Source organism: Oryctolagus cuniculus, chromosome 2, assembly GCF_964237555.1.
Source record: "Oryctolagus cuniculus chromosome 2, mOryCun1.1, whole genome shotgun sequence".
NCBI classification, from domain to species: domain Eukaryota; kingdom Metazoa; phylum Chordata; class Mammalia; order Lagomorpha; family Leporidae; genus Oryctolagus; species Oryctolagus cuniculus.
The window spans coordinates 53891277-54179634 of record NC_091433.1 but is presented as its reverse complement, the minus strand read 5'-3'; the positions used below and the strand labels follow the sequence as shown (position 1 = coordinate 54179634).

Here is a 288358-nt window from a genome sequence, read left to right as displayed (position 1 = left end):
CTTAGCACTAACATATGTTATATTATATACTCTACTGACCATGTACGCTCAATGAATAGAATTGTAAGAGAAAACCTGATGTTACCTCATCATGTATGTTGTTTTAGAGAGTTTCCCAAATTAATTATCCTATATTTTCCAGACCAATCTCAGGTTCTAGTATTACATTTTCTTTCTTTTATACTATATATATACTATATATATATATAGTGTGTGAATATATATATATAATAGTATATATACTACATATATATAATATATGTTTATGTCCTTTTCCCATTTCTTAACCATATTGTTTTTGTGATTGAATTTAGGGAACTCTTTATATATTCTGGATATTAATCCTTTATCAGTTTGCAAATATTTTCTCCCATTCTTTCTGTTGCCTCTTCACTTTATTCTGTGTTATCTTTGCAGTGCAGATGTTTCTTAGCTTGTTATAATCCCATTTGTCTATTTTTGCTTTTATTGCCAGTGCTTCTGGGTTCTTAAAATAACAGAAATCTGATATTATAACTTGGACAGTATTATTAGCAAACAGTAGAGCTGTATAGTAAAAACTGAAATTTTTCTTACAATAATATATTTTATGTAACATTTAAAATATGAATATATGATGAGCCAAAAAAGTGAAACAAATGCAGAAACCACCTTCAGAAAATTAAGTGAACAAAATTTCAGAAGTTGAGACTTCATCTACATATTTTAGGAGTTTAGGAGAGAATACTGTTTTCCTTTGATTCTATTTTATTCTTAATTAGCTATTACTAGCATTTTCAGCAAAGTCTGGCTAACCATAATGCATCTTTAACAAATTAATAAAAATCAGGATATGATATTTAAAAACAAAGAATATATTCACATATATTAATTGCTATTAGCCATAAATATTTTAAAAACTGAAACAAATTTATGAAAAGTATGTTATCAGTCAATAGCAACTAAGCATAAATTGTTTATTGTGAAAGGAATTTAAATTATACTTCACATATAAAAATGAATGATTTATTTTAATGTTACACCAGGATTTCACACACTACTATTTCTGTGCACTTATCTGCTCTGAATAATGCTCAGTAAACCACTTATCATGCTGTATGCAATAAAGATATTAAGAGAGTATCATCAAAATCACATGTACCATCCCCTGTCAATTTAGATTGACAGAAGTGAAACTTTTAGAGTAGCTTAGAAATTGAAAAGTAATCCTCAAATGTGTAACTTCTGGGACATATGTTGAAATGAAAACAAGTGATTGAAACATTTTACTTCAATGATAGAAAGTCTTAGAAGTTTATTGAATATTCACATTTGTCTAGAAATACACATATATAAGCCTCAAATATTTACTACCAGTTAATAGACTGAACTACATACTTTAAATCCATTAATTTTGTGACTTTTTAGCCTGGGTTTATGGTTAAAAAAATAAGAAGAATCATTCTTATTCATAATCTGTAGGTGATGTTTTTGATAGTCTTGGTTCAATTTTTATACTTACTCAAATAAACCTAATAAGCAAGAGTATGAAATCATGCCTGATAAAATAGGAAATGAAAATATATTCAATACTTTCTTGCTGTACACTAACATATTTACCAATTCTGAGTATGGGAAAAATGTATGTATATAATTGATAGACAAGTAAGTAGATGGATATTTTTATAATATGATAAGTATGGGAAGAAAAACACTATCAAATACCACCTATGGGTAAAGAAACATGCATTATACATGAAAACTGTCAAGATATTAAATGAATTGATTTAACAGATAAGTATAAATTAAAATGAATATCCAGCTTAAAATCTGACTTGCAAAAAATGCATAATACAAAGAGTAATACTCTGAAAAGAATACAGACATATATTTTTATTAAAAAGAGAAAAAGGGCTGGTGCTCTGGCACAGTGGTTTAAGCTGCTTCTTATGATGCCAGCATTCCATATCAAAGTGCCAGTTCAAGTCTCACCTGCTCTGTATCAGGTCCAACTCCCTGCCAATGCACCTGGAAAAGCAGAGGAGGATGGCCCAAATAGTTGGTTCCCTGCCATTCAAGTGGAAGACCTAGATGAAGTTCCAGTCTCCAGGCTTAAGCTAGACCCAGGTGTTGTGGCCATTTGGGAAATTAACCAGCAGACAGAAGTGCTTTCTCTCTCTCTTTCTCCTTTTTCTCCCCCTAACTGTGTGTATATGCATGTGTGTGTCTCCTCTCTGTTGCTCTGCCTTTCAAATAAATATTTTCAAAAGATGGGGAAGGATATTCTACAACAAATATTTGGTGCTTGTACCTGGATGAAAAATGCTAAAATTATATTCTTTAAAATATTTTTACCAGAATCTATGTATTTCATGAGTAAAATGAAAATGAAAACATTTTTCCATGAAAAATATCAGAAAATTTGCATACATGAAACATACCAAAATGATCAATCAATTCAGGCTGAATATATTACACTAAGGTCATTGACCAAGACAAAATATGTAATTGAAAATGCTCAGAGAAACAAGGTAAACTTGTATAAATTATTAAAAGAAGACTATTTCTTTAGAACTTAATATTTTTGTTAAGTAGCAATACCTAGAAAGCTACATTTTAGCATACACATATTAAGACATGAGACAATGTGCAATGGTATGGATAATTTTGTAAATTATAAAGATATATGTAAATACCTATTTTACTATTACATGCCATTGAATTGATGCAATTAAAGGAACATAATTTATTTAAACAATTTCTTCTATTTCTGCATATATTTTTAAGTTGAGTATAGCCAATAAAACTTTTATTGAAAATCATTTCAATAAACCATTGAGAGAAATACAAAAGCAATTGAAATAGGAGAAGTTCAAAATTAGGTAACTGGTAAATAGAAACACCAGAACAAAAAGTTCAAAAGCTCAAAGGTGACCATAATACTATTACAAATAAGAAGAGATATAATTAATGTGCTTGAATTAATTTGGTAATATGATGAAGAATATTGTAGAATCATCTCATCAAACACAATTCTACTTAATTACCAGAACAGTAAGACATTTTCCCTCAAGACACTGCATTTAATATGCTTCTACCAAATAAAGCTTGTCATATCTTTTCTAGCTCTTATAATTTTTTTCCTAATCTCTTTCATAAATTTTGTCCTTGAGTTTCATTCTTTTTTTCTGATTCCACATCCCTCCTAGACAACTGTTAATTAAAATGAGCCCAGGTAAATCAAGGTAGACTTTTTCAAAAAGAGGGGAGATATTCAAAAGAAGACTGCATCGGAGAGCCAAACTAATAGAAGTCTTAAGGTCTGAAGCACTCAAATTAAAATAAACCCCTTGAAATATATCACTCTATACTTCCAAGATTACTTCTTTTAATGAAGTGTGCTGCAAGGGTTCCCTTGTAGGTTATATTAATGAACTCAAAGACAAGCCTTTTCATAGATTAGTAAAGTTTTAAAAACAAGTCTTTCCTAATTTGCCATGGAAGCTATTTAAACATAAACCATTATTGTACCTAGACATTTTACAGTGAAATCATTCCACAGATGTTCCTATAATTACAGAAAGAGCTTGTTCAATGATTATATTTTTCCTTTATTGTATCACTGGCTTGTTTAAATGTGACTGCCTTCTTCAGTGCAATTATTGGGGTCGATAAATCTTCTATTAAATATTCCTATAACTAAGCCGGCGCCGTGGCTCAATAGGCTAATCCTCCACCTTGCGGCGCCGGCACACCGGGTTCTAGTCCCGGTTGGGGCGCCGGATTCTGTCCCGGTTGCCCCTCTTCCAGGCCAGCTCTCTGCTATGGCCAGGGAGTGCAGTGGAGGATGGCCCAGGTGCTTGGGCCCTGCACCCCATGGGAGACCAGGAAAAGCACCTGGCTCCTGGCTCCTGCCATCGGATCAGCGCGGTGCGCCGGCTGCAGCGGCGGCCATTGGAGGGTGAACCAACGGCAAAAAGGAAGACCTTTCTCTCTCTGTCTCTCTCTCTCACTGTCCACTCTGCCTGTCAAAAAAATAAAAAATAAAAAAAAAAAATATTCCTATAACTATGATTCATAAAATTGGCATTGTGATTTTCAGGATCAGGATAAGTCCCAAAAGTCAAGATGAGATTAATGGAATAAAACATGTAACAGGACCATTAATTCATGAATATGATGATGATTTACCTTGTTTAACTCATATTTGTTTGATAATTCCTACATGACATTTAAACTTATATATTGGGTTTCACAACCTCTTACTTTTTACATAGATGTAGCCCAACTTAAATAAGTTCAATATACATAAGACAAGTCATATCTATGATTCTTCACTCATTCAAGAAATATTAATCAGTACCTAATCTGTGGTCAGATAGTGTTGGCACTGGAATTAGAATGTGGAAAAAGCTTGACAATTCCTAACTGAATTTGCTTTCTGAGGTTGCTGTAATGAACTGCCACAAACTGGGTAGCTTAAAACAAGGGAGATTTATTTTCACATAGTTTGTTCTCACAGAAGTCTGAAATCCAGGGCCTGGCAGACCTGCACTAACTTTGAAGGCTCTAGGAGAGACAGTTCCTGTCTCCTCCAGCTCTAGTGGCTGATGGAATTCCTTGGTTTGTTACCAGGTTCCTCCAATCTCTACTTCTGTTTTCTCATGGCTTCTTCCTCTATGTGTCTCACCCATGCCTTCATCACTTCACTTTTCTGTTTCCTTCTCCACATTGTATCTCCCATTTCTGTCAAGGCCTTTTATAATTTTGATCTATAAAATTGTCCTTGTGTGTCTTTTATAAAAAACACTTATGATTGGATATTAGGGTCCAGCTGAGCAATCCAGAAGGCTCTGTGAATCTCAAGATCTCAAGATTAATTATATCAGCAAATACCCTTTTTCTAAATAAGGTAAAATTCACAGGCTCAAGAGAATAGTACAGGGACATATCTTCCGACAAGCCACCATTCAACCCACTACTTAGTTTAAAAAATCTACTGATTAATGAAGAATAAACTACCTAAACAATCAGTTAACATAAAGACTAATAAGTGCCCTTTAAGAGGAAGAAGAGCTAACATAACACATTGCTTTTTTTTGATATTGTATAGTTAAATTATTTATTTATTTATTTATTTAATAAATGTGAATTTACAAAGTGCAACTTTTGCATTGTTGTGGCTTTTCCTCCCCCCAACCTGCCTCCCTCCTGCAGTCCTCCCATCTCCCACTCCCTTTCCCATCCCACTCTTCATCAAGATTCATTTTCAATTATCTTTATATACAGAAAATCAACTTAGTATATACTAAGCAAAGATTTCAACAGACTGCACCCACACACTCGCACAGAGTACTGTTCGACTAATAGTGTTATCTTCAACTCTCATAGTAAAACACATTAAGTACAGGGATCTTATGTGGGGAGCATGTGCCCAGTGACTCCTGTTGTTGATTTAAAAATTCACATTCTTATTTATGACGTCAGTAATCACCTGAGGCTCTTTCCATGAGCTGTCAAGGCTCTGGATGCCCCTTCAGTTCACCAACTTCGAAATTATTTAGTCAAGGCCATATTACAGTGGAGGTTCCTTCCTCCCTTCAGAGAAAGGTGCCTCCTTTTTTGATGGTCCATTCTTTCTGCTGAGGTCTTGTTCACCGAGATCTTTCATCTGGGTTAACATAACACATTGTAAAAATATCTACCACAAGCCTTGAAGAATGAGGAGATGCTTCATAGAGAGAAAGTAGAAATCATTTGGAGAAGGCAGAAGATAAAGTATACTCATATTCCTGGAGGAAAAAGAACATGAAACTCTAAGAAACTAAAAGCAGCTCGATGTGGTAGGAGCTTAGGGAGTCTTAGCAGTAAATTAGTGGGCAATAAGCCATGAATTCAAATCAGGATGAGTTGTGATGTATTAGTGAATCTGAACTCTAAAGGTATGTGTCATAAACAGAAGAATGGCAGTGATCTGGTTAAGCAATTGGGATAAGAAACTCTGGATCCTGCGAGGATGGTCTTGATGGCAAAGCTGGCTGCAGGGGTATCAAGTTGAAAGTCTTTCCAGGAAATCTAGGAAAATGTTTAAGCTGCTCCCAACTGGGGAAGAGGAAAAGTTTAAAAACATGTGAATGGATTCAACAGGGACTTTGTAAGAATTGCTTGTACTTAGCAATCAATTGAACCTTGAGAGTGATATAGTGAAGGTAGCAATTGTACAGCTACATAGGAACATATAACTTTTAGGAAAATGAAAGTACAGAAGTAGGAATCAGTAAAGCACACAAGTAAATGTGTATGTGTACGGGTGGTGGTTGCAAAGGAAAGTGTAGATAGAAGCAAATTTGGAGTTTGTACAGCAAGGTCTAAATTACCCTTGAAAAACTACTGAGTACTTTCTTATTCAGCTCTCTTTCCTACACAACAAAGCTCCTTTTTCCAATTTTTTCTTTCCCCCAGTCTCCCATTCCATCATCTCTTCTCATCAGATGAAGAAGGTGGTTTCAAGCAGCATACAGTGGTTAGTAAATTCTCTCAAGTAACACAACTGATGAGAAGTGTTTTCAGAATTTACTACCAAGAAATTTCAGTGCTACTGGTCAAAGAGGTTAATGTACATTAGCAGGAGTTCAATTCAGCTTGAGGTGAGAAGTGGAAGGTGAGGAATTGGATGGATCATTTGGTTATTAAGAGCAGAGAGTCAGGGCATTAGCTAAAAATATCTGCTTTCTTTTGCTTTTGTTTGCTGTGCCTCCCCACAGTGGAAGCAACCTGAGAATGTTTAACTGTTTGTGCAAAGGTTTGATTGGAGAGAAAGAGGTTGAAAGTAGATGAGTGAAAAGAAAAGGAAAATTTCTAAAGAAAATTGTGAGCAGTACTCTGAATAAAGAGTCCATATTTATCCTAAAGCACAGTAATTTTTTTCTCTTAATGACAGGAGGCAAGTAGCGAGCTGGAAAATAAAAATGCTGATGATTTTTTCCAAATTCTATGACATTAGTCTTGGTTCTCCCAATATGAAAAGTCTATTCTTTTAGTGATGAAAGCTCAGGGTATCTATTGAGCATGATAAGAAAGGTTTGCAGGTTGGAGATTTGAGGAGAGAAAGAAGATTGGGGAAAGCAGTTTTGGAAAACAAGAAAGAGGTGAGTGAGAAACTGCTAAACTCTTCTGGTAATTTAGGTTTCACTGTGCCAGTTTTTAGTTTTCACTTATGAAAGACTTTCTGTTGAGGTGGTACACTAAGCAATATTTACTTTCTTATGGCACAGTTTGGAGTAAAGTGACAGCTCCCAGTATTCAAAAAAAAAAAAAAAACCAATAACTAAGAACAGCAGCAAACACTTTGAACTAAGGCATATTTTTCACCTCATAAACATTTTAGTAATAGGACATGTAGTCAAGTTCAACAGAATCTTTTTTATGACACAACACACTCAAACTTTAGAAATGTTCAAAGACTTTTATTCATTCATTCATTAGGTCAATAATTAATTAACTTAAACCCTGGGTGAAATTTCTTTTTCAGGAAAGGATTGAAGGAAAATAGCAGAGAAGGCCCTGAGCAGGGAAGAAAAAAGAAGAAGCAATAACGTGGTATAGTTGCTTGTATTTCTACACTTTATTATATATTGTCCCATTGGATTCCCAGATGTATATCTTATCTTCTATATTTCATATATCAAAGCCCAAGATATTTTTGTTGAGATGCTCATGACTTTGGGAAAAAATGTAATTCCCTTCACATTGTGAAAGAAAGGTTAAAAGTTTCTACAGAAATTAATAGGAGGGACTTTCTCATGAAATAGTTGTTAATCAGATAGTGTTCTGTTATCTAAAAATCATATAATTCATATAATCTGAACTAGATTATAAAAACATTTTTATCTTCTCTCATAATGTAGTTCTGCACAGCTTCCCATTCTAGCCAGCTCTGTTCTTGAAGCACTATAGGAGGGATTGGGATTGCACTTTGTCAACTTAACTGTGGACTCCAGTAGCATCATTCTTGATTTGCTCTATCCTATTTTTACTGTTGGAAGCAACAAGAACAATAATGTTAAAACTCAAGTTCTGGAAAGCAACAAAATATCTGATGTTAAAGCAATTTTCAGATAATCCTCTTTGGAAGCTTAGCCTCATTTAATGAGACAATTTTAAAAAGATGTTTTCTCCCCTGAGGGCAGAATATGTGTTCATAAATTAATATGAAGAGAGAACAGAACTAAAAATATGAGGGAAAGGTCATCACATTAGCTTTGGTTGCTGATTGCATAACAGGGAAGAGCTAAATTCTCTGCTGAAATCTAGTTTACTTCTGACGTGTAGGACTGTATGAGTCCTCAGTTCAGGTTAAACTAACTGCATACTATTTCCATATGGGATATTCAGGAACAAAGAAGTGAAAAGAAAAAGAAAGTAAAGCTGATTCAAAACACTTTTTAAAATCATTTTTAAAATGCAAAAAAAGTGCCCAAAAAGGGAACCATTCACTTGAGAGGTCATGGAAACAGAATCTGGAAATATACTTTTTCTCTTTTTTTCAATTTCAATTTTCTGGAATTGTAATATTTTAATATTTGTAATTGCTTACTCTGTAAATCCAGTTTTCTTTTTTTTTTTTTTTTTTTTTTTTTTTTTTTTTGACAGGTAGAGTGGACAGTGAGAGAGAGAGACAGAGAGAAAGGTCTTCCTTTGCCGCTGGTTCACCCTCCAATGGCCGCCGCTGCAGCCGGCGCACCGCGCTGATCCTGGCAGGAGCCAGGAGCCAGGTGCTTTTCCTGGTCTCCCATGGGGTGCAGGGCCCAAGCACCTGGGCCATCCTCCACTGCACTCCCTGGCCATAGCAGAGAGCTGGCCTGGAAGAGGGGCAACCGGGACAGAATCCGGCGCCCCAACCGGGACTAGAACCCGGTGTGCCGGCGCCGCAAGGTGGAGGATTAGCCTATTGAGCCACGGCGCCGGCTCCGTAAATCCAGTTTTCTAAGAACTCATGCACATTCATCAATTCAATCAAGTAGATACTATTTTTATACTCATTGCAGAAATGTGAAATATAAGGCATAGAGAATATAAGTAACTAACCCAAATCACACAGCTAGTTAAGTAATAAAACTGGAACTGAAATGGGGAAATCTGGTTTTACTGTCCAAGTCCTTAACCATAGTGTATATGTTGCATTTCATTTTTGAGTTGTTGCATAATTTTTGTGTGTCATTGATCTAGGCTATTGCCAATGTATTTCTACTAATATGATAGACTTTATTTAGTCTCAACACATGATATTGGTAGAATTATCACTGCATAATCTTCACAGGGTCTTTAAAACTCTCTTCACATTTGTAAATACATTGGAATAATATACAAATCATGGATTTATTGTATGAACATAACAGCAGCTTAACATTATGATGTCTGGCACATGTTAGGAGCTCAATAAATGTCAGTTTAAAAATAAAAATCAGAATACTAATAATTAATTTTTGATTATAATCATTTTATTATCATTTTATTACTTTTATTAATATACTATCTTGAGATTCTTGGCAACTGAATATTCCTATCTCACATCCTTGTTATAAATGCTACCACCTACTCATCCGTCCTCACTTATAATTAAGTACACTTCTGTATTTTTCTTCCACTCTGTGTATATGGTCATTGTCTTCATTCATTTTGACAGGTACACTGTTGACCTACTGACAAGAAGGCTGCATGGTTTCATGACATTTCTGTTTGGAATTATATCTTCAATCTGTATTATAAAGTTTTACAGATTACAATAAACATCTAATTGTCTATCTATCTTCCATCTAGCTAACAGATTTATAATATAACTAGATTGTTTCACACTTTACAGAATGTTTCACAAATTTTTAATTACATTTCCAAATTAGTATGATAATTGCATTGGGAGAAAAATCTCAGAATTCCCTGCCAAGCGGAACACTGAAACTATTAAAAGCACAGTCTCTAAATTTACTCTTAAGATCATGATAACCTTTTCTGCTTCTCTCCTTTGGCATTACGTGTTTGACTATGTCCATCCTCCTTTGGGACTGCCTCTCATTCTCTGAGTGCTTCTCCCTCTTCAACCATGCATCCACATTCAGCATTTATGTCAATGTCAAACTCACCATTTTCTCTTATCTGTCTTAAAAATGTAATCTATTTTAGGCGTACATTTAGTCTTACCATTTAATATTTTTCAGTTTGTTCAATCCCCTCCAACTGTGCATACTATAATCAACATAGTACCAATAATTAGTTGCCAAATCTAATGATTTTTTTGGAATCTTGTTTCTTTAAACTATGTGACTGTTTCCACGATTAATCATGGTCACTTTCTGGGAACCTAGAGTGCATAGGTCCAAATTTTCTATCTGTGTCTTACTTAGCTGTGAACCGATTTACATAAAAAACTATCTCAATGAATTCTTGAGAGGATTAAGCCAGTAAATATACAGAAAGCATTTAGCATAGGGCCACATAAATACTGCAAAAAAGCTTTTTTTCCTATTTCTTCTGAAAGCAAAATAATTTGAGCATGTTATTCCTTATAAAATAAATTAACCCTATTTTTAAGTGTATATGTGGTCTTTCTTAATTAATTGATAGTAAACTAATTGAAAATAGATTTATAACTTCATCATTTATTTCCTTCAGGGTCTAACACAATAATGTGCATAAATCATATATCCAATAAATATTTTATCAACAATAGACAAATTGATAGTGGTATAATTCATATGCTTTATTGTATCTTTATTAGATTTATACAATGTTTAATCTTATTTATTACCATCAATGAATGTTTTAAAAATTCACAAAATGTATAAGCTGCTATTTAAGCTTCTCAATTATTTTCTATGGGCTAAGCAATTTTCATTTATAGATCACACTAGTTCTCCCAGATACCTTTTATGTGGTTTTCATTAAAATATGAGGAATTGATATTAAAAACAATGAAGTGACTTGTCAAAATTATATATTTCTGTAGGAAGTGTAGCCAACCTATGAACTTGAAGTATCCAAACTTTCCAACTCTCTAGCTGTCTCACTATTCAATCTTTCAAAATTTTGTTCAAACTTCTACAACTGGCTATATCTACAATCCAGAGTACCAGTGACAAACTAACAAACCTAACAACCTTTTCAAATTCTTCAATTGCCTTGATCTGTGTGTCTGTTAACACCACTAATCATGGGCTGTATGATTCCAGCCCATAGATGCAAATTTTTGTCTTTCTTTGTACTTAGTATGAATTGAGTAATACCGAATTTGACCTAATCTCAGCCCTAATGTTTACAGCATGATACAGTTCATCATTACCCTGGAATAATGAAAGACTGTGTAACAGGTCCAGAGAATATATCATTATCTTCCTTTTCTAAATGTCCTTCATGTATTTAAAGAAAACTTTATAGTGCAGTGCTTGACTAGGTATATTAGCTTGATCTCTCTAAGCCACCATTTAGAAAACCAAGAATGACTACAATGCAATATGCTTGCTCTGTCCCTCACTCTACTGAAGAGAATAGTAATTCTATAAAGTAGTTTCACTATTTTGACAGTTTTACTCTAGTTTTTAATTTTTCATCCTCAGAATAACCCAATATTTCTCATAACCAAGATTTAAACATCATCAACAAAAACAAAAGTAGTTCTCAGATTGTCTCTTGGAATTAATGGGAAAAAAAAGGCTTATTGGATGCAACACTATGTGTTTACAAGAAATTAAGGTAGCTATGAAAAGAAATATTATTTTTTCTGTTATATTAAAAGCTTCAATTTTTGAACAGCTTATAATATAATGTGTCAAACATTTGTCTTTTTGCAGTAAGTACCATATGAAAATTAATATCAACAACCAATCATTGAATATTACACAGAAAATGTGCAAAAAAGCCTTTTTATTATGAAAGTCCTTCCTACTAAATTCAACACAACAATGGCATGGTTCTCCTGAGCTATCTTGACAATACTTCCCAAAGAAAACCATCTGTAAATATTAAACATTAATTACCTTGTAAAGGCAATGATTGCTTATAAATGTTTAGAATATGTAGACAATAATATATATATATATATATATATCTGTTAAGTCTTTAATATACTCTTCAATAGGTTAAGCATTTAATCCTCACCGGAGCACTAAAATAAAGTTACTCACACCCCTTTTTACTTGTAAGAACCCTGATGTAGAAAAGGTTCATGAGCTGTCAAATGAAGCCAGATAGTTTGATTTCATAGCCTATACACTGACCTAGTAAAAGTGAACATGCCACTAAGGAATTGCTGATATTTCTCCTCAAATGAAGCTCAGCTGGATTCTCCTGCTGGTGAAACATGTCAAAAATAAGGAAAATGGAAAGCCCATTTCACTCAAACTTAGATGGCAGCTCTGACAATTTGGTCATAATATCATAAAACTGTTCAGAATCACTGTGATAATCGTCTCTGGCTTGCTAGAGTTCAAGTACTGAAATAGCATTCCTAGAGAACTGAGTACTTGAAATAACTCATTAGTCTTCTCAGTCCTAATTGAGACATCACTACTCCCTAGGATATTTGGTAACTACCACCTTATTCTATAGCAACCACCATTGTTTTAATTACATTACAGCATTACACTGCATTGTCCCATTTATAATCTGTGTGATTCTAACAGACTTTAGATGCATTTTCTCTATCTCTTTCTCCATACTTTCCCAGAATTAAGCTAATAACATTTAAATGGTGTTTCGAATTTGACTAACAGCCTATTAGGAATTCAAAGCAATGGCAAAAACAAGAAGTTACAGAAGTTAAAAATATTGTAGAAAATGAAACAGTTGGATGGATTTCATTTCCCTTTCATAAGTGAGACCATGTGTGTGGGTATATGTATGTGTGTATGTGTGTTGCTAGAAAGAAATGAAGAAATAAAATTTGAGAGTGTTTTTAATCCAGCCCATATTAAATGAAAAAAAAATCAGCAATACTCAAATAGGAACGTTGGTGTTGGGGTCGCTGGTTTTGTGCAATGGTTAGAATTCAGCTCTACTTCACATCAGAGCTTCTTGCTAATGTGCAACCTGGGAAACAGCAGAGGATGGCTGCTAAAGTTGGCTCCCTCCCGCCTACTTGGGTGGGTGGAGTTCTTGTCTCTTAGCTTTGGCCTAGCTTATCTCAGTTGTTGCAGATATATAAAGAGTGAAACAGTGAATTGGTGATCTCTGTGTCTGTCTGTGTCTCAAATAAATCCAAATAGGCAAGCAAATGAAAAGTTAGAGAAAACTTTTTGTAATTTACCTTAACTTTATTATGAATACTAATATATCTTTATTTTTTCAATCTTTCTGATGCCACCTTTTTGAATTCAGTAGTAACAGACAGCATATTAGTGAAGAATGGTGTTGATAATCATGTCTTAAATTCCTGTGGATGTTCTGTCCTTTCTTTTCAAATTTAAGTGAGCTCATATCTATACCTATTTGTCATGTATACACAGCTGTGCCTATCTAATACATACATATTTTTAGTGGCACATATGATACTGACTTGCTTTTTTGTTGACTATCCATTCAGGCCTTACCATCACATTTTGAGGTAATTAAGGTATTTTGAGCTTTAAGGTGTGACACATGGAGTACATAGTGGAACAAGCGTCTGGTTTATCATAGTTTGTGTTTACCTTTATTGTCATCTTCATTACCTTCTATTTTTTTGTACATTTGCACCCTTGGTTTCATAACAGTACTTTTGTAAACACATTTGCAAAATGAAGGAAAGAGGAGAACAACACGGTCTTATCAGATGCTATCAGCATTCTCAAATATCCAGTACCCAAACTTCACCATAAATAAGCCAAAGAAGGAAGAAATGGGAATGACTGTAACATAAAACATATCCAAATCTGATTCTACATGGCACTTACATTGGATGTTTTTCCCTGATTTTAATGTCTTTTCTCTTGCCCCTTGGCTAACTTTCATCTGTGTAAAAATGTTAGAAAATGGGACATGGTTGCAAGCTTCCTAAAGGTTATTATAGATATTTCTGACAAAACTTTTTTAAAAAGTTCTCAGTCTTCTTTTCCACACCACTTAAATTGCCCAGTCTTTCTCACCCTTTCACTATAAATTCCAGCTTGATTTGATTTCTTTTATAGAAAAAACTTATAGGAGGCTAATTGATTCAGCACAGCCTGTCCAACTCTGAAATGAACAGAGGGAAGAAAAAAAGAAAACTATCCCATTTTTTACCAGATTGTGAACAGAAGACTGCGTTTCACACTCTGTCTCCCATGGGGCAATGTGATGAACTAATCATGTAGCGATCTACTGGGTCACAGCAAATAATTAAGCCACTTGTTATAGCGGTCTGTGTGATGCCATCCTGTAGTGATTCTGAATGGATTTTCCATAAATTCAGGAAAAGGTCTTTTTAAACCCTAATTTAAAATCTACATCTTTGCTAATTAAGAACCGTATGGCTCAAAAACCATAATTTCACATCTAGTGTGTTAAATGCTGAAGAGAAAACTCTTAATTTTTGTATCCTGTCTTTGGTTCTTGCAACAACTAAGGTTCTTGCTGGAAAAAGAACACATACTTTCCAGCTTTAGTGATCAGCATGAAAAAACAAAGAAAAAGACGGTTCCCATACACTAGGTACCAATTATCTGACACCTTTATATTATAAAACAAATTTAAAATCCTACAGGAGAAAAATATGTTCTTGGCCAAAAGAAAGACTCCTTTAAGTGTGGAGCTGATTAACATTAAAATATTTAGACAAAGATGCTGAGAAATATTTCAGGGTACTTTTTTTTGTTAGTGGAGGTTAAATCACACAACTGTCAAGCACAGTTTACATGTGGATCTGACTAAAAACAAAACTACCTCACAGTATTTTCCATATAAAAGGTGTGATCTCTTAGGACTTCATGCATCTCCTAATGTGACAAGCAAGAATAGCTCTATTTAACACAATGAAATTCTAAGAAAGAAGGAAGTTCAACAGTTCAAAGTGATTTAGAATGTCTAATGTTTTTTGTTTACTTGGTTGTTTTTGCTATATGGTTAAAAAATCTAGGTCAAACAGAAGCTTCTAAAATCTTTCTGAACAATTCTGAAAATAGGTAATTTAAAATTCAGGACTTTTAGGCAGGCACCTAGGCTCAATAGGCTAATCCTCTGCCTGAAGTGCAGGCACCCCGGGGTTCCAGGCCCAGTTACTCCTCTTCCAGTCCAGCTCTCTGCTGTGACCCAGGAGTGCAGTGGAGGATGGCCCAAGTCCTTGGGCCCTGAAACCCGCATGGGAGACCAGGAGCAGCACCTGGCTCCTGGCTTCGGATCAGCGGATCAGCGCAGTGAGCCAGCCACAGCGGCCATTGTGGGGGTGAACCAATGGAAAAGGAAGACCTTTCTCTCTGTCTCTCTCTCTCTCACTGTGCACTCTGCCTGTCAAAAAAAAAAAAAAAAAAAAAAAAAAAACTGGACTTTTGACCATGATTTTTTATTTTAAAAAATTTTAAGATTGTCTTCATATTCTGAGTATTTTAAAATTATTTCTGCAACTCATGATTTACAATTTAGTTGATAACCTTCTATTACAGTAACTTTTGAAGATGTTGTCAACCTATTTAATGTAGTTAAGAAAAGAAAGTGTTTCTGAGTAGTTTGTTTTTTATACAAGTACTTTAATATATGATTAGGAACCGAGTTATAATACTACTGGATGCAGAAGTTCTGTCCTAAACTATAGTACTGTTCTATATATCATCCTAAAGCACAGCTTAACTAACTTTTCAAAATGAAGGTACTTCAAAAAGCTCATGGAAAATTTGCATTATCTTTTAGTTTCATATTCCATGAACTTTTTGAAGTACCTTCACATGTAATTGGGCTTTAATTCAAATTCAGCCAAAATTAGAGAAAAATAGCACTTCAAATGTTTAAAAAGAGAAATGAAATTAAGAATTACTATACAACAACCATGCAACAATCATTCTCAGCTAAATACTATCTTTATAATCGATATTCTTTTTGATACACATGTATATTTCTAAATCACATAAAGAAGATACTTAAATCATTCTAATAGCAAAACGAGAGGAAATTAAGTGACAAAACAATATGACACAATTATGTCAATTTAATACAAAAACATTTAAAACTGTTTATGAAAAACTAAACATGTCAAAGTCTGAGTATTCACCAACTTGGTTTTGATTTTTCAGTGACCAAACAATAAAACAAAACAAAAATTTTAATTGGATGGTGTTATGGAAACTATTTATCAATCTTTCCCTCTTTTTATGTTGGAAAAGAAAAAACAAATCCATGAGTGAATTGATTAGATGAAAATTAGATGAATATTTGGAATTATTATTTCATGTTTTAGCTTTTCTGCATCATTGATAGGACAAATGTTTAAATATTATGCTGTGTTATCATAAATCTCACATTTGAAATGCAACTAAATACAAACAATTAACTTGTAATGTAGTAGTTGAGAAAAATATTTATTAAATACTAAACTTGATGAAAGTACACACAATATCTGTCACGCTTTCTATTTTTGCTTTTTTTATCTAGAGTCACATAATAAATAAAATTTGAAATAACACATAAGAATATTTTAAATATTAGCCATTTAATGATTTTTGACTTTACATAAACTATTTCTCTGCAACTCACTATAATAATGAAATTATTTAAAATAGTGAAGATTTTTCAATTTCTGTGACCACTAAGACATCACATTTAGAAACAGAATGGCTGGCTGTTCTGTGCATAATATTTGTAGACTACTAATATGAACACATGATTTGGATAGTTTAATATTTATTGCTGTCAATGTTTCAATTAACACATTATCCTTAATCTGAGCACTTTACAACTCGGAGACAAAAACAATAACAAATGACTTTGAACAACATTTAGCAGTTAATCATAAAATGTATTTTTAAAACAAACTGCTAAATTTAAATATAACATATTATTGAATAGTCAAATTATATGCGTCAATTAAAAATTTCTGTACTTAACTGATATACTAACATGGCACTACAGATATATTAACACAATACTACATCACAATATTAAGCATGTTTAATTTATCACTACAAATCACTTTTTATTTGACAAAATATATTAATGACTTAACCTTTACTTATTCAGAATATAATGATGTGAATTCATCTTAATTTTCCTACAACCATATTAAATAGTAGGATAAGACTAATAACTTTTCAATAAATAAATATATTTATTTAATGAAATCTTTCAATAAGTTCCCAAAAGGTTTCTAATTAATTTTTAATTTGACTTTTTTATCTGTAAGGAAGAATCAGTTTTGAAACCATTTTTAAGTTACAAATACTAAAGAATATGACCAACATTCAGTTTATTGCTTATCACTATCTTTTCTTAACTTCTTGGTTTCTTAAATTTTTACACAGGATTACTAAACTTGGATCTCACAGGATAGCCAGTAACATATGTTATTTAAGCCACAGCATAAAAAAATTAGAGGAATAGTTGCTTCTCTTGCCACACCCAGCATTTCATTCCTATTACTTTATTATCCAACATTAAGTACCAGAGGCACTACAGAAGAACCAGAAACAAGGAAACTACTTTGAAGATTAGAATGACAAGTCAGAGGAGTAGTAATCCACATTTTATTTTTTATGCCACTGAATAAACAATTTTCATATTAAAAGTCAAAATCAATAGAATCAATGTGAAAGTTGTGAAGATCTCATTAATATGACTAATTAATGCTTCATATTAGCTATACCAGCAAATATTTCAAAGAAAATAATTCTTATTTTCTTAATTACCAATATTGGAATAGAAATTTCACATCAAGACTGTATTGACTATTAATAAAATTCTGTTTTATATAAAACATTGGTGAAATAAGTAATTTAAATAGAAAAACATGTTTCACATGCAAAGTGCCCATCTTCATTTTCCAATGACAAGACAGAATGTATTTCAAACCAAAAGTCAAATCCTTATTAGAAAAGATGATAGAGACAGAAAACTAAATGAAATTATGTCAACATTTTTCCTCATAATACCAACCTACTAAAAATCTATAGGAACTAAGAATCTTTAAAATTCAGAGACTGGTAATGACTTCTTGTAATGAAAAAGCAGATTAACTACACATATTTCACAAGTTACCATTCATTGTTTAAAAAGAATATCAAACTTTGTTAAGTGTAGAGCAAATATTCAATTGCTGTGAATACATACTGCAGTTGTCCAGTAATGAACTACTTAACTGTTTTCTGGATGTGAAAAGTACATAGTGCACATGGGTGATGACCCTCGAAATTAAGAATATTAACATGACTTGTACAAGGTGATGCACAGCACTAACTGCAAATGTGTTACATCAATATCATAAAGAAGGCCATTATGAAAAGTTTAAGTAGTAAAACTGTTCATTTATTGATAAATAGGAATTACACAGTTTTTCAACAATGTTCTCTGAAGGATATTTTTGCATAACTGCTCATCAAGAAAGACAGTTATTTTGACCTATGTTAAGTTGGAAGCCATATGTATATTAATACATTACCTACTAAGGAGAAAGAAAATATGTTAACCTACATGGTGTTTCCAATGTGAAGGAAACCTATTATCACCAGACTGTGAAACTGAATGGATTTCTTAGTAATTCTGCCAGTATCACACTACCTTAGCAACAGAAGGAATGAACTTTAAGTTTTCGTAGGGTAAAAAGCTTTTGCTAAGCAAAAATTACAACTAAAATAAACAAAATTGTAGCTTGGTTTTTGAGAACTACTTCATAATTTTAATGATTAAGTTGGCCTGATTCACTTTAATATGTACTTGTAAACCAGATGCAAGGCAAAAAAAAAATCCATAACTAATAGCAAAATCCACTCCCACCTCCCACAAATAAGCATAATTACCTTTCAACCACCTCAAGTCAAAATCAACCCGAAACTAATTGTGAAAAAGCATCTTCCCCTCTCCTTGACCTCTTCTTTCTCTCTTTTCTACTCTATTTTTAAGTTCTTCATGGCCTCACCTGTGATCTTAAAACAGCTACTTACTTACATCTCTAAATCTCCAGAGCCCTTTGATGTCAGCTCTGTAAAGACTTGGGGTGAAAACTCAATGATCCCACACCTGCTTGCTGGTGTCCCAGCCGGCACAGGGGTTACTTGCCTTGCCAATGCTCCTGTGGTCTTTTCTCTGGATAGTACTTACCTGCTGCTCCCCAGGCTCTGTAGATTTCACCAGGTGCTTATCCTTGTATAGAGACCAGAGTCCAATATTGGGCAGGAAAATTAAAGCCACCATGAATAACAAAGTCATCTGCAGAAACCTCTTCTGTTTCCTCTTCATTGCCAATGGTAACAGAGGAGAAAACTTAAAGGAGATGTCCCCCCGTTTCTTGTGTTCAGTGCCAAAGTCCTTTCGTCTTCCCTGCGCAGCCCCAGAAACTGAGGAGAAGCTACAAACTTTTGTGACGCGCCCAGCACCAGTCTGCAGGATTCAGAGGGAGTTGGCCATCTGCAGAACAAACGCACAGTTACTTTCCCCCCCAGAAAACTATGACGAAGGCATTAACTATTGGCTTAGAAATAAATGACTTGACTGAGGAAATCATTAAGCCTATTGACCTCCATTAATATAAAGCAATGGAGAAAATATGGTCATTTCACAGAGTAATGATAAGTTATGAAAAAGTCAATAGCATGCTAGAGAGTTAAGTAAAGGGGGAGTTTTTTGGTGTTCTGTTTGGTTGTTTTAAATGCTGCTTTGCTTTTCGTTTTTTTGTTGTTTGTTCGTTTTTTTCTGGTTTGCCCCCTTCCCTCTTGGTGGGTTTAGAGGAGCAGGCTGGGAGAGAGAAGTGAAGGAGCGGAGGTGGCCGGGCCCCATCAAGTGTCAGGAGGGAAAGTCTCCGCTTTCTCGACACTGGAACACCACCTTCCTCGGCTCCTCCCTCGCTCCCTTCGGGATAACTTACCACCTGAACTCAAGTTCAACTCCCTCCGGCGCCAGCGTGCTGGGGGGCTCCGCGGGGATCCAGGGACACGGAACCCGGCAGAACTCCCGTCTGGATGGAGATCCGCACACTCCCGGATCTTCACGCGCTGTCTCCACGCTCCTTGGCGGGCAGCGGCGCAGCGACCCTGGCGCCCGGCGGGAAGAAGGCGACAGATGTCAGCGGCGTCCGGCCAGGAAGCTGAGGCGCTGCCTCGTCGCTCGCTGGCCCGCGCGGGGCTCGGAATGAGAGGCTCGGCGAAGTGAGCGCTCTGCCCATCAATCTTCGTCCGCTTCCCCCCGTGACGCTCTCACGCTTAGCTGTTCATGTTACCATTCTTCTCCGGCCAAGGAACGAGCCCTGAGACGCCGCCACAGCACCTGAGGGGCAGTCCCGTCAATCTCCCGCGCACGTACGGGGCACGGAGGGCGGCGACACCGAAGTCCGTGCCCGGCTCGGGAAGTGGCTGAGGACGCCCGGAGGACGAGCGGAAGGTAAAGACGCGCTGCGCTTGCACCGGGCCCGCCGGCTGCCGCCAGCCTTCCGCCGAGACGTCGCTGGTGCCTGCCACGTGCGGAGCCCGGAGCCGGGGAAGGGAGGGCGCGCCGCCCCGGGGGTGGGCAACTCTGCGTGGCCTCCAGCTGCTATATAAACACACTCGGACGCCGACGGGAAGAGCAGCACAAGGACGAGCCAGGAGGCTTCGGCTCCCCACTACGCGGATCCTCCCTGTCTCTGCCCGGGTTTTCTTTTCGGGGGAGGGCCTGGGAGGTTGCTGGGGGGCCACCTCAGACCCACAGGGACCGCGGCTTTCCAGGCATCTCACCCCAAAGGTGCCCGGCCAGAGATTCCGGAAGACACGGCGGCGGCCGCAGGCGGGTTCACCCGGGATTCGTCAATGGTGCCGGCCAGAGCGCCACCAGCCGCGCGTGGCGACCGCGGGAGGCGCAGGCGACCCGGGGCTGGGCCCGTCCCGCCGAAAGGGGTTCCCCTGGGCCGCGCGCCCCGCCGCTCGGGCCAGGTACGTGGTGGGCAAGGAGGAGGGTCCTGAGGCGAGGCCAGGCTGAGGTTCAGGGTGCGCAGGTGGCAGCTTTTAGAGGACACTCTGGAGACCGAGGCGGCTCTCCGTGGGTCTGCAAACGCCCGGGGCCCCGGCAACGGACCCGGCGGGGCCACACCGGTCCTCCCCCGGCTGCGCGCCTGCACTCCGCACCCCTTTAAGCGGCGGGGCTACCTGTCTGGCTCTGCCCTGGCACACTCTAGCCATAAATGCTGGAGGTGGGGATGCAGAGAGGAGTCTCTCGCGGGTGGGACCCCTCCTCCCCCTAACATCTTGATGCTCCAGCGCCCCTGGCCTCACACGCATCAACGTGTGGCAGCCTCTCCTGGGGACTGGCGTGCCCAGCACCGTGCGTTGAGTGCTCTCGAGATCGGAGCTGGAAACTGCTGAAGGTGTGGGGGGCTTAGGGGAGACGACAGACAGTGCTTGCAAGCAGACTGTATCAGCCTGTCTAGAGCCCAAAGAAACGCCATGGTCATGTCTTTGTTACAACGTGGATGTGATGCCCACACGCTTGGCATGGATGCAACTGTGGGCTCCAGATGCAGTTTTCTGTTCCCTTCCTTTCCTCCTAGTCTTCCCCCACACCCCTCCCGCTTTCCTCGCCCCTCGCCTCTTCCCTCTTCCTCCCCTTTCTACTCTCCAGTATCTCCCTGGAGAAAGACAGATCCGCGTGTGAAGAGTTATGCCTGAAACTCCCCATGTTATAAATCGAGTGTACTTAAACAAAACAGATCGACTGGATGCAAGGATAAGCTTTGTGTCATGATATTTGTTTTTGTGGATCACTTGCATTTCAAAATACTATCCACTGTGTGTAATAAATCTGTTTGAATCTGACTTCTGTATTCATAGCTTTACATTTTACACAAGTGCAACTTAGCAAAGGATTTATCACCTCACCACGATCCTCCCCACCCCCACAACACAAACGCACACACGGAGCCTTTTTCTGTCTAAACAAGTGCAGTTCTGAAACAGAAATATGAATTCTGGAAGCAGCCAGCAGGGAGAGGTTTTCTGGGATGACTGTAGCTCAGGGAAAGGAATTTGGAGAATTAAGTAAATTTTTTTTTTGGTCTTATGGATAGAGTTAATACTATTTTTGTCTTATAGAGTTAATAATAATATAAAAAGTAAAAAAAAAAAGAGTTGTGTGTTAACCTCAAAAGTACACTCAGAATCAGAACAATTAAAACGTTTCAGTTTTAAATATTACCTTTTCTTCAAACCTTAAAAAAAGAAAAAAAAAAACTGTCCTGTACTAGTAGTAGACATACTGTCTTTCTATTCACTGACCCCAGGGTATTGCACTGAGTTGTGCATCATTATTTTTATATTAAGAACAATACTCTCTTGCATATGGTACCTATTCACAGAGTAACAATGAATGGATACACTGTTAATTCCACAATCAACCGCATGCAGAAATCATTGTAGAAATTGGAGATTTATGTTCACTTCTGCTTTTACAGTGTAGCTCCAGATCATCACTTTTGCTTTTCCTCCCTGTTAAATATATTTACTTACCTTTGAGCCAGAGCATAACTTTCCTTTTCTCTTACAGCTGGGCTCCTTTTATAATTCCATATGTGAAATAGCAACAGATGACAATGCTTCTAACCAAAATTGATAACTTAGGTTGAGTTTACCAAGAAAAACCTCTAAATGACAATAGATTCCTTGGTTAAAGTAACTCAGATTAAATGCTAACATAAATGTGTGTGTGTGTGTGTGTGTGTGTACATGGACCATGCTCCTATTAATAATACTAGTTTAACCAAAATCCTTATATCTTTAATATGTGCCTTATATCAAAAGATGCCCTTCTATTTCCCTCTTTTCACCTCCACTTTGTTATGATTCAACTTGAAACCAGAATCTCCTGTGCCTGGTAATGTGTTGCTCCCCATGGGGACACATAGAATAAAAATAGAGCTGTATTTGTTCTCTTGAACCAGTTAAACTCTAGTTGAAAATGAAACATGGGACCAACATGGTGGCACAGTGGGTAAAACCACCTACCTGCACTGCCCATATCCACTATAAGTGCCAGTTTGGGTCCCAAATGCTCTACTTCCTTTGCAGCTCTCTGCTAGTGATCCCAAGAAGGCAGTAGTAGAAGACCTAAACTTGGAACCTTGCTACCCCTGGGGAGATCTGGATGGAGTTCCTGGCTCCCACATCCATCCGTTGCAGCCATTTGTGGGGTGAACCAGCAGATGAAAGATCTCTCTCTCTCTTCCTCTTTTTATCTCTTTCTTTCTTTCTCTCTCTCTCTTCTCTGCAACTCTGCCTCTTAAATAATAATACATTTTAAAAAGTTACATGAAGGTACTTGAAATAAAGTAAAAAAATGTGTTCCTACTAAATTTAAATTTAGAAAAGCTTAAGTCCTACCTTGAAAGAGATAAAAAGATACCGCATTGGTTATCTCAATGTTTTGTAACATGGAGACTTAAAACAACAACTTTTTGCTGTGTTGCATAACTTTGTGCTTTGAGTGACCTCAGCTGAGTGATTCTGCTTCATGAGACACAGGCTCTTAGAGCTTACAGCTTTGATGGCCTGGAACAAGATGTTTCCCTCACATGGCTGGAAGGTTGTCTAACGGTTAGCTGGGACATCACTGGGCTTTAAATTATAAATTTTCACTTTCTCTCAGCATGGCCCCTGACTGAACTTCTTAAAACATGGTGGCTTAGAACCCTTAGAATCTGTGTTCCAAGAGGTAGAAATTGGAAGTGGTCAGGCCTTCTTACAGGCTAGGCTCAGGATCAGCACATCCTCCCTCCCTCAGAAACAATCCTGTTTTTAGGATGAGATGCGTGTAGGCGGATGTCTTGAGAGATTTAAACAAACAAAATAGGTGGTCATCCTTAATTCACACAGAAGTAGGATTCCTTAGGAAGTAAGAGTAATGTCTCCACAGATTGTATTCAGTAAAATTATTCAATCGGTACAAAGACCATGAATTGCCTTTCTTTTAGTTGACAAATAAGGTTTATTTTATTTATCTTTTAAGAACATGGTTACATGAACAGAACTTAATTTGAAAGAAAAACTCTTGATTTTGCTGTCTAAACAAACATTTTCAAATTAACTAGTTTAAAGCTTTATATCTGAAAAAAATAAGGCCTACTGAAAAAAATCTATTCTTTCATAAACTGAATATTGTTTATCACCAACAATCTTTGGGGTATGTGTTTTAAATCCAACACTGTGAAGTCACAAACTGATAATCATCTGATATTAAAGTAATAACTAACAATGACATTATGAGTAAAAATTCATTTTTAAGATTATAAAATAGTACACTAATGACATTTTAAGAAATGATTGAAATTCATTAGTGAAACAATAGTTTGTCTTATTTTCAATGTTTTATTTATTTTATTTGTATTTGTTTGAAAGAGCATTTGCCCAAATGCTTGCAATTGCCACGATCAGGCCAGAGACAGGAGACTAGTACTCACTCTGGTTGTCTTGTGAGAGTGTCAAGGACCCACCCACCTGAGCCATCACTTGCTGCTTTCAAGGTATGTATCGATAGCAAGTTGGAGTTGCAAGCAGAGATGAGACTCAAACCCAGGTACTCATTATGGGATGTGGGCTTCCAGGGGAAGATCTTAACCACTAGGCCAAACTGCCCCTTTGCCTTACATGTTAAAAAGTTGTGGTTTATTGTCATTTAAATATGAAGTTCTCCAAATTTCCCTCAAGGCACAGACTCCAGAATGTAAAGATAGTGTATCTAGAAATGCCTTCTGTACTCCTTTGATACAATAAAAATCTCTGGACTATGAAAAACTGAAATGTTCCACCTTTTGACAAAATTCTAGGATTTTTTCTTTGCTTTAATCTTTGGTTAAGATAACCCAACTTGGGGGCCAGCGCTGTGGCATAGTGGGTAAAGCCACCGCCTCCAGTGCCGGCATCCCATATGCGTGCTGGTTCGAGTCCCGGCTGCTCCACTTTCGATCCTGCTCTCTGCTATGGCCTGGGAAAGCAGTAGAAAATGGCCAAAGTCCTTGGGCCCCTGAACCTGTGTGGAAGACCTGGAGGAAGCTCCTGGCTCCTGGCTTTGGATAGGCGCAGCTGCGGCCGTTGCAGCCAACTGGGGAGTGAATCAGCGGATGGACAACCTCTCTCTCTCTCCCTGCCTCTCCTTCTCTCTCTGTGTAACTCTGACTTTCAAGTAAAATAAATCAATCTTTAAAAAAAAAGATAATCTGATTTTTATTTTAAAAAGTGATTAAGCAGGAAAAATAGGAGATGGGTATAATAAATAGCAATTTTAATAAATACAAATTGTACAATTTAATTGGTATAATTAAGATAATATTACAGAAATATTTTTCCTGAAATATAATGGTTGCTACTACATAGGAAAAAAGAGAAGTGCCAGTGTATATGGCATAGTGCCAGTTTGTGTCCTGGGTGCTCCACTTCCAATCCAGCTCCCAGCTAGTGGCCTGGGAAAAGCAGTGGAAGATGGCTCAAGTGTTTTGGACCCATGTGGGAGACCTGGATGAAGTTCCTGGCTCCTGGCTTCAGCTAGTTGTGGATATCTGGAGAGTGAACCATAAGATGGAAGATCCCTCTCTTTCTCTCTCTCTCCCTCACTCTGTGCTTTCAAGATAAATTTTCAGAACAAAAAATGCATGACTCCCTATCACAAAAACATTAAAAAAGAGAATCTACTTAACTATTAAAATGTAATATTATTCAGTATCCAGAATTTCTACACACACACACACACACACACACACACTTGCTGTTGGACAAAGAATATAAACATGAATATTCTGCACAGAGTTTTCAGTACCATCAGGGAGTTAGAATGTGTTAATGATGAAGCATGGCACAAATTAAAAGGTAACAAATATTAAAACAGAAAGAAGGAGGTTATTTCTACTTGGCCTAAATGTTTTCTACCTAGACAATATCTTTACCTTATGGAGGTGAACTCATAGCAATCAAATTTTCCTCCAAATAATTATTTTTTCCTTTACTGATAGAACATACTCTGATATACTCTGATACTAAAAAACAGTCACTCCTTGGTATTTATAGGGAACTGGTTTCAGGTAACCCAAGGGTACCAAAACCCATGGATTCCCAAGTCCTTTATGTAAAATGATGTAATATTTGCATAAGACCAGATCCTTTTGTATACTAAATGATATCTAGATTGTTTATAATATCTAATAGAACATAAATGTTATGTAGTTTTATTAAACATTGCTTGGAGATACTGACAAGAAAAAAGTCGAAGTATATTCATTTAGTACAGACATAATTGTTTTTCCATTTTTTAAAAATATTTTGTTTCAAGAGAATGGTCATTTTTTGTTAACTTTTAAAATTTCTTTATCTGAGAAGCAAAGAATGGAGAAAGAGAGAGAGAGAAAGAGACAAAGAGGCTGTCATTCAGTAGTTTACTCCCTAAGTCCTCACCATTCATTTCTGAGGTTGGGCTAGAATCTAGATCTGAAAAGTCAATCCATGTCTTCTACATGGGTGACAGGGACTCCCTTAATTGTGCCATCATTGCTGTCTCCCAGGGTTTGTATTATCAGGAATTTTAGCCATGAGCCAGAGCCTACAGCATCCAGGCACGCTTGGGAAACCGGTTTAACTTAAGGGTAACTAACCACCATGCCACCCTCTTCCTGAATAGTTTCGATATGGCTAGTTGAATACAGGGATCGAAAAGTCACCAAAAACAAAGGATCAATAGTACTTTCTTTCCCCATTTATTCAGCTAGCAAACACTTGTTCAGTACTCACTATATGCCAGGCATGTGTCTAAGCTTTTGTCACTTCATCTCACAAATAATCTCATTATGTAGGTTCTGTTGATATCTCCATTTAATGGCTTAGAAAGCTAAGTAAGCATCTTGCCCAAAACATTGCTGGTAAGTGTAAAACAAGAATTAAACCCAGCCATTGCCCCAGATTCCACAATGTTAACTACATACGAATTGTCCTCAAATCTTATTTTTTTCCTGACAAAAGTTGTCCACTCTCTCCCCCTCTTTCATTTTATTTTTACCATTGTGAGAAGATTAAAGGAGCTAAATATAAAAGCTGAGTTTGGGGAAGATGATAGTCTAGTTTTATAACCTTGAAGCTTCTTTGTTCAAGTTTTTAGGGGAATGCAGGAAAGGTTTTGCTGGAGATAAAAATATGTAACAAGCTATACTGTTGTAGTTTACACATTACATAAATATAATTCTGCATTTTTAGTTTGTTGGATTATAATTTTAAATAGATCACATATCAGATTCCTAACAGATTTGACCTTTATTTTCTCACATGAAAATGTTTGAACTTTTAAAAGGTGCTTAGCATGTCATATGTCTCTTTTTTCTTTTCTTTTCTTTTCTTTTCTTTTTTTTTTTTTTTAAACAGGCAGAGTGGACAGTGAGAGAGACAGAGACAGAGACAGAGAGAAAGGTCTTCCTTTTTTCCGTTGGCTCACCCTCCAACGGCCGCTGTGGCCGGCGCACTGCGCTGATCCAAACCCAGGAGCCAGGTGCTTCTCCTGGTCTCCCATGGGGGTGCAGGCCCAAAGACTTGGGCCATCCTCTACTGCACTCCCGGGCCACAGCAGAGAGCTGGCCTGGAAGAGGGGCAACCAGGACAGAATCCGGTGCCCCAACTGGGACTAGAACCCCGTGTGCCGGTGCCGCAGGCGGAGGATTAGCCTATTGAGCCACGGTGCCGGCTAACATGTCATATGTCTTTAACATATTTGTGTCAAATGAATAAGCTACATCCAATTTCAATGAGAAGTCCAAGTTATTTTTGGATGCTGAAATAAGTGACAATAATGTTAACATGAGATTTGAGGGAAATATTTTATACATACGCATATATACAGATATGTATATACACTATTCATACACATATATTTATACATATATATTTAATACAAAATATCATGCCTGAAATTTTAAAGGATAAATTGATGGGGAAACATTCTTATGGAGTCATTGAATGGCATATGGCATGTTCTTTTTTTGAGATAGAGAAAATAAAGATTGTTATCCACACATTTACATAATGCATATCTGAAATTTTTCTGACACAATTTTTTTGAAAGGGAGAGAGAAACACCACTCAATAGTTCACTCTCAAAGGCTTGCAATGGTCAGAACTGGGCCAGGTCAAAGCCAGGGGCTGAAACTCAACCCAGGTCTCCCTAGTTGGTGGCAGGGACCCAGGTATTTGAGCCATCACCGCTTCTTCCTGGTGTGTGTATTAACACGAAGTTGGAAATGGGAGCCAAAAGCAGGACACAAAGCCATGTATTCCAGTATGGTACTAGGGCACCTTAACTGGCATCTTAACCATAGTGCCGAATACCACACCTGATACAATGTATATGAAATACATTAAAAACTAGTTTATTGCACATCCAGATATACTCATATTAGCTAAGACATTTAACAAATTCTTTAAATGATTCAGATTTTAGAGAAATAATGGTGAACATCAAAGGCAAAAGTCCTTGTCCTGAGACAGTTGATGACAATGTTGCTTACGAAACTATATAAGACAAATAGATAAAGTAAGGCAGAGAAACAGAATAGTTCAGGGCAGGAGGTAGCACAGTCTAATTTCAAATAAAGCTTAGTGGGAAGTCTTTAATGAATAACATTTGAACAAATATCTGAAAGAAGCAGGGAAGTAATATTAGGTATTATGAGCATTTAAAGCCAAACTAGAAAGACAGTGCCAAGGAATTGAGTGCTGATAGATAGCGGAACAAAAACAGTGCTCAATAAGAAGGCCTGGGGAGAAGATGAGAAGCAGAAAAGACCTTGAGGAGTACTTTCAGTGTAGTTTCAGGAAACCCAGGACAATAAAAGTAAACAACTTTCTTAAGAAGAGCAGGTTGACTACTTCATTAAACGAGGTTTATATGTCAGAAAAGAAGCCATTGGAAATATCATAACTGGATGTAGCAATTGTAAAATTCCCTTGCTCATTAGGGAGTAGAGAAGTTACCAGCATCAAGTGCAACCAAAAGTATCAGTTTAGATACTAGAAAGGATTTTCTCTACATAAATTTGATAATAATTTTAATTAACATAATTATGCTAAGATCTCAATGACAGAAGCCGGGAGAGTATTTAATTTTTTGCTATACAAGTGTACTATATTTATCTCTGAAAGCAATTATCAAAATAAAATGAACGAATTTTGAAAATAACTAGCTTATGAGAATTTTAATTATTTTCTTCCATTCTGTAAAATTGAGACACCAAGGATTTTAAACTTATTACATGTAAGCCTCTCAAACTTCCAATGGCAGCACTTTAAGAAGGTTGCAAAGTTATTAGGAGAACCATCCTTGCCTCCTGATCCTGTCTGACTAACTAGAGGGTTGATACCAAGTCACTTACTAATGTACTCAACAAAATTTAACTGACATGCCTATGAATTACATTAATAACATTAATGACTCTCATACACTAAATCATTTATAATCACACCATGTGAGATCATCAACTTCACTACCAGGAATATATCTCTTGCGATATCCCTTTGAGAAACTCTGAGGTTGTGAGCAGTCATAATAGTGGTAGCAGAAACAGCAAGGAAGACAAGGAAAGTAAATTTTTCAGTCCCATTTGCATTATTTACCACTTGAATGATCTTGAAAAGATATATAAATATCCTCAACACCTCATAAAACTTTGGGAAAGGAAAATCATTCTCTATTTCATGGGTTATTGTGAGAATAAAGATAACAGATAAAGATGTTTTCTGAAACATTAATAATTTTTCTATTATGAAGTTTCATTTATATATACAGAATGGAATCAAAACAAGGATGTGGATATTGGAATCTCATGCATTAGTTATACCTTTATCATAAAATTCCTCTTATAAATTGGAAAAGAATTACATTTAATTCAATAGTCAATTTCTAAAATGGAGGAAACGATTTTTCCCCAAATCAAACCTATTAATATCTTCATCATGGCTAGGAAACTTTTAGTGTACTACTAAATAATCAATATTCTAATTTTTATAATAATTGAGTAGTATTGTTACAAATGATAATTTATCATAAGTTATATTATCTATAATACTGGTTGGTCAATTTGTATCCTGTGTCAAATACATTGCTAATTATATATTACATTTATTATCCAATTTTATCCTTATAACACTGTTGTATCATATATAATTTTAGTCAAAATTATTTCTGTTCTACAAATGAGGGTAAAGCAACTTGCAAAAAGTCACTTATCCAGTGCATAACATATGTGGGCAATAAATATGTATATCTTTGATTCTAACATCCTATTTCACAATATTAAAAGTAGAAGCGTAAGTATTTTGCTGACACTAATTAATTAATCTTTAGTAAAATACATATAATCCTGATTAATTTAAAAATATAGTCTTTCAAAATATTTGCTTTCTATAATATGGTGTACTTACATTTAAACTAAATGCTTTCTTTTCCTTTAAATAAATACTTCAACAAAAGTTTCAGGAAAAGAATTTTGACATTATATTGAATCAGGTTCATAAAGGTACCTTATATTTTCTTGCAAATGAAGGCTTTAAGAACCAGGTTTTTGTCTGGGTCTTTACTGAGAAACAATTGCAAGAATTTGAAGACTAGATTTGCCTGTTGCAATTCATGAAGAATGTCAAAACAGTATCATTCTTTAAAGCTTGAGCTAAGTTTTAAATGTGTCCCCTCCCTGCCCCCGGCTAAATTCAATGCTAAAACTTAACGGCCAGACATGATTGATCATGAGGACTCCTTCCCTTGTGAGTAGCACTAAGCTCCTTATAAAAGAGGCCTTAGACTTTCTGCCATGGTGGGAAGACACAGCGTTCCTCCCATCCAGAAGATGCAGCACCAAGACTCTGTCTTGAAAGCACAGAGCTTTGCTCACCAGTCTACAGAACTGGCCTGCACCTTGATCCTGGACTTTGCCTCATCTTCCAGAACAGTTGAGAAATAAATTTCTGTTCTGTATAAATTACTGTCTGTGGTGTTCTGTTAGGGCAGTACAAACTGACTAAGACATCTAGTAAGGAGGAGACTACAAACAGATGCTAACAATTTTACCCACAATACATCAAGGAGTAACCTCACTATATCTTTTAACTGGCAAAATTTACCAAATTGTAAACACACCTCATTAGCCAGGCTGTAAATAGTACCTTAGCTTTAAAATATTTATTCAGGAACACCCTTTCATCTCATGTGAATAAACTGAAGTATATATTTAAAACATTAAATGTGTGTATATGCATAAATGCAAGCACATCTACATCTTCACATTCAAGATTCAAAATCTCATTGGTGATTTAAAATATGATATATTCATCAAACAATAGATAATTTTTATCATTATCTGAGACAACACATCTAACAAAATGTAGCATACTATAAATGTTCAATGCATCTTTTTGGAATGGAAACACATATAAATGAATATCTGAAACTCATCGTTGCCTGAAGAGAATATATTAGACCTCTGTAATCTCAGTTTTAGAAATATCTTCAAAAACAAATTACACAAAACATCATTCTGTGACTGAAACTACACCTACTTTTCCAAGAGGTTGTCAAACTCTTGTGAAAAAACTTGTAATATCAAGGAATGGTCTCCCTCCCAAGTTACTCATTCCATCCATGTACAACACAACTACAAAATTGTTCTGTATATTGAAATAAAATCCAACTCCTTGTAAATCTGTTCTGATTACATGCCTATTGCCAACAAAATATCAGTCCAATTCCTTTTTCACTTGACAGCATTTTCAATATTTCATTATGATGTATTTAGTACAAATAATCCATGGAACCTATGTAATTTATTTTGTAGTATCTTCAGTTCTTTTTAATTTTGTTTGAGAGGAAATTAGCTATCCTAATTTGTATTAACATATCAGAAAAATTTTGCTGCAGCAAGTAAATATGTTCTCAGGTACAACATATGCATGCATTAATCTGATGAATCCTCATCAGAAAATAAAAAAGAAACAGTAGTTCATATACACATGGGGAGCAGAATAGAACACATTTATCTTGTTGCCTCAGGGCTATGTTAAGACTCCTCATTCTATAAAGATATAGTCCAAAGTAAACTGTGCCATCCAGGTTTATTCAGTAAGCAATGATGTCATACTAATTGATTTGAATAAGCAAATGGCAACCTGTTAAAAACATGTCATAAGACATATAAGATCTAGAAGAGAGGAAAAAAAGTTTCCATAAATGTTGAGAAGCCTGTCATATCAGTGAGATTTTACATTCTATATTCTGAGATTGCAAGGAAAGAATCTAATTATTATATCTCATACCTCTAAAGTAAAGAACAAATTATGAGATTTCATATCTCTCACCCCTTAAAAAGGCACTATGCCAGGTAGGCCCCTTGAATTCTTTTTTCAAAGATTTATTTATGTATTTGAAAGACAGAGTTACAGAGACAGAGGGAGATATAGAGAGGAGAGATCTTCCATCTGATGGTTCGCTCTTCACACGGCTGCAATGGCCAGGCCTAGGCCAGGCTTAAACCAGGAGCCAGGAATTTCTTCCAAGTCTCCCACATGAGTGCAGGGGCCCAACCACTTGGGCCATCCTCAGCTGATTTCCCAAGCCATTAGCAGGAAGCTGGATCAGAAGTGGAGCAGCTGGGACTCAGACTGGCACCATATAAGATGGCAGTGTTGCAGGTAGAAGCTTTACTCGCTATAGCACAATGCTGGCTCCAGGCCCCCTGAATTGTTGAGATAGAATATTTACTTGGGCATATTGGTCCAACCCCTACTGATGGACAAGGAACAATGCCAGCTTTGAGCAGACACAGAGCAGAAACAGGCACCCCAGCACGTCTTAATAGTGGAGCAAACAGTTCAGCAGCTCTGGCCATATAACCTAGTATGTCATGGCACAAGAAATATTGCTGCTAGGAAAAAAATTAGTGTGTGACATTCAATGGGAAACCACATTAGGTGATTCACAACATAGCCTCAGCACAGAAAATAATATTTTTCTTGACAAAACAAATCCTTATATATAGTAGGACAGAGCAGTGATAGCATTTGACCATAGAACATCAAGTGACCATGTTCTCATAACTTTCCATCCCATGCTTTTTTTTTTTTTTTTTGAACCATCAAGTCAAAGGATCAGGTGGCTTTGGCAAAAATTTTCTAGAGCATGTTTATTCCCTGTCTAGAATTGGTCACAAGCAAGTCTAGGGCCAAGGACACAAATAAACTATGCAAACATGTCACCAAAACATCTATGCCAACCAGCACTTTTACACTAATACATTTATACCACCTCTCAGCTGTGACCACATTTTTGATGAAAGAGGACGTGTTTAAGCTTGGTTTTTAGATGACCAGTATGGTATGTGGGTAGCAGCTAAATTTGGGCTGCTGCTGCTGAATAACTCAGGGCATTTCTAAAATTCAACAGTAAGAAGTCCTTCAGTAAACAGAAGCTTAGGCAGTGCAACAAGTAATTCACTTTGTGTGGAAAGAGCAGCCTGAGGTAAGAAAATATAACCAGATCTATTGTAAAAGGAAATTGGTTTGGCTGTTAGGGACCCAGAAGTAGAAATCCTGAAGTATCAGAAAGAGCATGATAGAAAATATACATATGTTCAATGAAAGTGTAAACAAATTGTGATTATATGAGAAATCCTCAAAATCTTCACTGGAAATGCATGTAATTAAATATGTATAAATTTTAATTATTTGCACCAGAATAAACTTATATTTTAATTCCATGTTTTTATGAACTTTTTGAAGTCCTCTTGTGCTTGTCTAGCACATCAATATCCATCAGAAAGCACCTACTGTGGAAGTAGCACTATGCAAAGTCAATCAAATGACTGGCCAATTGAAATCAGTCCTTGTCTTTGGTTATTCCCACACTGGCATAATGGGCTAATTGGTGGAATGTCTGCGGTAATAGCAATGGAGAGTATGCATAAACTTAACTGCATGGGTTTCCTCTCTGTAATGCTAAACTACTGTCACTGACAAATGTCCAACCTACCAGAAATAAGCACTTAGAAGTAAGTTAATTACATAGAACTCCTTCCACCCTAGAAAAAATAACAGTTCATTTTAATTGGACTTGAATCAAATAGAGGTTTGCATTTCTTAGCTTTAGTACCTCAATCAGCACCACTATCTAAGGGCTTATGTTATAAATTTTATTAAATATTTTGTCAACTGATACATTATCCCACAGAGCACTCCCTTGATCCAAGAAATGAACTTCAAAGAAAAGGAAGGTAGCAATGATCATAGGATCATAGAATCTACTTAGTCACTTAGCACACTACCTATAAGGTAATGGCCTGCTAGAGCAGTAAAACATCCTTTTGTAGACAAATTTAAGGCACTGTTTTGGAGAGTTTATACCGTGAGAGCTGGATAGGAACATTTAAGTATTTATAATGAATGAGTCTGGGAGACAGGAATTGGAAGTAGCCAGACTCACTTGAGGAGTTGGTGTTTCTCACCCTTGCACCTCCAGTGTCTATAAAGACATTAGGTCCTCATTCCCAGAGGGAAGGAAAGAACCACTTCTTCCAGAGAATACATGAATATCTTTGCCTTCACACCATTATTGTCATTCAGTCACTTGTGTTCTCTGTGCTGAGTAAATAACTGTCCATAAATAAATTAAGCATCATGCATGAGATTTTCTCTTATCACCAGGAGCAAAAATAATACCTTTGGCATCCTGACAAATCAAAGGAGCATTTCTTAATAACCCTGTCTCCAATTCTAACAGTGAATGGACAAGTCAGGTACATGGTGTCCAAGCTCAGACCACTTAAGGATGAGGTTTGCACAGCCCCTTCAAGTAAGTTTAGACCAGCAGGGGTGCAGTGCAAAGCTGAGAGAAATCTAAACTGGTAGTTTAGAAGGAAAACAATACTAAGTTACGACTCCTAGGTCACCAACAGCATCGTGAATTTAGTTTGTACCAATAGCTTTTATCTTATAAGTTTCCCCTGAAAGAGAGATTGCCTTGAATCACAGGGAAACTATTTGCAGATGTGGTAAATTCACTGTTTAGGCAATAAATAGACTGTAGTGGATTCTGAGATGTACTACCCAGATTCTTTTTTGGCCTAAGGCCCTCATTTATCCAGTAGGCAGGAATATTGGCTGCTGGAGCCTTGCAGTTAATTCTTTCTCTCTCTCCCTCTTCCTCTCTCTCTCCCACCCCTCAGAATTGCCCATTGACAAAGGCGGCTGTTTCTTTCTGGGGTATGCAGCTCTGTCCCGCCACTCCTTCCCTGGAAGGTAGACTATACCCAATGGTTGCATGTTGAAACAGTAAAAAGGCCTTGTCCCTCTGCTTTACTGGGGGCAACTCTGAAAAACAATTGTAGCACCTTCATGTGCTCAACTAACGTTTCTCTTACAACTGAAACACAGTTCAAATTTTACTTTACTCAAATCACTTTCCCTCACCCAAGACTGATATAATTCCCTCTAATAGTCTCTTTTAGACTTCCTGTTTTTAACTGATATATACTCAGAATGCGTAGAAGCATTTGTTCTGTACTCATGCAGAATGCAGCACTAAGGTATTTTCTTCACATTACAAGCACACATTAAATAGTATTATGAAACCACTTTGGAGACATTTTCTAAAAATGACTCAAGGACTTTTTATGGTCCCTGTTTAATTAACACTGATAACATACTTTATAGAAAGGATTACTTGGGGAGGAATAAAAACAATATATTCAACAGTTCTAATGACTGCTTTTAATGTCAAAACATTGAAATAAAATCCCTTTTATATTAAGTCTATGGTGTTAAAATCTCATATGTTACCATTAAATCAGCAGTTGAAAGATTATCTTTTTTCCCCAAACTCATTTGGATAACCTGGCAAAATAAAAGACAGAATAGGACGGACTTAATGGTTAAAATAAAAGCATAGGTTTTATTTACAATACATCTGAGTAGCATCATATGGAAATAATAATAACCTTATTCTGTCATTTTAGGTTTCTTTTTAAGTTGAATTTTTCCTAGCTAAGATCTATCTTGTCAAGACAATGGCCCACAGGCTGTCACTCACCTATCCTGTTACAGGATGGACTTAAGGAAACTGACATTTTTCATGAATAACAATCACACATCCAAAGAAGTCTTCAGTAAAGGGCATTTTATTGACATAAAAGAGACAGGAGCTTTTTACCTTTTTCTCTAAGCTTGCCCTCAAGGAAACTAGAGTATAGGTGACGTACTCTTCACCTTCAACTCCCTCACTGAATCAGAGGATATCATATCAGACCAGAGATCTGCTCAAGAGTTAGTTCTTGGGTGAATTATTTTTATAGGATGGATTTTAGATTTTATTACCTCCTCAAAATTATTCTGAACAAGTTTTTTTTTTTTTTCAAGATTTATTTATTTGAAAGACAGAGCTGCACACACACACACACACACGCACACATGTACAATCATACAGGTCTTCCACCCTGTGGTTCACTCCCCAAATGACTCTACAACCAGCACTGGGTGAGGACAAAGGCAGGAACCAGGAGCTTCATCTGGATATCCATATGAGTGACAGGGGTCCAACACTTGGACCATCTTCTGCTGCTTTTCCCCGGCCATTAGCAGGGAGCTGTATCCAAAGTGGAGCAGCCGGGACACAAACCAGCATCCATATGGGATGTTGACATCACAGGCGATGACTTTACTTTTGCCACAATGCCATCCCTGAAAATAAATGAATCCTAAAAAAATTTTTCTTCTCAAAGTGGTAGTTAACACAGACTTCTGCAGCTGTTGTTAAAGATGATAATATGATAAAAACAGCATGTGTTTTTAAATAGGTCGCTATTAAGAAAGTATCTGTGATTTATGTATGCTTACCTAAATAATTTTTATAATAAATCTATTATCCTCCTCATTTTGAAGGTGAGGAAATTTCATCCTTGGTTAGGTAGCTTGTACTTCAAAATATAGTAAGTCCCACATACCTAATAATTCATTCAGTTGAGAAAATACTAAGTGCTTTATAGTGTCCATTTTCCTGAACAATGCAAATAGTTATTTCAAATCATAAACTCTTCTGCCTATAGTAGACACACTCACATGTGTTCCTTTTGCAACTACAGATAAGAGAGGCTCCACTCCGTTAGAACAGTCCTGAAGTCCACTCTGTACAGACTCCAAGTCCTTGTTCAGACAATTACTGCAGACCTCACCAATCACTCACTGCACTATTTCTAGGTAGTTCTGAAAGCAACTCTCAACAATCATTTTCCTCATAGGACTCCAGATAAGGTTTACTGTAGATCAGAGCTGGTAATCAGATAGAACCTTCAAGTGAATTATTTGAAAGCATTGTAGGCAGAATTGATACAAACAATAGTATATTTTAGAGAATTACTGCGGCAGCATTTGGAAGTATAACTTGCCTGGTGAAAGGACTAAAAATAAAGGATACCAATCAAGAGGCTATTGAATAATTCAGTCATGATATGATGAGGTCCTAGAGAAAGAAGTTAACAGCAGGAATGGAAAGGAGGGACAAAAGAAGGAGGATTTGAAGCTGTTTGCTAACAATGAGATATTATGAAACAACAATTTCAACTTTTCCTTGGTATGGACTTACAGTGTGCAAGTTACACATTGCAGCTCAATCAATTTCATTTCTATGAGGAAGTGGTCATTACCAATCTAATCAGATAGCAGATTAAAAAATAATTAAAATTATTCCTGTACTAAAACCATTACTTAGAATTTGAGAATTTAATTCCTGTAGTGGAAGTTGTGAGCTCTTTTGCATCTATTTTTACATACTGGCATGATGGACAAGTATTTACATGCAATATGATGCACTGTTAGTACCTGAATTTCATAAAACATCCATATTAAGAAAACACATAAGCAACCTTGTAAATACATGTTTTGCCTCTGGCTAACTCAAAGAATGCATCCTGAAATTTAAAAAAAAATATTTCTTTCAATATATTTAATTCAATACACTCTGAATAATTTTGTATAACAGAATTATGTGTTTTTTAAAGTTTTATATATTTTTATTTATTTGAAAGAGCAACAGAGAGAAGCATAGACAGACAGACAGACACACACATACACACATTCACACACACACACACAGAGTGTAGCAGAGACTTACATACTTGAATAGTTACCTGCTGCTTCCCAAGGTGTATATTAGCAGGAAGCTAGATTAGCAACAGTGAAAACTCAAACCCATGCCCTGGGACATAATGTGTGGGCTCTGAAGAAGTGCCAGACACCCATATTTGTGTATATTATATATTCAGCCATTAACCATCATTTATTCAGAACACACTGAATTCGTTATTGGCTCTCAATAAATGGAAAGAGAAAAAATAAATTATATTTAACCATTTTTATGATTCCAGTGGCCCATGGAGATAAATATGGCATTAAAGTTGATCAACAAAATCAGTGAATTCAGTTGAGTTGAATATGAAATATGAAGGCATGTGTTTATTGTAATTATAATTCTAAAAATATTTATGATTCTACCCTTATCACATAACACATTGCTATCAAGAAAATTGACAGTGCTAAATTACTTATTGACTGGAACTATATAGAAACAATATTCATATTGATTACAAGCATTGTAGATGTAAACATTGTATCTTGTCATTTACTTAGCTAACATATTATACTCAGGTGGAATGTTTGAAGGTGATGCTGCTAATGATAATAATGTTCATGATCATTGCTTGCTTTAATGAATGATTAGGTCTCCTTGCTTCACTAATTTAAATTCAACAATATTGAGTGCTCTTATGAACCATATCTGATATATGCAGGAAGATACAAATAATAGTAAGAATAGCAACAGTTTATATTCAACTTTATTTTGCATACTGTCTCTGGCACCATTTAAAATTTAGCATGGGTTCACTCATTTAGTTTTAGTCAAATCTCTGTTTATAGATGAGATAAATGTTGTATATCTTGCTAAAAGTCACAGAACTAGCAACTACAAGAACTCAAACACCAGCTGGATAGTAAGATAAATAAGCTGTCATTCATGATAGGAAGTCTCAGTAGAATGTCTACAAAAAAAAAAAAAAAAAAAAAAACAGTAACACTATATGCCAATAATTAGTAGTGGTATGCAGAAAATATATAAGGCAATTGTTTTCTGGGATGAGACAAACAACTTTTGAAGAGGAAACTGGCATGCATACGTTTTCTCATTGATGTCATCGCATTAAAAATACAAAGATAAGCCAACATTGTTGCGTCCTGGGTTAAGCCACCACCTGCAATGCTGGCATCCTTTATCAGAGAACCACTAAGTGGTGCTCCGTGTCCAATTCAATTGCTTGGTAATGTGCATAGGAAGATAGCAGAAGATGCCTGACTGCTGGGACCCCTCACACTCATATGGGAGACCCTGACAGCTTCCATGTTCCTCTTGGCTTTGGCCTGGCCCAACCCAACTCATTGTGGTCAATTGGGATGTGAGTCAGTGCATTCAAGATCTCTTTCTGTCTCTGTTTCTCCCTCTGTCACTCCCCCTTCAAATAAATAAAAATAAATCTTTTTTTAAGGTACAAAGATAAAGATTTATATTTAGGGTTTGGGAAGAAAAAAATAAGCAGCAGATATGGAAGGGTAATAGGATCCAACTGCCATTTTCAAAAAGACCCACTGGAGCGTTCATGTGCCCTTACAAGTGGGCAGTGGAGAACAGGTTGCAGACCATTGAAGAGAGGGACTGGAGAGGCCAGGGTGAATGAGAATTGATGCAAGAGAAAGAGAGGGGGCAAATTTAAGTGAGAGTTGAAGCTTAGAGTGAATGGAAATAGGTGATCATTTCACAGTGTGATGATTAAGAAGGAAGGATAGACAAGAATGTATTAGTGAACATATTTTTGTGTGTGTGTATAGATATACATAGAGATTTTCATTTTATTTGAAAGGTCAAGAGACAGAAAGATAGATATCTTCCTTCTGCTGGTTCACTACCTAAATACCCAAACAGTCAGGGCTGTGCTAGGTAAAAGCAGGATGCCAAAATTCAGTCTGGGTCTCCCTTGTGAGTAGCAGGAACAAAACTACTTGAGCCATTAACTGCTTCCAGGGTGTGTGCATTAACAGGAAACTGGATCAGGAGCAGACGATCCAGGACTTGAATCAGGGACTCTGATGTGGGATGGGACATCCCAAGAAGTGACTTAAGCTGCTGCATAAAATTCCCAGTCCTACTTTTTGAATTTTTAACTAAAGGAGGCTGACTATCAGAAGTAGATTTGTGACAAAAAAAAAAGTCAGTATGATTATGGAGTTTAAAATAATGAAGACTCATCATAGTTGACTGATTCACAGTATTATGTGAACATATTCACATTATACTTATAATGTTAGTCAATATTTAACTTGTTCGAAACAAAATGCTAATATTATTATTTTAAAAAACCTCAGGAATGCCATATTTTAATTACCATTTTTTGAGTCTTCTAAGGTGTACAAAACTATTCCCTTGAACTGTCTGGAAATAGATGATGGTCTGTCTCTGTGATGCAAGAACACAGAATAAAATGCAATTTAAAAAGTAAAATCTATTTTTCTCATTTGTTGGAACCAAACATTTAAACTATGCAAAATGTCTTTAACTTTGGGTTTTTTATGGTAAGTGGTACCTAAGTATATATGGAGTTAACCATTAAATATACTTGATGCTGATCAAAATAGTACTTTTTCAACTAAAATAAGTGACTATGAATTAACATGCTCTGGTTTACTCATTCAAAGTACTTTAAATCTGTTTTTATACAAGCAATAGAAATCTTAACCATCAGAAAAATACTTCCTGTAAAAAAATTAAAGATTTTAGAGGATTTTTTTTCAATTGTGAAATTTGTAAAATCAATAATTCATGTCTTTTCATCTGTAATACTCAGTATTTGTGTTTAAGAATACAATAAATTTAGCTAAGAAAGTAAATTCTTAGTCAAAATGGGCTTATTCATTTTTGTTAAATTTCCGAATATGGTAGGACAGTTATTCTTTTTATATGTTACATTAAAAATTAAGGCATTTTATATCATTTAACACAGAATAATATTGAGGTTTAATCGTTTTTTGTTTTGTTTTGTTTTGTTTTTTGTGTTTTGTTTTTTGTTTTTTGTTTTTTTGACAGGCAGAGTGGACAGTGAGAGAGAGAGACAGAAAGGTCTTCCTTTGCCGTTGGTTCACCCTCCAATGGCCACCATGGCAGGTGCACTGCAGCCGGGCATCATGCTGATCCGAAGGCAGGAGCCAGGTGCTTCTCCTGGTCTCCCATGCGGGTGCGGGGCCCAAGGACTTGGGCCATCCTCCACTGCACTTGCGGGCCACAACAGAGAGCTGGCCTGGAAGAGGAGCAACCGGGACAGAATCCGGCGCCTCGACTGGGACTAGAAACCGGTGTGCCGGTGCCACAAGGTGGAGGACTAGCCTAGTGAGCCGCAGCGCTGGACGAGGTTTAATAGTTTTATACCTGTTTTGTTAGAGCAAAGCTATCTAAGTGAAGAAAAAATCTTTTTTTTTTTTTTTTTTTTTTTTGACAGGCAGAGTGGACAGTGAGAGAGAAAGAGACAGAAATGTCTTCCTTTTTTCCGTTGCTTCACCCCTCAATGGCCACTGCGGCCAGCGCTGTGGCCGCGCACTGCGCTGATCCAAAGCCAGGAGCCAGGTGCTCTCCTGGTCCCCCATGTGGGTGCAGGGCCCAAGCACGTAGGCCATCCTCCACTGCACTCCCGGGCCACAGCAGAGAGCTGGACAGGTAGAGGAGCAGCCAGGACAGAATCCTTCTCCCCAACCGGGACAAAGAACCCTGTGTGCCAGTGCCGCAGGCGGAGGATTAGCCTAGTGAGCCAAGGCGCTGGATTAGCCTAGTGAGCCAAGGCGCCGTCCATGAATAAATCTTTAAAAATGAAATGAATGGCCTGGGAGTGCAGTGGTGCAGTGGGAGTGCTTGGGCCCTGCACCCGCATGGGAGACCAGGAGAAGCACCTGGCTCCTGGCTTGAGATCAGTGCAATGCCCCGGCCGCAATGCACCTGCCAAGGTGGCCATTGGAGGGTGAACCAACAGCAAAAAGGAAGACCTTTCTCTCTGTCTCTCTCTCACTATCCAAAAAAAAAAAAAAAAAAAAAAAAAAACAGAAGTGACTTCAGAGAAATGTGTTTTCTGAAAGGCTTTTAAAGATCCTAACTTACAAAAATACCATTTTTCTAACTCATCCTCTCAGCATTTTCTATGATTTCTTTGGAAATCAAAATCTAAATCTAAATACAAATAATTTTCAAATAGCAATTTTTGACAAGATACATGCTTGTAACTATCTGCTGATTATAAATATTCCACCACATTTGTAGTGGGGACAGAAATTGTAAACCAGACTGCTTGCTGTGATTGGATTCTTATTATGTGAGATACAAACTGTAAAGCTTGCAGTTACCTGTCTCAGCTCCATGGTGGAGCCATAAGCATGATCTTCACATTTTCTCATGAATTGAAAGCACCATCTCCATAAATCTTGAGAACCTATGCTGAATTATAATAGTTAATATTTCATAAATTATGTTTATAAATAATGTAAATCTTGTGCAAATCTAATACGATGGTGGGAGAATTCGATTCACTATTTGGTTACTTTATTAATATAATGGATTATCTTACAATACTCCAAATAGCAAATATTTGGGAAATAGAGGAAATAAGATAAAAACATGGATAGAAATCTTTTCATGCGTTTATATGGTGCATTCTTATATAAAAGAAAAAAATAATTTGCTGTGAACATTTTTAAAAACAGACTGGAAAATATGTATAAAGAGATTAAAAATTTTTAAATTTAGTTGAAAGGCAAAGAGAAAGAGCATAGATAGATGATATGTGTGTGTATATATATACTTATGTGTGTGTATATACAAACGTGTGTGTTTGCGTATATATATATATATATATATATATCGAGAGAGAGAGAGAGAGAGAGAGAGAGAGAGGGAGGAAAGGAGGGAGGAAGGGAGGGAGAGAGAGAGAGAGAAAGAGAAGATGCTGATGCTCCCATCTACTGTTTCACTCTCAGATGCCCACAAATGCTGGGGCTTGGCCAGGCTGAAGCCAGAGGTCAGGAACTGAATCCAAGCTTCCCATGTGATTGTCACAGTCCTAGCTACTTGAGATTCCTGCTGCCTGCTCTGGTGCTTATTGGTAGGAACCTGGAATTTGGAGCGGACCAGATCCTGAACAGTGGAACTCAGAATCCTGCTATGGACTTTTTAACTTCTAAACTGAATGCTTGACTTGAAGGAGATTTTTAAAGAAAGAGAAAAAGGATGCGTAATTTTTTTTATTTTGTTTAAAGAGTTGCTAGGAGTTCATAAACTGAAAGAAAACTGCTGAATCTGGCATTCAGTGATAATAACATTTTGCATTTAAATGGGACCTTTCACAGTGAATGCTCTTTTCAAATGCACACTAATTAATTCCTAAACACTTCAGGGAGGCTAATCAATTCTCTTTTCAGAAATAGAGAAACTGAGGCTGGAAAGTTGAGTAGGATTTTTGTTTATCACTGATCAGGGAATTTTACATCAAAATTGTAAAGATAACTGTCAATCACTTGATCCGTTTTAAATCAAGCCTTTGCTTATTGTTTCAAAATCAGAAAAAGAATATAATATTGCTTTGATTTTTCATAATATGGCATTAATTTCTCCCTATAATAATTGATATGTTACCAAGTGTACTAAATTAAATTTTCTTTCTTTACATTATTTTCCTATTAACATGGGTTTGGTCAGCTTATAGAGAAATTTAGATGCTAAATTAGAAAGAACAAACCAAGTAAAAGACACACTAAATTTCATTAGTAACTACATAATTTACACAATGTTTCAGTACACTCTGTTTTCTTTTGCAAGACAACATAAATCAAATGCTGGTTATGTGGACTACATTTCAACCATGATGGAAAGAAGCTATTCTCACATAAGGTAAGGAGATCAGGCTTCTTCCCCTAGTGGAAGCTAACTAGGGAGGTAATATATACATAGGCATGTACTATTTGTGCTGTGTTTGTCTAACTTCTAAAAGTCATTGTGTAAAATTGGTTTTGTTACTAAAAATCTTTGGGAAAGTGACTGTATTCTATGTGTATACAAACACATATGCATACACTTGTATAAATGCGTGTATCCATTAGTATCTTGATTATTTTGAGCTTAAAGACTCTCTAGGTGTTAAACATAATTCTGTGTAATTGAAACTTAAGAGCTAGAAATTGTATTTCTAGCTAGATTGAATAAAATGTAGCCCTAGACTAGGCCTCAAAAACAATGGGAGTGACACAATAGGACTTGTCTGATTAATGTGATTGATCTGGCATATTACATAATGGAATTTACAGTTAATTTAACATCCTAAAAGCAGAAATACTTGCATGTAAATTGCAAAAGTCACTTAAAATGTGACTTAAGTATTTGAATATAGCAAAACAGGTGATAGGATGCCAACCTAGAAGATTTTTAGTCCAGTAGGTATAATTTCTAAGTTCTGTGTTTATATTAGTTTTGAGGCTCATGGATCATGAGAAGGTATGGACACTGTAGCTCAAGCACATTATTTTCAGATTATGGAAATAATGCTTTTGTGTGAAATAGAAGTTATTATGTAAAAGATTAAACATGCAAAAAAACTTTTATCAAAAAACAGTATATTTAATTTTCTCTAAATTTAACAGGATGTCCATGAATATTTTGCACTCACCCTTTCATTTTCTTAATGATCTAAGATGTTTTGCAAATCAGGTTTGAACAAAGTGACCTATGTTTTTTGATTGAGAACTAAGTGAGTGAATTAAGATGGGTACAGAATTTAAATAAAACACAGCAGTCAAAAACAACGAAACCCGGTTATTTGCAACAAGATGGAGGAATTTGGAAAACATCATGCTGGGTGAATTAAGCCAGTCCCAAAGGGACAAATATCATACATTCTCCCTGATCAGCGACAACTAACTGAGCACCAAAGGGGAAAATTGTTGAAATGAAATGGACACTATGAGAAACAGGGACTTGTTCAGCTCTTGTCCTGACGGTTGATGTACAATGTAATACTTTATCCATTTTAGTATTTTTTTTTTTGTTCTAGTACCATTGGTTGAACTCTGTAATTAACACACAATTATTCTTAGGTGTTTAAATTTTAACTGAAAAGTGATCCCTGTTAGGAATTTGGAAAACATTATGCTGAGTGAAATAAGCCAATCCCAAAGGGACAAATACCACTTGTTCTCCTTGATAGGTGACAACTAACTGAGCACCAAAAAGGAAACCTGTTAAAGTGAAATGAACACTAGGAGAAACAGTGACTTGATCAGCCCTCACCCTGACTGTTGATGAGCAACTTAATATGTTATCCCTCATAGTATTTTTTTTGTTTGTTCTACTTAATACTTTTGGTTGAATACTGTAATCAATACACAATTCTTCTTAAGTGCTGAAACTTAACTGAAAAGTGATTGATGTTAAATATAAGAGTGGGAATAAGAGAGGGAAGAGATGTGCAATTTGGGACATGCTCAAGCTGACTTACCTCAAATGGTAGAGTTAGAAACATACCAGGGGATTCTAATTCAATCCCATCAAGGTGGCATGTACCAATGCCATCTCACTAGTCCCAGTGATCAATTTCTGTTCACAATTGATCGTAATGATAGGACTAAGAACCAAAGGGATCACATAAACAAGACTAGTGTCTGCAAATACTTACTGATAGACTAAAAAAGGGAGAGAATGATCCAACATGGGAAGTGAGATACACAGCAGACCCATAGAATGACAGATGTCCTAAACAGCACTCTGGCCTCAGAATCAGCCCTTAAGGCATGCGGATCCGGCTGAAAAGCCCATGAGACTATTTCAGGCATGGAAAGCCAAGACACTCTGAAAAAAAAAAAAAAAAAAAAAAAAAAACACCTAAATGAAATATCTCTGCGAGTGAGTTCCCAGTGGAAAGAACAGATCATCAAAGAAGGAGGTACCTTTCTTTGAAGGGAGGAGAGAACTTCCACTTTGACCATGGCCTTGTCTAAAAAATTATCAGAGTCAGTGAACTCAGGGGGCTTCCATAGCCTTGGCAGCTCATGACAAGAGCCTAGGGTGATTACTGATGCCATAAACAAGAGTGTCAATTTGTTAAGTCAACAACAGGAGTCACTGTGCACTTACTTCTCATGTAGGATCTTTGTCCTTACTGTGCTGTACATTGAGATTTAATGCTATAACTAGTACTCAAACAGTATTTTTCACTTTATGTTTCTGTGTGGGAGCAAACTGTTGAAATCTTTACTTAATGTATGCTAAACTGATCTTCTGTATATAAAGAGAATTGAAAATGAATCTTGATGTGAATGGAAGGGGAGAGGGAGGTTTTGACAGGTTGGTGATTTTTATTAAATGTGAAATGGGGTTCAATAATATATCCATTTTTTCATTTACTTATTCATTCAACAAAACTATATTGATTATTTCTTTTTAAGGGATTTATTTTTATTTATTTATTTTGCGGGCAGGGAAGAGACAGATCTTCCATCTGCTGATTGAATCCTTAAATGCACAACAGCCAGGTCTGGCCAGGTTGAAGCCACATCAGGCACTCCACCAAGATTTCCCATATGGATGACAGTGGCCCTAATATTTGGGTCATCATCTGTGGTGGAATGAGAAGCCATGCCAAGTTGGCTGCTGGCAAGTGAGCATCAATTACTCAAGAATGGCTTTGAAACCCAGCTGGCAATGGTGCCTGCCTGGCAACAGGCTGTGGTTGGTTAGGGCATAGACCGCCCCTTGACCAGATTGGCTGTCTTGGATATATAAGCTGTTGTACCAACTGAAATAAACCAGTCTGTGAGCTGCTTGCCTCAGGCTTGCTTTCACCTGACTCCCAGGGTCTGTGTGGTGACTCCGCGCCTCTTGCCCCCACCAGCTCCTCCTCTCAGAATGAATCCTCCCAGAAAGAAAGCAACCTCAACAATCATCTACTGCCTTCACAGATGCATTAGTGAGAAGCTAAATAGGAAACGAAGCAGCCATAATTGAAGCAGGACTCCAATCTGGGATGCTGGCTTTTCAAGTGTCAGCTTAACCTGCTGTGCCACAAAGCAGACCATTATATTTAGTATTTCCTATGTCCTAAACTCTGCTTACCACTGGGATAGGTTGCTTATTCTCAAAAAGCTTATCTAGGGAAAGATATTTTTGCAAAGAATGGTATATAAGTGGCAACCCTATGATAGTACCTATGCAAAAATTCCTGGGGCTGGTGCTGTGGCTTAGTGGGCTGAGTTAGGCCTGTAGCACAGGCATCCATTATGGGTGCCAGTTTGTATCCCAGCTCCTCTTCTTCAGATCCAGCTCTCTGCTATGGCCTGGGAAAGCAATAGAAGATGGCCCAAGTGCTTGGGACCCTAAACCTGCATGGGAGACCCAGAAGAAACTCCTGGCTCCTGGCTTCATATTGGCCCACCTCCTGCAGTTGCAACCATTTAGGGAGTGAACCAGCGAATGAAAGACATTTCTCTCTGTCTCTCCCTCTCACTGTCTGTGACTCTGCTTCTCAAATAAATGAAAAAAAAAATCTTAAAAAAAAAAAAACTTAAAAAAAAAGTCCTATTGGACTGAACGTGAAGAGACCAGCTGTTTTAGAAAGTATTCGTGGGAGAAATAATATGAGCTTTACAACAAAGAGTGAAAAACACTTAACAAGCAGGAAATATGGAGGCTTGGCAGAGCATTAAAGTAGTCCAGTGCTTCCGTGGGGAGTATATGCCAGAGGCAAAGCCCTGATGATGTGAAGATGAATGGCAGAAACAATCTCGCTACTGTTTTTGTGTATGTGCAACATGGTAGTAATAATCGGTAGAACTATGAGTCATGTTATTTTTCTCCTCAGATTGAACATTGAGAGAGGATTAATAAATAACGAATGAGAATTCTTATCATGACTGCAATAGAATGTCTCATGGGTATATCAGTTATTCATGATAAAAGAACAGAACAATAGAGGTTTTTATATGATGCATGTATAAAATATATTTACTCAAAATTATTTCATGAAAATGCGTGTGTATACAATTGCATATATGTAGAATCGACTCACTTAAGAATTCATGGTCTACTTTGATGCTCATCTTTTCATTTAATATTCCCTGATTCAAACCACATTTAGGAAATCACTGAGTAAACCACTAGAAAATGAGACGAACAGGAACTTAATACATTTTTCTGGAAATGTGTTAGGGAATTTTCTATGGACTAGTTTATATATATATATATATATATATATATATATATTTGATGTTTGAGAAAACAGTTATGGTTATGTTAGATAAGTTGTTTGAGTATACACAATGTGCAAGAGACAAGGTGATTATTTGAGTCCCACTCTATTTTAAAGCATGTTTCTCCCATGGCTATTAGTATGATTATATCTATGAAACTTCAGTATTAAAGCAGTATTTCATATTATGCTGGCTGAAAGTCCAGTTACAGAAATTTCAAATTCTAGTATCTGATTGGAACTCAGAAACTACATGCTAGTGTGTTTCCCATGTGGTTGAATTTTGTTTTAATTATTTAAAGGGCTTTTTATATTTATTAAAATTTGAACAATTTTTTAATGATTAGAATCTTTTTCTTTCTAAGAATTCTTATTTCCATCACAACATTAAACAAATATAAGACAATGAAACAAAAAAACCAACAGGCAAAATATTTAAAGATAATTTTATTTAAAATATTTATTTAAAAAGCACAGCCAGAGAGAGAGAGAGAGAGAGAGAGAGACTGAGAGAGGAAAAGAGAGTGAAAGGGAGGGAAGGGGGAAGAAGGAAAGGAGGAATGGAGGGAGGGAGGGAGAGAGAGAGAATTTCTTCCATTCACTAGTTCACGCCCCAAATGTCTACAATAGCTGGTCTGGGCCAGGCTGAAGGCAAGAACAAGGAACTCCATGCAGGTCTTCCACATAGGTGGCAGGGGCTTAAGTACTTGGACCATTATCTGCTTGGCAGTCACATTAGCAGGAGCTAATTTGAAACCAAAGGGCCATCAAGGAAGGAGGTACCTTTCTCTGAAGGTCAGAGAGAACTTCTGCTTTGATTATGGCCTAGTCTAAATTATGTCAGAGTTTGCAGACTCAAGAAGCTTCCGTAGCCTTGGCAGTTCATGACAAGAGCCTCCGGTAATCACTGATGTCATAAATAAGAGTGTCAATTGTTAAATCAACAACAGAGTCACTGTGTGCTTGCTCCCTGTGTAAGACCTCTTTCCTTAATGTGTTGTACTATGAGAATTAACAGTAAAACTAGTCTTCAAACAGTACTTTATCTTTGTGTGTCTGTGTGTGTGCAAACTGTTGAAATCTTTACTTAGTATAGAGTTGGTCTTCTGTATGTAAAGATAAAAAAATGAATCTTAATGAATAATGGGAGAGGGAGTAGAAGGTGGGATGGTTTGGGGTTGGGAGGGCAGGTATGGGGGGAAGAACCACTGTAATCCAAAAGTTGTATTTATCAAAGTTATATTTATTAAATAAAAGCTTTCTATGAAAAAAAAAAAAAAAACTAACAGTTGGACGACCTGGGTATCCTGGCTTGTAGGATACTGGCTTGTACGCAGTGACTTAAGCTGCTGCACCACTTTGGCAACCCCATCATTCTCTTTCTCTCCATCTCCCTCTCCCTCACTAATATCATTTGTTTAAAATGTTGCTCTACTTTCCAATCTATGTTGTCAATGGATAACTTTCCAGTTCTAAATTGTTTAAAAATCTATGAAAAAGCCTTAACACAGAAACACACTGTAAAGTTGTGTAAGTAGATTTGAAGGTTTATTAAGTCATTTAAAAAATAAAAAATACACGACTGGTATGTTTAAAAGTTCTTGAGGGGTCGATGTGATGGTATATTGCATTAAGCATCCACCTGCACTGTGGCATCCCATATGTGTGCTGGTTTGAGTCCTGGCTGCTCTAGTTCCGATCTAGCACCCAGCTGATAGCTTGGGAAAAGCAGCAAAAGCTGGCACAAGTCCCTGGGCCCCTGAACCCTCATGGAAGACCAGGAAGAAGATCTTTGCTCCTGGCTTCAGCCTATCCTAACACTGGCCATTGTGGCCATCAAGGGAATAAACCAGCTGATTGAACATCTGTCTCTCTATTTCCCTCTCCCTCTCTCTCTTGGTAACTGACTTTCAAATGAAATAAATCTAACAAAAATTGCTCTTGGTTATTTCTGATAACCATATTCAGGAAAGAAATTTCACTAAAACTTAATAGTAGAATGTTATCTGTCCTCTTCCCGGTAGATCTTGCTATTTGCTTTGTGGAAATATTTTTTTCTATTACTAGAAATATAACCTAGTTCAGGGAAACAGAAATAAGTGTTATTTTTTAAAAATTCTTCTTCTTTTAATTCTTCTTTTATAACTTTATAATATCTTCTCTCTACTCAATTATGAATTTATAGTTGATTTATTGTTTTATTTTCCCAGAATCTTGTATACATAATAAAATATTCTTCAGATTAAACATTGTGTAATGGGTAAGCCTATTTAGCAACAAGTTTGTATTACCATAACTTCAATTCCCATATCTAGTGATTTATTTATTTTAGCAGAGCTGGCAATTCAAATAATTTATAAATTCATTTACATAAATATTTATGCACCTTTTACTTGGATATTAGAAAAAAGGTAGAAAAGAGGCAGTGCAGAAGAATAATGCTAGAAGGGATCTGCATATCTGTTTCCCAAAGGGAACAGATTTGTATCTACAATAGAAAAGAAATGCAAAACTGTTAGAAAAATAAGAGCTTATGCAAGTGGAGAAGTCTTTATAAACGAAATTCAAAGAGGCAAAAAAGACTTAGTTAGAAAATCTGAGATTTATAAATAATTTCTGAGTTCAGAGGAAGGATTAGTTACATAAATTAGAATCAATTACCCTATGCTTAAAGGAGGGCCAATTAATCCTGACCTGAATGCTGGGGATGAGAGAGGCAAGGGGTTTGGCAGGTCAGTACAGTAGAGATGCTTATGGAAACTATCCAAAACTGTTTTCACTGTCTATTAGATTTCTGAATCATCAAATACTGTGATCATAAAGTTCTAGAGTGAAAATGTGTATCTAATCAGTCATTAATTTACTCTTACATTGTAATCACTTAGTGACTACATTATCTGTGGTTACACAGCATCTGATATAACTGAATAGACTTGTAAATTCACCAGCCATTGTAATATTTGTTATCATGGTCCAAAAGAAATTTCATAAACACACTCAACATGTATTTACACAATTATTACTAAATATGTTTAGTTTTACTTAAAATGGAAGCATTTACTAAAATAGAAAATTTCTATCATTACATTTGTTAGTGAAGTCTTCATTTACTATCATTATTTTTAAAGATTCATTTATTTTCAGAGAGGGAATGAGAAATGCAAAGTGAGATCTTCCATCTATTGGTTCACTCCCCAGATAGCCATAATGACAGTGGCTGGCCAGGCTGAAGCCAGGAGATAGGAGCTTCATCCAGGTCTCCCATGTGGTGGCAGGACCTTAAATATTTGGCTATCTTCCACTGCTTTTCCCAGGCCTTTGTCAGGAAGCAGGATCAGAAGTGCAGCAGCTAGGGTTTGAACTGGCACCCATATGGGATGCTGACATTGCAGGTGGTGGTTTTACGCGTTATGCCACAACTCTGGTCCCTCAATTACTACCTTGAGCATCCAATTTATTGTTCTGCTTAGTGGATTCATTTATCCCTCATTTTCTTATTTATTTTTATTATTTGACAGTTAGACAGTGAGAGAGAGAGAGAGAGAGAGAGAGAGAGAAAGATCTTCCTTCCATTGGTTCACTCCCCAAATGGTTGCCAGGGCCAGAACTATGCCGATCCAAAGCCAGGAGCCAGGTGCTTCCTCCTGGTCTCCCATGCGGGTGCAGGGCTAAGCACTTGGGCCATCTTCCACTGCCTTCCCGGGCCACAGCAGAGAGCTGGACTGGAAGAGGAGCAACCGGGACAGAATCCGGCGCCCCAACCAGGACTAGAACCTGAGGTGTCGGCTCCACAGGCGGAGGATTAGCCTGGTGAGCCACTGCACCGGCCCTATCCCTCATTTTCAAAATTTCAAACAATGTATTTCTCTGAACAGCCATAATGTAAAACTGGTAAGGGCAAGTTTGGCTTTGAGAAAAAAAAAATGAATAAAAACACCTTGTAACATCATATTTATTGAGATCATTTCTACTAAATTGTATCTTTTTGTTTAAAGATTTATTTATTTATTTATTTGAAAGGCAGAGTTACACAGAGAGAAGAGAGGCAGAGAGAGAGAGAGAGAAAGAGAGAGAGAGAGAGGTTCACTCGCCAGCTGGCTGCAAGGGCTGGAGCTGCGCCGATCTGAAGCCAGGAACTAGGAGCTTCCTCCAGGTCTCCCACGTGGGTGTAGGGGTCCAAGCATCTTCTACTGCTTTCCCAGGCCAAAATAGAAAGCTGGATTGGAAGAGGAGCAGCTGGGTCTTGAGTTGGTGCCCATATCGAATGCAGGCGCTTCAGGCCAGGGCATTAACCCGCTTTGCCACAGTGCCGGCCCCAACTAAATTTTATCTTACTATTTCCTATTCTTCATATAAACGCCAGTCAGGTGAGACAATTCTGAGTGCATTATAATGTCCCTCACCATCATTTTTCCCAAACCTATGGATTTGGACCTGAGTATATTTATAAGGAGTGAATCAACTAGGAATTTGTAAGACAATTCTCTGTATGTAATTTTGAAGAGATAGTACATAAAAAAATTATAACTTTCTTATCAAATAAACAAAATTGCACAGAACTTTTAGAAAGCATACAATGAACACAAAACAACATTGGGTATAAAAATGTAGAGGAGGAAAAGCCCAATGATTCTTGTAGCACAATATTCTGTTGTGATTAATCACTTGTCCATTCAGAAAGCCTGGATCTTTGTGAATAGGGTGTGAGTTGTTCCCTCAAGGAGAATTTTGGAACACATTATACTGAGTATCCTTTGGCCTAGAAGAAGTGAAATTTGGAGAGATAAATGAGATATTGGGAAGGAGAGAAAGATTCCACTTCTCTGGGCATGTGTGTCTTAAATGTAGACTCCAAAGTCCAGGATCCAGCAGTAAGAGTACTTAAATCATGGAGAAAGGACAGGAGTTAAAATGGATTAGGGACTATGAGGTCCAGAGAGATAATCAAATTTTATGAATCAGATTTTGTAATTTTGTTACTCTGTATTTCCATCTGTTTATTCTTTGTTATCCCTTTCCTCTAATTATTTAAATGATACAGTATTATCCTATATTTAAGTGATCTATATCTTGGAGTATTAAATATCTTTGCGCATTAAAAGAACATTCCTCATCTTGGCCATTGTAATGGTACAGAAATCTGAGGATGAAAAGAGCTCCAGCCTCCCCTCTCCACATGGAGATTCCCTATTGATGTTGCCCATTATTCTTAGATAACCATACTCAGTATTTACCATGGCAAATAGTACATTCCTCTGACAGAACAATAAGGAGAGAAGGAATGATATAAAGAGCTTACTTTGCAAGTGTAAACAGCATAATGATGCACTGTGTATTATAACCAGCTGCATGATGTTTCTGCATGGGTATTGGATATAAATATGTTTTAGTGCCCATACAAACAGAAAATCCTAGTGTTATCAGAGGCTTGATGATAAAATGTTCTAGCTCAGGTGTGCAAGGGACAAGTTGAGTGATAAGACCTCTGTTTTGTTGATTAAGATATGTCAGTTCCTGAACAAAGCCACTGAACCTAGGTTGGTCAAATTTCTAAAAAATGTCTGGTACATGCAGTTATTCAACAGGATCACTTAATTTCTTTTTCTTTTTTTGACAGGCAGAGTGGACAGTGAGAGAGAGAGACAGAGAGAAACGTCTTCCTTTGCCGTTGGTTCACCCTCCAATGGCCGCCGCGGCCGGCGCGCTGCGGCCGGCGCACCGCGCTGATCCGATGGCAGGAGCCAGGAGCCAGGTGCTTCCTCCTGGTCTCCCATGGGGTGCAGGGCCCAAGCACCTGGGCCATCCTCCACTGCACTCCCTGGCCACAGCAGAGACCTGGCCTGGAAGAGGGGCAACCGGGATAGAATTGGCGCCCCGACCGGGACTAGAACCAGGTGTGCCGGCGCCGCTAGGCGGAGGATTAGCCTAGTGAGCCGCGGCGCCGGTCCAGGATCACTTAATTTCTAAGAGTTAACTCTATTTCGGGAGAGTTGAAGCATTTGTTAAGGGAGCTGCTCAAACATTTCATGTTTGAATACAAATAAAAATGTATATGTTACATAAAAGGCACAGAATAATTTTAGGGATCTTCTTTTTTTTTTTTTTTTTTTTTGATTCCCTGTCGCTCCCCCTCTTCATGGAGGAACGACACTAAGCCTTGCCTAGGCTTCATATCCGAGTCACGGCACCATTATGTCGCTCCCCGTCTTCGTGGGGGAACGACACAGGACCCTGCGCTGTTCTTTGGTCTGCTCAGCCCTCCCCGGGTTTGCTGCTGGTTCTTCACGGGTTGGCTACCGTCCCTTCCACCTCCGTGGAAGGGCGGTTCCCCCTGCCACTTTCCCCACTTCCGCAGGGGAGCGGCACACCGCCGGCCAGCTCTCTCGGGGGCTGCACAGGTGTTCCTTCAGATAGATGTTCCCCTTAGATGTTCCTGGTGCATATTGTCTCTCTCCTCCTTTATAGTCCTCTTCCACCAATCCCAACTCGGCTGCCCACATGCCGAGTACGCTGCTCTCCTCCAATCAGGAGCAGGAGCTACAGTTTATTGGTTGAACTGGAGGCAGCTGCGTAGAAGCTGTTTCTCCCTTCTCAGCGCCATATTGTGGGAGAGCAGATGCATAGAATAAGTCTTAATTCCAGTAACTTAGTCTAGTCCGGGTTGCTCCCCACAATTCCCGTGTTTCTGCCAGGTTTTATTCCCATGAGGTCATGCCTAAGTAAAGGACTGACAATTCCTCATTCATTCCTTTCTCCTCTCAATTTTATTCACATTTGAAACACTATGCCTGAGAGTATTGGTAGTTCACATAACACTAAACTTGGGAATGGGTTAGGTTCAATTTTAATTATGGGAGTTGTATTTGCTGTAGGAATGTTACTATGGGAAATGCTTGTCTGGTCTTGTGGTATTTATAATCATAGGTAAAGGTTGAAATTATTTAAAACTACATTATTGGAGTGGGTCATTGTGGTGCAGTAGATTAAGCCACCATTAAGAATACCCCATCCTATATCAGCGTGGCTGGCATTGAGTTCCACTTCTGCTTTGGATCCAGTTACATGTTAATGTACACACTGGGAGGCAGCAGATAATAGCTCAAGTACTTGGGTTCCTGCCACCCTATGAAAGACACAGATGGATTTCTTAGCTGTTGAGTTTAGCCTGGCCCAGCTCTAGCTGTTGTAGTCTTTGAGGGGAGTGAGTGAACCTATGGAGAAGAAATTTCTTTCTCTGCTTTCACACAAATTCAAATAAATAAACTTAAAATACAAACTTCATTAGTAAGTACTATATAGTTCTTTTTAGCAGCACTGAAATGTGTACATGACAATAGACATAAACCTGAGAAAATGTTGTCGTTGCCTAATTCAGACAGAAAGTTTAAAAATGAATTTAGTTGGATTTGAAAAGAAAAGTAAACTATTCCCACTCATTTAAGCCAGAAGTTATGCTATGACAATTAAGGGTAGATAAATAAACATAAAGATTGTTTTTAAAAGTGTTTATTTATTTAAAAGGCAGAACAGCACAGGCAAAGAGAGAGGGAGAGAGAGAGAGAGAAAGAGAGACAGAGAGAGAGAGACAGAGACAGAGACAGAGATAATCTATCTGTTGGTTCACTTCTCAAATGCCCGCAATAGCTAGGTCAGGGCCAGAATGAACTCAGGAGCCAGAAAACTCAATCCAGGTCTCCTATGTGAGTGGCAGGGGCCCAAGCACTTCAGCAGTCTTTCATTGTCTTCATAGGTGCCTTGGCAGGAGCTGGAAAAGAAGCTGAGCAGAGGGGCCTCAAATTTGCACTCTGATATAGGATACAAGTGCAGCAGGTGGCCTCTTAACCTGCTGTGCCACAATGACACCCCCAAATAAGATTTTATCACCCAATAATATGTCTGTAATAAAATATCCCTTGCTTTTTATGTGGAGGTAAGTTTTCTAACACCAAGTACATTGTACAATATATTATCGTGGATATTAACTCGTGAAGAATAGTTATGGAAAGCTGATTTTTCAGTTTTAATGATATATATTTATATCAAAATTGCTGATGACACAATTTAATTTTCAAACCAAAGACTAAACAGTTATACACAACCATACATAAAGTTCTAATTTACTGATTATGAATGAGTAAATTATAATCATTACTACATTTTCTATATGTGAATTTATATTCAAGTTTAGAAAATAGAAGCTTTCCTTGGAGTTTGTTAAGGTTAGTAGAACCATAACAAGCTATGCAAACTGCATTGAGAAATTCATTAATTCTCTTCATGTAATTTTCTAATCTCCAATATTTGAAATTGCTGTTAACTAACTGAAGTATACTTCAGCTGAAATAAGAAAAGATGTGTGAACATGTTTCTGCAAATATAAATGAAAAAAAAGAAATTTTCAATTGAGAAATATTTTCTTATACCATTTGCTATATGTTTAAGGTTTGTAGGTTATGGTTTCCAGTATAGTAGTTTCAGTTGCATTCATCTTGTTGCAAAAGACAGGATTTCATTTTTTTACAGCATTCCATAGTGTCTATATACCATAATTTCTATTGTGAATTGAGCTGTAATGAAAATTGGGGTACAGATAACTCATCCGTAAACTCATTTCTTTTGGTTTGGGTACATTTTCAGGAGTAGGATGACTGGGTCATATGGTAGGTCTATATTCAGATTTCTGAGGTCTCTCCACACTGTCTTTTTTTTTTTTTTTTTTTTTTGACAGGCAGAGTGGACAGTGAGAGAGAGAGAGAAAGAGAGAAAGGTCTTCCTCTGCCGTTGGTTCACCCTCCAATGGCCGCCACGGCCAGCGCGCTGCGGCCGGCGCACTGTGCTAATCTGATGGCAGGAGCCAGGTACTTATCCTGGTCTCCCATGGGGTGCAGGGCCCAAGCACTTGGGCCATCCTCCACTGCACTCGCTGGCCACAGCAGAGAGCTGGCCTGGAAGAGGGGCAACCGGGACAGAATCCAGTGCCCTGACCAGGACTAGAACCCGCTGTGCCGGGGCCACAAAGTGGAGGATTAGCCTAGTGAGCCGCGGCGCTGGCCATCCACACTGTCTTTCACAGTGTCTGCACCAGCTTGCATTCCCACCAACAGTGGACCAGGGTACCCTTTCCCCACATCCTCGCCAGCATTTGTCATTTGTTGATTTCTGTACGTGAGCTTTTCTAACTGGAGTAAGGTGAAATGTCATTATGGTTTTGATTTGCATTTTCTGATGGCTAGTGATCCAGAGCAATTTCTCATGTGTCTTTTGACCAATTAAATTTCCTCTCTTGAAAAATGTCTGTTCAACACCATTGCCCAATTCATAACTGCATTGTTTGTTTTATTGTTGTTGAATTTCTTGAGCTCTTTATTGATTCTGGTGATAACCCTTTATTGCAAATATTTTGTCCCATTTTGTTGGTTGCCTCTTTGCCGAGTGTTTCCTTTGCAGTACAGAAACTTCTCAGTTTGATGTAATCCCAATTGTCAATTTTGACTTTCATTGCCTGTGTTTCTGGGGTCTTTTCCATCAAATGTTGGCCTATTCCAAAGTCTTGCAGAGTTTCCCCAATGTTCTCTAACAATGTGATCATATCAGATATAGATTTAAGTCTTTGACCCATTTTGAGTGGATTTTTGTTTAAGGTAATAGTCTAGTGTCATACTTCTGCATGTGGAGATACAGTCTCCCCAGCACCATTTGTTAAAGAGACTGTCTTTTCTCCAGAGATTGATCTTAGATCCTTTGTCAAAGAAAAGTTGGTTAGTAGATGCATGGATTGATTTCTGAAGTTTCTGTTCTATTCTATTGCTCTTCAAGTCTGTTTTTGTGAAAGATCTCCGCGAGTGAGATCCCAGTGAAAAGAACAGGTCATCAAAGAAGGAGGTACCTTTCTCTGAAGGGAGGAGAGAACTTCCACTTTGACTATGACCTTGTCTAAATATGATCAGAGTTGGTGAACTCAAAAGGCTTCCATAGCCTTGGCGACTCATGACAAATGATTACTGATGCCATAAACAAGAGTGTCAATTTGTTAAGTCAACAACAGGAGTCACTGTGCACTTACTTCTCATGTAGGATCTCTGTCCTTAATGTGCTGTACATTGAGATTTAATGCTATAACTAGTACTCAAACAGTATTTTTCACTTTGTGTTTCTATGTGGGTGCAAACTGTTGAAATCTTTACTTAATATATGCTAATCTGATCTTCTGCATATAAAGAGAATTGAAAATGAATCTTGATGTGAATGGAAGAGAGGAGGGAGAGGGAAAGGGGAGGGTTGCGGGTGGGAGGGAAGTTATGGGGGGGGAAGCCATTGTAATCCATAAGCTGTACTTTGGAAATTTATATTCATTAAATGAAAGTTAAAAAAAATTATTTATTTATTTGAGAAGTAGAGTTACAGACAGTGAGAGGGAGAGACAGAGAGAAATGCCTTCCATCTGCTGGTTCACTCACCAAATGGCCTCAACAGCTGGAGTTGAGCCGATCTGAAGCCAAGAGCCAGGAGCTTCTTCCGGGTCCCAGGCCATAGCAGAGAGCTGGATGGAAAGAAGAGCAGCTGGGATTCAAATCTTCACCCTTATAGGATGCCGGCACCACAGGAGAAGGACTAACCTACTGTGCTGCAGTGCTGGCCCCACCAGGTTATTTTGATTATAACTGCCCTGTCCTTTGTCTCAAAATCAGGTATTGTGATGCCTCTGGCTTTGTTTTTGTTGTATAAGATGGTTTTAGATATCCAGTGTCTCTTTTGTTTCCATATGAATTTTAGCATCATTTTTTTCTAGATCTGCAAAGAATGTCATTGCTATTTTCATTGGGATTACATTGAATCTGTAAATTGCTTTTGGTAGTATGGACATTTTGATGATGTTGAATCTTCCAATCCATGAACATGGAATATGTTTTCATTTTTAATGTCTTCTTCTATTTCTTCCTTTAGTGTTTTAAAGTTTTCATTGTAGAGATCTTTGATACCCTTAGTTAAATTTAGTCCAAGGTATTTTATTCTTTTTGGAGCTCTTGTGAATGGGACTGATCTTAAAAGTTTTTTCTCAGCCATGACATTGTCTATGTATACAAAAGCTATTGATTTTTCCTTGTTGAATTTATATCCTACCACTTTATCAAACTCTTTTATGAGTTCCAACAGTCTCTTAGTGGAGTCTTGTGGATCTCTTATAGAGAATCATGTTATTGGCAATTAGGGATATTTTGATTTTCTCCTTTCCAATTTGTATCCAGTTGATTTCTTTTTTCTTGCCTAATGGAGCTGGCTAAAAGTTCTAGGACTATATTAAATAGCAATGGTGAGAGTGGGCATCCTTGTCTAGTTCTGGAACTTAGGGGAATTCTTCCAGCTTTTCCCCATTCAATAGGATGCTGGTCATTTGTCATAAAGTATCTTGATTGTGTTGGGGAATGTCCCATCTATACTCAGTTTGCCTAAGGTTTTCATCATGGAAGGATATTGTATTTTATCAAATGTTTCCTCTGTATCTTACTTTTGCTTCAGCCTGGCCCAGTCCTGGCAGTTGTAGGCATTTAGGTTGTAAACCATATGATGGAAACAATCTCTCTCAGCATCTCCCTCTCTCTATGTCATTCTGCCTTTCAAATAAATAATTCTTTTTTTAAAAAAATTATGTCTATGAGACAAAAAAAGAGAGAGAGAAAGGAAGGGCAGATGTAAGGGAGAAGAAAGGAGAGAAGGCCGGCGCCGCAGCTCACTAGGCTAATCCTCCGCCTAGCGGCGCCGGCACACCGGGTTCTAGTCCCAGTCGGGGTGCCGGATTCTGTCCCGGTTGCCCCTCTTCCAGGCCAGCTCTCTGCTGTGGCCCGGGAGTGCAGTGGAGGATGGCCCAGGTGCTTGGGCCCTGCACCCCATGGGAGACCAGGAAAAGCACCTGGCTCCTGGCTCCTGCCGTTGGATCAGCGCGGTGCACTGGTCGCATCGCGCTGGCCGCGGCGGCCATTGGAGGGTGAACCAACGGCAAAGGAAGACCTTTCTCTCTGTCTCTCTCTCTCTCACTGTCCACTCTGCCTGTCAAAAAAAAAAAAAAAAAAAAAAAAAAAAAAAAAAAAGAAAGGAGAGAAAAAGGAAAGGACAAGAAAAAGAAGGAAAGAAGGGAAGAGCCACTTTTAAACAAAAGTTGGCTGCTACAAACATTGAAATTTTTAAACATGTTGGATGTTGATTCTGGGAACAACTTATAAAACACCTATTGTAGGCCAATCATGGTGCTAAGAAAGTCACTAACACTTGATCCTGTAATTTTATTGAAATATCATGTTAAATAAGAGGTACCGAAAAGTATTTTAAGTGCTCAAAGCAGAAAGTGAAATTGAGTCCTTATAAAGTGCTTTGGATGTGGTTGTAAAATACCATGAAGTCCCAATCTCTAAACCACCCTACCTTAGTTAAAGTTTCCTTGTCCTAATTTCATGACTTCAGATCAATTTTTAATAAAGTTAGCTCACTTAATTGAAGGAGTGGTATAGCCAGTCCTACAAAGTTCGTGATCACCAGAGGCTTCAGATTATTTATCCTCCCGTATAGATAATGTGGGGAGCAATCCGGACTAGACTGAGTTACTGGAATTAAGACTTATTCTATGCATCTGCTCTCCCACAATATGGCGCTGGGAGAGAAGTAAACAGCTTCTGCACAGCTGCCTCCAGTTCAACCAATAAACTGTAGGACTTGCTCCTGATTGGAGAGCAGCGTACTCGGCGTGTGGGCAGCCGAGTTGGGATTGGCGGAGGAGGACTATATAGGAGGAGAGAGACGGCATGCATGAGGAACATCTAAGGGGAACATCTGAGGGAACACCTGAGGGAACACCTGTGCAGACCCCCAGAGACCCGGCCGGCGGTGTGCCGCTCCCCTGCGGAAGTGGGGAATGTGGCCAGGGGGAACTGCCGTTCCACGGAGGTGGAAGGGATAGTAGCCAACCCGGGAAGAACCAGCAGCAAACCCGGGGAGGGCCGAGCAGACAAAAGAACTGCGCAGGGTTTAGTGTCGTTCCTCCACAAAGAGGGGGAGCGACATAATGGTGCCGTGACTCGGATATGAAGCCTAGGCAGGGTTTTGTGTCGTTCCTCCATGAAGAGGGGGAGCGACAGATAAAATCTTCGTGTTTGCTCTTATCTTGAAGGGTTTCTTTTCCAGGAACCCCAGATCCTGAGCAAAATGTGACTTCCACCTCCATGAAACCCCAGACTGCCTGTAGCCCAATCTGCCATCAAAATTTCCCCAAAGTACATGATATCTCAGCATTTGTGTGGAGGAAGATTTAATGTGACACAGATTTCTAACTTCCAAATAATAATTGGCAGGAGATTTCAAGACAGAAGGTTTCCATAAAGTTTGTTCTATTTACAATAAACAGAAATTCTAAAAATGTGATGCTAGTGGATAATTATGATCAGTTAGAACAATTTCTCACCTAATTGAGTAAAAGATAGTGCCCTGCATTGTACTGTACTACCTGAAACTGTTGCTCAGAGGAGTGGTTTCCCGTTTGCACTCCTACAATACAGAGATTTCTATTAACACAGCGCCATGGAAAATGACTGTTTGTATTCTAAATAAAAGTGTTCTGGAGAAACAGAGCTTTAGCACAGGTTATTTATGTGCTTGTTTTTTTTTTTTTTTTTTTCTGAAAGATCGCAGTTTCATAGTAATTTTTTTAACTTTGCTAAGAATGCAATAACCTTGGGTTCCAGTGAATGAAGAAAAACTGTTTGAATTGTTGAAAAGTCTATGTTTCTTCAAAGAAATATTATTTCATCACTTTGTTGTAAATATATTTAGTTAAACTGCTACCCACTGGCCTTTCTGCTCTATTGAAAAAGTAAGAATATTGTCGTTAAAATGCTAAAAAACAATCTAAACAAATCTGAGCTTTGTTTAGATTGAAAATATGGAGCTTAGCAGAAAATATATACTTCCTTAGTAATTTTAAGGTTCATTTTCTGAAGGCACAATGACCACATGTATTACTTTTAATAAATACAAATGTCAATGAATGAACTATCTGACTACATGTTTATCTGTCTAAACTATAAAGTTAGCTAATATCTTTTTCATCACATACACAAAAAACTTACATTTCCAATTTATTGAATGTATGTTGACTGATTTAAAGTTAGGAATTTAATGATGGTGCAGAAATGGTTCAATTTCAGTGACAACTTCTTCTTTGTTACCATCAAAATAATTAAATAGATTTGAGTACAGATAGATAAATAATAAATACATCATATATTAGAGTGGGAGTAAGGTAACTATTTTTTCATTTTTGTGATTACTTGATTAAATATATGGTTAACTGAAAATTTGGAGCACATTTACTGGTCAGTAAAGATACAGTAAAACAAACAAGATTGCTATGATAAACACCGGAAATAATAGATATTTGACTGTATAGTTGACAGTTGTAAGTGGTACATATCAATATTTGTTTCCTACAGAGCCACTGAGGATCTTAATTAATGTCTGAACAGTGTTTCACAATCCTTAGTTAAGATTTTCAAACAATTATAGCTCTATATCATTATGCCTGTTCAAAAATACTTCTCAACTAATAATGTATGTTGCTCTGGGTTTTGCTAGTTCCTGTGTTATTTTCTGATTCTCTCTCTCTCCTTCTATGTTCACCTTTGTCTACTATGTTCTGAATTCTGGAGCTAATACACAATGCAATTATTCATAATAGTATAAACTTAAATTTTAATTGTTAACATTTTACCTACATCATAAGTGGTTTATTAACTTATTTTAAGATGAAATAATCCTATATCAAATGAGTGGTTTTAGAATATATTGGAAATTTTAAGTTTTTCAGATACAGATAAATAGTCAAAAACAATAATAAATAATAAGTAATAATTAAATAAGCAAATGAAGACTCTTCAAAAGATTCATGGCCATATCCTTTATGAAAAAAAAAAAACTATGCACAGATTTCAAATTTTTGCACCAAAATAAACTTATACTAACTTCTTATAACATGTTTGAAAAGAATCTGATTCAAGGTACTCTGAAGAGAAGACGCTGATTTGAAGAGTCCCTATCAGCATCACATGATTTCTGCTAGAATTGAAGCAAGGAAAGAAGAAACTTCAAATTTATGGTGAAGCCTGAGTGGGAAACTGGTGAAGTTACTGATGCTTTACAAGTGCTTATGTGGACAATACTCCACATAAATCAAATGCTTACAAATAATTTATTTTAAGAAGAGATGAGCTGATGCTGGAGATGCCCATAGCAGCAGACCCTTCACATGAATTTATGAGGAAAAAAAGTAACCTCTCTCATGCTGTAATTGAAGAGGACTGACAACACAAAAAAACAATGACCAATATCATAGACATCTCACCTGATTCAGCTTACACAGTTCTGATGGAACAGTTTCCATTTCATGGGCGCCGAAACTATTTTGCCCAAATCAAGTGTAGACAAGAGAAGAGCCTTTGAAACAAATAGGAGATCAAGACACTGAAGAATTTTTTCTAAGAACTGGAATATGTCATGAAACAGCTCTACTAGGTGATCCTGAAGACAACACACCGATCAAAGCAATGGCTATTAGGAAATTGAAGAGATCCAGTCAAAGCAAAAAGAGGACCAGTCAGGAGCAAATGCCATGGCAATACTTTTCTGGGATGTCCAAGCATTTTGCTTGCTGATTTTCTTGGGGGCCAAAGTATAGTAGCATATGCTCCTAAGGAGGGAGTCATGGAAAAGTTAAAGCATCAGCAAAAAATACCCCAGAAAACTTCACTAGAATGTCCTCCATCATGACAATACTCCTGCTCATTTATCAAATAAGGGCACATTTTTGAGTTTCAGTGGCAAATCATTAGGCATTCATCTAGCAGATCTAATTTGGCACCTTCTAACTTCTTTTTGTGGGCTTAATCTTAAAAAGTCTTTAAAGAAAATCATTTCTCTCCATTTAACAAGGTTGAGAAAACTATGCTGGCATAGCCAAATTCTTAGGATACTCAGAACTTTAGAGATAGACTAAATGGCTGGTTTCATCACCTAGAAAAATATAGGAGCTTGTGTTGAGAATAAAGCATAAATGTTTATTTTTATCATTTAGTTCTAATATTCTTCACACATTTTGAAGTCCCATCAAATATAGTAAAAGTATGATATACAGTCTGAATGACAGAAATAAATAAATAAGGATTGTGAAGATCTCATCCTTTTTTCACCCTTACCATGAATCCTTGCTGAAATAGTGCAGAGTTAATCCATAGTATCTGCAAAATTTCTGTAATAGTGGTCCTTAAACAGGGGTAGTAGTTCCCTGATGGTGCAGAAAGATGTTCACGAGAAGGATATAGGAGTGATACTGATAATTGGTTTACACATTCTTTCCTTCTCTCTGAACTTTATTCTAAATTAGAGTTTCTAAAATTTACAATTAACTTTATAACTTTACAGAAGAAAACCATACGCTTTACAAATGTTGCTGTGATACATTGCCTTGGGGTGTGAAAATCTCAGGGGCACAAAAGAAAGCAGTTTCCCTTAGAAATCAATGCACACACTGTAATCCCATAAGTTCCTAAATTTCTGTGAAGGATAATGTGCACTCTTAGAATGCAGCATTTGGCTCACATTGGGATAACCTGAATTTATCTATATGGTGAATAATATTGACTGAATACTCGTTTTTTTTAATCACTTCTCACTAGAGCAATAACATACTGCACAGGGAAAGTTGTAGCTCATTTACATAACTACTTCAATTTGCTTTAGGCTCAAATGAAATCTGATTACTTCTGAAAGTTATTAAGATTTTTACCAGTTTGTAAATTTGTAGAAAAGTTCTTTATAACATTATTATTTCCAGGCAGTAGAGTTTTACCACTATATAAAAACAAAGATTAAAAGTTAGTTGACTGCTCAGTGGGGTTATAATTTTAATAATGTAGTGCCTAAAGCTAATAGAGATGCCTGGTTATAATGAATGAGTATATTTACGGATCATGTAGGCATTTCTTTTACCAATGGCAGAACAAAATAAAATAGTGATGATATTCTACTGTTTAATGAGTAATACTTGATTTAGCCTTCAACTACTACCATATTTGTTTCCAAATTACTGCTTTCTGTGAACATGTGCTTATTTGTTTTCTAATAAATTATATAAGTAGATGTTATTTTATTTGCACATAGCATGTGCATATTACATATACACATATGAATATACACATATACATATATGCTTGCATGTATTCAATTTAGTTAAGGATATAAATTGAGAGCCTTTTTAAAAAAGCCAAAGCTTTTTTTTTTCAAAAATGAAAATAAATAGCATCATGGATAATAACCACGACATCTAAATTGCATAGTTATGCATTAATGTGCCATATAATGTTTCAATTAGCAATAGATTGCTTGTACCATGATGGTCCTATGAGACAATGGAGCTGAAAAATTCCTTTCATTTGGTTATGTTGCAGCCATTGAAGAGTTGTAACTCAGCACATTACTCAGATTTTTGTAGTTATGCTGCTGTATACAAACCTACTGCGCTGTCAGTTGTATAAAAATATAGCACATGCAATTGTATAGAGCACATAATACTTGATAATAAATAAACACATTACTTGTTTCTGTATTTACTATATTATTCTACACACTTTATTGTTAGTTTCGATTGCATTCTTTCTACTTACTAGGAAGAAAAGTGAATTCTAAAGCAGTGTGCTATATTAAGCATTCAGCAGTCTCTTGATTACAATAAAAGGCCGCATCCAAATGATTGACCTGTATCATGTAGGTTTGAGTATGTACACTCTGCACAAAGACAAAATCACTTAATGGCCGGTTTCTCAGAAGGCATCTCCATAGTTAAGTTACACATGGCTATATGATATCTAATGTAATCATCATAGTTAGGAATATTGTAATATAGGAACTTGGAAGCACTTTTAAATAAGGGATTTGTACAATATTTGTGATCCACAGACTTGAGAGGTCCAGGCTTAGCCCTCATCCTTATCCAGTACAAGAATAATGCTTGAGTGAGCATTATAGTTGAGGACAATCATAGAAATGTGATCCTTAACTTGTAGATGCATGTCAAAGTGTATTTTTGGATAAGCATTCCCAAGCAACAACTTTGAGTGTTACAATAACTTTACCACTAAGTAGCTATTTGTTCTTGGGCAAATTAAATGACTTCTCTTGTCTCTTGTCACTCATCTACAATATGTGGATATTATTCCCTACCTCAAAGAAATGAGACCCTGGTGCAGGTAATAAAATATTATATTTATAAATGAAATAATACTGGACATCAGGTAAGATGGTAAGGATAGATTTTATTCAGAAATACAGAAAGAATAGGAATGAGGAGTGAGAGAAGCTTGAGTAGAGATGGGGAAATAGAAATTTACAAAAAATTGATGTGCAGAGGTGGGAGTTGTTACTGTGATTAGGCAATTTGGATTTTCTACCTGGCTATTACTGAAGTTCCACTCCTTCCTCCCATGGAGACTGGGATACAGGGACTCTTTCTTCAGGCATTACAGAGAACAGTTACTAACAAGTTAAGAAGATTAATGTCATCATTCCAGGGGTGCGGTATTGAATTGTAAGAAACTATTATAGTGCTTGTTCAAGTCTCCACTACAAGTGGGTGAATGAAATCATTTGCCCTTGGAGTCTTCAAATTGTATAGGCCTATGTCATGGCCTACTCAAGAAGAGGACTCAAAAGAACTTGATGAGTTTGTTTAAGGAGAGAAGCGTTGTCATGCTGTCATTGGCACAGAGTACTACTTAGGACTGGCTTCCATCATATGTGTTTCATGAAAGGCAAAATCAAGACACACAATAGCATGAGTTCAAATGTGTTTGTAGGAAAATGGAACCTAGGATCTAGACTATTTTGGAGAAAATTGGAACTTGTTTCCTACTGACTTTGGATGATACTTCTTCATGAATTGTTTTTAAATAGAGAGAATAGTATCTTATAAATATATGATACATTTACAGCTGAAATATAGAAGTTTTAATTTTTATCTGTGAGCACTGTTTTGAGAATACACTCATGCCTTCTCTAGCAGAGAAGGGAAGACCAACACTTCAGCCTTCAACTAAAATGAGAAAATTTATTTTCTGATTTTGTACCACTTTAGATACACAAATAACTACAAATGAAATCAGTGAATTGGAAGTGTAGAAAGGTAGAAGCAATGATAGTAGTAAATTTTACAGCTAACTTATTCAAATTTTAAAAATTGTCATTGAACATTATAGAAAAAGTGTTTAAAACAATGTTTGCCCCTATTTTTTCTATATAAAATTTTTTTAGATGTCACTGTCCACAACAGAAGATAAAATGTCTTGGAATGGGTAGCAGCAAAATTGTAGAATTATATTTCTTACTTAGCTTATGAAAAGAGGTTTAAAATTACTGATTATATAGGAAAACACTGCTCCTTTAAAAACATAAAACGAGATCATTTTAAAACTTAAAATATATTAGGCCGGCGCCGTGGCTCAATAGGCTAATCCTCCACCTTGCAGCGCCGGCACACTGGGTTCTAGTCCCGGTCGGGGAACCGGATTCTGTCCCGGTTGCCCCTCTTCCAGGCCAGCTCTCTGCTATGGCCAGGGAGTGCAGTGGAGGATGGCCCAGGTGCTTGGGCCCTACACCCCATGGGAGACCAGGAAAAGCACCTGGATCCTGGCTCCTGCCATCGGATCAGCGCGGTGCGCCGGCTGCAGCGGCGGCCATTGGAGGGTGAACCAACGGCAAAAAGGAAGACCTTTCTCTCTCTGTCTCTCTCTCTCACTGTCCACTCTGCCTGTAAAAAAAAAAAAAAAAAAAAAAAAAAAAAAACTTAAAATATATTAAAATCACTTTTAACCTCCATTATACATCTGAACATGGTTTATATGTTGGCATATGTTTTACCTGATTTAGATGTGCATGTATGAAAATATATATTCATATACTTTTTAAGTAATTAAATAATAAAACTCATTATGTTTTGAAATCTATCATTCAGTGATACTTATTTTAAAGTGAGTTTTGTTTAATTTTGACAAACTCATAAGTGTTATTGCAAAAGAGTCAGTTGTTCAGAAGTTAATGGATGGCAATGTTATTTAAGACCTTAAATCACATTGTTCAAACAATCAGTGAAATTACACATTTAGAAAGGGAAATCTTATCTTCAGAATATCTTACAAATCATTACTGTATTACCTATTGCTCATGTTTCAACTGATAATGCAAAACTTTTATCTGAATCAAAAGGCATCATATTGATTCAGAGGAGTTAATTGTGTAACATTTATGAGTCAAGATCTTTTGGTTGTCAGAGCATTGAATAACTCAAAATAGGCCTTGAAAATAATAGATATAAAAATTAAACTTAGAATAACCAATTTTTAACTTTACTTTTGGGCACAAGGCAGGAGAATGTTCAAACACTCATTTAGTTACCATTTTTTCTCCTCACTAGCACTCTCCCTTCATCTTTTGTACTCCTTGTTTTTCATAGTACAAATTCTTCTGTTTTTATGACCAGAGATTGATTGATATTGCTCAATCTCTGCTGAAAACAGAAAGGAGAAAAGTAGAACAAACTTGAATTTTCTTTAGCTTGTGTAGGGAAGACAAAAGCTGGAAATACTCATTTACAGCTAATCATCTGATGTAGAAATTGGACAGCAGAAAATACAATTTAAGCTGTTAGAAATAAAGATAAACAAATCTATCACTTTCTGTGATTTTATGATCATTTGGAAATGAGTATACAATTTGAATATTTTGACTGTGAATACTCAGTTAATAATATTGTACGTTTACAACAAGCATAATGAACACTTTAACAATTCTCTCCACATAAGAATTGCCCTAGAGTTCTTATTTCGTTTCAATGTTTTAGATAGCTAAAATACAGCAGAGCCCTATCAGTCATTTTGAAATGAAATTTCACTTCAATTCCAAACTGAAAAGCACTAGAAAAAATCATATAATAGATAAACTAACACGGACTCACTTTTAAACAGAAAGCAAATGCATGCTTGTCCTGTTTGGTTGATGTCTAGGGAATATTTTGAAATGAAAGCTAAAAGCTTCATATTAAAACTTTATTTAACACATTCGAATTGAGGACCTTCTATGCATGAGAACTATTCAAAATTCATATGGTTCAAAGAAGAATTGAATACCTTTGTTAACTCCAAGGAGTGGACAATTCAGTGCATTAGAGTTTGATAAAATGATCTAAAAAGGAAAACAGCACAGAAAAAAATATTTGGTTTTACTGTAGTTTTTCTTGAATGGGATAATTATTTACGGAATATTTTTTTTTTTTTGGACAGGCAGAGTTAGACAGAGAGAGAGACAGAGACAGAGAGAAAGGTCTTCCTTCTGTTGGCCCCCTATTTGGCCGCCATGGCTGACGCGCTGCAGCCAGTGCGCTGCACTGATCCAAAGCCAGCAGCCAGGGGCTTCCTCCTGGTCTCCCATGCAGGTGCAGGGCCCAAGCACTTGGGCCATCCCCCACTGCCTTCCCGGGCCACAGCAGAGAGCTGGACTAGAAGAGGAGCAACCAGGACAGAATCCGGCACCCCAACCGGGATTAGAACCCGGTGTGCCAGTGCTGCAGGCGGAGGATTAGCCTAGTGAGCCTCGGAGCTGGCCATACAGAATAATTTCTAATCATATATTTTATTCAGAATTCCAAATGAAATGTAATCTCTGGGGAGTTTGTTAATAATACCCTGCATTTTACGTGCAATTGAGACTTCTTGTTTATAAGAAAACATTGCAAAGAAAAATGTATATATAGCTGAAGTGTGAATTGCAGACCTATGAACTGTATTTTATTGATAAGCTAAACTATTTTATTAATAAACTGTACTTTAATTATACACGAGTATTTATTTTGATCATCTCATTATTATTTTTAAAGTATGGCTTTGTCACCATTCTCTCTTTTTAAAATGGTTTGATTGATTGATTGATTGATTGATTTGAAAGGGGGAGTGAGAGAGAGATCTTTGATCCCCTGACTGCCCTATCTACACTTCCAATACCCAGGGCTGTGCCAAAACTGCAGGGAGGAGCCTGGGGCCACCATCAGCGTCTGAGTCTCAGGGGCATTAGGAGGAAGTTGGCTTGGAAGTGCAGGTGAGTTTGGAACTAGCACTCCAAGATAGGATGCAAGTGTCTCAAGCAGTGACTTAACCTGCTGTGCCACAATGCTCACCCCAAGCAATTTCTTCTCTTATGTAATGCCTTCTTGTGACTCATCTGGAGGACAACAGGGCAATCTCAGATCCATTTATTTCAAAAAGGGTGGCCATATTGTTGGTATCATATTTTAGCACATCATCCTCTTCCCAAGGATGAAGCCTCTTTTCCAGTCCCATGCCTCCTCTATGAAAATTTGTTATCTTTCAATATATTTATTTTTATTCACTAGTTTCAACTTTTGTTGCTGGTGAGTCAACAAACCCTAATACGAAGTCACCAGGAGACAGCCATTTTCAAAAGACCAGAAATCCTGGGGCTGGTGCTATGACCTAATGGGTTAAGCTGCTGCCTGTGGCACCCACATCCCATATGGGTGCCAGTTTGAGTCTCAGCTGCTCCACTCCCTATCCAGCTCCCTGCTAACATGCCTGGGAAAGCAGCGAGCAGTGGAGGATGGCCCAAGTGCTTGGGATCCTGTACCCATGTGGGAGATCTGGAAGAAGCTCCTGGCTCTGGACTAGCCCAGCTCAGGCCGTTGTGTCCATTAGAGGAGTGAATCTGAAGATAGAGGATCTCTCTCTCTCTCTCTCTCTCTCGCACTCTCTCTCTCTCTCCCTCTCTCTCTTTCTCTCTCTCTGTAACTCTGCCTTTCAAGTAAATAAATAGATCTTAAAAAATAAAAGTACAGAAACACTAAAAAACAAAAGTAGATTGGTTCAGATTGACAGTGGAAGCCAAAACTTGATAAGATTGCTTGAAAAATTGAATGATTCCCAGAGAAAGTAAAATCTGAATGCAGAGGCCAGCGCTGTGGCTTAGCCAATAAAGCCATTGCCTGCAGATAAAGCCACCACCTGCAGTGCTGGCATACCATATGGGCACCGGTTTGAGTCCCAGCTGCTCAATTTCCAAGTCAGCTCTCTGCTATGGCCTGCGAAAGCAGTAGAAAATGGCCCAAATCTCCCTGCACTCCCATGGGAGACCTGGAAGAAGCTCCTGTCACTTGGCTTTGGATCAGTCCAGCTCCAGCCATTGTGGCCCCTTGGGGAGTGAGCCAGTGGATGGAAGAACTCTCTCTCTCTCTCTCTCTGTCTGCCTCTACCTCTCTATAACTCTGCCTTTTACAAAAATAAATAAATTTTTAAAATAAATCTGAAGGCAGTGACATAAAAGAACTTGCAGGTGGCCAACGCAGAGGCTCACTAGGCTAATCCTCCGCCTGCGGTGCCGGCACACCGGGTTCTAGTCCCAGTTGGGGCGCTGGATTCTGTCCCGGTTGCCCCTCTTCCAGTCCAGCTCTCTTCTGTGGCCTGGGAAGGCAGTGGAGGATGGCCCAAGTGCTTAGGCCCTGCCCCTGCATGGGAGACCAGGAGGAAGCACCTGGCTCCTGGCTTTGGATTGGCACGGCTCGCCAGCAGCGGTGCGCCAGCTGCAGCGTGATGGCCATGGCAGAAAAGAACTTGCGGGAAGCTCTAATGGCAACAATCTGGACATTATGGGGGGAACCACACTAGAGAATACAATGAAATGTGATAAAATCAGTTAATGCTTGAAGATTTGTCTAATATGGAAAAATATTGCTACAATTTTGTTTATACCAGCACATTTAGACATCTAAAAATAAGTAAGATCAATTAGGCGAGTAACAAAATGATAGCAATTATTTCTCTTGAGAATGTTGGAAAGTGAAGTCATTGAGATAATGTAATGAGGCCTTTTTATTTACATAATATATTTTTATTGTTGGTTTATTTAAGGATTTTTAAAATTCTTTAACTTATTTGAAAGGCAGAGAGATGAACAGACAGACAGAGATCATTCATCTAATTTCACTCCCTTCCCCAAGGGCAAGGAAGTCAGAAGCCATAAATTCAGATCTCCCATGTGTGCTGCAGATACCCAGTCATCTGAGCCATCACCTAGTGCATTCCAGGGTGCACATTACCTAGAAGTTGGAATCAGAATTGTAGTGAGCATTCCAAATCAGGTGCACCTACATGAGATGCAGGTGTCTTGGATGGCATGTTAAATATTGTGTCAAATGCCTGCTGCTGTGCGATTTTTAAGAAGTGAATATGTTCTTATTTTTCTTGTATACTTAAAACCACATCCTTTACAAAGCAAATTATTTCAATAATCCTAAAAATCAATACAAGATTCATATTTACAAGAGTTTTTTTTTTTCTCTAGAACTGTAATGTTTAATTATTACTACCAAAAATGCATCCTGTGGACTCCCCCCCTTTTTTTTTGACAGGCAGAGTGGAGAGTGAGAGAGAGAGACACAGAGAGAAAGGTCTTCCTTTGCCATTGGTTCACCCCCCAATGGCTGCTGTGGCCAGCGCGCTGCGGCTGGCGCACCGCACTGATCCGAAGGCAGGAGCCAGGTGCTTATCCTGGTCTCCCATGGGGTGCAGGGCCCACTGCACTCCCGGGCCACAGCAGAGAGCTGGCCTGGAAGAGGGGCAACTGGGAAAGAATCCGGTGCTCCGACCGGGACTAGAACCAGGGGTGCCGGCGCCGCAGGTGGATGATTAGCCTATTGAGCCAACGCGCTGGCCTGTGGACCCCTTTTTATTAACATTCATTTTCTAATAATATCTTTATTGATGCATAACTGATAAACAAAACACTACATGTAAAATATAATATTCCAACATGTGTACTCTGTTGAACCATAAGAGTCAACATAATAAATATATATTTGTCTTTTACAGCTTCAGTCTGATATTCGCGCGCCTTTTTTTTTGTTTGTTTGTTTTTTTTGTAAAACATTTAACTTGAGATCTATCCTTAATAAATAGTTCAGGGTATAATGCTGGATTATTAACTATAGGCACTGCATTGTACAGAATATCTTTAGCCCTTTCATCTCATGCAGTGAAACCTTATAGCAACTGAACAGCTCATTTTCTGTCCTCTCATCCCTGATAACCATCATTTCTTTTTCTTTTTAACTTTTATTTAATGAATATAAATTTCCAATGTACAGCTTATGGATTACAATGGCTTCCCCCCCCAATTACTTCCCACCCACCCCCAACCCTCCCCTTTCCCTTTCCCTCTCCCCTTCCATTCACATCAAGATTCATTTTCAATTCTCTTTATATACAGAAGATCAGTTTAGCATATATTAAGTAAAGATTTCAACAGTTTGCACGCACATAGAAGCACAAAGTGAAAAATACTGTTTGAGTACAAGTTATAGCATTAAATCACAAATGTCGCAGAGATCTTTCATTTAGGTGTTTTTTTTTTTGTTTTTTTTTTTTTTTTTTCCCCAGATTGTCTTGGCTTTCCATCCCTGAAATACTCTCATGGGCTTTTCAGCCAGATCCGCATGCCTTAAGGGCTGATTCTGAGGTCAGAGTCCTGTTTAGGACATCTGTCATTCTATGGGTCTGCTGTGTATCTCGCTTCCCATGCTGGATCGTTCTCTCCTTTTTTTATTCTATCAGCTAGTATTTGCAGACAGTCGTCTTGTTTATGTGATCCCTTTGGCTCTTAGTCCTATCATTATGATCAATTGTGAACAGAAATTGATCACTGGGACTAGTGAGATGACATTGGTACATGCCACCTTGATGGGATTGAATTGGAATCCCCTGGTATGTTTCTAACTCTACCGTTTGGGGTAAGTCAGTTTGAGCATGTCCCAAATTGCACATCTCTTCCCTCTCTTATTCCCACTCTTATATTTAACAGCGATCACTTTTCAGTTAAGTTTCAACACTTGAGAATAACTGTGTATTGATTACAGTATTCAACCAAAAGTATTAAGTAGAATAAACAAACAAAAAATACTAAGAGGGATAACATGTTAAGTTGTTCATCATCAGTCAGGGCAAGGGCTGATCAAGTCACCGTTTTCATTCTTTGCTTCTGTGAGTTTAACTATTTTAGCCACTTCATGTAAAGGTACAATGTATTATTTATTTCATTACTGGCTTATTTCACATAACGTGTTGTCCTCTAGGTTTACCCATGTTGTTGAATACAGAATAATTTCTTTCTTCTTTAAGGCTATGTAATATTCCATCGTATGCTTCAACCATATTTTCTGCATTTTAGTTCACTTTTCTATTTTAATTGGTTAATTATTATTTATATAAATAGATACTTCTTATTTCTTATTTTTCTCTAGAAGAATGATTTTCAGGGAATCTTCCCTGTATATGGAGTAATGATAAATTTTTAAACCCAAGGTATTTTATCCTTCCCTATCCCTTTGACAAATACTACTGGTAACAACTTGGTAGTTGCGGATCTCGGTATATGTCACATAGCTCATATACATATGTGACAGAGAATCCAATTACAGATATTTTACATGTTTAGTGTCATTTAATTGGACAACAGAATGATTAAAATTTAAATGACAAAGGATTCACTTCATTCTCCCTTATATCTATATTCTGGAAATACAAAGATATATAAGAAAGTTTGTGGAAAACTGGAGTTAAAGATAAAATTTATTCTGATATATTTTTTCTGAAAATCATGTATTTTTTATAATATGCATCTCCATGAATTTATCAAGATTTCTTATGTTATAAAATAATGTGCTATCACACATTTTTACTCAGTTCTGCATTCCCTGATAATTTGAGTTCACTATGTAAGTATTTAAGTCATAGAAATCAGCAAATACAATGGATTAGAGGTTTTTCCAGTAGAAAGCTGGTTAATAACTTTTAGCAGTACTCTATAGATATAACCTCAACAAATCCCCCCTCAGTCTTCTTGGATTGAGGATATCTCCTTAAGCACTCATAAGATTGCATCTGAAAAACTTCTAGTTAATAGTTATTTAGCCTAAGGTCTCTTCTTTTTTTTTTTCTTTAAGATTTTATTTATTTATTTGAAAGACAGAGTTACAGAGAGAGGTAGAGACAGAGAGAGAGTTCTTCCATCCACTGGTTCACGCCCCAGATGGCTGCAACAGCCGGAGCTGTGCCGATCTGAAGCCAGGAACAAGGAGCTTCTTCTGGGTCTCCTACGTGGCTGCAGGGGCCCAAGGACTTGGGCCATTTTCTACTGCTTTCCCAGGCCACAGCAAAGAGCTAGATTGGAAGAGGAGCAGCCGGGACTAGATGGGGGTACCCCTATGGGATGCCGGCACCACAGGCAGAGGATTAACCTACGGTGCCATGGTGCTGGCCCCACTAAGGTCTCTTCTTAAACATCGTGTCAACTCCTGCTAATGAATAGTAAGTGCTAATGCACTAGGACACACAGCATATCACTGGCTTCTCAAACACCTTATATAAGTGCAGTCATTGTTAGAAAATATGTGAAAAATAAGCATTGCTTCTCTTCTGATTATTCCCAGCATTCTATCATATTATGTTGCCTTTTTCTCCAAAGGGTCTTGCACTGGCATACCATGCAGAAATACTTATCCCGCAGGTATGAATTTGTGGCTGGTTCTCGAAAGCTGAAGCCTCTAACAACCTAATTTACCAGGGACCATGACTTCATGCCTACCTTCCCCTTGGAAAATTAAGGATGTAATCTACTGAAAGTTATAGAATATGAGAATTTAAATTAGAAAATATTCACACATACAGAGATCTTGAACATTGGTAATATATTTTGTATTTAAGAATAAATTTATAAATACAGTTTCCTTTATGGGAATGAATTGTGGAATAAAATCAACTGCAAGATTTCTTTCTTTTTTCTTTTTTTCTTTTTTTTTTTTTTTTTTTGACAGGCAGAGTGGACAGTGAGAGAGAGAGAGACAGAGAGAAAGGTCTTCCTTTTGCCGTTGGTTCACCCTCCAATGGCCGCCGCGGCCCGCACGCTATGGCCGGCGCATCGCGCTGATCCAAAGCCAGAAGCCAGGTGCTTCTCCTGGTCTCCCATGGGGTGCAGGGCCCAAGCACTTGGGCCATCCTCCACTGCACTCTCGGGCCATAGCAGAGAGCTGGCCTGGAAGGGGGGCAACCGGGACAGAATCTGGCGCCCCGACCAGACTAGAACCTGGTATGCCGGCGCCGCAAGGCGGAGGATTAGCCTATTGAGCCATGGCGCCGGCCTAGATTTCTTTCCTTTTACCAAAGCCCTTGAAAATTGATGGTCTTTGAGTACTGATCAATGCCATAAAAACCTTTCTGAATTTCCATTGATCAAACTGGACTTAAGCATTCCAATAAAGGAGGCAGTTGTTCCAAGCACTTTCTTTACCAATGTGCTAATGCTCACCTCTCAAATTTATCTTTTTCTGACTGATTATTGTTACATAATCAATGGCTAAGAAATAGAATGAGAGAAAAATACCTTAGATTTAGCTATTTACATTAGGTAAAGTTATCTTTTTAAGATATATTCAAATATTACAGCTTTTTGACATTTCACTATGACTATTTGACTATAGAAAAGGTTATTAAAGTTATTTTTATCATTTGGTGCTACAAGGATTTAGCCTCCAAGTCAAATTGCATGTTGCACTTGTTGTTTTTGAATCTGTCCCTTTTTATGATAATTTTTATGTTGGATAAAAAGCATCATTCTAAGTAATGATAAGTTTTTAAAAGATGCTACCACCCAAATACAAAGCAAATTACCTTTGACATATTGAGAAATAACCTTGTTCACTTCTATGACTTCCTGACATTCAGTATCTCTCTCTTTCTTTTTCTCTACACACGCACAAAGCAAACATTCATATACACACATAGACACATGTGCATATACAAAGCACATACAGATATATACACTCATACACAGGCACAGATATTATCTCTCTCCTAATTTCCCTCTACTCATATTCAGCTTTTTTAACAAGCAAGATTTGGACTGTTTCCATGATATATAGTTATGAGGGGGGGGGGCTATGTGTATGTGTATGAATTATCAGCAAAATCCATTATATGTGTGTAAATGTTGCATATATTTTTTATGTTTCTACTGTGTTGAAATAATAGCTTCATATGATTTATGTCATGAGGGCAAATTTTAAAAATAAAATCAGAAAAACATACAAAACACACGTATAGATATACTTCTATAACAGCAAAGAAAACACACTTTTTTTCCAAATTTTTTATTTTAATTTAGTGTCTGGAGTTGAAAAATCTTTTCATATACTCATCAGAAAATTAACAATGAGAAAAAGCGTTGAATTCAAACCCAAATTTTGTCATATATTGTTATTTTGTTCTGGTGACAAAATACTGTGAATTTATAACTTAAAATAGTCGTATATTTCTAACTCAATGAATAATGAAAAACTTCATTAATCAATGTAAATGCTTTAGCATCAAAAGATAAGAGTAACCTAAAGTTTTATGAGATAATTTATATGGTTACATAGTCATGGGTTCTAATTCTTGTTTTTGCAAATAAGAGATTTACACATGGAGCCTGAACTGTGGCTTAGCGAGTAAAGCTGCTGCCTGCGACACCCACATCCCATATGGGCTACAGTTCATATCTGGGCTACTCTACTTTGAATCTTAAAGATTTATTTATTTATTTGAAAGTGCGTGTGTGTGTGTGTGTGTGTGTGTGTGGAAGAGAGAGAGAGAAAAAAAAATTCTTCACTTCATCTACTGGTTCACCCTCCAAAATGGCCACGATAGTTGGGCTGGGTAGCTTGGGGCTGGGCCAGGCGGAAGCTGGGTTCCCAGAGCTTCTCCCAGGTCTCTCACATGAGGGCAGCAGCCAAAGCACTTGGTTCACCCTCTACTGTTTTCTCAGGTACATTCGCAGGGAGCTGGATTGGAAGTAGAGCAGCTGGGGCCTGAATTGATGCCCATACTGGATGCAGCCTTGCAGGAGGCAGCCTTATTCACTACATCACAACACTGGCCCCAAACAAAACCATAAATAAAAAAAAAGATTTACTCAAAGATAGTTAGCTAGCTATATAAAACTACATGTAACATATGTAACTAGATAGCTATTTAAAGCCTTGCTTAGGCTGTTTTATTTACAGGATGAGAGAATGCAGGTAGATGTTGAAAGGGCATTTTCACTTATTGATATATAAAAAGATAGTATAGTTATCTTTCTCATATTACACAAAGCCTATTACTTCACATCTTGAAACTTTTTTTAAATTGCTTTCCATTCTGATTCTTGAAATATTTTCTTTTTTTTTTAACTTTTATTTAGTAAATATAAATTTCCAAAGTACAGCTTATAGATTACAATGGCTTTTTCCCCCCATAACTTCCCTCCCACCTGCAACCCTCCTATCTAAATGAATTAGCAAGCTTATTCATTTTAAAACTTCATTCTTCAAGCATTATATTGCTTTTATTTTATTAAGAATAATTGTACATATTTCAAAAGTTCTTCCCAGGTGAATGCTAGAGTTTTGGATAATGCAGGCTGCTCTGAAAAGGGATCAAGATAATGCTACTTAGCAAAGGATTTGTAGGTGGATAAGAGATTAAGCTCCGGTTTTGAAATGATGACTTGGGCTTTTTTTTTTTTTTTTCTGTGTTTTATACTTAGATTGAAACCTTTATTCTGCTTCTGATCACAAGACTCAATATTATGATACTTTTATTTCTAAAAATTTTAGAGGAAATGCTAAGCATATAAATTTGAACATTTTTTTTCAAAAATCTGAACTTTAAGGTATAGAAATTTCCATTCTGGAACTCAAGGAAATAATCTGAAAAACAAACCAGTTGGAAAATAGTAAGAAATCCCTAGAGTATTCTAGTGCGAGAGACCTAAATTTGAGGTAAAAGATCAATAGTGATTTATCCATGATGTTGCAAGTACAAAACTTATATTTCAACTATTTATTTAGAATGAAAGTAAAACCAAAATATTAATTTTTGCAGGCCATGAGATGAGAGAAATTAAACTCCCTTTACTCCTTGCTGGCCTATTCAGATAACCTTTTTTTTTTTTTTTTTCTTTTTTGACAGGCAGAGTGGACAGTGAAAGAGAGAGACAGGGAGAAAGGTCTTCCTTTTGTCATTGGTTCACCCTCCAATGGCCACCACGGCTGATACGCTGCGGCCGGCACACTGCGCTGATCTGAAGCCAGGAGCCAGGTGCTTCTCCTGGTCCCCCAGGCAGGTGCAGTGCCCACGCACTTGGGCCATCCTCCACTGCACTCCCGGGCCACAGCAGAGAGCTAGTCTGGAAGAGGGGCAACCGGGAAAGAATCCGGTGCCCCGACCGGAACTAGAACCCGGTGTGCTGGTGCCGCAAGGCGGAAGATTAGCCTCTTGAGCTGCGGCGCCGGCCTCAGATAACTTTTTTATTATTATTTATTTTCATTCTTGTTAGAATCTTTCTTCAGCTGATTGACCCCTCAAATATCCACACAGCCTTGGCTAGACCAGGCCCCAAACAGAAGACAAGATCTCCATCTGCAACTCCCATAAGGGTGGTAGAGATTCAGTTACTTGAGCCATTAGCTGCTGTTTTTCAGGGTGCCCAAAAGCAAGAAGCTAGAATAGGGTCCTGGGCTTGAATGAACCAGATACGTAGTGGTGTTGTCCCAAGAACAAAACTCTACCCTTTCCAGATAACTTCCTCTTGGATAATGCTTACTAATTGCTGGCTTAGATTATATTAAGGTATCATTTCTATCAGTTAGAAAACTCTTTACTGATATTATTTTCAGTCTTACTTCTAAGCACCTTGCAATTATATAAAATCATTATCATTTTTTCTAGGCAAACTGAAAAATAGTGAGAGGGCTACTGAAGCTGTCTTCTGAATGAGGCCCTGCATTCAATGTGTTCTGTCTGTTTCCAAAGTCACCCCCTCGCCATAAGCATACTTCATTTCTTATAGCTTTTTAAAAATCTCATAGAGAAGTTTTTCATTTCTTGCACTGGGGTGATATTTGTAATTTCTGATTGTTTTGTTTAGTCTATCATATTGTGACATACATTCAGGATATTTAAAAGAGAGAAATACATTTTTCTTTTTGCAATATTTAGAGGCAGAGGGACTCAGAAAAAAACATCAAAGCCTTCAAATTTGTCACAGATATTTTTTCAAAGTCCTAACTGTCAAGGGACTTGTGATAGGTCATCTGTTCCTTTCAGCCATCACGAAGATCAATACTTATTTCAGGTGCTACTGATCGTGTGGTCATCTGCATCAATCACTAAGATGTCCATGAGGAACAAATCAAGCACCAGTGAGCTATTTCATTTTACTTGTGATTTAGAATGAAATATGATGCACATCAATCTTCCTGTCTGTGCCAAATGCTGCCATTACAAGCACAAGTCATATTTTAATACATTAAATGTAGTTTTAAACTCTCACTGTCAAATCTTGAAATGTTTGTATTAACCTTGGTTAATAACCCAGAGGTATCTTTGGCAGTAGCTAAAATTAAATATTTTGCCTTAAGTTAGAAAGAACTCAGTGAGCAAAAGCTACAGAAAAATAAGAATTCTGATCCACATTCTCAAATGTTATTTACAGGTGTATGAAAATATTTAGTAAAAATCTAAGGATCTTCTCTGACACCAAAATGGGATGATCACAAACGCACTGGGCAAAGGGAGACAGAGACAAGTATGGGTAGTCACATCACCTGTACAATTTTTATTTTGAGTGCTAGTCTCATTCTTAAAATGGTTATTTAAATTTTTTTTTCTTCCAGATGTGTATAATGTAGATGACATTCACACATTTACATAAGACACACATTTATGATATCTCAGAGTATGTAATTTTTTGTAGTTTTTATATGTTCTGAAAATAAAATGAGAATAAAAGAGAGGGAATATTTTTCTGAATATAATTGTTATTCAATTCACTATTACACTAATGTTTACCATAGTTCAAATAATTATCATTATTAATTTTATCATAGTTAAACTGAGACTATTAGATGGTGTTAAGCAACACAAGTCTACAGTTATAAATAATCTGCTTGTAATGCTTGTGTCGAAGTTTCTAATTTTTATTAATAAGGTCTCCTTGATCATTGTTTTGATATATGTTACAATAGGAAAAATGTAGTTCGGCAATTAATTAACACAGACTATATTGTATAGTATCTATAGTATCACAATAGATACTAAAGTAGGTTGGAAAAGACACTAAACTATTTAAAATTATTCATTTGAGATTTTTAAAACAGGAAAGATTTTATAGCAGCAATATTTACTACAACTTCCAGATTAATAGAGTCCTAGGGATTCACTTCAGTATTATCACAAGATGTTATAGAGAAGATTCTGTAAGTATATTTTTGAAGGGAGATGTACATAACATTTTTTGGTATGAAAGTACTATTCTAATGACCATGAAATCGAACTGATCAACTTAAAACAGTATCAGACTACTGGATTTCTTTTCAGGTGCACCATATTAATAACACATTATTTAGCTTTTTGAATGTGAAAATGTTGATCACTGTAGTTTAAAGATTACTACTGTTTTGGTTGTTTTATTTGTTCTGATTTTTAGCACTTTTTTCCCTTGCTTATGTCATTTGTATTCAATTTGGAAAATCACAAGACCTGCAAACGAGTTATCCCTGCTTGTCTCACGTCCAGATGATATAGACTTCTTACTCATACCTGCAAATGTAATGACCAAAAATAAGGGGGGAGGAGTGTTTAAAAAATAGATGTGTAAGCTTTTCTATTTCTCACAAGCAAGTTGCCTAGTTCTGGCATGTGTTTTTCCACATTGCAAGATATAAATAGAACTTCTTTCATCAAGATAAGAACAAGAAGGATATCACACCATGCTATTTTCAATGTGTCAAAAATAAACTCTATTTGTTACCAAAATAAATTTTCTTGAGGTTCTAGAGACAAGAATAATATTAAATTGTAACTAAGTGATTTTTAAAAATGTGATGAATTAAGGAAGATAATGTGATAACAATTGACTTTAAGCATAATATAAACAGAGAGGATGAATAGATCTCTTGTTATTCTCCTTAAAATAATTTTCCTGGGGTCGGAGTCCTGGCATAGTGGTTAAGCCGTGGCATGCTATACCAGTGCGTGGTATGTGATGAGTCCCAGCTGCTCCACTTCTGATCCAACTGCCTGTTAATGCACCTAGGAAAGCAGCAGAAGATGGCCCAAGTACTTAGAACCCTGGTACCCATGTAAGAGAAAGGAATGAAGTTCCTGGCTCCCGGCTTCAGTCTGGCCCTGTTCCTGCCACTGCAGTCATTTTGGGAGTGAAACAGAGGATGGAAGGTTTTTCTCTATCTCCTCCTTTCTCTCTGTAACTTTACCTTTCAAATAAATAAATAAATTTTTAAAACTAAAAATAAATATATATTTTTTTAAAATTAATAGCCTCTATTTCTTATTGGGTTAACAGGACCTGGAGAGTTTGTCCTGCAAATGCTACTGGATGTGTTCTCTGTGGGCTCATTGGCAATAGCTAACACCTACTCATGGAAATGAAATTAGATTGGTGCTGCTTATACAATTTGCTCTTCTGAGAGAGGCTTGCCTAAGGAGGAGTGTTGCATCCATTTTTGCCTCTATTCAACTCAACACCCCAATCACACATACTCATGCACAAGAAAACCACAAACACACATACTTATATGAATGGATAAAGAAAACTAATGAGTTTCTCTTCTCCATTCAGTGTTTTTGGACAAATTGGGGACTAAGAACATCTGGAAGCAGAAAAATTGGAGATAAGAACAAAAGAAGAGGGAAAAGAAAAAATGGAAGTTGAAAGAGATATTTTGACTGTATCCTGCTACATGGTAAGTTTTGTAGGACTGAGAAGATTGGCCAGTTACACTCCCTTACAATGTTCCTTTTGGTTAGATCATTTATGGATTTTTAAATTCTTTTTCTGATGATTAGAATACTCTGATACAGCCTTTAAGTAATTCTGACAAACATTTTGTTTAAAAATATTAATTTCTTCAATATTTCCAAAAATTTTGGCAGTTATATTGTATCGCTATTACATTTCTCATTTCCATCACTGCCATTATTTAATTCCTGTTCTCATTTGATATTTTGAATCATGTCATTTTCTTAATTAAATTTTGCTAAAATGAGCATATTTTACTAATATTTTTTCAAGGTAGCTTTATTTTTATAGATCAAATCTGAACTTTGTCCACTTTGTATTTTTTCTTTATCTATTGTAACTTTTATTAACTTCATTTCTATTTTTTGAGTTGATCTTAATCATCTGAATCTAGTTTCCTATTTTCAACTCAGTTAGCTTAATAGGTATCATTTTTTCAAATAGGTATCTACAATTTCATTTTATAAAAATATTATTGTATTAATGACTACATAGTTAACAATTAACAATGGAAAGTTCTACCTCCTCTGTATTTTTCCCACTCTAGTTCTATTCTTTACAAAAAATCACTTTTCAACTTCTTAGCACTTGCTTCTCATATTTTTCAGTTGATATATCTGTATTTACTAAATTGTACTGCTTTTTTATCATAAGCATAACTAGTTTCTTCCAGAAGCTGAAACACAATCTGATCATCTATAATATTCTGTTTCCTGATGTTGGCTTTCTTGGAGTCCTTTGTCACCCTGCATGCTCCAGATGGGCAAAGGACTAACATTTTAGCCTTTACAGTGACATGGATGGAACTGGAGGTCATTAACTTACTTATACATGAAGTCTAAAAACTAGGCGATTTCACAAAAGTTAAAATATAATAGTGGTTACCAGACTCTCAGGAGGGAAGTAGATAGGGAGTGATAGGGAAATTTGATGGGTGCTTGGTAATAAATTGATAGTAGTTAGAAGTTCTGAAGTTCTATTGCACATTAGAGTGACTATAAATAATATTAATTGTCTATTGAAAAACTACAAAGTAAGGATTTCAGATGTTTTAATCATAAGGAAATGTTAAATGCTTAAATGGATAAACATATTTAATTGAATATCACACAATGCATACATAAATGAAGCATTACATAATATTTCTTTTTTTAAAAGATTTATTTTTATTTATTTGAAATACAGAGTTACGGAGAGGTACAGATAGAGAGAGAGAGAGGTCTCCCTTCCTCTGCTTCACTCTCCAAATGGCCACAATGGCCAGAGCTGAGCTGTCCGAAGTCAGGAGCCAGGAGCTTCTTCCAGGTCTCCTATGTGTTTTCAGGGGCCCAAGTACCTAGACCATTTACTACTGCTTTCCCAGGACATAACAGAGAGCAGGATCAGAAGTGGAGCAACTGGGACATCCCACATGGGATGCCGATGTTTTAGGCTGGGGTTTAAACTTGCTGTGCCACAGCGCTGGCCCTACATAGCATATCTTAAGAACATACAGTTAGAAAGGAAGAATCCTAGAGCACAAAGAATAGGGCTATCAATATTGAGAATGTGTTATATTTAGAATATTCATGATTCTTTGAAACATTCACATACTTTGATCAACAAATTTCTCTTTTAGGATTTTTTTCTAAAATAATAATCAGAAAAGAAAATAAATATAAGGATTATGTGATGATCATTGTCATGTACTATAAGTCGAGCCACAGAAACATATAGCAATAAGGGGAGATTAAGTAAATTGTGGCAAACTATAAAATGAATTATATAGCGATTAATGTTGTTTGTAAACAGTATAGGATAATAAGCAGTGTACCCTTGGACATGCAATTCCTAACAAATTGATGAACATAAACAAAATATTTAATTTTCTTCTTTAAATCGGACTGTGTATTTTTTCAGTGAATTTTCAATGCCCTTTACAGTAAAAATAAATTTTAAGAAGGGAGAAATATTGATAGGAGAAATTCAAAACCATTACCAGTGTGAGTGGGCCACAAAGGCTGACATTTGTATTTTGTATATGACATTTTGTGAATTTTTTATAATTAAAATATATTTAAGTACTGCTTAACTTTTGAATACAAAGCATGTGAATAGATTTTATAGAGATACTATAAAATTTAATCTTAACCTGCTTGATTGAAATATATTTTATGAAGATTTTTTATATATTTGACACTTTCGGTACAACTTAATATTTGAGGCTAGGTTCAATATAATCAACCTGTCCACCAAGGATCATTTATTTCTACTTTCAAGGCAGCATCGCTATGAATACTAAATATTCTATTAATTAAATGAATTAAATCCTCTGAGGTCTGGAGAAAAGCCAAAGATAGAGAGAGATGATTGTATTAATCTAATGTTTGGAAAGATTCTAAAGACAAACCCTGAATATAAAATGTGTAGTCTCTATGAACCTCAAACTATTTTTATAGAGAGGAGCAAGAACATGGATAGATAATTCAAAAAGATTAGATAATTTTTGAAAAATTTTTATAAAGATACTGGCATATCTGATGAATTGATCTTCATCATACTTCAAAACATTAAGTCAGTGTCATGTGCCTTAAGAATAATTCACACTACTTTTATGATCTTTGTTTCAAGCTGAATTTTCTCTATCTTTTAATCTCAAAACCATTTATTTTGTGCTCAATCCTAAACTCCTATTATTCTGGTTTGAATCACCATTGCTATTTTTAAAATGTCCCATTGGATTCTTCATTTTTCCTTATCCCTTCTTATTTTGCTGTTTATATTCATTTCCTAATAATTTTGCAATTAATGGCTACAACTTCAACTTATATTTTGGCAAGACCTTGAGAAGTTAGCTTGAGTCAACTTTCAGCAAAGCAGATGCTCTGTTATCTATCTCCATGCTGGCCTCTTTGTTGCTGAGCCTAGGTGGAGACAACGAATCAAAAGGGCACAGTGTTCGACCCTTAAGTCTTGGTCATTGATGTCCACAGTTTTCAAATTTCAGTTTTAAAAGATATTGTTTCTTAATTCCATGAACAACTCCATCCATCAATGACTATGTCAAACACTCTTCTCATGTCCTAATTTTGAGCTTCTCATACTCTGTATTCCTCTCTGAAACAAGAGGCACCATCACTAAACTAGCTCACTAAAACAAACTTCAGCCAATTTTCCCACATTTGTATCCACTACTTTATATGTTCCTCCAAATTTAGAGAAAAAGACTTTTTGTTTCTGTTGGCCACCCCTTCATCAGTCAGTGCTCCTCGTGCTCTGGACACAACTCTTTTATCTGCTCGGGAAACATTTTCCCAAATCTCTTTCTAGCCTGTTCTTGTCTTTTGGCTGTTTATTCTTAATTTTTAATATTCTTGATTTTTTTAATGAGAACTATGCTCCTTCTCCGAGAAGTCTCACTGTTGCTCTGAATTAACTCTTTCTGTCCCACTATATTCCTTTCTCTCTACTCCCCAGAGCAAAGCTTAATTTTTTAATAGTGTTATCTACATTTTCTTTATTTACTCACCTTTACCTACTTCAAAACAAATCCTGCTACCAATAGTGTTTGAAAAGTGTTCCTGCTAATGTGATCAAGAACTCAGCGTCACTAATGTCCATATCCTATTTAACTTCCCAGAGGATTTGATATGAATCTTCAATCACTTTTTCCATAAAGTGTCCTTCCATGAATTTCTGTAACATTATCTTTTAGCCCCTGCTGCTCTGTCTTTCCTGATCATCTCATCACTGTGTTCTTTGCTTTCTTAACGAATTCAGGAGAGTATATATGGTTTTCAAGAACTTTGTTCAGTATATTGCTATATCTTTTTTCTTCTGATTCTCATGAAATGTTTTCACTTCCTTTATAGATAAATTTTTGTCAGATAGATGATAGTTACATAGATAGATAAACAAATAGATGGGTTAAAGGCATAATGTGATATACACAAATATATTACTCCAGATTCTGTCTTTGCTGAATATCAAATCCACATAATTAACTTCTTCAACAGTTTCTCTTCAGACCCACATATTAAAAAGTTAGACTCACCATTTTCTTGGTTTATATTCCTTCAATGTTCTTTGTCTCAGTAAATGTATCAACATTTAGTTACCCGCTAATACTCAGTTAATCAGGGATCCTCTCTGAGCCTTCCTGCTGAAGAAGGCCCAGATTTTGGATCAACCTTTCCAAATTTTTCCATATCCCTCTCAATCATATTGGGCTATCGCTATCAGTACTGTCATTTGGGCAAGCTGCCCCAAAACTGAATAGGATTCCACTGGACTTTTACGTACCAGTTTTCCACCACTCCTACATCAAAATTTCAAACTGCTCCTCTGGCACCAAATTTTGGCTCCCAGTGCTCTTCTTTGGCACTTTCCAACACCCTCTATTTCTTCACTTCACCGGATTACATAAGGAGCTCAGTCCGGGACTTTTGCTGGCTACACAATATTTCTTTCATGCAGTTATAAGAATGGGCCACCAGATGGTACTGGAATTTTGATTTGGGGTAAGTCTCCTTCATGTTTGACACAGGACTGAATTCAGGGATCTGAGTTCCATGATCCATCACTTATTCTTGACATTAAGTTTTATGCTGCACGTCTATAGGCTTATAGCTTGTTCTTACCATCTTTGCTACACCGTAGTACTGTCTCTGGTCTACAGCACCTTAGAATAACTGGAGATATAACAAGGTTCCTTTACCCTATGAGTTCTCTGCTGCTTGCCTCAGGGGAGTCACCCAACTCCTGCCATAGACTTCACAACATGGGGTCAGGTTGTCCCCAGGGGTTGCACCTTTCTCCACAATGCCATGTGGCCATTCCAATCTATGTGCTAATGATGTACCTCCAGCATCAATCTTAAGCAGTGCTGGATGAAGGATGGACATTTTTTGAACAAATGGTACTGCTTTTCTTTATCTGCCCGCCACATCTCACTTATCATCTCCCCTGGTGTTGATGTTGCAAGGAAATGTTGTAGACCTTGAAAGAGATCACATTCTAGAATGCAGTGGTGATAGCTCAAAGAGTTCAAGGGAAGACATAGACAGAAAATGCACCATTTCCTGTTTTTGCAATGAAATTCTAAATAGTAATTTTCACACAATTAGAAACCTAATTACTGATTACATGATTTTCTCTAAGATTTGTTTTTTTGGCCATCAGAATCACAAACTTTGAAAAAGTCAGTAGAACATGTTATACACAGGAGAATGGATGATACAGAATCATGTGCCATGATGTCATCAGAAGTAAATAAGTTGCATGAAAGATCTTCAGAGATAAATTCTGTGGTATTTCAATGTAACCATGTTCCAAAGATCTATGACATATAACATGTAATAACTGTACTTCTAGTTTTCTCTACAGTAGGGGAAATAAAATTAGCAGGAATGAGACACACACAAAAAATGGTTCTTGAATTTAAACAGGAGGTGCTTGGTACCTAGACACTACAAAGATTTGTCTTATGTTCAGATGAGACAAAAATACAGATAAAGTACTGTCGCTCCCCCTCTTCGTGGAGGAGCGACACTAAACCCTGCCTAGGCTTCATATCCGAGTCACGGCACCATTATGTCGCTCCCCCTCTTCGTGGAGGAACGACACAGGACCCTGCGCTGTTCTTTCTGTCTGCTCGGCCCTCCCCGGGTTTGCTGCTGGTTCTTCCCGGGTTGGCTACTATCCCTTCCACCTCCGTGGAAGGGCAGTTCCCCCTGGCCACATTCCCCACTTCCGCAGGGGAGCGGCTCACCGCCGGCCGGCTCTCTGGGGGGCTGCACAGGTGTTCCTTCAGCTAGATGTTCCCCCTAGATGTTCCTGGTGCATGCCGTCTCTCTCCTCCTTTATAGTCCTCCTCCGCCAATCCTAACTCGGCTGCCCACACGCCGAGTACGCTGCTCTCCTCCAATCAGGAGCAAGTCCTACAGTTTATTGGTTGAACTGGAGGCAGCTGTGCAGAAGCTGTTTACTTCTCTCCCAGCGCCATATTGTGGGAGAGCAGATGCATAGAATAAGTCTTAATTCCAGTAACTCAGTCTAGTCCGGTTGCTCCCCACAAAGTACCTCTTTATACATTTTTAAGTCTATTATTGACATGAACCTGTGAGTTTCAAATCAAATGTTTTAAATTAAATTATTTAGATAGAAAACAAAACATACTTTCCTGAGGGTTGCATGACCTGTGATTGGACCTGTCTTCATTCACATAGCTTGCAGTTGCAGAATCTGTTGATTATTATTGATATTTCTCTTTTTCAAATGCATTCCCTAACTTTAATATATGAACCAAGATCATTTCCTTTCAGCCACTATCTCCTTAGTTCCATTATCTTTATCCCCAATAGTAGTTATGAGCTTTTTTGTTTGTTTGTTCAGATCTCATAAGTGTAGTGAGTAAAGTTAGTATTTTCAACAATTAATCATAAAAACTTTTAATTCTTCCAATTGCCATAAAGAAGAGTCAACTTTCTTTTAATGTCATATATTTGTTTTTTCATTTGAAATTATTTTTTTCAATTGTACATGTTTATGTAGTATAATGTCCTAGTTTAATACATGTACACAATTTGCAATAATCAAATCAGAGTAATTTGCATTTTCATTTACTGTATTGGCAATATTTGAATTATTTACTTATAGTTCTTTATGAAATATACAATAAATTGCTGTAAACTATATTTACATATCTATGTTTTAGCACAGTGAAACTCATTCTCCTTATTCATCTGCCCTTTGGTAATCATTCATGGACCTTCCTCTATCTTAGCTTCTCTCACCCTTTTAAGTTTGTAGTGACTACTATTGTATTATTATTTCCATAAAAACTAACATTTATAACGCCATACAGGATTGAGAACACACCTGACTTATTTCATCTAAACAACATCCATGCTGCTGTAAATCACAAGATTTCATTTAAAAGCCAACTTTTTTGATGTGGCTGACAATGACCTGCATGACCTATTCTTACACTACCTGCCCAGCTTCATGTCATTTAACTTCACATCTTTGCTTCCCTTTCTTTCTCCTTCTTGTTTCATGGAAATTCTTAGAATCTCTTACATACTAGACACTGTTTTAAATACTGAAAGTAGAGCAGCAACTAAAATTAGAGTCTGTTTTTGCTGTAATCTTGTTTACAAAGTAGATAAGAAAAGAGATTTAAATCATATTGAAGCTGTCTTTAAGTATTATGTGTGAAAAATACCTCTACTTTGAAATCAAATGTCATGAGATTTTCATAAAGGTCAGAATAAATGTATTTTAATTATTAGATGAAAGGGTTTTATTTAAATTGGTCATGTTTTTCCTCTGCTCCTTAGCATAGCACAAGATATCCTTATTACATGGAATGGTCTTTCCTCTTTCTGGCCCGAGTAACCCCAGTGTATTTTGAGATTTTATTTTGGCCCCCATACATTTCTTTAAAAGGAAAGTTCCCCACTGTGTGCTCACAAAAGACTGTATTTACTATGGGATAATTTTATAAGGTGCCACTGACCTAAAAGATTTTTGTCTGATTTCCATGTACTTAGAATATAAGTGTAATGTCCATAGTGTTCAAAGCTGCATTTCTCATATGTAGTGCAGAGCTAAAGTATGAGTACTCAAAGACATTTGTTGAATAAGTGAGTAAAAATTTACAATGACCGAGCAATGTTACATGTGCTGGATATGCCATGGAGCGTAGACAAGACATGTTCCCTTGCCTCCAGTAACATGTTCCAGTGAAAGTGATTCTTGGTACGAACAAGTTACAACGTCTGTGATTTCTGCAGTTTGTCCTAAGAAAATGCATCCCAGTCACTGAGGCCACACGAATGGTAATTTTTCAGGCAACTATACTCTCAAAAATTCCTTAAAGTTCTTTTAAGGCTTTCTATTAACATATATATGTCATATATTAAATATTAACATATATATATACCAACTTGATATTTTCACTAAGTTTGGTGATTATACAAAATTAAATTCTTTCAATACAACTTATGTATCTCAAATTTTATCTTGTTTAGGATAAACAATAAAAGTTTATAATCATTGGCAGTCAATAAAAGTTTAAGAAAGATAATTAGTTTAGTATTTAAAAATTCATTTGCTGGCCGGCACTGTGGCTCAATAGGCTAATCTTCCACCTGCGGCACTGTGGGGAGCAACTGAGACTAGACTAAGTTACTGGAATTAAGACTTATTCTATGCATCTGCTCCCCACAATATGGTGCTGAAAGGGAGCAAGCAACCTCTACGCAGCTGCCTCTCGCCAATTTGACTGATGAGCTGCAGGAGCTGATCCTGCTCCTGATTGGAGGAGAGCAGCGTGCTCGGCGTGTGGGTAGCAGAGCATGGATTGGTGGAAGAGGACTATAAAGGAGGAGAGCGACAACATGCACCGGGAACATCCGGATACCATCTGAGCAGCCCCTGAGAGAGCCGGCCGGCGGTGTGCCACTCCTCCGCGGAAGCGGGGAAAGTGGCAGGGGGAGCCGCCCCTCCACGGAGGTGGAGGGGTCAGCAGCCAACCCGGGAAAGACTAGCAGCAAACCCGGGAAGGGCCGAGCAGAGAAAAGAACAGCGCAGGGTCCAGTCTTGCTCCTCCACAAATGGGGGAATGACATAATGGTGCCATGACTCGGATATGAAGCCTAGGAGGGATAATGGTGCCGTGACTCGGATATGAAACCTAGGAGGGAAGAAGCGGGAAAATGCCGGAGAGAGAGACTAGCAAAGAGCCTAGGGGAAAGCCGGACGGAAAAGGTGCTGGAAGAAGCTATCGAAAGCCTAGGCATAGACTCGGATATGGACTGTGGGAGAGAAGCTAGGAGAAATCTAGGGTTGAAAGTGAAAGTGAAAGCTAGAAGAAACAGACTGGGATACGGACTGTGGGGAGAAGCCAGGAGAAATGAGAGAGAACTATTGTTGGAAGAAAGTTAGGAAATATACCAGGTAGAGAAAAATATGTTAGGTAAAATGAAGCCGCGGGGGTAGGCCGAAGCGGAGACGTAAGCTAGGTTGGAATTTGTCAAGTCAGCCCGGGGAGCAAAAGACGGGAAGCCGAAGCGGAGACGTAAACTAGGTTGGGATCTATCAGATTAGCCCGGGGAGCAAAAGATGGGAAGCCAAACCAAAAAGCGGAGACGTAAGCTAGGTTGGAATTCGTCAGGTTAGCCCAGGGAACTTAGACTGAAAACTAACCGGTAGCGGAAACGTGAGCTAGGCCGTGATTCGCGGAAGCCGCCAAGCGCAGAGAAAGTGCGTGGGGCACAAGCAGAGAGAGCGCACGGGGCGCGAGTAGATAGGAGAGCGCGGGGCTGGCGTGGAGGCCGGCCGTGGTGCGGGCGCTAATGGCGCGGAGACCGCGGAGCGTGTGCAAAGCTGGGAAGCCTCGCAGATGAGAGATGCACGGGCTGAAGCCATGCAGAGCTAGGAAGCCGCCACAGGGCGAGGTGCAGAGAAGCTGCCTCGGAGTGGGCGCAGGGAAGCCGTGGGGATAAGAGAAACAGAAGTATAGAAGTAAAATGAGAGAAGAGAAATAGGAATGCCCGTAGATAGAGAAATAGAGAAAAATGAGGCCTCCCCACAACACGGCAATGAGAAGACTTGGATTCGGTCTGCCTGATTAGTAAGGCGGTAAACACCTGCAGGCAGAGTATGCGCTGCAGGTCACCGAAGATAGGCACAAAAAAACATCAATAAGTCTCCCCACAATATGGCAATGAGAAGGCTCGGATTCCGTCTGCCTGATTAGTAAGGCCGTAAGCACCTGTGGGCAGCTTGAGCAGAGCATGTACCACAGGGCACCGAACACAGGCACACATCAGCACCTAAAAATCTCCTCACAACATGGTGAAGAGAGGACCCGGACTCGGTTTGCCTGATTGGTAGGGCTTGTAAGCACCTGTGGGCAGCTCCAGCAAGCAGAGCAGAGAGTGCGCCGTGGGGCACTGAAGACAGGCACGTATCAACGCCAAAAAATAAAAAGAAAGCAGGAACTGTGGGGAGCAACTGAGACTAGACTAAGTTACTGGAATTAAGACTTATTCTATGCATCTGCTCCCCACAATATGGCGCTGAAAGGGAGCAAGCAACCTCTACGCAGCTGCCTCTCGCCAATTTGACTGATGAGCTGCAGGAGCTGATCCTGCTCCTGATTGGAGGAGAGCAGCGTGCTCGGCGTGTGGGTAGCAGAGCATGGATTGGTGGAAGAGGACTATAAAGGAGGAGAGCGACAACATGCACCGGGAACATCCGGATACCATCTGAGCAGCCCCTGAGAGAGCCGGCCGGCGGTGTGCCACTCCTCCGCGGAAGCGGGGAAAGTGGCAGGGGGAGCCGCCCCTCCACGGAGGTGGAGGGATTGGCAGCTAACCCGGGAAGGACCAGCAGCAAACCCGGGAAGGGCCGAGCAGAGAAAGGAACAGCGCAGGGTCCAGTGTCGCTCCTCCGCGAAAGGGGGAGCGACACGGCACCAGCACCCCAGGTTCTAGTCCTGGTCGGGGCGTCGTATTCTGTCCCAGTTGCTCCTGTTCCAGTCCAGCTCTCTGCTGTGGCCCGGGAGTGCAGTGGAGAATCGCCCAAGTCCTTGGGCCCTGCACCCGCATGGGAGACCAGGAGAAGGACCTGGCTCCTGGCTTTGGATCAGCCTGGTGCACCGACCACAGCGCGCCGGCCATGGTGGCCATTGGAGGGTGAACCAACGGAAATTAAGATCTTTCTCTCTGTCTCTCACTGTCCACTCTGCCTGTCAAAAAAAAAATTCATTTGCATTTCATAAACATAAATATATTTTTAAAGGTTTGTTTATCTGAAAGTCAGAGTTACACAGAAAGAGGAGAGGCAGAGAAAGAGAGAGAGAGAGAGAGAGAGAGAGAGGTCTTCCATCCAATGGTTCACTCCCCAGATGGTTGCAATAGCCAGAGATGAGCTGATCCAAAGCCAGGAGCCTCTTCTGGGTCTCCCATGCAGGTGCAGGGGCCCAAGGACTTGGGCCATCTTCTACTGCTTTCCCAGGCCACAGCAGAGAGCTGGATCTCGAATTGGCTCCCAATAGGATGCTGGCACTTACGACCAGGACGTTGACCCGCTGCACCACAGCGCTGGCCCCAACATACATATATTTTAAATAGTAAAATATTTGTTATAAATTATAATATCACTTACATTTTCTTTAAAGATTTATATATGTATTTGAAAGTAGAGTTATAGAGAGGCAGAGGGAGAGTGAGAGAGAGAGAGTGAGGGAGAGAGAGAGAGAGAGAGAGAGAAGGTGTTCGATCTACAGGTTCACTGCCTAGATGGCTACAATGGCCAGAGCGGCACCAGCACAGAGCTGGATTGGAAGTGGAGTAAGAAATCTTCTGGGTCCGAGACTGTGGCATAGCCAATGAAGCTACCGCCTGAAGCGCCGGCATCCCATATGGTTGCTGGTTCAACTCCCTGCTACTTCACTTCCAATCCAGCTCTCTGCTATGGCCTGGGAAAGCAGTAGAATATGGCCCAAGTGTTTGGGCCCCTCCACTGATGTGGGAGACCCAGAAGAAGCACCTGGCTCCTGGCTTCAGATCAGTGCAGCTCTAGCTGTTGTGGCAATCTGGGGAGTGAACCAGCAGATGGAAGACTTTCTTTCTCCCTCTCTTTTTCTCTCTTTCCTTGCCTCTGCCTCTCTGTAACTCTGCCTTTCAAATAAAAGAAATAAACATTTTAAAAAACCTTCTATCCACTTTTTCATTTCCAAATGGCCAAAATGATGGGGCTAGGCCAACTCAATACCAAGAGACAGGAACTTCATCCTGATCTCCACATAGGTGGCAGGGCCCAAGCTCTTGGGCCATTTCCCACTGCTTTCCCAGATGCATTAGAAGGGAACTGAATTAGAAGCAAATCAGATGGGACTTAAACCTTAAACTGGTGCTCATGCATGGATTGCCAGCCTTGCAGGTGGCAGCTTAACCTACTACCACACATTCCGGCCCCAAATCTTAAATCTTTAGTGATAACTGCTGTCTAAGTCCAATGTAGGATATACAGAATATATTATAAATGGTACCACATAAAAAAATGAGAAACACATATATAGAAACACATATGTATATATAAATGTTATTATGTGTTATGTGTATTCTAAATAAGATAATATATCTTAATAACCTTTTTATAGTAGAATTTTCAGTTTATGATATTTTAGAAAATACATATAGAGAAACATTTTCCTTATCAAATATCCACCATGTCTGCTTTTGATTTACGTACAAACATTCAAAACTTATGAAAATTAAATATAAACCCATGCCCCATAAATTCTTTGTTGCATAATAGCTACTTCAAGGAATAAAAGGCTAATACTGCAAGTTACACTTTAAATGCATTCTTGTGAACTTTGCTGAGATTGGAGCAAATATAGAGGGTTTTGGTGTATTTAAAAATATCCCTAGGGTTGGGGTTTATACACACTCCAGGAAAAGTAATTGCTTCTATTTGAGAACCTCAGAAGCCTATCTAATCTATCTATCTATCTATCTATCTATCTATCTATCTATCTACCTACCTACCTACCTACCTATCCATTGCTGGTCAATTTTAAATATATGTACTTACCTTGGGGAGAGTAATAAAATGCAAGCCAGTTGTTAGGATTAAGTGTGCTGTGGAAATGTGGCACTATGGAAGGACAGGACATCCATTTCTCTAAAGGAAATTAAATTATCCAAATGGTTTAAAAATTTTGATATCATCTTAGTTTCCATTTTAAATTCATTGATTTTCTCTATTATCTGTCTTCTAGAAGTAGAACAGGCAGATCATTACTAAATGATCCATCTATAATGGACATATTTTTTAACTGAGGAAATAAGGGATGGAGATGATTCTATTTTTTAAAAAAATTATTCTATATTTCTTTTTTTGAAATAGCATTTCTTAAATGTTTGTCTATTTCTGTCTACTTGGAAGGCAGAATGAGAGAGAGGGAAAGAGGGAGGTCTTCCATGCACTGATTTGCTCCCCAAATTCTCAGGCTGAAACCATGAACCCAGAACTCCATTCAGGTCTCCCATGTGTCTGAGAGGGGCCCAAGCACTTGGAACATAACCTTCTGACTTTCCAGGTGTATTAACAGGAAGCTGGATCAGAAGTGAAACAGTTGGAACTCGGTCCAGGACTCTGATATGGGATATCAGCATCCCAAGTGGGGATGTGGCCTGAGAGCTTCCTGATGAGATCCAGACTCCAAACATCTGTTTTGGTACTGGAGTAAAATCGCTATTCCTAACTCTCTCTCCTCCTGTTTGCAACCTCTCCTCACTCAGTATCAAATGTCAGAAAGGGAGGGAGCCGGACAGGTTTCCTCATGTAATTTAGCAAGAGAGAGGCCTTAATTCATGAACCGTTATCAACATGATGGGCTTTTTTCCCCCTTCTTTGCAGTTTATATTTTGTTGATTCCTTTTATCCTTCATCGCTTGACAAAAGAATTATATTATTTTCTATTGCTTGGGAGAATGGAGTCTGAAAGGAGTTAGCATTATCAGACTCTTTTTAATTGAACGATTACTGTAACTCTGATTAGATCTGGACAACAGCTTTATTTTAAAGTATTCAGGTAAAATGCACTATTACTACTTTTACTTTGACCAAACAGCTTAAACCTATACAGTTCTTTAGGTTTAAACCTGTAAATTGAGTCTTTTGACCTTCAGGCTTCTGGTTGAATCCTGGAACTCTAAAAAGATAGGGCTCTAAATTGGGAGAGATATCAACTGTTTGAATTAATTTAAAGTGATGCCAAACATATGCTGTGCTTATATAAAGGTCTGATGTGTTTTATGCTCCAGGGTCAATGAGACATGCTTCAGAAGAGACTCATCCCCCACTGCTTTATGCCACATAGCTTGTCCTGCATGTTAGATTGACCAAGATGGGCGATAGTGGAAATGAATGCTCTCTCCCTGGCCCTCTGCCTCCAGCTAGGGTCCAGCTGATGCTGGAACAATGAGCTGGCTGCCTGCCTTCATGTACTCCCATCCTTGCTCATAATGCGCTCCTGCCTAGCACATCCTGGCACTAAATATTAACAGTCCCAGCAGGAAGAGATGTTGCTGTCTGCATAGATGTCAGAACGGTTCACCTTTGGAGAGTCTCTTCCCATGGGCAGGACACCCACATAGGACTGGGAACTTATATGTAGATGGGTATGCATATACAGCATTCCAACTGCATGGGCCCATGACAGGCTGAAGAGGGAAAACAAAGAGTAAATGAAGCTTTTGTTCTGTCCATACTGGCAGGCTGAGTGAACAGGACAGATTCTTTAAAGGAAACTGACAAACTTTAAAGGAAACAGACAAGCTCAACATCACATAGTCAGGCTTTGCTGGAATCGATATGGATCAAAAAGGCAAGTCCAGAATATCAGGAGGCCAAAATATCATCCTGAGGAGCCTCCTCTACTGGCCCCCTCCAGGAAGCCGTTTTCGGATACAGGTGCATGCTGGCTTGACACAGGCAGGATGCCTTTAGCATCTGGTTATGCCAAGGTCTAGAAGAAATGGAAGCAGAAGGGAGGGTCAAAGATAGGTGCAGATAAGAGTGAATATTCCTGCTGGCTTAAGTCTCCATGATTTTGAGTACTAGGTTGCACGTGCACCCATGATCTCAGTTAAACTCTTACTCCTCCCACTTTTCTCCCAGTGGCGACTGAGAGCCCAAAACATGACTGTGTATAGGTTGTTCTACAGACTTATGAAGCCAGAGAGAATCTCAAAGAGACTCCTTTAGGGAACCCAAACTGTGTTCTCTTTACAACAGGAGTCCCATTTTTGAACAAGGATCCCGTTAGGCTTGCTGTTTCCCAGTCATCCTCAATGAGACTATCAAGAGCCCTCATCTTCCTCCCAGCAAAAGTGGTCAATTGACAGAGATGGTAGCTCTACCCAGAGCCCTCAGGCTGAGAAAGGATAAAAAGAGTAAATCTAATACTGATTCTAAGGCTATCTACCTAGTTTTCCATGATCATGATGGTTATTTGGACAGAAAGGCACTCCCTTACTGCAAATGGGTCCCCTATTAAATGTCATTAGCAAATACACCAATTCTTATCTTAGGTGTCTCTCCTCTGGGAGGTGACAATTATATACCATATAGGATACTTAAAGGAGACTATTGAAATAACTGAAGGAAATCAGTTGTTCAATTTGGTGCCCAGTCTAGAAGATTCCTTCCCTTGAGTCTTTAAGTAAGGGAAGCAGAAAAATGAGTTAGGAAATAACTGAAGCAGTCTAAGTAAGAATGAAAGGAGGTTTTATATATGATAATGGAAATGGAATTTGGTGAACTGAAAAAAAATATAATTTGATATAATCAATCAGAAAACAAAATTACTAAGTAGAATTTTAGATATTGAAGTTATAAAATGTCATACATTGAATTGATTGAATCTAGTTATTTTCATAATACGAAGGTAATTCAAAAAGTTCATGCAAAATGGAACTAAAAGATACTTGGAGGTGGGTATTAGGCTTAGTAGTTCAGAAACTACATCCAACATCAGAATACCTGGGTTCAGAGCCTGGTTCCAGCTGCCAACTCCAGCTTCCTGGTAATGCAGAGCCTGGGAGACAGGGGTGACGGATCAAGTAATAGGCTTCTTGTTGTTGGGGATCTGAAATTGAGTCCTGGATTCTATCTGATCCAGCCTGACCATTAGGGGTATTTGGGGGAGTGAACTAGTGATGGGATGGGATCTATCTCTTGCTCTCTGCCTCTCCAATACTTATAAAAATAGTTTTAAAAAGATGATTGCTTTGGTATTATTTTTTAAATCAATATATTTTTTCTTAATACACATTTTATGAACTTTTTTGAACATACTTCACATTCATGGATTTCAAATACAATTTCCATCAAAATAAACATATACTTTGATTCTACTTTCCATGAATTTTTAAAATTAAATTTTGATTGTATTACTTTTAATTGATTTTTTAAGGCTTTTTTAGTCTATAACTGATTCAGCGTAGTTCATAGATACAATTATAAGAGTGTAATGGCATGCTCTTCCTCCCTCCCTCCTTAAAATCTCCTTGTATCTAAAGCTTAAGAACACTCTATCTTGCCACATAGAAGAGCACAATCATATGTCTCCTTGTTTCTACTGTCTTCTTTCAAACACAAATAAGTACTATAGTTCCTGGTTTATTATAATCTCCACAATAAAACTGTGTACATTGAATGCATTCAATTTTAGTAAGTAGACAATGTGTTTTAAGAGTACTTTATATCATAAGGGAAAACTGAATATTTGTTCTATCTGAGGGTGAAGCACATTATTAAAGGCATATTATCATTGAAAATGCAGTTTTAAGGACAAAGAGGAGAATGTGATGAATACTAAGCTAATCTACACTTTAATTTTACACTCTCACTCCCTAAATCCATGTGTTGAAATGCATTTTATCAAGTCTGTTTCCTAAATATATGTGGAGTACAATGAAAGGCAAGCTGGCATGACAATGCACATTGTGACTTCAACTACTACAATACTATCAGTCTATTTGTAAGACCAAAATGATTTCCTGTTATCAAAAGGAAGGAATTAGAAACAGAGCAGTTAAATGATTTTGTACAGGTCACATCCCAAGTTAATTGGATGTTTTGTATGAACACCACAACCACTGATCCTTGAAATCCATCATCAGAAGAGCATGTTCTCGTTTAAAAATAAACCAAATAATTCTTAAAATGACATATATTATTAGCTCCCTTTATAGTTTTCCTTTGTTTTTAATCAACTTTATTGAAGTATAAGTCACAAACAAGAAAAGATACCCAGGTTAGTCGTGCAGACCAATGAGTTTCCAGGAATGTTATCAGCAAGTCAATTATGGAACAATTCCATCACCAGGTGAGTCCTGATTTCCTCTATGCAGTCAATTCTCCCTCAACTCAACTGAAGAAAATAATTTATTATATATATGTATGTATATGTTTATATTTTCTAGAATTTCATATGAAAGGAAGCGAATTGTTTCTTTTCATCTGGTTTCCTTCAAGCAGCATTTGATTTTGTTATTTATTCATATTAGTATATGTATCAATCAGTATTATATTAAAATAATTTTATCCATTTATTTATTGGGCATTTGAACTAATGGCATTTTAGCAATTTTGTCAATAAAGTTGTAAAGAACAATCATTTACAATTCCTGTGTACAAATACATTGAATTTTCACTTGGGTAAATAGCTTGGAAGGGAATCATAGGGTTATACATTTACTTTATTTTTAAATTAATAACAATTCATTATTTATTATATAATGTTATATACCTGATAAAATATATAAAAGTCAAGTTGCTGAATATATTTTCAGGACTTTGATTTATAAATGTTTTACTTTAAGCCATTGTTGTTGGTATGGACTTTGTTTATTTTGAAGATATACGTACCTGTATAGCACATATGTGTATTTATATATAAAATTAGCTTCTTTATTTCTATAAAACATTTCTAGTAGTATTTTAATAGGGATTACATTGAATATATTGATCAACTTAGGGAGAAATGGCACTTCAATAATATTAATTCTTCCAACACATGAACACCACAACTTTTTTACATTTCTGAATGTTTTAAATTGTTTCTCCACAAAATTTTACAATTTTAAGTACATAGATATGATGGATGTTTTGTTAAGCTAATCTTGAAGGATTTTACAGTTTTGGCATTGCAAAAGTTTTTCAAAATTTTGTCTTCCAGTTTTTTATTGCTGGTATATATAAATTTTGTATTGTTACACATTGTATGCAGGCCGGCACTGTGGTTCACTTGGCTAATCCCCCGCCTGCGGTGCCGGCACCCTAGGTTCTAGTCCTGGTTGGGGCACCGGGTACTAGTCCTGATTGTTCCTTTTCCAGTCCAGCTCTCTGCTATGGCCCGGGAAGGCAGAGGAGGATGGCCCAAGTGCTTGGGTCCCTGCATCTGCATGGGAGACTGGAAGGAAGTACCTGGCTCCTGGCTTCGGATCGGCGCAGCGCACTGGCCATAGCGGCCATCAGGGGAATGAACCAACGGAAGGAAAACCTTTCTCTCTGTCTCTCTTTCACTGTCTATAACTCTATCTCTTTCACTGTCTAACTCTGCCTGGCAAAAAATTAAAACAACAACAACAACAACAACAACACTGTGTGCCTTTTGAAGTTGCTTCAGAGTTCTAATTTCATTTGTTTACATTTGTTCAATTCCTATGCATATGATTGTAGATGTGCTTATTTCTTTTCCAACTTTCACATATTTTATTTATTTTCTTGACCTATATTCCTGTACATACAAGATCCTGTTGAAAAGAAATGGCAAATGGTTAAGGTACTGGTTACAGTGTCTGCTTTTCACACTAGAATGACTAGGTTCAACTTCCAGCTCAGGGTGGGTTATATAATCTTGCTACTGCAGACCCTAATAGTCCATGGTGATGGGCTCAAGTGGTTGGGGAGTGAAACAACAAATGGGAGCTCACTCTCTCAAATAAGTAAAAATTAAAATAATATTAAAATATTTGTGAAATTTTCCTAATATCAGGAAATATATGAACAACCAGAAAAATGAAACTAAAAGGTTTCCAGTGAAAATAAAACCTAGGAAGATCACAAAAATAAAATTACACACTCAAAAATTAAAGTAAAAATGGGAATTCCGAAAAAGAACAACATTAAATAAGCATATCACGTATATTGGACTATCCCAAAAACTATCAGCACATTTCTCAAAAGACACTTTACAGGACAACAAAGAGTTGAATGATGTAATCAAAGTGCAGAGGAAAAAAATCTACTCAGACAAAAGAAGTTGAGGGTTTGCACCATCACAAATTTGCACTGTACAATAAATAACAAAAGGACTCTTTTCTGTTGAAAGTACAAGACATTAATTGAAAACAGAAAAACATGAAAGTAATGAAAATATAAAGTTCATTGGTAAATGTAAATATAATCAAATTCAGAATACTTTTATACTGAGATAGTGGTGTGTGTATCACTTATAATTGATAATTGTAATATGAGATAAAAAGACAAAAGTGATAAAAGTAACTTTAGCTACATTAATTTATTAGTTGATATAAAATATAAAATTATGTAAACTCTGATATCAAAAACAGAAAATGCGATAGGAGGAAAAAAAAGAGCTTTTGTCTGAGGTCAAAGTCAAGATATTATTAGCTTCAAGCATTTTGCTATGACAATAAGATATTTAACATACGCATCTTGTTTACCACAAGATAAAACCTTAGAATATAACAAAATACAAACATGAAAGAATGAAAGCATAAGTCTAAAAAATCCAACAGCTGACCCACACAAAAAGACAACACAAGAATTATGGGACACAACCATATCTACAAAACAACCAGTAAATAGCAAAATGCTGATACCACATCCTTATTTATAAATAATTACTATGAATACAAATGAAATAATTTGTTCTTCAAAAGACATAGAGTGGCTGAGTTTTTAGAAAAGTGTGACCCGGCCCAGCGCCGTGGCTCACTAGGCTAATCCTCTGCCTGCGGCGCCGGCACCTCAGGTTCTAGTCCCGGTCGGGGCGCCGGATTCTGTCCCGGTTGCCCCTCTTCCAGGCCAGCTCTCTGCTGTGGCTAGGGAGTGCAGTGGCAGTGGAGGATGGCCCAAGTGCTTGGGCCCTGCACCCCATGGATAAGCACCTGGCTCCTGGCTTTGGATCGATGCAGTGCACCAGCCATAGCGGCCACTTTGGGGGTGAACCAATGGACAAGGAAGACCTTTCTCTCTGTCTCTCTCTGTCTGTCTAAATCTGCCTGTTTAAAAAAAAAAAAAAAAAAAAAAAAAAAAAAAAAAAAAAAAGAAGGAAAAGAAAAGCATGACCCATTGGGCAGGGTTGTGTTGGAGTTAAAGTTCTCCTTGGGATACCCACATCTCCTATTGGAGTGTCTATTCAATCCGCAGCTCTTCTACTTCCTATCTAGATTTTTTTCTAATACATCTTGGAAAATAGTAGTTGAAGGTTCTAGTACTTAAGATACCCAGATGAAGTTCCAGGTTCCTGACTTTGGCCTAGCTCAACCTACTGTCTATCTACTTTTCTCTCTTTCTCTTACTTGGAATTTCAAGTAAAATAAATAAACAAGTATTTTTTTAGCGAAAAGGATGTCATAAATATGTTACATATATGAGAATTACTTTATTAGTATGGATATAAGCAGACTGAATGTGATGGAGTGGAAAGAAGATATTCCAGGCAAATGGTAATGAAAAGAAGCAGGGGTAGCTATACTTACCTCAATTAAAATAAGCTTTGACTGAAAAGCTATTTTAGGAGACAAAGAAAGTCATATATTAATAAGTGAATATATCAAGGTATCATAATTTTAAATGTTTATGCCCTTGTCTTACAAGCACCTAAATGTATAAAACAAATATCTGAAACGAAGGGAGAAACAAACAATACAAGAATGGGAGAGGAATTTAGTACTCCACTTTTTTTTTTTTTTTGACAGGCAGAGTTAGACAGTGAGAGAAAGAGACAGAGAAAGGTCTTCCTTCCGTTGATTCACTCCCCAAATGGCCGCTACCGCTGGCACGCTGCGCCTATCTGAAGCCAGGAGCCAGGTGCTTCCTCCTGGTCTCCCATGCGGGTGGGTACAGGGCCCAAGGACTTGGGCCATCCTCCACTGCCTTCCTGGGCCACAGCAGAGAGCTGGACTGGAAGAGGAGTAACCGGGACTAGAACCTGGCGCCCATATGGGACGCCGGTGCCGCAGGCGGAGGATTAACCAAGTGAGCAATGGCACTGGCCCCAGTACTCAACTTTTAACAACACATAAATCATCCAGATCCCTTCCATACCACCAAAAAAATTGAGTATGAAACATTGGACTTGAATAACACTATAGACTAAGTGGTCCTAACAGAAACAGAGTATTCCTTCAACAACAGCAAAATACACGTTCTCACACAGATTTGGAACTTCTTCTGTTAGACCGTATTAAGGCCACAAAATAAATCAATATTTTAAGAAAATTGAAATTGTACCAAGTTCTTTTCTGACAATAGTACTATAAAACTAGAAATCAAGAACATGAAGAAGGCTATAAAATTCACCAAGGGGGAAACTAAAAATACTCCTGAACAATATCAAAAAAGAGATAAAAATAGACAACAAAAAGTATATTGAGAAAAATAAAAATGGAAACACAGCATAACAAAACCTATGGGATGCAGCAAAAATAAGTTCTAAAAAAGAAGTTTATAGCAATAAACAGCTAAATTTACAGGTAAAATGATGAAAATAAACAGCATAATGTCACAACTTGAGGATCTAGGGGAAAATTAACAAACTAAGTTCAAAGTTAAGACAAGGAAGAAAATAATAAAAATCACAAGAGAAGCATCAAATAGCAAATAGAAGCTATTAAAAACAATTAAGAGTTAAGCAATTAATTAAACAAGATTGAAGTAGTAAAAAATCTTCCAACAAAGGAAAGCCCAGGATTAGGTGGCTTCACATTATAACAATAATTGTTATATTAATATCATATTAACTATATATAAAAACAATAAATTGTTATCAAAAACAAGAAGTGTAGGGAATGCCTCCAAATTCATGTTTTCTTTCTTAAATTTTGAAACTAGAAGGTATTTATAGAATAATAATAATAATAAATAATAATAAATCTAAATGAGATTTATTTCAGAATGAACTATTTTTATGACTTTTGAGATAGCATATATATGTTATTAGTATAAACAGAACAGATTTCATATAGTTCATAGATACAATTCCCAGAATATAATGATATTTTCCTTCCTCTCAAATTCATATTTTTTATTTTTTATAAGTGAAAAATAAAAGATTTCAGCAGCACTGAGGTTACCCTGAAGAAGGGAGGGCTGATTGTCTAGGGGCTTTTATAGGCTATATAAGGGAAGCTCTCATGATTGATCTGGGAGAGGGATGGTTTTGCTTGGTTAATTGGGTGAAAATTCCAATCAAGTTTCAATGAAGACAACAGAAAATGCAGGAAACTTTCCTGTAAGATGCATAAAATCCTCATTACTGGGATCAGTTTTAACAGCATAGTAAAACCTTGATTGCAAGGTCACATGACATTAACATCCTTCACAGGTACTTCTGGAAAAAGGGTCCTCTGTTTCCTGTCTACCTAGCCAGGAGCCTATCTCTTTATCAATTCCGACTCTGAAGAAGCAACTCTGTTAGGAAGAAGGGGCAATGACTGTTCTAGCTACTTTGAACTCTATTGTAGACACAACAGTCAGAGTTCATCTTCCAAAGGTTTGTTCAGGGAGTCCCCACTAGAAGGCCAGCTCCCATGGATCCATCTGCAGGACCATCTGGAGGTTGAAAGCCTCTAGATGAGAAGAGAAAACCCATACAAAAGGTTAGGCGGGGTTGCAACGGGCATGTCCCCCAAGTTAAAGCGGTTGAGAGTAAGCCCTCACTGTGTTTCCTACAGTCAGCAGGGTTAAAGCCAAGTAAAGTCAAGCCATGGCACTGTACCATAAGTGGAAGTAAACATGTGAACACGATGAAAGAAACTAGGACCCAGAGTAGCAAGACAATTCTCCAAATAAGTGCAGCTTCCTGATGGGATTGAGGGATGGTGGGATTGAGAGACGGGAGCAGTGGGAGTGCCCATAACAAGAGGAGTTTGAGTCCTTCAGTGTTTTGACAGATGTATTCACCTTCCCTGAATGGGATGAAGTCATCCTTCAGGACTGAATCTGAAGTTGGTTCAGAAACCCAGGGCTTCACTTGGGAATTATGGATCCAGCAATCCAATCTGGACACATTCCCTTGGTGGGAGTAGAAAGAACCTCAGTATAGGGATAGTGAGTTGGAAGGGTCCTGACTAGCACTGAGGCTCCTGGGGTACACTTAGGGCCCTTGGATGATGTGTCTGAGAGAACTTGGATGGCATGTTAGAATTTGGCAAGTGTTGTGATGGATCTGATGACGCTGGAGTTCTCATTGTTAGGAGATCACTAGCAAGGAAAGGATGACCATACAGCTTTTCAAAAGGGCTCAACCCTAACTTTGAGCAGTTATTTCTGATACACACTAAGGCTATGAGCAAAGGAGAGATGCAAGGAAGATGATTTTCATGATGTAGCTTCTTGAGGGTTCCATTGCTCTTTTCTACCTTCCCTGGAGATTGCAGCGTCCAGGCACAATGGAGATGATATTGTAAACCTAGAAACTTCCCCAGTAACAGTGGCCTTAAAGAAGGGAACATAGCTACTTTTGTTTTTTAGAATTTATTTATTTATTTAAAAGGCAGAGTTACAGAGAGGCAGAGGGAGAGAGAGAGAGAGAGAGAGAGAGAAAGAGAGAGATTTCATCCCCTGGCTCACTCCTCAAATGGTCTAAACAATTGGAGCTGGGCCAATCTGAAGCCAGGAGCCGAGAGCTTTTTCAAGGTCTCCCATGCAGGTGCAGGGGCCCAAGAACTTGGGTCATGTTCCATTGCTTTTCCAGGCCATGGCAGAGAACTTCAATTATATATTAGATTAGATTCAATTCAATTAGATTCAATTCTGTATTACAATTTAAAGAAGAGCATATGTTACAATTATAATGTAAAAAATGTATGATTTGAAGAACTTAGTGCCAAGAAGATTCAATAAATGCTCCCTCAATCCAATATTTAATTAAATAAAATTTTGCAATCATCATACAGTTTACCTTATTGCAGGAAGATATTAGGAAAACTGCTAATGCCACAGGCAAAATGAATGAGATGGTCAATGCAGATGCTTTTCAAAATGTTTATATAATACCCCTACTAATTAAACTACTTGAGACTTATTACAAAAATTGTGAACCAGTAGTTTTATAATTCCAGAATTTGGGAAAGAAAAATAAGTAAAAAATAGAAAATACCTGTTTATTATCCATTCTTAAAAAAAAGATACAAGACATTTTGTTATATGAGAGGCAGAGACAGCAAGAGATAGTTCCCATCCTAACCACTGGTACACTCCCCCAAATGCCTGTAATGGTTGGGGAAATTATTTTCATGTATTACATTCAAGTATGCTTAATTTCTCTTTTAGAATTCCTGGGACCATGTGCAATGTTGGAGAAATACTCTTTCAGTGCATTATATTTTATTCTTATAAAAATAAACAAAAATAAAATGTATCTAATATATCAAAGAGTAATAAATGATTTCTTTTTAAAAATATTAATTTGAAAGTCAGAGTTGCAGAAAGGAAGACACATAGAGAAATCTTCCTTCTACTGGTTCACTCCCTGACGACTTCTATAGCCACCACTGGGCCATACTGAAGCTAGGAGCTTCTTTGGGTTCTCCCCTGTGGGTAGCAGGGGCCCTAATATTTGGGCTATCTTCCACTGCTTTTCCCAAGGCATTAACATGGAGTTGGATCAGAAGCAGAGCATCCGGGACACCAGCTGTCACTTCTATGGAAATGCCAGTATAGGAGCATTTCTGGATTATTGTCGATGTATAGTAAATGTTAAATGAGTTTACCAGTATTTTCTACTTCTCTCTTATTTTTTTCAAAATCATTTTAACTATTCTAAATACTTTTCTTGTTTGTGTAAATTTTACAATAAACTTACCTATCACTACAAAGTAGTTTTGTTGGATTTTGGTAGGAATTGTGTTAAACCTGGCTATCCATTTGGAGACAAATAACACATTTATTTTATGGTATATCTCATTTAGTCTCAAACCTGTGGACACAACCTATATCTCCACTTGATAAAGCCTCTGACATATTTTAGCAGTATTTTTAGTTTTCAACATTTAGATCATGTTGAAGATAACTCCAGCATGATTAAAATGATTTTGAAAAAATAAGAGAGAAGTAGACAGAACTGGTAAATTCATTTAATATTTACTACATAACAACAGTAACCCAGGGTTTGTTTATGGTCAGAGGAATACACTTGCAGAGTAATGGAAGAGAACATGTGGATTATGCATATGTTTTGTTGGGATTATATACATTTTTATTTTTGATGAGTCTCGTAAATGAAGTTCCAATGGTAATTTTGATGTATATGTGTTATTTTTTTCTATATGAAAATAAAACATTTTTATATGTTTATCTTATACTCTGTGATCTTCCTGAACTAAAGTAATTATTCTAAAATTCTCTTTGTAGATTTCTAAGGATTTCTACATAAACACTCTGGAATGTCATCTGCAAATAGGGACAGTTTTTTACATTTTCCTGTTGGATCTGCATTATTTTTTCTTGGCTTATTGCATGGACTTGTAGTTCTAACACAGCATAGAATCAGTAATGAAAGTAGACATTATTGCCTTGTTCCAAATCTTCAATCACTCATCATCATATTAATGTTTGATGTAACTATTTCTTTTTTATATTTAATGATAGTTTGAAAGTCATAAACAGGAAAATCTGCTCAGTTAAATTAATTATTAGTTATTAGTTTTGCCAGCCCCATCCATGCCTTCTTGCTTAGGATCTTGTGATTTTTTCTTATTTTGCTTCCTATAATATTAAATTATAATGATTGACATTCAAACACTGCAATAGCCTGATATTCAGTGAAACCATCTGGCCAGAGATCATTTGGTGTAATAGGAAAACTATTCCTAATGATTTTGATTTGTAAAGGTTTCTTAAATGATTTTTTAGAAGTCTAAGTTGTCAAATTTATGTGTGTGGAATTATTATTTTGTTGTCTACAAGTTCTGTAGTTATGTCTCTTGTTTCATTCCTCATAATGATAATTTGTACTTTATTTCTTCATTGCTGTAGTCTTATTAGTCATATTATTCTATTTTTAGAATAATAATATTATTCTATTATTCTATTATTATTATTCTATTGATATTTTCAGTAAATCAGTTCTTTGATTCATTGATTTACCTATTTTTTCCAGTTTTGTTTCTTATTTTATTAATTCCAACTATTATATTTAAAATTTTATTCCTTCTGTTTGCTTTGGATTTAGTTTGCTGATTTTTTTTAGGTTATTGAAGTTGAAATTTGGAGCACTGATTTGAGAATTTTGTGTTTTCCTGATGTATGTATATTCTTAATGTATGTATAAATTTTTCTCTAATCACTACTTTAGCTGTGTGTCACAAATATTATTATATTGTATATTCAGTTTCAGTCAATGGGATTTATTTTTGAGTTCATTCTGAGATTATGTCTTTGATTTTAATTTTCACAATATGTGGAGATTTTTGCTATCCTGTTATTTATTTCTAGTTTAATACAACTGTGCTAGTGAAAACAATCTTTATGATATTATTTATTTCAAATTTGTGGGAGTTTGCTTTATGATCCAGGATTTGGTGAGCCAAGAAAATATAGACCCTGTATTTCCACATGCACCTGGAATAATAATGTTGGTTGTTGTCAAAGTAAGTCTAGTAGACAGAAAGATCATTGCACACCATCACACCAATTCTGCAGCAGAATAAAAATTAGCATGAGTCTGTATCTCATAGTTTTTTGTAATTATATATACCACTTGTAGTATCACTTTGCCAAGTGGCAATAATGCACATGTTTATTATCATATACAAATATGTGTAGCCTATTTAGATTATCTGAAGCACATAAAAATAAGAGATAAAATGTGCCTCAACTGAGATTTTTTTTAGTAATGAATATTTCAGTGTTCTATTATGCTTAGTAATTATGTCTCTATTTAATGAATATCCAAAAATAAATTAAATTTAGTATTAGTTCAACTTTTTAATTTAGCCAGGGAACTTAGAAATTATATTCAATTTGACATACTACAAAACATAATTACTGTTGAAATAAAGATTGTCAGCATAATGATTCAGTTAGGTTAAACAAGCTTTATGAGTTTTATAATCTTATACATTTAGCAGAATGCCAGCTTATTCAATTAGTAAATCTGTATAAATTTAAAATGCATATTCCTACATAAAATGGAAATCTAAACTTTAATAATAATTAGTACCAATCATTCAGAAAAGCCATATCTATTTTTAGTAAACTAACAATATCAAATTAATCTAACATGCCAAGGTTTATATAAATTATGTGACTTTAACATCCTAAGGCAATTAATTAGTTACTATAACAATCCTTGTTTAGGGTACAATGGTAGCATAAGAAGTTTAATTTTTTTCAGCTTTGTTTTTAGCACATTCATGGTATAGGAAATTCAAGTTATTTATTGCCTAGAGTTTTAAGGGACATTTATCTTATATCAACATTTATTTTTCTCTAAGTCAAAAAATTCTCTCATTAAGATGTTTTATGATACAATTTATTAATATTATCCAGAGGGATTAAAAATTTATATTCACATAAAAAGAGCTAAAAGTAATTGTGAATAACATAAAAATGCAAACAGATACATTTCAGCAATAGATCAAAAGTAAGTCCAAATTACAAAACTCCCTAATCCATTCCAAACAGCTGATGCCTTCCCAATGAGTATGTGCTCTTAGTTGGCATGTTTTCAAAATAGACCAACAGACCAAAAATCAGAAAACACACCAGACTCACTGTCATCTTTTGCCTAAAAGAGAAAATAGCTCCAAAAACTATTAATTAATTACAAATCACCATGAGATTAGATTATAAAATGATAAGTAAGTACTTAAAAATAATCAATATCAAATTCTTAGCATGTTACTAATAGACCAGAGTCTGGAACAAAGGGTTAGGAATTAGAGTCACATTACTACTAAGTCAGGTAAAAACAAAAATACTTCAAAGTACATTGTTCCTTATGTGATCTAACTGAGGATACGCTGAGAAGATCCAGTCTCATTCAAGTCATAGCATCAAAAGTAATAAAGACAAAATATCCTGTACAACTAAGGTGATGACTTTGGGCAAATTAACATTGCAACAGAGAAAAAACTCATTAAGAGATTGATTCAATAGCTGGCTTTGTGGTGCAGTGGGTTAAACTGTCACCTGCAATGTTGACAATCCATATAGGTCATGCCCCAGCTGCTCCATTTTGAATCCAGATTCTTGCTAATGCACCTAGGAAAGCAACAGAAGATGTCCCAAGTACACAGGCCCCTGTCACCCAGATATAAGACCTGATGGATATCCCAGCTCCTGGTTTCAGCCAGGACAGCCTCAGCCATTACAGCCATCTGGCTAATGAACCAGCAGATAGAAGCTGCCCACCCCCACCCCCATCCAACTCACACATCTCTCTGTCTTTTAAGTTAATTAGTTCATTTATTTATTAAAAAAAAAAAAACACAATTAAAAGGCTGACCATTTGATGCAGTAATTAAGACGCTAGGTGGGACTTCCATATCCCATTTTGGAGTGTCTGGGATTGAGTCCTGGCTCAGCTTCCAAACCAATTTTCTGCTAATGTGCACCCTTTAAGGCATCAGGTGATGGCACAAGTACTTGGGTTCTGCCACCCACGTGAGTCTGTCACCCACGTGAGAGACCAGGACCTGCCATCAGTCTGGCCCAGCCATAGCTGCTGCAAGCATTTGAGGAGTGAACCAGCAGGTAAAAGATCTCTCACTCTCTCTCTTTCACCTTTTAACATTGTACACACACACACACACACACACAAACACCAAATGCTAGCAAGGCTGAGGAACAGCTTCAGTTCTCATTTATTCCTGATGGAAATACAAAGTGGTATAACATCTTTGGAAGACAATTTGGCAATTTCTTACAAAGCTAAGCATATTTACTGTATGATCTCATAATCACATTCTTCGACATTTTTCAATTTGTTGAAAATGTGTGCCCACACAAAACCTTGAGGAACGTTTATAGCTGCTTAATTCATTATTGCCTAGACTTAGAAGAAACCAAGGTGTCTTTACAAGATGAAAGGATAACACTCATTAGTCTACCCATACATTGGAATATTACTTAGGAGAAAACATAAATGCATATTTCTATGGCATGTAGTCAGTCAGAAAATGCTTCATACTGAATGGCTCTAACTATATGACATGCTGGGAAAGGCCAAACTACAGAGGCAGTAAAAAGTCATTGACTGCTAGGGATTCAAGGGGAAGGAAAAAAAATGAGTAGGCTTAACCCACTGGCTACAATGCTACTACTCCCTTTCAGTGTGTTTAAATCTGCAATTCTCTAATGAAATACAATGCTGAGCATCTGCTATGCTTAATGTCATCTTCATATCTTATTAGGTGAAATATCTGTTCAAATCTTTAGTGATTATATGGATTATTTTCTTATTAATGACTTTCAGAGATTTTTTTAAACTTTGGAAACAAGTTTTTTTTTATCAGATATGTATGTTGAAAACATTTTCTTTTATATACTGTCTTTTGATTCTTTCATAATATAGTAAGGCAGAAAATAGAGAAAAATACTGGACAGATTGAGAAAAAATAAAAATATATTTGCTTGAAGATGAAATGATTATGTAAAAACTACCAAAAATGAATAAAATTCTAATGGAATGAACAAATAATTAATAGTCAAAGCAAGATTTCAGGATATGTAGCTAATACAAACAGTCAATTGCTGTCCTGTATACCAGGAATGAACAATTAGAATTTAATATTGAAAACAAATACTAGTTATGTTAGTGGAAAGCAAAACATTAAGGAATTGATTGAGTAAAATAAGTATAAGATCTACACAAGGAAGACTGGAAACTGTCATAAAAATAGTCAAACACATAGGGCTGGCATTGTGGCACAGCAGGTTAGACTGTTGCCTGCAACTGTGACATACCCTATGAGCACCAGTTTGAGTTCTGACTTCTCCAATTCCAATCTAACTTCCTGCTAATATGCCTGGGAAAACATCAGACTCCAGTGTTTGAGTTCCTGCCAGCCATATGGGAGACCTGGATGAAGTTCTTAGCTTCTGGCTTCGGCCTGGCTCAGCTTCAGCCACTGTAGTCATTTGAGGGAATGAACAAGATGGACCTGGGGTGTGTGTGTGTGTGTGTGTGTGTGTGTGTGTATACCTCTCTCTAATTCTGCAGTTCAAAAAAATAAATCTTTAAAAAAGAAGTCAAACACTTTAATGAATATATTCCATGAATAAACATGGACTATATCTCCATTCATTTAAAGTCTTAGAAATTCCCAGAAATGTCATCCTTAAATTTAATCAGTAAGCTTTTTTTTTACGTGCCCTCTCTCTGAAGATGTTTGTAACCATTGGTGCTCTAAAAATTGTAATCTCCAATTGTAGGAAACCTATCTTGACTTACTTAAATCTCACCTTTTGAGCCAACCCAATGTTTGTTCACTGTGTGAAGATAGATCGCATTTTACTTTCATGGAATGCATAAGTTCCGACTCTAATTTGAACATTTTGGAACACTTCTCAAGGCTCATTAAAATATCTCTGGGAATTATATTGTATATTCTGCCTGAAATAATGCTTATATTAACCTTTTCACAGTGAATGTTTATTTCTGTAGACAATACTGAAATTATTCCTTTTGTCAACTTTGGGAATAGCTGAAACTTTAAGGTGGATCCTGAAATACAAGTTGAAGCTAAGCAGAGATTTGCTGAGGAGGTCACACAAGTCCTCTGTTTTGCTCTGTGTTCCTGGAAGAAAACACTTTGCTGGCCCTTCCTGAGTCGGTTCCTCATTTCGGTGCAGAGAGAGAGGAAATCAGTCTCAGAGAAGTGGTTCCTCATTTCCCTTACCGGACTTTTGAACTTAGACATGTAGTCAGTTTCAAAAATTAGCCACTCAGGACTGAGGCATTTCTTGAAAGATTTTACTCCTCACATGTGTTGAGTGGAACCCAGCAGGAAACTGTGAGGACACTTTGTGTAAGCCAGCACCTCTCTCCCATCCTGTGCTTCCCTGTTGTGCAAAAATGCTTCTTTAAATCAAGTCTCCCTTTTATTCTAAATTCTTTCCAAGTGAATTTTCATTGACATTTACACATATTTCATGATTGTTAATAGCTATTCAGTATAAGATTTATAGTATACATAAAATTTTAAGTAAAAGTTTAAAAATCTCCATTATTCTATCATACTCCTAAAAATGGGGCATGCATTTAGCTTAGTTTTTAAGATGCCTCTTGAGATGTCTGCGTCATGTGTCAGAGGGCCTAGGTTCACACTGCTGTCCCTTTCACAATTTCAGCATCCTCTGATGTGCTCTCTGGGAGGCAGCAAGTGATGGCTCAAGCAGCTGAGTTCCTCCCACCCACATGGGAAACCTGGATGGAGTTCACAGCTCTTGGCTTCAGCCTGGCTTGACCCTGGCTGTTGCAGACATTTGAAGACTAAACCAGCGGATGTGATTCCTGTCTGTGTGTTTAAAAAAAATCCCACCAAACATTGTTACTTTTTTGTGCATAGTTTCTATTTTCTCTTTGTGTGTGTGTGTGTGTTTACCTGTAGTATCATGAGGTGACTTACTGTTTTCATTTACCAATATATTTTACATTTCCAAAACATGACTTTTCATGACTACATATTATTTTCTCATAGGGCTACTATGGAATTCATTTAGCAAGACACCTATTGCTGATCAGATTTACCGTGTTCAATTTTTTCACTATAACAAATTTATTGCGAATCAATAGACCTGTAAAGACTTTGACAAACTCTGAATAATTCCTTGCAATGAATTCTCAACAAAAACAAATATTTGGGTTAGAGAGAATATTTTAAAGCTTCTTTGCTAACTAACTTTAAAGATGTTTTGCTATTACAGTCTCTCAATTTGAAGAGAAGGGTTGTTAGTGATTATAAGTATCAATTTGGTTACAAACAGAACAGAAGCTTGTCATGAGGGCAAATGTACTGAATTACCAGATGATGAATTTAGTTAGAGATGGTAGATTGGATATCTTCTCGATTGTTTCCTATTTATTTGCCATTAAGGTATCTAAAACACTTTATATGTATTCTTGTTCAGATAGTTTACGAAAAAGACTCTCTAGTCTTATTCATATAGTTCACTTATATAAATGACAGAATACTTACCTAAATAAGTGCAAGGTAATTGATAATCTCTCTTCTTCTTCCCCACTTTTTTGCATATGTAATTTCAAAACAACGCATATCTTGAGAGTTTTATAGGCTACTCCAGTGTGTCACCTCCAGTGTCACACATTAGTCAACCAACATTGGCATAACCAGTAAGGACATGCACCATCACATAAGACAAAAAGCTCAGCAGTAAAGCAACTACATAATTTAGTTACTTGAGCAGATATCTTTACATCTTTCTGCAGCTGCCACTTTTAGTATTTCAGTTTTTCCCTAACACTTGCTCATCCAAAAATATGGGCACAGTAGTTACAGATTAGACCAATGCACTATACTATTCTACACAAACACACAAGGAAGAGAGAGGAGAGATGCTCAAAACTAAAAAGCCCAGATTGTTACAAACAACCACTTCATGAATGAGAACTACCTTTCTAGAGGCTAATCAGCAAGGAGACATCTAGCTATATTTTATCAGCTATACTGAAAGTCCTTGTAGATGCAAATTTTCAGCAAGGATGTAAGATCAACATTTGTTGTGGCCATGATAATGTTTCCCTTAAGGTTATCTGAGTGTATGAGGTTAGCTTCCTATGAAACATACAGCTATTCAAAGTGAGGTGAATGATTATACAGGATTAGTTTTTGATGAAGTAAAGAGAAGAAAAGAAAGGGCATATGTGGAGTGACAATAATTTGTATAATTTGTGATATTTGATACGTTAGCAAATTCTTTCTTTTTTTAACTTTTATTTAATGAATATAAATTTCCAAAGTACAGAATATGGATTACAAAGGCTTCCCCCCAATAACATCCCTCCAACCCACAACCCTCCCCTTATCCACTCCCTCTCCCCTTCCATTCACATCAAGATTCATTTCCAATTCTCTTTATATACAGAAAATCAGTTTAGCATACATTAAGTAAAGATTTCAACAGTTTGCTCCCACACAGAAACATAAAGTGAAAAATACTGTTTGAGTACTAGTTATACCATTAAATCTCAATGTACAGCACACTAAGGACAGAGATCCTACATGAGGAGTAAGTGCACAATGACTCCTGTTGTTGACTTAACAAATTGACACTCTTGTTTATGGCCTCAGTAATCACCCTAGGCTCTTGTCATGAGCTGCCAAGGCTATGGAAGCCGCCTGAGTTCACTGACTCTGATCATATTTAGACAAGGCCATGGTCAAAGTGGAAGTTCTCTCCTCCCTTCAGAGAGAAGGAGGTACCTTTAGCAAATTATTTCTAAGGTGAAGAGAACAGTTTTTGTTTCAATATTCTCTTCTAATGACAAAATTGACTAATTCTAATGAAGTCAAATTTATCTGTTGAATAGGAAGTCTCCTCATAATATAGATGCATTGTGAATTATATGTGTAATCTACAAAGTTGTTTTAATATGTGAGTAAAAGTGAACAAAATAGTCTAAATTATATGATTTTTATTTTCACTATTTGTTACATCACTAGATTGTGTCCTAGTCGACAAGCACTCTAATCTACAATGAACTTCTATTGCATCAATCATTGTCACAAATACATATTGAGGAGCTGGTGCTGTGGTATATAAAGTTAAGCTGCTGCCTGTCATGCCAGCTTCCCTTACAGGTGCCAATTAAAGTCCCAGATGCTCCACTCCTGATCCAGCTCCCAGCTAATGTGCCTACGAAAGCAGTGGAAGAAAGCCCAAGTGCTTGTGTTCATCCTTGCCTGCACCCATGTGGAAGACGAGGAAGAAGCCCCTGGCTTTGGGCTTCTTTCTGGCCCAGCCCTGGCTTCTGCAGCCATTTGGGGAGTCAATCAATGCATGGAAGATCTCTCTATCTCTCCCTCTCTGTCTCTATAACTCTGCCTTTCAAATATAAATAAGTCTCTAACAACAAAAAAACCAAATAGATAATAAGTATGAAAAAATTTTTAATTCATTGGCAGCATTTTTTTCTTTTTATAAAAATGTGATTGTTTTTATGAAAATATGCCCTCAAATTTGACATGGTGTATCACAAAGAGGAAGAGGACTTAGAACAAAAAGGGAAGAGACATTTCAGAATTATGGCTGTTGTGAGGGTGAAGATTGAACTTCGGCTCTCCTTGAAACTTCTGTTTTCTTATTGTTCTGTTTTCTTAATTTTGAGTCATATTTTACTGAGTCTAGGGAATTTTAAAAACTTCAAGATAAAGATTGTGTCAACTTGCATTTGAGTTGCTATAAAACTTTAATGGTTCTGACCCTTTTATTTCATCTCTCAAAAAATAAAGCAAAACAAACAAAAAATAGTGCAGTGAAATGACATTTTACTTAGCATACATTTTTCTCTCATTTAATTTTATGGGAAATTTTTAAACCCTCTAAAGTTTATAGAGCAATTAAACTGTGTTCTCAGTCAGGAAAAAAAATACACAAACATAAAAGAACAATAAGCTAAGTAGTAATTTTACGATACGAAGCCCATTTTTCCTATAACTTATTCAAGTACAATGAGCATTTGTTCTGTAAGATAATAAGTAGCTCCTGATGCAAATGAAAAAGGATTTTTCTTTGTCAAAGAAATGTTAATGCTAATATTTTTGCCATCACAGAGAATGACAAAGTAGCCTTATGAAATCAATCAGATAATTAAATTGTGAATTTAAATTATCCTTTATTTTGTCCTTCAACTGAAATTCTAATGATTCTACAACACAGAACATTGAGTTATATTGAATAAAATATACGATTAACATGATCTTTAAATGATAACGTAGCACTACCTAACCAACCTAATTAAATATTGAATCTATTAAAATTGACTTCTTCTTGACTATACTTGAGAAGGTCTTCAGAGATCAGTAAATATATGAAGGTTTTTGAAAATAATTTCAATTTCTTAGTTATACTTAAAAGTATACATTTTATAAATACAAGTATGAACATTTATATAAAAGAGTAAAAACATTTTTGCTTATTTTTACAAAAAAACAACAAAAACCACATAAATTATAAGTTATATGTATACATTGCATACATTTGTATACATATCTAAAGATGAGTAAATATATTCATTTATTTATAGAAGTAGGTAAGTTGATAAGTCTTGATGTGAATGGAAGGGGAGAGGGAGAGGGAAAGGGGGGAGGTTGCAGGTTGGAGGGACGTTATGGGGGGGGGGAAGCCATTGTAATCCATAAGCTGTACTTTGGAAATTTATATTCATTAAATAAAAGTTAAAAAAAAGAAGTAGGTAAGTTGCAATTATGCATATAGAAAAATCAAATCTTTCATAAGCATTGTGAATTTCTATATTTACTAATATGAATTGGAAAAAACTTTTTAAAAACATGGGTTTTTGAGTAAGAAGAATAGACCAATGAAATTTTCCTATATTCTTAGGAATATAGGAAATATTCTTAGGAATAACTATGTAAATCATAAATTTTGTAGGAAATTTTTCAAAATATTTCAAATTTAAACAAGGGTAAAATGAACATAGTGTAAAGTTTTCTATGATTATCAAAGATGATATTGTAACTACTATAATAATTAGTAGTTGGTGCAACTACATTTAATGTCTGAAAAGAGAAAATTGTATATTCTAATAAACAAATTGCACTAGGAAAAATATCTAATGGAAGTTTTCTTGAAATGTTTTTACTTATTTTCCCAGAAGTTAGAAGAAAAGACTATGTAATGTGCAATACTCTAGGGTGACATCTAATCTTAAGTTAAAATATCTATCTAATACTATTATAATGAAGTGATTTGTAAGCAAAAATTTGAATGTGTTAAAGTTTCAAACAGAATATGTTATATGGAAAATCTCACATTAATTGCCAGGTTAACTCTCAGAGACATCTAATCTTGGATATTTACATTACTTCCACAGATGGTTTGTTTTTATAATTAATGTACTTAACTGAAATATTATTTACATACTTGAAAGTTGGATTTATTGCCTTTCTGATACAAAAGAAAAGAGGCTCAATATTTCTATCTTCCTTTGTTCCTTTTCAGAGTTTGTTTTAAAATTTTCTTGTATTTTAAAGATATTTATTTATTTATAAATCAAAATTACAAAGAGAGAGAGAGAGAGAGAATGAGAAGGAGGAGAGGAAGAGAGAAAGAGCAAAAAAGAGAAAGAGAGATATTTCATCCACTGGTTCACTTCCCAAATGGCTGCAAGGGCCAGGGCTGGGCCAGGGGAAAGCAAGTAGCCAAGGGTTTCTTTGAGGTCTCCCACATGAATGCAGGAGCCCATGGATTTGTGCCACCCTCTGCTGCTTTCCCAGGTACATTAGCAGGAAGCTGGATTTGAAGTGGAGCAGCTGGGACTCACACTGATGCAGAGGCTGCATACAAAGTTTTAACCAACTGAGCCACAGTTCTGACCCCTGCTTTAAAATTTTCTACTTGTTCCCTTTTATTTTTTTTAAAGATTTTTTATTTATTTATTTGAGATTTAGAGTTACAGACAGTGAGAGGAAGAGACAGAGAGAAAGGTCTTCCTTCCATTGGTACACTCCCAAAATGACCGCTATGGCAGGTGCTACACTGATCCGAAGCCAGGAGCCAGGTGCTTCTTCCTAGTCTCCCATGTGGCTGCAGGGGTCCAAGGACTTCGGCCATCTTCTACTGTTTTCCCAAGCCACAGCAGAGAGCTGGATTGGAAGAGGAGCAGCCGAGACTAGAACTGGTGCCCATATGTGATGCTGGTGCCACAGACAGAGGATTAAACTACTGTGCCATAATGCCATCCATACTTGTTCCCTTTTAAACATTAATTTTCACCTATAAACCATTGGTTCTAGTCCACAAATTTAGGCAGCAATTTCTTTTCACTTCACTTCTTGGTTATCATCTTCTCCTTTTCTAATTTCTAATGACTTCTGTCAACTCCAGAATGTTTCCATTTGGCTATAGTATTTGCAATATTATTGCCAGAATTTTTCCTACTTTGTTTACTTGGTGATTAGGATTATTTTCAGAATACCAAGTATGTTTATAATTATGCTCAGGTAAGCATTAACTTTTTAGAGTTTGTCAATTTGATTATAGAAAGAATTAAATATGGTAATGGAATTTATTTCTCCAAATCAAAAAGGAATGCAAAAAAGGCTGACTAGTGATTGAAAAAATAGCATGTAAAACGTTGTAAAGCTTGTAAAGAAATTTCAACATTACTATTAAGCAATTAAAGTGAGGTGAAACCTTATAGTGGTTTTTATTTGTGTTTCTCTGATGGCTATTGATCTTGAGCATTTTTCATGCGTCTGTTAGCCAGACTCAAAGATAGTGCTGTCTGCTAAGCTCTCACTCCAGCTACATCACCAGCGTTCTAATCTCACCTTGCTCTCAAAAGCTTGCGCTTTCTCCTGCTATTGGCTGCTGTGGTGGATTTCTGTGTCTGTGCTAACTGCTACACATCTGCAACTTCCACACAGATCTATGGCATCGCTCTTATTCAGTAGAATTTCCACTACAGTTTTCTTTATAACTCTTCCCTGAGGATATACATCCTCCATTTTTTTAAACTATTTTCCCCTAGCTAGAGCAGTATGCCCTTTGCCCTATTCTGCCATCTTGGAATCCCCCAAGCAATCTCAATTTTATTTTATTTTATTTTATTTTTTATCATGGTATGAGGTTACTTTTATTAATTTTTTACCTTTTATTTAATAAATATAAATTTCCAAAGTACAGCTTATGGATTACAATGGTTTTTCCCCCCATAACTTCTCTCCCACCCACAACCCTCCCCTCTCCCACTCCCTCTCCACTTCCATTCACATCAAGATTCATTTTCAATTATCTTTATATACAGAATATCAGTTTAGTATATATTAAGTAAAGATTTCAATAATTTGCACCCACACAGAACATAAAGTGTAAAATACTGTTTGAGTACTAGTTGTAGCATTAATTCAAATTGAACAACACATTAAGGACAGAGATCCTACGTGAGGAGTGAGTGCACAGTGACTCCTGTTGTTGAATTAACAACTCTTGTTTATGGCATCAGTAATCACCCTAGGCTCTTGTCATGAGTTGCCAAGGCTATGGAAGCCTTTTGAGTTTGCCGACTCCAATCTTATTTAGACAAGGTCATAGTCAAAATGGAAGTTCTCATCTCCATTCAGAGAAAGGTACCTCCTTCTTTGATGGCAGGTTCTTTCCACTGGGAGCTCACTTGCAGAGATCTTTCATTTAAGTCTTTCTTTTTCTTTTTTTGTCAGAGTGTCTTGGCTTTTCCATGCCTTTCTCATGGGCTCATCAGCCAGATCTGAATGCCTTAAAGACTGATTCTGAGGCAGGAGTGCTGTTTAGGACATGCCATTCTATGAGTCTGCTGTGTATCCCTCTTCCAATGTTGGATTGTTCTCTCCATTTTTTTTATTTTATCAGTTAGTATTACTAGTATTATAGTCTTGTTTATATGATCCCTTTGACATTTAGACCTATCAGTATGATCAATTGTGAACTGAAATTGATTACTTGGGCTAGTGAGATGGCATTGGTACATGACACCTTGGTGGGATTGAATTGGAATAACCTGGCACATTTCTAACTCTACCATTTGGGGCAAGTAATATTGAGTATGTCCCAAATTGTACATCTCCTCCCTCTCTTATTCCCACATTTATATTTAACAGAGATCACTTTTCAGTTAAATTTAAACACCTAAGAATAATTGTGCATTAATTACAGAGTTGAACCAATAGTATTAAGTAGAACAAAAAAATACTAAAAGGGATAAAGTATTAAGTTGTACATCAACAGTCAGGACAAGAGCTGATCAAGTCACTGTTTCTCATAGTGTCCATTTCACTTCAACAGGTTTCCCCTTTGGTGCTCAGTTAGTTGTCACCAATCAGGGAGAACATATGATAATTGCCCCTTTGGGACTGGCTTATTTCACTCAGCATGATGTTTTCCAGATTCCTCCATCTTGTTGCAAATGACCAGATTTCATTGTTTTTTTACTGCGGTATAGTATTCTATAGAGTACATATCCCACAATTTCTTTATCCAGTCTACTTTGATGGGCATTTAGGTTGATTCCAGGTCTTAGCTATTGTGAATTGAGCTGCAATAAACATTAATGTGCAAATAGCTTGTTTGCTTGCCAATTTAATTTCCTTTGGGTAAATTCCAAGGAGTGGGATGGCTGGGTTGTATGGTAGGGTTATATTCAGGTTTCTGAGGAATCTCCAGCCTGACTTCCATAGTGGCTTAACCAGTTTGCATTCCCACCAACAGTGGGTTAGTGTCCCTTTTCCCCCACATCTTGCCAGCATTTGTTGTTGGTAGACTTCTGTATGTGAGCCATTCTAGCTGGGGTGAGGTGAAACCTCATTGTGTTTTTGATTTGCATTTCCCTGATTGCTAGTGATCCTTAACATTTTTTCATGTGCCTGTTGGCCATTTGGATTTGCTCTTTTGAAAAATGTCTATTGAGGTTCTTGGCCCATCTCTTAAGTAGGTTGTTTGTTTTGTTGTGGGGATTCTTGATCTCTTTGTAGATCCTGCTTTAGCTGTTTGAGGTCTCCTGCATCTCCATATGAATTTCAGCATCATTTTTTCCAGATCTGAAAAGAATGCCTTTGGTATCTTGATTGGTGTTGCATTGAAGCTATAAAATGCTTTTGGGAGAATGGACATTTTAATTATATTGATTCTCCCAATCCATGAGCATGGGTGATTTTTTCCATTTTTTGGTATCTTCTTCTATTTCTTTCTTTAAGAATTTGTAATTCTCATCATAGAGATCTTTAACGTCCTTCGTTAAGTTTATTCCAAGGTATTTGATTGTTTTTGTAGCTATTGTGAATGGGATTGATCTTAGAAGTTCTTTCTCAGCTGTGGCATTGCCTGTGTATACAAAGGCTGTTGATTTTTGTGCATTGATTTTATACCTGCTACTTTGCCAAACTCTTCTATGGGTTCCAATAGTCTCTTTGTAGAGTTCTTTGGATCCCCTAAATAAAGAATCATATCGTCTGCAAAGAGGGATAGTTTGAGTTCTTCCTTCCCAATTTGTATTCTTTTAATTTCTTTTCCTTGCCTGATGGCTCTGGCTAAAACTTCCAGAACTATATTGAATAGCAGTGGTGAGAGTGGGCATCCCTGTCTGGTACCAGATCTCAGTGGAAATGCTTCCAACTTTTCCCCATTCAATAGGATGTTGGCTGTGGGTTTTTCATAAATTGCTTTGATTGTATTGAGGAATGTTCCTTCTATACCCAATTTGCTTAGAGTTTTCATCATGAAAGGGTGTTGTATTTTATCAAATGCTTTCTCTGCATTTATTGAGATAATCATATGGTTTTTCTTCTGCAGTTTGTTAATGTGGTGTATCACATTGGTTGTTCTGCGAACATTGAACCATCCCTGCATACCAGGGATAAATCCTGCTTGGTCTGGATGGATGATCTTTCTGATGTGTTGTTGCATTCTATTGGCCAGAATTTTATTGAGGATTTTTGTGTCTATGTTCATCAGGGACATTGTCTGTAATTTTCTTTCAGTGCTGCATCTTTTTCCAGCTTAGGGATTAAGGTTGTTTTGGCTTCTTAGAACGAATTTGGGAGGATTCCCTCTTTTTTGATTGTTCAGAATAGTTTGAGAAGAATTGGAGTTAGTTCTTCTTTAAATGTCTGGTACAATTCAGCAATTAATCCATCTGGTCCTGGGCTTTTCTTTGTTGGGAGGGCCTTTATTACTGTGTCATTTTCTGTCTCAGTTATGGGTCTATTTAGGTTTTCTATGTCTTCATGGTTCAATTTAGGTAGGTTGTATGTGTCCAGGAATCTATCTATTTCTGATAGATTTCCCTGTTTGGTGGCATTCAAGTCCTTGCAGTAATTTCTGATGATTCTTTTTATTTCTGTGGTGTCTTTGTTACATTTCCTTTTTCATCTCTGATTTTATTGATTTGGGTCTTTTCTCTTCTTTTTTTAGTTAGTTGGGCCAATGGGGTGTCAATTTTGTTTATTTTTTCAAAAGACCAGCTCTTCATTTGGCTGATTTTTTGTATTTTTTTAATCAATCCTGTTGATTTCTTCTCTGATTTTAATTATTTTGCTTCTACTACTAGATTTGGGTCTGGTTTGCTGCAGTTTTTCTAGATCCTTGAGATGCATTGAAAGCTCATTTATTTGGTGCCTTTCCAATTTCTTGATGTAGGCACCTATTGCTATAATCTTCCCTCTCAGCTCGGCTTTTGTTGTATCCCATAAGTTTTGATATGTTGTACTGTTATCCTCATTTACTTCCAGAAAGTTTTTGATTTCCCTTTTGATTTCTTCTACTACCCAGTGTTCATTCAGGAGCATGTTATTCAGTCTGCATGTGTTTGCAGACACTCTAGGGATTCCTGAGTTGCTAATTTCCAACTTCATTCCACTGTGGTCTGAGAAGCTGCATTATATGATTCTAATTCTTTCGAATTTGCTGAGACTTGCTTTATGGCCTAGTATGTGGTCAATCCTAGAGAAGGTTCCATGTACTGCTGAGAAGAAAGTAAAATCTTTAAATGTAGGATTGAAAGTTCTGTAGATATCCGTTATATCCATTTGAGCTATAGTGTCATTTAAATCTATGGTCTTCTGTCTACAAATCTTTTGTCTGGTTGATCTGTCTATTTCTGAGATTGGAGTATTGAAGTCTAAGTCTCCCTTTAAGTCCCTTAACATATCTTTTAAATAAACCGCTACCCTGTAATTAGGTGTATATACATTGATAATTGTTATATCTTCCTGTTGAATTGATCCCTTAATCATTATATAGTGCCCCTCTTTGTCTCTCTTCACAGTTTTTGTGTTAAAGTTAATTTTGTCTGATATTAAGATGGCTACGCCTGCTTTTCTTTGGTTTCTGTTGGCATGGAATATCTTTTTCCAACCTTTCACTTTCAGTCTGCATGCATCTTTGTTGGAAAGATGTGTTTCTTGTAAGCAGCAAATAGATGAGTTTTGTTCCTTAATCCATTCAGCCAGTCTGTGCCTTTTAATTGGAGAGTTGAGTCCATTAACGTTCAATGTGACTATTGATAAGAAGTAACTTTGCCCTGCCATTTTCCCAAAGATATTTTCTAGTATATGCTTTGAGCGTCCTATGATCTTTTACTGGTAGGTTTTCTTCCTTTACCCCCTTTCATATTGATGGCCGTGTTTCTGTGTTTCTGTGTGTAGCACATCTTTAAGCATTTTTTGCAGGGCTGGACGAGTGGCGACAAATTCTTTCAATTTCTGTTTTCTATGAAAGGTCTTTATTTCACCTTCATTCACAAATGATAGCTTTGCAGGATATAATATTCTGGGCTGGCAGTTTTTCTCTCTTAGTACCTGGGCTATATCTCGCCACTCCCTCATAGCCTATAGGGTTTCTGATGAGAAGTCAGCTATGAGTCTAATTGGAGATCCTCTGAGAGTAATCTGACGTTTCTCTCTTGCACATTTTAGGATCTTTTCTTTATGTTTCACTGTGGTGAGTTTGATTACAATGTGTGGTGGTGAGGATCTCTTTTGGTCATGTTTATTAGGGGTTCTATGAGCTTCCTCTACTAGGATGTCTCTGTCCTTCTCCAAACCCAGAAAGTTCTCTGCTAGTATCTCACTAAAAAGGACTTCTAATCCTTTCTCTCTCTGCATGCGTTCAGGAACTCCTAGAACCGAAATGTTGGTTTTTTAAATAGTATCCTGTAGATTCTCAACAATATTTTTTAGATTTCTAATTTCCTTTTATTTTCTTTGGTTTGACTGTATACTTTCCTGTGCTCTGTCTTCTAAGTCTGATATTCTCTCTTCTGCTTCACTCACTCTGTTTTTAAGGCTCTCCAATGTGTTTGTCATTTAATCTATTGAATTCTTCATTTCATTTTGATTACTCCTTAATATTTCATTTTTATGAAAGAGATTTTCTATCCTGTCCAGTAAGAATTTATGTAGTTCAAGAATTTTTTTTGTGAACTTCTTAATGTTCTTATCTATCAATTTTTTGAGATCTGCTTCTTGCATTTCTTCTATCTCATCATCTTCATAATCTTGGATTGGGGTGTCTTGTTAATTTTGGTTGCATCATAATGTCTTCCTTGTTCTTGTTTCCTCTGTTTCTGCGTTTGTTGTTTGGCATTGTGGAGTAATCTTTGGTTTCTTCTCTCAATGTGGTGTTTTCTCCTTATATTATGACTGTATTAAGTGGATAGTCTGCTTTTGATGGATCCTTAGAGGCTTGTGATGGGTGTAGTGAGAGAGCTCTGTTTGGTTCTTCAGGGTTAAAGGTGTGCTAAAGGTGACACACCCAGGTTAGGCGTGGTAAATCTCTCTCTCTTGCTTTTTTTTTTTTTTTTTTTTTTTTTTTTATCCAGAGGGAAATAATTCCACACAGCTGAGCGGAATTGAAGGTAGTCAGTGTCTGATCTCTGGCTCCTGTGGGCATAATATTTGTCTGCTCTGTCCCAAGGACCAAACAAAGGATCTGTGCTGTCCTCAAATCCCCCTGCAGTCTCCCACTGGGTTGCCAAGATTACCGAGTTTGTAGCGTCTCTGGAGAGTACTCATGTGAACTCCGTGAGTTCTCTCACACATTGTTTTTTTTGTTTTGTTTTGTTTTTATTTTTTTTTTCCACAGTCTCAGTTCATTAGCTCCAAACCTTCACTAGGTCCTAACTTCCTGTTATTGCACCCTCCAGAGTCAGGTTTCTCTGCTTGGTTGATGGGGGGTGCAGCTTTTACATATGTCCAAAATGGCACCTGCTCTTTGTCTTGCTTGCTTTTGTAAGGTTAGTGGAGAGAGAGAGACTCGTGTTCATACCAGTCCCTATTATTTATTTATTTATTTATATTTTGTTTCCTCTCTGCTCTAGTTAGCCTGGTGAACTTTCCCCCACGGGGCTTCAAGCCTTGTTCCCTCTAGGCTCTTACTTCCACATTCCACCAGTGTCTTGGGCTACTGAGGTTTTGCTTCTCTTCCCTTTCCAGTGCTGGTGCATAGATTCGGTGGCTGAGGTCCCAAGGCGTGGGCACCCGTGCCCGCCATGTAGGTCCACTGTGTTCCACTAGTTCTGGAAGAGTTTCCTCTGCTGCTTCTTCCCTAACTCTTCCCTGAACCTGCAGTATCTCCACTTTTTTTTTTTTTTTTTTTTTGACAGGCTGAGTGGACAGTGAGAGAGAGAGACAGAGAGAAAGGTCTTCCTTTGCCGTTGGTTCACCCTTCAATAGCCGCCACAACTGGCAAGCTGCGGCCGGTGCACCGCGCTGATCTGAAGCCAGGAGCCAGGTGCTTCTCCTGGTCTCCTATGCGGGTACAGGGCCCAATGACTTGGGCCAATCTCCACTGCACTCCCAGGCCACAGCAGAGAGCTGGCCTGGAAGAGGGGCAATCAGGACAGAATCCGGCACCCTGACTGGGACTAGAACCTGATGTGCCGGCACCGCAGTCGGAGGATTAGTCTATTGAGCTATTGCGCTGGCCTTGTATCTCCACTTTTATTAAACTGTCTTTTCCCGGATTATCAGTGTGCTCCCTCCCTATTCCACCATCTTACAATTGTATCTGCAATCTCTATTTTAAAAGCCTAATAAGAATTCTGATTGAGATAAGGCCAAATGCATAAATAATCTTCAAAGAAAAGATATAAAAATCTGAGGATGCTGCAACCTATAAATTATATATATATATATATATATATATATATAAATTCTATTTATTTATGTTTCAAAATTTCCTTCACAAATAGGAAGTTGGGAAATGGAGAAGTTTTTTTTTTTTTAATATTTATTTGAAAGGCAGAGTGAAGGGAGTGGGGAATGATATCTTTCATCCACTGGTTCACCTCCCAAATAAACACAACAGTTAAGATTGTGCCAGACCAAAGCCAGGATCCACAAATTGCACTTGGGTCTCTAACATGATTGCCAGTGATTCAAGCATTTGGGCCATCATCTGCTATCTCCCAGGGCCATTAGCAAGAAATTGGATTGGAAGTGGAGTTGAAGATTAGACCAGAGACTCTGCTGTGGGATGGGAGCATTTGAAGCAGTTAAACTGACTGCCACAACATATAACATGAGAGATGTATTTCCAAACCTTATCAGATAATTGCCTCTCTGTTTTTTGATACAACAGCAAAACTGGGCAAGTGGTAGTTACTTACACTTCAGTTTCATTTTGTAATGAAACATACAAAGTAACATTTATATTCAATTCCATTAAAATTAATTGATCTATTTTGCACTTTTAAGCAGACTCTTTTACTCATAAGCGGACATATCACTTTCAAAATATTGGTGCATTGAGTAATGCAAATTTCCCAAAGCCTTGCATATTTTGTCTATCATCTGTCTGTCTATCTATCTATGTATCTATCTATTTGGAAGCAGTCTACCAGGGACTCTTGCTACCTCTATATATTTTTCTATGTGTACAAAATTGCAGGGCTGTGACCTCATGTTCTTTCATTGAAGTTAGTTTTCAGGATTTTCTAGAAAGTGGAAATCTGAGAGGTGAGGTGATGTATACAAGAATGTATCACTTAGTATCTCATAAAAATTTAGGGAATGTATATCATGGTGATTCCATAAGCTCAGAGTTCCTGTCCTGGGTTGAATGTTACATTCAATGTGCATATGCAGTCTCTACTTAAGAGTTTGTATCATGCTGTAATATATGAGACAAAAGGAACAAATACAACTTAGATGATACTCTTGTTAATATTTTTTCTTGAGTGATAGAAAATCTATTGTATCTGAGTCAGTAGTTTTTTGCCTTCAGTCAACATCCATGCAATGTGTAAGGTTAACAAACAAGTTTATATAGTTATCTTGGTAAAAGATAGTCTGCTTATGGAAAAATAGTTCTGATAATGGAAATAGAAGTTCACAAGGATAGCTTTCTGCTAGTAACAGAAGGGGACGATCAGTAGAATCAGAAGGAGGGTGCTAGGAATCGGTGGCAGACATGCTGATTAAACAATGAGACCAAATTAGGCAATGAATAGTTTTTTGTTTTGTTTTTGCCTATCATTGAGGATGAACTGGGGACACAGTTGTAAGATAAATATCAAATGACTTCAAAGACTGATGCTCAGACTGGGACTGCTGAAACAAAGAACATATTTTAAATTATTTTCTATGAATTTCCTCCATTACAAAACATCTTAAACTAGGATCACTGGACTCAGGAAATTTATGGATGAATTTCATGGGACATGAAATTCTGAAATTACATGTAAAATTGTGCAATGTTCCTATTTATGATGGAATACAATTAATAAATTTTATGACATTAGAGAAGGAATCCATGATCCCAAGAAGATTCAATAGACAACAAAAGATTTATTGGACATGAATCCCAAATAATTTGCAACACTTTTATTACTGTACTTGAATTTGATTAATATCATCAGAGTATTGCCTTTTCATGTAAAAATAAACACAAATAAGCAGAATGATCCTGTTTGTTAATCTAATTTAATTTCATTCTCATAAATTTATAATATGGTAACATAGATTCTATAATTAGTATAGTAATTTTAATGAATATTGGGGAATCAATATGGTTAAGTAGAGTGTCTATTTATGATTTTGCTATTTGTGCATGGCCATCACTAAAAATTTACTTTTTACTCGTGTTTTAAAATCAGATTTTTTCATTTTTTCACATTATAATTTACTTAGTAATGCTAGACCGGATTGAGGTCCCATCACCCATGTCAGCTTCACTGCGAGCTCTGGGACCTCACTCTAAAGGAGTATAAATACTGGGGTTGCCTAGAATCCTGGAGTTTTCAGTTAACATACAAGAATCATTTATTTTTCTTTATATTCACCTTTCTCCATTATTGTCCTAGGGTCATCCGATTAACAAACATGGCTAATAATCTAATATTTGAACAGCTTGTTGTGTATCTTCTCAGTAAAAAGGGCCTGAAGAATGAGTATAAACAGGGCTAAGATGATGCGTACTTGATGGTAAGGAGTGGGAAGAGGACATGTCCATCAACTTCAAGTGTGTTTATACTGAGACGTATACACATAAATTTGAGTGGAAATAATTTTGTATGTCTAAGTTGATTTTCTTATAGAAAGAAACATTTGGGGGCTGACATTGTAGTACAAAGGGTTAAGCCACGAACAGGTTGTGAGGCTGGCATCCCATTTGGAGTGTTGGTTTGAGACCTGGTTCTCCATTTCTGACCCAGCTCCCTGCTAATGCTTTGGGAAAGCAGCTAAATATGGCCCAAGTACGTAGACAACTGCCACTCATGTAGGAGAATCAGATAATGTTCTGGACACCTGGTTTTGGCCTGGCCCAGTCCCAACTTTTGTGGGCATTTGTGGAGTGAACCCGTGGTTGGAACATTCTCTCTTGCTCTCCCTATCTCTTTTTATCTATCATTCTTTAAATCAGTCTTTAAGAAAAAATAAAAAAAAAATAGAGAAAGACACACATTCCCATGTATTTCAAATGAAATATATTTGTGGATCATGAGGAAACTATTTAAAAGTACATTTTAATCAGGATTGTGAAGTGCCACTTTTGGTCACTTTGCAGTTTGTAACTGAACTCAACTGATGTCATTTATTTTGAATCCAATTGTGTTTTTGGATCTAGTTGGGAGATCATTTGCTCTCTTGATTTACAGTGTTAATGCAATTGAACAATGAATTAGTCCCTGTGCAAGGCAAAGCCTGGATATTGGCTTTTAAGTGAGAGATAAGAAAGTCTTGTGAAATCTTTATAGAGAGAACAATGGGGCACCTGGGTTACCCTATGTGCTGTCATGGCAACCTCTCATTCAAGGTTTGCTTACTATTTTGAGAAACAGAAATATCCCACTGAGTATTATGAATTCTCAGAAGCATGCAAAATAGTGTCTATAGTTTTAATCCATGAATTCCATAATTTCTATACTAATGCTTATTTTATTTTTTGCTTTACTTTGTCAAGTACAATTAAAAATAACGCAATCAAAGGTATTGATTTCCATGTCTCACTATCAGAAGTCTTTCATTGTTATTCAATGATCTCTTGAACTCTTGGACTTTGGTTTCCCCTTTTTTTTTAAGATTTATTTATTTGAAAGGCAGAGATAGGGAGAGAATGAGAGAGATAGAATGAGATATCTTCCATCTGCTGTCCATTCCCCAAATGGCCATGATGGCTGGGGCTGGACCAAGCTGAAGCCAGAAGCCAGAAGCTAGGAGCCACATGGGTGGCAGGGGCCAAAGGACCTGGCCATCCTTTTCTGTTTTCCCAGGCACATTAGCAGGGAGCTGGATCAGAAGCGGAGCAGCCTGGACTCAAAATGCTGGCATTGCAGGTTGCAGCTTAATCTTCTATAAAACAGCACTGCCCTTCAAAAAATTTAAATAAATTTTCCTCATAAAACCAATAAAATATTTGAAATTATTGTCACTATTAGTTAAAACTGCTTTTTTTCCTGCATCATGCACCCACCTATCAAAATAAGCTGGCTTGGGTACTTAACAAAACATGTTGCCTTCACTCAAATAAAGAATCTAATGTTAATTAGAACTGTACACATTCAACAAGACAGTTACTCCAACTTCCCTCTCTCTTTGTAACTCTGACTTTCAAAAATAAATATTTTTTTTCTTTTTTTTTAATTTGACAGGTACAGTTATAGACAGTGAGAGAGAAAGACAGAGAGAAAGGTCTCCTTCCGTTGGTTCACTCCCAAAATGGCCACTATGGCAGGTGCTACACCGATGTGAAGCCAGGAGCCAGGTGCTTCCTCCTGGCCTCCCATGTGGGTGCAGGGGCCCAAGCACTTGGGCCATCCTCCACTGCCCTCCCAGGCCACAGCAGAGAGCTGGACTGGATGAGGAGCAACCGGGACCAGAACCCAGCACCCATATGGGATGCCGGCACCACAGGCAGCAGATGAACCAAGTGAGCCATGGCACCGACCCTGAATAAATTTTTTAAAAAATGTTTTTGTAGCATTCCTTAAGGGACATATAAGTTAAATTAAAAGGCTGTCAAAATATAGCTGTTATTTCTGAAAACATAAAATTATTGAATAAGAGTAATGATTGAAGGAGGAAGCATTAACTTAGAAAATTCTCCAAAATAAACTGCTAAGTACTTTAAAAGATTTGAATACTCATGTAGCTGTTCATCTGGAAGAAAAATTGCTAGGATGTCCTCCCAGATGGCAGATGGAATCTGGGAGCAGTGAAAGTCTGTCTTATTTTGAGGGAGATATTTGAATTTCTTATTACTAGGGATTTGGGCACTCATTTAATGCATTTCCTCTTGTCAGGATTATGGTAGAAACAATTCAAGCAACTCATAGGCATTTGTTCTGAGTGAACTTTAAAATAGCTTCAAATATTTTCATTCTATGGTTCTAAGAAAATGGAGAGGGTAAGAAATCATGTTCTGATGCTTCCTTGATTCACTGGCCACACTTTTTGCTTCTTGTCCTTCATTACTGTATAGTGACAGGTGTGCTAAAGCCACTTAGCCACAGGCTTTTACAAACACCTCTAAGCTGAATTACAGCTTAAAGATTATTCAACCTAATCACTATTTATTTCCAGAAATAATGCTTAGAAAGCTAATTTTTTGACCAATATCCATCAGTTAGTGGCAAGCTCAAGAACAGAATATGCGTCTTCTATCATGTGACTGTTGTTTTTATTCTGCTGTACTTCCAGCTGAGAGTTGGACCTTGCTAATCTTTCATATGATGTCCACAAGTACAAAAGATACCATAGGACCTTGAAAGTTAACAGCAAAAGAGAAAAGTAGAAGGAATGAAACAGAATGTGTGAATTTGCAGAACACGATTGAAATCATTAGAACATGGCTTAATGAACATATTATGAGACAAAGGAAGACCCAAGACTGATTAAAATTTTTGGCTTGAGGAACAAAATTTAGGATTGAGGGAAGAATTCTAGGAGGGTTAAAATGAGACAAACTATTGTAGGGAAACATGAAGACGGTCATTCTGCATGAGGTTAGTTTTAGGTATTCATGAAAAAAAATTGTACCAAATTATCATGTTGTGAATCGTCTTTTCTAAAACTCATGTGAAACACCCACAGAAGTAATTATTTGATGGCTATAAACATTTGATAATATAAGCTTAACTATGGGTAAATGTGATTGTCTTTGAAGAATAGTAAGAAGCAAGGAGAAGACTGACCTGAATTTGCTAGTAGGGAGAAAGAGGCAGAATTTTCATCTGCTGTTGCTGTTTCCTTCCACTTGGCAGGAGTTCGTCTGACCCAGTGCTCCTTTCTCTTCCTGCTCTTTCTTCACTTTGGAAGAAGAGGCCCCAGTAAAAAGTTAACTTCTCAGAACCTACGTTTTAGAGCAGTTGGTAGATTTTCCTAAAAGAAAGCAGCAGCTATTTCCCATGTGGCATACACATAACCCTGTTTGGCATCTGCAGAATACTAAAGCAGGAACCAGTTAATTTTATGTGTATATACTTGGACAAATGTATATTAATTAATTGATTTAGTGAAAACTGATACATTCTTTGTAGCAAATTGTATTCTAGTTATTAAAGGCATCATTCTAAGTTCACCTTCTTTTCTGTTTCATATTATGCACTGAATTACAAGTAGTTATTTTATGTGCTTACATATATTGACTTTCTATTAGATCAATAGACTCTGGGGCAAACCATACCCCCAGGTGTAAGGAGAAAAAGCTAGCAATTGACATCTTATATTTGATAGTCACTTACAAGCTTAAGACAGCTATTATTTTTCCTTTCAGAAAGCATTATACCACTAATATCAAAAAAGGTCAAGCTTTCATTATACATCTGAAATTAGAGTTCATTTTAATCATAATATAATTAAATGCCACTATACACACACAAAGGTCAGTTTTAACACTTTGTCCTTTGGGGTAAAGACGTGGAGTTTAACTCTCCCATCTATGAAATCGAGGGCAAAAAGTAAATCCTGTTTCAGAGTTTATTTATTCCAGTAACAGCACAGTCCATGCTGAGTCAGAGGCACAAATATAAAATACGAGAAATTCTGAAATGACTAAAATACCTCTTCGCAAGGCAAATTAATACAGCATAGTACTGAAGAACACACTACTCTAGCTACCCTAAGCTAGAAAAAAACACAATGATTATTTTATGCCTATATGGTTATTTTATCAGTTCTTGTTCTCAGAACCCAGAGCTTCATTCCTTCTCAGTTCTATTATTATAAGCAAAAGGATTTTATTTATCTCATAAAGAAATATATATTTCTATCTCTATATATGTACATATACATACATATATATAAATCCTCATATAGCTCATTTGTGTATGATGGTATATAAATCATATGTTATATCACATATTTGTAGATATTAAAATTAGGCTTCTTTATTCTGAACTCTCTTGATTTCATGAAATCTTTTCAAATTCTTGAAGGAAGATTTCTGTCATCTTCAGTAATAATGTTAATAAATTTTTCTTCATTTTCTTGCATATATGTTGTTGAAAAGATGGGCCTTGGGGCCAGAGTGGTGGTACAGCAGGAGGAGCTGCCACTGACGTTGTCAGCATCCTAGGAGCTAGTGGAGTCCAGCCTGCTCTACTTCCAACCCAGCTACCTGATAATTTGTGTGGGAAAGCAGCAGAGGATGGCCCAAATATTTGTCCCCCAGCCAATCACCTGGGAGACCAGGGCTCATGGCATTAGTCTGGTGCACCCCTGGCCATTGTGGTCATTTTGGGAATGAACCAGCAGATGGAAGGCCTCCCCGCCCCTACTCCACACTGTGTGTGAAATGTGTATAACCCTGGCTTTTAAATGCATAAAGTAAATCTTTAAAAGAGAGAAAGGAGGAGCCAGAGCTATGGTTTAGCAGATAAAGCCACCCCTTGCAGTGCTGGCATACCATATGGGCATCAGTTAGAATCCCTGCTGCTCAACTTCCAATCTGGCTCCCTGGTATGGCCTGGCAAAGCATTTGAAGATGGCCTAAGTCCTTGGGCCCCTGCACCTGCTTGGGAGCCATGGAAGAAGCTCCTGGCTTTGCCCAGTACCAGCTGTTGTGGCCATTGGGCAAGTGAACCAGCAGATGGAAGAACTATCTCTCTCTCCCAGCCTCTGCCTCTCTGAAACACTGCCTTTCAAATAAATAAATAAATCTTAAAAAAAAAAAGAGAGAGAAAAGATTGTCCCTTTCCCACAAGTCTTATCCATCTTCATATTGTATTTTTTTTAATTTTTTTTTATTTATTTGACAGGTAGAGTTATAGACAGTGAGAGACAGAGAGAAAGGTCTTCCTTCCATTGGTTCATCTCCCAAATGACCTCTGCAGCTGGAACTGAGCCAATCTGAGTCAGGAGCCAGGTGCTTCATCCTGGTCTCCCATGCAGGTGCAGGGCCCAATTACTTGGGCCATCCTCCACTGCACTCCCGGGCCATAGCAGAGAGCTGGACTGAACATGGAGCAACCGGGACTAGAACCCGGTGCCCATATGGGATGCTGGCGCTGCAGGTGACGGATTAACCAAGTGAGCCAGGGTGCCGAACCCTTCATTTTGCATTAGAGTTATCTGTTCTATCCCCTTAGCCCATATTACATTAGCTCAAATGTAATCAACATATTTTGAATTGACATTTGTCAATAAATGCTTACGCTTTAATTCCTAGTATAGGATTAATCTTATGAGTATGAAGTAAACTGAAAATAGATCTTTGTAATAATAGGAGAGGGAGGAGTAAGTATGGTGGGGCATGTGCAGGAGGGAGAGTAAGGTGGAAAGAATCATTATTCCTAAATCTGTTTATCTGAAATACATGAAATTTATATACCTTAAATAAAATTTAAAACATTAGTCAATAAATTTACATCAGTAAAAATCATACTGGAGAAAAACATGGAAAGTTGCAATTCAGTTTAGTATTTCTGGAGTCTGAGTTGTGTTTATGCTGCATAATTTAACATATATATATGTGTGTATGCATACACTCATGTTTTTAAATAAATTATAAGCTTCTATGAGAAGTAAACTGTTATCTTCTTCCATGTGGACTAGTTATCCTGGAGAAGGAAATATGATAGATGAATTGATCAAACTATTAGAAATTTTAGTTGATCTCTGAATCATAGTATATATATTAATATATTTTATCTTATGTGTATTGCTAATGGCCAAATACAATGAGTATAATGGGACATTGAAAATAACAGTTGGTAATCAAGAATGAAATACTTATCTGCTTATCTTATTATGATAATTTCCTACAATATTGATAATCCATACTTTAGAAAAATGTTCAAATCATGTTTTGTTTCTTGACATACATGCTATTTATTTATTAATGGAGATATTTCCACAATTTCAATTTTCAATCTAGATATGTAACTACTTTTTGATAACTGAATGCTGATATTATATTTTATAAATATCTAACATTTCTTCTCATATTTAATGTTATTTGACCTCCATGTTTGAAGAAGAAATGAATATTTAGTACAAATATTTTTGGTCTCAGTGTAAATAGAAATATATGGAGATATTTCAAAAATATTTATATCATTCTTTTATTCAAAAGTAAACATTTAATAAAAGAGATCATTTAAAAATGAGTGTTATTATATATATGTTTATGGAACTTTAGAAAGTTCACAGAAAAATTAAATTGAAAGATAAGTTTATTTTGGTGTAATAATATTTTGAAATCTATGTATAATTTTTTCATAGTATACATTTTCCATTAAAAATTTGAAGATGTCTTTTTATTTTTATATATATGTAAATATTTACATATTTATATATGTGTGTATATATATGTATATATCCTAAATGGGAACAAGTATACTTAGTTAATGACTATTGATTTTGGATCCCTGGCATCCTTATCATGGTCTTCTATCAAAAGTTGTTGCATCGCCCATGGTAATAGGGATGGATATTAAACTGTGATGGCTATAATAGTTTACCTCCTGCTTAAGTGATTTATTGAGTGGTTAGGATTTGATACTAATTGAACTTTAAACACTCCTCCTTGGGATTTTTCAAACTGCTCAACCTAGAATTAGAAATTTAATGTTGCTCTAATTGTGAAATTTTAAGGATATGAATAAGGAGTTAGAAACTATGAGACAACCATCTTAAAGAATGAGTCTGTAGTCAAAGGCAAAAAATAGAGAGACAAAAAAGCTAATCCTATGTGCATTAGGATCTGGTTCTAGTTGTTCCTGCCTCTGTCTGTAACTTTTTTCTTTCATAATGTTTATACCTATGAATCAAAATGCTGTTTTTAATAAGCCTTACAAAATTTTGATTACTTTCACTGAATAAATCTTCCACAAAATGGCTAAATTCAAGGGAAAGCAAGAAAGAGCAATATGGAACCATGGAAGAAGATAGAAGCTCTGTTCCAGAAAAGTAATGCTCATTACTTTTAGGCTCAAGAGATCTGGAGAACTGGTTTACCCAGATGCATTTCTGACCCTTTTGGCTCCTTTTTGACACTTTTGGTGACTCCACAGCCTTTCTTTCCCACTGGAGAAGAGTGAGCAGCATGTCATGTACCCTCCTCATAGCTTGTTTCACTCCTACTTTTTGTTTCTCAGCTGTAAACATTCCTTGCAAGTGGGACCACAGGGATTTTCTCTATTCATCAGTCACCCGTCATTTAAGTAGATTTCTCTAGAGGATTTTGAGGGGTCTTTACTTATCCCCTAACGAAGCCCACAGATAGCTCTTGTCCATCTCTTCCAGAAAGCCGTATCTCTGAGAGCATCCCATACACATTGCCAAAATTTGACAAGAACTGTGAGGATCCCAGGTATTTATCTTTCTTATATGCTAATATGTAAGCTTGTTGGCAAAATACACAGGATGCTTTAGTCTGAGTTAAGTGACTTTGTTACACACAGCACAGCTGACAGTGTGAATGTTATGTTCACGTTGGCTCTCCTAGCCCCTTCACCACCCAAGTCCTGGGAGGTAATGCTAAGACATGATTGGATGATTGCTGCACACACAGTGAGTTTACTATAGTTGAGGAACCCAGAACTAAGGAAGTCATCATCATTTTTAAGGATCTACAAGCAAACCTGTCCAACTGGTTGAAGACAATGTACTTATTACATTGGAGAACAGAGCTGCCCTCTTATTCAGAAAAGGACACTACCTCTACATTTCAAACCTGTTCACTGTACAAATATCTTTGAAAAGATACTCTGGTACAAAATCTGCCAGTGCCTGTATTGTGGGATAGGAAGAAATATGAGGAACTCATGGAGATTTATTTCCCCATAGGCTTATTTATATATTTATTTATCCTCAGCAAAATAGAGTATCTACTGATTCAATATGATTTATAGTTTGGGGGTCTGAATTTTGTTGCAGCTGTCAGTTATACGTTTAAAATACAAATCAGATTATGACATTGTATTTTGTGATCAGAAAATTCATTTCTTTAGAGTCACAAGTCCATAAAGCAGTGAAATTGTGTCCCAGGATAGATTATACCTTACCTCTATTTTCCTAATGATTTAGATAGTGAGATTTGGGACTTTTGAATTTAGGCATTTGCATAAAAGTTTGGAATCTGAGTTTATATTATAATGGACTGAGATGTTCCATTTGGAAGTGGCACGAGTCTCTGAGGGGTGGAGGACTATGGGGAACAGAATGACTGCCCACAGGTGTTATAGCCAGCCTATGGAATCTATAAAGAATACTTCAAGTATTTTGTTCTGAACAACAGAAAAATAGAATTGGCATTAATTGTGATGGGAAAGATTATACAAAAGCAGTAAGCAAGGAATCCGTTACAGCATAACTCACTATTTTTTTTTTGAATCCTGATTGATAGAGGAGGCAACAACATATTGATGACAAGTCAATAGAACTGAATGAAATCAGTTCGTATGCAGGTTTAGATGGAGAAGAGCTCATCAAGCATTGCGTCCAGGGGAACATTATAAAGCTTATGCAAAACTGGAATGAGGGTAAAATAGCAAAGAGAACTGAGGAATACAGACAGTATTGCAGATTCAATCCAGGATACAGAAGTGCAGAGGAAGCCTCTGTAAGAAAAGGCTCCCAGAATATTGGAATGATCAAGACTGTAAAATATCACCAAAAGATCAAGCAAAATTGAATTTAGAAAAGTGATTAGCAATGTTGAGGTTTCATGAGTTCACTATTGGGGAAAAATTTTTGTTCTGAGTAGCTTAATGAGACAAGGGGAAAGTAAGTTGGGACCGTGAGTATAGAAAATCATATGAAGTCATTTTGCTGTTAAGAAATAAGAATAGAGAAAAGACTAGCTGGAGAGGAAGATTACGTCAAGAAATCAGACAGGAGAGAATACAGAACCACTGAAGAAAAATAATTAAGGACCTGAAAATGGATGGGGCAAAGCTCACCAAAGAACTGTGCTACATCAACCCATAAAGGTCTGCAGACGGTTCATCCGTAACCATAAAGAGAAAGAGAGTAGATGACACAGATGGAAGGAGGTGGGTGTATGTGTTCCTGAGGGTAACCGAGAATTTTATTTCTTTCTAAATAAAACATGAAACTAGGACGGAGACTGAGAAAGGGAGGTGGAATGTTAGGTATTCCTATAAAGAGAAAGTATGAAAAAGCTATTTAGGGAAGTGGTAAAGTAACATAACTAAGGAAATGAAGCAGTCTTTCTGGGCAACACTAAAGGCTCAATTAAGGTAAGTAATCAGGAATTTGAAAGGAGACCAGGCAGTTTCATTCTGCGTTTTTCCTTTGGCTACATTAAGTGATTCAGATGAATTCGATTAGATAAAAGTTGAATTTAGCCAGGGAGAGGTCTTTCAAAGCCAATATTAAAAAGTGTAGGAGAAGCAACATGAATGATTATGTATGCAAAGGAATGATGAAATCTAAACCAGATGGGGGAGAAAAGAAAATGAATGCATGCATGAGCTATGACAAAGAAATTTTTTATGGAATTCATTTGTTGTAGGTTCTAAGATATTGAAGAATTTTGGGGTTGTGCCCAAAAGATGTAAGGTTGTGGACTCAGCAAGATACTGGGGATTGAGTCAAACGAGGATTTGGTTAATGACGTGATTCTAGAATATGAATGTAGGAGCAGGTTAGAGTTAGGGAGAGAGTGAATTAGTGAGTAGGGAGGAGAAGATATGAAATTAAAAGAAGTTGAGACACACAAAGCCTAGGATATTGCAAATGATATCAAAATTTCACCAAGAATTACGATTGGAGTAATTTAAACAGAGTGACAATTAAACAAGTGTTAACACTTGAAGGAATAAAGGAGAGAGAACTGGTGACAGTAGTACAGAGGAATAACAGACAATATGGTCTGAGAGCGTGAACTTCAGAGCTGACAGTTTTAGGAAGAAAGTGCAGTACTTTGTAAAATACAGATATAGACAAGGAGGACAATAGCCTGAGAAACCCTGATTGCTTGAAGCGTCTCTACTGACAAATTTTAGTAGGGGAACAGAGTTCTCAAAGAGAGCTAGAGTATTGTTACAGTAAGTGGGAGAAGGAAATGTTGAGAGAAGAGGAAAAACTGCAATTTTTTTTGAAAGATCCATGAACTCCAGATGCCAAATGGTTTGAGGGATTGTGACAAAGCCCGCCACACACAGGAAACGTAAACAATGAAGAATCGCAGCATCAGCAGAATAGCAACATCCAAAATAGGAGAAAGCGGTTAGTTTCCTCCACAGCTCGGGTGGGAACCACAAACAATATCTCTAATGTTTTTATTGTTGTTGTTGTCTTTAATCTGCAGAAAGCTTTTGTAAAACTTGAGTGTAGCGTACAGTGGTACTTCAATTGTATGTCTTAAAAAACAGTCTGGGGTCTTATATACTTTGGTATTTATTTTATTACTCACAGGGGCAATTAATTTAAAGTATATTATTTTAGGTATCATGGTGATTTAAAAATGTAATTTAAAGATGATTCTCATCCAAAGATTGGAGAACTATATGCTCCATTCTTAATAAAAATTCCTAAAGAAGGAATCCAGCATCATGAAGGCACAGTAAGTGTAGTTCAATCTCTCATTATCCAGGAAGTTCCACTTTCTCCCTAAATCTTAATACATTTACTTTTAGTTACTATCTTCTGTAAAGATCTGAAATCTTAAGAAGTGATATTCTTTGTTTTCAAATATACTAAAGCCTGATAGAGATTTAACTAAAAATAAAACTAAAGATCAATTTCACTCATGAATACCTTTTCAACCATCTTAAATAAAATATTAACAACTGAAATCCAACAGCACATTTAAATGTAATGCATCATACCAAGTGGAATTTACTTCAAAAATGCAAGAATGCTTCAACACTAGGAAATATTTTAATATAATTTATTACATTAATTTTCCTAATATAATGGAATTTATGATTAATGCCTCAATGCTGAGAGGCAATCGGCATGATTCAAAGCACTTAGAGAGTAAGAAAAAACATCCAAGAAAATGGATAGTGAATAATTCCATAATATGATTAATTTCGTATGTGCATCAACACAAGATCAAAAATCATATGTAATTAGGCATCCTTCTAAAATTAGTAAAACCAAATGTTCTGTGGTACCAATATTTAAAGCTATATTATAGTTATTAGCTAATGTGTCTGGCATTTGATTTTATACTACTTTAGAATTACGAAGTTAGTCTGCTGTAGTTCCACGGATGCTCAGGAAAGACACAGGAGTTCTGAAATACAGTCTGAGAACTGCATTCACTACAGCTCAGCAAACTGCATGATGTGATAAAAGCTTCCCTGGCCCTCACTCACCAAGTCTCATGGTGAAGGAAGGGGATCACGTGTGGTGGCCTAGATGGATGCTGTGGCCATAGAAGAGTGTGTGAGGAACACCGAGATTCAGAAATTGACTACTTTTGTACCAAATGGTAAGAAGGCCGACTCTGTCCTAGCTCACGATTTTATTATTTTATCTATTAAAGAAGCTTTCTGTAATACAAAAACACAAAAGATACCAGGTGAAAAGCACTCAGGACTACATTTGGAGCAGAACCAGTAGGAATTCAAGAGACCAATAAAGAATTGTTTCCCAGTATTGGCCAATCTAAATAGACAAGAGAAAGCAATTATTGTGTAAGAGTTTACAAGGTGAAAAGAAAAACACAAAAAGAAGAAAATTGCGAAAAATTAGAATTTTTAATAGCAATGAATAAAATTAATATAAACAATGTCCCCATATATATAGGGACATTGACTAGTCTGAAGACATATTGGAGCAGAATTTTTTAAATTCTTTCTTGAATTTCTGTCATCACTTTAGGTTAATTTTAGTAATCATCTAGCATATAAATCTGGAGCTGTTTTTATTGAAGTATCAATCAGTTGATTCAACAATTTCAAAGCCAAGGGTAAACTATCCAACAAAACTCTAAAAACTCCAAGTGTATCTACTACATTGAGTATGATGTGAAACTTGCCAATTTTGAGAGAAATTTAAGATCAATTTTGTGAAAAACAAGTCAATCTCTTCACTTTCTTAGAAGTGCTTCCATAGATGTTTGAGAACTCTTCAAGACACATTAGTTTCCTCCTTAGAAAGTCAAGTTGACTGTCTACAAGTATAAATAAATAGTGTGATTGCATCATGCATAGTAAAAATAAAACTATTTGACAATGGTATTCAGATATATAAATTAATTTCATAGCATATATAGCTAAACACTGTTATCATAAAAATTTCCATCATGTCACTCTGAATAATTATATGGAGGATATTATAGAAAAATAAAGGCTAATTTTGAAAATTCATATCTGAGGTGCACAGTAAATTGGACCAAATTTTGATGGTTATTCTCTCACTCATGCTCCATATTTTGTATATAATGTTGCCTGTTTTTTCTATATTCTAAGAAATTTGTAGATTTTTAAACATTTTTAAAATTTTATTTATTTGAAAGAGTTACAGAGAGAAATAGAGACAGACAGAAAGGTCTTCCATCCACTGGTTCACTCCCAGATGGCTGCAATGGCTGGAGCTGCACCAGTCCAAAGCCAGAAGCCAGGAGCTTCTTCCATGTCTTCCATGCGGATGCAGGGGCCCAAGGACTTGGACCATCTTCTACTGCCTTCTCAAGCCAAAGCAGAGAGCTGGATCGGAAGGGAAGTGGCTGGGACCTAAACCGGTGCCCATACGGGCACTGGTGCTTCAGCCAGGGCTTTAACCCACTGTGTCACAGTGCCGGCCCCCCAAAATTTGTAGTTAATTAGGTTTAAAATTTTTTGAAACATTTAATTAGTATAAATGTAGGAAGCAATTGTTTGACATAGCAGTCAAGACACCTGTAACTTAGGCTTACATTCAGTTCCTCTCTCTGGTTCCCAATTCTAGCTTCCTGCTAATTGCAAACTCTGGGAGACAGAAGGTTATGGTCCAAGTAGTTGGGTTCCTACCACCCACATTGAAGACCTTGATTGAAATCCTGTCTTTCGCAACAAGATTGTCATAATTGGAAAGCATTATACTTAGTGAACTAAACCAGTTCCAAAAAGATATACATTTTCCCTGATCTGAGGTAACTAATAGAGTAACTGAAATGTAGTGGAGTGGAGTGACACAGATATGTTGAGAATCCATGATTATTTACAGCCTTTGTCTCTTCCACTGAGGAACAGTGTCTTGTTTTGCTTGCTTGATTTGTTTCATTTTCTTTCTCTTTATACTGTTTGTTGAACATTTTACTTAAAGTACAGTTAACTATATGATCATTAAGTATACTGAAAATAAGTCATTGGAAAAATTAAGAGTGGGAGAGAGAGGGAGGAAGGGTTGGAGCATGCGCAGGAGGGACAGTGGGGGGAAGTGTCACTATGTTCCTAAATCTGCATATATGAAATATATGAAACCTAAAAATGAAAATACATACACACAATATAATACTATTCATTCATAAAAATAATGAAATTCCTTCATTTGTAGCAAAATGTAAACAAAAAAACTTTGAAGTATAAACTATGTGGATTGACTAAGAGGTTGATCAAGAAAGAGGTGTACATTCAAAAGATACTGTTATTTAATAATGCCAATCTCTCCTTTGGAAAGAACCTCTAAGATTTAGCAGATGGATTATTCTAACTTTCCATCTTTTTCTTTATGTCTACATTATCCTCTTTCTTCTTCTTCCTCTCCTCCTTCTCTTCCTCCTCCTCCTTCTTCATTTTGGTTCCTTCATCAAGAAATTCTTGTTATTTTTCATTTTATCTCAGAAACATTTTCCTTGTGGTAAATAAATGGAGATAGCTTTATTATTGTCAGGCCTTAGAAGAGAGTCAGAAGTCACACACATTGTTACTGTCCCCAGAAAGGAAATAGGAACTATTTCAGAAATAAGAGTAAGCAGCTTCTCAGGTTACTGTCTTTTCACGGAACATATGAAGAATAGAAAAATACATAGAAGACAAAAACTAAGCCAGATTACTTTTAAATATTACCTAAATTAACCCTTACATTAAAATTTAGTTTCCTTTCCTTAATCTAGAAAAGGTAAAAGCTGGCTTGGAAAATTGGCCTCCTTCCCCCTTTGGAATCCTATATTTATGTGATCACAAACATGCTAGATTTTTCATTACTTCTTAGCCATGAAATCAGTAAGTCTAGTTTTGGATAGAAAAGTAATGTTATTATTACAAGTAGGACATCCGTAATTAAAGAAAAATTACCATCTTTCTTTCTTTTTGTAAAAAAATTACAGATTAGGAAAAATGAAATAAAATAGTAGCATTTGAGTATTCTTTTTTATTTCTTTTTTTTAACTTTTATTTAATGAATATAAATTTCCAAAGTACAGCTTATGGATTGCAATGGCTTCCCTCCCCCCATAACTTCCCTCCCACCCGCAACCCTCCCCTTTCCTTCGCCCTCCCCCCTTCCATTCACATCAAGATTCATTTTCAATTCTCTTTATATACAGAAGATCAGTTTAGTACATATTAAGTAAAGATTTCAACAGTTTGCACCCACATGGAAACACAAAGTGAAAAATACTGTTTGAGTACTAGTTATAGCATTAAATCACAATGTACAGCACATTAAGGACAGAGATCCTACTTGAGGAGTAAGTGCACAGTGACTCCTGTTGTTGACTTAACAAATTGACACTCTTGTTTATGGCATCAATAATCACCCTAGGCTCTTGTCATGAGTCACCAAGGCTATGGAAGCCTTTTGAGTTCACCGACTCTAATCATATTTAGGCAAGGTCATAGTCAGAGTGGAAGTTCTCTCCTCCCTTCAGAGAAAGGTACCTCCTTCTTTGATGACCTGTTCTTTCCACTGGGATCTCACCCGCGGAGATCTTTCATTTAGGTGTTTTTTTTTTTTTTTTTTTTTGCCAGAGTGTCTTGGCTTTCCATGCCTGAAATACTCTCATGGGCTTTTCAGCCAGATCCGAATGCCTTAAGGGCTGATTCTGAGGCCAGAGTGCTGTTTAGGACATCTGCCATTCCATGAGTCTGCTGTGTATCCCGCTTCCCATGTTGGATCATTTTCTCCCTTTTTTATTCTATAGGTTAGTATTTTCAGACACTAGTCTTGTTTATGTGATCCCTTTGACTCTTAGTCTTATCATTGTGATCAATTGTGAACAGAAATTGATCACTTGAACTAGTGAGATGGCATTGGTACATGCCACCTTGATGGGATTGAATTGGAATCCCCTGGTATGTTTCTAACTCTACCGTTTGTGGCAAGTCAGCTTGAGCACGTCCCAAATTGTAAATCTCTTCCCGCTCAAATACCTGATAATTTCAAATTGGAATCTTTAATATAATTTTGCATAATGATATTTGAAGGTAGGAATTTAAAAAAAAAATGCTCGTCTTAATGATGAAGTTAAATGTATTCCATTTTCCATCATACTGATATGATTAAAATTTTTAGAGTGATAGTGTACAATGTAAATTTGATTTGATTATTTTGGATTAAAAATCATTAATTGAAAACTCTAAGGGAAAATTGTACTTTAGTTGTCTCTTGATTCTAATTTTGTTTGACTTTTATATTCAGTTGAAGAGTTCTTGATGCAGCTATGCAATTTAATGTGAGAAATAAACACTCCAAGTCAAGATGGGGAAACCATGGCAATCTGCTGGTATTTTTCCCTAAATACCTGATTCATTGCTTTTAATTTTATAATAAAATTAAAATTGATATGAAAGTCCATTGAAAATACATATTTGTGTTATTCAACTTAGCAAGTTAATATAAATTCATACACATATATTATTTTGTCACAGGCTTACTATTACATAAGCAAAATTAACACTTATTTAATATTATTGTCTGCTCTTTTATCCATTAACATTTCTTTCTTATTTTTGACAAACAAGATATAGCCAATAACCAATACCATGTAGAAGTTAAATAACCCTAAATAGTTTTCCCTGATTTTTTTTGTATATATATATATATTGTATGTATATATATATATGTATATATATATATATATATATAATACAGTGGACACTTCAGTGAGGTCCCTTGAAGAAGGTCCCTTGGAGAACATTTCTTCTATATGTACTCAAACAGCAAAGTTGTATGTGTGAAGTATAGAGGTTGACTCCATATTGGAGTGACTGAATTCAAATTCTGACTTCCCTCCCTTTTGTACTCACCCTGGGAGGTATCAGGTGATGGCTCAAGTGATTAGGTCCTTGCCCTTCATGTGGGAGAACAGTATTGAGTTTCTGGCTTCTCATTTTAATTTCTCCTATTCTGGGTTATTGCAGGGATGTGCGGTATGAACCAGTGGACAGGGGATCACTGTCTTTCTGCCTCTGTCTCCCCACCTTTGAAAATAAATAAAAAAATAGGCTGGCGCCGCGGCTCACTAGGCTAATCCTCCGCCTGTGGTGCCGGTACTCCGGGTTCTAGTCCTGGTTGGGGTGCCGTATTCTGTCCCGGTTGCTCCTCTTTCAGTCCAGCTTTCTGCTGTGGCCCGGGAAGGCAGTGGAGGATGGCCCAAGTGCTTGGGCCCTGCACATGCATGGGAGACCAGGAGGAAGCCCCTGGCTCCTGGCTTCGGATCGGCACATGTGCTGGCCATGGTGGCCATTTGGGGGGTGAACCAACGGAAGAAAGATCTTTCTCTCTGTCTCTCTCTCTGTCTCACTGTCTAACTCTGCCTGTCAAAAAAAAAAAAAGAAATTAAATGAAAAATAAACAGAAATATATAATTGCAATTAAGAGCTACAAAAGTACCATTTCGTTTTCCTGCCCATCTTCCAATCCAAAAAAAAAAATTAAAACATGCTATGAACTAGTATTTATAGTATGTTTTATAATGTGGAGTTTAACATATAAAACACTGAATAAAAAAATAACAGGCCTTTACTTGAGCAGTTGGTATGATTGATAGTTATTAATATCCTATATATAAAATATATAATATAATATAATATATAATTATTAATATCCTGTAGAGTCTTGTGATTATATGCCTGAATATTTAATTTCCAGATTTTTATCTTTGTATTTATTTGGGTTAGCCATGAAGGATATTTTTCTAGCCATTTCAAATCTGGGATAACTCAAGAGAGCTTTAAGTATGTATCACAGTTACCTCTCTGCCTTAGATGATTATGCTAGGAACTGCCTTCCTAACACAATTTTGGTGAAAGAAAAAGTCCTTGTTATCTGGCATGAAGTGACATACAGTAAAATTAATGGATTGGCTGTTATCTGGATTCTTTTCAATTTCTTGTTTATTTTATTGTATTTGAGAGGTAGAGATCAAAGCAAGACAAAGAGAATGAAAGAAATCTTTAATCCAGTGGTTCATTCTCCAAAGTCTCCCAATAGCCAGGGCTGCACCGTGCCAAGTGTAGGAATCTGGAACTCCATCTGGCCTCCCATTTGGGTGGCAGGGACCTAAGGACTTGAGCCATCACATACTGCCTGCCAGGATACATACTAGCAGGAAGCTGGATCAGAAGCAAAGTATCCATTAGGTACTCTGATGAAGGATATGGGCAAGCCAAGTGGTAATGTAACAGCTTGAACAAATGCTGGTTCTATGAATTCTTGTTGCAGAGCTTCATGAGTTTATCTCTACTAGCAAACTGACTTATTTCCTTATAATTTTGGAAGTTGATTATTAATATAGTCATTCTGGCAAATGACCTTTTAAAAATTTTGGAATCCTTCAAATGACTATCATTTTCTTCTCAAGTGCATTGCAAGTAAACTATATTTGCCATATATCTAATTCCAGAGACATTGAATGTGGTATAATTTCTGTTTTAGTTACATGCGAAGTATGGCAATATTTGAAATTTGCCAGGCCAGCATTGTGGTACAGCTGATTAAGCAACAGCCTGCAATGCCAGCATCCATATAGACACTTGTTTAAGTCCTGGCTGCTCCATTGCTAATCCAGCTCCCTGCTAATGTACCTTGGAAAGCAGTGGAAGATGGCCCAAGTACCTCGGCCCCAGCACCAATGTGGGAGACCAGGATGAAGGTCCTGACTCCTGGGTCCTGGCTTTCATCTGGTCCAGCCCTAGCTGTTGTGGCTATCTAGGCAGTGAACAAGTTTATGGAAGATCTCTCTATATATTTTGCTATATATCTCTTTCTATGTATTCTATGATAAATAAGACATGTATGATGTAGGTTGTGGTTTGTCGAGTATACCCTTTATTGTGCTGGGATATGTTTCTTTTATACCTTATTTGAGTGTTTTATCATGAATGGGTATTTTGTTTTTATCACATGCTTTATCCACAGCTATTAACATGGTCCTATAGTTTTTATCCTTAATTTTGTTAGGGTGATATGTCAAATTTATTGATTTGGGTATATTGAACCATCTCTACATTCGTGGGATAAATTTCATTTGATGATGGTGGACATATTTTTGATGTGTGGAGATTTTTGCAACTGTGTTCATCTCACATATTGATTCATGAATTTCTTTTTCTTCTGTGTCCTTGAGTGTTTTTGGAATCACAGTAAAGCTGGCTTCATGCTTTTGAATTTTTTACCAAGCATTTTATTAATCTTTCTTACTTCACATTATGCCACTAAAGCATTACTTTATTCCTTTTGTGGTATCATAGTCCTGTGCTTTTTCATACTGTTTTTATTCTTATGTTGACTTTTTACATCTGAATAATAATTATTTCTATCATTTGGAAAAAAATGATTTTTCTGTCTGGAGATCTGTTTCCTGAAGATGCATGTTTGATGTTAGTTTTATACTTTGGATTTCATTTTAGTTTGATGCTGTCTTATACTTTCCATGTAGTTTTTGTCATGGTGACAGTATTGGGAATCTGGAGTGTTCCTGGGCTCAATAGGGTTGCTAAGATCTCTGTCATGTGGTTCCCCAGCCACATCCTGAGAAAGAAACAGTTTGAGAGCTTTGCTGGCTTGGTTGCAGGACATGCTGGCGCTGCAAGTGAGCCTAGCACAAAGACTCCCAGCCACCACCCATATCAGGAGCTGGAGCTGCAAGGGTAGTTCTGGTGTTGGTGCTGAGTGGTGCTGAGAGCCAAATGGTCTTATGGATCACCAGCCACTACATTACTCTGGAGACCCAAGAGCAGAGCAATGCTGGGAGGGCGAGACAGGCCAAAAAAGTGGTACCTAAAGGAGTGGCCTTATGTCTGAGATAGTAAAGCATGCACAATTATGCCACTTCCTATAGGAGGTACCAGGAGCTACCAACTGTGTGATGGGTTACCAGGGAAACAGGAATACCAGGCCAGATACCTGAGCACGCATCACATTGAAATAGACAGGATGAAGATGCCCTGTCAGAACCCCAAGCAAGCTACCTGGGTACAGGACTGGGCAGGGAACAGAGATTTTAGCAGTTGTTCTAAATGGGAGAGGCAGAAGCCTGAAGTGATGAGCTGAGGTGGACATGGTGCAGAAACCCTGTCCATTATCAGTGGGAGTGGCTGGAGTCCCAAACATACCTGAAGGTTGGTCTGCAGCCCTTTGGGGTGCTAGTGTCGAGGGCAGGGTGGGTGCACCCGCGGTCTCAAATGGCACACTGTCTGCAACTTGTACACAGTCCCTAGTGTGTGCTCAGATCCCAGTACGTGCACTGTCCTTAGTGTAGACATAACTCAGAGCACAGTGCACAGGCCAGATAGGGTCATGAGAACTCTGGTCTGGAGTCTTGGTGTGCTTGAGTTTTAGCAGCAACTACACAAGCCGAGTGGCCAGCAGAGGGTGCTGTGGAGTGAATGATCTCCAAGTCTGAGGTGGTAATCACCTCTTTCTAGGCTCACAGAGTTGTATCTCCCAGATGCTCTGCACCGACTACTCCTTGTAGCGCAGAGAACTCTGTGGGCTTGCTCCGCTGGGCCTGGTTGGACCTGTGAGACGGCAGTCTTCTTTGCTTGCATGTAGGAATGTTTGTGAGGCCCTTGGGAAGAACATAAGCAAACCTTTCTGTCATCTAGAACAGTGTAGATCCCTACAGTAACTTCTTTCTCAAGGTGCTGCCACTGTGCCACCACCTGTACCCTGGGGATTTGTGGAGGAGACAGTAAATTCCTTTTCTGATACAAAGTCATTTTTACAGGAAGTTCCACTTACTGAGCTGATCTGTGATGGCTGCATTCACAAGCAAAAATTGCCAGTGTAAGATGTTCCTGGTCTATTCACCAGAGATACCCCAGATTGTGGGGTGGGGTCTCAGTTGCTGATTGGCTTTGTTTCTCTGTCTATGCTAACATTCCTCATCACTGAGTTCTACTGGGTCCCACTATTCCCTTCCTGAGTTCCAATGTCTTTCCTTGGGCATTCACTTTGAGATGTTGCTATTATTTTCTGTGAATGAGGAATCAAATGCCGGGCAACTGTATTCAGCCATCTTTGAATAATAGCTGTTCCAGCATTTAAATGCAATTATTAAGAAGTTTAACAAATAAGTATAGTCAGGTAAGATATATTAAATGAGGAGAGAGAGAGAGAGATAGAGAGAGAGAGAGAGAGAGAGAGAGAAATGACAAGTCTGTAAAACTGGGCAAAGTACCATATCCTGAATAAAGCAAAATCCATGTGTACAGACATCCACTGTGATCTGCGTTTATATTCACCTGAGATATCAATTCAGGGAATTGTATTCCTTTATCTATCAATTTCATTCTGTTAAATGCTTTAGGTCAATTTTGTATTAGAGTACCTGGGTGGCAGTGTATAGGATTTAGTATTATTTTAATATTCAAAATAGTAATTTTGTAGAATAAATTGTTTTCCCAACAGTTATGTTTATTTCTGCTGATGTCATAGCTTTTGCCACAAATTTAAGCAAATAAGGGGAATACTCCCTTTGAGGACACAATTATTTTAGTGGAATATATAGTGTGTAAATCTTGACTATTTAAATTTGTTATTCATCCTTTATATGTTTTAAGATTTTTTTGCTACCTCTGTTATAAACTATAGTTCTACTGCTTAAAAAATTCAACCACTTTTGTTTCTTTCAAGTGTGTGAGTGTTTCCTGCAATTCACTTCTGTAATGTTTTTCAAAATTCTATTCTGAAACAATCATGAAAAACTTCAAAATGGAACGGGTTCTATGGTTTAGGAGTTCATAATATCCAATGTCATTTTATTAGTAATTGCACTATTATGATTTTTTGAGTATAATGATAGAGAAAATAACAATTACCTTTGCTTTACTCCTGAATATTTAACATCAAGATCTTTCAAAATTAACAGTGAATTGTTGAATGATATATAAAATGATCCTTGTGATATGCTTTAATCCATATGTCTATATATCATACATCCCTACAGAAATGAGGATTTCAAGTATATTTTTGAAAGGGGGGGTGCAAAAGAAACTAATTTGCTGGGAAATGTACTGTAAAAGCATATTTTATCAAAAAAATCACAAAAAACTTTGAAGAAATAATAACTGTCAAAGAGTATGCCCTGACCTTAAAATTTAACAAATTGTTTTAAACTACATGATTTGACAAATGAGTTCAGTATGACTTAAGATTTATACACAGTAATGTGTTAACAGAATTGGATAAAGGGAGAAAAGCAATTCATATTTGTAAATGAAATGACGTAAGATATGATGAGAACCTTACAGAGAATCACAAGTAATTTCTTATCTCGCTTTTTAGATCATGTGTATTTGAAGAAAATATATTAAGCATTCTAGGTTTGCATGAGTTTTAAACAAGCAACTATCTCAAGTAGAAGCAGCTTAAACTTTTTTCTACTTCCAAAAGGGTTGATAGAAATCACGATGTTTCAGAAGGAAAACTAAATTTTCTGCCTTAGCTCAGCTCAATTTGGGAGCCGAAAATAATTTTGTCCATAATTGCTTATAACCATTGGCCTTGCCTTCGGCTTATGGAAAGTCGGAGTGCAAGTCCACAGTAGCACAAATGAAGTAAATTTGTGAAGTGATAAGCTTTGTTCTCATTTTCTATTTTGAAACTTCTAATTCTAGCACATAAAGAGACATTGTAGATAAGTTTTACAGAGGAAAATCCTTGGTTTACTCTAAGATTATTCATTGAGCAAAAAAATAAGTGCTTTGCTTTGCAGAAGCAGAAATAGAGAAATAGTTTTAGAGTTTATACGGTTTTAGACTTTATTCTGCCCACATGTGCTGTCGACTGTGATAAAATTGATGTGCTTTTCATGGATAGAATTTACATTAACATTTACATTACCGCTATGAAAATACAAAAATTAAAGGAGTTCTGTGATTTTGCTGAAGTTCATTACCATTAGTTTTTAATGAAAGTTGCACTTTTAATTCTTCCTAATGCTAATAACTTTGCCTCATTTTAATAACTTTAGCCATTCAAAGAGAAAATAATATACTTTTAAAATAAAACACAAGGAATCATCAAATAATGGGTATTGATGAAATCCATAATAAAAGGCGCTCTCACTATGTAGAATGGTCCTCTAGTCACGTGTCTTTCTCTGTGGAGGACAAGAGTAACTTCTCTCACTTTCTGACCCTCTACACGTGACTCCTTTTCTTTTCTCCCCACAGAGAAAAATAAGTGAGGTCTCTTATTGGTGAGTGATATTCATATACCTCCACACTTATTGAGTAGGAAAAGCATCCTTAAACCTGTCATGACCGGAGCTTCATTTTCTTCTGTCTATTTCTTCTCTAGACATTATGAAGAAGATATATGCAATGCATGGGTCCATTGTGAGGATGCCAACCTGTTCTGGAGGTGGCTGTACCAACTTTCCCTATGAGAGGCTGAGTGGAGTGGTTTGGCATTTTCAGTCTCTGCTGGCTTTCATGAAAATGTCATATTTTTCTTTGTGAGCTTAATTACTCTTTCTTCTGTGTCTTGTTAGCAGTTGATTCTAATTTTTTCCCAAAGAAAAAAATGAGTATTATTTAATAGTCTCAAATGAGCAAATGTACAAAAGAGATTGTTTAGAATGTATATTGCTGTTTTGGTATGGAAAATAAAAAATATAGTTGCTACTGTTGCTTTCAATAATTCAGCAACTGATATGAGTGAGATGATTCCTGATAAAATCTGTACAATTATAGAAAACACAATTGTGTTATCTGATTACAGTTTATACTAAAAATAACACACATTTAGTTAATTCCATCTTATGCAACAGTTATATAAAATGTGGAGTACGCACACCTCAAAGGTTGAACAAAATAAACTGTAGAGTTAAGGAAAGAAGCAAAACCTCTACTTATTTTTACATTAAAAGTTAAATAAATTGTGATTTATCAATATATGATACCACTGGTAATCTGATATTTCATTTGTCATTCTTTTCTTAAAATATTTATTTATAAATTTCAGAGGCAGATAGATAGACAGACAGACATATGGATAAACAGAGGCAGAGAGTGCTCTCATTTCTGACTCACAGCTCACACGTCTGCCACAGCCAGTACTTTTTGTTTTTAAGAATAAAATAGCAAATACAATGACCAAAGAAATCTTTAGCAACTTCTCAAAATACTGCTAGTATTGTTGGATTTGCTGAGCAGCTCACATGCAATCCTCCCAAAAGGAGATCTGATTGGAGAGATATGACTAAACAGTTTTGTACTAATAATCCAATTTTATGCATTAACTTGCTCTTGCAAATCTGCCAGAAGCTACAAGTAATGAAAAACAAAGTAAATGTAAAATGGATAGTCTGAGACTGAAAAATTTACACAAAATGCAAGTTAAAGTATGTGTATTTTAAAATCATACATTTTGTTGAGTAAGACACTTTTGTTGTCTTTGTTTAACTTTTATTTAATAAATATAAATTTCCTAAGTACAGCTTTTGGATTATAGTGGCTTTTCCCCTCCATAAACTCATTCCACTGCAACCATCCCATTTCCCACTCCCTTTTCCATCCCATTCTTCATCATGATTCATTTTCAATTATCTTTATATACAGAAGATCAGCTTAGTATATACTAAGTAAAGATTTCAACAGACTAAACCCACAAAGACACACCAAGTAAAGAGTACCGTTTGGGTAGTAGTTTTACTGTTAATTCTCATAGTACAACACATTAAGGACAGAGGTACTACATGGAGAGCAGGTGCACAGTGACTCCCGTTGTTGATTTAACAATTAACATTCTTATTTATGATGTCAGTAATCACCCGAGGCTCTTGTCATGAGCTGCCAAGGCTATGGAAGCCTTTTGAGTTTGCCGACTCCAATCTTATTTAGACAAGGCCATATTCAAAGTGGAAGTTCTCTCCTCCCTTCAGAGAAAGGTACTGCTGTCTTTGATGGCCCGTTCCTGCTGGGATCTCACTCACAGAGATCTTTCATTTAGGTGTTTTTTTTTTTTTTTTTTTTTTTTTTTTTTTTTGCCAGAGTGTCTTGGCTTTCCAAGCCTGTGAAACTCTCATGGGCTTTTTAGCTGGATCTAAATACCTTAAGGGCTGATTCTGAGGCCAGAGTACTGTTTAGGGCATTTGCCATTCTACGAAGTCTGCTGCGTTCCTGCTTCCCTTGTAGGATCATTCTCTCCTTTTTATTTCTACCACATTAATATTATCTGACTAGTATCTGTGAAAAGTCTTCTGTCACAGGTCTTTGTGATTATGTTTTTGTAAAAGTAAAAAAAAAAAAAAACAGAGCTAGTAAGGAGGTGGATGGAAGGAGGTAGAGGGAGAGGAAGGAAGTGATGGTTATCTTCTTAGAAATGTACCATTGAAATACAGTAAATCTGTCTTCTTCGTATTAGCAACAACAACAAAAATGTAGTCACTCAGAGACCAATAATTGCTTGCCTACTATTGCTTTAAATCATTCACAATTAAGCTAAAGCCTTTGGGATACTACAGAGCAGAGAGATTATTTGATGAAGTAGGCAAACTAACAGACAATGATAGGATTAAACAACACATTTGGATATGATTGTTTAAACAAGAAATTGACTGGAAGCAAATAAACCGATACTTCACTAAGATTTTGAGGAAATTACATGGCCACAGAAATAGGAGCGAGCTTCAAATATTTGTGTAAAATGGAATGAAAATATGTTTACTTTTTAACCAAAAGTTTTGGAACATCTGCACAGTATTTTTCATAATACACATTTTGTGTGAACTCTGTGAAAAAATAAAATTATTTGTTAAATTTTTGCACCAAAATAAACTTTTTAATTCCATTTTCTATGAGCATTTTGAGTCACCCTTATATCTGACTACTGTGACAACAAAACTAACCTCAGATTTTTTCATGGACAAAATAGACAAATAGAGCAGTTATAATAATGGAGGAAGGGACAGAGTACACAAGGAATGTCCCCAAAAATCAGCCCTGGGAAAGTGCTTTTTTAACAAGGCATGTATCTTCCGTACTTCATCCAGTAAGATTAAATAGTATTTTTTAAGATTTATTGTTCTATTTATTTGAAAGACAGAGTTACAGAGAGAGGTAGAGACAGAGAGAGAGGTCTTCCATCCTCTGGTTCACTCCCCAGATGGCTGCAATGGCCGGAACTGAGCCGATCTAAAGCCAGGAGCCAGGAGCTTCCTACGGGTCTCCCATGAGAATGCAGAGGCTCAAGGACTTGGGCCATCTTCTACTGCTTTCCCAGGCCATGGCAGAGAGCGGATCAGAAGAGGAGCTGCTGGGACTGGAACCGGCACCCATATGGCATGCTGGCCCTTCAGGCTAGAGCATTAACCCGCTGTGCAACAGCACCGGCCCTGATTAAATAGTATTTTAAAGAAGAGATAGTTGTATATTACCTATTCTCTTTTTGCAAGACTTAGATACTTTATTGTTAATCAGAACCATTCTATTCTTTACTCTTAATTTTATGTTGTCATATTCATGGAATGAAACTTATGTTTTAGATATTTGTCTCTGTTATTTACAAGAATCATATCCAGTCTGAAGTAGTGAAGATTAATAAAGAAAATTCAGTGAGAAATCCTGGAGTTTTAAAATAGATGGGTCTCTGTGTTGTCTGCTTATCCCTTCTTTGCAAGAAGAGTACAAATGCTGGTTATTTATGGAAGTCCAGAGCCCCTGAATTGTTACTGATAAGTAGAGAGAGACATTTGCAAAATTATTTTAAAATGCCCAACACTTTTTACTTGAATTAAACAAAAGATGTAGTTTAAAATACAAGTTGAACACAGAGTAAATGGAATTTCAAAGCAAATGTTGTACCGAGTACATCCATAGTCCCTCATGAAATGCCCTGTGGAAATGATCATATATCTTAATGATAGATGGGACCCCATTAGACCAGAAAAAGTCTTTAACATCTCTGAAATTAGATTTTCAGGCCTTTACAATTTGATATGCCATGCCATCAATATATTTTCCTTATTTATAACATTGTATGGTGGCACCTATGTACTGCAATACCCATATCATACAACATCTTTCCCTAGTGTCCCTGTTTCAAGTAACACAGGGCTTTGCCTTTGTGAATGAACGAAGAATTATTATTTGCATTTTGAAGACTAAGGTCTTTTGAGACCTCAGAAGCACACAGGCTTTGGGATAAACTAGATTTCAGTATTTAAAACAATTCAGCATAGATGTTTTATATGTTGTTGAATAATAGCAGCCTGGCATGGCATGCAAGGACCATCAAAGATGTATATTGGAGAAGGTGTTCTGGTTGTTAATCTAATAGCTATGTTTGTTTTTTTCAGCTGACAAACACATTTATTCAATGCACATTTTCTCCCTTTTTTCACCATCTGGGTTAAATACATACATATATATATATACACACACATACACATACATGTCACTCCCCCTCTTCGCGGAGGAACGACACTAGACCCTGCGCTGTTCTTTCATCTGTTCAGCCCTTCCCGGGTTTGCTGCTGGTCCTTCCCGGGTTGGCTGCCGATCCTTCCACCTCCGTAGAAGGGCGGCTCCCCCTGCCACTTTCCCCACTTCCGCGGGGGAGCGGCACACCGCCAGCCGGCTCTCTCGGGGGGCCGCTCAGATGTTCCTCAGGTGTTCCTGGTGCATGTTGTCTCTCTCCTCCTTTATAGTTCTCTTCCACCAATCCCAACTCTGCTACCCACACGCTGAGTACGCTGCTCTCCTCCAATCAGGAGCAAGCTCCTGCAGTTTATTGGTCAAACTGGAGGCAGCTGCGCAGAAGCTGTTTACTCCTCTCCCAGCGCCATATTGTGGGAGAGCAGATGCATAGAATAAGTCTTAATTCCAGTAACTTAGTCTAGTCCGAGTTGCTCCCCACACATACATATATAACATATGCATACACATGAAACACACAAATATATATATATATATACATACATACATACAAATTAATTTAAGGTTGTTGTCACTTTCTGAAAGAGTCTGGTGTTTCCACCTGAATTGTGCACCTGCCCTGCACAAATTCTTATGTTGAAGTCCTAAGCCCCAGGGCATCAGCATGAGTTAGAAACATGCTACAGTTTTTGAATATAGGGTCCTTAGGAGGTAGTTAAGATGAAATAACTGCATATGGATAGAAGGTAGCCCAGTGTTATTGATTGTTATAAGAAGAGATAAGGATATAGCCATAAACAGAAGACAATGTAGAGACAAAGGCTGAGGATAGTCATTTACTGGCCGAAGAGGGAGGCCTCCTGAAAAATACAACCCCATGTTGCACTTCTAATCTCCAGAACTATGAAAAAAAATGTGTGTGTGTGTGTGTTTGTGTGTGTGTGTGTGTGGTATTTAAGCCACCCAACACCAGTCTCTTAAACTTTTATAGCAGTTCCAAAAAATAAATATATTTTTCTTATATCTTGCCCCTATTTGCTTGTCACGTCATTGTCCTACATCCTGTTTTGAACACAGGCAAACGATCAAAGATGGAACAGCATTCTTAATCTCACAGGATGGAAGATTGAAAATAAGGACAGAAACTGGGTCTTTGTTGACACTGTGGAGATAAAGCTTAGGACTGTATATGTGTTGATGGACACTGGCACCAGATTACTTGAGCAGGAATCGTTGATCTGTCTATCTATCTATACACTATATATATCTAAAGAAAATTTATTAAACATCTTCCTCAATCATTGTTTCCTCCTGTATAAACTATGAATAATAATATGTACCTCACAGAGTTGACATGAACATTAAGTGAAGTACCATCTGGATGGTGTTTAAAGGCATGTTTTGGATTTAATAAATGCTATAAGTATATTTGCTATTATTATGATTGTTATTATTACCATTCTTTCTGTAATCAAATCCATATTCATGGTCCCTTATATAATTTCTCAATATTACACATATCAAAAAAAGTTTAAAAAACCTTGGGACAGGTATTTGACTTTGCAGTTAAGAATCTAGTATACTGCACAGATCATCATATAAACCAAGTGTGATCCTTTTCTCATTTTGTTACATTTCCACAGAAAACTCCCTATGCAACTGCAAATCTAGAATCAGGTAGAAGCAGCCAAATGTAGGATCAGGTACCACAAACTCATGCAGTTAATTGATGTCTCATTATCAGCAGTTTATTGTGCTTTCTGGAGTTAGTCAGATCTAGCATGGCATATTCCATAACTGTTTAATAATGTACTGTTGCCACATATATTCATCTTTATGGATGTTTAGTTTGCATAGACACTTCATATCCCATAGTGCACATTCAGTCTAGACAAGTTTGGAATTGCGACCAGGATCTGCTTTCCAAACACATAACTTTCATCAAAAGAACACATGGCATTACACTAATGTCCTAATGATCTCAACGTCACATCTCCTCTTGCATCTAGCCAGAGATTCCATAAAACATCCCTATCACCAACACTTCTTTGTTGTGTGAGTCCATAAAGCAGATAATGGTCGCAATTCCAAACTTGTCTAGACTGAATGTCCACTGTGGGATATGAAGTGTCTATGCAAACTAAACATCCATAAAGATGAATATATGTGGCAACAGTACATTATTAAACAGTTATGGAATATGCCATGCTAGATCTGACTAACTCCAGACAGCACAATAAACCGCTAATAATTAAAGACACTGGGAAACATACCTGGAATTTAGACTTGTTGCAGAGCCTTCTGATAACTGAAATTTGAAAGTTCTCAGTTTTCCACAGAGATTTGAGACAACTCCAAATATGACATGTGTTGCCTTGCAACACCAAAGATATCTATTAAACTTCACATCTCTAACATGTTAGTGCATAATATAAAATATTTAAATTTGTGCCTAATTCTAGAGGACATTTATATGTCAAGCTCCATATCCCTGGATCTAGGAAAGTTTGTGGCTGTAGCAAGATTTTGAATTTTCACGCAGCTTTGCTTCCATTTCTACCTCATTTGATTCTTAACAAGGAATCTAGATTGCATGCTAGTTTTCACTCACCATTAAAACAGTGTCCTTAAATGGATAAATGATTAGTATAATTTCTTCAATAATTAACTATGGTGACATTCTATGAGGAAGACATCAAAGTCATGGAAACTACATTTTTAACAGGACAAGAGAGAGAATTTAATCTTGATTTACCATAGTGTTGGTATGAGTCTAACATTTCCACATGAAGAGAAAGTGGTTGTGATTATCTTTGTTAATTACAATGAAAAAAAAAAAAAAGCATTTGCTAGGGTAATACCTGAACACTCTGCGATGTTAAGATACAAAATTTGACTCTTTGACTCACTACTCACTAAAGCATTAAATAATTCACAGTTATTCCTTCAAAATCTTACTGGCTGGGTCTCTAGTGAATTAAATGAGGGATTTGGTAGGTATTAATGCCTTAATATTTTAAAAATTCTTGATGTGGCAATAATGCTTGCAGTTCCTCAAAGATGGACTATTGATTTATGTCTCCTCTCTTGAAAAGTAAAGTGTGATAGTTTAAATGAGCTTTTTTTTTTTTTTTTTTTTTTTTTTTTTTTTTGATAGGCAGAGTGGACAGTGAGAGAGAGAGAGAGACAGAGAGAAAGGTCTTCCTTTGCCGTTGGTTCACCCTCCAATGGCCGCTGCGGCCAGCGCACCGTGCTGATCTGATTGCAGGAGCCAGGTACTTATCCTGGTCCCCCATGGGGTGCAGGGCCCAAGCACCTGGGCCATCCTCCACTGCACTCCCTGGCCACAGCAGAGAGCTGGCCTGGAAGAGGGGCAACCGGGACAGAATTCGGAGCCCCGACCGGGACTAGAACCCGGTGTGCTGGCGCCACAAGGCGGAGGATTAGCCTAGTGAGCCGCGGCGCCGGCCTAAATGAGCTTTTACTCAGCCCTGGCAATAACAATATATGTCATACCTCACTGTGGAACCATTATGAGGTTATACCAGTAACGATATTTTCCCACTACATTCTAGACCTAGAGAAATGGCTACCACATCTGAACACAGTCTTGAGTAGAATCACTAGGCCATGAATTTAGGCCGAGATTCTGTAAATTACCTGACAGTTATAAGTACCCACTAATATGTATGGTGTTTTTCATACCCAAAGAATTGTGGAGTTCATTGTTAATACCAGATAACCCATGGAAAATATGAGTATTTCTATTTCTTCAGGTCTATGGGTGATATATCTGGACATTCACAGTGCATTCTTTTTATTTTTTAAATTTTTTTAAAGATTTTATTTATTCATTTATTTGAGAGGTAGAGTTATAGACAGTGAAAGGAAGAGACAGAGAGAAAGTCTTCCTTCCGTTGGCTCACTCCCCAAATGGCCGCAATGTCCGGAACTGCGCCGATCCGAAGCCAGGAGCCAGGAGCTTCTTCTCAGTCTCCCACGTGGATGCAGGGGCCCAAGGGCTTGGGCCATCTGCTCTGCTGCTTTCCCAGGCCACAGCAGAGAGCTGGATTAGAAGAGGAGCAGCCAGGACTAGAACTGGCACCCATATGGGATGCCAGCGCCGCAGGCAGAGGATTAACCTACTGCTCCATGGCATTGACCTCACACAATGCGTTCTTATTTTGACTGATAATTGACACTAGTTTAACTCAAATTATGCTGCCAAACAGATCTAGACAATTTGAGATACATAGGCCAAACAACTCCTTAAAATGCTGTTTGATTAATCCACAGAGTTCCTAACAGGATTATGCATGCATCGCAGCATGCAAGAATAACTGCATTGCCATAGTCTTGCTGTAGTATACCATGCTAGTTGTGTTAGATTGATTCTTTTTTGGAATCTCATTACTCCACTAAAATCGTGTTATTGAGTTCCATTGAGAATTCTCCCACCATTATACTAGGGCTCAGGGAATAGTCGCCAAACCTTTTTTGTTCCAAATGTGAGTGTTCCACTCACTAATATATTTTAATGCTTTTATAAACCTGGAGCATACAAATAAGTAAATAACACATTAAAAATACACAGCTGTTCGATCAGTTGACAAACAAATAAATGAAGTAGATACTTAGAGTAAGAAACAAACACTTCTTTTGCTCTGTTTAAATTGCTACCACTCCTTCCTTCTTAATATCTTCATAAATGAGGTATCTTCTGAGAATAGTAATTGATGTGTGAGCAGTTTACACATAATTGAGATATTCACCAGGCCTACTTCCTACAGCCTTAATATATTCTCTATAAGTATGCAAGGCAAGTAAGAGAATTTCTACCTCATCAATTGTAGGTCTCCATTGCAGGCTTTAATTATCCAAGCTAGCAGAATGGTAATGTCATTCTCAGGTATCCAAGGCAAATTATTAAATATCATATTCTGAGAAAAGCACATGTCAATAAATTAAGCTTGATTCAATCCCAATGGTTTAATGTCTGCCCTTGCCCTGCCCTCTTAAAATTCATTCATACATGTTCTCATGAAATGAGTATAATAAAATGGAAAGATGTGGCAAGTCCTTTGGTAAATAAGCCAAACTAAAAAAGACAAATATCACATGTGTTCTCTGATTTGTAGAAGCTAATACGTAGAGTACAAAGAAATTGAGATATATGAGGGAAATTGACAACTAGGGATTTGATTATTATTTATAGCTTTTGTCCATAGTCATGTGGAATAGTTTTTTTTTTCTACTTTTTTTTAAGATTTATTTTCTTTATCTGAAAGACAGAGTTACAGAAAGAGGTAGAGACAGAGAGAGAGGTCTTCCATCCGCTGGTTCACTCCCCAGATGGCCACAATGGAGAGAGCTGCACCAATCCAAAGCCATGAGCCAGGAACCCCTTCCAAGTCTCCCACCTGGGTGCAGAGGCCCAAGGACTTGGGTCATCTTCCACTGCTATCCCAGGCCATAGCAAAGAACTGGATCGGAAGAGGAACAGCGGGACTAGAACCGGCACCCATATGGGATGCTGGTGCTTCAGGCCAGGGCTTTAACCCACTGTGCTACAATGCCGGCCCCTTTTTTCTACTTTTTATTTGTTGAATAAAATACTTTGTATTTGTTGAGGATTAAGCCTGTGATTATAAACTAAATCAAAATTATGTTATTACAAAAATTAAAAAAAGAAAAAGTAAGAAAAGGAGGAGGGAAGGCAGGAGGTGTACAATATATCTATGAACTACATGGAAGCAGTTATTTTATATTAATAAAGACCAAAAAAGCTAACTGTTTTCAGAACAGGACTTGTATGCCTTAAGATAGATCTAACTTTTATGATGGGCTTGAAGAGAAAGAGAAATGATGAAGGTATATTCTATGGAGAACCTGTATCCCTCCAGATGGTTCCAGACCCACGTGAAGGCATTAGGAGTTCTCATGCAAGGTAACACTATGCATCGGAAGAAATGCTAGTTTGGGAAGAGTTTCCTGGGGACTTAAGGTTTAAAATTTTCTTTCTGTGGTGTAACAAGTAAATCTGCCACCAAATGTGTCTGCATCCCATATGGGCACCGGTTCAAGTTCTGGCTGCTCTACTTCTGATCCAGCTCCCCACTAATGGCCTGGGAAAGCAGTGGAAGATGGAACAAGTGCTGGGGCCCCTGTAATCATGTGGGAGACACTGATGAAGCTCCTGGATCCTGTCTTCAAAACAGCCCAGCTCTGGGCATTGCAGCCATGTGGGGAGTGAACCAGTGTATGGAAGATCTTGCTCTCTTGCTCTCTCTCTCCCAGTCTTTCTCTTTCTTTGTCTCTGTAACTCTGCTTTTCAAATTAAAAAAAAAAATCTTTCTATTCAAAGATATTTTGCTGATTCCCAAGAGTGGTACACATGTTAATATCCGATATCTGTTACAGTTATACATTACACTGATTCCCTAACACTGTTGAACTAGATTTCAGAGGAAAAAGAATTTCTTTAAAATAGTCATGAGGATTTTGTTTCTAATCTGTCCATGGTCAGAAACTGAAGTCTGATTAATCCTTGTACTTTTAAAAAAAAGTGTTATCTGAGTACTGAGACAACATGCCTACCTCATAGTGATGGTAATTGCAGAGTTCCACAAGTCGTTCAACAACCTAAAGTGAACCTGACCCATGCTCCCACTGAGGAATCTTGATTACCAGCGATTCATTTCCCCCTGATTAAAGGGCTACATATAGGTGACTAAGCAGTTTCTTGAATATCAGTTTGACGGTATGATTCCCAGGGTCTTTTCTGGTATTATTCACTGTACCTTTCAGCATTTCATCAAAGAATAGCATATTTGAAGAAGTAAATGAAAAAAATTTAATGAAACGGATATTTACATAGGCTGGAGAGAGTTTAGGAAATGAATAGTGAAGTACCTAGGATTTATCACCACTGAAGTAATTTACAGACTATTTTGATAATCTGGCTAACGCTACAGTGGAGGATGTGAGGGTGGCTACTGTATTGGTCAATATTTTGTTTTAATAACAAACAAAATATTTAAGACAAGCCTCATATGAGGGAGGATGGCTTATTTTGGCTCATAGTTTTGGATGCTCACAATCCGAATTTGGGGTGGCCACATATTTTTCGATTATCTGGTGAGGCCAAAGAATAGAAATGGCAGTGTGTATGGGGGAAGGGTCATATGGCAAGCAAGGAAGCAGAAAAAGTGGCGAGGACTGTGACAGGTGACTCAAAGGTTTAAATTATCTTCAAGGGATAGCATGCCCAGGTGGTTATAGAATACAGGTTATTTTGATTGGTGTTTTAAAAGCAGAGCCTGTTCTTCAAAAAAATAAATGTTGTTTTGTAACTGTTCTGTTTCTGGCTTCTGTACCTCTGTATACTTGATAATGGCCAAGGCCACCAGACTATTCTTCCCCTGCCTTCTCCCGGCTGCAGCCACAGGATAACACAGGTGGCATCAGGGTCAGTGATGCCACTTCGGACCCCAACTGGGAACAATTGAGTAATTAAAAACTTTACAGAGACAAATAATGTTAAAAAGGAGCTGGCTGATTGGATAGCCACTTCTCACTTCTGTATGCCTGCTTTCTGCTTGTCCAAGATCACACTTGATTAAATGACTGGTAAGAAAAGGTTTTGTCCTTAAACCACCCCCCTCCCTCCACAACTACAAATCAGGGCTGTCTTATCTGGACTTGCTCTGTGAGAAGGCAGTTCCCAGCTGGCTAATAAAAACTTCTCAAAAGTCTCGCTGTGTTTTCTTAACCAACCATCTCTCAAGCACTACCCTGCAGTGCTGGCATCCCACGTGGGCGCCAGTTTCGAGTTCCAGCTATTCCATTTCCGATCCAGCTCTCTGCTATGGCCTGGGAAAGCAGTAGAGGATGGCCCAGGTCCTTTGGTTCCTGCATCCATGTGGGAGAACTGGAAGAAGCTCTTGGCTCCTGGCTTTGGATTGGCCCAGCTCCAGCCATTGCAGCCATCTGTGGAGTGAAGCAGTGAATGGAAGACCTCTCTTTCTCTCTCTCCTCTCTCTCTCTCTGTCTCCCTGTAACTCTACCTTTCAAATAAATAAACAAATCTTTAAAAAAAAAAAAAAGAACTACCCTCAAGAGACACCCCCTCTAAGGCTTTTCTACTAGTACACTTCCTAAACAGAATAATTGAATTTACTTTCTACCCTCTTAGTGCCATAAATGTTGACTTTCAGGTTTAACCATCTGTTTGAGTTTGAGAACCAAATACTTTTCCAACCATAACAACCACTAAGAATCTCAGGCACAGATAAGTAATAACACGTTCTCTCTGTCCTCTCTAGCCAACACTTCTTTCCACTGGCCAAATTTCATGAGAAGCCATAGGTAAGGAAATTTGAATGATGTAGCATGCACATGTCAGTCTCCAGACTCATAGGACAAGGCAGAAAAAAAAAAGGACTGTATTTAGAGATGGAACACAGTAATCTCTCCAAAACCCTACAGTTCCTAGTTCCTACCCTTCACCACTACCATTGTAAACGACCTGTGCATACAAATATGTAATCACAATGATGACACTTCTGACCCTTTGACTTCTCTGCCAGTTATTATGTTCAGCCCTACACAAGAAAAGTGATCAATGTCCTATATTTCAGAGGAATGAAAAACACAGATCTCGAAAACATTGTATCCTGAAGAATAATAAACTGGAGAAATAGACGTCTTCCTTCTCACATTTCACATTTCATTGTTAGAATTGATCTATAAACGATCAAAAGAGAAATAAAGTATACTAAAAGTTTGAGTTCAGTTGGCATTGAGAAGGTAAACGGAACAGAGTTATTGTCGTGAATCATCAATATTCTCTTGAGTATAGGGTGACTTCCTTCATCCTTTTAAAGTTATCCTGAAAAATGTGGTTATATTTAGAGTATAAAATTATACTGAAAAATATGGTTACGTCAGAATATAAAATTACTGAGGTGTGTAGGAAACAGTATGTATGGAGCAAAGCAGAGCTGTGCAGTGCCGTCAAGTTCAAGTCTGCAGTCAAGAAAATCACTTGTTGCTGATTCTGAGATGGTTTCATCATCCTGTGCATTATTACAAAGGGTGCAAATTTTCTAACTTTTAAATTTTATATCCTGACAAAAATCTGTTGCTTTATACTCACATAGAAAAACAGACTAAAATGTATGCTTGATAATATTCAGAAGGTGCCTATTTGATTTTGAAAGCTGTCGTGATTCTGACAATTCATCAATTCTCCACACCCTCGAAATTTATTTGGTGGTGAGTGTCCCCACTTGTGACTCTTCCAGATCATTTGAGAGCAAGGCTGGGTCAGGATGCTGTGCATGACAACAGACTAGGAGAACACCTATTCATGTTTGCATACGTGCTGATTTATATTGCTGTTTGTAAACTGCAATTCACTCTGAGAAGCCAGATTAATTTTGCTTGTAACTATTTGCAATCTGTTACTTTAGATAATTGGCACAACCACATTGTGTGTATTTTAGGTTTCTAACTATGTACACATGATCATTTATCTTATTCCAAAGAAAAGTTTATTAAGAGGGAAAATTCGGTGTAGCAGAATATATTATATTAACTATCAAGTAAATTTATTTTAAAAAGGTGATGCTGTGTGTTCATAATGATTTTTTATGTCTTTCTACAAGGCAGATATAGGTCTGTTGGTTTTGTTTCTGGTAATGTATTTTTCCATATTTGTGGGAAATTTTGTCCTTGAATATAAGGTGGAATTATTCCTCTGTTATTTTCTACAAGGTTTTGGTATTAAATTAGTACCCAGAACTCCTTAATATTTCCTAGAATTTTCTAAATAAATCATCTGGGGACAGAGATTTCCATATTTGCTAACTTGGGCCCCAGTTCCTGGTTCTGAAATTTTATTTTATTTTTTTATCTAATTTAATTTTTCGATTACTATCCAAATCTTACCAATTCACACATTAATGTGATATTAATGCAAAGAGAATAGAGTGAATGTAGTCCGTAGATATAATTCTAGGGATATAATGATACTTTCCTTCCTAATTAAAAACTTATTTTTTTTAAAAAAAGCATATTTTTATTATCTATTTCTTATTTAGTCAGTTTTGCAGTGTGTATTATTGGAAGAATTTCAATTTCAACTAAGAAATTTAATTTATGGTCATGTAATTGTAATGTTACCTCATAACCCTTTAAGAATCTTTAAAACTTACAGTAGTGTCCACTCTGTGGACATTGGTCAGTAAGGTTTTCCATTTCTACCCCTGAACACACCTCCACCCAATCTGGCTAAAAGTTTATCAGGTTTTTGTTTTGCTAGTTTTCTCCTTTTATTTTCTGGTTCTGATTCCATTCATTTTTAAAGGATTAATTGAAATATAAATCACATTAGCAAGAGGCTGGTTTGGAAAGGGAGTAGCTGAGACTTGAACCAGCACTCCAAAATGAAATTCAAGTGTCCTTAGTGAGACCACAGCTTCCTCTCCAACTTTATGATGTTCAAAGAAGAGAGGACAGCAAGTGTATATTTGCATATTTTATTACAATAATCTCCTTAGTCATCAATTTTGGTCATCTCCTCTTTTTCTGAGGATTCAAGTTATCATCTGGAGAAATTTCTTGAACCCAAAACTTGTTTTTCTCTGTCACCTCTTTCTTGCTAATCCTAGCAAATATATTAAATTTCTATGTGTTTTAGGTCCAATAATACATTGTATGCATATTGTTTATATAATTATTTATTACCAATTAAGTGACAAAGAAGAAAAATAGTGCATCTATGAATAGGGAGATATTTTAATCAATCTCACAATGTCCTTCAATTGTGGTGTTCTAATGATTCACAATTAAAGTAATTAAGTAAATATGTTTGAATTTAAAACTACCAGTTCGTTAAATCTTTGTATCTGTTCCATGGATTTCTTACTTAATCCTTTTTCTTTCTCTGAATTTAAATGAATGATTTTTAACATTCTAATGTTTTTTCTATTGTTGCTTTAAAATTTTAAAATAATCCATGTTGCCCTTTGAGTTAAAACTATACCACTTCAGGTGTAATGCACTGTATTTCTATTTCTTTCCTTCCTCCTTTTGTGACATCATGGTTGTACATTTTAATTTGTATATTCTATAAAAACATAGAGCATAGTTGTTATTATTTTATGACCTCAAGTACTTAGTTATCTTTTAGAGAAATTAAAATAACAAATATAAAACAAGAACAAATAATTCATCTAATTATTCACCTAATAATTCATCTTTATTCATTCCATTTTCTTTATTTCTTCATATATATTCAAGTATCTGACCTATATCAGAAATTGTCTGGCAAATAATAAAGACCATAAACTATGTAACAAACCAAGAAATTGCTCATGTTAGAAGAATTCTTAACTTTGATATAATTTACTCTCTTTTGCTTTCATTATTAACATTGCAATTTATGAACCATGTGTAAGAAATTTGTAACCTATTTAATTTAATGAGGCTTAGTTATATGAAAGTAGATCATTTCATAAATATTTAACTACACATATGTAAAGTACTTAAGGGTAAATGTGTTAAAATTTCAATATTTAGAGGTACCATTTTCTGACTTTCTCACTATTCTTAGGATAAGTGACATACGAATGTCTTGTCATTAATAATCCATGTATTTAATGTAAGTGAAGCTTAATTTTTTGACTCTTTAAATAAAAGTTGAGAGGAGGAATACATTTGATGTTTTGAAATTAAATTTCTAATTTGTTTAAATGTGAAACGAGGCCAAAATCATGACATTAAGCTATAGAATTAATTTTGCAGAATTAATTAATTTAGCCCAAATCTCTTGGAAAAAAATCAGATTAGAGATTATATTCAATAAACTCTATGTAATGTGATATTCAGTTATATTCCTCCCCAGCCTACATTAAACTATATAACAGCTTTCATTTATGGTTGAAATATTTATTTTAGGGGATAAAGACTTTTTATGAGGATCAAAAACTTAGAAACAGGGCCTGCATAGTGACATAGCAGGTTATGCCTCCCATGCAACTCTGGCTGCTCCACTTCGAATCTAGTTCCCTGTGAATGGCCTGCAGAAGCAGCAGAGAATAGCTCAAGTGCTTGGGCCCTTGTCCCCACCTGGAGACCAGGATGAAAATCTTGGTTCCTGGGTAGGAACTGTCTCAGCCCAGGGAAGATGCAGCCATTTGGGGAGTGAACCAATAGATAGAAGTTCTTTGTCGCTCTCTTTTTCTGTAACTCTGCCTTTCAAATAAGTAAACTAAATGTTTGGGGAAAAAACACTTATAAGCACACACACGAGTCCTTCAAAATTTAGGGGAAAATATAATTAAAAGGTAAGTTTTGTGCAAACAAAATTGAAATGAAAATCCATGCATAGTATTTTCAGAGGACATGTTTTCTTTTTATTTTTGACTTTTATTTAGTAAATATAAATTTCCAAAGTACCGCTTATGGATTACAATGGCTTTTCCCCCCTCATAACTTCCCTCCCACCCGCAACACTCCCAACTCCCACTCCCTCTCCCATTCCATTCATATCAAGATTCATTTTCATATATCTTTATATACACGAGATCAATTTAGTATATATTAAATAAAGATTTCAACAGTTTGCACCCACACAGAACATAAAGTGTAAAATACTGTTTGAGTACTAGTGATAGCATTAATTCACATTGAACAACACATTAAGGACAGAGGTACTACATGAGGAATAAGTGCACAGTGACTCCTGTTGTTGCCTTAGCAAATTGACACTCTTGTTTATGGTGTCAGTAATCTCCCTAGACTCTTGTCATGAGCTGCCAAGGCTATGGAAGCCTTTTGAGTTCACCGACTCCAATCTTATTTAGACAAGATCATAGTCAAAGTGGAAGTTCTCTCCTCCCTTCAAAGAAAGGTACCTCCTTCTTTGATGGCCCGTCCTTTCTACTGGGATCTCACTCGCAGAGATCTTTCATTTAGGTTTTTTTTTGTTTGTTTGTTTGTTTTTTGGTTTTTTTTGGCCAGAGTGTCTTGGCTTTCCATGCTTAAAATACTCTCATGGGCTCTTCAGCCAGATCCAAATGCCTTAAGGGCTGATTCTGAGGCCAGAGTGCTGTTTAGGGCATCTACCATTCTATGAGTCTGCTGTGTATCCCTCTTCCAATGTTGGATTGTTCTCTCCCTTTTTTTTTTATTCTATCAGTTAGTATTTGCAGACACTAGTCTTGTTTATGTGATCCCTTTGACTCTTAGACCTATCAGTATGATCAATTATGAATGAAATTGATCACTTTAACAAGTAAGATGGCATTAGTACATGCCATCTTGATGGGATTGATTTGGAATCCCCTGGCACATTTCTAACTCTACCATTTGGGGCAAGTAATATTGAGCATGTCCCAAATTGTGCATCTCCTCCCTCTCTTATTCCCAGTCTTTTTCTTATGAAATTTTCGATTACTATAAAACACAACACACAGACACACACAAACACATATACACGTTCGAATTCAGTCACCAAATTTTCCAGTTTAAAGTAATAATTAATTTCCTACAAAGATATTTTATAACTTAAGCAAAAAATTTTATTTAATATACATGGTTTATGATTAAATGGTTCAATAATGATTTTTAAAAATGACTTATATTTTTCTTATTTTTCCTTAGGTAAGTAAAAGAAAATTCTGTTTTGATCACGATAGTGAATCACAGAGAGACATAATTTTAATAAGATTTTAAAAAAAATTTGGCTAATTGTCTCTTATCCTATATGTGAGGTCATCAGCATAAGAATCATGAAATTTTCTTCCTTACATATCTGACATAAAACTTTGAGTTCATAATAATTTTTATTTAATGTTGTGTATATCATCATTCTATCTAAAGTAGATCAAAAATTAGAAGTTGATAATCTCTGATTTTCACAATTATCATAGACCCATATATTGCAAGAAGTTACTATGTTTTTAAATTTGTATACATGAAATGCATGAAGTTTGTATACCTTAAATAAATGGTTTTTAGGTAAAAAAAAAATAAGTATTACAAAGACGTGTTGGTGATGTGCATTACTTCTAACATAATTTAAGGTGACTACTTTAAATCTATTAAGTAAAGGATACAGTTCATTGTGCAATGAGGACAAATAGGTGATCCTGATGCAGTTGGAGAGAAAAAGAGGACAAGTTGCCACAACATACATTGAGTCACTTATTTCCATAATCCCAATCTTATCTACTAGGTCAGGTTTTACAGTAAGGACAATTTAAAATGCGGAACATTAAATATTAAAGGCAACTTTCTCCATTCACCAAAAGTCTGTCTTTAATTTCTCACCATTTTATTCACTCTCATTGGGAACTTTTTTTTCTCACTGAAGTTGAGTACAGTATCTGAGGTCTACATCGTGTTAAACAACTGTAATCTTTATTGTGAGACAGAAGAGAAATTTTCTATTGTGTTCTGAAGGAAATAGATTGGATTTTTAGCTGACTAAGCCTTGAGAGACATTCATGTTGTACAGAGTGTTCCCAGAAGAACATTGTGAATTGTTTCAATTTTATTTTATCTTGAAAAATCATTCTTTCAGAAGTCTGTTTGGGGTCCTTGAACCTGATTCTTTGTGTCATAAATAACACTTAGCAATGCGGCTGAGGAACCTTCGAGCATATGACGTTCCCCGATGGATAAAATTCCTTCTCAGAAAAGAAAAAATTAATTGAGAAATATCCTACAAACTGTCTCAATTGCACTGCTAAATAAGATGAGACCCTGTCTCTGGAGAACTGTCAGCTTTCTGGTGTTCTCTGGGTTTAGATTACATGAGTTAAATCTACTGCTGGAAATGAAGACAGCAATTTTATCGGGGAAATTACTTTTTAGATACAGAAGTCTATTGTGTTACATGTTGTTTTGGCTCTATGCTATTTGATTTATATATAACTCTAACACAATATATACTACATCTGTGCTTAAACAATGTTAGTTGATCTTTAAAAGAAATCAATCTGCATGGAGCTTAGAGGTACCTGATAATAGGAGTTTTCTATGGAATAAAATTTTACCTTCCACATTGCAAATTGAGTGATATACTTTGCTATTAAATTAAATTTCCCAATAGAGAATATGAATTGTGCATTCCACATTCAACTATACATAAAAATAAAACCTGCTTTATTTTAATAGCTGCAGTGTTTTCCTTTGACAAATTTATTCTTGTCAGAAATAAAAAGTAAATTTAAAATAGTCAAGAAACTTAGGTCTAGCCTATTTGTTTATTCAATTTAGCCTGACTCAGATTATTATAATCAGAGTCACTGTTTGGTTCAAAATTACTATAGCATACAAAGGCTTTACTCTTTTAAACTTTTTTGTGCCCTCTCTTTCATGTCCATAATTTAATTTCACTGGCTACTGTACATTCTTCTCATGGCAATAAAGTATGGATGGGGATTATGTTAGGATGAGTGACAACCTGATGATGGAGATAGTCACAGGTCAATTTCTTTGTATGCTATTAGCACTCTATAGTTGCTTATATTAGTTTCAGCAAAACATTGGCTCTTTTCTCTCTTTTTCATATTGCAATTGGGATTCTGATGCTCAACTGCGTTCCTTAGCATTTTCATAGTGAGATAACATTTCCTATCTGTTAGAACAGTTATTATTAAAACTATATAATATGCACATGACTAGGGCATCTAGAAAAGCAAAGCCTAGTATGCTGGAATGTCAATTACTACAACTATTACAGAAAACTGTGCATTTTGGCAGTTTTTAATGGAACTAGCATACAATTCAGCAATCCCACTATCAATTTGAATATCTATCAAATGAAAATGAACTCAATACGTCAAAGAGATATTTGCAGTATCATGTTTAGGGCAACCTTATTCATAAGAACCATATTTGGATTCAATCTAAGTTTATCAGTGGATGAGTGGATAAAGAATATGTGATAGACACATATGCACACACACAAGCACACACACACACACAAAACAGAATACTATTGAGCCCTAAAAAAGAAGGAAGTGTTATCTTTTGCAACAATATTAAAGGAACCAGAGGGCATTACACTATGTGAAATAAACAAGACACAGAAAGACAAACTCTGCAGCTATCACTTATTTCTGGAATCTGAAAATTTCTCAGTCTGGAGCAGGAAGTAAACTGGTGGTTGCCTGAGTCTGGAAGCAGGGAGTGGGACAGAAAAAAAGAAGATAGTACATCAAAGAGTACAAAATTCCTGTTGGATGGGCAAATCAGTTTTGAAGGTCTGTGTATAAATGGTTTATTTACTTAATAATGTGTACTTGAAAACTAATAAGAGAGAGGTCAGCACTGTGGCACAGTAGGTTAATCCTTGGCCTGTGGCACAGGCATCCCATGTGGACACCGGTTCTAATCCTGGCTGCTCCTCTCCCAATCCAGCTCTCTGCTGTGTCCTGGGAAAGCAGTAGAAAATGGCCCCTGCACTTGCGTGGGAGACCAGGGGGAAGCTCCTGGCTCCTGGCTTTGAATTGGCGCAGCTCCGACCGTCCCACTTTTGGGGAGTGAACCAGTGGAGGGAAGACCTTTCTGTCTCTCCCCATCACTGTCTGTAACTCTCCTCTCAAGGGAACAGATATAATCTTAAAAAAAAAAGAAAATTAATAAGAGAAAGAGAATAATGTTATTGAATGTATAATATCAACCCTACACAGATAACTCACTATTAAAAACAACCCTATGAAGATTGTTATTATTATTCTAATTTTAAGGAAGAAAGTAGCAATACATAGAAAGATGAAATGTTTTTCTAAGTTTTCCCAGACAGTGAATGGCTGAGCTGGCATTCAGAATTGGGAAGCCACATTTTGAGGAATGTGCTTTTGATCCCTAATCATTTTGCAATCTCAAATAGACATTCTGCAATGGGACTCAAAACCCTGTGGAAGGATTTCCTTCTGAGAAGAGGAATAACACACTCTGTGGAAGTATTGAAATGTGGAAACAGCAAGATGTGTTTGATCAAGTGTAGCCAAGCTAGTCATTTCAATTTTCAGTAATTTGATTTTTAAATACTTACCTGTTTTTGACAAAACCAAATATCTGGTGAAAGCTATGATGATGTTACTGTAGACTAGAGAAGAATCATTGTCAATATGAGACTACATTTCTGCGTTATAGCTCCATGTTTGAGTGCTTTTGGCTCTTTCTGAGTTTTTCATTTTATTTAATGGTATGAAGTGAGTACATGTTACAAGAATTGTACATGTAAATCCCCATGTTTTAGGATCAAAATGGGAAGACAATATTGAAATAAAATTAAAAAGTGTTAAGAATCTGTGGGTAAGATAAGCATGTAAGCTTCTTAAAGAAGTTTGTGTGGGACTGGTACTGTGGCACAGAGGGTTAACACCCTGGCCTGAAGCACCAGCATCCCATGTGGGTGCTGGTCTGAGTCCCAGCTGTTCCACTTCCAATCCAGTTCTCTGCTGTGGCCCAGGAAAGCAGTAGAAGATGGCCCAAGTCCCTTGGCCCCTGCACCCGTGTGGGAGACCTGGAAGAAGCTCCTGGGTCCTAGCATCAGATAGGCACAGCTCTAGTCTTTGCGGCCAATTGGGGAGTGAACCATTGGAATAAAGTTCTCTCTCTCTCTGCCTTTCCTCTCTTTGTGTAACTCTGACTTTCAAATAAATAAATAAAATCTTAAAAAAAAGAAGTTTGTGTTATTTCAGAGATCCATGAAAAACCTGACATACTTTTCTGTTTTGATCGGATGCTATTATTTAAACCTCTAGTAAAGTGTAAGCATCCAATTCCTTACAACACTTTAATTATGAATGAATTTGAGAGTCATCTAATAGGATGAAAGAGAAAATGCTAATTTGCTTTCATATTTATATCCAAGATGTTTTCCTTCAGAATCAGAAATGTTTTTGTTTTATGTAAACTTTAATAATTTGATTTTAAATATAAATTATAAGTATTTATTCTAATCAACAGAAAATGTATCACTAATTAAATGTCTTTATTCCAGAAGCATACTTTTAAGGTGTCATTTTTGTCATTTAGTGCCTAAATATTTCTAGTTAACTCAGAACTTCAGCAATTCTGTAGTGGAAATAAGTTTTCTTTCTAGAGAAAGTAAGCTTAAAAAGAGAGGAAGAGAAAGAAAGAAAGAAAGAAAGAAAGAAAGAAAGAAAGAAAGAAAGGAAGGAAAGAGTGAGATACATACATTTCTCATTACAAACTCAGAAGTTAGAGTTTATTTTTGAAATCTGCAATCTTTACTAGTATTATTATTATTATTATTAATTACTTTGTTTTTCACTGAAAGCAGGGCAGTGAGAATGCAGAAAAAGAGTAAGCTGTGGACGCAGCAGGGCACTCAGGGTACAGAAAATAAGAGAATTATGGGTGTAGGAAATGAAAGGAAGTGTGACCTGTGGAGGTTTTGGAATCAAAAATAGAAGAAAATGTGACCTGCTCTTACCACCGTGCTGAGTACAATGAGTCCCTGCCAGGATAGGCCACTCCCACTGAATCCACCCTTGCCCCTGCATCGCCTTGTGCGATGCAATGAATTGGAATTTAGCCATCCTGTCATACTTTTAGTTTAATATCAGAAAACAGCAGCAGGTAAACATATATAATAAAATACATGTAAGTTAAAAGTAAAATCAGGATGTAATTTTTAGAGTTGTGAATAAATAAAAACATATTTTCTTTTAAAAAACTTCCAGGCTATCGCTTCTCGGCCTTTTGGCTAAGATCAAGCGTAAAAACCTTCCAGGCTTGAAAAGAAAAGTGTGTTAATGCCCTAGTGAATCAGTCTTCCAGTGATGATGGCTTGTCGTATTAAGTGTGCTGTAAAATAGCTAAATATTCAGATAACTCAAATTCTGTATTATTCATTAGCTGTTCTATTTTTATGTGCTTACAGTGACTACTTCATTTCAAAAAAATGCAAATGTATGCATTGCCATTTTACCATTCTGCAAATGGCTGTTTATATTTCCTAGCTACTTGGAATACTTTCAAGAACCTTTATTATCATAGACACTTTCAGAATATTTTGAAAGCAGGAATAAATTGCTGAAAGCCTAGGGCATCTAGGCACTGTCTGAAGAGGAACTCCAAGATGAAGAAGTGGCATGGGTATTTTAAATTAATTACTGTATAGAATGTAATTAAAAGATACCACTTATCGTTTCAAGAGCAGTTGGCAAAAAATTTGCATGTATCCTTTACATAGCTACTTTCAAATAAAAAAGGTAACCCTACAGGCTGATGTTAGAAACTGTCAGCACTTTTGAGTTGGCAATTTCCAAATTCCCAGAAGAGTCCTTGGTGGTTAAATTCTAAACAAAAACAGAAATTACAACACAGTATAGTCAGAGAGAGAAAAAGAGAAACACAGAGACATTTGCTGCTTCACTCTCCAAATGCCCACAACAGCTAGGGCTGGGCCAGGCAAAAGCAGGAACTGGAAATTCATTCTAAGTTTCCAGGTGAGTGGCAGGAACCCAAGTACTGCAGTCAGAACCTGCTGCCTCCTGGGGTGCACATTAGCAAGATGCTGGATTCTGAAGCAGAGCTGGCATTCAAATGTGGGCGCTGGAGCAGTGGATGAGTGTATCCCAAGAGACAGCGTAACTGCCGAGCCAAACACCTGCTACTGTTGTTGCTTTTAAATGACAAATATCTTAGGGAATTCTGTGCCCAAGCATTTTTATTGTTATATACTTTTAAAAATCCTACACACTGAGAAGTAATTTTTATGGATACATAATGTTTTCAGTTTGAACTAAGGAAAAGTGTCCTTTGTGGTTAGATCACTGTAGTGACTTCACTGATATCAAGGTAATTTAATAAGAAGTAGACTGTTACTTAGTTATTATTTTCTGGTAAGGGCTATACAAATATTTCTTTTTTAAAGATTTATTTATTTGTTTGAAAGTCAGGATTACAGAGATAGGGAGAAAAGAGAGAGGAGTGAGAGAGATCTTTCATCTATTGGTTCATTCCCCAGAGGGTTGCAATGCCCAGGGTTGGGCCAGGAAGAAACCAAGAGCCAAGAGCTACATTTGGGTCTCTCAAATGGATGGAAAAGGCCCAAACATGTAGGCCATATTCCTCTGCCTTTCACTGGCCACTAACAGGGAGCTGAATTGGAAGTGGAGAAGCCAAGGCATGAAATACTTGGGTCCTTACCACTCATGTGGGTAAAACAGATGGAGTTCCTAATTCCTGGATTCAGCCTATCCCAGCCTCGGCTGGTGCAGGCATTTGGGGAGTGAGTCATCAGAGAGAAGATCTCTCTCTTTGTCTCTCTGCTTTTTGAATAAATAAATAAATAAAAAGTGTTTAGCCTTTAAAAACCTTCTGAGGTGTTTTTCCTGACTCCCTGATAAAAGTGGACAGAACAGGCTGAAGCCAATATTGTAACCAGAGGCTGGCCAGATTGCTGCAAACTAACTTGGAAGTTACCTGTGGTTCATTATAATGTTGCAAGACCACCTCTGATGACCTTTCGTCCCTGGACATGTGATGTATTTAAGATATGGTTTGTCATGGCACACGCCCAGAGGGCTATCCAAACCACTTTTCTCTGCACATACAGTGTTGTCACTTTTTTTTTTTTTTTTTTTTTGCTCAGTTCCACTCCATTTGTCCTAACTCCATAAATTCTCAAACCTCTTTTTGAATGAGGAGATTGATCTGGGCTTTGACATGTCCCAGCCCTTTCTCCTATAGGTCTGTAATTACATTAATGAAAATAATGATAACTGTTTTCTTTCTGAGAAAGTGAATTCCATGTCTTCATATGTAACAATGAAAATAATGTGTTCACACCTAAGAGCAGGTGCTGTAAGATAAGACAGCTGTGTTTTTCAAGTTTCAACTACTGAATTGTATGAATACTTTTATATATAACAAAGAAAGTTAACAATGAATACTAAAACCAATTAACAAGACGGATCCTATGATAATTCCATCTCTTTTTCCCTCTCCCTTTTCTTTCTCTTTCTCTCTCACTCTTTGAGCATATCTCATAAACTAGACAGAATATATACTTTGAAGTTTACCAGGTCCGGTGTTGTGGCATAGTGGGTAAAAGCCTACTCCTGCAGTGCCAGCATCCCATATGGGTGCCGGTTTGAGTCCTGGCCGCTCCACTTCCAATCCAGCTCTCTGCTGTGGCCTGGGAAAACAATAGAAGACGGCCCAGGTCCTTGGGCCCCTGTGGGGAAGACCTGGAAGAAGCTCCTGGCTCCTGGCTTCAGATACGCTCAGCTCCAGACGTTGTGGCCAGTTTTGGGGTGAACCAGCGGATGGAAGACCTCTCTCTCTCTCTCTCTCTGCCTCTCCTTCTCTCTCTGTGTAACTATGTAACTTTCAAATAAATAAATAAATAAATAAATAAATTTTAAAAAAATTACCAGTAGGTATCAAAGAGCTCAATGGAGTTCTTGGAGAAAGATCCTGAATGCATACTTTGTGATAAAATATTAAGACATTTGTGAATAAATTAGATGTGGTTAGAACTACGTGTTTATTTATGTAAGTTCAATAGTGTTGGCATCTTAACATTTTGGTTTTTTTTTCCTCATTTTGATAGCAGATGGCTCAGCTATTGATTTACAGTTGCTGTCTATAACTTATAAACTGAGTTTTAAACTTCAGGGAAGCTCAATTGATGAATTATTTAGTCCCATTAAACAGGTTTTAGTCTGTCCCTTTAAATATATTGCCTTTAATTCTATTTTTCTCCTTAATTTGCATATTAGATAGTCTTGACTTATAGGAAATTCCATTTGTAGAACAAAGAAGGAATGAAATCTTTGATGGTGGCAACCTCCTCACAAACATCTCCTCTATCCCTCTTCAGAAGATGAAAAAGAGAAACACAAAGCCCCGCTCCTAATTACTGGATGTGAAGTGCCAGGATGCTCTAAAATTCCCTATGCCTTACTCTTGCACAGTCAGCTGTGTGTATGTGTTCACTGCTCCCCTGTCCTCGCCAGACTGCAGGAGGAAAAGCACCATTGACAGAAGCACCTGTATCGCGATGAGTGGGCAACCATACAGACAAACATATTTGGTATAAAAAAGGAAGGAATGGAAAAGACAAGAAAATATATTGCACAACCTTGCATTTTTCTTTCTTGTCCTCCATCTCATCTTCAGAGACTCACCTCCACTCTTATTTTGGGAAATATGTCCATCCAGTTGTCACTGACCTCTGTACAGGGACATTAGGCCACAGTTAAATGATCCATATGTGGACACTCTTTGTGTTCTCCAATCAGACAAAAAAACTTAGGGAACAAGACGTAACTATGTCTATTTACTGCCAAATTCAGATTTGTGGACTGGAGACAAATACATCTGATGAGCTACATGAGAGTAGATTGTAAGAAAGGAGAGTAAGAAAAAATAATTTTGATAATAATTGATTCCCTGATTTCAATTTTTCCAGAGACATGATTAAATCCACTTTGTCTTTGATTTTGCAAGATGTTTTGGCTTATTATTAGTGTTAATTTCCCTAATAAAATTTATTTGATTGCAGACAGAAATATTTTATATGTATGTATATACTTTATATATAGTATATTCACATACATATTTATCTCAAATGTTTACACAAAATAGCACTATGATACTGTAACCTAAGACTTATCCATAAATCATGCTTATGTTATACATATAAAATCAAATTTCTTAAGAAAAGTATAAAGGTTTTCCCACCAATGTCAGAAGAGAAATATGGCATATTAAATATAATTGATTTAAGTGAGGAAGCTAAATAGTTTATAATTACTAATATTTTGATATGTATCCTTTAGGATCTTTGTATGCTAGGTTTCTTTAATGTTAGTTATTTATCTGATAATCAAAGTTTTATTATATTTGAAGAAGTGAGAAAAATATAGATGTTCCATAAAATCTTTAAAGGTAGTTTTGAGGTTTTAGTCTTGAATGTTGGCCTCCAATGTCCCAAATTACAAAACTGATTCACCATACCTGAAATGAAATGTCAAAGGTACATGACCAATTATCTTTGACATTTCATTTGTAGTTAAGCCTTTAAATTGTTCATGATGAAGTCTTGAGAAAGATGCTTAAATGTCAAATACTAGAGTTTTGGGTTCATTATTAATTGCTACTTTTATGATTCATATTTTTCATATTTGTTATCTTTTTCCATTTAATATTATCTAAGTGTGTTTGGCTCTTTACACTTTGAATTCAAATTTCCATATAACACAGAAAAGTAGTGTATGTAATGATAACAATAAAAAGTAAAAATGAACACATTCTTAGATAATGCTAACCATAATTTAATTCCATCAATCTTGCTATCAAATAAAAAATAATCAAGAGTGTTTCAAAATATATAATGAAAGAACTTTAGACTTCAATTCAAAATAATATTTATATTCGAAGTTTACTATTCACTTGTATTCACTATGGAATTCTGTACTCATCATGGAATTCAGGCATTTCACTTAAAAGATAAATAAAGTAAAATTAATTACTACTCAACTATTAAATATCAGATAACTAAGACTTGTTTATATTTAAAAGATCAGCATGTGTAGCTAATTTTCAGACAAAGTCATTCCTTCATTTTTAAAGATTTTTATTTTTATTTATTTGATAAGCATAGTTACAGAGAGAGAGGGAGGGAGAGACAGAGAGAGGAGAGATCTTCCATCTGCTGGGTTCACTCTCCAAATGACCGCAATGGCTGGGGTTCAAGACCAAAGTCAGTAACAAGGAACGTCTTCTGGATCTCCCCTATGGGAACATGGGTCCAAGGACTTGGGCCATCCTCTGCTGCTTTCTCAGGCACATCAGCAGGGATCTGGACTGGAAGTGGAGCAGCCAGGAAGCAAATCGGCACCCATATGGTATGCCAGTGTCAAAGGAGGTGGCTTTGGCACAATGCTGGCCCTTAAAGTGATTCTATATAAAAGAGTTCTGCTGTTAATAATTTCATAATTTAAGTAATGGAGGGTTTCATGATGTTCTAGAATAAAAAGGATAAATTTTATTTTTTTCACACCTGGCAAAATTTCTTATAAATATTAAATTTAAATCAATCAAATTCCCATTTTGGAATTAATTAAAATGATTTATAAGGTTATAGGTAAATAAAAGTGAGAACATTTTAATACAACTTTAATGTGGAATTCAAGAATTATGAAATTATCATTCCAGATAATAACAGATAGGCTATGTTGTAATGAAAGTTATTTTACCAGAGAAATAAAATAATAAAATATTTTTTAAGATTTATTTATTTATTTGAGAGGAAGAGTTAGAGAAAGAAGAAGAGACAGAGAGGTCTTCTATCTGCTGGTTCACTACCCAATCAGCCTCAACAATCACAGCTGGGCCTACCTGAAGCCAGGAATCAGGAGCTTCCTCCCAGTATCCCATGTGCATGCAGGTGCCAAAGCACTTGGGCCATCCTACACTGCTTTCCCAGTCCATTAACAGGGAGCAAGATTGGAAGTGAAGCAACTGGGACTCAAACTGGCCTCCATTTAGGATGCTGGCACTGCAGGTGGCAGCTTAACCTACTGTGCCACAGCACCAGCCCTAAAAATATAATCTAAATGATCTTAGAACTTATGTATGAATATGGAAAGCATAATACACATAAAGGAATATTTCAATTCTGTGCTACTGATTATTTTTTAAATTAATAATGTTTATGGCCGGTGCCATGGCTCACTAGGCTAATCCTCTGCCTTGCGGCGCTGGCACACCGGGTTCTAGTCCCGGTAGGGGCGCGCCGGATTCTGTCCCAGTTGCCCCTCTTCCAGGCCAGCTCTCTGCTGTGGCCAGAGAGTGCAGTGGAGGATGGCTCAAGTCCCTGGGCCCTGCACCCCATGGGAGACCAGGAGAAGTACCTGGCTCCTGCCATTGGATCAGCGCAGCGCGCCAGCCGCGGTGGCCACTGGAGGGTGAACCAATGGCAAAGGAAGACCTTTCTCTCTGTCTCTCTCTCTCACTGTCCACTCTGCCTGTCAAAAAAAAAAAATAATAATGTTTATATAATAGGACTATGGCTTTGAATAAATAAAGATTGCTTTATCATCTATATGCATTATTTCCAAAGGAATTAATGTTCTCATCATAAAAATAAAAAATATGAAGAATATCTTCAGCATTTAGAATTAATTTTTAACACCAGAAATCATAAAGAAAAATAATTACATTAGACTGCATAAATATTAGACATTTTAGTAGTTCAGTTTCAATTATGAGAAAATCAAAAGATAAATGATAGATTGCAGAGAAGTATTCACCTCATATATGGAAAGCAAATAGCCAAGAAAGAAAGGAATCTCTCAAGCTAACAAAGAAACACCCCCCCAAAAAATGAAATCCCTATAAAATTCTTATCTCTGTGGCACAAGAACTTTAAATTTCAATTCAAAAATGAGTATCTAGGTGCCAGCACTGTAGTGCAGTAGGTTAATCCTCTGCCTGTGGAGCCGGCATTCCATATGGGCGCCGGTTCTAGTCCTGGTTTCTCCTCTTCCAATCCAGCTCTCTGCTTGGCCTGGGAAAGCAGTAGAAGATGGCCCAAGTGCTTGGGCCCTTGCACCCCCGTGGTAGACCAGGAAGAAGCACCTGGCTCCTGGCTTCGTATCGGCACAGCTCTGGCTGTTGTGACCATTTGGGGAGTGAGCCAATGGAAGGAAGACCTTTCTCTCTGTTTCTCCCTCTCACTGTCTATAACTATATATCTGAAATAAATAAATAAAATATTAAAAAAAGAGTATCTAAAATGTCCAATATTTTAAGTGTGCATATAACACATCTATGAGCATATATTTCTTTTTATTTTATTTTTATTTATTTATTTTTTTGACAGGCAGAGTGGACAGTGAGAGAGAGCGACAGAGAGAAAGGTCTTCCTTTACCGTTGGTTCACCCTTCAATGGCTGCCGCGGCCGGCCGGCGCGCTGCGCTGATCCGAAGGCAGGAGCCAGGTGCTTCTCCTGGTCTCCCATGGGGTGCAGGACCCAAGCACCTGGGCCATTCTCCACTGCACTCCCTGGCCACAGCAGAGAGCTGGCCTGGAAGAGGGGCAACCGGGACAGAATCCGGCGCCCGGACCAGGACTAGAACCCGGTGTGCCGGCGCCGCTAGGCGGAGGATTAGCCTAGTGAGCTGTGGTGCCAGCCTATGAGCATATATTTCTTAGCATATTTTACAAGTTTCCTGCAGGACAAAGTTTTCATTCACTTCAATCCCTTCTTTGTTTCTTTCTGCCTCTTTTTCTCCCTTATTTTCTCTAACCTTCCACTTCACCATTAGCAATTCCATTGCTTAAGCAACAGAGCACAGTATCAGCAACTGACTTTTGCTGATTCTTCTATGCTTTATCATTCTTTTACAGGAAAATCATCACTTCTATTGCTTTAAAATATGTAACCCTCTAAAATTGAGATGATTTGGATATCTGCATGACTCTCCATCATAATATTTCATGCAGGATAAATTATCATGTTTTATTGTGAAATTATTAGAACTAAAGTATCTACTCAGGCTTTAAATTTAAGGGAAGTTCTATTATTCCCTGTTTGATACACTGATGTAGGTAATCCTATCTGAAACTTAGATCAGTCAAATAATAGGAAGCCTTGAAATTTCTCTTGTTTCGATTTTCTTGATTTCTATCCTCTAGTCTACTTAGTCCTATGAGTTATGGATGGAGTCACAAAGATTTGTTGCAGCTTGATTAACAAGCAGACATACACACATACCACGTCAATAAACACACATGTGCATACACATACATATGTGCATATAAACACATATGCACATACATATATGAACACACACATTATTTTCCTTAGAATTGGGTCCTACTTTGTTTCTAATTTGTTTTGAAATTATATTTACAGGTATACTGTTTAATATACTTTCAAAAATGACCCTGCAAGGCCTATTTAAATCATGGGTGTGACTCTTTTTCTGTTTTTATATTTATGATATGTGCCTGAAAACTAACTGACAGAGTTTCTGTCATTTTATTATCCAGAAAATTTAAGTATTTATCATTTCTCCTCAGTGAGAAATAAAAAGAGGACAAGGATTCTACATTTATTCTACATTTATTCATGACCCCAAATCAAAGATCTAAGAAATGTGAAGCCAGTAGGATAGGGTCAGTATTTGGTATTTAGTAAGACTGATGGCTTTGAATGTGGCTGGAGATTTTGGCAAGAATAAGGCTAAAAGGATGCTAAAGAAAGTTTGAAATCATGAAAGTAAAGTAGTTTCAGAGGCAGTAGAACATAGAAGGTGACTGGAAGACAGTATTGGACACGATCCCTCGGAAACAGACCAAAGGGCTAGAACATTCAGTTTTAATCTTCACATTTTCAGCTGCAAATTCATGTAAGATATTGTTTCAAGCATAGGAGAAATAGGCAAATTCATTCATCCTCTTAGAATCCGATATTAATTCCCTAGGGAAGCATAATTTTTGCTCATAATGTGGACTCACGTGAAAGAATTACTTATTAAGATCTAATCAGATATTAACATCTTAGTGAGGTTTCATTGTTTTAGAGAAAAACTCCCAAAGGGCTTGAGGGAAAGGCAAAGCACCCATATGTATTATCTACAGGAGTTGATCTGTAACAATTCAATTTTAGATACGTTTCTAAGATTCTTGGTAACTTATCTGCCATAGATCAATTTTTCTCACTCACTTTCCTTTGTAGAAGAGATAAAATCGGGCAGCTATAATTTTCTGCTGCAAAAGGAGACAAATGAACCCTTTTATTTTAAACTGCCTACCAGCACGTTCTTTTTAATAGAGGGAGATCAAACTAACAAGGAATGAAATTTTCAATTCTTCATGTACATCAGCTACCACAGTGGTCACTGGGGTCTTCTTCACCATTAGTTTGAATACATTAATCTGTTTTAGTTCTTGCCTAGTGCTGTGGAAATCCCACTCTGATTTCAGTGGACACCCTGGTACTATTAGGATTGATTTAGCTGCATGCAAAGTGATGCTCTTGTACTGTTCAATTCACAGATAAGAGTGTCTCTTACCCACTAAAATTTGAAACTAGAAAACTTTCTAAAAAAAAAGGTAGCGGTTTGATTATTGTAAACACTTTAAGCAGACATTAACAGAAAAGATTTATTTTCTTGTATCAACCTTCTGAAGGAGAATTGAATTTATACCCTTTAAAGGGAGAAGTTTCATCTGAAGTAGATCAGAAGTAGTGCCTATGTACTCTTATGAAGATCATAGAAAAATAGTTTTTGAATATGTTCCTGAACTCAAAAGACAGTTTGAAAATTAATATACAGGGGATTCAAATGAATTTAGCTTCTTGAAACTCATTGGCTTTGTATTATAAGCACTAAATGTGAGTACAGATTTGATTTAACAAAATAAATTGCAACTGACTTTATAGCTTTTTATTTGCAAGATTATGGCTACTTAAATAAATCTTATCTCTGACCAAGGTTCCATTGTGTTGCCAGTTAATTTACCCTTAATTTAATAACCCATCAGTGTAATCTGGCAATGAGAAGAAAGAATAGATTGTGTGGATTCAATGTATTTGAATTATTGCTCTCTCGAACAACTGCTAACACCAATGTGAAGCATCAAATACCTTAGGAAGGTATTATTCATTTTCATTATCTACCTCTGCCGGTTTCCTCCAGAACTCCAAATTTGTGCTGTGTGATGTTTATCTTCCAATTCACTCTAAATCCATTAGTAGGTTTTGACAAATACAAGTGATGCTATGTTGGAGCACAAATGTTTTGTTGTGAAAAGAAGTCATTAAAGAAAGCTAGACTGTACTGACTCACCAACAATTACCAATAAGTATAAAACCTGAGAAAGTGTACAGTCACACTATTTACTTATTTTTATAAAGAAAGCAGATTTCATGTATTTCACTATTAAATATGATTGTTGTGTTCCCATTAATGTTTTTCTAAATACATCAAGGTATTGTGGTAGGAGGAGGAAATGAGCCCTCTAGTAATCTTGTTAGCTGTGTATTAATATTTTAACTACTCATTTTAAAAGGACATATAGATTCAGAAAACCATACAAATGTGCACTTTAATTAATTTCTAATAGGAAACCAGTTATATTCGTGCCCATTCCTCCTCTCAACTCCCTGCCATTCAGGTTAAGAAAATTTTATTTGTGCATCCTGATACCGTTCTGTGAAGCCATGCTAACCATAAACCCTCTCTGCCCACAAAAACAGCCACTATCCCCACTTGATAGTAATTACTTCTTTGCATTTCTCTCTTCTTTTACCAAAGAACTATGTCTGGACAAAGTAGTTTAGTGTTTCTCTTTTATAAAATACTTTGTGATTTATAATTTATCATTTTCTCTTATCCCTTAACTTGGCATTATAATTGTTCTTTTTGTCTTTCTTATAATTTTTAAAATTTATTTGAAAGGCAAAGTTAGATAGAGGGAAGAGGCAGAGAGTTAGATATTCCATCCACTGATTCACTCCCCAGATGGCCGTAAAGGCTGGGATTGGGCCAGGCCAAAACCAGGAAATTTTCCAGGTCTCTTACATGGGTACAGGGGCCCAGGTAATTGAGCCATCTTCTGCTGCTTTCCCAGGCCATTAGCAGGGAGCTGGATGGGAAGGGGAGCATCACGGGACTCTAAAACAGTGCCCATATGAGATGCTGGCATCACAGGCAACAGCTTAACCCACTAAGCCACAAGGCTGGCCCCTTAATTGTTTGTCTAATTATTCTCCTATCCTGTGCCAAATAGCATGACTGTACTTTTAAAAACTACTCAAAAATATGAAGCTATGGGTTAGCTTCCCTATTGGTCTACTATTAAATCAGTTTGGCTCTTTCTCTTGAATACCCCCATCTGGTTTATGTGATGTCCTGTACCATTTCCCTCAACAGATGCAGCTTATGCAGCTTACACGCTGTACCTCCCAACTTCCAGTTATTCCAAAGAATAAACTTTAATTTTTTGACAACTACTTGGTTTGTAGTATTCCAATACTGCATCAGAAAATGGACTATATTGCTCAAGGACTTCCAAAACCAATTCATGTTTTTTCTCACCAGAAATTCATAATTCTGTTAGCTCACTGGTGAAATTTTCTGCACTTCATGGTCAATATTAACTAATAATCTGGTTGGCTATAAAATCCATTATCCGTCTTTTCAAAAAAATCACCAAATAGAAAAATACGTATTTTGAGTAACTTATGGAAAATATGATGAAAATACACACACACAGTCGTTTCTCTGCATCTGTGGGAGCTTGGCTCTAGGACCCCTCCACCTCATCCCAACCCACAGATGTTCAAATCCCATATATAAAATGGTATAGTATGTTAATTGTACCTATTCACACCCTATTGTATATTTTAAATCACCTCTAGGTTACTTACAATACCTAATATATTATACATACCAGGTAAATAGTTGCTACGCTATATTGTTTGGTGAATAATGGCGAGGGAAAACAAATCCATTTATTTTCAGTACAGATGCAACTTTTTAAAATATTTTTGATTCAGGGTTGAATCTATACATGAAAGCTCCTGAATACAGAGGAGCAACTGTTTTCAACATGTGCTATTTTACTGCTTTTTTTATTGTTTCATTGTTTCATCTAAAACTAGATAATATTTTAAAATATCAAAACTCTAAATACTGCTATTATGTCACATAAAATCCATAATTTATAATACTTTGTTGTGGGGAGCAACTGGGAGCAACTCGGACTAGACTAAGTTACTGGAATTAAGACTTATTCTATGCATCTGCTCTCCCACAATATGGCGCTGAGAAGGGAGAAACAGCTTCTACACAGCTGCCTCCAGTTCAACCAATAAACTGTAGGACCTGCTCCTGATTGGAGGAGAGCAGCGTACTCAGCGTGTGGGTAGCAGAGTTGGGATTGGTGGAAGAGGACTATAAAGGAGGAGAGAGACAACATGCACCAGGAACACCTGAGGAACACCTGTGCAGCCCCCGAGAGAGCCGGCCGGCGGTGTGCCGCTCCCCCGCGGAAGTGGGGAAAGTGGCTGGGGGAACCGCCCTTCCACGTAAGTGGAAGGGATGGTAGCCAACCCGGGAAGAACCAGCAGCAAACCCAGGGAGGGCCGAGCAGACGAAAGAACAGCGCAGGGTCCTGTGTCGTTCCTCCGCGAAGAAGGGGAGCGACACTTTGTCATGTTAGAGTATAAGTCTTAAATTTGAAATAATAAAAATGTTGTGAATAAAAGTTGAAAAGAATATTACCCTCTCCACCATGTCCATGGACACGCATATACTTAAATTACTGGGCATATGAGTCAAGCTGATGGATGATTTACTTCTGTAAAAATAGATTTATCTACACTATGCTAATTTGTAAGAAACTAAATAAAATATACCACCTAAACTTTCAGTGGATATCAGTTTATTTGGGCATTGAGAAACAATTATGTAAAATAAGATTGGTTTTGTAATAATACTAAATCAGCTATTTGTACACTATAAAACGTGTGGAAAATGTTATGCAACTTTTTTCCATATGTATATAAGGAGATAGACATACTGGTTTAGATAATATTCAGTTAGGTTATCAATTCTTGAGAACCTCACAATAATGATTGCTTAAATGACACACATGTATTTATTGTGAATGTATGAAATATGTTTTCTTTACATTAGTGCAAAAATAAAAACAGAATTGGGAGTAGATTTTTTTTCTCAGTACAGTAAAATAGAAGCTAAGAAATGAAGTAAACTAGTCATCATATGAAATTCAGCTTATCATAGGAAATACTAAACATAAAACATAAGGTAAAATCTTATTAACTTGAAATGATTATGACCACAGGATACCTGAAAACATATTTTCTCATAGCATGAATTTTAGAAATAGAGGTCATAGGAATATAGACCTTTGCTGATTGATTAATATTTATTTCAACTGGAATTATAGGAAAATGATGTCAAATTTTATAGACCTTATGTAGACTTATGTTTCTTCCAATCTGGGACCTGATAATTTTGTCACATAATTTACATCTTTTGTAATAAGATAATGAAAAACATATTTGATTATCCATAATTGATTAAAGCCTCTTTAGATAAGTACACAATACAATAAAAATAAAGTAATAACTATAAGTACCATGCTACAGTCTGAATATCTAACATCAAATGACCTGTGAACATTTAACTTCTGTCGTTTACAACACATTGACACTCTTTCCAACGGTCATAACTCATTGGTTTATTCATTAATTTCACACAGCTTAGAATTCAGTGTATCTGGTTGGACAACATTGTTGTCTATCAGGCCAGACTGACTCTAGTGATTTGGATTGTCACTTAACAAAAAAGATAAGGAATCTGCTCACCACACATATGTGGTGGGTAAAATAGTGAGTAGGAATATGAAAACTGCAGTAAGAATTTTCATTTAGTAAGGGGGAGAATAGGAAATGTGTAGTATTGAGAGCTAGTGGAATTCCTAACCAAACAACATAATAAGTCCCCTGGTTACAACATTTAAAACCTCTGTTTATTTCTCAAATATGAGGATGCTATTTATTTGAGGGAGAGAGAGAGAGAACGAGAGTGAGAGAGAGAGAGAGAGAGAGAGGAAGAGAGAGAGAGAGAATGAGACTGTCCCCATACTCTGTATGGTTTATTCTCTAAATGCTGTAATGGTTTGGTCTTGGCCAGGCCAAAACTGAGATTTGGAAACTCAATTCAAATCTCCCATGTAGACATAAAGTCTTAGAATACCTGTGCGTACTTACATTTTTGTTTGTAGCCTAGACTTCATTAATTTGTAGAATTTTATTGTTCATTTTCCTTCCTAATTGCATCTCTTTTAGAAATTACATGTTTTGCAAATGTTTTAAGGTTCTCTAGATACAGAATTGATAGGACACATGCATATAAGTATATGAAGGGTAATTTATTAGAGGAGGGGGAGGTTGGCCGAGGTGACTGTGCCAGCTAAGAAATCTCACAACAAAATGTCTGAAGAGTAGTGTGGCTCAGTCCAAGTCCAAGATCCTGAGTACCAGCGAAGTCAAAAGTATGAGAATGAGAGGCCAAAACCTGAGTGTTGGGAGTGGGGCCACTGGTGTGATCCTGGAGTCCAAAGGGCAAGAAGTGACACCGAAGACAGGACTCGAGTGTGTGCCAGCTCCTTTCACAAGAGCTCCCAAATCACCTCCCCCTTAGTCTCTGCACAAGCCCAGCCCACTGACGATGCCTGTCTACATCTAGATTTAAACTTCAGAGACCCCATCATTCTGTACTTGGAGACAAAGACTGCCTCACCTGGAAACACCCTCATGGACAGACCCAAAGTGAGACTTCCCAGGGCTTGTAGGTAGTCCTTAATGCAGTCAAGTGGACACCATAGCATGTAAAATTAACTATCATAGAAAACATTTTTTGTGGTAGGGTTTGAGGTCTTTCCCTACATTTTCTTTTTTTTTTTTTTTTTTTTTTTTTTTGTTTGACAGGTAGAGTTATAGACAGTGAGAGAGACAGAAAGAAAGGTCTTCCTTTTGTTGGTTCACTCCCCAAATGGCCGCCACGGCTGGCGCTGCACTGATCCGAAGCCAGGAGCCAGGTGCTTCTTCCTGGTCTCTCATGTGGGTTCTGGGGCCCAAGCACCTGGGCCATCCTCCACTGCCCTCCTGGGCCACAGGAGAGAGGTGGACTGGAAAAGGAGCAACCAGGACTAGGACATGGTGCCCATATGGGATGCCGGTGCTGCAGGCGGAGGATTAACTAAGTGAGCCATGGTGCCAGCTGCCCTACATTTTCTTTTATAATATTGTTCCTTTATATACTTACTGTTACATAGAGCTTCAATTCATGATTGTCTCCAACATTGTGATTTTATTTTATTTCATGGATTTTGTTTTGCCTACATCTGTCTCTACTAGTTTGCCAGTGGCAGGGACCAGGGAGCCCCTCCCCATCATCGGGAGATGAATCTTGGAGGATCTGAGAAAACTCAAGCAACCAGCTTCTGTGAAGGACTTCTGTGATGGGAGGCTTAATGTTTATGCAATTAACCAATCACAACCATCACTTTTCAATCCTGCTTCTGGGCCAGTTAGGAGAACTTTTCCTTTTACAGCCTATAAAAACCCTAGACAATCAGCTGTCAATGGTTCCCTCCTTCAAGGGACCCCTCCCAGCTCCTAGGAGCTTTATCTCCTTCTTTCAATAAAATATCCTGCTTTACAGAATGTCACTTTTCCATTGTTTCTTGTCCTGAGACAAGAACCCAAGCAATTTGAAGCCTAACACTTGCAATATCTCTTGGGGGCTCAGCTGGAATCACAAGAAAGCTGGATAAGAGTGAATTGCCTCACTTCTGTTTTGAAGATTCTGAACTCCTCCATAACCCTTCATCAAGAAAACCATGGGAATCTGTCAGCTGGTTAAAAGTGCTTAGCATTGCTTTGGTTTTAAAGACTCAGAGGGCTGGCTTGTTGCAGCACACCTGATCAACCTCTCTTTGCCTTTTGGTGCTGGGAATGTTGAGCTGTTTCTGTCTCAGTTTTCTTTCATGGAAGTTAATCCAATGCATGAGACTGCAGTAAAGTCTTGGAGTAATGAAAGGTTTCTGGCTAGGGCAGCTCCCCAGTGTTGTCTGAAACCTCCCTGATGGGATCCGGATTCTGAGCACCTGTTAACATACTGGATTCAAATCGACCCTCAATCTCTCTTGCTTGCCACCTCTCCTCACTCATTCTCAAATAGCAGGAAGAAGGGGTGCCTTAGGCTGTAACTGGCTAGAGAGATTTCCCTACCTAAGCTAGAAAGAGGAAGGCCTTAATGCATTAACCCACTTTAACCTGATAGATTTCTTCTCCCTTCTCTACAGTTTATGACTTTTTCTTGAGCTTTTGATAATAGAATTATTGGATTCTATACCTCTTTATTTTGTGATTTATTTAACAACCCTAGATAATGGGATCATATGTTGATAACATATGCTAGTCATTTTAATCAAGGTTTATCTGTGCTGTTGTAACTGAGCTGCATAATGATCATTTTCTGCATCTTGGGGCAAAAGTTTCATGTATTTTTATGTGTTTATTGAATCCTGATTGCTTGGGAGAACTAAGTCTTAAAGGAGTTAGCATTTTCTACCTATTTTTAGTTGTTTGAGTGATTTCCATAACTTGATTAGATCTGGTCCACAATTTTGGTTAAAATGCTCAGGTTAGTCGGCGCCACGGCTCACTAGGCTAATCCTCCGCCTAGCGGCGCCGGCACACCGGGTTCTAGTCCCGGTCGGGGCGCCGGATTCTGTCCCGGTTGCCCCTCTTCCAGGCCAGCTCTCTGCTATGGCCAGGGAGTGCAGTGGAGGATGGCCCAGGTGCTTGGGCCCTGCACCCCATGGGAGACCAGGAAAAGCACCTGGCTCCTGGCTCCTGCCATCGGATCAGTGCGGTGCGCCGGCCGCAGCGTGCCGGCCACGGCGGCCATTGGAGGGTGAACCAACGGCAAAGGAAGACCTTTCTCTCTCTCTCTCTCTCTCTCACTGTCCACTCTGCCTGTCAAAAAAATAAAAAAAAAAATGCTCAGGTTAAAGGGATTATAAATGCAATGTAAACTTATAAAATGATGTCAACCTTATATTGTGTTTATATAAAGATTGGAATCTTTATTTTTCAGGGCCAACAAGATATGTTTCCAGAGTGGACACCTCCTGTCAAGATTTGTATCACATATTTTGTTATATTTGTTGTGTGATGAGAGGTAATGACAGGAATGTGTGCTCTCTTCCGCATCCTCAGTGTGAGACTAGGGCCGGGTCACTGCCGAGACAAGGAACTAGATTCCCCCAAACTCCTATCCCTGTTTGCAGCCTCCCTCATCCAGCACATCCTAGCATTAAGGATTAAAATTCCTGGGTGGGGGGATATCACCTGTCTATTTAAGGGTTTGGGTGACACACCCAAGGGAATTCCCTGCTCCTGGGTGGAGTACCCTCATCAGGGACAGGGAACTGCCTAGGAGACATGAGACAGTTGCACATGCATGTCACTCCTGCACATGAACCATGGATGCAGGCCTTCTACCAGGGACCCCTGGATAGACATGGGAAGGAGACTCCAACATTGCCCCACTCCAGCTGGAAGGAGCCAGAGCACTCATTGTCCATTCCCCCTGAGAAAGTCAGGATCACCTCTTCAGAGAGGCAACTGGTAGGGAGATAGACCCCCAGTTAGGTAGACAGGGATTAAGGGGCCCCTCCTGATCTCTGAAGAGGACTCTCACAGGACCTGAGAAAAGTCAAGCAGCTGGCTTCTGTGGAGCATTTCTGTGATTGGGTACTCAACTCACCCAATTAACCAATCAGAACTGCCACTTCTCAATGCCTCTGCTGGACCAATCGTGAGAACCTCCCCTTTCATGACCTATCAAACACCTAGACAATCAGCCCTCAAAGTTTCCCTCCTTCAGAGACCTATGTCAGCACTGCAGGAAGCATTTTCTTTCACTTTCACTGTGTCTGCTTTTTTTCAGTAAACTACTTCTCTTTTACACATTCTCCCTCATCCGTGCTCTTAGTAATTAGAACCACAATGGGTATGATATTAAGTGATGGACATATACATTACATGTTTATTCAAAATCATGAACTCTATAACACTATGAATGCCAGTGTAAATTAAGAGTTAAATCTAGGGGCCGCCCTGTGGCATGGCTGGTTAAGCCGCAGCCTGCAGTGCTAGCATCCCATGTGGGCTGAATCACTTCCGATCTAGCACTCAGCTATGGCCTCAGAAAGCAGTAGAAGATGGCCCCAGTCCGTGGGCCCCTGCACCCATGTGGGAGACCTGGAAGAAGCTCCTGGCTCCTGGCTTTGGATGGGTGCAGATCCAGCCATTGTGGCCATCTGGGAAATGAACCAGCAGATGGAAGACCTCTCTTTCTCTCTTTCTGCCAATGCTCTCTGTAACTCTGCCTTTCATTAAAAATAAATATATCTTTAAAACCAGATTTAATTCTAATGTAAATTATCATAGATTCATGAAAACAAGTTTGTTACTCATATGAAAATACTGATAATGAAGAAGGGCAAATATGTATATGTGTGGTGAAAAGGGTTATAGGGGAAATCACTCCGTGTTACTTTCAGCTTTGCTGTGACCCTAACTTGGCTCTAAAAATATGAGTGAAATTGACATTTTGAGATTTTTTTTATAGCCCTTGTCTATACTTCTGACAAACAGTATTTTTCTGCTTACTTGTTGAATTCTTTATTTAGTGGAGGATTAAGCTTGTGATTATAAAGTAAATTGAAAGGATGTCTTTGCAAATATTAAAAGAAGGGGCTGGGGCTGTGGCTCAGCAGGTTAATGCCCTGGCCTGAAGCACCAGCATCCCATATGGGCACTGGTTCAAGACCCGGCTGCTCCACTTCCGATCCGGCTCTCTGCTATGGCCTGGGATAGCAGTAGAAGATGGCCCAAGTCCTTGGGCCCCCTGCACCTGCGTGGGAGACCCAAAAGAAGCTCCTGGCTCCTAGCTTTGGATCAGCACAGCTCCGGCCGTTGCAGCCATCTGGGGAGTGAACCAGCAGATGGAAGACCTCTCTCTCATTCTCTCTCTGCCTCTCTGTCTCTCTCTGTGTAACTCTGACTTTCAAATAAATAAATAAAAATATTAAAAAAAAAAAAAAGAAAAATAAGAAAGGAAAAGGAAGGAAGCGTGGGAGCAAGGACGGAGGGACAGGAGTGTGGAAAGTATCATTATGTTCTTAAAACTGTATATTTAAAATACATGAAATTTGTTCCCTCTGTATAAATAAAATAATTAAAAAATAAATAACTGTGTACCCAGATCACCCAGAAAAAAATAATACGTATGTTTTAAAAAAAAAACTCCTTAGTACACATTGGATAAAGATATTTAACATGGTTTAGCTTTTGGGGATGCTTTCGTACCCACTAAAAACATTAAAGACATTGTCGTTGTGTAAAACTTTCACAATACTAAGCATATTGATGGTAATGTACTAGTACATTAAATTATACTGACAGTATATGGGCCTATTAATATGAATATAATGACCTGTAAGATAGTTCACTGATGGAGAGCTCAGAGTAGCCTTAAGATTATCTTTGTGAGGGGCAGGCTCTGAGGCAGAGTAGGTTAAGCCTCCTGCTGCAGAGCCACCATCCTATATGGGTGCTGGTTTCTGTCCTGGCATTTCCTCTTTTGATCCAGCTCTCTGCTTATGTCCTGGGAAAGCAGTGGAAGTTGGCCCATGTGATTGGGACTGTGCACCCAGGTGAGAGACCAGGAAGATGCTCCTGGCCCCTGGCTCTGGACTTTGGATTGGCCCAGCCCAGCCACTACAGCCATTTGGGGAGTGAACTACCAGATGGGAGACTTTTCATTCTATCTCACTCTCTATCTTTCTGTAACTCTGTCTCTCAAATTTAAAAAAAAAAAAAAGATTACCTATATTTCTTTTATAAATTATGAATTACTGCTGACCTCTCAGGGTTGAGAAATGACTCTCTCAAGTTTTACTTATTGCCAGTAGTACAGAATCCAAGTTTATTGACTCAGACTGAGACCCTTGTCTCTGCACTAGGTAGTTCTCTTTTTAAATAAAGATGTTTTTCTATAATATTGACTAGTGGTCAAATTATAATCTTTTTTTTTTTTTTACAAGCAGAGTTAGACGGTGAGAGAGAGAGAGTGACAGAAAGAAAGGTCTTCCTTCCGTTGGTTCACCCCCCAAATGGCCGCTACGAAGCCAGGAGCCAGGTGCCTCCTCCTGGTCTCCCATGCGGGTGCAGGGCCTAAGCACTTGGGCCATCCTCCACTGCCTTCCGGGGCCACAGCAGAGAGCTGGACTGGAAGAGGAGCAACCAGGACAGAATCTGGCGCCCCGACTGGAACTAGAACCCAGGGTGCCGGCGCCGCAGACAGAGGATTAGCCAAGTGAGCCATGGTCAAATGCTCATGGTCAAATTATAATCTTACCATTCCAATGATAAACCCTCTATTCAGATTTCAACTAATTGGTTGGTTCTAAAATTATTATAAACAAAATTATAAGGAATAATATGAAACATGCATTATAACATGCCATGCTACAATGATTTTTAAACAGAATCAGAATATTTCTGTCCCTCCCTTGGGTTTTCATGGCATTCTGTTTATTTCACTCTTTTATAAATTTCCTCATCCTCTGTGCTGTGTGAACCTTTTGAGGGCCAGGACCATTATTCAGTGTAATGTACTCATTATACTGAATACAATGGACACTATGCAATTACTTTTGAATGGCAATAAATACAACTATATGCAACAGAAAAAAAAATCCTGGCACACATTTGCCTTCAAGAAATTCTTCAGGAGGAATCCTAAGACCCATGATTAGAATGAGAATAGAAACTGGCCCAACATTTACATTCTTGTCAGGATTTCAAATTTATGAAAGTGGTGCATATTTACTGTATTTATTGAGTGTGTGGCAGATTGTGAACAGACCTTGACTGTAATTCTAAATGGTGTGGGAGAGAAGCATTAGAAGTTCTGAGCAGTTAGCACATGTGTCCTTGAAGAATTTTAAGAATCACTTTCCTTGGGGCCAGTGCCGCGGTCCAGTAGGTTAATTTTCCGCCTGCAGCCCCGGCATCCCATATGGGCACCACTTCTAGTTCCAGCTGCTCCTCTTCCAATCCAGCTCTCTGCTGTGACCTGGGAAAGCAGTAGAAGATGGCCCAAGTGCTTGGGTGTCTGCACCCATGTGGGAGACCAGGAAGAAGCACCTGGCTCCTGGCTTCGGATTGGCACAGCTCTGGCTGTTGTGACCATTTGGGGAGTGAACCAACAGAAGGAAGACCTTTCTCTCTCTCTCTCCTTCTCACTGTCTGAAACTCTACCTCTCAAATAAGTAAATACGATCTTAAAAAAAAAAAAAAGAATCACTTTGCTGCTTCAGGTAGGATGGTAAGAAAATGAATGTGCCAACAGAGAGATAATTTGAGACACTAACTCAATTTTGGAATAATTGAGATTCCACCTGGGTTGGTATTAGTAGGCGCTGTTTTTCTTAGATGAGCCTTCTGGAGAAACAGAGGCTTCCGTGAGTTTGAAACTCAACCTCAGAGAAGGCACTGAGACTCACAGTTAAAAAGCCTGCATTGCGTTTCAGAGTGCCCAGGTTTGGTTACTGGCTCGAACTCTTGACTTCAGTTTCAAGCCAGGAGAGACACTAGGAGGCAGTGGTGATAGCTCCACTAATTGGGTTCTGTCTACCCACATGGAGTTTTATTGCAATGCTGGCTCCCAGATTCAGCGCCAGCTGTTGTGGGTATCTGATTAAACCAGTGGGTGGGATCGCTTTCTGCTCTCTCTCTCTCTGAACTTCTTAAATAAATAAATAATAAAAGCAACAATCCTGAATCTCACTTCCACCAACCCACTCACACTTAAGAAATCCAAGGAATAGCCATTTGTTTCTGGTTGGAGCATTCTGAGACCTTCACACTTTTTTTTTTTTTAATTTGGTACAAGAAAAAATGTGTTAAAAATTATTTAGGAGGAGCCAACATTGTGGCACAGCAGGTAAAGCTGCTGCCTGCATCACTGGTAGCCCAGGATACTCCACTTTCTACCCAGCTCCCTGCTAATGGTCTGGGAAAAGCAGCAGAGGATGGCCCAAATGCTTGGGCCCCAGCTACCCACATAGGAGACCTGGAAGAAAAGCCTGGCTCCTGGTTTTGACCCAACCTAGTCACTGTCATTGCAACTATCTGGGGTGTGAGCCAGCAGACGAAAGATCTCTCTCTCTCTCTCCCTCTCTTTCTGTAACTCTGAAGTTCAAATAAATAAGTAAAGGGGCCAGCACTTTGGCGTAGTGGGTAAAGCCACCACCTTTAATGCCAGCATCCCATATGGACGGCCGGTTTGAGACCCGGCTGTTCCACTTAGTATCCAGCTCTCTGCTGTGGCCTGGGAAAGGAGTAGAAGATGGCCCGAGTCCTTGGGCCCCTGTACCCATGTGGGAGACCTGGAGGTTCCTGGCTCCTGGCTTCGGATCAGCGCAACTCCAACCGTTGCGGCCATTTGGGGAGTGAACCAGCAGATGGAAGACCTCTCTTTCTGTCTGCCTCTCCTACTCTCTATGTAACTCTGAATTTCAAGGAAATAAATCTTTAAAAATAAGTAAATAAATAAATAGATAAATAAGTAAGTCTTTGAAAAAGTATTTAGGAATGATAGCAACAGAATGGTGGCCTGTGAAATCTGTGAGTTCTCAGTTGGCATTAGCTTCCCCACCAAGTGCATAATGAAGCCTGCACCATCTTTTCTATAGTAAATGCTCCTTTCAAGCTAAATGTGGAGCTGATTCACTTAGACAAAGACCCTTTAGGCTTCTCTATGTTTTTATACAGAATTCCATAGTCTGAAAAACCAGACAAAAACCAACATCCTCCCAATACTCCCTTCTATGTTAGTTACAAACATTCCAGGACAATGCAGCTTTATTCATCAGGAGACTTTTGCACTTGAAGAGACAGGGGTTGCTAAAACAGACTTACTGTTTGTTGATAGACTGACTCATAAATTTGACTTAAAATATAGGGGTCAGATGACTATGTTCCATGTTATGCTTTGTAAAATCCCTCAATGTGCTATGTTATAGTTGTAATCTAAAATTAATGTGCCAATGTGGATATTACCACTCTTATGTTTTATATTTCAGTGTGTAATGATGTCACTACCTACTTTACTGTTGTATGGGATGTTCCTAAGAAAGAGATATATAATGTTCAATAAGAATGCTCCTATGCAAGGCTGGATAAAATACCTGTGCATCAGGCATTGAAAATGAATTTAGATCTCATTTGAAAGGGACATTAAAGTGGTGATTTATGAATGATATGCATTACATTTTTTGTATGAATGATTAAAATTTCACTTTTTTTTAGGTTCTGTCAAACTGAAGTTTATAGGTTACTTTGTTAATAAGATGGTTAACAATGTTGTATACTCAGTATATAAACTCATCATTTTGACAAACAATGAAGGGAACCTTGAGATTCTTGATGACCATTGAGCTGCCAATAAGAGCTTCTATAAACATATTTTAAGAGGTCATTTGCTTTACATAAGCATGATGCTCAAGATTTTAATGGATACTTAACTTTATACAAAGAGTTTTCTTTTCTACTGAGAGGACTTTGGATGAACTATGATCAGGGACCAAGTACACATTAAAAATGGGAATAATCCCCAGAAGAAGTATACTTTAAAACAGGCCTTCAAATTCAAAGATATGTCTAATCTGGTTTCATGGCATAGCAAATTAATCTGCCACCTACAACACAGGCATCCCGCACTGTTGCTGGTTTGTGTCTGAGCTGCTTTACTTCTGATCCAGTTTCCTGTTAATGGCCTGGGAAAATAGTAAAAGATGACCCCAGTGGTTGGGCACATGCCAACCACATGGGAGATCCACAAAAATCTCCTTGTTCCCGTCTTCAGCCTGCCCAGCCCTGATTATAGAGGCAATTTTGGGAGAGAACCAGTGGATAGAAGATCTTTCTCTCTGTCTCCCTGCCACTCTCTAACTCTGCCTTTCAAATAAATAAATCTAAAAAAAATAAAATAGGGACATTAAATGCCAATAAATATAAATATTAGTTTTAATGCTAAAATAATGGTCTCTAACTTTAAGCTTTAATATACACTTTTTTAAAAAATTTTACTACTCTTCATTACCTTAAATTTTCCATCCTAAATTTATTGGTTCAGAAGTCATTTTTCTTTCAGTGTTTTTACTTTGCTAAGACATTTTTCAAATTTCTTTAAGCTTATGTAATTAATGTGTTGTTTAAGCACTGCCTTTTTCTGATTCTTTTGGTTTTTTTTGCATGGATATAACTAACACAAAGGATTTATTGGAAATAATTAAGTTCTACTCAATCACATTATGACCATTAAGTTTATAAAACAGGATTATTTGTTCTGTCAATGGTAAGAAATGGCACATAGTAAAAATATCAAAAATTTAAGTTTATACTTATAAATATGAACGAAATATATTTTCCTGCATACATTTCTTTATAACCAAAAAGGCTTAAGAGATAAATCTTATAAATTAAACTGAATACTCCCTAGTCAGATACCTTAATATTTTGACACATTTGTTAAATACCAAGACTTTTCAAAAGGAAGAGTCTTGTAATCATGGTAAAACTTTTTTTAAATGAAACATGTCTGCATAAGATAATAAACTGTATCTTTTTCTCTGTTGATAAGTAGATATAACCTTTCAAAAGAAATCATAGAAACTGTTTTGTTTTAGAATTGTTTTGCAAATAATTAGTGAAATGTCAACAAATTCATTCAGTAAGAAATGTTCAATTGCAATATGATAATTTTGTGAAGGAATGAAAGACTGGATAAAATATGAGAACACTAGAAGATTACACATAGAGATAGAGAAATGGTGAACAAAGAATAAAGGTGCATATGTTATTTTCACCAAAAGACTATATCTATCACTTCTTTATTCTCTCTGAAAAGACAAATAAGAAATATTGAGTTCAGGTTTTTTGAAACATTTTCTATGTGCTGTGGCATATTTCTACGCTTTTGTTTTACTGCAACCTACTGAAAATGATCTGTAATTCTTATTAACTGAAGATATCCTGTCTGTGTCACATCTGAGTATTTCTTTCCAATCTATCTCCAGCAATAGTTAAGTGACCTGTTCAAGAAAATATTATATTTTATCTAATATGTATTTGTAATAGCGTTTATTACCATAATAATTTTCATACCATATCTTAATCCATTCTTCTAAAATTTTAAATTTCAAGTTTCATTTTCATCTTTCAGAATCCTGCTCTATTTTCTCCCACACATGGTGAGGATAATAATGGTGGTGATGATCATCATCATTATCATAACCATTTAAGTCTCATCAGATCCCTGATCTTTTTACTGTGGCCTTATTCATCAACTGCATCCTGACCTCTTCTGTAGAGCATAAATTCCAAGCTTCCCCTCCTTTGTCTCTGGGGTTTTCATGGGCTCATCCTTCAGCTTTTGTGGAGATTACCAAAAAAATCCTAGTGGGTTACAAGAGTAGCTTAGGCTGACAAACTGGAAATACATGTTGTGCTATAGGATAGTCCTTGCCAACAACTGATTGGTGAACATGAAATCCTACCTCTCTGCTTCATGCCATGATGCATTTATGCCCACGGTTCCCTATATAACTAAATGTAGAGCAGGATGTCAATTAAGTCACATTCTTCTAGGCTCCTATCTTTCTTTCTCTAATTTAAGATGCAATTATTTAACAACGTGTGCTGTCACACAGTCTGTTTTGCAGGAAAGTCTTGTGCCAAAAAATGGTGAATTGTCTACTGCTTTAGATTAATAATTCTTCTTTTGAAGCATAATTCTCACCTCAAACATACACAGACATATACGTACATACATGTTGATTTTTTTCTGCATTAATAGTAACATCCTTAAAACTAGTAGCTGGACTTTATGTCCCCTAATCCGACACTCCTACCCAGCCCCACTTCCTTTTCTATGGGATTCAAAACTGATGAGGCTAATGAGACTTGCCCATACCAAGATATCACCTTTTGTTTGTCAGGTTACCAATTCTTGGGATCTTCCCAATCAAATAGATAATCACAGAGTTCCAATTCTAGTGGATTCTAGTGGATTCTTTCCTAGATTTTTTTTCCCAAGTGTTGATTAGTGTACATATTTTCTATTTATTTTCCCAGTTAAAAGGACAGAGCTATGCTTGCACAGGATGTAGCATAGTTGCACATGAGATTCTTCTTAGTACAATGCAGAGGCTTTCAAAACAGAAGGAATAGAGAATAATGGGAGACTCATTTTCTTTTTTTTTAAGATTTATTTATTTATTTGAAAGAGTTACATAAAGAGAGAAGGAGAGGCAGAGAGAGAGAGAGAGAGAGAGTCTTCCATCCGTTGGTTTACTCCTCAGTTGGCTGCAATGGCTGGAGCTGTGCCGATCCAAAGCCAGGAGCCAGGAGCTTCTTTCAGGTCTCCCATGTGGATGCAGGGGTCCAAGGACTTGGGCCATCCTCCACTGCTTTCCCAGGCCATAGCAGAGAGCTTGATGGGAAGTGGAGCAGCCGTGACTCGAACTGGCACCCTCATGGAATGTCAGCACTGCAGGTGGCTGCTTTACCCACTACGCCGCAGAGACTCTATTTTAAATATTCTGTCCTGGATGCTGCAGATGTAATAAGTAATTCCAAAGAAGTAAGCTGTGAAATATAAATAAAAAGGTACATATTATAGAAGTCCATAAAAGTCACAGCACTCTCCTTGGTATAATAGCAAAATATTCAGCTGAGCACAAAGCATAGTTTCCTTTTCATTGTGGTTTTCATGTTTATTAAAACTGGTCAATAATTGAAGTTGATATTTTTTCCAGTGGTCTCAATTTCACTGTCTTTATCATGGAGTAAGTAAATGTGTGGGTGTTGTGTGTGTATGTTTCTGAGAGATCCTGTGCTATCACTTGAATGATTTTGGAGGATATTTAAATTTAACATCTCTGTATAGGAAAAAACAGGATCTTCCACTTACTGTAAATGATCATTCATAGTTCATATAGTAAAAACTATTGCTTCAGCTACTTATGGGTTTAAATTTTCTCTAACCACAAAGATATGACTTGCCTACAGGGATCAAACACTTGAGTAACTTGTTAGAATTGCTTATTTTTCTGTTACAAATGGAAATTAAACATTTGGAGATTCTAATAAAACAGAGATTTAAGAATATATTTGTGTGTGTGTTGTGGGATGGCGGTGGTGGAGACACTTCTTTAAGGGAGTCTATTTGTCAGAAACTATCTTTTGCTATAAAAATGCTTAGTAGACATCCTATTCTACTTTCAGGTGCCAACTTCTAATGGCTAAAGAGGAAAACAAACAAAACCAAAACCAAACTCACAAATAAATAAATAAATAAGAACTATTAATATGTTAATCAACTTCATTGTCTGTCTTACGTTTAAGAAGAAGTTCAAATAGATCTGCTGGACCATAGTATATGCAGTCATTTTGTTAAGGCATGATAACAGAACAGGTGTGATTGTAAAAGAGAAAGTTAAAATGTAAATTAGAAAGAAGAGAGAAGACTACAACAACAAAATATTAGCATTTGAATTTTTGACAGCATATGTAGACTTTTAATATGTAAAGACTAATAGATGGAACTTACTTGTATAGTTAGATATTGCTGCGAAAGCACTGTGGCGTAGCGGGTAAGATCAACTGCCTGCATTGGTTTGAGTCTCAGCTGCTCCTCTTCTGATCCAGCCCTCTGCTATAGTCTGGGAAAGCAGTAGAAGATGGCCCAAGTCCTTAGTCCCCTGTACCTGTGTGGGAGACCCAGAGGAAGTTCTGGGCTACTGGCTCCTGACTTCAGATCAGCGCAGCTATGGCACTTATAGACAATTGGAGAGTGGACCAGCGGATAGAAGACCTCTCTCTCTGCCTCTCCTCCTCTCTCTGTGTAACTCTGACTTTCAAATAAATGAACAAATCTTTTTTTTTTTTTTTTTTTGCTTTCAAACTTTTATTTAATGAATATAAATTTCCAAAGTACAGTTTATGGATTACAATGGCTTCCCCCCCATAACGTCCCTCCCACCGGCAACCCTCCCCTTTCCCACTCCCTCTCCCCTTCCATTCACATCAAGATTCATTTTCGTTTCTCTTTATATACAGAAGATCAGTTTAGCATACATTAAGTAAAGATTTCAACAGTTTGCTCCCACACAGAAACATAAAGTGAAAAATACTGTTTGAGTACTCGTTATAGCATTAAATCTCAATGTACAGCACACTAAGGACAAAGATCCTACATGAGGAGTAAGTGCACAGTGACTCCTGTTGTTGACTTCACAAATTGACACTCTTGTTTATGGCCTCAGTAATCACCCTAGGCTCTTGTCATGAGCTGCCAAAGCTATGGAAGCCCCCTGAGTTCACTGACTCTGATCATATTTAGTCAAAGCTATGGTCAAAGTGGAAGTTCTCTCCTCCCTTCAGAGAAAGGTACCTCCTTCTTTGATGACCCATTCTTTCCATTGGGATCTCACTCACAGAGATCTTTCATTTAGTTTTTTTTTTTTTTTTTTTTTTTCCCAGAGTGTCTTGGCTTTCCATGCCTGAAATACTCTCATGGGCTTTTCAGCCAGATCCGCATGCCTTAAGGGCTGATTCTGAGGCCACAGTGCTGTTTAGGACATCTGCCATTCTATGGGTCTGTTGTGTATCTCACTTCCCATGTTGGATCATTCTCTCCCTTTTTGATTCTATCAGCTAGTATTTGCAGACCCTACTCTTGTTTATGTGATCCCTTTGGTTCTTAGTCCTATCATTATGATCAATTGTGAACAGAAATTGATCACTGGGACTAGTGAGATGACATTGGTACATGCCACCTTGATGGGATTGAATTGGAATCCCCTGGTATGTTTCTAACTCTACCGTTTGAGGTAAGTCAGTTTGAGCATGTCCCGAATTGCACATCTCTTCCCTCTCTATTCCCACTCTTATATTTAACAGCGATCACTTTTCAGTTAAGTTTCAGCACTTAAGAAGAATTGTGTATTGATTATAGTATTCAACCAAAAGTATTAAGTAGAACAAACAAACAAAAAAAATACTAAGAGGGATAACATACCAATAGTTGATTTTGGCTTTGACTGCCTGTGCTTCTGGGGTGTTTTCCAAGAAGTCATTGTCAGTACCTATATCTTGCAGGGTTTTTCCAATGCTCTCTAATAATTTGATGGTGTCAGGTCGTAGATTTAAGTCTTTAATCCATGTTGAGTGGATTTTTGTGTAACGTGAAAGGTAGGGGTCTTGTTTCATGATTCTGCATGTGGAAATCCAATTTTCCCAGCACCATTTATTGAATAGACTGTCCTTACTCCAGGGATTGGTTTTGGATCCTTGATCAAATATGAGTTGGCTGTAGATGTTTGGATTGATTTCTGGTGTTTCAATTCTGTTCCATTGGTCTATCCATCTGTTTCTGTACCAGTACCATGCTGTTTTGATTACAACTGCCCTGTAGTATGTCCTGAAATCTGGTATTGTGATGCCTCCAGCTTTGTTTTTGGTGTACAAGATTGCTTTAGCTATTCGAGGTCTCCTGGTCTCCATATGAATTTCAGTATCATTTTTTCCAGCTCTGAGAAGAGGGTCTTCGGTATCTTGATTGGTATCGCATTGAATCTATAAATTGCTTTTGGGAGAATGGACATTTTGATGGTATTGATTCTTCCAATCCATGAGCATGGCAGATTTTTCCATTTCTTGGTATCCTCTTCTATTACTTTCTTTAAGGTTTTGTAATTTTCATAGTAAAGATCTTGAACGTCCTTGGTTAAGTTTATTCCAAGGTATTTGCTTGTTTTTGTAGCTATTGTGAATGGGATTGATCTTAGAAGTTCTTCTCAGCCATGAAAAAAAAAAAGATATTGCTCCTCAGCATAACATTTAAACAGAGTACAAATACATCAGTATAAACATTTCTTTGACTTGTGAAAGGAGTTATACAAATTATTTTGAGAATAGCTATCTAGAAATTTCTCTAGCAGACAAATTTTTAATAGATAATGTTTCATCTCATGCTTCTGGCATGTTTCTAGGGAAAATTGCTTAATAAATAAAGTGCCTCCAATGCAGTTACAGAAATATGAACTTGAATAAGGAAAGGAAATATATATTGCTTTAAGTGCATTAAACCAACTCTTCACAGAAAAGGGATTTAACATATTTCCCAATCATATGAAATATTCCTTCTTGGTGAAAACATAAGATTTTCATTTTTATAGCTTTTATGTAATTAATTCCCAAATATTTTAATAGCTAATAAAGTTATAAAGAAGCTGCAGCAATATTTTGAAATATTCTATATCACTACATAAAGAACATGAAATAGTGTTAAGACTTGATATTTTTCAAATAATAAAAAGTTAATCATCCATAATCATAAAAAGGTTTTCATCACAGTAATTAAAATTTATACAGTATTTCTACTGTACAGTTATGATAATGGTAATAAAAGACAATTTTCTTCAACAAGGTCATTCTTTGAAATTTAGCTACAATAGCAAAGTCATTATTTGGGGAAATTAGTTTCCAAAATTTCTATAATCCATTTAAGTGTTTTTGCTTAGCTTTTTCTTTGTACTTTTTGAAAATCATTCACTCACCTAGAAAAAGCAGCAGCATATTATCTAGCTTCAAAAATGTTAATATTTCTTTTCAGAACATGTGCATATGTATATGCCCATTCTGATTAAATATAGCCTTGTCTGGTTTTTACCATGTAAAAAAGTTAACCAAGACCAAGCTTGGAAAGCTGTGCTCCCCTTATAGTATCTGATTTTATCAGAATTGTGCAACTTATTTCGTGATTCTATGATTATGGAATAAGTCAATTTATCCATCTAGCAAACAATATGCAGATATTTATATGATGCTCTGAGAGTTAAGTTGCCCCGACTTCTCCATTTTCTCTCATTTTCTTTCTGAGCAGAATACATTCGCACAGCTGGACTGCTTCCATACTCAGTTCTAGTGACATTTTTTGGTCTGCTGTTAAGCCATAGAGCTTTCAACTTTTCTAGCTATGTGCTTTGCTGCATTCAGCCACTTAATTGCAGGGATTCTTATTCTCTTTCCCATGTGGGAATCAAACAGCTAGTCTAAATTCATGCCTCACTGACTCTACCAAGCTAGCAATCTGCCCAACAGGTACATCTACTGGAATCGCCTAACCCACATAAGAGAGGGAAACTCACAAGGTCAAATTTCCTTACTCCCTGATCATTTCGAAGAAGCTTAGATAATTTTGTCGTTTCCAAAAATGTACTATTGCTCACACTACAATATCAATTTTTAAAGTAGAATATTAATTCAGAATAACCCAGTGACTAAAGGGCAGATTCATGAAAATCATCGGTAATACATTATGATACATTATGTTTGAAAATCATTCATTGTTTTAGATAAACTAAAATATCAATAACGTATTAATTACATGTACACATTGTTAAAGCAAGACATAAGTAACAGGGGGCCGGCGCTATCACGCAGCGGGTTAACACCCTGGCCTGAAGCACTCGCATCCCATATGGGTGCCAATTCGAGACCCGACTGCTCCACTTCCGATCCAGCTCTCTGCTATGGCCTGGGAAAGCAATAGGAGATGGCCCAAGTCTTTGGGCCCCTGCACCCGTGTGGAAGACCCAGAAGAAGCTCCTGCTTTGGATCGGCACAGCTCCAGCCGTTGTGGCCAACTGAGGAGTGAACCATCGGATGGAAGACCTCTCTCTCCCGCTCTGTCTCTCCTCTCTCTGTGTATCTCTGACTTATAAATAAATAAATAAATCTTTTTTTTTTTAAAAGTCGTAAGTAATAAATACTATACTAGATTAAACCTCTATATAGTTTCCAGTGATAGCAGCAGACATATTTTTAGTTTGTGTTATTTTTGGATACATGGTCCAAAATTTGAAATACAGAGTAAAAATTGTTTAGGTAACTTTTCACATGTCCTGACAGGCAAAAAAATTTCTCCTTCAAGATTAAATTCTGATTTATTAATGTTGTGTTAACAAAACCAAATGATGAAGTCTTCAACATCATTCAATATATATAAATTTACTTACTGACTCTGAAAATCCCACATGACTCTGCATAGGTCCTAAGCATCACAGTGTAATCTAGGCCACACACATGAGAACCACTCAATACTCATAGAAAAATTAGCACCGATTCCACAAAATTTCCAGGAGCTGGTGACAGGAAGTGTAAATCCAGCTCATTTTAAAGTCAGCATGACCCTGGTACCAAAACCAGGCAAAGACAGTGTAAAGAAAAAAGGACATATAAGAACAAAAAGTATTGACTTAATAGCCTTCATGATTATAGCTTCAAAAATCTTCAACAGAATATTGGTAAATCAAAGTCAGTGGTATATAAAGAAGAAAAACTACATCAAAACCAAGTAGGATTTATCTCCAGAACAGAGAGCTGGTTAAATATGCAAAAACAGATTAATACACCATAATAATAATTTGAAGAAGAAATGGGCCATAGCATTTCATACAGAAGTACTTTGCAAAATCTGTCATTTGTGCATGATTAAAAACACTCAGTATGTTAGTAGTAGGAGGGAACATACTCAGTCTTCTCAACATACACAAAAACTGTCAAGGCGACATCACACATAATCTACTGAATGCTTTACCCCTCAGACTGGAAACAAGGAGTGATTATTTGTTCTGAGCATTTCTGTTCAACAGAGTGTTGGTAGTCCTCCTCAGTTCAGTAAGGCCAGGAGAGGAAATAAAAAGCACAGATTGTAAAGAAAAAATAACACTGCCCTATTTGTAAATAATACAATTTTCAAGTATTATCTAATCAGAGTTTGTAAAATCCATTAGAATTTACATAAAATTAGAAAAAACTTGGGGCCAAGAAGTAAGTTTATGAAGATTGTTAAGTAAGTACAAGGTCGATACAAAGTAGTCAAAATTCTTATGATATCAATGAATAATCAAAAATGAAAATTAAGAATATAACAGTATTTAAAATCACTTCAAATATTTGAAAGCTTGCAGGTTAAGTATAAATCTATAAAATATGAATAGGAGCAGTATACTAAAAATTAAAAATAACAATGCTAAATATTTTAAAAAGACATAAAAAATAGAGAATTTAAATTTCATTGCTATGATAAATATAGCAATGACATTAACGCTTGACAAATTTATCTACCGGTTTAGCAATATTTCTATCAAAAGTCCTAAAAGAATTGTTTTTAAATATGCGGAAGCTGCTTCCAAAATTTATGTGAAAATGCAAAATCCTAAACTCTCCAAACTAATTTTGACCAAAAAGGATAAAGCTGAAAGAATTGTACTACTTGTCTTTTGGACTTACTACAAAGCCACAATATTCAAAAGTCTTTGATTGATATTGATGGAGGATAACTACATAGATCAATGAAACAGAAGAGAAAGCATCACTTTCTATTCTGAAACACTAATTACGTTTCTACACTAATATACCCAACTGATTTTTAACGCATTCACAAAACTCAAAATGAGTTCAATGCATGATATATAACCTTCATAATAAAATATGTTGAAGGGGCCAGCGCTGTGGCGCAATGGGTTAATGCCCTGGCCTGAAGCGCCGGCATCCCATATGGGGTGTTATTGGAGACCTGGCTGCTCCACTTCCCATACAGCTCTCTGCTATGACCTGGGAAAGCAGTAGAAGATGGCCCAACTCCTTGGGCCCCTACACCCGCATGGGAGACCAGAAGAAGCTCCTGGCTCCTGGCTTCAGATCGGCACAGTTCCAGCCGTTGTGGCAATCTGGGAAGTGAACCAGTGCATGGAAGACCTCTCTCTCTCTCTCTCTCTCTCTCTCTCATTCTCTCTCTCTCTCTCTGCCTCTCTTCTCTCTGCAATTCTGACTTTCAAATAAATACATAAATCTTTAAAAAAAAGAAAAATGGACATTAAGAGGAAATCAGAATATCAAAAATCATAAGTAAACACAAAACTGCTCAACTAACCTTCAAACTTCATTTAAAAGTTACAGTTAAATGAATATTATTTTAAATGTAAAATACAAAAGTATAAAACTTTCAACAAATATGAGAAAAATCTTTGCGGTTTATTAACGTTTTTAGAATAGCAATTGGTACACGTATACAATAGGAACTCACATATGAGGGAGGGAGAGAGAGAAGCAGAGAGTGAGAAAGGACTTTTATTGCTACTGCTGTGCTTTTATTTGCTGAATGTCGCTGCATACTGCACAATAGCAGAGAGGAAACTACTCTGAATGGTTCTTCAGCAGTTATTATACAGAATGACCCGCATGTCAGGGCAGTGCAAATAAGGAAAAGCTTGGCTAGACTTAACCTAGAAGGCTATAAAATATGTCAACTGGATGCCTCTCAAGTGTACAATGAAAATGCATCTTCACTGCTGCTAGCAATATTGTCCCTGACCTCAGAGTATTATTGAAGAGAGATCCATTCAGTGTTTTAATTTCCACATAAACTGCTGATCATGATGCTTCAGACATGCCAGATGGCATCAGGAGTGATAAATGATGTTGATGCCCCAGGAGAAATGAGCTACTAAAATTATATTATATTCAGCTGCAATTTTGAAGCATTGCAATATAATTAAAAGTGTAATTCCATAACAAAATGTCACACCTCTTTATTTAACAGAGTGTTAGCTGAAAAGACTAATGTGTGCATTTGTTTGGTAGATAGATTTCGCTGTTTCTTAGGTATCACTCCAACGGGAGAATTTACCTGTTAGAGAGGCACTCACCTATAGGATCAAGATCACTTGTCACAGAGGCTGGAGTTAGAATAGACGAGGGCAGATCAACCAAACAAGGGTTTCTTCTATGTCTCATTAAAGTGTAATAGAAAGGCAAATTAAAAATCTTTTTAATATAGGAGGAAATATTCTAAAGGAATGCTGAGATAGCTTCTTGCTGAGTTAGTAGTATGAGATCATCATGTTCATATTAGTTAAGGAAGTAGCTGCTCTGATAAAAGATTCCAACAGATTTCCATTTCTAAGTGAATGAATTAATGTACTTTGTATACTTATGTTTGATTTGATAGAGGCCCCTACTTGAAAGCATACAGTGTCTGGAACCCTGAGTGACAGCAGCGGTCCATGAAGCAAGCTTGGCTGATGCTTCCTTACGATAATAAGAATATAGTAATGACTTATGTGAATCTACTGATCCAAGACCTTATACCACAACATATAATTTTATAAGCCTCAAACTTCAATTTTATTAACAAGAAAAATTATAAGCTATAATATATCATTGATATATTTTTGCCATTGAAGAAAATTGGATTTTAAGGCTATTTTGAAAAGTTGTACCCATTAGCATAGCAGATGTTAATAGCTCAAACCCTAAATCTCAGACATCTTTGGGGGGTGACATTAAATTAATATTAGATCTGAATTAAGTACCAACACTAACAATCAGACCTAACACTGTGGTTTAATTCTACACTGGTAATTAATATGATATCCAGACTATAGGAGTCCTAAAACTGAACACAACACTAAGCATACATACCTAATGAATCATCATAAGAATGGCAAAGAATTGGTTATTCAGTGTTGACATTGTTTTGCTCTTGGTTCCTCAGGCTGGACCTGCATCTTATTGCCCACCCAGACACAGATAAATCCCATTTCCTCCTTGCTACTGACTTCACCTTCACTGCACCAATGCCCAGTTGATATGAATCATGTGCATGAACAATGTAGTGTAAATGAAAATCAGTCAAGGATTAACTCAAATTCAAATTACTGAATCCAAAGAAGTGTCACTTAATCCTTAGAAATAGTGCTTAAAATTGTTGAGAAAAAAGCTACAGTGTTCAATCAAGTGGAAATCATTTTACCTGATGATCTTGTAAACCTCAGCAGAAGTAAAATACAGAAGAGTGCTTTGGCTTTGAATGCACACAGTACCAAGCTTGTAGGCATGCAATCTCTAAAAGATAGCTAGCTGGTTGACAGTATTTCTTCATTACACATAGGGTGACATATTTAGGCTTTTATAATCAAAAAATGTATTTAAAGTGAATTGAAGGTTACCATCGATGGAAAGACTTACAGATGAATGTGGACATTTCCTCTGGCTTCAGGGATACTGGGAGATTTGTCCCTCGGGCAATTCTCCATGAGATATTAACTCAAAGAATTCTTAGAACATTTTCTTTACTAGACTCAGCAGAAATGCTCATCTGGCTGTGTACTGTGTACAGAAACTAACGCAGACAGCTGCTTGCTGAGGTTGTCTTTGAGAAAAGAGTGAAGATCACCTGTAAGCTACAATAGCTGGAGAATGGTCGCAAGACATGTAGAGTTGAACAGACGGTGACCGTGACCGAGTGGTGAGGTGCATCAGGGAGGGCGTTTGTTGTGGGTCTTTCTTGTTTCAAAGCCTGGGAGGACTTCAGAGCTGAAGGCATTGCTGAGTTGGCTCATGCCACTGTGTCTCCTCTCTATCGGTCCTGCATATACTGAGTACAGAATGTCTGCAAAAATCAAAAGGTATGCTTGAGAGTCGTGAGACTGCTCTGCTTTTCTCTGCCTGCCGTTGTTTACAGTAAAGAGCTGTTTGGACTGAGTGCTGGATGAAGACTGCTTTGTTTACTTCACTTTCCATCTGAACCGAAGACAATTGCTGTAATTCAAAAAGAAATAGATGGCATTATTGTTGAATTTATTGCGTGGCCCAGAAAATCTGAACTCATTCTGGTTCTAGAGCCACAAGGGTAGATATAATAGAAGGAAACAAACAGAAACAGAAAGTTAAAGAGAAATTGGATACATAACGTCACAGGATATATATTTCTATTTACTGTTAATGTAGTGGATTTTATTGATTTTTGAATGTTAAACCAACCTTTAGTTCCTAGAATATTGCCCTTGTTCATAGATATCTTTCCTTTATGTACCGATAAACTTGTATCGCTAATATTTTTTTAGACTTTTTGCATCTAGGTTTGTAAAGCTTATTGATTTTTTATTTCTTTGCTCTCCCTATTCATGCAAAATTTTATGTTAGTTAAATAAAATATTCTGAGGACCTTTCCATCATGCTAATAATTATTAGCAGAATTATTTCTTTCTTAAATATTTAGCAATACTCCCTAGGAAATTTCCACGAGCCTGGTTTTTCCCCATGTATAGTTTTCTATTCACGAATACAATTTCTCTCTTTTTTGAAAGATTTATTTATTTATTTGAAAGGCAAAGTTAGGGACTAGAACCAGTGGCCATATGGGATGCCAACGCTGCAGACAGTGGCTTAAACTTGCTGTGCCACAGGGCAGGCCCCATGAATTCAATTTCTTTAGCAAACAAAGGAGTGTTCTTTATTTTTCACTATCAGGTTTTTTTTCTTCCATCAGTTTTGATTATTTGTTTTCTCTAGGAATTTGCTTATTTTGTTTTTATTTTCAAGTTTACATATTTAATATATTTATTATATTTTTAACATGTATTTAACCTGTAATGATGTTGAATGCTTGTTCTTCAGGTGACCTTGGACCAACCCATTTCAAACTCCTTTCTCATTCACAGTTCTCAAGAATAACTGTAGGGGCCAGCACTGTGGTGTAGTGGGTAAAGCCACCAACGGTAGTGTTGACATGCCATATGTGTGCTGGTTCAAGTCCTGGCTGCTCTGCTTCCAATCCAGCTCTTTGCTGCGGCCTGGGAAAGCAGTGGAAGGTGGCCCAGGTCCTTGGGCTCCTGCACCTGCGTGGGAGATCTGGAAGAAGCTCCTGGCTCCTGGCTTCGGATCAGCTCAGCTCTAGCCATTGTGGCCAATTGGGGAGTGAACCAGCAGATAGGAGACCTCTCTCTCTCTCTCTCTCTCTCTCTCTGCATCTCCTTCTCTCTATATGTAATTCTGACCTTCATATAAATAAGTAAATCTTAAAAAAAAAAAAAAACAACACTGTAGGTGTGCTGGAAATGCAACATCCTGACATAAGGAGTTACTGGCTACGAGAGTCCAGACTCTGTTCCAGTGTCTTCCAGGAAACAGGATTTCTTGTAAAGCTTGAATCTAGCATTCCAGGCTACCCTCAGTATAAATCCCAGTGCAGACTGCTTTCTTGGGCCTTGCAATTGTGGTGCAAGTCAGAGCACATGTGGATGAGATTCTACCAGCCCAGGAAGCTTTCCTGAGCTGTAGGGATCCAGTTCACAATAACTTTCCAAGTTCTACTGTGGCTTAAAAGTTTATTCCCTGTAGAACTTATGTGGAAATTTAATCACTATAGTAACAATAGTAATGGATGGGATGTGGGAGCAGTTATTGTGGCTCTGTGGGTTAAGCTTCCACTTAGGATACCTGTATCCCATTTTCAAGCGCCTGGAACTCCACTTCTGATCTAGCTAACTGCTAATGTGCCTAGGAAGCAGACACAGATGGATCAAATATTTGAAGCCCTATCATTCAGGTGGAGAACCAGATGGAGTTCCTGGCCTCGGGTTTCAGCCTGGCCCAGCCCTGGCTGTCATGGCCATTTGAGGAATGAACCGGCAGATAAATAACTCACTCTCTCTCTCTCTCTCTCTCTCTCTCTCTCTTCCTCTCTCTCTTTATCAACCCCCATCTCACTCACTCTTTCCCCACCCCTCTCCCCTTGTCTGCAAGTCTCCCTCTTGCTCTGTCACTCTGCTTTCCAAATAAATGAATATATAAATACATACATATTAAGACGTGATTAGGCCATGAGGACTGTAACTTCATGTGTGATTGATGCCTTAATAGAAGACCAAGTTCAGCCACTCTTCCACTCCCCCTCTCTCCCACTCTTTCTCACCCTCGTACATTCTGCTACATGATGATGCACTAAGAAGGCCTTTGCTGCATGCCAGCCCTTAATATTGGACTTCTGGTCCTCCAAACCATTCAGATGATAAATTTCTACTCACTATAAATTATGCATCTCTGGTTATTCTGTTGTAGCTGCGCAAAATGAACTATAAGACTTATAGTTGTCCCTTGCTTCTGCTTGTCTGCTTGTAGCAAATCTACCTCTCCTGGGTGTGTGTGTGTGTGTGTGTGTGTGTGGTTGAGTGTTTCTGCCTCACTGGACTCAGACAGGTAGGTAGTGCAGTACTCAGTGAACCTGCTTCAAGGGTCTTTCATCTTTATTCCTAATTTTGATAAACTGCAGCTTTTCTCATTCTTTCTTTCTTTGATCAGTCTTTCTAGGAACGTATCAATTTATTAATATATTAAAATAATCAGCATTTAATCAGTTTGATTTTCTCAAACATAAATTGAGTTTTTTTAAATTTTTTTTAACTTTTATTTAATGAATACAAATTGCCAAAGTACAGAATATGGATTACAGTGGCTTCCCTCCCCCCATAACTTCCCTCCCACCCGCAACCCTCCCCTTTCCTTCGCCCTCCCCCCTTCCATTCATATCAAGATTCATTTTCAATTATCTTTATATACAGAAGATCAGTTTAGCATACATTAAGTAAAGATTTCAACAGTTTGCACCCACATAGAAACACAAAGTGAAAAATACTGTTTGAGTACTAGTTATAGCATTAAATCTCAATGTACAGCACACTAAGGACAAAGATCCTACATGAGGACTAAGTGCACAGTGACTCCTGTTGTTGACTTAACAAATTGACACTCTTGTTTATGGCATCAGTAATCACCCTAGGCTCTTATCATGAGTTGCCAAGGCTATGGAAGCCTTTTGAGTTCACCAACTCTGATCATATTTAGACAAGATCATAGTCAAAGTGGAAGTTCTCTCCTCCCTTCAGAGAGGGTCTTTGATGACCCGTTCTTTTCACTGGGATCTCACTCGCAGAGATCTTTAATGTAGGTTTTGTTTGTTTGTTTGTTTGTTTTGCCAGAGTGTCTTGGCTTTCCATGCCTGAAATACTCTCATGGGCTTTTCAGCCGGATCCGAATGCCTTAAGGGCTGATTCTGAGGCCAGAGTGCTCTTTAGGGCATCTGCCATTCTATGGATTTGCTGTGTATCTCAGTTCCCATGTTGGATTGTTCTCTCTCTTTTTTATTCTATCAGCTAGTATTTGCAGACACTATTTTTGTTTATGTGCTCCCTTTGGCTCTTAGTCCTATCATTATGATCAATTGTGAACAGAAATTGATCATCGGGACTAGTGAGATGGCATTGGTACATGCCACCTTAATGGGATTGAATTGGAATCCCCTGTTATGTTTCTAACTCTACCATTTGAGGTAAGTCAGCTTGAGCATGTCTCGAATTGCACATCTCTTCCCTCTCTTAGTCCCACTCTTACATTTAACAACAATTACTTTTCAGTTAAGTTTCAACACTTGAGAATAACTGTGTATTGATTACAGTACTCAACCAAAAGTATTAAGTAGAACAAACAAAAAAAATACTAAGAGGGATAATGTATCAAGTTGTTCATCAACAGTCAGGGCAAGGGCTGATCAAGTCACCGTTTCTCCTAGTGTTCATTTCACTTTAACAGGTTTCCTTTTTGGTGCTCAGTTAGTTGTCACCGATCAGGGAGAACATATGGTATTTGTCCCTTTGGGACTGGCTTATTTCACTCAGCATAATGTTTTCCAAATTCCTAACAGGGATCACTTTTCAGTTAAAATTTAAACACCTAAGAATAATTGTGTGTTAATTACAGAGTTCAACGAATAGTACTAGAACAAAAAAAAATACTAAAATGGATAAAGTATTACATTGTACACCAACAGTCAGGACAAGAGCTGATCAATTCACTGTTTCTCATAGTGTCCATTTCACTTCAACAAGTTTCCTCTTTGGTACTTAGTTAGTTGTTGCCAATCAGGGAGAACATATGATATTTGTCCCTTTGGGACTGGCTTAATTCATTCAGCATGATGTTTTCCAAATTCCTCCATTTTGTTGCAAATGATCGGGTTTCATTGTTTTTGACTGCTGTATAGTATTCTACAGAGTACATGTCCCATAATTTCTTTCTACAGTCTACTGTTGATGGGCATTTGGGTTGGTTCCAGGTCTTAGCTATTGTGAATTGAGCTGCAATAAACATTAATGTGCAGACAGCTTGTTTGTTTCCTTTGGGTAAATTCCAAGGAGTGGGATGGCTGGATTGAATGGTAGGGTTATATTCAGGTTTCTGAGTTTGAATACTATTAAACCTTTTTTTCTATCTTGATTTCTTCCTCTTATTTTATTTGGTTTCAATTCTTTGATTAACTTTTTGATTGTTCATTGACGATCTTTGATATTCAATATTTATTATTTTAAACTTACATATTTAAAAGTAGAAATTTCATTTTATGCTTTCTTAAGCTTAATTTTAACATGCTAAAGATATTGCTATTTCCATTGTAATATCTCCTTTCACTCATGTGTTATTTAGAAATATATTAACTTTTCCACATTGGGAGATACATTTTTCTTTTTAAATTTTGTCTTTTGCTGAATATCTTTGTACTGAGAAAATATGCTCCATGTCTTTATGCAACATTTTTTCTTTACACCTAGGAAACTTGTTTGACTTCAAGTTCATTTTGCGTAGAACTAATATAGATATAAACTTTTGGCATTTAATTCCAATATTTATGAATAATTGATCTAAAAGTTTTTGACTTTGAATTGTTTTTTAACCTATTTTTAAAGATTTATTTATTTATTTGAAAGTCAGAGTTATACAGAGAAAGAAGGAGAGGCAGAGAGAGATAGTCTTCCATCTGCTGGTTCACCCCCCAGATGACCACAATGGCCGGAGCCGCACTGATTCGAAGCCAGGAGCCAGGAGCCAGAAGCCAGGAGCTTCCTCCAGGTCTCCCTTAAGGGTTCAGGGGCCCAAGGACTTGCACCATCTTCCACTGCTTTCCCAGGCCATAGCAGAGAGCTGGATAGGAAGTGGAGTAGCCGGGACATGTACCACCACCCATATGGGATGCCAGCGCTCAGGCCAGGGTGTTAACCCACTGCGCCACAGCACTGGCCCCAACCTATTTCTAATAAATGTAATAACAAGCATATTGGCTTAGAGCTACCAGATAAACATTTTATTTCTATTTGTATACTGTTTCTCTTCTTATTATCTTATTCTACTTCACTAATTTATTTTATTTACTTTATTTAAAGTTACTTTATATGCCAGTTTTTACATCTATTAGCTTGTAAGTTAAATTTTTGTTGTTGTTGTTGTTGTTGTTGTGAGTGTCCTAGAGACTGGAATAAGCATCCTTGACTTATTAAAACTTAAAATAGCATTAAGTTTGCTATGCCAAGGACAGTGACATAATTTTCCCTCTTTTTAACTCCATTATATCATTGCCAGTTTACTATTTACAGTTTAAATGATGGGAATCTACTATACAAAATGTTTTCAGAAGTTAGATAAGGATAGGGCAACATGGTTAAGTACCCAGGTCAAGTAATAATGAGTAGCCATTACTATCCTAACTAGAACTGAAGGGGCCAGTGAAAGCTATCAATGGAAAGCCATAGGAGGATGGGAATGAGTGGGAACTCATCAGACAAGGAGGGAATAAAGAGCGAAGACTCAAGTGCAAAGAGATCTTCCAGTTCTACTCACTGTATAACCCAAAACTACAGATCAAAACAATTTCTGGATTGCATTCAATAGAGCTCAACCTCCTGGAACACAAAACGGGACAAAGAAGGAATAGTATTACTTGGGTAATGTGGAATTAACAATACATACATCTATACCAGAAAGATAGTTGTTAAAGTCTTTTTAACACACACACACACACACACACGTGTGTATAATTTATTTATTTATTTTTAATGTTACAGGTGGACAGACAGACAGAGAAAGAGACAAGCATCTGCTGGTTTGCTCCCCAAACACCCACACCCACAACAGTTGGAATTAAGACAGGCAAAAGTCAGGAGCTTAGAACTTAATTACTTTTTTTAAAAAAAAATAATTTATTTATCGGAGAGGTCACAGAGAGAGAGAGACAGAAAGAAAGTGTGGGGAGCAAACCGGACTAGGCTGAGTTACTGGAATTAAGACTTATTCTGTGCATCTGCTCTCCCACAGTATGGCGCTGAGAGAAGTAAACAGCTTCCACACAGCTGCCTCCAGTTCAGCTAATAAACTGTAGGACTTGCTCCTGATTGGAGGAGAGCAGCGTACTCGGCGTGTGGGCAGCCGAGTTAGGATTGGCGGAGGAGGACTATAAAGGAGGAGAGAGACGGCATGCACCGGGGAACATCTATAAGGAACATCTAAGGGGAACATCTAGCTGAAGGAACACCCGTGCAGCCCCCCAGAGAGCCGGCCGGAGGTGTGCCGCTCCCCTGCGGAAGTGGGGAATGTGGCCGGGGGAACCGCCCTTCCACGGAGGTGGAAGGGATAGTAGCCAACCCGGGAAGAACCAGCAGCAAACCCGGGGAGGGCCAAGCAGACGAAAGAACAGCGCAGGGTCTTGTGTCGTTCCTCCATGAAGAGGGGGAGCGACAGAAAGGTCTTCCTTTACTGGTTCACTCCCCAAATGGCCACAAAAGCCAGAGCAGGGCTGATCTGAATCCAGGAGCCAGAAGCCTCTTCTGGGTCTGCGAAGTGGGTGCAGCGGCTAAACCACTTGGGCAATCTTCTGCTGCCTCCCAAGCTATTAGCAGGAAGCTGAATGGGAAGTGGAGCAGCTGAAACACAAACAGGTGCTCTATGGGACGGCATCACTGCAGGTGGAGGCTTAGCCTAGGGCCCCCTAGAATTTAATTCTTGCTCCACATGTAGTAACAGAGATCTGACACCTGGGCCATCACCCACTGCTTTGAAGGTTCTGCATTAGCAGAAAGCTGGAGTAAGGAGCAGAGTCAGGACTTGAATCCAGGTACTTTGATATATCATCCTTTTGTTTTTTTTTAAGAGAAAACTTTTATTTAATAAAAGTACAACTTCTAGATTATAGTGGTTCTTCCCCCATAACCACCTACCCTCCCACAAACCATCCCATCTTCTAATCCCTCTCCTATCCCATTCTTCATTAAGATTCATTTTTAATTATCTTTATGTACAGAAGACCAACTCTATACTAAGTAAAGATTTCAACAGTTTACACCCACGCAGACACACAAAGTATAAAGTACTGTTTGAAGACTAGTTTTAACATTAATTCTCATAGTACAACACTTTAAGGACAGAGATCCTACATGGGGAGCAGGTGCACAGTGACTCCTGTTGTTGATTTAACAATTGACACTCTTATTTATGATGTCAGTAATCACCCGAGGCTCTTGTCATGAGCTGCCAAGGCTATGGAAGCCTCTTGATTTCACAAACTCTGATCTTATTTAGATAATGCCATAATCAAAGTGGAAGTTCTCTCCTCCCTTCAGAGAAAGATACCTCCTTATTTGATGGCCCATTCTTTCCGCTGGGATCTCACTCACAGAGGTGTTTCATTTAGGTCATTTTTTTTTTTTTTGCTGCATTTCCATGCCTGAAATACTCTGCTAATAATAATTGTTAGAATTAAAAAGCAGAGAACGATCCAACATGGGAAGAGGGATATACAGCAGATTCATTCTTCTTATCAACTTACCTACTGTCTCAATCACATATCCCATACCTTATAATTGTTAACATTTTTAGATAAAATAAATTCAATAATTGCTCAGCAAAAATTAATATTTTTCCTATTTCTTCTCACTTTCTCAAGTTATACATCTCTGTTTACGTTATCATTTTATGCTAATTTGATTCCATTTTAGGTACTTAAGTGAAGAAAAATAACATTTCAAATTTACACTTGCTTCTGAATGTGCCTGAGAAAGCAGTCAAAGATGGTCCAAATGCTTGGGCCCCTGCTCCCATGTGGTAGACCAGGAAGATGTTCCTGGTTCCTGACTTGGGCTTGTACAGGCCCAGCAATTACAACCATCTGAGAGGTGAATCAGCAGACAGAAAATCTCTCTCTCTTTCTGCCTATCTCTCTCTGTAAACTGCTTTTCAAATAAAAATGCATAAATCTTTTTTCAAAAAAAAACTTATGCATGGTTGGGGCCAGAGCTGTGGCACAGTGGGTTGAAGCCCCGGCCTGCGGCTCCAGCATCCCATGTGGACACCGGTTCAAGTCCCAGCTGCTCCACTTCCCATCCAGCTCTTTGCTATGGCCTGGGAAAGCAGTGGAAGATGGCTCAAGTCTTTGGGACCCTGCACCCAAGTGGGAGACCTGGAGGAGGCTCCTGCCTCTGACTTTGGATCAGCTTAGCTCTGGCCATTGTGGGCATTTGGGGAGTTAGCCAGAGGAAGAAAGATCTCTCTCTCTGGCTCTACTTCTCTCTGTAACTCTCTTCTTATTAATAAAAATAATCTTTAAAAACTTGTGCACAGATGTTTCTAAAGATCTGATAAAATGTTACTTTATCTAACTTAAACTATAGTAAATTTGAAAGAAGTATTAATCACTTATGTCAAATTATATAAATAAATTGAAATATTCATATCAGGTTACTTAGTCTCAACTATTTATCATTTATATAATTTTATGAGTAATGACATCTGTTTATTAAAATTTCCTGTTGAATATTTAAAGGCAGTATTTAGCTTAGCCTCAAATCTTGTCTGATAAATTAAAATATTGAGAAATTAGGAAAAGTAGACCTTCTTTTTGTTTACTTGCTTTTAAAATTTATACATTTAAAGAAAGTTATTCCTCATATTGTAATATTAGTAGTTTCCAAATTCATAATAAAGTCAATCATACTTCTTTTATAAAAGAAAAATCCTCTTGCTATTTAAACTTGAATGCTTCAATATCTTGTCTTGTGACCTCATAAAGATATTTAAATCAAAATATTTCACTAGAAATATTAGGACATTTTAAGTTAAAATAGACTATATAGTATTTGATTCAAATAACTGCTATTCTAGCTAAGACTTCCTTTTTATTTGATTTTTTATTTATTTTCATCTTCCTCAATTTGAATATAAAATCCAAATACTATTTTTGTTGTTTATATATGTCTATAGAAAAGCACTTTAGTGGGGGTACGGAAAATTATAGAACTCAGTATATTGGCATAAGTGTTATCTCTTGCTACTGAAAACTTCAGAGGGCTAAACATTGCCCATCAGCTTCCTACTTTTGTTTAGAAATCCTGCTCCCTCACAGTCCTTGAATTTTTATTCTATAACTTCTCACTCCTCAAAACCCTCTCACACAACCTCACTTCTTACTTCAATGAAAAAAAATGTAAACCTCAGGGTTGGAATCCTGATATCTTTCTATTGTTAAATCTATATACTGTCGCTCCCCCTCTTCGTGGAGGAACGACACAGGACCCTGCGCTGTTCTTTTGTCTGCTCGGCCCTCCCCGGGTTTGCTGCTGGTTCTTCCTGGGTTGGCTGCCGTCCCTCCACCTCCGTGGAGGGGCGGGCCCCCTGCCACTTTTCCCCACTTCCGTGGGGGAGTGGCACACCGCCGGCCGGCTCTCTCGCCGGCCGGCTCTCTCGGGGGCTGCACAGGTGTTCCTTCAGATAGATGTTCCCCTTAGATGTTCCTGGTGCATGTTGTCGCTCTCCTCCTTTATAGTCCTCTTCCACCAATCCCAACTCTGCTACCCACACGCCGAGTATGCTGCTCTCCTCCAATCAGGAGCAGGTCCTACAGTTTATTGGTTGAACTGGAGGCAGCTGAGCAGAAGCTGTTTCTCCCTTCTCAGCGCCATATTGTGGGAGAGCAGATGCATAGAATAAGTCTTAATTCCAGTAACTTAGTCTAGTCCGAGTTGCTCCCCACAATATACCAACATTTATCTGAATAAATTCATCTTATTGAGATATTATATTTCCAGTTTTATTGGTAAACAAATTAAAGCCTAGTGAAGTTAAGTAAAGTTGTACATATAATCTACTATTTTTAAGAAATAAGAACTGAACTCACATCTCTTGTAAACTGGAGACCCACCTGAATCTTATTCTCTATTTAAGGCTAATGTAACGCACCATCATTATAGTCTTCACTTTTTCTTCAGAAGACTTGTAACCAAATTAGTGACACACACACACACACACACACACACACACTTCCTGTAGGGGAATGACCTCTTATTCATCTTTCCCTTGTATTATCTTGTATGGTGCCTGGCATACCATGAATGTGAAATAATTGTTTGTTTACTGAATGAGGAATTTGTGTCCAAGTTTATGTCTATGTAGAGATCTCCAGTACCAAATGTCTTGTTTCAATCTTAAGAGGTCTCTATTCTTGGCACATAGGTGATCCTCAGCTGCTTTTAATATCTCACTGCCTGCCTGACTTTGCCAAGAAAGTATTCTTGCCAACTTCAGTCATTGGAGCCATAACACTTCTTTGTTGGGAAAGTTTTTATTTTTATTTTATCTATTTTTTTTTAGTGGGAGGTAAAATAGCAAGGTTTATTAGGGCAGAGACATCCGTAAGGACAGATGGGCACCTCTCCAGACAGAGCCTGAGAGACAGGGGAGGGGGGAGCGAGGTTACATGGTTGAGTAGAGAGATTACACCTGACCAGGCCAGGCCAGGCCAGGCGGGCAGCTCAGCAGAGAGGCAGAAGGCTGAGTGTGCAGTCCAGTTGAGGCGGGGGGGGGGGGGGGGGGGGGGGCGGGTAATTAAGGAGCTGGGTCTTGCTTCCCCACCTCTGTTCCCCTTGGAACAAAGGGCTTTTTGGATGCAAATGTTAAGAAACTTCTCCCCGAGTTTTGCAAATGTTAAGAAGCTTCTCCCTGAGTTTTCTCTTGAAGGTCTGAAACAAAGGACTTTATGGATGCAAATGTTATTAGACAGGAGGAAGGGTGGGGAGGACCCCCTAGAGAATTGGTGTTTGAAATGCAGATACTGGGCTGCACCTGGGAGATTGTGGAAGATTGTCAGGCAGAAGGGGTGGGGACCTCCACCTGGCAGGTTATCAGGTAGAAGGGGGCAGGGCAGGGCAGGATGTGAATACCATACTGGGCTGCCCCTGAAACACCATTGGGATGACCTTGAGATGCAGCATATGCTGGACATAGATGTCTTCTCTTTAGGCCTTTATGTCACACACACATAAGCTCATAACTGACTTCCTACCTAACATTCCGCCCTCAAGAGGCAATACCCAAAATTCTTCTTTGGGATTATGGATGGAGTTCCATTTTCTGTAACTTCTTCAAAGCTGGCATATGGGCGTCGAGGGGGATTTGGGTATTTCCTCTTGCTATCTGTCTTATGGTGTGCAACAGTGGCCTTGGAAAGGCTGTGCGGCTTAGTCCAGAGGGCTGCTCAGGTCGTCCAATGGAATGGCTGGAAGCCTTGTCTGACGACCATTTAGAGTTCGACAGCTTTTAGTCAGTTAGAGACAAAAAAGAACAAGGGCATTAAAAACACAAAGAGAAGCATCAAGATTACAGAAGTTATTGGGCCAAGGAGAGGAAATAGCCAGGATTTCCATGACCAGATGTCAGGCCAGAAATCCCAGCCCTGCTTGCCCTGGTCCTGGAGCTGTTTGGCTTTGTCCAGGAAAAGTACGAATTTGGATTTGTACCTGTCGAGTCTGATTGACCCAGAGACAACATTCTTCCTGGAACATGGCACAGATACCCCCTGGAGCAGCAGTTAGCATGTCCAATATTTCTTTCTTTCATAACCTTTTGTGACTTCCACACATCCTTTTCAACTTACTTGAAACATTCCATCATTTCGATTCCAGTCTAGAGTAAACTAGCCATCAGGATTCTTACAAACCATGCCCTTTCCTTATTTAAAAAGCTCTTTCCTTTTTAACCCTTTTTACCAACAATACTCTTTCCTTCTAAACCTTTCTTACCAAGCACACATTTCTATACTTGTGATGTTTTCCATAGAGCCTGGTTGGCTCTTTCTACCTTACCGGAAGACTGAGGTCTCCATGCAGAGTGAAAGTGCCTTACAAATCCCTTGTGTGATCTAGAGCTCTGTTTAAGGCAATCAGTTCTGCTATCCGAGCAAAAGTTCCTGGGGGCAGAGCACACTTCAATAACGTGTCATGCCGTAATTGTTGCATACCCTGAGAAGCAGGTCCTGTCTGACAAAACTGTTTCTGTCTGTGAACCAAACCTCATCCGTGTTAGTCAGGGGACTGTCACTTGGGTCCCTTCTGCTGGCATAGATCAAGTCTATAGTCTCAGTACAGGAGTGGAGGGGACCACTTTCCCCTGGAATTGGCATTAAAGTAGCCGGGTTTAGAGTAGAACAATGTCTTATTTTTACCTGAGGGTTTTTTAGAAGGAGGACCTGATATTTTAGTATTCTACAATCTGTGAGTCAGTGAGAGCCCTTTTGCTCTAATAGAGAATTTATTTGATGTGAGGTATAAAGGGCGATATTTTGCCCCAATGTAATTTTAGACACCTCCTCTGTCAGCAAGGCAGCTGCTGCTATCATCCTTAGGCAGTGAGGCCATCCTTGTGCAACCATGTCTAAGGTTTTAGAAAAGTAGCCCACAGGTTGCTTAACAGGTCCCAGATCCTGAGTTAACCCTCCTAAGGTGACTTCCTGCCTCCCAGTGATGTTAAGCACAGGGGCTTTAGTCATAGCATCCTTTAGCTGAGCGAAGGCTGTGGTTTGCTCTTTCCCCCAAAGGAGGGGGCTCTGCTTTGGCTGCCTGTGGAGAGCCTGGTTTAGGAATTGTGCTGTTTCCCTGTATCTAGGAAACTGTAACCTGATAGAGAAAAGCTGGGACTGCCTGAAGTTTGCAGAAGAATTTGTTGCATGGCCCATTATCCTCTCTGGGGCAGGTTTTCTCTCCCCAGGGGTAAGGATAAGTGTTAAATAATTAACACTCTAATGGACTGTCTATGCTTTTTTTTTTCCTCTGGATATCTAGTAGCCAGTTTTGTTAGGAAGTTAAGCCAATGTACAAGACTAGAGTCTCAGGCTGGGAAAAGAGATAAACCAACAAATCATTTACATTTAACTATCTACATTATGGATTATTGTGCACCCCCCTCAAAGATAGGCCCTTTAAGTCCTCAGAGAGGACCTGTCCAAATAGGTGCAGGACTATCTGAGTTAGCTGTTAACGAAACCCTGTTTTTAGGAACAGGCAGGGAGGGCTTTCTAAGCTTAATACTATTGGATAGACTTTTAAGGCCTGGCTGGGTGTGTGAGGCCCAGACCTATCCATGGGATGCTGGAAGAGAATTGAAAGGGATGCAAATCTCCTTTAAGGGAGGCACCCTGTTGAATTACATTACATGGCTGGACTAGGAGGAGAGCTGAATAGGAGGCTGATAGAAATAGGCAACTTGTATTTCACTGACCCTAGGCTATCCCCTCAATAGCAGTGGCTGGAGCTGGAAGCTGGGCAGAGGCTGGGCAGAGCCAAAGGCTTTTTAGCTCAGGGCCACAAGGTCTGCGGTTCTGAACCAGGAGTCCTTCGACACCCAGGGAAGTTCTGTGTCCAGTGGCCTTGCTCTTGGCAGATCTGACAGAAGGCAGTTGCTGTCACGACAGCTGCTTGCCCAATGCCCTGGCTCCTTATATCACCAAGTTTGGGGTGCACTGGCCTTGCTGGGTCTCCTTGACGGCAGATCACTGTGTAAAGCAGCCATTGATTGGCCTGTTGCCTATCCTCTGCTGCTAGCTTGCTCCTCGTTCTCCTGGTCTCTAATAAAGTAGACCAAGGAGGCAGCCTCTGTGATGCCAGTCAAGGGGGTGCTCAACCCAACCCTGATTTCTGAAGCTTTCTTCTAATATCAGGGGCGGCTTGAGATAGGAACCTATCCCCTAATATGGCATTTCCTACAGCAGAATCAGGATCTAAATCAGTATACTTATCAAGACCCTCTTTGAGCTTTTCTAGAAAGGCAGCTGGATTTTCCTGTGGTCCCTGTTCTATCATTGATAGCTTATTAAAGTTCTTTGGTCTTGCCTTACTGGCTGCCCTTAGACCTGCTAAAAGACAAGCCAGCATGTGGTCTCTACTTTTTTTTCCTTCAGGGGTATTATAGTTCCATGAAGGTTCCTTAATTGGGATTGCTGCCTCCATGATTGGGTGTCCCTCATCCTGCCTATGCAAGGCGTTTGCATAATCATTGGCATGCTGGGACACCATTTGCTTTTCCCCATGAGTTAGGGTAGTGTTTAGAAGGAATACTACGTCCTTCCAAGTAAGCTCAAACATGCCGGTAATCTTATACCATCCCTCTAGCCACCTGTTGGGGTCCTCAGTTTAATCAATAATTTGGCTGTTTTATTTTCATTAATGCCAAGCATTTCTTAGTTTTTAGTATTTGGGCATTGTCTTGGGGCAAAAAAAAAAAATGAGACTAAAGGTTTCATCTTTTCCTACTAAAACTGTTTAAATCCCCAGATAGGGGTTTATCAGATAAATGGAACCAATTCTTCTACATGAATCCCCAGATAGTGGATAGACCTATATTGATTCTACAAACTTTCAGGCTACTTCATAATCTAAACAAAATAAGGCAATAATAGAAAACAGAAGAAGCTAAAAAAATAAACTGTCATTTGTGGTCATATCTCATTATAGTTATCCAGTTACATATAAAGATGCTTGTTTTCAAAATGACAGTATGGTTGCTATGGTGATATGTACTTTATAAATCATGTACAAAGGCTGTCTTCATTTCCACAGTGTGCCCTGAAATAATAAAGAAGATTATTAAAGTGGAGTCACAGGAGTCTGAAAAGGAGTCTGGTGAGAGTGAAACAACGAAGATGTTAAACATTAAAAGCAAAATTTCAAAAGCTCTCATGAAAATCTCATTAAGTATTGCAGTAGCCTTGAGGTCATTCAATGATATTTTGGACAATTTCCAAGTCTTCCTGCGAGATAAAGTGTTGATGATTGATGATGAATTGTTCATTGATATTTGATTGTGCTGACAGTTTACCTATGTGATTTGGGATTATTTTCTTTCACAAGAGATGAGTGGGTTAGAATCTCTGAGTTAGAATTTCAAAAACAATGTCCCCTTGAGGTTTTGAGGACTTTTCACAATTTCTTTCCATCTTTCCCATGTTAAACCCATACAGAGTCCATTTTTATAGCTTTAAAAATAAAAACAATTATTTCCACCCTGCTTTACAGTCAAAATTATTCTGACTGACACAATTGAAGATAAGCCACTCAGATAAACTATACAATATGTCACCATTTCCAAAGGCAATTTTCTCTTATACACACATTTCCCTCAAGACGGTGTTTTTGTTTTTCACTGCGTTCATTGAGAGAACAAGTTTAAGATAGCAGATGTTTGATCCATTTTACTGGGAGAGACTTAAAAACATTATAGAGGAAACCTTGGAAAATAAATTACGATTGTTGACCGCTATCAGAAGCTTTGAACAGGATGGAGGTCCCTGTGTAATTGAATTTGCTTTGACTGAGACTTCTTTTATAATAAGCATTTTAATTGAATGGTTCTGCTATAATGCTATTTTCCTTTTTTTTTTTTTAAACATTCATTTATTTATTTGAAAGGCAGAGTTACAGAGAGGCAGAGGCAGAGAGAGAGAGAGAGAGAGGTCTTCCATGCACTGGTTCACTCCCCAGATGGCTGCAACAGCCAGAGATGTGCTGATCCAAAGCCAGGAACCAGGAGCTTCTTGCAAGTCTCCCACTTGGGTGCAGGGGCTAAGGACTTGGGCCATCTTCTACTGTTCTCCCAGGCCATGAAAGAGAGTTGGATTGGAAGTAAAGCAGCCGTACTCGAACCAGCATCCATATGGGATGCCAGCACTGCAGGTGGCAGCTTTACCCACTACACCAGAGCTCTATTTTCTTTCATCTATCTGTCTACGCTATAGAAGATAGGCTGCCAATGTATTTGCAGAAATCAGTCTGGTTGACCAAAATGTAAATTAGTATTTGACAGTAAGTTCGGAGTCAAGAGGATTATAGAAAACCCAGGACCGATTGTTGCTTAAACCCATATTGTTGAGCAAGTGACACTTACTGCTGCCTTCAAGGTAGAACTCTCACTGTATTGAGGATATCAAATAGTATAACAATGCCTACTACCAGAAACTGCTGTGCTAGGATACCAGCCCACTCCATGATTTGGAAGTAGAAGGGGCACCAAGAAAGAAGACTCATACAGGTACTGAATGAAAGGATTCTTTACTCACAAACTGAATAAACAGATTAAGATCAACTTCTATTGCATTGCCCCCCATGGTCAGTGGGTCTCTCCCCTCATTTGACATAGAACATGGTCTGCACTTGTCTTCTCTTTGTCCTGTAAGCAATGCACCCATTCTGTTTCTGCTAGGAATGGATACAGCAGTTGGGCTGACCACATACCATATGGCAGATGTACTTCAGGAGGACAAAGGAGCACAAGACTGGTGAGTCTTGCTGGTCTTGAATAACTTGAGGAAAAGATGAGTGGTTGTTTACAAATCAGGCCATCACAACCGTATTGCGGTACAAGAAGAATTTCAACCTGAGGTGATAAACAGAGCATTGTTGTAGTTCATTTCCTTTCACAACAGCTGAACTGATTCTTTGTAGTGTGCTTTTGTGCCAGGCAGCAGAGAAGCTTCTAAAGAAATTAGAATGGATCAATTTTCCCATTCCTCTTCTGCATCACAAAGCACCCAAGGTGAAAGACACTCTTTTCCAGTAGCCTGGGGTAAAGGTTGCCCAAATACAGCTACTAATGAGTGCTCTCAGAGCCCTAAGGCAACAACTTCTAAGGAGATCCTATGCCCCTATGTCTTGACCCAAATCTTTGGCATTAACTTACCTAACCCAGGAGGGAGGCCAGATTTTGAAATATCAGCCATCTGAACTCAGAGTTCAAGTGTCCAAAGAGCAGGGCCAGTTTTGTGGTACTCCAGGTTAAGCCACCACCTGCAGTGGTGGCATCCCATATGAGCATTTGTTTATGTGCCAGCTGCTCCAATTCCTGATCCAGCAGCAGAGAATGACATGAGTGCTTGGGTTCCTGCTATCTAAATAGGAGACCTGGATGCAGCCCCAGGCTTCTGGCTTTGGCTTGGCATAGCTTGAGCCATGTAATTAAGTTTGCTCTCTATCTTGTACAATGAATGCCATAGGTTATTGAGACTGGGATCTTTTTTATTTATTATTTATTTTTTTAATTTTTAAAAAATTTATTTGACAGATAGCATTAGGCAGTGAGAGAGAGAGAGAGAGAGAGAAAGGTCTTCCTTCCATTGGTTCACCCCCCAAATGGCTGCCATGGCCAGAGCTATGCCCATCCGAAGCCAGGAGCCAGGTGCTTCCTCCTGGTCTCTCATGCGGGTGCAGGGACCCAAGCACTTGGGCCATCCTCCATTGCCTTCCTTTGCCACAGCAGAGAGCTGGAAGAACTGGAAGAGGAGCAACCGGGACTAGAACCCAGCTCCCATATGGGATGCTGGTGCCGTCGACGGAGGATTAACCAAGTAAGCCATGGCGGCAGCCCCGGAATCCTTTTTAATATGCGAAAATGTGAAAAGCTTTTTTCTGTTTTCTAAAAGTCACAACAGTGGTTTTGCATCTATGTAGTATATTGGAATATCCATATCTGGAATATGTGTTCATAGCCATGAGGCATCCCTGGAATCCATGGTTACAAACTAGTGACCTGATGTGTTCAATCTGTCACACTCAAATCAAGTAGTTCCCTAGGTAAAGTGGCTCAATTAGTTGCACTGTATAACATGACTTCATTGGCAGGAATCAGAGACACTATGCAGCATCTTTGGCTTCTGTTTTGTTTTGTTTGTATTTTCCCTAGGACAAGTCATTGTGTTTTTGATCATTTTTACATCTACCTTGGGCTTCTGTGTCTTATTCTGTTGTGGACCTGAAGGGTAATTGTGGAAATTCTTGAGAGCATGCTAGGTGAGCTTGTTAGTTCCATTTGTGATTTCTTTTGGTTTGCTCCTTACTCCTTAGCATCAATTGAGTGACAACTAGATTTTCTTTTGAGTCTGCAGGTTGCTGTCACATGGTCCTGTTTGTGGTTTCTGTACCCACACAGGGATGCCTTTAATGATCTAAATGTTAATTCATGAATCACTATACCATACCAATAGCCCATTCACAATTATCCAGGAGTTTGTAAATGTATGGAGAGGAGTTACGTTCGGAGTGATCTGCACATCCATTATTATCACAGAATTTTGACCCATTGGGAAGAAATTCTCATCTGATCTCAGTTAAAGGATGAGCATCCTCAGAGTAAATTGTGATAGCGATTCATTAGACTCCATCAGTTTTGAGTGTTGGAAATTCATTTGTGAACCAAACCATACTATCACCTGGAACATCTTCAACTCTGGGTTTCATTTGAAAAGCAAGGGAAAGGGGCCTTTTATTCTCCTCCAGAAAATCAACCACTTGCGGTGGAATTAGTTGATCCTCTGGGGTTCTACTTTAGCATGGTCTTGGATGTGCTGTCTCCCTTTAGTGATGGAGCTTTGCTAAGCCTGTCCTATATTGTTAGTGGAATTAGTGAGAACGCACATGAGAATAAGTCACTTAGGTCTTAAGATCACATAAGACATAAGTGATCAAGTGCTCTGTTCTCAATAGGGTTCACTGACAGGCTAGGAGTAGACATTTAATGAGATGACCCTAGTTTCCACCTCAGGTAATTCATGTATTCAATGGACGAATATACATCAGTAGCAGGTTCTGGTTTCTATGAGTTCCAATCCATTTGGATAGGAGTTACAGAGATCTCTAGTTCCTGGCAAGAAAAAATGGTTCCAGAAGAAATCTCCTAAATACCTGAACACTGCATGTTACATGGACTACTGTTGTGTCCTATTTAAAAGTGGCCATTATATATGTAACCTTGACTAGAGAGGAAAGCAATTACGTATATATGGCTTCCAATAGCTAAACATACCTACCAGTTGTTATTTTTCTTCCATTGGTGAGTGATCCTCAAAACCACAATTTTTGTTTAGCTTTGTCAGGAATATTTTTTCTATTTGTCCAGGGGACTCACAGAAACTGGAATTTTTGAGAAGGTTTCTGAAACTTATCAGTGTTAACAGTCAAGCCTACTCATAGAAATATCATAGTGCCCATGATCTTAGGTAGGGCCTAGAGAACTCCTTTCTTAGGCTAGCAATAAGAGTATCATCAGTAAAATGAATGACAAGAAGTCCTATGAATACTTGGACTCATTGTATCTCTATCCTTATATAGTGAAGACAAATCGCAGAGGAATAGAGGTCTTACTGCAGGGGTATAGTAAAGGCATAGTGCTGGCTGTTCCCCATGAAGACAAATTGTTCCAGATCTTCATCCTGCAAAGGGATCAAGCAAAAGGCATTAGCCAGATTAATGACAGTACGTCAGCTTCCTGTGTCTGCCACTCAGTGACAGCGATGATGTTGCATTCACAGGAGCTAAGGTTGGTACTCAGCATGTGCTTTGTGGTCAGCTTCCTGGCTCCTGAGATTTTGTTTTGTATTGGACATACTTGTTTGTTGAGCTGCAACAGAAACATGTGTCTTACTGTTTTCTATAGAAGTTCTGAATTAATAAATTTGTCCTTTTTCTATCCACTGCTTTCATTGAATACATGCATCTGTCAGAGCCTGGGCCACCAAGGTGCCAGGGAGGAAGTGGACATATTATACTTTTGTGGCTGGAATCTTTTGTTGTGAAAGGGCATCCCTGCTCCCCAAGGTGGCAGTGGTACTTGATGCTGATAATAGCCAAATGTCAATGCCTATAATAAAGTTAGTGGTGGGGACCATGATTGCTGTCACTGGAAATGATCCATAGGCTCCCTTGCATAAGCACATGCCAACATGTCTGCCGTGAATCACCACCTTTGTCGCCAAATCCTGCGAAGCTGCCGGTTTACCTCTCTCCCTATGGTGGCCAGAATTATTGTCACTGGGGCACCAAGAACTCCACACAATTTTGAATTCTCTTTCCTCCGTCTTTTTTTTTTTTAGACATTCATGGTGCATTTTCTTACTGGTTGTAGGGCACCATCTCTATTTATTTACCTCAAAGGAGTTAAGATTTGGGTGAATAAGAGGATTGCCTTCTCAGTCTCACTCATCGTATGCCCAATTTGAACTTTCTTCATTGCCCTGGTAGTGGAGCAGGGAAGCTTTAGCGATCCACTCATCTCTTGTTCCTAATCTCTATTTCCAGGGACTAGCAGTGCTTCTTGGTGAGATTCTAAATGTTTTTGATAATTTAGCTCTCTTTTTTTAAACTCTTTTGTGAATAAACTTCCAGTTTGAGAAAGCATTGTAGAAGCTGTTCTGTAGGGATCCCATAAATTTTAGTTTTAGGGGCTGGTGCTGTGGCATAGTGGGTAAAGCCACTGCCTGCAGTGCCAGCATCCCGTATGGGCGCCGATTCGAGACCCAGCTGCTCTACTTCTGATCCAGCTCTCTGCTGTGTTCTGGGGAAGCAGTGGAGGATGATCCTGGTCCTTTGGCCCCTGCACCCACTTGGGAGACCTGGAAGAAGCTTCTGGCTCCTGGCTTCGGATCGGTGCAGCTTTGGCCGTTGCGCCCAATTGGAGGGTGAACCAGCTGATGGAAGACCTCTCTCTCTCTCTCTATTTCTCTCTGTGTGTCTGTCTCTCTCTCTCTGCCTCTGCCTCTCTGTAACTTTGTCTTTCAAATAAATGAATATTATAAATAAATAAATTTTAGTTTTGTCTGTCTGTGGTTTTAACAATAAAAGTTACATTCTTCTGCTATCTAATGCAACCTTAAATTCATTTTTTCCTTTATTCTCTTCTAATCGCCAATAAAATCTGTTTGAACTGCAAGCAAGTGATTATATTCATAAAATTAATTGCTCATATGGAGAATGCATTCAGGCAAATTGTTATATTTCATTATAAAGGATTATTTTTGATTACCAAATCCTAATCCTTTTGGTCCAGTATTACAGTCCTGGTTTTCTAAGTTCATTAAAGAATATTCTAGTTTTCTAAGTTCATTAAAGAATATTTAGAATTATTTTTAAATTGTAAAATCACCATATACAGATATAAGGTAATCATGTTCCAGTATTGATGGGAGGTATGAATTCTAGTTTGAAAATTTTGTGGCAATTTAAACCACTTTATTGTTGTTTATATTATCTCATATGAGCTATTAGAATAGCAGATGAAGTTTGATATATAAATTCAGTCTTTTTCAGTATTTTTAAGTAATACTAGAATTTTTAGATGATTACAAAATCATTTTGGTGCTGTCATGTATGTTCCTGAACCATACTAATCCAGTATGACATGTAGGATAATCTCCAGTCCATAATGCTAAAATCATAAATAACATTGGTCTAAACAATTGACAACATCATGCAAAACTTTATAATATTCAGAAATAATTTTCATATTTTTTCAATTTTCTGTCTTTTTCAAATTCAATACTTTCTTTTGACTTAATTAGTTTATTTGCATGTGATCTTAACCTAAATTTGCATTTGATTTTGAAGAAAAACACATCCTGCTCATTTGGTCTCAATGTGGAAAGGTGTGAGTCTCAAGTCTTATCTTTAGCCTCTAACTTGAGAAATGATTTGGAGAAGCCTCTGTTACCTCCATGAACTTCTTTTGTATTTCTTTAAAATCGTACCAATGTCATATTCTAATCCCAGAGCTCTTAAAAATTAACTACTTATGAAGTTTGGGTATCTAGAGGAATGACTTATTATATGTGGCACTATTGAAGGCAATATATGCTGTATTGCTTAGTACATGTTGAGCTGTCCACTTTTCATGTATTTTACAAAACATCAAAATGCATGTTAATTTTGGCATACGGAAGTGGCTTTAGATTTAGCAGGCATAGGAATACTCTGATCCAATAAGTTTGTTGCACTCTGGACATGCTGTATGTTTTTTTTTTTTTTTCTTTAAGGAGTTTATGTATCAAAAAATTGCCTTTCAAGGATAATTAATAATCACTGCCTAACTCACATTTTGCAGCTTCTGAGAAGTATGACAAAAATAGGAAGAATTAAATTTACTTTGCATTCCATCAGCTAAAATTTACATATATAGTCTTCCAATAGATTTACCAAATTTTCAGTATTACACCAAACTTCTTTTCTGTATGTTCATATCTTTGGACTCAATTACCACTTCTTTTTCAATTTAATTAATGAACCTTAGATTTTCTTTCAAAATTTCTGAGGCTAATATGATTTTCTTCCTCTTATAGGTTGCATGCTCTTTTTTTCTAGGTGCAGGTGCTCCAAAGTGCATTATTTCTGTCTCCTTTTTAAGGTTCAACAATTTTACTAGAATGCACTCTGGTGTTAGTCATTTAAATAAATATTCCTAAGCACATGGTGTTTTTTCCTTTAGAATTTGTAGAATGTATTCTATTTTCTAGCATGGAATATCTTCTTCAAAATATTTTATTATCTGTGTCTCTTTTCCCTTGTCTAGTTTCAACATCTTGTTTGTCCTCTTAAATCCTTTTACCTCTGTAATTTTTTTGAACTTTTTTTTAACTTTTATTTAATAAATTTAAATTTCCAAAGTACAACCTTTGGATCATAGCAGCTTTTCCCCACCCCATAACCTCTCTCCCACCCACAATCATCCCATCTCCCACTCCCTCTCCCATCCCATTCACATCAAGATTCATTTTCAATTATCTTTATACATAGAAGAAGATCAATTTAGTATATAGTAAGTAAAGATTTCAACAGTTTGCACCCACACAGAAACACAAAGTATAAAGTACTGTCTGAGTACTAGTTATACCATTAATCCCTCTCTAATTTTAATGTCAGTTTTCAATCGTCCAATTTTGGACTTGCAGTTTGTCCTAAGATATTATTGTGTTGTTGTTTTTGCTGTTTTGTATTCTTCCAACTTTAGTATTAATTTCTGAAATATTTTTCTAATAGTTCCCACTATTTCTTGAATTCTGTAACCTTAATTCTGTGTTCTATATCTGATATATGTTGCTCTTTCATGTCTTGTATTATTTTATTAATACCTTTAAGTTCATTTTGACACCGTAGGTTTCAGTTTTGATCTCTTTTGTGGGCCTATCTTTCTGGCTTCCTGTCTTTGTCTGTAGGGATATTATACTATTCTTTATTCTCTTTATTCGTATAATAACTTTGCATGGGATTTTATATTTATACTGCTCTCCTCATTTCTATGTGAAATTAGTTTTCATGAACTTTATAATAGAGCAGAGTTCAAGAAAACTTTTCCATTTCCCCAGAGCTCCTGCCTCTGATGCTTTTGTAAAAGTTTTGACAATGCAGTCGCTACTTTATATGAAATCCGGCTCTCTTTCAGTCTCCAGTGCTGCCCTGGGCCCTCCTTTTGTGTTCATCGCTATTTTTCCCACCTTGTTCAATTTTGAGAGTGAGGACTTTTCTAAAAGGGAGCTGGTCACTTCCACCTGGCACATCTGACTCCATTTCCTTCAGGCCTCCTTACTGTAAGACCATGCACTGACTCCTTAGTCAAATATCAGCTGCTTTTCCTAAGTCCATCACCTGTGATTTTCAGTGAAGTCATATTAGGGACATGTTGATCTTTCATTAGATTAGGCTTTTGTGGTTCCTCGTTCCTCACGCACCTTTCTTTCTGCTTAGGAAAATTTTGCAATTGTCTGTGTTTGGTGAGTACCTTTTATCAAGTTTGGCTACGAATACTGTCTGGAGATATTATGCTTTGCTACTTATTGGCTCTGCCACTTTTTCCAAATATGGAAAAATCCTATTATTGTTGTCTCTACAGTCTTCCCAGTATCCCAGTTATTTAAATGAATTATAATATCCATTTAATGGACACAAAGTATAGCTTTGTATTAAGGTACTTTAAAACATTCATGAAAAAATGGAATTAAAAGATATGTTTATTTTGGTGCAAAAAGTTTTCTTGAAATCCATGTATACTTATTTAATAATTCATTCTCCAAATACTTTTTGAGGAGCACTCAAATGTAGATTTATAAAATGAACATACCTGTGTTAACAGTAGCCAAATAAAGAAGTATTACAATACCACCACAATTTCTCAATTCTGGATACTTAGACATATATAACATGTAAATGTTTCTTAAAAATTTCAAAATATACAATCACTACTTCCTCTCTTAGAATTCATCTAATCAGGTAAGGGCTTAAGAAAAGAAAGTACATTTACTTTGAAATAGATTTAGTTTAGCTGAAAATATAAAGAAAGATTTTCTAGGAATACTTGATCTTTGATGCTTTTACTTTAAAAATTTCTATAGTTTCTTTTTTTAGGTACTATTTCTTTTTAATTAGTTTTTAACAGACTTAATATGATTTGTAGATAAAGATCTAAGAACATAATGATATTTCCTTCTCCCCCTACCCTCCTATCTTCTCTCTCCATTTCTGTCTTTTTTTTTCCTCTCTGATCGGCATTTTTTCGTGTGTTTTTTTTTTTCCTGTGTACTATCTTTTTTATTTTATTTTTTAATTTTTTTATTTAATAAATTTAAATTTCCAAAGTACAACTTTTGAATTATAGCAGCTTTTCCCCCCATAACCTCCCGCCCACTCGCAACCATCCCATCTCCCACTCCCTCTCCCATCCCATTTACATCAAGATTCATTTTCAATTATCTTTATACATAGAAGAAGATCAATTTAGTATATGCTAAGTAGATTTCAACAGTTTGCACACACACAGAAACACAAAGTATAAAGTACTGTTTGAATACTAGTCATACCGTTAATTCACATAGTACAACACATTAAGGACAGGGATCCTACATGGGGAGTAAGTACACAGTGACTCCTTTGTTGATTTAACAATTGACACCCTTGTTTATGACGTCAGTAATCACCTGAGGCTCTTGTCATGAGCTGCCAAGGCTATGGAAGCCTCTTGAGTTTGCCAACTCCGATCATATTTAGACAAGGCCATAGTCAAAGTGAAGTTCTCTCCTTCCCATTCTGTCAGTTGTCTCTTCACTTTGCTGAGTGTTTCTTTTGCAGAAACTTCTCAGTTTGGTGTAATATGTTTTGTCATTTTGGCTTGATTGCCTGTGCTTCTGGGGTTTTCCCAATAAATCTTTGCCTATGCCAAATTTTTGTAGAATTTTCCCCACATTCTCTAATGATTTGATGATATCAGGGTGCAGATTCAGGTCATAGATTTTGACTGAATTTTTGTGTAAGATGTGAAGTAGGGGTCTATTGTCATACTTCTGCATGTGGAGATCCAGTTTCCCCATCACCATTTGTTAGAGACTGTCCTTGCTCCAAGAATTGATTTTAGCTCCTTTGTCAAAGAAAAGTTGGTTGTAGATGCAGGGACTGATTTTTAGAGTTTCTATTCTGTTACATTGATCTTTTTTTGTGCCAGTACCAGTCTGTTTTAATTATGAGTGCCCTGTAACATATCTTGAAATCAGGTATGGTGATGCCTCCAGGTTTGTTTACATTGTTAAAAATTTGTTTTAGCTGTTCAGTGTCTCTTGTATTTCCAAATGAAATTCAGCATAGTTTTCTCTATATCTATGAAGAATGCTGTTGGTATTTTGATTGGGATTGCATTGAATCCTTACATTGCTTTGGGAAATATGGACATTTTGATTATGTTGATAATTCCAATCCATGACATGGAGGATTTTTTTCATTTTTCAATGTCTGCTATTTCTTTCTTTAGCATTTTGTAATTTTCATCATGGAGATATTTTATATCCTTGGTTAAATTCATTCCAAGGTATTTGATTCTTTTTGGAGCTATTGTGAATGGGATTGATCTTAAATGTCCTTTCTCAATCATGACATTGTCTGTGTATGCAAAGACTATTTTTCTGTACTGATGTTATATCCTGTCACTTTACCAAACACTTTTATGAGTTCTAATAATCTCTTAGTGGATTTTTAGGATCCTCTCCATATTGGATCATGTCATCTGCAAATAGGGATAGTTTGATTTCCTCCTTTCCAATTTGTATCTCTGTGATTTGTTTTTCTTGCCTAATGGCTCTAGCTAAAACTTCAATACTCTATTGAATAGCAATGATGAGAATGGGCATCCTTGTCTGGTTCTGAATTTTAGTGGGGATGCTTCCAACTTTTCAATAGGATGCTGGCCATGGGTTTGTCAGAGATTGCCTAGATTGTGTTGAGGAATGTTTCTTCTATACCCAGTATGCTTAGAGCATTGATCATGAAAGGGTGTTGTATTTTGTCAAATGCTTTCTCTGTATCTATTGCAATATTAATATGGTTTTTGTTCTTTGATTTGTTAATGTGATTTATCACATTGATTGATTTGCAAATGTTGAACCATCCCTGCCTACCTGGGATAAATTCCACTTGATCCAAGTGAATGGTTTTTCTGATGTGTTGTTTGATTCAATTAGCTAATATTTTGTTGAGGATTTTTGCATCTATTTTCATCAAGGATATTGGTCTATAGTTCTTCTTTTTTGTATCTTTTTCAGGTTTAGGAATTCAGATGATATAGGCCTCATAGAAGGAGTTTGGGAAGATTCTCTATCTTTCAATTGTTTTGAATAGCATGAGAAGAATTGGAATTGGTTCTTTAAATGTCTGGTAGAATTCAGCAATGAAACTATCCATTCCTGGGCTTTTCTTTGTGGGGAGGGTCTTTATTACTGATTCAGTTTCCATCTGTTTAGGCTTTCTGTATCTTCATGACTCAATTTTGGTTGATTGTATGTTTCCAGGGATCTATCCATTCCTTCTAGTATTCCCTATTTGTTGGCATACAGCTCTGTAGTAATTTCTGATGATTCTTTTTATTTCTGGGGTGCCTGTTGTTACATTTCCTTTTTCATTTCCAATTTTATTGATTTGGGTCTTCTCTCTCTCTCTGGTTAGTTGCACCAGTGGTGTATTAATTTTATTTATTTTTATCAAAAAACTAGCTTTTCGGTCCGGCTCTGTGGGGTAGCGGGTAAAGCTGTTGCCTGCTCTGCCGGCATCTCATATGGGCACCAGTTCTAGTCCCAGCTGCTCCACTTCTAATCCAGCTCTCTGCTATGACCTAGGAAAGCAGCAGAAGATGGCCCAAGTCCTTGGGTCCCTGCAACCATGTGGGAGACCTGAAAGAAGCTCGTGGCTCCTGGCTCCATATCAGTGCAACTCTGGCCATTGCAACCATGTAGGGAGTGAACCAGCAAATGGAGGACCTCTCTCTCTTTCTCTCTCTCTGACTCTGCCTCTCTGTAACTCTGCCTTTTGAATAAGCAAATAAATCTTTAAAAAAAAAATTAGCTCTTCATTTCACTGACCTTCCTTATTTTTTGTTTCAATTTTGTTTATTTGTTCTATAATCTTAGTTATTTCTTTCCCCATACTAATATTGGGTTTGCTTTGTCATTTTTCTAGTTTCTTGAGATACAGTCATAACTTGTTTATTTGGTATCTTTCCAGTTTCTTCATGTAGGCACTGACTGATAGTTCATTTATTTGGTGACTCCAATTTCTTGATGTAGGCACCAATTGCTATAAAGTTTCCTCTTAACACTGTTTTGCTGTATCCCTTAAGTTTTTTTGTTGTATTGTCATCTTTATTTGTTTCCAGAAATTTTTTGATTTCTCTTTTGATTTCTTCTATGATTCACTATTCCTTCAGGAGCAGTTATTAATTTTCCATGTGTTTGCATATGTTTTAAAATTCCTGAGTTGCTGAATTCCAGCTTCATTCCATTGTGGTCTAAGAAGATGCATGTATGATTTTGATTTTTTTGAATTTGTTCAGACTTGATTTATGGCTAGTATGTGATCAGTCCTAGAGAAATTTCCATGCACTGCTGAGAAGAATGTCTATTCTGCCACTGTGGGGTTTCTGATAAGTCAGCTGTGAGTATAATTGGAGATCCTTTGAAAGTAATCTGGAATTTCTCTCATGCATGTTTTATTTATGTTTTACTGTGGAAAGTTTGAATACAATGTATCAATGTGAAGATCTTTTCTGGTCATGTCTGTTAGGAGTTCTATGTGATTCCTCTTCTTGGATGCCCCTTTCTTTCTTTAAATTGGAGAAGTTTTCTGTAATACTCTCACTAAATAGGATTTCTAGTCCATTCTCTCTTTCCACACATTCAGGAACTCCTAAGACCCATATGTTGGGGTAATTAATAGTATCCTGTAGATCTACAACACTGTTTTTGAGTTTTCTATTTTCTTCTCTCTCTTTTTTTTTTTTTTTTTGTCTATAAGATTTCCAATGATTTGTCTTCTAGTTTGCATATTCTTTCTTCTGCCTTGACAAGTCTGCCATTAAGGATTTCCATTCCTTTTTCTATTTGATCTATTGAATTCTTCATTTCTAGTATTTTATTTTGATTTCTCTTTAAAACCTTAATTTCATGGAAATTTTTATTCATATCATGTATGTTTTTTCTTTTTAGTTCATGGATTTGCTTCTGATTGCTTTTGAGTAATCCTATGATTAATTTTTTTGTATTCCATTTCTGACATTTCCTCAATCTTTTCATCTTCTCATTTTAATATTGAACTGTTGTTGTGTTCCTTTGGGGGAGCTCATGATATCTTCCTTATTCTTGTTTCTAAAATTCTAGCACTTATTTTTAGGCATTTGTGGAGTTGATTTTTTTTTTTTAATCTAATGAGTTTTATCTTTGGGCTATGCTTCTGTGGCTTTGTGGAATGTCTGTACTTTCAATGAATATCAAGAAGTTATGTTGGGTATGACCAGGGAGCTCTGGTCAATGCTGTTGTATTGGGAGAGTTTCCAGGGTAACACTCAAGTTGGGTGTGGTAGAATTCAATGCCCACCTACACCCTATACCTTCTCATTATAACCACCAAGTTCCCAAGGTCTCAGCACACAAGGCTCCCACAGCCATCAGATCCAGAGTTTTCTCTCTGCCCTGCCAGGCTGTCCATCAAAAGAGAGGCAGATGTTCCCAGAGTCTGCTTGGTCTAGGCATTTTGACCCTAGGAGACTGTGGGCTCAGGTGCCCCACCATCCCATGTAGCTGCCCAGCCATCTCTTAGCCAGAATCAATTCAGTGGGGACTGCAGACTTTCTTCTCCTCTAGAATCTCTGGATCACAGGTGTGCACTAGAGCATGTTGCTGCATGCTTCCCACTGCCACCACACTGCCTATCAAGTGTCCCATCTCAGTCAGCTGCTGTGAGCGTGACTGAAGGCTTCTGTAGCTGCTGCCCTAATCCAAATTGGCACTTGCCCTCTCTCAGCTCAAGCACGGGTGCTGTTTTGGAGAGCCTGAGGGGAATCAAACGTCCACCTCCACTTCCACTGGGTCTGTAGGTAACCTCCAGCAACCACCAGTCCCTCCAGACTCATGCCATGCTCTCCATCTGGCTCTATCACCACAGGTTGCTACAGCCTAGCATCACCTCCATCTCCAAACTGCCGCCTGCTCTGGCTCTCCAATACAGCAGTTGGTACTCGCTCTCCTGCTGCACGTCTGCAACCTCCACAGGTCCACACCAATTCACCACCTCCAGTGGGTGAAATCTCCAATTTTCCCCTGAGAGCCTTCCTACATTTTTTTTCCTCACTGTTTATCCTTTTTTTTTTTTTTTTTTTTTTTTTTTTTTTTTTTTTTTTACAGGCAGAGTTAGACAGTGAGAGAGAGAGAGACAAGGAGAAAGGTCTTCCGTTTCCATTGGTTCACCCCCCAAATGGCCGCTACGGCCGGCGTACCACACCAATCCGAAGCCAGGAGCCAGGTGCTTCTTCCTGGTCTCCCATGTGGGTGCAGGGCCCAAGGACCTGGGCCATCCTCCAATGCACTCCCGGGCCACAGCAGAGAGCTGGACTGGAAGAGGAGCAACCAGGAGAGATTCCTGTCCCCCAACCAGGACTTGAACCTGGGGTGCTGGTGCCACAGGCAGAGGATTAGCCAAGTGAGCCATGGCGCCGGCCTGTCATTGGGTTTTTAAGTTACTGACATATTTGGGATATTAATCCCATATCAAATACTTTTGCAGGTTTGTAAACATTTTTCCATTTTGTTGGACACTCTTCATTCTATTGATCACCTCCTTTGCTGTGCAAAAGCTTCTGAGTTTGATATAGTCCTATTTGTTTAGTTTGACTTTTGTTATCTATGCTTTTGGTGTCTCATCCAATAAGTTGTCCCCTACACCAATGTCTTGAAGTTCCCAGCTATTTTGTTTCCAATGCAGCTCCCTGCTAATGTGCCTGAGAAAGGAGTGGAAGATTGTCCAAATGCTTGGGCCCCTGACACCCTTGTAGAAAAACCTAGATCGAGTTTCAATCTCCTGGCTTCAGCCTGGTCCAGTCCTTGCTTTTGTGACCATTGGGCAAGAAAGACAGAAAATGGAAGATTTTCTCTCTCTCTCTGTCACTCTCTCTTTCAAATAAATAAATCTTTAAAAAAAGTTTAAAAAGCTATATACATATATACTGACACTGGCGTTAGTTTAAAGGCTTTAGTTCATGGGCTAGAAGCAAAGGTTTGAAGTGCACTTTAACACTTGCAGGTCTGCTCTTACGCTTCTGTCATTATCATTTCATATGCCCTGGCTAATCTTAAGTCTAAACACTTGAAGCAAAGCCATTCCTGGCAACCTCCAGGGAGAAGCAAACCACCCCAGCCAAGCCACAGTCAAGAAGAGAAATAGTACCTGATGTTGTATTCATTGCCAATTTGAGATGATCAATATTGCAGAATTATTGTAGCAAAAACTAAACAATTAATATGATAATATTTTCATATTATTCAAAGACCCAGATTTGGTGCTTTTTGTTGATATATAGTGTTATTTTGATGATTATTGATGTGTGGTTATGTATATATTTATGATTTCTTAACTAATTGACTTCTTTCTCTTCTTTTTGTCAGTTGGGTGATTTCTACATTTAATTTTTTTCTGCTTTAGTTTTGTAATAAGTGTCTATGAGTATACATTTATTCTGAGTATTCAAATACACTGTTGGTGGGTGGGAATGTAAACTAGTGTAACCATATGGAAGACAATGTGGAGATTCCTCAGAAATCTGAAAACGGATCTACCATATGACTGAGCCATTGCATTCCTGTAAATCTACCTAAAAAAAGGGAATCAGCATATGAAAGAGTTATATTTCATATATATATATATATATATATATATATCTCCTCATGTTTAAAGCAACTCAATTCACAATAGCTAAGATATGGAATCAACCAAGATATCCACCAACTGATTACTAGATAAAGAAATTGTGGCATGTATACACGATGGAATACTACTCAGTCATAAAAAGTATCAAAGCCTGTCTGTCAGTAAAATGAATGCAGTTGGAGACAATTTTGCTTAGTTAAATAAGCCAGTCTCAAAGAGACAAATACCATAAATTTTCACTGATTTGTGGTAATTAATTTACAGAGTACAAAAAAAAATGTGTGTGAGCAAAACTGGCATTTTGTGATTTGATTATTGTTTATAGTCTTTGTCTATATTCTTGAGGAATGGTGACTTTTCTACTTGCTTCCTGTTGAATTCTTAATTTAACGGAAGGTTAATCTTGTGCGTATAAAGTAAATTGAAAGTATTTAATTTTAAAAATTAAGAAAGGAAGGAGGAGGAAAGGTGATAGTAAAGGAGTCAAGGAGAGTAGGGTGGGAAGTATCAATAAGCTTTTAAAGTCTATATATAAAATACATGAATTTTGTTCCTTTTCTATAAATAAAGAGAAAAAATTAAAAAGTGTGAAGTATATGTGTAAATAAATTGACATTGCATTTTTATATGTGACTAGGGCAAGATTCATATTTTTCTATTCAAAATCTCAAAAGCCATCCTATTTTTTCTGCACATTAGTAATTTCTGGGTTGTGTGTACTGCTGTCATATATGGATATGGATTTGTTACTTTCTCATTTCATGCATATTTTGGCATTGTATTGATTTTCTACTACTGATTGTTGTAAAAAATTACTGCAAACTGAAAGGCTTCTAACAAACATTGTTTTTTTATATATATAATTCTGAAGGCCAGAAGATCTCAATCAATTTTTGTGGCCTGAAATCAAGGTTTCAGCAGGGAGGCTTCCTTCCAGAATCTCTAGGAAAGCGTGTGATTACTTTACTTTCCAGCTTCATAGGCTGCCTGCATTTCTTAACTTGTGGCCCATTAATTTGAACACATATCTTTATTAAAAGAATTTCACCAGTCCCCAATAGGTATGATACCTAATGTGATTGGTTTATGACTTATCTTTAAGCCATATTTATTACTACTTTTGTTTTTACTATTTCTAATAGTCCCTTAATTTTATGTATGTGTGTATTTTAAAAATGTTTATCTTTGATCTCACATCTGTTATATTGAATGTTATGCTACATATGTCTATTTCTAGTGATTTCCTCCAAATTTTACATGCACATATATTCCACAACTTAGGATTCTTAGTATCAATAAGGGATTTTGAAAAAATAGTTTATTTTTTTCCAAGTCATCACTACCTGTCTTCTTTATATTATTACTTATGATACATACATTTGTAGAAATTTTATAGAATTTGGCTTCAGAGCTATTTTCAGCTTTACTTGAGTATCTTCATTCTTCTATTTTAAGTTAGACCTTTTCCTTAAATTACTTCCACAGAGACTGATCTTGGTGGTTTTTTTTTGGGTTTCTTGCGTGTTACAATATTGTTCCTTTTCCTTTCCATAATTGTGCTTATATTAGGTTATTAGATCAAAATCCTTTATTTCAAAGTCTTCATACTTTACTCCCTAACATGATACTTTGATAAGACTAAATAAAATAATGCTCAACTAATTATCTATCCTTTTAGAATAAATTGCTCTAAGCAGCTTAAAACCTATGTTTTTATAGGAACAAATCTTTGTATGGTGACAATAAAATTTTATAAAATGATGTCTGTGTATTTTTTCAATGACTCTGTCCAATTTTTACTTTTCCTTCAAAATAGAAATATAGCCTCAGTTAATTTTAAAATAGCTTTCTCTTGAAAACAATATAATATTTCTCCTTTTCTCTCTTTTTTGAACATTTACTATTCAATGAATAATCTTAACAACAATTCTATGAACTTTATTTGTACACTTCTGCCTTACCTAAATGTTACATTTTTCTATATTAGTTCCATCATAACTCAGCATCATACCAAATGGGTGCACACATACACTAGAAGTTGTGCAGGTCCATCAGTGCCATCAACAGAGAAACTGCTCGGAATTACTGACACTTATGGATCATATGCTGGGTGGAAGTTCCACAGCATAGAGGAGGAGCAGTGGTACCTGTAAGATTTTACTCAGTTTTAGTTAACTGCAATCTATTTCAGGTCATGCATACATATTGTATGATTCCAGTTTCTCTTATTTCTTTTCATTGCCAACATTCTTCCCAATAACTTTTCAACCATGGTCATTTTAGATCTCAGTGACTAAGCTGTGTTTTAGAAAGCATGAGTAGTTGATAGTAAAAATACCCATGGAGGGTGAGCAGAAAATGCCAGCCCTGTGAACTGTTCAAATAGGGATTTTGACAACTGCTAGAAAAGAGTTCCAGGATTTTTTAATAACCACTATTACCCTGAAAAAATGTATCAAACTGTTTAAAATCATATTTGGTAAATGTAAATTAAAATTTGATCTAAAAGATGTCTCAGTGTCTCAAAAGGCAGATTGTACCTGGTATTTGATTATATACTCAGTATTTTAAATAAGCATTTCAAATTAGTTAAATATTAATATTTAAAAAATTGTTAAAAAAACTAAAAAAGGGAATAACAACAAATGAGAGTTAAAATAAAGACATCAGTATGCATTGTCATTTCTGAGGTATGTATTTCCTCATTATGAATGATGGGGAGAGAGATGGAGAGAGACAGAACAAGAGAGAGAACTTTCATTCCCTCATTCATTCCTTAAAGTCCACAACAGCTGGGGCCAGGACACACCAAATCCAACAGCCTGGAACTCAGTTCAGGTGTCCCACACAGGTAGCAGGTACCCTCTATGTGAGTCATCAACTGCACCTTCCAAAGTTCTGAGTTAAAAACAAACTATGGTCAGCAGAGCCTGGATTTGAACCCCGGCACTTTTATATGGGATTCAAATGTCTTTGCCAGCATCTTAACCATTGCACCAAATACCTGCTTTGTGACCATCTTCTAGGTGATCTTTGGTATCCTCTTTGTCTGCTGTTGACACTGGGCATCAAAAAATTTTAGCCCAAGTTGTGATTTCTTGTATTCTTCTTCTATGAGCAGAAATAAGCTTCATTGGGAAAGAGAAAATGTCTAATATTTAGCTGGGAGATATGTTTTTGGTTTCAGACATTTCGTCTTAGGTATTTCTATGAAGGGCTGATATACACATGAGCTCTTCTACCAAAAACAAAAAACAAAAAAAAACAAAAAAAGTGAGTTGAAGATGAAAAGCAAGAAATCAAAGACAAAAAGGGTAGCATATTAAAGTACCTTGAATCTATCACACTAGCAAAGAGACAAATACAAAGTGTGCAAAAAATGATACACATTCATAGGATTCAACCTGATATATAAATTTTGGGAATGTGATATATTCATCCAAGTAAATTCTACATTACATTAGAATTTTATTTCTAAGAACCAAAACTAAATGTTTTTATCTAGCATCATACACAAATATTGAGATTAAAGTTTAAATTGTGAATGAAGAAATAACCAATTATCATCACATTCTGATGGAGATAGATTTCCTTAAATCAGCTACATCCCTTCTCTTTTGTTGTCAAGTTGCATTCACAAATTGTTCAATGGATTTTTGTGTACATAAGAAAATCTTCCAAAATTACCGCTCATGATAGGGAGTACACCCCAACCAATGAACCATTTTAGCCTGGTATTTCCCCTCACCCCCACCAAAGCCCTCCACTTACCCTGAGACCCACCTTTGTCTGACAAAACTGGGACTGTATGATGTGTCGCAGAACTTAGTTCATTCGTTTTATGAATGTGAACTTAGTACCACATGGAAGAGTTTAGATCACAGCCGTACCAAGTGGATAGAAACAGGTCACGGAATTTAGGAGTGTGAGAGGCTCTTTTCCACTTGTAGCATACTGAGGACGTGAACTGCTCTTTTCCTTCCCACTGACTGGAAATCAGCCAGGGAAAGGCTGCCTGGCCCACTTACTTGTTGATGACCGTCATCACACTTGTTTGAGTCCTGTTAATATAGAAGCCACATAAGGAGCTTTGGTAGATTGTGGTTGGTAAGTCCAATTTTCTCTAAAAAATGGAAAATGTTTACTTAAAAACTGAGGTACAAGAGTTGATGCTGTTACATCATTCTAGTTTCTCTCCAATCTATCTTTATTCATGTGAGCTTTGAATGTTATGTAAAACTTCATCCATTATTTCACAACAAAGAAAGATATGAAGAAAACTGTTACTATTTAACATACATAATGTGAGAAACAAACCATATGCTTAGCACATTGCAATATTGTACACACTTAAAATATTTTTGCAAGACTGACTCCAAAGGAAATATTAATTTATCACTTAAAAATTTTCAACATGTATCATTTATATATTCTGGGCATTCTGACCACTAAAATAATATTTAATTTAAAGTTTTATGTAGAAATTCTCAATGTAAAATAAGGCAAGGCTAACATTAGTACCATCCATCTAACTTAAACATTTTTATTTAGTTTTGTGTGAAAAATTAGCATTTTTCGGGCTGGCGCCGTGGCTCACCAGGCTAATCTTCCACCTGCAGCGCCGGCATTCCTGATTCTAGTCCTGGTTGGGGCACCGGATTCTGTCCCGGTTGCTCCTCTTCCAGTCCAGCTCTCTGCTGTGGCCCGGGAGGCAGTGGAGGATGGCCCAAGTGCTTGGGCCCTGCACCCCATGGGAGACCAGGAGAAGCACCTGGCTCCTGGCTTCAGATCAGCGCGGTGCACCGGCTGTAGTGGCTATTTGGGGAGTGAACCAACGGAATGAAGACCTTTCTCTCTCTCTCTCTCTCTCTCTCTCTCACTGTCTAACTCTGCCTGTCAAAAAATAAATAAAAATAAAATTAAAAAATTAGCATTTTTAAGCTTCTTCATTAAATCCAATCAAACAAGTCAATAAACACACATACGCTGGTAGTATTGGATAGAAATGGCCTATGTTTAAATTCCAGCAATGTTGCTTTCCATGATTGTGGCAATTTACAAGTTATCTACCCATTTTAGGATGTGCCTTTATTTGCTCTGGTATAAAGTGGGAATTGTAATAAAATATATATCATGCAAATATTTTGAGAATAACATTTAAATAATACACATGAAACTCAACGGAACTGTAGTTAATACATAGGCAATGTTAGTTACTTTTACCAACCACCAAAATGCTTACCAACTATTTTTTAAGAGGTAGAGTTACAGAGAGGGAGAGACAGAGAGAAAGGTCTTCCATCTGCTTATTTATTCTCCAAGTGGCCACAACAGCCAGAGTTGAGCCCACCCAAAGCAGGAGCTAGGAGCTTCCTCCAGGTCTCCTATGCATGGGCAGGGGCCTAAGCACCTGGACCATGCTCTACTGCTTTCTCAGGCCATAGCAGAGAGCCGGATCAGAAGAGGAGCAGCGTGGACAAGAACAAGTGTCCATTAAAGATGCTGGCACCACAGGTGGAGGCTTAGCATACTATGCCATAGTGCCAGCCCCAATGCCTACTGACTATTAAGACTGCCAATAATTCCCATACACAGCAAAGCCAAAGCTTCTCTTACAAAGTATTAAGAAGGTAACTGTAGAAGAATAAGCAATTGAAAGATTAAAGTATATCTTTGTTTAAATGTATTGTGCATAATTTATTAATATGAACTGTATGTTTAAGTAAAAGAAATATTTTTCTAGTAGGATACTCAGTGCTGTGGCATAGTGGGTAAAACTGCAGCCAACAATGCTTGCATCCCATATGGGCACCAGTTCGAGTCCCGGCTGCTCCACTTCCAATCCAGCTCTCTGCTATGGTCTGGAAAAGCAGAAAAAGATGGTCCAAGTCCTTGGCCCCTGCACCCATGTGGGAGACCTGGAAGAAGTTCCTGGCTCCTGGCTTCAGATCGGCACAGCTCCAGCCATTGTGGCCAATTGGGGAGTGAATCAGCAGATGGACGATTTCTCTCTCTCTCTCTCTCTCTGCCTCTCCTCTCTGTTTAACTCTGACTTTCAAATAAACAAATAAATCTTTAAAAAATAGGATGCTCAAATCCTTTTTAATACGTTAATAAGATTTTCTGATTTCTTTTGTAAATACAAGAAATGTGTTATAGATTAAGAGCAGTAAATTATGTTTTTTTTTAATTCATTTATTTATTTGAAAAGCAGAGTTACAGAGAGAGGGACAGAGAGAGAAAGGGAGAGAGAGAGAGATCTTCCATCCATTGTTTCACTCCCCACATGGTCACATGGCCAGCACTGGGCCTGGCTGAGGAGCCTAGAACTCTATCCCAGTATCTCACAGGAGTGGCAAGGGCCACACATTTGGGCCATCTCTTGCTACTTTTCCAGGGGCATTAGTGGTAGCTTTGGGATCCGCAAGGAGAGAAGGCCTACACTTCCAGAAATGGAGTGTCCCTACCTGTACTTCCAGGGATGAAAAGTCCTTGTCAAGGTCCCCACAGGTGCCTAAAAATCAACCAGTGAGGATCGGACCTGCCTTGAGCTTTAACCCCCACGCCTGTATCTATAAAAGGAGCCTTCCCAACCTCTGATGCGCGACTTCCCTGGCCCCTGCTCTTTTGCTCTGTTGGGACCAGGGAACCTCGCCCAGGAGTGGAATCCCAATAAAAGCTTGTGAATTAATTGATTCATCTGCCTGGGAAGATTTGTTATGCACCAGACACCTTGCAGATGGTACTGAAACCCAGGAGCTGAGGGTACACACCTCCCCTTTCCAGGTTTGAGGCCCCCTTGCTCCTTGAACTTGTCTGGTGCCCCAGACTGACTACGGACCACACTCGACCAACTGTTAAGTAACTCCTCCCGTGCTCTCACTCCCTCCTCTGGGTTGGCCCAGTCTCTGCGATCTCCAGCTAGCTCACTGTCCAGACAGAGACCTCCAAATAGTGCTCAACTGGGCTCTGTTCTCCACTGATTAGCCTCCCAGCAGCTGTGGAGATGTCCCACCACTGGCTTGGCCCCGTAGAGGACTGACCTCTCATCCGTCTACTGAAGTCCGAGACAGGGGACGCCTTGCCCGAATTCCAGTGGATCCGGGCTGCTGGGGAGACCATGGGATCTGGCCAATCCCGAGGGTGGGACTCAAATGCCCCCAGACCTGCCTCCTAAAGAACTTGAAGCAACTGGGACTGCCTTAATCTTCTACTTCACCCAGACATGGCCTAATTATGTACTTGACAACAGATCTAAGTGGCCCACTGAGAGAACCTTTGAGCCCAAGGCCCTCACCAACCTTGAGAATTTCTGCTGCAGGGAGAGAAAATGGTCAGAGGTCTCGTATGTCCAGGCTTTCTGGGACCTCCACTCCTGCCCTATTCTCCTCTCCTCCTGTTCTACAACCCAGGTCTTGCTGGCCAGGACCACGGCCTCACCTCCTAAGGACACCTCTTCTGTGTTACTGCCAAACTCTCCATGCTCCACCTTTTTGGACCCTCCTAAGTTCCTGGGGACCCCACAAGTAGCCAGGAACCTCCTGTCCCCATATGCACATTCTTCTGCCCCACCGCCATGTCCTGCCCCTCCCTCTGGCTCCTCGCCACCATGTTCTGTTCTGCCCTCTTCAGCCCCACCATGTTCTGTTCCACCCCCTGAAACTGGTCCTTCATCTAACCCCACTTTCACCATAACCTGAGATGAACCCCTTTCCCCATTACCTATGACCGGCACCCAGGTGATATTGCCATCGCCCGTATGTGCACACACAATCACAGGACCAGAAGCCCTGACACCTCCTTCCACTTCGAAAGGTGGCTGGGGCTGAGGGTATTGTGTGTGTCCATGTTCCGTTTGTGCTACAAGACCTAGCACAGATCGAGGACAGACTAGGGTCCTTTTCAGAAAATACAACTAGGTTCATAAAAGAGTTTAGATACCTTTCTCAAACATATGACCTCACTTGGAAAGACCTCGATATTATCCTTTCCTCCTCTCTCACTTCCGAGGAATGGGTACAGGTCCAACACGCTGCCTGAGATGAGGCTGACAAGGCCCAATGAACTGATCCCACTCTCCCACCAGGAGTCCAGGCGGTACCAGAGGTGGAGCTAGGATGGGGCTACCAGGAAGGATAGGCGGGAAGATAAAACATGGCCAATATGATAAGATACTTATTGGCTGGCATGCACACTGTCTCCTACAAGGTGGTCAATTTTGATAGACTTTGAGAGGTCACACAGGACCCAGGAGAAAACCTGGCTCTTTTTTTAAACAGGCTCACTGAGGCCCTAACTAAGTTTACTAAACTGGATCCTCATTCCCCTGCAGGGGCGGTGATTCTGGCCTCTCATTTCATTTCCCAGTCTGCCCCCGACATCAGAAAAAAAAAAAAAAAAAAAAAAAAAAAAAAAAAAAAAAAAAAAAAACCACTAAAAAGGGTGGAGGTTGGTCCAGAGCCCCCCATTAGAGACCTTGTAAAGATAGCTTTCGAGGTCTATAACACTCGGGAAGAGGCAGCTGAACAGGCACAACAGGCCAGGATGCAGAAAAAGGTCACCCTCCAGACTCAGGCCCTGGTGGCACCCCTGCGGCTGGCGGAGGGAAGAGGGGTCAAGGGCAACCAGCCCCCTGGGCATGCTTCAAGTGTGGATGAGAGGGACATTGGGCTTAAGCATGCCTCAAGCCTAGTACACCCACCCAGCCATGCCCCATATGTGGCCAACCAGGCCACTGGAAGTGTGACTGCTCCAGGTGAGGCCTGACTCCCGCACCTCTATGTGGAAGCCCGACTCCCCAAGAGGACTCCACTCTACAACTGCTGGGGATGGCTGAAGACTGATGGAGCCCAGACTCGGGGACCCCTATCACCCTCGCTGAGCCTAGGGTAATGCTCCAGGTAGTGGAGTCCACAGAATTTCTGGTAGATACGGGGGCTATGTATTCTGTCTTGCTGACCTATGTGGACCCACTCCTGCCCTCTTCAATTTCTGTAATGGGGATCGATGGGACTCCCTCCCACCCTAGGTGCACACCAGACTTGCCTTGTCAATTGGAAGACCACCCATTCTCCCACTCCTTCCTGGTAATCCCTTCCTGCCTGGTCCCCCTACTGGGATGGGACATCATATTCCAACTTGGCTCCAGTCTCCAGATTCTACCATGACAATCTTCAGCTGCTCTCCTACTCCCTCTGATCGCTTCTTTAACCTCTCCTACCCCTTCCCCTGATTCATCAAACCCCCAATGGCTGGTATCTCCCATGAAGGTCAACCCTCGGGTATGGGATTTGTCAACACCAGTGGTGGCGACTCACCACCAGTCAGCCCTTATTGAACTCCAGGAGGACACTCTGTACCCTAACTGACCCCAATTCCCCATCTCTGAAACTCACAGACATGACCTTAAACCCATCATTGAGAGGCTCCTCCAACAAAATCTCCTAATACCCACTAACTCCCCTTGTAACATGCCCATATTCCCAGTAGAAAAACCGTTGGGCGAGTATAAACTAGTCCAGGACCTCCACCTGGTCAATGCTGCAGTTATCCCTATCCACCCGGTGGTGTCTAATCCCTATACACTGCTATCATATGTTCCCCCCAAAATCTCCCACTTCACAGTACTAGACCTTAAAGATGCCTTCTTCTCTATTCCTTTACACCCTGATTCTCAATACCTATTTGCCTTCACCTCGACAGACCCAGACACTCACATGCCTGACAGTTGTTGTGGACCATGCTCCCCCAGGGGTTTCAAGATAGCCCCCACATATTTGGACAAGCCCTGGCCAGAGATCTTTAACATTTGAGGCCCACAGCTGCACCATACTACAATATGTGGATGACCTCCTCTTATGCAGCCCCTCCAAAGAGGACTCTGAGTCCCAGACAACAGCTCTCCTAAAAAACCTAAGGGACAAGGGGTACAGGGTATCCCCCACACAGGCCCAACTGTCCTCTCCATCAGTGACCTATCTAGGGATCCTTCTGACACCCTCTACCCGGTCACTAATGACTGATTGACATCAGGCCCTAAAAGTTCTCCAACCACCAACTGAAACTGAGGCCACACTCTCCTTTCTCGGATTGGTGGGTTTTTTTCCAACACTGGATTCCTAACTTCGCTGTCCTGGCTAAACCTTTATACCAGGCCACTCGTGAGACCCCAAAGGGCTTTTTATCATCACCAACCATCGTAACTCGTGCCTGGAGGACCCTTTGTGATGCCCTGCTTGAGTCCCCCGCTGTGGCTTTGCCTAATCCTACAAAGCCTTTCCATCTGTTCACAGATGAATGCAATGGAATCACTACTGGCCTCTTAGCCCAACCATCTAGCCCACACACCGGCTTGTGGCCTTCCTCTCAAAACAGCTTGACCTTACAGCATGGGGCTGGCCCCAATGCATTTGAGCTCTGGTGGCAGCAGCCACACTTACCAAAGATGCCACCAAGCTCACCCTGCAGCAGCCTATCATGGACCTGTCATCCCACAACATAGCTGAACTTTTGGGACAGAGATTCCTCCCCCTCCTCAGCCTCTCCCAGGTCCAGGAGCTACATCTCTTATTCATCGAAAATTCCCATATTACTATAGCCCGCTCTCCACCCTTAAACCCAGCCACCCTCCTTCCACTCCCATCTTCCCCCATGGACCCTCTTCCTGACTCTCATTCCTGCTCTGAAGGACTAAATTTCTTCCAGACCCCAACAGACCATGTTCTAGATCACCCAATAGACTCCCCTGACCTAACACTGTTTTCGGATGGCAGCTCAGTGAGGGGGGCAGATGGGGTGCAGAGAGCAGCATATGAGGTGGTTACCCCCAATAAGACCACAGAGGCTCAATAGCTTCCCTTAGGAACCACCTCCCAGAAGGCAGAACTCCATGCCCCGACGGGAGCTCCTATACTTGCTAAGGACAAAAGGGTCAACATCTATACGGACTCTAAATATGCCTTTCTCATCGCTCATTCCCATTCTGCCATATGGTGGAAAGGGGATTCCTGACGTCATGGGCAATGCCGATAGTTAATGCTGTCCACATCCACCAGCTTCTCCAGGCCCTCACTCTGCCCCTCCAGGTGGTGATAATCCATTGCAAGGGCCACTAACAAATGACTGACCCAGTGTCAATGGGTAACAGGTGAGCAGACTTGGTGGCTCAGACGCTTACTAGTCAAGACCCGCCTACACAGGAGCTCCTTGCTCCATTATTGTTTCTCACAACCTCTATTAAGCCTACTTACCTCCCTCAGGAAAGACATAAACTAGTACAAAATGGAGGTCAGAAACACCCCGTGGGGTGGATTTTTCTCAAAGACAAGATCTCTCTCCCTATTTGAAACTCCCTTCCATTATTAACTGACACTCATAACTCTCTACATATAAACCCGAACTTGTTCTACCATTTTCTGACCCCTCTGTTTTACTGTCCTACTCTTAAAGATCTCCTTAAACAGGTTCACTTGTCCTGTTCTATCTATTCCTTAACATCCCCTCAGGGAAAGCTAAAGCCCCAGATACCTACCCACCAGGTGAGAGGCCACCTTCCTGGTGAAGACTGGCAAATAGACTTTACTCATATGCCCCCTAACAAATGCTTACAGTATATTCTAACCACGGTGGACACATTTTCCAGTTGGATAGTGGCCTTTCCTACAACTTCAGAAACAGCAGCTGTGGTGGCTGAAATCTTATTACAACACATCATCGCATGATTCGGGCTGCCTACCCCTATCCAATCAGACAATGGGCCAGCCTTTGTATCAGTGGTAGTACAAGAAGTTACACAATCCCTTGGCACCACCTGGAGGTTACACATCCCATACTGCCCCTAATCTTTGGGTAAAGTCGAAAAGGCAAACGGCATGCTAAAAGACCAGCTTACTAAACTCTCCATCCAACTTCAGATGGGATGGCCACAACTACTCCCGTTGGCCTCACCAGGCTCCGTGCAGCTCCATGCGAGCCCCTGGGACTTAGCCCATTTGAGCTCATGTATGGAAGACCGTTCCTTCTTAACCATAACCTGGCAGTCCACACCCCACCATTGGCCTCTTCCCTCCCCTACTTCACCTTACTCATTCACTTCTCAGGGAACATGCTGACCGACATCTCCTGTCCCCATCTGCTCATCACCCAGCTGGTTCAGAGGTTCTGCCTCTCCAGCTGGGGGACTCCGTCCTACTCTGATCCTCCCAGTGCCAACTACTCCATCATCCCCTTTGGACAGGACCCCATGTCGTAATTCTCACCACTCCAACTGCAGCCAAACTACTGGGTCATGAAAACTGGTATCATATATCCTGCCTCAAGAAGGCACCTTCCCCTCCCCCAGGGCCACTGTCATCCTGGACAGGCACTGCTCTGGGGCCTGCCAAGCTTAAGTTTGTCCATAATGCTAGTCCTACTGGTCCTACCGCTGATTCCTAAGATACTGATCTCAGCTCAGTCCCTGCCCACCTGTTCGTGCTCCTCCTGCCTATCTTACTTTCCAGCCATGTGTTATGAGAGAACATCACCACAATTCTGATGTTCCTTCACTGGATTAACAGCAGTCCAGGTAACTGTCCGCCGAGGTGGAGTTCACAGATGTGACTGCTTTGGCAAATCCCCTGGATCTAAGGTCTGTATGACACCGACCACTCACTGGGGCCATAGTGACGGGGTGGGCACCAGGACTTTAATCAATGACAGGAGGTTGCTAGGGTTAAGGAGGAGCTCAAGGACCTGGGAGAAAACTTGTCACAAATAACCACTCAGTGGCGACCCTTGCCACCTCTCCCACGGAGACCCAACCCACCTCGTCTCTCACGCCCTGACTGGCTGTCATATATCTCTTCTGTCTACCAGCTCCTCAACTCTTCTGATAGCTCTCTGGCTGGTAGTTGCTGGATCTGTTCCACCCTGTTGCCTTCCTTTACAACTATTGAGGTCCCGACAAATTCTACTCCTGAACCCACTGATGAGACAACTTTTCCCTTACTCACTAAACTCCCTCACCCAAAAACCTACACCAGTGCTTCAGTCTAACCTTATCATTATCTCCTAACCCACTACCCCCAACCCTTTTTTCAGCTCCACTCTCTGTAATTCCATGACCCCTATAAAGCCAGGAGATTGCTTACCTGGAGGTCACTTCCTCCAGTGTGGGAGCTCCCTATTCCGCTGTCTACTGCCTAATGCAACTGATATCTATTTTCCTGTAATTGTCCTCCTAGAGGTTTCCGTGATGCCCCAAAACCAGTTTCTCCCAATACCAGTGCTGCAAAATGTCCGTGCTAAAAGGGACATAATTATCCTTCTCTTTCTAACGTCACTAGGTGTTCTTATAGGAGTGGGGACAGGAGTAGCTAGCCTGGCATATATTACTACCCAGATACAGCAACTGGCAAACAATTTAAATACAGAGCTACAAAATGTTGCAGCCTCCATTAAAAAACTACAAGACCAGATTGACTCCCTGGCTGATGTAGCCCTTCAAAACAGAAGGGCATTAGACCTCTTACTAGCAGAAAAAGGGGGAATATGTGTATTTCTGGGGGAACAATGCTGCTTTTTTACTAACAAATCTGGAGTGGTCAGAAACATGGCACCACAACTTAAGGAACGCATTGCCAAATGACAACAGGAGTACCAGGGACAACAAGGATGGCATCTATTTTCCTCTTTTTTCCCCTGGGTACTGCCAACCCTGGGACCCATAATAACTGTAGGGATAATTGTAATGATCACTCCTTGTGCTCTCAGGCTCATGAAAGATCGAATCCGGGAAGCCTCCAGAGTAGCGGTCAACCAGATGCTTCTCCATCCACACATGCCTGTCCCTGCGGAGCCCCAAGATACCCCCAGAGGGCCCCTGTAGACGACATCCCCAATCAGCATGAAGTAGCCAGAGAGACTCATCGTCACCCCTTTTCCTATCATCAAAAGGTCTGATGGTAGCTTTGGGATCCGCAAGGAGAGAAGGCCTACACTTCCGGGAATAGAGAGTCCCTATCTGCACTTCCAGGAACGAAAAGTCCTTGTCAAGGTCCCCGCGGGTGCCTTAAGATCAACCAATGAGGATCAGACCTGCCTCAACCTTTAACCCCATGCCCTGTATCTATAAAAGGAGCCCTCCCAACCTCTGACGCGTGACTTCCCTGCCCCCCCCCCTGCCCCCCGTTGCTCTGTTGGGACTGGGGAAGCTCGCCGGCGAGCAGAATCCCAATAAAAGCCTGTGAACTAATTGACTCATCTGCCTGAGAAGATTTGTTACGCACCAGACACCTTGCAATTAGCAGGGAGCTGTTTGTTTTGGTGCAGTAGTTAAGATGTAACCTGGGACACTTACACCTCAAATTGGAGTGCCTGGTCTCTAGTTGGAGCCCCTCTTCAGACTCCAGTTTTCTGCTAATGTATACCATGAAGGCAGCAGGTGATTGTGAAGAAATAAATAGAAGCACATTTGTAAATTAGAAAATCTTCAAATGTGCACTCAATATCATAAAACAGTATGTGATCAAAGAGCTATAGACGTTATAATAGGTAGTAGAAGCATCTTTATCTGAAAAATTATTCAGTTACTTTTTCCTTCAGAGCACAAAAATAGATGACATGGAATCTTGACAAGTGTCTTAAAAACAAGCCTGCTTTCTTAGTAGTCTCATAGAGAGATTATATGTAAAACAGATATCCTTTATGCTCATTGAATTATCTACTCCTCATAATATTTTGCTTCTTAGTAAATTTGGCTTATGTTGCAGATATTTCTGAAAATTCAAATCACTTCTGGGGGCAAGCATTTGGTGCGGCAGTTAGGGTGCCACTGCTGATATTTATATCCCAGATTGGAACACTGCATTGGATTTCATACTCTGCTTCCAATTCCAGCTTCTTGCTCACACACACTCTGGGAGGCAGTGACGGCTCAAGGAGTCGAGTCCCCACCACGTGTATGGAGAACAGGATCGAGTTTTTGGCTCCTGACTTTAACCTGGCCCAGTCCCATCTCTTGCAGGCATTTGGGGAGTGAACCAGTGCTTGGAAGGAATCCCTCTCTCTTGCTCTCATTCTCATTCTTGATCTTGATATCTCATTTGCAAATAAGTTAAAATATCCACTTCAATACATATGAATTTGAACTAACTATAGTTCTAAAAACTGAAAAGAGCAAAGAATTTTGGGGGGATGTTTATTCCAGTATTCTAGCCTTCAGAGAAAGTGTGGGTGTAATGAAATAATTTGAGAGTGTGCATTTGATAAATAATGATTAAGATGCAATTTTTGGCCTAGGCTGAACCTTGGAAAAGTAAGGAGTGGGAGAAGAAGACAAAGGTTCTTGTCAGGATGGGCACTTCCTGGAATTCAAAATTATGTGTGGGATGAACTAGGGCTAGAAATGTAGACAGCTGAAAGCCAGCAGTTTAATCCAAGCTTAGAACCTAAGGTTGTAATTTTGTAGGCTATTTTCAGATTAGAAGGAATATTTTAAAATGAGCTTACATGATTAATGTCCTAGAACAATAAAAAGGTTTAAGTAGTAGAGACTTGAAAGTGTTGAAATAAAGAACATAGGTTTTTTAGCCAAACAATGACATTCTAAGAGAGAATAAATTGAACTTATAATTCATTTTTGAATCTCAGTGCAAAAGGTGATAGCAAAAATCTTGAGAAAAGACTGTGCAAAATGAAAAAAAAAAGCAAACCTGAATCATTGTCATGGCTGGAAAAACTTTTTAATATGTAAAAAAAAAAAAAAAAAAAAAAAAAAAAACATGAGAAACTATGGTAAAAATGGACAGTAAATGGAAAGTAATCAGAATTCATTTTGGAATAGTCAATATTTTTAGAAGAAAAAAACTACTAGATATGTGTTAAAATAGGCAAAAGTAACCCATAATTATAATAAAAGTGAATACTTACTGAATGCTCAATATATATTTATTGTATACTGGTCTATGTGCTTGAAATGCATTAAATTGATTCTATTGTTTTATCACCTATCAGATATTCTACAGTCATTTTAAAAATGAACATACTGATGCAAGGAGATGCTAAGTAATTCCCCCCAAAATGCACAGCTAAAATGATCAAAGCTGCTTTCTGACTGCTGTCAGAATGTTTGAACCAATTTTTTAATCAGTTTTCTTTAAAAAAATATGAATGTCTTGGCATAAGATGATTTTTCTGTAATAAGTAATACTATTTAATAAAGAATTATGATGTGTCAGCCTCACTAAAGGTTTATCATCTCATTTCATTTAATAACTGATCAACCAGTAAAGTGTTATTTTCTCCACTTTGAATTTTATAAGGTGAAGTTTAAACTTGCAATAGGTTTGCATAACAAAAAGCATCATCATGACACTCAAAAGCTCAGGAATCCTATTTCATAGTAGGGGGTTTGACATCACAATAAATGAGCCCAGAATAGACATATAAACATTTTGAAGGAACACTGAAACATCAAGATATGGAATAATAATTAGGATAACTGATTTAGTGATTCTTTTTCTGGGAAAATGGCGATTTTCCTTACGCTTGAAATATGAGACAACTGGGAGGCAGAAAGAGCAGAGAAGAGGAAGCAAAGAACAAGTAGTTAGGGCATCAGCAGTGCAAGGGGACTTTATTTTGGTGCATAAAATTTTTGGAAACTGTGTTTTTTCCATAATATATGTTTTTCACAAACTTTATGAAGGTGTTTTGTATGTGGAGAAAAATAAATGGTTAGTTAAGCATTAAATAATGCTTGAGAAATTAAAGTATTTGGATTTTATGTAACTAAAGATGTGTATTGTATTAAAGATCTGACTTGAAATTTGTTAACTTTAATCCCTCTGCTAGAGGAGGAGACATTGACAATGATCCTTGAAGATGAAAAAATAGTTTTCTAGGCTAGGGGCAGTTGAGGAATTATATTGACCTATAATTGTTCAAAGACTGACACAAGAAAATAAAACATCAAGATTGACCCTTATAATTCTGGTTCACGTTGAATTTCAATCTTTGGCATAGATCCTAAAATTCATGAAATAGTTAATAGTGAAACTGAATTTTGGAATACCAAAGCACTAGGAATGAAAAAGTGCATTTATACAGAGAATATAGAAAGAGAAGTGAAAAAGACACGATTGATCCTTGGCATACTCTGATTCATCAGTTGTCAAGGAAGAAGTTGTCAAACAAGCCTTAATAGGAAAAACAGGAATATAAGGATAATGTATTATAAGAAGAGAAAAAGAAATACAACTTTATGGAGGAGCCAAGTGTCAACATCTCTAATGATCAAGGGAGTTCTGGCCATCAGGGTTAATAGAATCTTGCATGGAATTTATTACACTATCTTAATAGTAGCCATAGCAAAAACAATTTGAGGAGTTGGACAGTATCAAGGCCATATGGTAGGGGTTGAATGATGAATTTGATGTGCAGTGTTATGACAGAATATGTAGACAATTGCTCTGAAAAACCTAAGTGCAAAAGCTGCAAAGATAAAGGTTCACAAAAGATGTGAAAATAAGAAATGTTTAAACTGGTTTGCTTTCTATCATTACACAGAAGAGGAAAGAGTCAATGACAAAATTTTGACTCTCCTCCTTATATCAGGCAAGAAAAGGATTACCAGACAGGGAGGAAGAGACAATTAGAAATCAATGCTCAGAGTATTCAGGCTGTGCTGGGGAGGACTATTTATCTATACCTGTGTCTCCCTGATAATCTTCAATTTCTTAGTTTCTGGGGTAAATTCTATAATTTCTGTGAGTCACACTTCACCCATGTATTAACATACAGTGGCAAAATAGGTCTCAGAGAAATTAGTAACAGGGTTTACAAAAAACAAAAATAATGCAATAATTTAAATCTAAAATTTTTAAATTCCAAAGCCTGTGATATTAAAATATTCTGAAGTTTTTAAAAATTAGCTCAAAATAAGTGATAACTAAATAAATACATAGCAAAGAATAATAACAACATAGTATTTTTGCATAATGAATTTATACGGATTTCTCAGGGGATACTATATAAATGTACACAAAATGCAAAAGACATAACAGAAAACCAAAATTATAAATCAGCACAGGCTAAGTTAAAATATAGTAACTTTTATTGAATAACATATATTTGGGACCAGGGATTCTGAGCATAAGATGTTTTAGTCTTGTTTAGGAAAAATCATCAAAAACTGAGTGTTAGTAATCACAAATACCTGATTTAATACATATTGTCAACACTAATTTTAACTTCAACACAGAATTGTTATTACTAGAGGCTGGGGACAGAGGGAGTTTGGACAATGGTTACCAAATCAGAGTTAGATCAGAGGAATGAATTCCTAGTGTTGCAGACCATGGTGAGGAGACTATGGTTCACAATAACCTGGTATATATTTTATGAGTAGAAGAAAGAAGCACCAGACATCCAGTCATAAAGTAATGTGAAAGAAGGGTAAGTGTTGATTACTCTGTTTTAATCAAACATATTGTTTACTTGTATTGAAATGTCACACTGTTGATATATATAATTATCATTAATAAAACTAAAAAGCTTACAATACCATCATGTATAATCATATTAAGGAACATCTAGGAATGAAGACAACAGCAAAATGAAACACAGCTATCTAAAGTAAATAAAAATATGAGATAATTATCTTTTTATTTAAAATAAAGAAATATTTATGGTAAAGAGCAATGTAACTCTTGGGAAAGAATTATAAATGAATAAAAATTAAAGGCAGTGAATTCTGAGAATAAATCTCTCAAAGTACAATACTCATGAAACTATCCTTTTCCCAGGGTGTACCGAGAATCAGCTAACAGTGACATTTCGATTCACCTGATAAAGAGGTTGCTCCTCCTGCAAAGGAAGGAGGGAAATTACGTCCTCAGATCTCCCACTGTGGCTTTCTTCATAGTGTGCTTTTGTTGTTGTTGTTGTTTGAATTCCTCACTGAGTCTTACTTTTCTTTTTTTTTTTTTTTTAAGATTTATTTTGTGTATTTGCAAGACAGAATTACAGAGAGAAGTAGAGACTGAGAGAGAGGTCTTCCATCCACTGGTTCACTCCCCAATTAGCCACAATGGCTGGAGCTGAGCTGATCCAAAGTCAGGAGCCAGGAGCTTCTTCCGGGTCTCCCATGTGGGTGCAGGGGCCCAAGGACTTGGGCCATCTTCTACTGCTTTCCCAGAGTATAGCAGAAAGCTGTATCAGAAGAGGAGCAGTTGGAACTTGAACCAGCGCCCATATGGGATGCTGGCGCTTCAGGCTGCAGCTTTACCCACTATGCCACAGTGCCGGCCCTGAGTCTTACTTTTCCGTTACTTTGTGAAAAGCACATAAACACAAACAGAAAATAATAAAAATTATTATGGACTTAAAAAATGAGTTATATTCAAATCTTAGTAAAGTTCATATTATGATGAACCTTGTGTTGATTTATCAATTTATTCTAGTTCTTTGTACTAAATATTTGAAACACTGTTATCCTTTATTTTTAATTTTTATTCACAAGTGGTGTTCACCATCTCCTTTGTCACATTTTAATGTTTAATATATACCATTCACTGACAATAAACTTGATTTGTATACAATTATTTTCTGTCAATAAAAATAAGACATTTCCTAGTCTTATTTTAATCACTTAATATGCATGACTATCTGAGAAAAACTACTGTAATAAAACCTTTTCACTACATTATTTTTACTTGTAAGGTACAAGTAGGAATGATTATTCTTTTATTTCATTTTTATATTCATATTGCATAAGATTCATCAGTGGGAACATGTGTTTTCAACTCAATTTTGTTTGAGACATAATTTTATTTTAAGACACTACATTCAAACTCAAAGCTTCAAAAACACTGGCCACAAATTAGCTTTTCAGTGGAAGCCCCATGCTGAGAGTCAACAGAACAGAACACTAGGATATCAAGGTAAATGCTTCCCAAAAAGCCTTGTGAGGAAGAACAGAACCGAAGGTGGGTTTAAGAAATCTTTCAAGAGTTCAGAAGCCACCCTTTGGGGACAATGAATTGTAGTCATAGGCAGAAGAAACCAGCAAAAGCACCACAGTGTGCAAACAATTAGAAACAAATTCTGTCCAAAGGGAAGCAAGATGTTATCCATAAGGCAATAGAGCAGGAGATAATGGAATCCACCCCAGGAATGACTGAAACAACAGCACAGATTCATCTAATAGCCCTTTCAGAATCACATATATCCTTTTGGAAAATAATGCTACTGGCCTTACGATCTCCAGCTAATAGGATCAAAAATCGCAGAGAAGAAAAACAAAAGTTTGTAAAGCAAAACCAAATCTTGTCCACTTTGCAATTATGTGTTTGGACTTGCACAACTCAGAGCTCATATATTTAGCTTTGTTTGTAGTGCACTAAAATTATATTCATAAACTTTAAAAATCTTTGCACACCAACATTAAAATGTCTGTTTTGAGGTCCCATAATTTCACTTATACAATATGTGCATTCTTTGTAGCTTTAGGAATGATTGGAAGACCTGTGAAATCAGTTGATTATATGTAATATCCCCCCCCCCCAAAAAAAAAAAACACATGATGAAAGGTTACCTTTGAAATATAAATAGGCTTGCATGTAATATCTTCTTTTTAAAAAGATTTGTTTATGCATACTTGAGAGATAGAGTGACAAGGAAGAGAGAGAGAGAGAGAGAGAGAGAGAGAGAGAGAGATCTTCCATATGCTAGCTCGCCTTTCAAGTTCTCACAAGTGACAGCTGGACCAGGCTGAAATGAGGAGTCACTCATTTCATCCAGGTCTATTATGTGGGTGGCAGGAACCCAAAGACTTGAACCATCACCTGCTTCTTCCCAGGATGCACAAAAGCAAGGAGCTAGATCAGAGGTGGAGGTGGGACTCTATACAAGGCATTCCAACACGGAATAGGGGCATCTCAAGTAGTGGCTTAACCAGGTGGGCCATGACAACATCCTCTAGCATGTAACAGAATGGTTTAACATGCCCCAAACAAGAGGTACCAGAAATAAACTCCATATAGAGAACACAGAGTCCAAAATTCCCCAAATGCCTCTGAGATAAAATAATAAGCTGTAATGTCAATAGGATGCATTTTATGATTAATCTTAACCTCAAAAAAAAGCTTTATCAGGCTTTCTAAAGTTAAAGCTATAACAATGAAGGATGGGCCTTGTGATGCAGCTGCTTAAACCTACACATGCTTTGCGGTACCCCTTGTTGGAATGCTGATTTGGTTCCCGGCTAGTTTTCTTTCTGATCCAGCTTCCTGCTAATGTGCCTGGGAAGGCAAGAGAAGATGGTACAAGTACCTGGGACCCTGCAACCCAGTGGGAGACCAGCATGGAGTTCACGGCTCCTACCTTCAGCTTGGCCCAACCCTGACAGTTGCCATTTGGGGAATGAACCTTGCTACGGGAAGATTCCCCCCCCGCCCCCCCCCCCTTTCTCTCTCTTAGCCTTTTCCTCTCTCTTTATTACTCTTCCAAATAAATAAATATGTAAATTCTTAAACAAAAAACTATGACACTGATAGCTATTCAAAATTTGGTTTGGGGGATTTAATTTTTTGGGGGGGCATTTCTGCTATATATTGAATTATCTAATTCCAAGTATCTCTAATATTTGATGGTGTATTTTATAAAAATCAAGTAGAAATTGTAATTGTTATAAATAGTAAATTCATTGAAATATTTGTTCTGTTTATAAACAGAAAATCAACTAAGTTCATTCTTGAAAATGTTTAAATAGCATTTTATTAAATCAAATTAGATATGGAACTAAAATTCCTATTTCTCATCTCCCAAAACGCATGTGTAGAAGAAAATTAGAACTTCAGGGAATATGATTCCGCAGTGTCTTATACATGTTTCCAAAAATATAAACACTTAAAGCAACTTTGAATGCAAGTTTTAATTTCTTTTTAACTGAATCAGATCATGTGTCCAAACTGATCACTGCTTCATTCTTTCATATTTATGATTTCAACTTGTCTGCCAGGCCTCTCGCACTCATTTCACTGCTATTTCAGTTATCACTCCTTCAGTGCTTTCTCTCATCTGTTATCTTTCTTGCCTTTTTCACACTGAGATGCTCTGGACTCAGTCCTTGACCTCAGTTCCTTTTATTGACACTTATCTTTTGTTGCTGTCATTTACATTCATGGTCTCAAATCTTTGCTTTATGACAATAATTCTCAAGCATATTTCTCCAGGCCAAATTGATCTCCTTAAACCTTTATTTTATTGTAATTTCAAAAGTGTTACAGAGTGAGGGAGATAGAGAAAGAGAGAAAGAGGGAGAGCGATCTTCCATCTGCTGATTCACTCCTTGGATGGCTGCAATGGCCAGGGTCAGGCCAGACCAAAGTCAAGAGCCAGGAGTTTCATCCAGGTCTCCTGCGTAGGTGGCAGGAGCCCAAACACTTAGGCCTTCATCCACTGCTTTTCCCAGACCATTAGCAGGGAACTGGATTGGAAAGGGGACAGCCAGGAAATGAGCTGGAGCCCATTTGGGATGCCAGCATTGCAGGTGGCAGTTTACCCACTACGCCACAATGTTAGCACTTAATCTGGATTTTCAGCTCTTGTAGTCATCCCAATCTACATGTCCAATAAACATACATAGTTTAAAATTTCCAAACTTAAACCTCTGATCTTCCCCACTCCCTACTCTGAACTGCATCCTATATGGCTGTTTCTTCATACTTTTGGAAACACCATCCCTCCTGTTTTCAAGTCAAAATATTTGGTTTAATTTTTAAATATTTATATTGAACATGCAAACCATCAGGAAACCCATTAGGCTCTACCTTCACTATACATCCAGACTCTTATAGCCTACCACTATTCAATTTTTTAAAGGAATACAAACTTCATATATTTCATAAATACAACTTTAGGAACATGGTGGGTCTTCCCAGTGTACCCACCTTCCACCCACACTCACACCCTCCTCCTCCTCCCTCTCTTGTTCCCATTTGTATTTTTTCTAAGTTCTATTTTCAATTCACTTTACACTGACTTTTAATGGCTAGTGATTCTGATCATGTGTCTGTTGGCCATTTGAATTTCCTCATTTGAAAAATGTCTGTTTAAGTCCTTTGCCCATTTGTTAACTGGGTTGTTTGTTTTGTTGTCGTGGAGTTTATTGATCTCTTTTTATATTCTCATTATTAATCCTTTATCAGTGGCATAGTTTGCAGATAATTTCTGCCATTCTGTCAGTTGTGTCTTCAATTTGTTGAGTGTTTCTTTGCCATACAGAAGCTTTTCAATTTGATGTAATCCTATTTGTCAATTTTGGCTTTGATTGCCTGTGCCTCTGGGATCTTTTCCAAGAAGCCTTCTATGCCCATGTCTTACAGGGTTTCCCCAATGTTCTCTAATAATTTGGTGGTATCAGCTAGTAGATTTAGAACTTTAATCCATTTTGAGTGGATTTTTATAAGGTGTAAGGTCGGGATCTTTCTTCACACTTCTGCATGTGGAGATCCAGATTTCCCAGCACCATTTTTTGAAGAGACTGTATTGGCTCCAGGGATTGATTATAGCTCTTTTGTCAAAGATAAGTTGGCTGTAGATGTATGGATTGATTTATGGAGTTTCTATTCTGTTCCATTGGTCTACCCATCTGTTTTGGTGCCAGTACCAGGCTCTTTTGATTATAACTGCCTTGTAGCATGTCTTGAAATCTGGTATTGCTTTATTTTTGTTGTATAAGATTACTTTAGCTATTTGGAGTCTAGTGTATTTCCATATGACTTTCAGCATCATTTTTCTATATCTGGGAAGAATGGCCTTGGTATTTTGATGGTATTGCATTAAAGCTGTAAATTGCTTTTGGTAGTATGGACATCTTGATGATATTGATTCTTCCAATCCATGAGGAAGATTTTTCTGTTTTTGTATCTTCTTCCATTTCTTTCTTTTTTAAAAGATTTATTTATTTGAAAGGCAGAGTCACAGGAAGCAGAGAGAGAGAGAGAGAGAGAGAGAGAATTATTATGACAATTGGAGCTAAGATAGTATCAGGTGGAAGCTTTGAATCTGAAGAATGTAACTAGTACTCAAGCAGTATTTTTCACTTTATGTTTCTGTGTGGAGCAAACTGTTGAAATCCATACTTAAGGTATACTAAGCTGATCTTCTGTATATTAAGATAATCGAAAATGAATCTTGATGTGAATGGAAGGGGAGAGGGAGTGGGAAAGGGGAGGGTTGTGGGTGGGAAGGATGGTATGGGGGGGAAACCATTGTAATCCATAAGTCGTACTTTGGAAATTTATATTCGTTAAATAAAAGTTAAAAAAAAAAAAAAAGAAGAGGGTCCTCAACAGAACTCAATCCAACTAATCTTGGACTTCCAAGCTTGAGAACTATGAGAAGTAATTGTCACTGAGTCTAGGGTTTTCTTCTACGCCAGCTGAACAGATAAAGAAGTAATCAATACCAAAGTAAGAGTGGTCCTGTACTAAACCCAGTCAGCCTTCTGCATACATGAGTGCTATATTTGTAAATGCAATCAGTAGTGGATCCTGTAGGTAAGCCTATGAAGTTTGTCTCTTTGCTGAACATAGCTAGACTTTTTTCTGTATCTTGTCATTTTTCACTAAATAATACAATATAACAATAATTTACATCACATTGACCTTGTATTATATGTTTTATATATTTTATGGGTAATCTAGAAATGATAGAAGTACACAGGAGGACATCCATGGGCTCGCTAGAATGCTAGAAGTAGTTACATCATGGGTACAGAACCCACATGGATGAGATTGGTGTCCTTACATAAGAACCAGAGAACTCCCTCAACATCCTGTGAGGGAACATCAAGAAGTCAGCAGTCTGCAACCTGGAGGAAGGGCAAGCTGACCCCCTGGTCTTGAACTTCCAGACTCAGAAACTGAGAAGTAAATGTTTGCTAATTATGTCACTCAATCTATAGCCTTGTATTTTAGCAGCCTAAATGGTCATTGCTCTTCTACATTTTTTAAATTATTTATTTATTTATTTGAAAGAGTTACAGGGAGGCAGAGGCAGAGACAGAGGCAGGGCAGAAGAGAGAGAGAGAGAGAGAGAATGAGAGAGAGAGAGAAAAAGTCTTCAATCCACTCATTGACTCCCCAGATGGCTGCAATGGCTGGAACTGGGCCTATCTGAAGCCAGGAGCCAAGAGCTTCTTCCAGGTCTGCCACATGGGTGCAGGAGCCAAGGGACTTGGCCAATCTTCTGCTGCTTCCCCAGGCCATAGCAGAGCGCTGGATTGGAACAGCCGGGTCTCAAACCGGTGCCCATATGGAATGCAAGCACCACAAGCGGTGGCTTAACCCACTAGGTCACAGCACCGGCCCTTGCTCTTCTACAATTAAAAACAAAAACAACACATTAATGAGATTGAATGTTCACTTGTGTTTGGAGGTTTTGTTATTTCTTTCATAACTATTAATAAACACTAAACATTGGGGCCAGAGTTGTGGCATAGCCAGTGAAGCTGCTATATTTAGTGGGGAACACAAATTTTCCCCTGTGGTAAAATCCCCAAATCACATATTCACAAAAGAGCCACTGTAGCCATTACTGGGGTCAAAATGCCCCTTCTCCCAGTCAGTTGCCAGGCACTCTTGTGGTGGGGGGTGAGGAGAGAGAAGCACGCGTTAATTCTTCCTGGGTTAGGCAGATACTCTGACCCCCGTTAGGGCTCCTGTTGGACTCAAAGACAATGTTGCCTGCAAGGCTCTCTGTCTGGAGATGTCACCAGTGGCACAGGCTACCACAGTCTGCTCTCACCTCACTCTCCAAGGTTGACGTATGCGCCAGCTCTTGGCTGTGGGGATCCTGTGTGGTGTCCACGCTCATTGCTGTGCATCCACAGCTTCCACACCGAGCCAACGTGTCCCTCTTCATTCTGTAGAATTTCCACTGCAGATTTCCCTCCCGCTCTTCCCTGGGAATGCACTTCCTCCACTTTTTCTCTGCTACTTCCCCCTCATCTAAAGCAGTACATCTTTTCCCTATTCAGCCATCTTGGAATCCCTCTGGTGTCTTCTTAAAAAAAAAAAAAAAAAAAAAAAAAAAAAAAAAAAAAAACAGTAATCTTATCACTGTTCCCTCCTCCCAGTTACCTCATTTAGATCTAATTACTTCCCAAGGCCTTAGCTCCAGATAGCAGCATATTGGGAGTCAAAACTTCAACATATGAATTGACAATGGGAACAATTCATTCCCATAGCAACTATGTTAGGGAAATGTTTTATAATTATAGTAATTACAGCACTTACTATAATATCGAGTGGGAAAAAAAATAAAGATACATATATCATAAAAATCAATCCCTAAAATCACCAGCATAGAGAAAGCTAGGAAAGTTAAAAGCCGAAGTGTGACGTTGTTGCAGTGGGTAGAATGGAAAAATGAGGTAAACCTACCAAGATGAAATTTAACAAGTTTAAAAGCATACTAATGTTTGGAGAGAAATCCAAGGCACAAAAATTGTAGGAATAAAACTGAGTCTAAAGCAGAACATTAAAAAATGAATCAAGGATTTATCCTATAGTAAGCCAAATATAAAGACAATTTCATAAGGCTGTCAATATTAATGTACTAGTAGGATTATGTAGAAATAAGTGTATTAAAGACTAAGCCATTTTCTCCATTCTTGTGCTTTTTCTGTAAATCTTACTTTGATTAACAAAGTACTATTTACCCTCTCTGAAAACAATGAAACCTAAAGTCATATCCTCTGATATAATTCTGTGTGATTATAAAATTATACCAATGCTTTTTAGCCATGGCTGTGCTTCAGTCACTTGCACAGTTTATGAAAATTCACCATTTGAACCCAGAAGCATTAAAGTTGTATGGGTCCTGATATTTTAAAATTTGAGGCCAAGATCACGTTTAGACTCAAGAAAAGTAATGCAAAGTTATAAATATAAAGCTATCACGAAAGCAGATATTTATTTACAATAAGAAAATGAATCATAGTCAATATAAAAATTAGAAAATATATTGGGGGGCTGGCATTGTGGCATAGCAGGTGGCCACCCCCTGTGACTCTGGCATCCTGTATGGGCCATGGTTCATGTCCGGGCTGCTCCACTTCTGATCTAGCTCCCTGCTATTGGCCTGGGAAAAGCAGCAGAATATAACCCAGTGGTTTGTGGCCCTGCTGCCCATGTCAGGGACCTGGAAGAAGTTCCAGGCTCCTGGCTTTGGCCTGGCCCAGCCCCAGCTATTGTGGCAGTCTAGAGAGTATGTAACTCTGACTTTCAAATAAATTAATGAATCTTAAAAAATAAAAAATATAAAAATATAAATCAGAAAATGTCATTATGCTTTTATGAATTGATTACCTAGTATGCATGTATTATAATCTCCCTAATTCATTTTTACTACATCCTATCTTTTAATCTACAGTGATGATTTTGTAAAACATTTTTTTGCAGCGGAACTGGAATATAACTCATTATTTTACTTAGCAAAATTAATTGAATGTTGTTCTTTAGTTTGGATTTTATTTTAGAAAAAAGTCCTAGTTCACATACTTCACTTAGAATGTCATGTACATGTTTAGTATGGTTGACAAATTTGGAGATAGACTACATCAATTTCATTTTACACATGAACTATAAAATGTTAAGACATGCCAAATTTTCTTGTGTTCTGAATGAATTGAAAAATTTTTGAGGTGATGGCACTTATTAACCAATTTGTTCTCTATGTCTATATGAATTGACATGCTATGAATTTCATGCATTCCTCCTTTGTATTAATACATTATGACACACCAACAAGAAATGTTACTTTTTCTAATGAGGCATTACCTCTTTTTTTTGTTATTTTTAAATTCCCTTGAAGTTCTTTTTTTTTTTATCTTTTATTTAATGAATATAAATTTCTAAAGTACGACTCATGGGTTACAATGGCTCCCCCCCCCATACCGTCCTTCCCACCCACAACCCTCCCCTTTCCCACTCCCTCTCCCCTTCCATTCACATCAAGATTCATTTTCGATTATCTTAATATACAGAAGATCAGCTTAGTATACCTTAAGTAAGGATTTCAACAGTTTGCTCCCACACAGAAACATAAAGTGAAACATAATAGATGATTTTTTTTTAAATGATGATGAAATCAGATCAGACCTATTGTCATGTTTAATCCCAGTGAGAGTCAAGTTGGGAATTGATAATTTCTTTTTTTTTTTTTTTTTTACAGAAGATCAGTTTAGTATACATTAAGTAAAGATTTCAATCGTTTGCACCCCCATAGAAACACAAAGTGAAATATACTGTTTGAGTACTCGTTATAGCATTAAGCCTCAATGTACAGCACATTAAGGACAGAGATCCTACATGAGGAGTAAGTGCACAGTGACTCCTGTTGTTGACTTTACAAATTGACACTCCTGTTTATGGCATCAGTAATCTCCCTATGCACCAGTCATGAGTTTCCAAGGCTATGGAAGCCCCTTGAGTTCTCCGACTCTTATCTTGTTTAGACAAGGTCATAGTCAAAGTGGAGGTTCTCTCCTCCCTTCAGAGAAAGGCACCTCCCTCTTAGAAGACCTGTTCTTTCCACTGGGATCTCACTCACAGAGATCTTTTGCCAGAGTGTCTTGGCTTTCCAGAGGCATTACCTCTTGCCAGGACATTTTCAACCTAAGAACCTGTATTTCTTTTCCTAATTTATTTAAAGAAAAAAGATCTAAAATTTTATCAACCTAAAACCTGTCATATTTACATCTTAATGTCAGAATCAATGCTCTTGATTCATACAGAAATATATAAAATAAATTCAGTTTGGATATATATTTTTGATGCATATATTGTATTATCAAGTATAATCCTAGCAAGACATATTTATCTATGTTGAAGATGTTGGCTTAGTACTTGTACTTTCTTGCTTTTGTACCTCATCTCTTGTGGTTAGAGACAAGCTATATTCATTGATGTACTTTTTTGTCATCCACATTTAGATAGCTTTTAGTCATAGGGATGCACTTTTTAATTTCATTTGTGATTTTTAACTCTCTTCAAAGAATGAATGTTACTATATAGTTGCAGAATTATCATCACGGATTTACACATCTTTTTAAAAATTATTTGAATGGCAGAAAGAGAGAGAACATCTTCTATCAACTGGTACTCTTCCAAATGCCAATAATAGCTGGAGCTGGACCAGATTGAAGCCAGGAACCAGTAACTCCATCTAGGACTCCGGCATGGGTGGTAGTGATTCAAGTGCTTGAGCCATCATCTGCAGCCTTTTCAGGTACATTAGCTGGAAACTAGATAAGAATCACCATAGCCAGGAGTTGACTCCGAAACTCCAACACAGGATGCAAACATCCTGAACAACAGATTTGCCTCTTAAACCACAATGCCTAGTCCAGCTTTATATATCTTTCATGCTTTTTCAGTATAGTCACTCATGAACACACAAATATGCATGTATTGATGCACACACAAACACATGTATCTGTACAGATGTGTATAGATATGTGTATATATGCATATGTATATAGATGTATGTTTATGTATGTAAATATTTTTATGAGCTAATTCATTTTTGTTTCCTGTTTGTAGTGCAGAATATATGATTCCTTTGGAGGGAGAGTTAAAATTATTTAAATGACTAAAAAGTAGTAAGAGTCTAGTGTACACACAAAAACATAAGTAAAGGTAACAAGTTTTTTATATCTCATTTCCATTTTCCCACATATCTCACTAATGTAGATGTATGTAATTACATAATAATCTTGAATTATTGAGGAGAAGCTTACAAGTCCACATAAAGTAATTTCAGATAATTATATACCATTTAGAGTCAAAAATACTACTTCTTTTTTTTTCATAGCAGTAAACATTTAGGCAGGCAAACTGCTGAAAGAATTATTTCAAATAGTGAAGCCATTGATATCTACCAAGTATTTCATGTGCTTCAATGAATACAAAAGAGCAAATTATCTTTTATTTAAAGTAAAGGAAGTACTTAATTAATCTATAAGCCACACACAGATACATACCGAAACTCATAGATACACTTGTATATCTGTTTTATATAGTATTTAATTATATGAATTAGCTATCTATGAGCTTTAAAAATAACATCTTCATTGGTTCTCACAATAATCATTTGATTTGGACACTATCGTAATGTTGATGTTTTATATAAGAAAACTGAATCTCAGGAGGTTAAATAGTATGACTTCCCCAAAGTTGCATAACTAATAAATGACTATTTTAGAATTTGTCTTCAGAGTCCACCACTGGACTCTGCAGTATAAGAAAAAAGTAAAATTCTGAAAACTGACTTTTGGAAATAACAACCTTGGGCCAACACAAGTTTGACATGAGCTACATACACAATATAATATATGTTAACTTTATAATATATTTATAATTATAAAATTATAATTATAAATTGTATTACAATTATAATGATAAATTAAAAGGCTTTAATATAAATATAAATGATTCTTAAATGTGCAAACTCTTTCCAAAGCATATGAAGGCATTATAGAAGTAGTAAGTTGTGGGGCAGGTATTTTGGCACAGTAGCTCAAGCCACTGCTTGCAAGGCTGACATCAGATACCAGAGTTGTTACTGATCCAGCTTCCTGCTAGTGAACCTGGGAAGGCAGAAGATGATATCCCAAGTGCCTGGGCCCTGGCCATCCATGTACAAGAACAGAAAGAACTTCCCGAGTCCTGGCTTTGTCCTGACCTAGACCTGGTTCTTGTGAGCATTTGTGGAGAAAACCACTTGGTAGAAGAACTTCCTCAGATCTCTCTCTCTCTTTCTCTCTCTTTGTGTGTGTGTGTGTGTGTGTCTGTGTGTGTATGTGTACCTCTCTGATGGAGTTCATGGCTGTTGATTTGAATCCATATAAATTTCTCTTTAAAAATTTCACCTTTCTGGGGCCAGTGCTGTGACCCAGTGGGTTAATGCCCTGGCCTGCAGTGCTGGCATCCTATACGGGCGACGGTTAGAGATCTGGCTGCTCCACTTCCAATCCAGCTCTCTGCTATGGCCTTGGAAAGCAGTAGAAGATGTCCCAAGTCCTTGGGCCCCTGTATAGTGTGGAAGACCCGGAAGAAGCCCCTGGCTCCTGGCTTCCGATTGGCGCAGTTCCAACGGCTGCAGTCATCTGGGGAGTGAACCATCGGATGAAAGACCTCTCTTTCTTTCTCTCTCTCTTTTTGCCTCTCCTCTCTCTGTGTAATTCTGACTTGCAAGTAAATAAATAAATCTTTTCAAAAAATCATTTTTCTGAATTCTGTGCTTGAAGATAAGTTTTAAAAAATGTGTTAAAATTCCTATAGGCCGGGCTGGCGCGGCGGCTCACTTGGTTAATCCTCCACCTGAAGAGCCGGCATCCCATATGGGCACCGGGTTCAGCCATTTGGGGAGTGAACCAATGGAAGGAAAACCTTTCTCTCTGTCTCTCTCACTGTCTATAACTCTACCTGTCAAATAATTTTTTTTTAAAAAAAATCTAATAAAAAATAATTCCTATGGGCCATGAAAGAGGTTGACCCTGATCTGGTTTGCATGGCAGAATTTCAGTTTTTGAAGAACATCTGTGAGTAGCATCTAGTTTATCACTTAGCACATTTGAGAGAACCCAGCAGGGTAATCAATGATCTGGTCACCACAGTGAAAGATTTTCTGGAAAATAGCTGTTTATCAATTCTCAAACAAGAATGGGTTCTCTCCATTCTTTTAATGTATATTTTGTAAGTATCTACAATACACTCTTCCTTTCACAGTCTTGTGGAGTAAGAGATAATAAATGATATGCATATTTGAGAGGCAAATAGGTAACCTGTTAGACAGTAAAGGCATTATAGAAAACAGAGCAGTTAGTTACTTGCGATGCCAGTGTATGAGGATGCTGTACAATTGAAAGATGTTCAAGGCAGGCCTCACTGCAAATTTTGGAAATGAAAGTTATCCAAGATAACTTTTTACAAAGGATTCTACCAAGTCAGTCAGCTACCTACTAAGACATGTGAATAGTTGGAGAGTGATGTGTTCTTTAAGGGGGTGCGATTTTGGTATTGTACATAAGGTATTTTTGTCTAAGCCACCTCCCCACAGACTTCTCTTCAAGTTTTCTTCTTGAATTTTTATAACTTTAGGTCTACTATGTACTTTTAATTATGTTTTGTTAATGTAAAAGGTATCAAAAAGTATAGAATAGTTTGTTGTTATTCTGAACGCAGATAATCCATAGTAACAGCACAATTTGTTGAAAAGGCTATAAATTCTCCACTTCATTGCTTTTGTATCTTTGCAAGAATCTGTTATGCATGCCAGTGCGGGTTTACTTGTAGATATTCTATTCTTCGTTAGTCTATTTTCATGCAATAATATGCTGTTTTAATCACTTTAACTCCTAAATACATTTTGTCATTATGTATTTTTTTAACTTTTATTTAATGAATATAAATTTCCAAAGTACAGCTTATGGATTACAATGGCTCCCCCCTCCCCAATAACGTCCCTCCCACCCACAACCCTCCCCTTTCCCACTCCCTAACCCCTTCCATTCACATCAAGATTCATTTTCAATTCTCTTTATATACAGAAGATCAGTTTAGCATACATTAAGTAAAGATTTCAACAGTTTGCTCCCACACAAACATAAAGTGAAAAATACTGTTTGAGTACTAGTTATAGCATTAAATCTCAATGTACAGTACACTAAGGACAAAGATCCTACATGAGGAGTAAGTGCACAGTGACTCCTGTTGTTGACTTAACAAATTGACACTCTTGTTTATGGCATCAGTAATCACCCTAGGCTCTTGTCATGAGCTGCCAAGGCTATGGAAGCCCCCTGAGTTCACTGACTCTGATCATATTTAGACAAGGCCATGGTCAAAGTGGAAGTTCTCTCCTCCCTTCAGAGAAAGGGACCTCCTTCTTTGATGACCCGTTCTTTCCACTGGGATCTCACTCACAGAGATCTTTCATTTAGGTTTTTTTCCCCCCAGAGTGTCTTGGCTTTCCATGCCTGAAATACTCTCATGGGCTTTTCAGCCAGATCCACATGCCTTAAGGGCTGATTCTGAGGCCAGAGTGCTGTTTAGGACATCTGCCATTCTATGGGTCTGCTGTGTATCTCACTTCCCATGTTGGATCGTTCTCTCCCCTTTTTGATTCTATCAGCTAGTATTTGCTATTCTTGTTTATGTGATCCCTTTGGCTCTTAGTCCTATCATTATGATCAATTGTGAACAGAAATTGATCACTGGGACTAGTGAGATGGCATTGATACATGCCACCTTGATGGGATTGAATTGGAATCCCCTGGTATGTTTCTAACTCTACCGTTTGAGGTAAGTCAGCTTGAGCATGTCCCGAATTGCACATCTCTTCTCTCTCTTATTCCCACTCTTATATTTAACAGCGATCACTTTTCAGTTAAGTTTCAGCACTTAAGAATAATTGTGTACTGATTACAGTATTCAACCAAAAGTATTAAGTAGAACAAACAAACAAACAAATACTAAGAGGGATAACATATTAAGCAACCAATTACATTTCAAGAGATTTACATAATAAAGGAAAATCTTTACATTTACCTATATTGCAATTATTTACAGTTTATAGAAGAACTCCTAAGAACCTGACCTGTTTGCTTCAATTGTTCCAAATCTTTATGACTGAGAAAAGGATCCTTGGATTTTCAGTGGCTTACAAAGCATAGGCTATAATATAATTTAATAATTTTTTCTATCTCCGAGTTCTTTTTAAATGCTGAAAAGGAATCTACAACCTTGATAGTAATGAAATTTTCACCAAAAATTTGACTCTGTGTGGTTTTCAATTTTCTGTCTGTATGGATATTTTAGGTTGCTTATCATTGAAAGGTAGATGCTATGTTAATTATCTCATCTATTTGTGGAGATAGACAAAGCTGTGACCTGGGGAGTAAAGTTGACACCTGCAGGACTAGAATCCCATATGGGCACCAGTTCCAGTCCTGGCTGCTCCACTGCCCATCAATTCCCTGCTAATGCATTTGGGAAAGCAATGGGAGATACCCCAAATCCTTCAGCCCCTGCAACCATAAAAGAAGCTCCTAGTTCCTGGGTTCTGATCGGCCCAGCTCTGGCCTTTTCAACCATCTGGGGGAGTAAACCATCTTTCTGTATCTCCTTCTCTCTGTCTGTAACTCTGCCTTTTAAATAAATAAATAAATAAATAAATCTTACAATAAATCTTAAAAGCTGCATTTTTATAATAAAAACTATTATTGTCATATTTATTATTAGGGAAGTTTTGAGGTTTAGCTGTTTCTGGTAGAATAATAAGGAAGATTTGCTATGTTGCTTTGTGGAAAAATTCTAATTATAATAATCACATTGATAACTATTTAATGTAGTTCAAAGATATATTCATGGATTTATTTGTTGATTAATCAGTGTTACATAACTGCCTTTATAAAAGAAGTTAGAACGTCTATAACAAATGATGAACTCTGAAGATAAAAATCTTATTCTAGTTTTTCTAGTATGACAAACAGAAGTCAAGTACTTTAAGCCATTGAAAATTATTATTTTCTATTATACATAGATAGCAAACTGAAAATCAACTTTATGCAAATATGTATTTTAATTCCATATGGTGAAGCAGGTAAGATCCTCACTTTTATATGGTAAATCTAAAGGTTTCAGCTAGTTTAAACACTTTGAAGATTAGGAGGCAACTGATGTTATCTTTCAGTGAAACTAGAAAGATTTATTCAGAAAAGCAGTAATGCTTCATAAGGTGCGGAAATTACTATAGGGAATTACCAACATACACACCCCATCTTGAATCAACACAGACACACTCTTGTTTGTTCTTCCTGTCACAGATAATTCCAGGCAAATGTCAATTCTCAGAGGGAAGAAGAATAGAATTACAATAGAAAAGATATTCCTCTCCTAATTCCGTTTAAGAAATTTGCACTATCGTTTATAAATCACTTTTCTAGAACAGCATTATAAAACCCTATTAACCGGACTGCTAATCTCTGAAAGAAGCAGATCCATGTTAGCAACTGGGTGAAAACAAACTTGTTCAGAGTTCACTGTTTTTCAAAGAGCATTTATCTACTCAAGCAATAAATCACCAAAATAGCTACACTTCCATTACACTTGGCAAGCAAAGATATATGAGAACTAAGTAGAGAGATAAGGAAACATAAAATGTAATGTATTTCTCATAGTAGGCTCAGTAAAGATCTAATTTGATTTGTTCTTACATTTTCATGAATTTTATGGTTCATGTGATCACCTAACAGAATATAAAATGAAAAGAATACTGTTTACTTGTTAAAACTAAAAAGAATAATGGCTAAGAAAATGTTCAGAACACTATTTCTGAAGATTCCTCATTCACAAAGTTTGTGAGAAAGTTATTTTTCTTACCAATGTGTAGATGCACTCTGTATATTTCTTTTCTCATCTTGAGATTGAGCCAAATTCCTAAAGTTTGGAAATCTTGGCTACACCTGAAGGAAACTAACAAGGATTTTAATGACTTGTCATGCTTGACTTATAACATATTTGCTGAAACACAGTGAATAGATATAGTAAGGGAAGATCTCCCTCCCTCTCTCTCTCCGTCTCTGTCTCTCCTATATGTATGTATGTGTATGTATTTATGTACCTATTTATTTATCTAATCTGTCTAATCTATTTATATATATCTACCTATCTCTCCATTTATATATTTCTCTAATGTAAGAAACTTAATTCACATACAATTCAATGCATGAATGTTGTGACAAATTTTGTTACTATGAAATTAGAATGGTTTTAATCAACACATTTTTACTTGGCTAATCCTCTGCCTGCAGCGCCAACACCCCAGGTTCTAATCCCAGTTGGGGTGCCGGGTACTAGTCCTGGTTGTTCCTCTTCCAGTCCAGTTCTCTGCTGTGGCCCGGGAGTGCAGTGGAGGATGGCCCAACTGCTTGGGTCCCTACACTCGCATGGGAGACAGGGATTAAACAAAAGCTAAGGAATTACCAGAAATAAGCAAAAAAGTATGCTGGAATTTGGACAATGAAGATATTGTTCTAAAATTCAAGAACTGAGTAAAATTATTTGTATTTTTTTTAACTTTTATTTAATGAATATAAATTTCCAAAGTACAGCTTATCGAGTACAATGGCTCCCCCCCCACCCCCATAACGTTCCTCCAACCCGCAACCATCCCCTTTCCCACTCCCTCTCCCTTTCCATTCACATTAAGATTCATTTTCGATTCTCTTTATATACAGAAGATCAGTTTAGCATACATTAAGTAAAGATTTCAACAGTTTGCTCCCACACAGAAACATAAAGTGAAAAATACTGTTTGAGTACTAGTTATAGCATTAAATCTCAATGTTCAGCACACTAAGGACAAAGATCCTACATAAGGAGTAAGTGCACAGTGACTCCTGTTGTTGACTTAACAAATTGACACTCTTGTTTATGGCATCAGTAATCACCCTAGGCTCTTGTCATGAGCTGCCAAGGCTATGGAAGCCCCCTCGGTTCACTGACTGATCATATATAGACAATGCCATGGTCAAAGTGGAAGTTCTCTCCTCCCTTCAGAGAAAGGGACCTCCTTCTTTGATGACCCGTTCTTTCCACTGGGATCTCACTCGCGGAGATCTTTCATTTAGGTTCTCATGAGCTTTTCAGCACACTGGAAAGTCTGATGAAATTACTTGTAAATTTAACCACTTTCACTTTTGAGAAGTTATGCTTTTATATTCAAATTATGAATTCAATATTTTCTCAAAAGATAATGATTTGTCATTCACTATTTACATTTTTTATGTAGTTTTTTAAAGAAAAAAAATACATGGAAGTAATTCAAAGGTTCATGGAAAATGAAATTAAAAATAAATTTATTTTAGTCAAAATATTTTGAAATCCATGCACAGAGTTTATAATAATACACATCTATTATGTGTATTATAATAATAATACACATTTTCTATGAACTTTTTGAAGACCACTCAAATATATAGTTGGATATCTACTACAATACTCAGAATCATTAAATCCATATATCCCTACTGACTCAGAAACCGCCATACACTATGACTTTTCTTAAATTCATCATAGATAGAATTTTACAAATGTATCTTATTTTCTGCACAAAGAAAAATTATTTTGAATTTCATAATTTCATTTATATTATTTTGTGTATATGTAATTTTTTCTGTTTTGATGACAAGGATTCACTGTATGGATATACAATTTTTAAATTCATCTATAAGTTGATAGATCTTGAAATTTTTACATTTCTGGGTGATTATGACTATGATGTTATAAAATTTGACTATAAGTATTTCAGCATAGGTTTTAATTAATTTTGGGTAATATCAAGAGGAGGAATTGCTGAGTAATCTGGTTATTACATGATTAAATGTGATATACTGCTCAACTGTGGTCTGGTGTATCTTTTTTTTTTTTTTGACAGGCAGAGTTAGACAGTGAGAGAGACAGAGAGAGACAGAGAGAAAGGTCTTCCTTCCGTTGGCTCACCCCCCAAATGGATGTTCTGGCCAGCGCGCTGCACCGATCTGAAGCCAGAATCCAGGTGCTTCCTCCTGGTCTCCCATGCAGGGGCAGGGCCCAAGCATTTGGGCCATCCTCCACTGCCTTCCTGGGCCACAGCAGAGAGCTGAACTGGAAGAGGAGCAACCGGGAAAGAATCCGGCGCCACAACCAGGAATAGAATCTGGGGTGCCGGCGCCGCAGGCAGAGGATTAGCCAAGTGAGCCACGGTGCCAGCCTGGTGTACCATATTTTTTATCACCAACAGTGATATAAGAGAATATGCATTGCTTACTATAATGATGCTTGGAAATTTGACAGTCTCTAACAGGTGTATAGAGACATTTAATCGTGGTTTTAACTTGCATTTAATTTATTTTTTAATTTTAATTTGCATTTAACAACTAAGGATACTGAGCATGTTTCCATAGGGTTATTAGCCATCCTTTCACCTAATTTATTTAAGTATGAGGATTTTTAAAATGTTCATGGGTAATATTTATTATGAAAACCTATACATAGACATCAACATTTTAATATTCAAACAAACATGACTTTTAATTCCATTTCTCCACAAATGTTTTGAAGTACACTTGTATTTGTTCACTTAGCTTATTCATTTAATATTGAAGTATTTGTCTTCTTTGAGCAGAAGGATATATTCTATATCTGGATATAAATTTCTTTATCAGATTTATAATTTGAAAATGTTTTCTCCCAGTCTGTTGCTAGCTTTTCTTCTCCTTAACTATTTTTTGGGGAATAATACATTTTAATTTAATTAAATTTAGTTTTAGTTATTTTTCTTTTATAGTTTTTTTTCTTTTGTCTTAAGAAGGCTTTACCTAACCCAATAGTAGAGAATATTTCTCCTGGATTTTATAGTTTTAGGGCTTATATTTAGGTCTATGATCAGTTCAGAAATCTTGAACTGTAAATCTTTATCCCTCTGCTGGCATAGTAGCTTTTGTGTTTTGAGACACATTCAATGTTTAAGAACTGTTCAAGCAAAATTCAGAACAAACTTGAAAAGTATGTCAATAAAAGTGACTTAACCATGCCATATAGTATCTAAATCCCAAATATCATACATGCCACATGTTCTGGATGAATAATTTGCAATGGCTCACAATGTTCAGTTTGAAAAATTCTTGAAATCTTACAGAATAGATTTCCCATAGTGAGAAAACCTATGAGTTTCCAAGTACTAAAGCTCTGTAAAATGTATATACCCACACAAATATATATATATATATATATTATACACACACACATATATATGTACACACACACATACACACACTTTTTTTTTTTTTTTTTTTTTTGCTATCACTGATGAAAACCAAAGTGATTGAAAGGGACAGTCATGAAATTTAAGGTTAGGCATTCCAAAAAACTGATTCTGAAAAAAAAAAAAAAAAACTACTATGTTAAAAGTCACAGCACTTAATTCTAGAATCTCATTAAAAATATACACTTGATCCAGATTCTGTGATGTTTCAAATGATGTAATGTTATAAAGGATTGTTAAAAAAAATGTAAACTATAGAACAAAAGTCTTACTTTGTCATTTTCTTTCCTCCCAATCAAGTTATCATATTTATCTTTCTTTCTTCACTGCAAACTAAGAAGTTATAGATGACACAACCATGTGAAATTTCTTATTTCTAAACTAACTTGAATCTGGTAAGCTTTTCTACAGCTGGAATAATGCTGCACTAAAAAACCAAAGGATTCTTTTCAATTGATCTTATATTGAAAAAGAATATTTTCCATTCAACTGATATGATTTTTTCTTCATTTCCATTTTGACCTCAATAGATATTTTAACAGTATTTTGACAATTTTTTTGAAAAGCAAAAATGTTTATAGTCATTGGGATTAGTCTTATAAATAGGATATGGTCCATTTACTTCAGCTATAATGTAGAGAGTGATACATATAAACCCTTATCACATAACATGATAAAGTCTGCTTTAAAGGTATATTCCATGATGGTTTTACAAAGCTATAAAGTTAGCAAAAGCTTTGACAGGTAAAGTGATAGTTGATTAAAGTATGACCAAGGATATTATCAGTGGTGAGGGTAAAGAGTGAATATAAAGGAGGTGAAAGATCAATATATTTGGAAAATGATAAAGCATGGAGAATAGTGTACATTCTGAACTACAGATGATTAATTATAGGGTTTTCATTTCAAATGATGTTAGTATAAATAATTATTGAAGCAAACATAAATATATGTTATTTTTTGTAATAAAATTATCATAGTAAAGGAAGCCAGAACATCTTGTAAAATGTTTCAATGGTCATCAGAGTTTTAAGATGCCTACACATATTTGATTCTAAATTAACTTTGCACAATTTTTATTTGACTAATAAAAACCCACATTCTTTATAATATTTTAAATTTAATATTAATTTGGTTTGAATTTTGTATGTCTGCTATATGAGTAAGACATACAAAGATTTTAGTAGGAATAATTTTGTGTCAATTACACTGGTGGCTAATTTTTGGTGATAATTAATTTTCTTAGGCAACTTTGTTTTTGCAGGAAATCAAATACAGCATGATCAGATAATTGTTACTTTATAATTGAAGGAAAGACCAGGTTAGCTATATACTATTATGATTTAAGTCTTGAGGAAATACCACTAAAAAATTTTAATGTGACAAACATAAACCTCTCATGGATGTTTTCTGACCAGAGCAAAGAAGCAAAACTCATCTATAAATAAGATATGGCCCTAAAAATACACATTCATAAGGAAAGGACCTCAAATTCAAATAAATAAATTCAAATACTTCTATGAAAATTACTTTTCACAGTATTAATAAATTCTGCAAAAGTATCGATAACAGAAGTGAGGTAGGGGTACTGAAGATAACCAATCACACATCACAGTTGCAAAACAGAGATTTTTAAAAGTTTTGTAATAAACACAACCACTCATAAATTATTCCAAAGTAGTTTCTCCACTCTGCGCCAAGGTGTTTAGCCATGATCAATAGTGAATTAACAATGTTTAAAAGTAATCTGTTCCTCACTCAGAACATTGACCTAAGAATCCAAGCTTTGCAATTAATCAAGAAAGGCATTTGCATATGTTTTAAATTGAAGACCTAATAATAGAATATAGATATACAGTTAAGTTTTATAAAAGTGTGGACTATATTCTCAATACATACGTAGAAGCTTGCATTTAGAGTTACCTGAAACAAACACTTAAATTCTTCATTTACTTAGAATTAAATTTCAATAGGTGAACATATTATGAGAAAATGAGCTTAATTCTTATCAGAAATTTTGTGTTCACTCTTACTGAAAAGTTACAACAGAGATATATGCAACCAAATCTTGATAAGTAAGAATGGCAAATCATAGTTTTGAAAACTTACCTTTCTGTTTATGTATTCTCTCATTAGAGATTTAACTGCCAAGTTCATCAAATGGTGACCTACATGTTTTTGAAGCCAAAACATTTAGAAAATAGAAGCAATATTAAACTTCAAGTAGATTTGTTGGACTTATTTCCACACTGATGTTACTTGTTAAGTAATATAGACCCTAGTGTGATGTAATTCTAACATATTTCCGAACAGAAAATGTACTCTTTATAATAGCTATGTCCTACTTCTTTTTCTCTAAGCATTGACCAAATTTTCACATTCATCTTTGTCCATTAGATGAAAATACAGCTAATGTCTAAAGGAGTCAGAGCCCCAAGGCTGTGCGTTATAGTGCAGTGGCAGATTACAGGGAAATTACACATATTTAACACAGTGGAAGCAAATTCAGGAAAAAATATCTCCTTTTAGAGCCACCTTGGACACAATCAGTATCCAGGGGTCTACTTCCCTGGTCAGTCTGTGAATACAAACACATCCGAAAGTTACTGGGGGTTGATGATTTAAGTCACGGGTAAGCATTTTTCCATGCAGTTTCCCACAAGAAACCTCATTTCCTCTCCTTGTCATGACCATGTTCTTTGTGCCCCCATAAGCTCCCAGCTCAGAAGTTCCAGACTTTCCTTCTTTGCAATACAATACTAAGTCACTCCTTTTTTTGTTTTCTCTAAGACCTACCTCCAGCCCATATTTCATCTCTAGTATATAAATGCACACTTTGTAAATATGTGCACAATTTCTTCTTGCATTTAAGTACCCCACTTTGTTGACTGTCATTAGCTTAACTGGAAACATGACAAAGAACAGTGCTATTGGGAGATGTACTCATGCATAATACACATAATTAAATTAAATGCAAAATCATAGATACCAACTCAGAGAGGTCTTTGGCAAAGAGTGAAAACAAATTTCTTTTTTTCTTTTTATTTATTTGACAGGTAGAGTTACAGACAATGAGAGAGAGAGACAGAGAGAAAGGTCTTCATCCGATGGTTCACCCCCTAAATGGCTGCAACAGATGGAGCTGTGCCGATCTGAAGCCAGGAGCCAGGCACTTCCTCCTGGTCTCCCATGCGGGTGCAGGGCCCAAGCACTTGGGCCATCCTCCACTGCCTTCCTTGGCCACAGCAGAGAGCTGGACTGGAAGAGGAGCAACCGGAACTAGAACCCGGAGTCTACATGGGATGCTGGTGCCGCAGGCAGAGGATTAACCTAGTGTGCCATGGCACTGGTCCCCCCATGAAAACAAATTTCTACAATATCTCATGACTGATATCTTGCTGGCCATTCTTCTTTTAACAACATCAAGGATATTTTAATTTTATTTAAAAGGAATGGACCAACAGCGAGAGAGAAAGAACACTCCATGCACTACTTGTCGCTCCCCCTCTTCGTGGAGGAACGACACAGGACCCTGCGCTGTTCTTTTGTCTGCTCGGCCCTCCCCGGGTTTGCTGCTGATTCTTCCCGGGTTGGCTACTATCCCTTCCACCTCCGTGGAAGGGCAGTTCCCCCTGGCCGCATTCCCCACTTCCGCAGGGGAGCGGCACACCGCCGGCCGGGTCTCTCGGGGGCTGCACGGGTTCCCTTAGATGTTCCCCATAGATGTTCCTGGTGCATGCCGTCTCTCTCCTCCTTTATAGTCCTCCTCCACCAATCCCAACTCGGCTGCCCACACGCCGAGTACGCTGCTCTCCTCCAATCAGGAGCAAGTCCTACAGTTAATTGGTTGAACTGGAGGCAGCTGTGCGGAAGCTGTTTACTTCTCTCCCAGCGCCATATTGTGGGAGAGCAGATGCATAGAATAAGTCTTAATTCCAGTAACAGTCTAGTCCGAGCTGCTCCCCACAGATCCCCCTTTCTTTTTATTTTTTTGGCGTTGATACGCGCCTGTCTTCGGTGTCCCGCAGCACACACTCTGCTCTACTTGCTAGAGTTGCCACAGGCTCTTACAATTCCTATCCATCAGGCAAACCGAATCCGGGTCCTCTCTTCGCCATGTTGTGAGGAGGTTTTTAGGCGCTGATGCGTGCCTGTGTTCGGTGCCCTGCAGCGCATGCTCTGCTCTGCCTGCAGGGGACTTACAAGACCTATCAGGCAAACCGAATCCAAGCCTTCTCATTGCCTTATTGTGGGGGAGACTTATTAGTGTTGGTTCATGCCTATCTTCGGTGACCTGCAGCTCATACTCTGGTCGAGCTTTGCTGGCGCTTACCGCCTTAAATCAGGCAGACCGAATCCAAGCTTAATATTGTTGTATTGTGGGGAAGCCTTACTGATGTTAATTCGTGCCTGTCTTCGGTGACCTGCGGCGCATAAGCTGCTAGCTGCCCGCAGGTGCTCATCGCCTCACTTGATTAGGCAGACCGAATCCAAGCTCTCACATTGCAGTGTTGTAGGGAGGCCTTTTTATTTCTCTATTTCTCTATCTCCGGGCATTCCTATTTCTCCCATTTTACTTCTATCTTCCAGCATTCCTATTTTTCTCACTTTACTTCTAAACTTCTGTTTCTCTTATCCCTGCGGCTTTCCGGCACCTCGCCCTGCCGGCAGCTTCACGGCTCCGCGCGGCTTCCCGGCGCCTCGCCCCGCCGGCGGGCTCCGCCCCGAGGCTGCTTCTCGGCGGCTCGCCCCGCGGCAGCTTCACGGCTCTGCGCGGCTTCCCGGCGCCTCGCCCCGCCGGCGGGTTCCCGGCTCTGCGCGCACGCTCCGCGGTCTCCACGCACTTCGCGCCCGCACCACGGCCTCGCGCCAGCCCCGGCGTTCCCCATCTATTCACGCCCCGTGCTCTCTCTGCATGCGGCGGCTTCCGCGAATGTTTCCGCCACCACCGGCATTCAGTCCAAGTTCCCCGAACTAACCTGGCGAATTCCAACCTGGCGGCCCACGTCTCTGGTTCCAGATCTTCGCCTCTTGCTCCCCGGGGTGACTTGAAGAATTCCAAGGTGGCTTATATCTCCGCCTCGGCCTGCACTCGCGGCTTCATCCTCCCTAACATTTTTCTCTACCCGGTATGTTTCCTTAAGTTTTCTTCCAACAATATTCC

General features: G+C 37.7%; 1 protein-coding gene across 1 annotated transcript in view; it reads right to left on the bottom strand.

The window, feature by feature from the left end:
- The window catches only part of GALNTL6 (polypeptide N-acetylgalactosaminyltransferase like 6), a 1232148-nt gene extending 1211643 nt beyond the window's left edge, over positions 1-20505 (bottom strand). Inside the window, exons 1-2 of the mRNA XM_002709470.4 lie at positions 19988-20505; positions 19225-19530 (exon numbers count right to left, since the gene is read on the bottom strand). Coding sequence (XP_002709516.1) covers positions 19225-19362 — 138 coding nt within the window. The 5' untranslated portion in view covers positions 19363-19530; positions 19988-20505. The remainder of the gene's footprint in view (positions 1-19224; positions 19531-19987) is intronic.
- Positions 20506-288358: the final 267853 nt, after the last annotated feature.